The sequence below is a fragment of the Phoxinus phoxinus genome (assembly GCF_949152265.1).
Source record: "Phoxinus phoxinus genome assembly, chromosome: 10".
In the NCBI taxonomy this organism is placed as follows: domain Eukaryota; kingdom Metazoa; phylum Chordata; class Actinopteri; order Cypriniformes; family Leuciscidae; genus Phoxinus; species Phoxinus phoxinus.
Window position 1 is genome coordinate 14,929,611 of NC_136885.1, and position 243,793 is coordinate 15,173,403.

General features: G+C 38.3%; 5 protein-coding genes across 9 annotated transcripts; 2 read left to right on the forward strand and 3 right to left on the reverse strand.

Moving 5' to 3' along the window:
* Positions 1 to 49,679: 49,679 nt before the first annotated feature.
* Positions 49,680 to 122,539, forward strand: LOC307006098 (dynein axonemal heavy chain 11; the record flags this gene model as incomplete). The annotated part of the gene is made up of 82 exons (XM_079626736.1): positions 49,680 to 49,895; positions 50,044 to 50,187; positions 50,430 to 50,626; positions 51,388 to 51,577; positions 51,656 to 51,755; positions 52,183 to 52,394; positions 53,476 to 53,709; positions 53,853 to 54,020; positions 54,548 to 54,664; positions 54,755 to 54,892; positions 54,975 to 55,099; positions 55,186 to 55,381; positions 55,505 to 55,609; positions 55,701 to 56,096; positions 56,163 to 56,495; positions 57,162 to 57,416; positions 57,593 to 57,762; positions 57,893 to 58,115; positions 59,274 to 59,390; positions 59,529 to 59,615; positions 59,717 to 59,875; positions 59,953 to 60,036; positions 60,136 to 60,294; positions 61,048 to 61,170; positions 61,261 to 61,383; positions 62,639 to 62,863; positions 63,654 to 63,745; positions 63,869 to 63,995; positions 64,650 to 64,799; positions 65,292 to 65,525; positions 67,030 to 67,161; positions 67,359 to 67,519; positions 69,245 to 69,401; positions 69,667 to 69,812; positions 69,908 to 70,024; positions 70,737 to 70,875; positions 70,970 to 71,062; positions 71,155 to 71,349; positions 71,469 to 71,546; positions 72,251 to 72,383; positions 72,509 to 72,636; positions 72,824 to 72,972; positions 73,097 to 73,247; positions 73,330 to 73,461; positions 75,469 to 75,642; positions 76,891 to 77,095; positions 77,733 to 77,898; positions 77,988 to 78,090; positions 78,912 to 79,151; positions 79,230 to 79,391; positions 80,462 to 80,655; positions 80,744 to 80,906; positions 81,930 to 82,053; positions 83,392 to 83,534; positions 83,650 to 83,811; positions 88,007 to 88,240; positions 89,357 to 89,503; positions 89,616 to 89,729; positions 90,609 to 90,752; positions 91,658 to 91,840; positions 92,444 to 92,545; positions 92,661 to 92,795; positions 94,994 to 95,167; positions 95,363 to 95,598; positions 95,710 to 95,832; positions 97,557 to 97,761; positions 99,718 to 99,882; positions 100,111 to 100,251; positions 101,208 to 101,378; positions 101,821 to 101,943; positions 102,398 to 102,591; positions 102,727 to 102,875; positions 102,960 to 103,087; positions 104,323 to 104,550; positions 104,742 to 104,933; positions 107,374 to 107,493; positions 118,328 to 118,570; positions 118,951 to 119,133; positions 120,019 to 120,134; positions 120,230 to 120,342; positions 120,421 to 120,561; positions 120,637 to 122,539. The coding sequence occupies 82 exons, from the start codon at positions 49,680 to 49,682 to the stop codon at positions 120,882 to 120,884; spliced, it is 13,398 nt and encodes a 4,465-aa protein (XP_079482862.1). The 3' UTR covers positions 120,885 to 122,539.
* A 1,533-nt stretch (positions 122,540 to 124,072) lies between these two features.
* Positions 124,073 to 183,308, reverse strand: rapgef5b (Rap guanine nucleotide exchange factor (GEF) 5b). 2 transcript variants are annotated; one of them, XM_079626673.1, is made up of 26 exons: positions 183,026 to 183,308; positions 181,524 to 181,589; positions 181,033 to 181,139; positions 175,336 to 175,457; positions 174,950 to 175,118; positions 171,139 to 171,220; positions 168,953 to 169,004; positions 166,805 to 166,875; positions 160,763 to 160,888; positions 152,184 to 152,311; positions 151,445 to 151,545; positions 138,273 to 138,351; positions 137,528 to 137,672; positions 136,579 to 136,676; positions 134,684 to 134,714; positions 132,949 to 133,027; positions 132,628 to 132,777; positions 130,871 to 130,968; positions 130,527 to 130,643; positions 128,881 to 129,059; positions 128,539 to 128,629; positions 128,328 to 128,378; positions 128,002 to 128,089; positions 127,193 to 127,257; positions 126,756 to 126,810; positions 124,073 to 126,201 (listed from the first exon to the last, which is right to left on the reverse strand). In XM_079626673.1, exons 1-26 carry the CDS (start codon positions 183,155 to 183,157, stop codon positions 126,083 to 126,085), a joined length of 2,601 nt encoding a protein of 866 aa, XP_079482799.1. In that variant the 5' UTR covers positions 183,158 to 183,308; the 3' UTR covers positions 124,073 to 126,082. The 2 variants fall into 2 exon arrangements, with proteins under 2 accessions (XP_079482799.1, XP_079482800.1); XM_079626674.1 differs by lacking the exon at positions 160,763 to 160,888 and having other exon boundaries at positions 183,026 to 183,158.
* On the forward strand, positions 183,103 to 200,188 carry LOC307006059 (uncharacterized protein). Of its 4 annotated transcripts, none has more exons than XM_079626671.1 (10): positions 183,103 to 183,237; positions 191,554 to 191,795; positions 191,936 to 193,387; positions 193,594 to 193,688; positions 193,816 to 193,866; positions 194,014 to 194,392; positions 194,512 to 194,688; positions 194,870 to 194,958; positions 195,119 to 195,334; positions 200,069 to 200,187. In XM_079626671.1, exons 1-9 carry the CDS (start codon positions 183,224 to 183,226, stop codon positions 195,191 to 195,193), a joined length of 2,574 nt encoding a protein of 857 aa, XP_079482797.1. In that variant the 5' UTR covers positions 183,103 to 183,223; the 3' UTR covers positions 195,194 to 195,334; positions 200,069 to 200,187. The 4 variants fall into 4 exon arrangements, with proteins under 4 accessions (XP_079482797.1, XP_079482798.1, XP_079482796.1 ...); XM_079626672.1 differs by lacking the exon at positions 183,103 to 183,237 and adding an exon at positions 190,840 to 190,953; XM_079626670.1 differs by lacking the exon at positions 183,103 to 183,237 and adding an exon at positions 197,014 to 197,064 and having other exon boundaries at positions 190,960 to 191,795; positions 200,069 to 200,188.
* On the reverse strand, positions 200,182 to 221,449 carry LOC307006061 (ferroportin). The gene is made up of 9 exons (XM_079626675.1): positions 221,361 to 221,449; positions 219,076 to 219,179; positions 217,883 to 217,950; positions 216,865 to 217,024; positions 214,797 to 214,912; positions 214,499 to 214,625; positions 213,301 to 213,555; positions 211,139 to 211,804; positions 200,182 to 200,529 (listed from the first exon to the last, which is right to left on the reverse strand). Exons 2-9 carry the CDS (start codon positions 219,176 to 219,178, stop codon positions 200,270 to 200,272), a joined length of 1,755 nt encoding a protein of 584 aa, XP_079482801.1. The 5' UTR covers position 219,179; positions 221,361 to 221,449; the 3' UTR covers positions 200,182 to 200,269.
* A 2,748-nt stretch (positions 221,450 to 224,197) lies between these two features.
* On the reverse strand, positions 224,198 to 243,505 carry slc6a19b (solute carrier family 6 member 19b). Its single transcript, XM_079624683.1, has 13 exons — positions 243,406 to 243,505; positions 237,850 to 238,213; positions 234,841 to 234,981; positions 233,822 to 233,959; positions 233,557 to 233,738; positions 231,847 to 231,957; positions 231,624 to 231,736; positions 231,305 to 231,433; positions 227,829 to 227,985; positions 226,546 to 226,750; positions 225,509 to 225,668; positions 225,117 to 225,279; positions 224,198 to 225,006 (listed from the first exon to the last, which is right to left on the reverse strand). The coding sequence occupies exons 1-13, from the start codon at positions 243,430 to 243,432 to the stop codon at positions 224,755 to 224,757; spliced, it is 2,142 nt and encodes a 713-aa protein (XP_079480809.1). The 5' UTR covers positions 243,433 to 243,505; the 3' UTR covers positions 224,198 to 224,754.
* Between the last annotated feature and the right edge of the window lie 288 nt (positions 243,506 to 243,793).

A 243,793-nucleotide genomic window follows, 5' to 3' on the forward strand; every position in this document is an offset into this window, starting at 1 on the left:
GAGTATGAGTAACTCGAGATAATGGCGGAGCAGGTCTAAATCTATAGGTTATGAAACGCACTCTACCTAGATTGCATTTCCTGTGACACTGTACATAATTCCTACACAGGAAAAGCAAAGCAAAAAAAACAATGCTTTAGTCTTTCCTGTTATGGTATGCGTGACGGGTTTGATGCTCTGTATATTGCATGCATTATCGTGTATGTCTCAGCGGGGCGCTGAGAGAGGTTAAGGTCATGCTGGTTTACGTGGCTGGTCCTGGTAGCAAGCATAATTGGCAGCATGTTTTTTCAGGTATAAACACCTCATCTTGTCAGACTGCAGCATAGCATGTAATTACCGCTCTTCCTCTTGCTAAATGGGATCTGTATTCGTGTTGTGGGGATTTCCAATGTCTTTCCATAACATCTCCAATCAGAGAAGAAAGTGAAGGGGTATTTAGTTCTTAGAAGTGATTTGGAAATCTGCCTTGTAACGTTAGACACGAAAGTGCTTAGTACGTTTCAAGGTATTAGGATAACGTTTTTTTATTATTTATTTTTTTGCTCTGACTCAGAGCATGCAACGTTATAAATGGCCCTGAAAAAGCATTTGCATTGGAAATCTATTCATCTGGCACATGTGCAAAACGGTTGTAAAAAGTTGCACGCAAGTTAAAGAGGGAAATTCAGTTAAATACTGCTAGAAAAGGCCTCTGGAAATAGACCACTTTTGTGCACAAGAATAGTAAATCATATATTTTTTTTAAATTAAATGATATTGTTCATAGGATTATTTTAACAGCAGAAGTAAAAAAATAGAACCATATTTATATTAACTGTATATCTTCAGGTCTCAAATAAGGAAACACTATATGGACTGTTTCCATTGAAAAAATGAGAATTTTTACAAATTTAGCCAGTCAGTTTAAGATGTAAAATTTAAGATCCAATTTAAGATCCATATTTCCCTGTCATCAGTGAAATTGAAACCATGAAGTCGAAATGTTTTTAATTTTAGGTTTAACTGTTATTAACAATAAATATTAATAGATAAAACAAAAAAGATATTCATATATTCACTTTTTATTTGATTTACTTGACTTTTGTGTAAGTTTTCATTTGAGAGCCTTTTCCAGAAAATCCGGATGTGATTAATTTGATTTAAATAATTCATTATTTGAATAATTAAATCACCGATACTTTATATGACATTTTTTTTTATGAGTGAATTTTCTTTCAGTTCAGGATTCAATACAAAGACTAAAAGCATGCAGAATAAGCACTTCATCTGAAATAAGTACTCTCTTTTCTATCATTTGTGTGTCTACGAGGTTAAGAGGTTTTCCCCAGCTATTGCTTGCTCTAAACATTCCATCAACAAGTAAAAAGACAAAGAAAAATACAAGGCCATTGTCATTGTTTATCTGGCTGCCTTTTCTCTTCTTGCCCTTGGTTTCCTCTTCAGAAATTGATGCCCTTTTAAATTGAAGCAGAGGAACCGACAGGTAATGGTTAGCATGATAACTACTAACTGATTTCATCAGTCAGAGTTTTCCCCCTGCCTTTTTTTTTACACTCTACAAGTGCGATTGTTGGAAGTTGGAGAGAGATTAGCTGTCAGACGCATCAGATAAACAAGCAAGAAAACACCAGCGGTTCGGATGGTGGCAGTCAAGGAAGTGGAGGGTGGTCAGAGAGACACATTTGTCATATCCGATGTGCCTTGCATGTCTTCTGCTCTAAGGTGCGCTCACTATTTTTTTATGTTGGGCTAGCTGATATGATCTTCATCTTGGGCGTTATACTGACACCTAGTGGTGTGGATGTACTTTTTTAAAAGCAAAAGCTTTCAGGTGCAGATGCTGTTGTTGAAATATATTCCCAATGAGACTTGATTCATTTTTTCCATGAATTAACCAATTACAGGATATAAAGCCAGTAATACCAAATACTTTATACAGAAAGACGGTGCACTTACTATGAATGGGAGAAAGTGCAATGCGCATTATGGCAGAATAAGTCCCGGCTTCTAAATAAGAGCCAATCACCAATTGGTAAAGTCATCGTGTCACTGCAGCTGCCGTTAGAAGCTCCGGTTAACAGTCAGTGTTCTGAGACACGCGCTTAGGACTGCGCATGCGCATTAGCTTGGTCCAGTCTGAAAAATTTAGTTTTTTTTGTCATGAATCGAGCGTTTAGAAACACATTTTATGAGACAGCTGTTGTCGGATTTCATTGGTGATTTCAAATAAAAAAATTTAATCGGAAGCCTGGCGAACAGTTTTGGTGAATTTAATGTTTCCCTATTCAAAGAGATAGGAGCTGCACTTGCATGCAGCCAGAGGCGTTTCAAAGATGGCCGAGTGAAATGACTTGTCTTAAAGGGACTTTGGTTGGTGATACTCAGTTGTTCACGTGATCTCAAAATGGCTGCCATTAGGTGACCCGTTTTATGTAAAGTGAAATAGCTTTTATTAGGCCACTGATATGACTGTGGTCTTTATCTCATGTGTGTATACCATTTTTAATTTTTCAATTTTCACTTTTCTTTATGTATGAGACATTGATTAGGGAAAAATGTGCTCATATTACGTTTGTTGCATGTAATCAATATGTAGGCTATGGAGTTTGAATTATCCGTCGTAAATCCAGTAGTTGGTCCAAAAGGCCACAGATTTATCTTTTCCCCAGAAATAAACAGAACTGTGTTCAACAGCTCTATTATCCTGTGTTCGGTAAGAGTGAGCAACGGAGCTGAAATCTTTGGCACCTGCAGTGCTGTTATTACCGCACTATAGCATTATGGCATTATAAACACTCTGTTTGAATTAAATAAAGCACACTTTGCTTTAGACAATGAGTTTCTCTCTTTTTCTCCCTCTCTCTCACTGTCTTTCTCTCTCTCTCTGTGTCTCTGCTAAGCAAAACAGCTGTGCTGGCCTTACAATGCATTAAGTCTCTCGTTCCTTTTAGATAGTTAAATTGTGCATGAAATGTAGCTGGCGCGGGGAGCTCCGAAGCTGGACTGATTAGGCAACATCTGTTACATTGGGGAGAAATCTGTGTCTGTCCTAATTAGCTGTCAGACGGGGATACGGTGTACCGGATGGCGCAGGGGGCTGCCACAGGTTCCTCTCCTCCATCCCGTCACCTGCCCGATTGCCCGGGTCCTCCCTCCTCCTGCTACCACCACTCATCAGATGTAATTATGGAGAACGCTGACACAAAAGAGCAGAATGGAGGGGAACAAGCTATGTCCATCTGTACACATGCACACAGGCAAATACTAACCCTGAACCATGGGAACTGTGGTACCATGTTGGCCCATCACAACTCTTGTATTATTTCCTAAGTTGAGTTGTATCTTGAGTATATATAAATCACTCTCATTGATTAAAAATGGTGTATTCGAATACATTTTTTCTTTGCATCCATTTATTTAAAAAATACGTTAAGGGCCGGATTTACTAAACAGGACAAATTAGTGTGAGAGCGCAATTATAAAAAAGTGCCGATAGGAGTGGAAAGTTCTGCGCGTGATCTACTATCAAATGACCAATGGAATTTTCCAAAAGCAAATTAAGCATCTGGTTTAAGACATGTTTTTTTTGGGCGGTAAATAATAGCACAAATTCCAGTAAATTGACGAGTGCAAACCTTAGTAAATCACCTTGCATGATTAATTTAAAGGTACAATATGTAAGAATTTTGTAATAAAATATCCAAAAATCACTTGCACAGTGTGATATATTTCCTGCAGTTGTGTACTTACAATATCCCAAAAGTTCCCAAAAAAATGTTTATTTCAGAGAAATTCCAATTTTAAATAATTGCCCGTCCCGGAATCCCTGTTCACTTGTCGCCTGTCAATGACGTAATATCCGCGTTATCCCTGGTTTCCGCTAGTAGTACTGCCCTACTAACCATGGCGACAGACGTGGACAACTGCGTAGTGCGTAACATCTAGCTGCATGCTGTTGTTGTTTCGTTCAAACATTATGGATCATGGCAAGCAGACTTTGGGAAAAAAGGAGAACTAAAACGAGGATCAATATCGGCATGGCGTTTCCGAGATGCAGAGAGTTCCACGTCCTTGACAAACTTCGACTTGACAGAGCTCTTACATGTACTTTATTAGACACGTGAGCAAATTTATATAAAACTAATCAATGTTATAATTCAACATGATGAAATGTTAGAATATGATCTGTATGTTATTCTAATGTTGATCTAGCTTACTGCTAGTCTCATATAGCCAACAAACGAACACATAGAATAACATTATAACTTCACACTCAAATGCAGTTTAGTATGCATATGCAATAAAGTCAGCCGCAAAAATAACCCTATCCATGTATTTTCAGCGCAAATTTTCACTGCGTGTCTTTAGGAAATCACGAAAGTAGGTTTTTAACTCCAAGAGAGGGTTTGTGCTGACACAAACTGTTAGTAAATCTGGCTAAATATTAAAAATAGAATATTTTTATAGTTTAACAAAAACGCTTCACTACTATTTTTTTTTGTTTTTGTAGGCAAAGTCATGTGGTGCAACCAACAAAATTCACATGGTTAACATTACCTTCAGAAAAAAGATGATAAACAATACAACAGGAAATTATATCATAGAGATGACCCCTGCAGACTCCTATGACTGTGGTCGGCAAGTCTCTTAAAAATATATGATAATTTGACCTTTTTAATGACAAGGCTTATAGTTGTTTGTAGTTCTTGTGGTGCGACTTTCCAAAAATGTCAAATATATATATATATTAAAAAAAAAATTATAATAATGATTAGGATGTGTATACTGACTGACTTTTTTAATTCTTGGTAGTTACAACACATGACGTTAGAGTCTCTAAAGTGAAAATGTTCTTGAAAGTAAATGTTTTACAGAACCATATGAAACCAACGTGAACACAAAAAGTTCATTGCTAAGAATGTGGGATGTTTTTAACAAGATTTTTCCTTTCCTTTACTGTGGACACTCTTATGCATCATTGACCATTAACACCCCAGTGTAGCAGGTCTGTAGCTTCCGCCATAATTCATTGCTTTAAACACACAAACATACCTCCTCCTGTCGATGACTCTTGATTCTTACTGTAAATCCATGTTTTAATCAAGGACCCTCCGTAGGCAGATTTGTCTACCAGGGGGCAAGACCACTAGCCCCTGCAAGCTACACATACTGATAATCCTCAACTAGCTGTTAGTATGGGGGGTGGGGGGTGGGGGGGTCTTGATGAAGAGAACTGTTGTTCTGTAATTGTTGCACTGCCCACGCTTGCTTTTAAACTCACCATGATACGAGTCAAGACCTCCTACTTGGCTCACGCTAGGTTTGAATCTCTAACCGCTGAAACATAATTACAGCAAAGCTATTAGGGCCATCTTAGGTATTTATGCTCTGTGCTGGCACTGTGGAGAATGTCAATAAGAACGCGTTTGAAGCTTTAAGGTTCGTGTCACACAGACCTGACACACACATGGATGAGGATATGCACATGAGCGTAAAATACTAAGTTTATGTCACAATATTGTGTACATCTTCACCCTAATCATTTTTAACAGGTTTTAAACTTTGGCTACGCTGCTGGCGTGATGGACAGGTTTCCGTGGCACCTGCGCACTGATTGACAGACCATAATCAGTCCATGGAGATATGTTAAAGATGTTACCTAAACTCTGAAACTGAGATGATGCCACCTCTGGCATCTGAAATAATGTACTTTACAGTTTGTACAATGTCTCTTCCTTATTGTTCTTGAGGTTATGGTACATGGACTGTAACAAATTAGGTGTTTTACAGCAGCCATTTGAATATCTCTCTTTTTTTGCTTTTAGATCAATCTTCTACAAGTGTGTTCATTGAAGTAAAATTATTAGGCTGGCCTATTATTGTCTTTTTAACACTAGCCTATTTTGATGACATCTAAGATTTACCTAAAAGATATTTCAATTGCAAATTAGTTTAATGTTCATGTGCTTATTCTCACAAATCCAGTAGGTCTATTTGAACTTAAAAAAAAAAAAAATGAATCCAACCTATCATATTTGTTGGTTTGACTTAAAAAATCTAAGGGAAAGAAAAGCTGAATTGTGCATAATACTGATTAGTTGCATGTTATATAAAATGTAGGAATATAAAGTAACTAAAAACTACAATAATCAAGTAAATCATATTTCTTTCTGTATTATTAAGTAGATCCAAGTTAGAGCTTTGATAATGTCAAAATGCTGTGTCAGAGCTGATAGCCTTGTGTTTCCTCCAGTCTAACTGGAGGGTTTGTTGCTAACAATAATTTCTAGGAATTTTCCGTACAACAACGTAACTCGCTGCTTAACCACCAAAGTATGATTTTTGCAGAAACTAACTAGTTAGTCATGACTGTTTCGCGAAAACATAGTACCTTTGACTGTGTCCGAAATCGCCCCCTATACCCTCATTTACTATTCCCTAGTCCACTAATATAGTTCACTTGAAGGAGTGAATGAAAATGAGTGAGTGAATTCGGACACTTGAGTGCTCCGGAAGGGCTGCCGCTTTTGCATAGTTTGTGCTTGCAGTTTAATAATCATTTAAATCTTAGCAAACTGACAGCTCCAGTAGTTTATACCAGTGTGATATTACGCTGTAGCCACATTGAACCAGCAGTTTGGAAAATGGATGGATGATTCAGCTGCGGGTACCATCTTCTGGTCAGATGTGGGAATTCATTTGGTGCACGACTCTCATAGTGCATTATGGGTATTATCTAGCTGTTGAGTGTACATCGGTTGTACACTCGTTCTTGCGGAGCATTATGGGATTAAATGAATGCACCTGATAACGTCCACTATGGTTTCGGACACCACTATGAATGGTTGTCCCCTCAAATAGTGCCCTATTTAAGGGTATAGGGGCGATTTCGGACACAGCCCATGTCGTACATCCGTCGTTATTGTTAATGACGTCACTTAAGTGGTGGACTAATAATGTCAACTAAGTATGTCAGATTATTGCTGTAAATAACGAACATGGCATCTGAAGACTACTCCGCTATTTTTGTTGTTTCATTCAATCGCAAGTTCCCTCTTGCGTCACTCCGGGGGTTCCCCCGGCATACTAGAGCATAGGGGTGTGACGGTTAGTATATAACCGTGAGACCGACGGTTATAGTTAAACACCGTCATTAGAACTCTATAACCGCCAAAACCGTGTTATTAAAATATTTTTTACGAAACAAAAAAAATAAAATAATAATAATTTTTTTTAGATAGGATCATAATATGCGCAATACATCGGGAGACATGGTTTTTACCACTTAATGAAGTTTTGTTTTGTAAATCGTCAGAAATGATTTTTACCACTTCATATAAGTTTTGCTTTGTAAGCCTTTCCTTAAAGCGAATTTCGTTTTGTACAAATTGTACCTTAATTTTAATAAATGTTTCATCAACCAATTGCATGTATTTAATAATATAGCAGACAATATAATAACCGTGACATGGAGGCGCTGGCACGCCGCGTTCACTTGCATTGCATTGTGAACTAGAGTAAATGAATGAAACTATGCCTATGCCTCATGCATTAGCTTTAAATATCTTTGCTACATCCTTTCTAGACGGGTGCGGCTTTGAGAAATCTTGGAGATCTCCCTAATAAACGGAGGTCTGAAATATCTGCCCCTTTACCGATCAGAGCGCGCGCTGACACGGAGTTAACCCGCTATCTCCAAGAAGAACCAATTGACTCTACGGCTAATCCACTAGCATGGTGGAGACACACGCTATCCGCTCTTAGCAAAATTGGCACGTAAATACATGTGTATTTGTGCTACAAGCACAGCATCAGAGCGAGTTTTTAGCACTGCGGGTAACATAGCTACCCCTGTCAGATCGTCACTAAAACCGAGTATAGTGAACATGTTGGTGTTCCTGTCACGGAACTTTGAAGTCGAAAAAGATTAGGAATTTAAAATGTCATTGCACTTTTTTTGTTTCCTGTATTTAGTTAGTTTAATTAAGGTATTATCACAACAATCGTTGTTCGACTTTTTTTTTCTTTGATAAAGGTATGTAGATTTTATCATTTGTAATTTAGGCCTACTCATTCATTTTTATGCAGCTCTTATATAATTTAAGCAGCCTACGTTTTTAAAAGGATTTGTTTAGTGTGTGTGATTTATTTAAAACAAAGCATGTTCATTGCTTTTTTTTTTTTAAGGATTTAAAAAAAAACCCGACGGTTATGTTACGAACCGTCACATTTGACTCACATCATAACCGTCATCACCAATTCTGAAACCGGCACACCCCTACTAGAGCATGCGCACTCTTCAAAACCAGCGTTTTATTTCTCTTGACAAACTAAAAGACATATAATAGAATTTGTATTCAGAATGAAAGACAGAATGTGGAGTTGTTTGCTTATTTTGCTCAAGAGCATGATCGAAGTCCACATGTCATACTAACAAAAAAAGTATGCTTCTAACCACAGGTTGAGAGCTACAGTTCCAACTTTTCAATGCTGTTTGCAAATGTTCATTGGAACTATGGTTTCGGGAAACACAGAATCTTTGAATTATGCTGGTAACGATGGAACCATATTTGGCTAACGATGCTTTGGGGCAGTGGTTCTCAACCCCGGGCTTGTTCCAAAGGTTGTAAACCCTAAAAAGAGCTGAAGATGTCAGGTATGCATATGTGTTGGTGGATACTGTACGTGTCGTGTAGTGCGTTATTGACCTTCATGAGCCTAGACACAGTTGACGTTACAGAAATAAGTTGTTTCATACAGAACAGCGGAATAAAATGGATCAAACTGAAAACTCTTTCCACAAAATAGAACTTTGTATAGAATTAATTGGAGTGTATAACGATCATATAAATTAGTTATAAAACATGTGCATACTACAGGTGCATATTTCTTTTCTGGAAGCCGGGCTAAATGAGTATTTTACCTTTAGTATGATACCTTTATGATATTCTTGACATGGGTCAGACCCTCAGTCACTTCTCAGATGTCATACAGACATCATCTTTAACATTTAAAGAGACAATACAAGATTCCCTATTCATTTGGTAATGTACAGTTATAAAAGCAGCTCACCAATAACCCACTTTTACTGCTGTGATCTCTAAAAACTTTAGATTCTGCACTGATTCCTGATTCTGAAGGAGATTTATAGTAAAAAAAAAAGACTTCTGAAGCATCCGTGCATTCACAATTATGTGGGGTAATTCTGCAGCAAAGCAAAACAGGAAAGCGTCAGGTAGAAAGACAGTGAGAGGGGAAAAAAAAGTGAGTGGCAGAGAATGACAGCCAGCGATGAGTAGAATGTCACGGCAATTGCGGGCCCATCAAGGCTGCTGCATGATGGGTGATTGCCTCATGTGTTTCCTGCGAGTCCATCGGAGAGGACACGGCGCTCTCTCGTCTGTCCCTGGCCCAAACCTCCGCCACTGCCTCAGTGGCTGACATTTAAAATGTTGCTTCCTAACCACTTATGCTAATTGTTGTAATTTTCCTGATGAAGCGCCGTCCTGATACCTTGATGCAGCCAAGATAGTTTTACATTTTCTCTGCGAGCGCCGCTCGGCCATTTGGTCCGTGTAGTGTCAGCTTGGAGTGCTACTGAAAGCCGGCAAAATTGCAAGCAAATTGCATCAGATTGCCAACATTGTGAAAAGGTAAATTGCTTGCAAATCTATTTAAACCACTGGCCTATTTTCATCAGCCACAGTACTTGGTATTCATGATTGCTTAATTGGTGACCTTTTCTATTGTGTAGTGCTTTATGGTGTAATGGAAAGCGATCTTTACCAAACCAATTATGCCTTTTTTTCTCGCCCCACACCCATACATTATAGTTGTGATTGCGATGGCTAGTCCTTTGTAAATGAACTTTCAGATTCCAATTATTTCTTTATATAACTGATGGAGGATAAAGAGTCATTTGTTTGCTATGATGTTGCATTTGAAAGCTCTTTGAGGCTGAGACTGTCAAAGCAAATGGAGGCGCAAAAGCCACAAAGTCATGCCCTGCTTTTGACTGACCCCTCATTTAGCGCCGCTTTCCCGTGCCGGAGCCCAATTACGGCCTCAGCTGGTGAAATATTTTGTCAGATTCTTGAAAACAAGTATATTAGCTCAGGATTCAAATGAACGCTTTGTCTATGGTAATGGTAAAACGTACGTTTAATCTACTCTCAGCATTTTGACCGCTTTGTGTCTCATATTTGTGTATGTTGTAAAAAAGCACTTACTGTAAATAAAGACCCCTAATTATTCAGATTTTTAAAGTGCAAATATTATCTTCACACCAAAAATACACTTTTTTTTTTGTGGTAAGAAACAAGATGACCCATAACATTTATATGAACTTAAATGCGATAAAGATATAAATCTAAATCCGGTTTGCTAAAGTCATGGTTTGTTGGCAGCCTGATGAGATGCTTCTGTCCAGTCAACTCAGAATGGGCGTTTATGACTATAATTATGTTTTATAAAATGAATAGTTCTGGTCCTTGTTGCTGTTGGTCAATACAAGGTATAGTAACACCTTTGACATTTTCATTATTGCGCAGCTTCCATAGAGGACTATTATTTTTCAGGGACTGTATCACCAAGTAAAAGGGAGAAGGTCAACTAAGAATTCTTTACTTTTCATGTCGTCCCAAACATTTATGGTTTATTTCTTCTGTGGAACACAAAACACATTTTTTTTTTAAATGTTTCATTGTGTTTTGCTGAAGTCATTGGGGTTCAAAACAATGTCATACAGGTTTGGAAAACCATGAGGGTTATGATAATAATGGCAGAGCCTTGAACTAACAAAACTATTTAAAAAGAAGGAAAATTTGCATCCTTCATTTTTATGACTGCAATAAGACACTCAAGGGCCAAGGCATATTGTGATTTGTGAATGTAGTTTACTTGACTACGACTTTGGGGTTTGCTTTTCAACATGCAAAAAGTTCGGTAACACTTTACTACAAGGTCTCATTTGTTAACATCAGTTAATGTATTAACTAACATGAACTAACAATGATCTATACATTTGTTACAGTATTTATTAATTTTTGTTAATATTAGTTAATACAAATCCAGCTGTTCATTGTTTGTTAATGTTAGTTCACAGTGCATTAACTAATGTTAACAAATACAAACATTTACTAATACATTTTAATAATGCACTTATAACATAACTAATGTTATCTAAAGAAACCTTATTGTAAAGTGTTAGCAAATGTTCTTCTAACAAATGTAAAGTAGCCTGAAGGGAGGAGTCAGTTTATCATTTTGTGTGGACTGAACAAAAATACTCTAAACATGTTTCTAACAAAAATAGTTTTGTTGACCCTACTCGAGTAGTTGTTACAGTATAAACTCTACATGCTGTCCCAACTTTCCAAACTGAGTCCTCTGTACCAACAAGTTGCCAACATGAATTGCAGCTAGTATTAAGAAATGATCATTGCATTACATTTTACTGGCTTAATTTAGGCTGCTGCTTTTGTTGTCAATATTAGTTAGCTGTCATATGGTCCAGAATTTGTGTTTTTGCTGAATTAACATTTGTTGATCATTACCGTATTTGTAGTTTGTGTGTTGAGGCATATGTGCATCTCATTGCAACAGTTGGATTTAATATATTTGTCTAATATATTTTTTATATATTTTAATATGTTGTTTAGCCTACCTCTAGTTTTAAGAAGTAAATAATCCCCATATTGTTTAGTGGGCTTTGAAAATGAAATGTAAAGGTTTTTAGCTCCTTGGATTAATAAATCTTGAATTGCCTTTTAAATGTAGAAATTTAGAGCAGTGTCTATTTTACTCATTAGATGAATATAAGGAGGTTCTTAAAAAATGTAGTGTTACAGGTCATCTATTTTTTTTTTAAAGTTAGGTCAACTTAATTAATTTCCATGTTGTCCAAACTAGAGTTACATCTTGCGCTTAAGCACTGAAAGAAAGAAAAAATACATGCTTTTGCACTTGTTAAAAAAGCTTATTTTATCTTGCATTGTGTCATCTTGCAATGTCTAGGCTATTCATAAAGTGATTTTTGTTTATGTTGCAGAAGGCTGAAGCTGAGCCTTGAAGACATGATAAATAAAAGGAAGAGATGAGTGTTTCAATAACTATTCTGCAGCGGCACGAAGAATATGCTGTGTGTGTATCTATTTGTGAGTTTGTGTGATTGATAGAGGGGCTGGCTGCGCATGTGTGTTTTCCTGCAGGCTGAACCCCAGAGCAACAGATTCATTCGCTCAGATTAGCTAATTTTGATTTGTTTTCTGTGTGTGTTTGTGTGTGTGTGTGTGTGTGTGTGTGTGTGTGTGTGTGTGTGTGTGTGTCTGGGCTTCAGGGCCTAGACTGTAAATTTTGCCTGCTGCGGGGTAGAAGCTGATTGATCTCTCAGTGTAAAATCGATAAGAAGACACTGTCATTTTTGTAACGAATGAGCCGCTCTGAGGAGATAGATTAAGACTCCACAGATCTCACCCTGCCTCTCTTTCATCAATCCCGCCCTGCCCGGGTTTGGCTAGCAGAACCTGCAGCCGGCTTCAATCTCGCGCGCGCTGTATTAGCCCGGATCTGTGCAGTGTTAGCAGAGTCCTCTTCATTATGCCGTGTATATTTCATCCGTATCAGCCGACATGCTAAAATCAAATATTTGCCCTCTTCCCCTCTCGTGTCTGATCCTCATGATTGATCTGTTTTATCATTTTCCGAAATACATCACACAGAGGGGTTGATTAAATCAAAAATTGAGGGCCATTGTCTTTCCCACGCGTCCTTTATCAGAACTAATGTAACAAGCATGCTCATTTGTCTCCAGTTGTTACAAGGAATGAAGTCAGCGGTGCTTTTCGGCTGTCGGCGCGGCCGAGATTAGGAGAAGATTAATATAGTGCCTCTCATCTCTCTCCTCTTCCGCTCTCTGTCTGCTCTGTCGCCTCTTGTATTGTTGCGTCGGAGATGTGCCGCGCTCCCTCGCGGGCCCCTGTTTAACCTTCATCGGCTCATCTATTACAGCTCACCTCCACCCGGTGTGCGCGCGCGCTAAACGCACTCGTCATGCCTTCGCTTTATTGATGGTGGGAGAAAACCATTGCATAATCTCAACTTTTTCCAAGCCATTTTTCACCCATTGCCTCTGCTGGTTCTTCTGATGTGGACTCATCTTGGGAATGTGTTTGTGTGGGAGTGTGATTGGAAGGGCATCGCTCATTTATCAAATATTAATACACGTATTCTTATGCAATATACAATGACAAGTGTATGAGTAAATCTCCCTGACGTTCCACATGGATGGGCCTTCACTTATCCTAGTTTAGGAAACTTTTTTTATTATACGGTAATTTTTTGTAACGATTGGATTGGAATTTTTTCGACAAAATATTTGATCATGAATACACATAAATGTTTTAATTAACTTAATTGTACGTGTGGCCTTTAATTTTTCTTTTAATATATATTTTCCATTTGTTCTTATAAATACAGAGCTACACTTGTGCACTTATTACAGAGTGACACTTATTAGGCTTTCAATCATGAGAGCTTCAGGGTAGCTTAAAGGAGAACTCCGGTCAATTTTAACATTGAGCTCAATTTTTAGTAAATTTGGAGTGCTGTCAATACAGAGAACAACGACAAAAATCGGTGTTGCCTACACCGTGTTATCCTATTTTTAAAATTTGCACCCTATTGACTTCAATGGGGCAAGTTTTAAACCTGCTTTTATCCTCTTAACATCCTTGATGTGTCATTACAAGTGCCCAGCCATGTTGAGTGATTCCTTCAGAGTGAACACGAGTGAATCTGACTGCAGGAGATGTGAAAGATATTCATAAAAATGATGTTATATCAGCCAGCGCACATACCTGTATTTAGTTCCTGTTTTCGGTCGAAGTCCAAAGTAGTCGATTGTCGAGTTGACGCGCATAGGTTTAGTTACTTAGATCACGCGCGTGAACTCGACAATCGACTACTTTGGACTTCGACCGAAAACAGGAACTAAATACAGGTATTTGCGCTTGTTGAATTAACATCATTTTTATGAATATCTTTCACATCTAATGCAGTCAGATTCACCGTGTTCACTCTGAAGGAATCACTCAACATGGCTGGGCACTTGTAATGACACATCAAGGATGTTAAGAGGCTAAAAGCAGGTTTAAAATTTGCCCTATTGAAGTCAATAGGGTGCAAATTTTAAAAATAGGATAACACGGTGTAGGCAACACCGATTTTTGTCGTTGTTCTCTGTATTGACAGCACTCCAAATTTACTAAAAATTGAGCTCAATGTTAAAATTGACCGGAGTTCTCCTTTAACAATGCAGGACCCCCAAGAAATAGTTCAACTACTGATCAAGTAGATCAACTACCAGTGCATCTTATTATTATTATTATTATTATTATTATTATTATTATTATATAACATCTAAATTAAGGTTTTTCAGCTTCAGGTACTTTTATTTCCCAGGGGTTGATTTTCTTTTTCAACTAAAATAGTTTAATTTATTAACTAAACAAAACGAACTTATTAAAAATGCTTTTATTCATAGATCGTATTGCTTTAACATTGTCCCATATGCAGACTTTCAATATTAAAACATGAAAAACCATCATAAAGTATGAATATTTATAAAATGTCTAAAAAATAATTTTCAAAAAAATCCTTAAAAATTATTTGTTAATGGAATATTTTCATTTTGCATCTTTTTCTATTAGCTTGTAATTTTGTCACATTATGCAACAGTTGTGAAAATTATATTTCATTGTGTGTACTTACTACTTATACATAAACTGCTAGCCATGCAATTAACTTTAGTTAACTAACTTAACTAACTAACTAACCAGTTAGTTAGAAATTTTAGTTTCTATTTCCATCATCTAATACTTTTAAACATGTTGTTTGAGATGTGATGGAAATGACAGACAATGACTGACAGAATTCTCCAGTGTTGTTAGTAGATAAATCAGACACACTCGTGACAGCGTAAAAATATGATTCAGAACTGATTGACACTTGATATACAATACCTGGTATATTTACACTGCAAAATTGATCTTCTTTGAAAGGATGAAAAGTTTGTGCTTTTGTACTTTTAACATTGAGTCTCCTGGGAGTGCAGATCAAATACAAATGTAATTCCCTCTTGTACTCTCTCATAATCTTGTAACAATTGGTGCTTGTGTTCAGTAGATTATTTATGACCATCACCAGCATGTGTTAATCACAAGGACAATCCCCCTTAAGAGTTTGTGAAGAGAGAGAGAGAGAGAGAGAGAGAGTAAGAGAGAGAGAGAGAGTAAGAGAGAGATGTGGATAAATGGTGAGTGAGCGGAAGCTGTGGCGTGTAATACTTGTTTAATTCCCATTGGGTGTGCTTCTTATCAAATTAATGTGGGGTGTGGGGGGGAGTTCTGTCAGGACTGACGTCTGTTCCTTTTGGACGGGGCAGCATGTGTAAAATCGACCAACAAGAGATTTGGGGTGGTGCTGGTTAGGGATAGGGAGCACCACACGGCATTGCACGCCCCTGTCACTTCACTCCCCCTCTCCCGACTCACCGCTCCCGCCCCGGGGTCAGCTATCCCAGAGCGCCAGCTACAAGGACTGGCGCGGGGAGACGGGGGCCCACTACATCACCTCCAGCTGGGAGACTTATTACTCCCACCCCTCCTCACCTGGCCCAGGCCATTCATTACATCATCAGCCTATTAAATATTCATGAGTTTAAGAACAGGAGGGAGGGGGATTGGCTGGTGGGGTACAAGGGGTTTTGATTCTGCAGGTGGCTGTTAGGTCTGTAATTGGTCCCCACTTGCCTCAGCAGCGTAAAATTGTTTTCATTATGTGTTCACACGCGGGCCATGCAAGAGCTTCCCACAGGATCCAAAAAGAGAAATTTTACTTAAACAGCTCCCAGCCCGCAGATTGAGAGAAAAACGAGAGGGAGAAATGGTTTCGAGAGAGAGAGAAAACATGATGGGAAGGCTAATAATTAACTAGCTTTGCGCAAACAATAGCAGAGAGTGGGATGAAGAGAGAGAAAGACACAGGAAAATAGTGAGATTACTCCAATATAGGAAAAAAAAAATCAATCCGGCAGTGGAGGGGGGTGTTACCCCCTCACCCTTGTGGCCCTTGAGAACATCCATAGTCACTGGGGGAGGAGGGGAGGGATGTAGGGGGGAGAGAAAGAGCGAGAAAGAGAGAAAAGTTTCCACCTGACTGGAGTTCCCATGGTTTGCCATGCAGGAGGGTAAGCAGGTTTCTGCAATAAACTCAGTCCATTGTCCGCCTAGAAAGGCCAGTCAGGTCCCTCCATTTGGATTCAAGAGTGTCTCTTTCTGTGCTCCTTGCGCTGAACTAATCACCACCGTACTTTGTTTAATTGCAGCCAAAGGGAGAGATGCGTTCAAGAAGTCATTCTGATCCCACACACCCCCTCGAGTCCATTTCCTACACCCCCGTCCCTCTCTCGCTTACCCTCTTTTCCTTTTATTGAGTTGCACAGTTATGCAAAGACAACAAACAGGGTTGTAGGTTCAATGCAGTTTTGGTTGAGGAGGTGGAGTAGGTAAGTGCCAGGGGCCACGCATGGAGAAAGGCTTCCATTCTGGTAGAACGCAACAGATCTTGCTGGAAATGACGGCCTGAGTGGCGAGTGGTCGGTAAGCTTACCATAATCAGGTGCATGTCAAAGCCATTATAATGGACTCAAATTCACTGCTCCTCATTTTAAAATGGACATTCAGAGGGAGAAGGTGCAGGGCTTTGTGTGCAATGAATCGGGGGTCAATCGCTTTGTGGAGGATGGGGGTGTAGGGTGTTCGGATTTATAGGACAGGACCACCACTTTAGCACACACACTTATATATATATATATATATATATATATATATAGAACTAGTGCATGAAAAACCAAGCAGACATCTTTTTCGGGTCTGGCTTTTCATTATCCTTTTTAGATCCACATTTGTCTTCTTTTCCCTTTGTTCCCTCTGAGGAAGTGAGCACACCTGAACCAAACCAAATCCATGTACCGGTAGTCGAATTTGCGAGACCAAATATTATAAGTTGCCGTTTTCAAGACGGCATTAAAATAAATGTTAGGACCTCACATGGGAATAAGACCAATAATGATCAGTGGTCATTTACAATTACCCGTAAGGTGTCTTAAGTTTCCTTGCAGGGCATCTCTCACGACTTAACATCACCCATCACAGCGGGAGTTTACCCCACAAGCTTGTCTGCAGCAGTGCTGATGGGGAATTGCACTCCTCATCATCCCAGCGTGAAGGAGACCTTTGCGGGGCGAGGTGCTCAAATCCGGTCTAGCTAAAAGACTCCCCGAGTGACCCTGGGCCACTCATTTAACCTCTCACTGTGCCTGCAAGCCCTGGTAACACAGGGGATTTCAACGTTTGATGCACTTTTGGGGTCCCACTCAAACCAGTTCATTGAGCTCTCTAGGTGGGAAGAGCTCAAATATCTGAGCTTGGAAATCCCTCATGAATGGGATCTCTGTGGAATTACAAATTAGGGATTTATATGGTTTGTGTATGTTTTAGGGGAATTCTGAGTTGAGAGAATTTTTTTAAATTAATTATCACTTTTCTTGAAAAGGTTTTTTTTTTCTTCCCCAAGAAAATATGAAACCAACAAAGAGTGCACTAGCACATTTTTTTTATACAAGATTTCTGTTTTTTACATGGACACTCTTAAGGAACACCCACATGTTCTAAAGACTAGACTTTACAAAACATTACAGTTTTTTTGCAGTTCAACAACTTATCGTAAATGTTGTCATTCAGTGATTCTAGATAAGATATGAAACATTTCCTCTCATTGTTGAGAGGTTTTCAAAAACAAGGGATTAATGGGACACAATTGCCATTCATGATGCTCTCTCTCTTAAAAGATGGGGGGATTTTGCTCTCTCTCTAAAGAGATAGGGGGATTTGGTATTGTGTGGGCAATTGGGCTGTCCCTCCCTCACTCTCTTGACTTCTGTGGGGGCTGACCGGAGGTCGGAACCGGCCAATGAGGGCTCTCTGCTGGCCTGTGAAATATTGTATTCTGGTCCCATCACTCTCTCTCCCTCTCTCTGGCTCAAAGACTGTTTAAATGGTTGTGGTTTATTATTGCCCACTGAGGGCTAAAGTGATCCTCTGTGAGGCCTGTGAGAGAGGAGGGGCCGCAGGGTCTGGCTTTCTCTGCAGGCGCTTTTGCTGGACAGCTGTTCAGGCCTTGCCTGACTTTTCATATGGATATGTATGGTAATGGAAGGCAATGGAGTGGGGATGAAGAGGAGGCAGCGTTAGAGCCCTCACTCTCTTCAGCACGCCTCTAAAAGCTCCACAAAAGGAGCAGTAAAAGGGGGCTGCGCCGGTGAAGCTCCCACTTTTTGTGGGCCTGAATTAGTTCTGCAAAAGCAATGAAAGTGATCTTTAGCCGCGAGACAGGGGAAGTCTGCCCACGGGACCCGGCGAGCTCATTAGCACAAAAACGTCTAGCGCCGACAGATAATTGACTGAGGCAGATTCAACTATCACTCCCCCAGAGTCTGTCACAACAGTTCCTTGAGCGCGGCACACACACGGTACACCCCATCTCCACCCCTCCACCTTCAGTGACATGATACAAACACATCCCATCACATTCCATTAACAGTTTGCGCTTTTTCCTCCATTCGCTCGCAGCTTTTCCTCCCACATCCTGATCTGAGTGCTTCGTCACCATGGACGTTTTACCCAGTGCCGTTGACGTTGGTAGATTGAGATGAAACCGTATAGAGGCTATTTTGCAAGCGCCTCTCCGACATTTATTTTTCAAAATCCTTGCATGTCCGTTCCGACTGTGAAATGAAAGCATCACAGAATGTGAATCCTTTAGCCATGTGGAAGTGCGCGTCTATGAAGTTTTATCACCGTCCTTCTCCCGATCTCAGAATTAGGTAATTAAAAAGGAAAAAGTGGGAAAATTTCCCGTCTAATGATTTTCTGAAAGTGTTGAGAGCTTGTTTTTTGTTCTGCTGAGCACAAATGACTGTGGCACACATGTTCAAACCCTGCAGAGGCCTCTGCCTGTGCTCATCATAATGGCAGCCTAACTGCTTCGAGGTTAAATTGACTGGAAAATGCTGTTTTAATTTTCATGTTAATTGAAATGGACTAATTGTTAATATATTCACAAGGCGAAAGTACCAAACTAAAATGGGATTTTGATTTCTGTCGAAATCATAATGGCTCTATGTGGCAAATAACAATCAGTAAATTACAAAAAAGCCAGTTTTATTAGTTTTATTTTTATGCAGATTAAAATTTGAATATTAGCACTGCCCAGCTGTTGAGGTGACTGAACTACATATTCCACAATTTCTGATAAATATTTTTTTTTATTTTCTGCCAGATATCTGAAACATTAAAAGATCTCTGGATTCATGATCTTTTTAGCTCCAATAAAGTCTTTTGATAACGGAAAAAACACCTTTTAATACATTTAATCTAATTCACTTGCCAAAAGTCCCTAAAAGGAATTACGAGATACGGACGGTGGGGGGTGAATCCGCATCCAACAATCACACAGCATTTGCAAGAGAGAGAGAGAGAGAGAAAGACGGAGAAAGAAAAAAGAAAAAGAATTTTGTCAAGCAGCTAAACAGGCCTATTCTCCATGGCAGCCCCCTTCCTTCACGGGCAACTATAGAAATTAGCCCTTGCCTTCTCTGCGCTCTCACACTTGGCTACACACGCTTGCATGGACACAAGGAAAAGTAGAAAAAAACTCTTTTCTTTCTGTCAGCATTCCTAGCCAACAATGGCTAGATTAGGCAACGTGAGGGCCCCCCTTGGGGGGGCGTATTGAGCGGCCAATGGCCCCAGCAGGAACAGCTGGTGGGGGTTAATGGCGACTGAACTCCGCAGTCGGGACCCATTCTCCATTGTATGGGCCACTCATGGGAAGGGAAGGGGGCCGCTGACAGATTCTGGGTTGAGAGGGACCTTCGGTACAGTGTGCAGGGGTCATCTGAGTAATGCGTGTGTGTGGTGCGTCTCTGGCAAGTGACAAAAAGGGGCATGTGGACTACTAGGGAATCAAAACTGGTTTCCGGGGACATTAGCATCAGTTTAGATTCAGCATAGAGAGGCGAGAAGGAGACAGAGGGGAAACACTGCACATGTTAGTGAACATTAGTTGGAGGGAGGTGAAAGGGAAAGTGAAGACAGAATGGAAGGAATTCCCTGTGAAAAGAAAATGTTCACTTCCTCTTTCTTCACTTTTTTTTTACCGTCTAATCGAGTCAACACAGGTGAGGTACTTCAGGATGAGTCAATTAAATTCAATTACTTTTACTCATTTGATTAATTAAATATTCTTGATCTCAAGTACACATAATTTTTTACCCACTGTAATCTTTTCTAATTTGAGTTGTGTGTCTTCTGGGAGGAATCTGGATTCCTGTGTGTACTGGCACATTAGATCCACACGTCAGGTGCTCCTGCAATGATTAACAATAAATACAATTATATATATATAATTTTATTAAATTGCAATTAAGTTAGAATTCAAATCCAGGTCCACAGGTACTAAATCACCACCACTATCACAGTATGACATAGCCTACCTTCATGAACAACTACATTTTTAACATACTTTTTTCATATTATGACTACGTCGCTGCTTCCACCAATACTAAACACATTTGATTTAATACACACACAAATTGGTAAACAGGACTGGCTCTCATAGCTTAGTGACCAGGAATCTTAGCATTTTGTAGTTTGTGAATATTAAGCCTCAAGATCATCATCTTGACAGGACATGGTTCCTTGTCAAACGAAGAGCTTTCTGCTGAGAGCTGACAAGGTTTAATCCCAAACTTTAGCATGCAGAATTCCCTCCATTTGATGTCAAGCCACCGTGCTTCATGTCGCTCATTAGTTGCCTGATTATGATAGCACACCGGTGTAACATTTAATCGAGGCTGACACCAGATTTGCCCCTGCTACAAATCCCCCTCTGCCATGCAAATTGAGTCGTTTGAGTGAGTGTGTGTGTGTGTGTGTGTGTGCGTGCGTGTGTGTGTGTGTAAGGGGGGTGTTTGATATGGTGTAGCAAGCTCGGAAATGAAAGATTAGTGTGGAGATGAGACACAGGGGACGTCTGGCCTCTGCTCTCAGTACTGTGATTACAATGCCGCCTTCAGAGCACTTGGTGTTTTCCACGCAGAGCACTGGCACTGTGCTCCGGGCAGAGGGAGATGAAATTAACTATGTTTTTTTCATCTCCAGTGAACATTCAAGAGAGCCTTGAGAAAATAACGCAATTTCCTTGACAGTCATACTTAGTCTGACAACCCAGAAATGTTTGGTTACTGTAAACTGTCAAAAAGATGGTTTTACTGAATATGCTCCATCTAAATTTCAAAAAAAAAAAAAAAACTCAGTTTACCGTTTAAGGATTGCACCAGAACTTACAATTCTTCAAGGACAGGCTTGAATGCAGGACGTTTCTTTTCCTTCGGTATAGTCTCCCCTTTTTGTCCTGTGAGATTAATGGATAGGTGCTTGACAGATAAGTTTGAGGATCAAATATTATGGGTTGTCTGGACAAGATTTGATATGCAGTGCTGTCAACCAACCTTTTCTTGATATTTGGAGGATTTCAACTGTACCTTTTCCTGTCAAGACACATTCTTCGATTTGCATACAGATTTGCATGCAGAACTAAGCAAGAGTTTGCACAGGGATAAACCACAAGAACTGATTGTTTTATCTGCCAGTCAGTCATTAAAGCTAACCGCATTTATGATTCATTGCAGTACTACAGCATCACCTGCTTCTGTGTCAATCATTATGAAAGATATATGCACATGGACTCTTATTGACGACGCCATCACAAACAGTAGTTTATGCAGCTTTTATGTCTCACACACTGTGTAGCACTTCACCACCATTTAAAGGTAAAGGAGAAATCTTACACAAGACTCCAGTCATATTTGCCTTATAAACAACATTTTATTCAACATGGAGTTAGTCGCCTCATGAGGGCAGCCATTTTGAGGTTACATGGCCAACTGAATACTGTTCACACTTCCTACATCTGTATGCCTTTAAAGGGTAGTAATCCCAAATTCATTGTACAGTAGGCAAAAAGAACCCGAATAACTTCTGCCGAGATTCCGAAGTCCCCATAAACTTTGTCTTTGCTTGCAAAGTTTTTGCGTTCCTCCAGGAATCTTTTAGGTTCCCTTTTAAAACTCACATTTTTTGCGAGCAAATGCAGAGTTTCTCGGGGAACGCAAAACATTTGCGCGAGAACGCAAAGCATTGACTTAAATCTGTTCCTCCCATATAATCATGTCTCCTTTGAGGTCCATACTTCTCAGTACGCTTGGCAGTCCACTTTATTTCAAAGACATTAAAACTTTAACCTATAATACATTTTCAATACATTGAAATTAGCATCTATGTTCTAAGTTTATACTTTTAAAGTATATTTTTTTACGTAATAACAAGCACTCTTTTTAAAAGTATGCTACAGTGTATTTTTTTCTACTAGGGTAATTTGGCTTCTTTTTTTTTCTGTTACAATTCTGTTTACCTCTTATTTACTTCACTCTTCTTCTGGCTGAGATTTGGAGTCATTAAATGGGTAAATTTCAGGAATCTTCTACTTAAAACAGCCCCCTAATCTTCCTGTAACACCTGTTTTCATCACTCCCGCCCCCCCTCTTCTCCACTCTTTCTCATTCTGTAATGATAGCAGAGGGCTTCAGCACAGCCAGAGCTGGGACGTGTGTCGTCCTCACCCCCCTCCCATCAGTAAACATTTCATTTCCTTGTCCTGTCAGTAGTGTCTTTGCACTGTGCTTGTTGGCAGGGCCCCTAATCTGAAACACAAACTCACTTTTGTAGATTAGCCACTTCATCTTCCTCTTCTTATTGAGGACACTGTTGTCCCCCCCGCCTCTGCATCCCGGCAAGTTATGCTGTGCCTATTCGCCAAGCTCTGCTGAGCCACTCAAGTCCAGCCCTGCTGTGTTTGTCGTCCTCCCAGTGCGTTTGCCCAAGTCATTGTCTTTTAAAATGGCTCTTAAGAAAACATCTCATTGGAAGTGGCATATGATTCCCTGGTGACGATCGGTTGCCTTCCTGCCAATGGTTATCACTTAAGCTTGAGCTAACTGCATCAGTCTCCACCGTCCCCCTGTGCTGATGATGGAGGGAAATTGCATTTGCATACTGTAACTCAACATAGCTCGGCAGAACTAAATTACAATCCCTTACAACTGCAATTACCCTGGGAAAACAGCCAGCGCCGAGCTCTCTTGGAAGAGCTGTTTTTGTTCTTTTCCCCCCCTCTCTTTTATGAGAGACAATGAATCCTGGTGCGGATACGCAGCTACCTGTTTTTACACGTCCCCTCCTTCCTCGAAACACCTGTGCTCAGTGGTTGTCTCATTGTTTTTCTCATCCTTCGCTCATAAAGATTGAGAGACCAAAGAAACGACAGCAGGAGGCTCTCCCTGACTCATTCCTCCTTTCTGGCGCCAGCTCGCTGACGGTATGCTTCCTGCCACCACTTAAAAAAGCTGGTCATGTGATGCAGAGGACTTGAGTTTCCAGATGCTAATCGTACCTGTCACCATAAATTCAACAGGTTTGGCTTCGGGCAACCGCAAATATGTGAACTGCACTTCAGTTACACAGACCGACAGGTTTCTGACATTAAAGCATCATCTCAAGCATTACAATTGGCATGTCGTTTAGTTTTAGCATACAGTTTTTTTCTTTTCTTTTTGGTGGTGAAGGATGTCTGGCTCATGGCAGATGTTGGGTTTTGGTTTCAAGAATTGACATATTTTTAATGCCTGACATTTTTTAAATGTATGTATATATATATATGAGCGGTCAAATCGATTAATCGCGATTAATCACATCTAACATGAAAGTTTTTGTTTATATAATGCGTGCATGTATATATTAACATTTATATATGTATATTATTTGCATGTTTGTGTGCATGTCTGTGTGTGTATATACATATACACACACATATATATATATATATATATATATATATATATATATATATATATATACATATACACACACACACACATTTATATAAACAAAAAATGTTATGTAAGATGTGATTAATCGATTTGACAGCAATAATATATATAATAATAAATATAATATTTATAATTATGGAAAATATATTTGGAATATATGCTTATATTTATGTACTTTTTATATAAATACAGTTAAAATTATACATGATATTTTTAATAATAAATTATTGTACATTATTTTTTACATAATGGAAAATGTATTTCTTAATTTTTTTTATATACACACATTTTAAAAATCTGTTCAACTCATCATATATGTAGCTATCTATATAATGTAAATGTGCATACATGTGTGTGTATATATAAACAATATTTATTATATACTGTATATTATAATAGAATTATAATATAAACAATTTAACATGTTGTTTCTATTAAAATATTGTTTTGTCTGTACAAGGAAACTCATGTTAAATTGTTTTCTCAACTAATATAAAGAATGTTACAAACAATATCTTACCTTGTATCATTTCAGCTTTAAATCACACATCTATCTAGATCCATAAGCACCGAATCCTTGCAGGAGAAATATAAATGTTACTGTTTTCCTAAAGTGCCAGGAATATTGTAGCATTATGGATTAGTTGTCATGTCCAGAGTCCTCTTATTGATGGCAGAAGAATGTGAAAGTAGCTAGCGACCTGGACGTAAAAGATCAGGATTTATAGCCCGGAATCTCTTGAACAATTTTATCAAAAGCCCATTCCAGCGTGGCATTTTTCTTTGGCTCATAAATCAGTGTTGTGAAGCCCCTTTGGTGGACAGTAAGAGGAGATAGATGAGCCGGGGGAGAGGTCAGCGCTGATTTTTCACCTCAGCATCCTGTCATGGGCCTTAGGCAGCTGCTGTGCCTTTATGAATTGGTCTTTTACTGACTTGTTGTGTTTTTAATTTGTTTTACTCTGTTTGAGCAAAAGAAATAGAAAAAAAAAGAAAAAAAAGGGTATTAGGACCTTGCTTATCAAAGCCTGGCTGGAGATAATGTATTGATCGTTGAAGGACTTGTGCAAGCCGGCAGTGTAAAAAATTGAGCAAACTTTTGACAAATGAGAAAGCAAGACTACAATTTGCCCATCGCTGAATTGATAAGCACCACAAGATTGTCTCATTTTTCTATCCGATATACATATCGCTTTGGAAGTTATGCTGCAGATTATATTAGACAGTTGCCAGGTGCATGTACTGTATACGAGAATCGGAATATCACTTTTAATAAATGTTATGGCTGCAATATGTTAATGAAAGTACTGTATGCAACAGACTTCACACGGCGAGTGTGAATGTGACAGTTAAAGCTTAACTGATTTATCCCTTCATCCGTCATGGCGGGCCTGTTTGTGGTCAGGCGCACACTCTCCCCTCTGATTGAAAGGCCTTCATTTGCTATGCGGTTATGTAAAGCAGAGGACTCTCGCTGACCTTGGCTCTTTGAATGATGGGCGGTGAGTGAAGCATCCACAGAAGTGACAGTGGAGTCGAGGCCTAAACCGTCACGACAACCTGCGTTTGAGTGAGTTCAAGTGTAAGAGGTGCTGGTCATGTTGTCACATCTTTTATCCATGGCAGACTGCTCTTTAGAAACATCAATATGGCCTATATATAATATAGTCTCCACTAAGAGCTTTTTTATCTCTAAAATTATCAAAGAATAAAACCGTGCACTATAAACAAATGCGAACACACAGTGCGCCGTTGAAACATGCAAAGATTTAACATTAATTTATTACAGTAAAATATTCAGAATGTAATCACTGTAGCTCATTTTCAGTGAAAACAACTTACTATATGGGATAATAGACCCTTTGCAGATTTTGCATTTCTGGGTCAACATATTTTGTTGATCCTGGAACAACATTCCTGTCTGCAAATTTAATCATAACCCTATCCCTACCCGTAAACCTAACCCTACCCATAAATTACCCCTAAAATCAGAGGGAAATGACAGGTGAATAACACTTATAGAAGCACCTAATGCTGGTTGTGAGCTTAAATTTGACATAAACTGTAAACATGTCCCTCAAATCTGATTGGTTGATTGGAATGTTGTTCAAGGTTCAGCAAAGATTTTGATCCAGGTACATGTTGTGCTTGGTGAAATCAGGTTCACCAGTGCAGCTGGTGTCAGAGCTAAAGAGAACTTAAAGGAATACTTCACCGATTAGCATTACGCTTTGTATATTAAGTAGAAACCCGGTAGTATTTTCGAATGACCGTGCTTCCCTCCCTCATGTCCCCCTGAGACGAGGGATTTCTGTATTGTGTATCTGGAAAAAAAACTCAGATGACGCAAAAATCGTCATTTAGCATCATCTGAGGCTTTTTTGGCCAGAGGCTAGAGACTACAGCCAGCAGTAGGAGCTCGTTCCGCATGTTTTCAACCCGCCCATAGGTTTTTTTTCCCCAGCAAAACTGATATAAATCCGATCAGTATTTAAATTAATCAACTAAATCGTCACAGAGACTCACGATAAAACAGCATCTTTTCAGTTTCGAGTCAACGAGTAGCCTAGTTGTATAATTTCTTCCGATATTGCCCTCTGTAACCGGTAGGCGTGGCCTCGTAGGCCAGCGAAGCAAGTGCATTCTTGGAGTTGTTGTCTATATCCACATGAGCCAAAAATACATTTTCTGGCTTTTCTCAGTCTAGAAGGCACCAACTTCTAAAATAATTTCACATTTCTACTACATAAATGACCCAATTTAAATACACATTCATCTTTCCAGCGGTGAAATCCCTTTAAAGGATTAGTTCACTTCAAAAATGTCCTCGACATCCCACGTCATCCAATCCAAGATGGTTTTTGAGGAAAACGTTCCAGGATTTTTCTGCATATAGTGGACTTCAATGGTTATCAACGGGTGAACTTAGGTGTTTATATTACAAAAAGACCAAAAATCCAGTTTTTGGAGTATAGCTGTTTTCAACATTGATAATAAGAAGAATTGTTGAATCTTGAGCACCAAATCGGCATATTAGATGATTTCTGAAGGATTGTGTGACACTGAAGACTGGAGTAATGATGCTGAAAATTCATCTTTAACACATGAATACATTATTGTAACGAGGTTAGATGTTATGGGAAGGAGGAGGCGGGAACCGGCGAACATTTAAAGACTTTAATAATAAAATAAACAAATACAAAATGAAAGTAAAGACAGCAGCCCCTCACGGACAACTGCTGTCACATATAACAAAACACAAATAACATCCAGGTCCCTCACCGTCGTCGCTCCTTATTTTATGCTTCTGCTCCTCCGTGAGAGATTACTTTATCGTAATCATTTTTTACTGTATTTTTGATCAAATAAATGCAAAAATTCTATTGTAGTCAGCTGGATGTTTGTTAGATGTGAACTTTTATTATGAGTTGTCAACCAGGCTCTCAACATCTAATTTCAGGTTAAAAAAATAGTCACATACAAAAATAGCAACAGCAAATATAAAACAGAGACATGTTATTTTTTTCATTCTGCACTGCATGTTGCGAACCTAAGTGCCTTGAATCGTGTTGTGCACCTCACACTAATACAGTTACTGCATACGGCATAATAATCATAATTCTGTGACACCACAGTCATTTCCTGCTCCTGTTCAATGTGAAATCGTTTATTTTCAATAAATTGTAGAACTACTACTGTAAACATGACTGTGAAAATACAGCAACTAATAGACTATAATGCAGTCTAAAATGTGTCGTTTTTCCTCTTTGGTCTCTCTCCTCAGGCTCTGTTGAAGTAGTTGGTTGACATTCCTGTAAGCTTGGCCCGAGGGGAGTTGGCTGCTTAATGGGAATATTTAAGGGCATCTGCCGTGGCATGATTTACTGTCGTACTCCGTTTGAAGGAGAACAGAGGGGTCAGAGGTCTGTTTGTACCGGCGGCCCCTGTGATCATCACTACAGGTTATGACCAAAGTCAAAGAGTCTGAGAGAGAGAGAGAGAGAGAGATGCATCACCTGTAGGAAGTACCTGTCTGATCACTGATTTTTCACGCAGGACCTTTATTTTCAGTTATGTTCATTTTACTCATCTTAGTCTTCCAACTAGTTGTCATTTTGCTCTGTGGCTATCAACTGCAAAGCGAGGTTGGCAAGGATCCGTCTCTCCCAGATGTAGCGTACCCATACCGCATCTCCACACGCCGCACAGACACATGCCAAAACATGCTCCTCTGCTTCATTTGTCTTTTTTTCCTTTCCTGTAATTTTTCATGCTACCTACCACTTACAGCTCAGTACATTTCCTTCTGGTGAAACACAGTGACTCAGAATAAGGCCTTCAAAAAGGAACTTTTAAAAGTGGCACACCCATGAAAACATGTTTAACGTCAAAGTGCTTTTACTGTGTACAGACTTAATGCAAGGATGTCATGCATCTATATTTTATTAGTGCAGTCCTAATGCACTTGGTGCTATTAATGAAATACAACCAAAGGAAAAATAATGATATATATATATATATATATATATATGTATATATATATATATATATATATATATATATATATATATATATATATATATATATATATATATATCCAGCTAACAAAAATGTTCCCATTAAGTTATAAAAATGTTGTTGCTGAATGTTCTCTGAACATTCAAAATGTCCATATTTTTTTATGTTTAAAAAAAAAAATTCATGTATATGAAAATGCAAACAATAAGGAAACATTCCATTTGACCATTCTTCAAACATTATGGGAATGTTACTTTTGAATGTTCTCTAAAAGTTCTGAAACAAGTTGTAACATTTATAAAATGTTAGACAAACGTCCGATACATTTAAAACATTTAATTTAAAAAAATTCCATGATTGATGTATAAAGAACATCCCAGGTCTATGAGTTTTTAGCTATAATGTTTTTGAGCCAGTTTCACAGCTTTTTGATAGCTGGTCAGAGAAATACACACAATTTCAAGAGACATGCACGATTTCTCAGTTCCTGCGTGTTGTTTAGCCACGGCTCGGCCTTAGATTTTTGTTGTTTTTTACGCAAAGGCGCTATAGAGTCTAAAATGTCAGTGCAGGTGGAATTAAACCAAATAAGCTGATTTTCAGCGTTTAAATTGTTGGAGGAACAGTCAGGAGAAAGCAGCTGTAAAGCCTCCTTAAAAGAGAAATCCTCACTAAATGTAGGGCTAAACACACGGGGCCAGAGTACAGGCTTTTTTTCGCTTTGGAAAATTGACCTGAGAAAAGAACAGGTAAACATTACAGGCTTATGATCGGAAAACCTTCAATCACATAGAAAGGCCATGTACCAAAACCAGATCAAGGGTGAATCCCAATTCTCTGTCTTACCCCTTCCCCTTACTTTAGCACGTTCACGTGAGAGTAAGGGCTATCCCAATTCTCGTTTTGATCGAGGTGTAGGGCTTGGTTGGCTTGGGTATCACTTCCCCTTAGCCCTACCCCTCGATCAAAACGAGAATTTGGTTAGCCCTTACTCTTACGTGAACATGCAAAACTAAGGGTAAGGGGTAAGACAGAGAATTGGGATTCACCCGTATGGCACGATGTATGTGTAGGTCCTTTAACCATTTGGACTAAATCAATAATGATATGATAAGAGTCTGTCAAACTGTGTAACTATTCCTCCTAAAATAATTTGCTAAATCATTGATAAAATCCTTATTTAGTTTCGGTGGACGGTATTGGCTACCACAGCAATTGGCAGATTTTTGTCCTTTTTTAGATTAAACATTTGCACGGAACATCTCCATTTTTAAGGTTCGACAGCAAAAGCTGCTTTTAAGGACGGATGCTAAACCGCCCCCACAAGTGACAGTAAAAACATTTAGCCTACGATGTTACAAAAGATTTCGGTTTCAGTTAAATGCGGTTCTATTGAACTTTCTATTCATTGAACAATTCTGAAAAAGAAATCAGTTAAGCAGCACAACTGTTTTCAAACCTGATGATAATAAAAAATGGCAGCAAATCAGCAGATTAGACCGATCTCTGAAGGATCATCATCATGTGACTGAAGACTGGAGTGGAAAAGAGCTTTAAGATTGGGGTAAATTATTAAATTTAGCTATGTAAATGTGTGATTCTGTCACAATGTTTTAGACAAGCATGCTCCACACACAATACATATATTATAAATGTATTGTGTATTCATTTGGCTTAAAAATCTGAGAAGGCACAACACTTCTGCTTAACAGAAGACGATATGTGATCTCTCAAAGTTCCGGTCTATTGTAAAACGTTTTGTAAAAGCACAGCCAGTTGCGTTAAGGTGTTTCTGTCAAAGAGCAGCCCATAAAATATGCTGTAAATGTCTGTGTATCATCAACTCACTCAGACCACTTCAGTGAATCACAAGATTTCCTTCTCTGCTTTGAATGTCCTAATGATTTCTTTCTCCCATCAAATCAATCAATAGCAAACAAGTCCCACCAGACAGCTAGATAACTGTTGGGATTTGATGAGTCAATCAACAGGGGGAAAGAAAAGCACTCCAGTCTCCAGTGTACCTCCACACGGGTCTGCCCAGACTGGCTTAGCAGGCTGGTCACTACAAAAACTGAATTTTCATAAGGCGAGTATACGGCTGTGATTGCTGCAAAAAATCTTCGTCCCAGCCGGAGCTCAAGGCCCCATCTACCATCATCAGGCAGGACAGACGTAAATACTGAGCGCAATCAACAAACAATCTTCATCTGGGCAGCAGGAGAATAATCACCAAGCTGAACTTTACAAAAAATTAGGATATCATGGAACAAATGATCACATGATTTGCGAGAAATGCAAATTAGGATTTGCATCAGAACAGAAACATTTTATGCTATGCAAATGACAGTGCATTTGTTGTTTGTTTTGTATAGACCTTATGCGCCAGAGAAACAAGCGTGCAGCCATCTTCATCATTTTGTGTTCTGGATATTTCTATGGCATCGCTGTCGATGAGCTGGTGAAGTGGATTTACTTATTTTGGAGTTAATGACAGTTATCATGATCATTGTAATGTTTGAAGTGGATGTCATAACAAATGTCAGTACACCGGGAAGATTTTAAAACGAGCGGTTCATTCATAAATGCGTAAGATATTACCTTCATGCTGTGGAAATACAAACCAGAAGACAGAATACAACGAGTGCAGTGCTGAAAAGGGCCCCCTTTTTTTAGCGCCGTTGGTTCCGGAAGTATTTTTTCCATTCATTTCTCCCATAGGGATTTCAAAAAAGTTTTGGTTGAAGTGTTATACGCATACAGGTAACAATTTTTCCCTGTTTGTCATGGCCCCCGAGCATAAGCTTTAGATAGCTTCTTTGGGGACCAGTTCACATGCATGATCTGTGTTATTTGTTTTATTTCAAGTGCATATGAATGTGAATAATGTGAATGTGAATAAAATATGTATTCTCTCAAAATACAGCCAACCAGCTACGAGGTGAATCATAACTTTGATTTGGAGCAAAAATACAAAGATACAAGACTGTATACTTAACAGCTTTTGTAAGGGAAAGGACTACAATCCCAAAAAGCATTGTGAATCAATGACAATCGAAATAAAAACAGAGAAATATGAAACTACTCAAAAAACTATAAAAACGATGCATATTTATACAAATATTTAAGTGTTTTGAGAGCGTAGGGAGGCCGACTCAATTACGTCATTTGCAGTGCTTCATGGGAGTGAGCGGATCTAAAAAAGAGCTATTTCGGCACGTTTTTGCTTATTTCAACTCTGTGATTGGTGGAATTTTCTGTACAGCATCATGGGTAATGTTGGTTTTCACCACAACTTTGGATGTTTAACGCAATTATTTTAAAACTAATTTGAAATATTGCAGGCTAATGTTTTTAACAGAAGCAAATATAGATTAACAACCCTGTAGCTCAAAGTAAGGATGTCTATAAAGGTTTATAATTGATCGTTAAAAATCTATTTCTCGAGTGATTCTACTTCCGGAACCGACTGTTCTACACACACTTACGACAGAAACGGATATAGAAACGGTATAGAACCTTAAAGGGTTCCGTCAGGTGCTTCATATACAGAACCTTTCCCATCATGGGAAATTTTTTCCCACAATATTTTTTTTAAATAACATTAAACATGAAAGTATTATGCAATAATTTAAGACATTTCTCCTTATATAGAACCATTCTATATAGAAACCCAATTAACCTTTTTTCTCTAAGAGTTGAGGATAATTAGGCTACCAGGCAATTGATTCTGAGGAGCTGTTTACATGACACTGTTTTCAACAAAAAATGCTAAACTTTTTACACGACAATGGCGATTTGAAAACGCAAGGTTTTGAAAACGGGTTTCGGGGAAAGTGCAAGTTTTTCGTTTCTGTGTAAACAACAAAAATGTGTGGAAACGGTGATGTCATGCGCATGCATATCACTTTCCAATTCTTTACAAAGTGACATCGCCAACTACTGGCCTGGCAGCACAATACAGCGTTTTTTAATTATTTTCGCGGATCTGTGTGAACGGGGATAATTTTGACAGCGTTGTCGTCTGTAGACAAACCCTAAGAAATGACAGACAATAAACAAGACACATATCCCTGATATATATTAGATCGTTTATCGTAACGTGTAAAAAATTACACGGAAAAATGAAAAGGAATCAGATTGGTAAATGTGACCATCAGTACTTTTCTTTCTGTTATTCAGTGCATGAAACGCTTTCAGCCTGAGCACCTACAGAACACTTCTATAGTCAGCGCTAGTAAATTGGGGTGCAGGGATGGTCTAATTGCGGAAAACTCTGGCTAGCTGATTGTGATTTCAGTGTGCCCACAAAGTGTTAAATTACAGGCATCCTCAACCCAAAGCAATGGACCCTTTTGATGCTGGTTGCTTGGCAACAACTAATTTAAGCTGGCTTTGTGTGATATGGTACTTTTTTTATTTGGCTGGAAAAAAGGAAAATTGTTTTGCACATCCGCATCCCTGGGGAGAACTCACAGAGGATTTGGGAAGCCGGAGGGTTTCGAAACGAGCCAGTCTTTAGCTTTAAGGAATTTGGAGGATAAGAATGAACAAACTATCTTAAAAGTCTCTGTAAAAATAGGAAGTGTAATTGTAAAGCAAAGTTGCTTTAAAAACAACTCCTTTCGAGTACCTTTGACTTGCTAATATAATTGAGAAGATACTGAGATAATGGTTGAGATGAATGACTTCATTCATGACAGAGCGGCAAACACTCATTAGATAATCAAGACAAACACGGACACATTTTTGGGTTAATTTTTTACCATATCAAAACAGAAACTGCCTAAGAATCCAGAACTCTTTGGTTAACATTTCTATACTGTTAAATGAGAGATGTTTATGATATGACAGCAGATGAGAAGAAAGAGAAGTGCGAAACGTTCGGCCGTTTCTCCCAGCATAGCTGTGAAGACTGTCATTAAGACCGGCTCCCTATTGAAATCTAAATTCACTGGAATCATTAGAGGCTTGAACCTCCTTCTTCCTCTCTTGTCATTCATTGGGCAGGAAACCAGATGACTGCTGGGAAATAAACAGCACATCAGTGACTCGGCATTAATGTAAGACAGATAAGAGACTTTCAAGCGTCTTAGAACTATATAATTAGCCATTGCTTTCTTAGCATTTGAATGGGCACTTAAACTTTGAAAGCTCTCATTGTCTTCAGTTACTGCCCTATACTCTTAGCATCAGTTAAGCCTTCCATTCAAGAGGAAATCAAAGGTCCCAACATTAAAATTAAGGACAAGAAGTCTTGCTTTTGTAAATCAAAGACATTTGGCTCTTTTTTGTTTTGTTTTTGCATACGTTTATTGTTATTTTAATGGATTACTTTCAAAGGTGTCAAAGTGAAGATAACGGAGATGCTGTCTCGCTGACTAGCGGGCTCGCTATGTGTAGCCAAAGGACAGGAAGAGCTGCATACATAGTGCGTGAGAACAATTACTGGTCTTAAAAAGTATTTAGTCATTTATTCATTTGGGAAATCGCTTTTATTCCAAGCAACGTGATTTAAAGTCATTTTAAAGTATAAATTGTATCATGCATATCATACATTTTATGTATTGAAGCTTGTTTCCGTGACGGAATGAAAAAGGTAATTGTGACTTTTTATCTCACAATTAAAAAATTATTTCCTCTTAGAATTGCAAGAAATAAAGTCAGAATTGTATGATATGAACTTGAAATTCTGACTTTATTCTCAATTGAAAATTATAATCTCGTAATTTTGAGAAATAAAGTCAAAATTGTAAGATACAAACTCGCAATATGGTCCTTTATAAATTACCTTTTTAATTTTTTATTCCAGGGTGGAAATTGTATGTGCTCAATAATGGAAATAATTATTATTTTTAATTGCTTAAACATATGTGCCAAGTTCTTGAAACACACTCTTTCTATTCATGTTGGATTTATATGAATTTTCGAGAGAAGTTTCAATTTATTGACTCTAAAAAAGCCATATTATGCAACCATAAAGTAAAAATTTAAAACATATTTTCTGTATTATTTGAATACATGTGAGTGCACACATCTTATTATTTTAAATACATTTTAAAAAGTATTTCCTATAAATATCATGAATTATTCACTTATGCATATTGAATTTTTGGGCGAGTGTTTTATATAAACTGAACTAATCTTGCCTTGGCATAAATATTTTGAATTATCTAATATGTTAAAATAGTTATTGACCTTGACACACAGTCATGAGGGTCTGCATCTTCTTCATGACATAATTTCCTGCTTTTTTTCAGCATTTTGAACACATCACATGATTGAGACAGTATTCAGTATGCACAGTATGAATAGACATTGAAACAGTTTTTCTCATTTTCTTTTTCTATGACATTATGATAAAAGATTATGCCAAATTACTTAGGCTTCCCCCGTTTTAATAGGCTTCAGGAATGAGTAATTCTATGTAGAAGAGGTTATTGTATTTATGAATTGCAGTTTTTAAAATTAATATAATGAAAAACACGTGTTTTTGTTTGAAAGAACGTGATAGTTGTATAGAAGAGATTTTGGATTGTCAATGCTTGACCATAATGGCACATTGTACATCCCATCTTCTAGCTAACACATGTGATCAGGTGTTCAGGGCTGATGAGCAACAACACACGGCGGCAACAGAGTCCTCTCACTGCCATTCCTACAGTACCATCTGCGTGCCCTGCTCCCTGGCTCTGCACCTACCGGCACCCACACGGCACTAATGATAGAGGACAACTTGTCATTGTGTCCCGAATATGACTCCCGTCGCTATTTATCACGACCTCCCGCAGCCCTGCTGTCGTCGAGACACGGCTGGGAGCTACTTTTCCCAGACTCTGCCGTGGTTTAGCGAACTCAGCTGCAGGTCTCAGGGAAGGACTAGATTATTAGGGCCTAATGATGGGGTCAGCTACAGGACAAAATCTGCTTAGGAAAGCTGGTGCTCCTGTTTCAGACCTGCCGCTGATGGCAGAACTAATCATGTGTGAAAAGCCATCATGTTGTTGTGGCACCGTTGTGATCCCATATTGCTTTAGAAGCCCACAGGACAGAGGAGCACGAGTCAGCGGAGGAATGCGGATGTCGAAAGGTGAAAGAGGCTGAAGCTGGTTACAAAAATTAATGTTTAGACCAATCCTGCTCCTGGAGGGCTGCTGTCCTGCAGATTTCAGCTCCAACCCCAATTAAACACACCTGAACCAGCTGATCAAGGGCTGAATCCGAAATCGCCCCCTAGACCCTCAAATAGGGCGTTATTTGAGAGGACAGCCATTTGTAGTGGTGTCCGAAACCATAGTGGATGCTATTGAGTGCATTTCGGGATGCCGTTACAACTGCAGCCGCCTGATGTAGGAAAGTCGCCATGGCTTGTTGTCAGAGGGCCGGTTGTATACAGTTACTCTGAGTTGTTACGTAAATTTGTTTGCTGATAGGCCCGGGAAGAGATGGAATAACTCGAGTACAACGCAGGAGATCATTAACGTCCAAGTGAATTTATTAGGACAGCTGTCTCTGCACACATGCTCCAAATAAAGTTCAAAATAAACAAAACAAATCATCAAAAAATACTCAAAATAGACAGTACAAGACATAAATAAAACATGCTGAGAGCAGCAAAACACGGCATTAGATCTAGCCTCGAGGAACAAGCCTCAATGAACGAGACAATGAAGACTCAAATCTTACAGCATTTGACTGTAGAAGCTCTGGCCCTTGGCCCATCTCTCGCCGGCTCAACTATTCTCACTCCTTTGTATATGCTATCTTCCCGCCAAACACTAGCGGATCATACCAACAGTAGGGGTCGTTAACTCTCATGACTACGGAAACACATTCAATGTCAGTGCTCTTGCATATGCATTTAAACATGATCACAAATAATATCATTAATCAAAGGTAAACAATATGAAAACAATCATAACATTAAACAATAAATCAATGTACACAATAACACTGTGAACTGATGTTCACATGGTGATAACCTATAGGTTCATCATCACAGTGCACTCATTCAATCCCATATTGCACTGCGAGTGTACACCGATGTACGCTCAACGGCTGTCTGAATTCGCTCACTCCTTTTGGAGTTTGGACTACTCTGGTTTAGAGTGTTTATTCTTGCATTAGGTTCCAAATCTGGGTATGATCATATGGTCAGGTCAAATTGACCCTAACGCTGTATTCACATGGGGTGTCGGCGTTAACACTTCTCATTTACTTTGCATTGGTGACGTCATGCGTTGCCGAACTGAATTGTAGGTTCCGTTGGGTCACGTTACTGGCAAGTGGCAATGCTTGCGGCAGAAGTCGAAAATGTTTCACCTTTTCAAGCGCCAACACAGGTGTCAGCCAATCAGATTGCCTTATGCAAATACCCTAGCACAGACGCTAGCCAATTGTGATCATGCAGCAAGCTGGAAGTAATGTGATTGGCTGTTGTCCTGGGCTTCAGTCAAACCCTCTGTCAAGGGTCGACGCAGATGCCCCGTGTAAATGCACCATAACTGGATTCAATCCAATTCACCAAAAATCATACCATCAAAAACAAAACAAATCTTTAGCAAAACTTTAACATTAATTCTGACACATCACAAAAATTATTTTCTCAGAATGTGACATTTTCAAACAATATTGTAACTTTTTTTATTATAACATTTTTAAATAGAAGAAGAGTAGAAAAGCATTCTATATGCTTGTTTTTCTGAAGCTCAAACTGTACAGAATGGCTTTTTGCAAGATCAAGGGTTCGATTTCCAGCAAACTGAACATGCCTGAACTGATTCAAATACGTTTCTTCAGATAAAAGAATCTGTCAAATGTAAATATAAATACCCTCAGAGGGTAGTTGAAAAACCGATATAATGAAATGCATTAGCACAATTCTTTTTATTTCAAGTCTGTGCAGCTGCCTTTAACCATGTAACATGTCGGTCAAATTGACCCGCAAACATCATACTCGTAAAAGGAATCGCACTTCCACAACTCTAGAGTGTATTCACTTTGAAGGCATGCTCATGACCCTAAATGGAATAAAAAGTCAATATATGTATACATCACCAGTATTTCCCAAAAAACTAAATGGGTCAAATTGATTGCAATACTAAAAGGTATAAAGGCATTGTTCATTGTTATTGCGTACTAACTTTTCAAAGCCCACATGCTTTTTGCCCCCACATGCAACAAATAAAAACATCTATGACAGGTCATAGTGACCATGCAGGACCTTTCAAGTTAAAAACTCCCAAAATGTTTTATAAACATTTATTTTCCTCTCAATCTCATTGTACATTAAAGTAAATATTCTTTTTTTTTAAAAATATCTAATTTTGTGTCCCACAGGAAAATGAACACCATGAAAGTATGAGACACAATGAGTACATTTTTATTTTATTTTTTTACTTTTGGGAAGAGTTCATTGAAGGTACCAACTAGGCAAATGTCTCTGCAACAAGGTACTGAAATACACAGTGATAAAACGTGTTGAACACTTCACTCTCCATTTGATTTGCAGTGTTCCTTAATGACATGACACTCGACAATCTGATTTCATCAGCACTTAAGGTCCCACTGAGCATGAGATTACAGCACATTGACAAACATGCAGGGAGGATGCCGAGAGTGACCGGGGGGCTTCAAATTAAATTACATGCACATTTCAAACTCTCAATGGGAGGCCATCGCGAATTAGAGCATGTGATGGATGACACTGCCTCCCAAAATCTGACGAAATAGGCTACACTGGTGTATCTCCTCTTGCTCTGTGGAAAATGTTCCCCTAGCTTTTGATGCTAATGAAAATAGAGTTAAATTAACCATTTTGCTGTTATTTTATGTTATGTTGTTGTTTTTCTCAAGGTATCATAGGAATTCCATGAGTACTGCACTAATAATTTCCCACTGCTCCAGAAACACCTTCACAATCCACAGATCTCATTCAGATGGAGTGAAATTAATGACTTTAATGTGTGATGCTGACATGCATTACAAACAATTGATTCAAGTTCCAATTACCCTGAGCTGAGAGGAGCTTTTGACCCATTTAAAAACATACTATCAAAGCAACCTTTCATAAGCTCTATGGGTAATCACTGTATAATGGCTTGAGAACTTACCAAATGGCACACGGTTTTTCTTTTTCTCTCTTTTTCTCTCTCACACACAAGTATTGCTTTAGACAATAGAAAACATTGTAATGTTCTGGAGTAAATGATAATGCTACTAATACTATTTTTCAACAGCTACTTTCAAAACACTATAAGTAAAGCATGTTTTATGTCAAGGCCTGTTGTGTAGATTGTAATCAATCATTCTCTTAATATTTAGCAATTTAATTCAATAAAGATTATTGGCATGGCAATTGGAGTAGTATTGGTAAAGCAAAGTATCTTTCGCTATCTAGTAGTGAAGTCTGATTCAGCAAATCATTTGAAACTAGGAAAATACTATATAAACTATCTGTGTAAATTTACATATTAAGTTTTTGTAGCAAAATAAATGTTTAGTAAAACACTTTTGTTTATCACTGTCTTTGACTCAGTGGTTTTATAGTGTAAATTTGAAGCTGACACCCCAGTAGGCTACTTAGTTTTGTGCGGGACAAATACTTTAAAAAACTTTTAAAATGATATTCTCATATTTATTTAAAAGACCATGTGCATAAGTCCAGTAAAGGTTTAAGCAGGTTATCTTAATTGTACTGTAACTGCTTTAAATGACGAATTATGAGTAGCTCAATCTGATCTCTATTTACTATTTTAGGGACGATTTATATGAATTCCTGATTTGTACGAACGTGATTCGTTTAAAAACATGCCCTTTTTTGTTGAAAAAAGTGAGCATGAAGGTCCAGCCCTAAACCTGTCAGTGGGGCGTAATCAGATCTTTAGAAAACATATGAGATTGTCCAAATTCATACAAACTAGACTAAAATAGCTACGAATAGTCAGGAGAATGTGTTGCACCTTGTAGCCCAGAGCTTTTTAGAATCATAGAATATCAATAAACATCAGAATATCACATGAATATCATTCTGAATTCATAAGATGGAATAAGGAATATGGATTTAGGGCAGGAATGACACCAGATTTTACGACCAGCAGTAGCAGGTTCAAAAGGCATTGTGTGATTCTTTGGCAGCTTAGCTAATTAGCATTAGCATTGCATCACAATGGAAGGACAAACTTTTGTGTCAGGACTGAATGCTTTTCTCTATTGATCTTTTTTCATGGGACATTGAGAGTCCTTCCTCTCTGTGATATTATTCTTGAAACCACATACAAAGCAGCTAAAGTAAACATTTTTGTTTGTGGTATAGGCTAATGTTTGCATCAAATGAGTAAAAAATACTTATAAAAGAGCTCTCTAACTGTCTTTCTCTGTCGCTCACTGACCGAAACGCCGTAAGTTATTAAACTCCATCCCAGCCACGTTAAACTGCCACCTGATTCAGTTCATGATCTGGGAAGGTCCAGTCTGCCTCTGGTCACACAGCAGCTGCCCGGGACTGGGGCAATTTGCCCATTTTAGCTCCCCGCGTGTTTGTGCCTGTCAGTGGGTTAGTTTTGTTCCCGAGGCCAATTAGCGAGCCCTACCTTAGCCTGCAGCTAAAAGGCTACTAATGGGAGGATGTAGGGCACTGAGGGAATTCACCTGAGAGGTGTGGAGAGATCCCCGCAGAGCTTTAATTTGAGAGGAAAGGGGAGGTGGGGATGGTGGACGGAGGGGGGGATGGAAGACCTCAGAAGCTTTTGCACTGGGCTTCATTGTTACTGCTGGCCGTTTGATCTTAAAATAATTTACTTAATAATCTCACAGCGGGAGCAATAGGTGCTGCTCGATTAGGCTGCCAAGTTTGTGAGAGTGTTTAAAGGGGGAGCAGGGGAGAGATACACAGGGACAGGGAGGATTAAACGATTCGGCCTGGTTCCTATGGGAACAAAAATTTCCCAGCATCAGGGTTTTTAGGGTTTTCAGTGCCTCTCACCCAAAAACACATTCCGCAAGTCTAAATTTAGGAGCAACCTATTTCAAGGATTTCGAAAAGAAGTTGCCACCATCATCTAGTGTAGTGGTTCTCAACCTTTTTTACTTGAATATTTGAAAAACCCCTTATATTGGCTAAGATATTTCGTCTGGTATTTAATTAACCAAAACAATGAGTGTTGATATATTAAATCATTTAGCCATGATTCATTTTGTGTGTTCCACATACTGTATGTTCCTCAATAAAAACAGGATGATTGAATGGGAAAGGGAAGTATATAAATCCAGTTTACATCTGTTTTTTAAAACAAATTTTAATTAAGCTTTTCAAATAATTAAATAAGTCTCAATGACCCTCTTGGAAGTTTGCTGAGGCCCCCCAGTGGGCCCCGGCCCCCTTGTTGAGAACCACTGATGTGGTGGCAAAAATGTTTAGTTCAGTTATTGTTCAGAAATGTAAGTCTGATCTTATCATAAAAATAATATATTATTACATTAAAACATAAAAATATTTGTATTACTGCTGTCAAAATGATTAATTGTGATTAATCGCATCTAACATAAAACTTTGTAAATGTGTGTGTGTGTGTGTGTATGTGTGTATGTGTGTACAGTGGTGGCTGTATTATGATCTAAAATTATTAGAACACCTGACAGATCTGAAAAATTTGACCTTTTTTGCCTCCAAAATATGATTTTATTTCATAATGTTCATGAAACATGCAGATAGTTGCTCTGAGCACAACAAATATCAGATGAAGTGAATCGTTAACAGTGACAGTGAAAGATTGTGTTTTGTAAGGCAAATGACCTAAATCTCCTTATGATGGCTCTGTTTTATTGTTTATAGAGCACAATCATGACTTTGTAGATATTTCATTCGTTTTATGGGTATTGTAATGGCCAATTTAACAAAGACAACCGAAACCTCTTAAACATGGCAAGAGTAAGAATTCCAGCTCTCACAGACCTATTAGTTTTTCTTTAAGAAGCCCTCCTGTTCTCCACTCATTAGCTGTATTAACTGCACCTGTTTGAACTTGTTACCTGTATAAAAGACACCGGTCCACACACTCAATCAAACAGACTCCAACCTCTCCACAATGGCCAAGACCAGAGATCTGTGTAAGGATATCAGGGATAAAAATGTAGACCTGCACAAGGCTGGGATGGGCTTCAGGACAATAGGCAAGCAGCTTGATGAGAAGGCAACAACTGTTGGCGCAATTATTAGAAAATGGAAGAAGTTCAAGATGATGGTCAATCTCCCTCGGTCTGGGGCACCATGGAAGATCTCACAACATGGGGCATCAATGATCATGAGGAAGGTGAGGGATCAGCCCAGAACTACACGGCAGGACCTGGTCAATGACCTGAAGAGAGCTGGGACCACAGTCTCAAAGAAAACCATTAGTAACACACTACGCCGTCATGGATTAAAATCCTGCAGCGCACGCAAGCCAGCCAGCGCATGTCCAGGCCCGTCTGAAGTTTGCCAACGACCACCTGGATGATCCAGAGGAGGAATGGGAGAAAGTCATGTGGTCTGATGAGACAAAAATGGAGCTTTTTGGTCTAAACTCCACTCGCCGTGTTTGGAGGAAGAAGAAGGAGTACAAACCCAAGAACACCATCCCAACCGTGAAGCACGGAGGTGGAAACATCATTCTTTGGGGATGCGTATTGAGTGGAGTGATGTATCGCAAGATCTTGGCCAACAACCTCCTTCCCTCAGTAAGAGCATTGAAGATGGGTCGTGGGCAACTAAGGAGTGGCTCCGTAAGAAGCATCTCAAGGTCCTGGAGTGGCCTAGCCAGTTTCCAGACCTGAACTCAATAGAAAATCTTTGGAGGGAGCCGACAGTCCGTATTGCCCAGCGACAGCCACGAAACCTGAAGGATTTGGAGAAGGTCTGTATGGAGGAGTGGGCCAAAATCCCTGCTGCAGTGTGTGCAAACCTGGTCAAGAACTACAGCAAACGTATGATCTCTGTAATTGCAAACAAAGGTTTCTGCACCAAATATTAAGTTCTGCTTTTCTGATGTATCTAATACTTATGTCATGCAATAAAATGCAAATGAATTACTTAAAAATCATACAATGTGATTTTCTGGATTTTTGTTTTAGATTCCGTCAATCACAGTTGAAGAGTACCTATATGATAAAAATGACAGACTTCTACATGCTTTGTAAGTGGGGAAAACCTGCAAAATAGGCAGTGTATCAAATACTTGTTCTCCCCACTGTATATGTGTGTGTGTATATATATATATATATTCAGTATCCATATTTATAAACTTCTGTTAGATGCGATTTATCGATTTTACAGAGAAAACAAAAACAACAAAGTGTCATGTTTTCCTCATCCAAACTGACTCTATGAAATATCAGTACTATGGCGCTTCAGTAGTCTGTGGCTTCTGTCCTGCAAACAGAGGCTAATCACAGTAATGATGGGGCCCTATAAGCAAACTCCTGCCCCATCATTTACTTCAACCCAAATCTTAACCACGGGCCTCTTTTCATCATTAGTTTTTATGAAACTACATGAACTACAATTATATTTAATGGAAAACGTTAAAAACTCATTTTAATTTCATAGAGGAAATTGAATAAAATGCAGGATATTGATTTGACTCATGCTTGCTGTGTTTTGTGGTTTTAGTTTTAGCTGTTTGAAAAAAAAAAAAAAAAACGATTGTCCCATTTCTTTAGGTTAGTTTAACCGTTACAAATATATAGAAATGCACATATTTGAGTATTCAGATGCTCAACTTCATCAGAATGGGAGATTGTAATTGTTGCAAACAATGTCAGGCAACACAATTACATACATATCCATGATGAATATGCATAACAAAGACCAGCTGTGTGTATTGCATTGGGATACAGAAAAATGCAAATGCGTCTCAATTCAGTGGACCCAAAAGGGAGAGAGGACCCATAAAGAGACGGTGACCTTAGGCAGTTTGGTCACCAAGGCCAACTAGGAGAAAAAGTCCAAGGTTGCTGGGGTCATTAGCCTAGAAAGGCTGTTTCCCATAATTGGCATAAATGCCTTCAATCAGGAGCACAGAGTAGAGAGCTGACCTCTGTCGCTTATGTTAGGCACAGGATGGGGGGCTGGAGCAGTAATGCGCCCATTACAAGCTAGTGAAGTCCAGGTGAATTGGTGTTGCCATTTACTGCACACCCCCTGGCATACAGATAGAAATAGAGGAAAAAAAGAGGGAGGATTGAGGGGAGGGAAAGGAGAAGACAAGCTCTGATATCACTGTTACTAAATCAGAGCGAGGGGCTGTGAATGCAAATCAGACTGTTTGTATCACGTCATGACAGCGTGTTGAAAACATTGATTTGGCAGTCTTTCAATGGTGTAAAACTATGCAAAACCAGCAAGTGGCAGAATCTGTATATGTATTATGGAATCTGAAACATTTTGATATGTATTCGGGTGTAATCCTGTAGAGGCAGAGCCTAAACTGGAAGCGTGTATAACGCTAAATTGAATGCACATTTTTAGAAGTAACTTTTTACATTCTTATTTTCCATATAACAAATATGCATTGTGTAATTCATAAAATTACATATTCTCTTTTATTACAACCTTTATGTACAATAAAACTAGTAGCCCATAGGTGGCGACATGTGACTTTTTATTTTTGGCCATTCTGAGGAAGTGAGTAATGGATCAATTTAAATGAAGAAAACAAAAAACAAACAGGGAATGAGTGTTTGTCTAGAATCAGTTGAGTAAATGGATTTACTTGCGACCCCCCAAAAAAGTTTGTATCCAAAATATTGTTTGGAAAGTGTGGTTGGAAAGAAGAGTCCCCTTTAACATGGGGCCCTTCAAAAAAATATTTAGATTTTTTTAAATGTTACTCTAAACATGTAGGATTTCTGAGTTAAAAAGGACATGTAAACCTTAATCATCTGATTTTAACTTGAAATTACACAGCAATTTTCATTCATAAAGTTAACACTTGCACAGATTCACCGTGGTGTAATTTTAAACATAAAAAATAGCTGTTGATTGGATAATCAGTCTTAACGATTATTCAATTGAGTTCGTTATTCATTTTTTAAGTTGTTACTCGCATTTTTCTGACATCCTCTCGATCCATAATATAGTATAGTCCTATAATATGTATATGCATATGTATGAATTCAAGTAATTAACTATTCAGATATATAAAAAAAATCTATCTTTGAGAAAACATTCGACTGATTCTCTGCCTGTGGCAATACAAAAGTACAATGTTCTTTTTTAAAGTTAGGCAGGAGATTTCAAGATTAGTTTATGTTAAGATGAGATTTATGTATTTTCATGTTGGGACACAACTTAGAATGTAGTCATCGATGCCAAAGTGTGTTTATTCACAACCCTGCTGGTAAATCTTGCACAGCTATGTGGCTACGGCTTTAAACACAATGACATCTTCACTTCACAATCCTCAGGCAGAATTTAATATGCTGCTGGCAAAGTCTGGCTTTACACTCACAAAAGATGTGCACTTGAGACTTTAGCCCCCTTGTAAAGTGGACACCGTGGCGGGAAGTGCATACTGAAGAGCAAAGCAAACAGTCAACAGCATTAAATTACCATTCTGATGAACTCATACTCTTAAACATAATTTAGTGGCTTTGTAGATATGACAATAACAAATAGCGATGCTACCTTAATAAAATATAATTTGAATGCTTGTAAGACATACAACAATTATTTATATAATATTCATCTTTTGGAGCTTTTGGTTATAGGTCGAGGACAGGTCAAGAGACTTTAGGACTATTTAAACTATGTGTTGCTTTATATTAACAGTATGTGTTCCATTGCAGCGATAGTCTCTTAATAATGTTGGCACATGTGTGTGCTAATACTAATAGTAATAGCTGATATTTGTTGTGGATTCAAATCAAATTAGTCCACATTACTTGCATGAATATTGGCTTACTCAAATTTTTTGAGTTACTTAAACTTGTTGGATCTACTCAGTATTTGTCATGGTACCAAATAGTTATTCAGATCTTAAATTCTTAATTTTGCATTTACTTAACTCATAAGGTTTATTTAATTGATTTCACAGCTTTGTAAAAATTATTCACCAAAAACATCAGTTTAAATTTGTAGAGTGTAGAGGACTAAAGTTTTTTTTTGTCCAATTTTTACTCCCTCATATTAATGTTTTGTTAACATTTTGTAAATTAAATAAAAGTATTTATTGTTCAGTATTTCCTTTGTTGTATTTTCCGTTTAAAATCATCAGAAACCTGTTATTGAAACAGCTTATCATAATAATGATTCAAATTACACATTGGAAAAACATGAGCGACAGCCAGAAGGGTTATTTGAGTAGCCTAAATGTTTTTGATTCAGCAAACACTTTAAGCAATTTAGAGTAAGAATTCTTTATCATTTTAAAACAGACTTTTCAGCTGCGGTTGGATAGCCGAGTCTACTTTGCAGTCTTGGATGAATTTTTTAAGCATTTATTGACCCATCCTCTTTGGGCAGTGAAGCCAGTGTGCAGAATGTGTCGGGATCACAGGGTGTGCATATTAAAACTTTTATTCTGGCCTCAGAAGCACCTGTGATCTCTCTGTACTAAGTGCCGGGCTGCAAGGTCGTAAATCACGGGCTGTGAGAGGAATATCTCATCGGCTGCCAGTGTTGGGCCGCCTGCGCTGGGATTAAGGAATCAAAAGGCCACGTATAGACTAATGCCACACAGGCCCCTGAGAAATCTCAGACAAAACGGTTCAACGCCACAGACCCTGCACCCCACACTCTGTCGTCTCAAAGGGGGAAGCTGGCAGAGGGGTCTATGGGGCATCTGCATATAAGATAAATAAATTAGTTTAAAAAAGAACATAATAATATATATAAGAAAAAAAATATATATATATTACAGTATTTTTCTTATATATATATATATAGGCTATATATATATATATATATATATATATATAAATGATACTACTACTAAACTGTTTCATCTGTGTTAAAGGTGAGAATGAATTGAAAGTTCTGATACGGTCACATACTGTGTGATAATGCACTTGGTTTATGAAAAATAGTATCCTGTTTTAATCTTCTTTAAGGTCAATAGGGTAGCCTACCTCCAGTCTTTTGGGGGGTTTATTAAAAAGGATAAAGCTTCCCACTGGACACATGTGGGTAACGCATTTCCTGTGGGAATGCTCTAAATCGGTCTCTCCTCCCTCTCCCTATACAAACAAACGCTACTGTTTGCCCTATGGGGTTAATAATAACATATTATGTGTCATGTTAGCATGTTCTAATAAAATGCTCCTACAGTTTTATTTATTTAAATTCGAAACTCCTGGAATTCCTTCTCCGCCTCAAGGGAATGTTCCAGAAGTGATCGTTTATCAGCCTAACCTGAAGAGCAGTCAGTTTGTTCAGAAAAGAATCCGTGGCTACTCGCGATCAAAAAAAAAAGAGGCGTTTATTACGTTACGTTCCAAGTGGAGCACTTCAGTCTGTCATATCTTAAGTGAGGAACACTTAAAACAAGAGGGCTAAAGCAAGATAAGCAGCGGCTGTTGAACGGTTACTTCCTCTCGACCCCTGGAGGACGTATCCATCAACAGATGCCCTCGGGTGGAGGATAACAAATTTGTTCTTTTATGAAGCTTGCATAACACCGCAGGGCCACTCATAGGAAGGCCGCATGTGGCCGGATATCGCATTCTGTTCAGTTCAAACGACATTCCCATGGTTTCCAAGAGTGTTAACGCCAGGAGGAGCGAGTGACTTCCATTGGAAGTATGTGAGGTGCTTCGGCACGAACTCTCAAGAGAATTTGCCACAAACAGTCACTGTGTCTGAAATCATCGCGCGCTGGTTCATACGGAATGTTACTCTTGGTGCTAATTTAGACTATTTATCTGTTTATAATTCGCTCACTCGTTGTTAAGACTTTTGCGAACAACGAGTGAGCGAATTATAAACAGATAAATAGCCTGTGTATATTTGAAAATAAAAGTCAAATCCGATTATATTTTGAGGCTAACAATTGGGCTATGACATTTAGGCTAGGCCTACTAATTATCTCCGCTAGTTTTTATATTGACTCCTCGTGCTTAAATATGTTCCTTAGATTTAGTTAGAAACTACCAGTTATGTGGGAAACAGTTCCCAAAAGGAGGTCAGAATTGTAAAGAGCTTCCAGCGCTCATCAAGCAGTGTGATCAGGCACAGCACGTCTGTTCGTCGACAGCACTGCAGTCAGCGCTCATTAGTGTGTTTCAATGGTCCAGGCCCCTAGAGGGCATTATTGGTGCACTCACGTGAAAGTCAGCAGAGGCCTTCTGAAGAATTCATTTAACACTCTTCAGTTACACAACTACAACTTGTGAACAGGGAATCTTCAGTTGTGCAACAATGGAAGTGTGTGAGAGACATACAGTAGCCTAGCCTAATTATTATCCAAGAATGTAACATATCTAATGTGCATGTAATCAACAGTTTTGTAGGTTTATTGTTTTAATGATAATTTAAATATTTAAAATCTTAACAATGGGATATATCAGTTAGAAGTATTAAGAGTGAGTGATGCACTTTGAATTCTTAAAAATAATATTAATTTATTTTTAAGAATGTTGCAATTTGAATTTGCAAGAAGAATGACATGCATCAGTAGATTTTTATATTTTCTCAATAGGGGTGAATTTTAAATATTTTTTAGATTTGAGTAGATGTTACCATTATTTCCGTGCCATTAATAATTAAATTAATTTAAAAACGACAATTTGTTAAGCAATATTAGGCGTTTCTCCATTTTATTTCTTTCTGTGATATTTCAAACATAATTTTCCTGGGATTGTTTTACTTGGGGAAAACAACATTACAAACATTAATTTGTGTTTGCAGTGGATTTTGTGACATATGTGATGTCTTGTCTCTCTTTACAAATCTGTGGCCTATATTATCAAAATATCATAAGAAAATTATTTATTGAGTTAACTCTCAATTTCTCACCCCTTTATTATCCTAATTGGTTTCCTTCCTTCCTTCCTTCCTTCCTTCCTTCCTTCCTTCCTTCCTTCCTTCCTTCCTTCCTTCCTTCCTTCCTTCCTTCCTTCCTTCCTTCCTTCCTTCCTTCCTTCCTTCCTTCCTTCCTTCCTTCATAGTTAACTGAAAAAAGTAAGTTATGTGGAATTGTCAAGTTCATAAATGAAAGTTTTAGCATAAGTTCTGCCGGGAAGACTCAATTGTTACTTCACTTCTTACCTTCTTACCTATCCAATCATATTCTTGTGGTATATAACTTAAGATCGGTACTTACACACGTCTGAGTTCGCAGATGCTGTCGCTTCCATTCACCTCCATCCTCCCCACCACCAAGATGGGTCTTTCCCATAGACAGTATATAAACGGTCTTTCCCTCCATCCTCCCCAACACCACCAGGATGGTCTCTTCCTTCCATCCACCCCACCAACTTCCTCTGTTTTTATAAGTTGAGTCAACTGATCACTTTTTACAGTGTTCCTTAATTCATGATTTTTTTTTGTATAAATGATAAAGTTTTAATAAAGTTTAAGTGCCATACCCTTTTAAGATTAAAACAATTAATTTTTCAATGTAATTGAGCATGGAACTTCATGAAATATGCTAAATGATCTAGTTGTGAAATGGTGAAAGTGTGTGAATCAATAAATTCTTAATAATGTAACGGAATTTTTAAGAAATGTAGGCCTACAACTAGAATTCTTTGGAATTGTAATGTTCGGAATGTTTGTAAAAGTGTGCAAGTTTGGTCTCTTTCTGATGACCGTATTCTTTTTTGAAGTAAAGACTATTTGAATCGTTGATTTGAGACCATGAGACCAACTTTTTGGTTTGAATGACTGTGGTTGTGTGGCCTGGGTGGGGGGTGCATGTTAGAAGGTAACCAAGGAAACTGGACGCTGTGCCGCCTCTTTTTTGCACTGTTTCCGAATTAAATCTGTTCAGCGTGCATGAAATGCAATATGTAAACACGTGACACTGCTCGCGTTCCACATGCTTTAGTTAGAAAACGCGTCAACTTTTTAAAAATAGTTTTTTGGGACTGTTTGCGGTTCCACGGGACAACAAACATGTCAGAAGAGGAAGAAACAGCTTTTTCGGAAGACCTCAGGGTGCAGTATTTAGGCGAGACAATTTGCCGGATGCTCCGACTCGAAACTGATACGTGGAAAAAATGTGTCAACGCTGAAAAAAACAAAATACTTTTTACAACGTTTTTCGAAACGCCTATTAGACTGTTATTTTTCAGCGTAACAGCGTCCAATACTCTCGCTGTTTCTACAGAGGTAAGTGACCAAAAAGGCCTTGTGTGTTTACATTTCTGTCTGATATTTATATAGGCCTTCAGTGCATGCAAAATCATAAATCACAGTGTATTCCTTTAATAGCTATTATACAGCAACAATTACCCATTGTTTTATATGTACACTTTAGGCTTGTCATCTCTGTAAAGACAAGGAAGTTTACATTCTCAAAAAAGGAAATGCCCCCATCCTCCCACAAAACTATAGGGGTTCTTTACTTTTTGGGGTGCTGTCACCTTCCTTTCTGCCACAGCTGTCAGACACCATGGAGAAGGTAATGAACGCTTGTAGACTCTCAGGTCCACAACTGTTTGATTTGCTGTCAAAAAAAGCTAAATAAATAGGCTACACAATGAAATGGAATATTAGCAGGTACGCCCACCATCAAATGTGGAGTGTTATATTTTCTTCTTTTTGAACAGAATTAAAAAGAAGTATACAATTTGAATATATAAGCCTAACCATTTCCAGTCAAGTGTTAAATGCCTGTAAAATGTGTCAATATTTTGCACCAAGGTCTGTCTGCCACTTCTGTCGAACAAGAAGAATCACCAAATGTGGCCGAATATAATATCACAGGATATGTCTCATCACATCGAGAATTTGCAAAGCAAGGTCATCGTGGTGAGAGGACAGTATCATGGCAAAACTGTTCTTCCCATTCCCGCCATCAGAGAATGGATAGACCAATGTCAAGAGGAAACGATCACACTGTATGAGTATTGTTATTCTTTTTGTTGTTGCATAATTTACAATACTGTTCTAATGTTTGTGGTCGGTAAGATTTGTTTTGTAAAGAAGAAATAAAAAAAATTTTATTCAGCAAGGATGCATTATATTGATCAAAAGTGACAGTAAAGACTAACATTGTTAAAGACAAAAAATATATATTTAAAATAGGCTAAATGCTTTCTTCTGTTGTGTTGGTCAAATAATCCATAAAAAAAGGTTTTCACAAAAAATTTTAAGCATCGTAACTTTTCAACTGATTATAATGATAAATGTTTCTTGAGCATCAAATCATCATAAGACCAGGCTAAATTCTCATGTGACACTGAAGACTGGAGTAATGATGCTTAAAATGTTGATTTGCCATCAGAAATAAATTACATTTTAAAATAATACTAAGATGGAAAACTTTTATTTTAAAATTGTAATAATATTTCACAATATTACTATTTTTATTGTATTTTTGATCAAATAAATGCAGCTTTGGTGAGCATAAGATCTTTTTTTTTTTTACTGACCAACCCTAAACTTTTGAACAATAGTGTAGGTACTTCCCTGAAAGAAGTGTTTGATCAGTAAAGCCAGCAGTCATGTATCTTAATTCTGTCTAAAATCTTGGTTTTGGCCACAAATCATCTTGTCTTGTAATCTGATTTATGGATAGATGCACACAGAGTAAAATTAAAAAGCACCAATTGTCTTCATTTAGTCTAAAACAAAAATCAATTTCTTATTTACAAACAAGGCACAACAGTCGCAACAGAGCCATGATACATGCAATCGAGTCCATGGTCATCAGCTGGATGCACATGATCCATAAAGTCTTAAGAGCAGACTCTGCTGAATTGATTGTGAAGGGGTTGAACCCTGGACCAAAAGCTGAACTTGACTTCTGGAGGTCCAGGAAAACCAACATACAGAGTATCTATGATCAGGTTTGTCCAGCAACAAGCATTTTTGCAGTGTATAAAGCAGGAATGTTTGCTAATGAACTATGTCTTTGTAAACCCCAGCTACAGAATCCTTGTGTTCAGAAAATGATCAGGATTCTGGAAATAATAGACAGCAGTTATTTCCCACCATTCAAAGCTTTGACAGAGGCTGTTTTTAATGGTAAGACATGTGATGTTTCTGCCACATTTGATTAATTCAGTTACTTTTTCTATTGTTTGTTCTATTACTTAAAGGGATAGTTCACACAAAAATGGAAATTTTGTGAACATTTACTCACCTTCAAGTTGTTCTAAACCTGTATGAATTTCTTTCACACAAAAAACACAACACAAGTTATTTTGAAGAATATGGGAAACCAAACAGTTGATGGGCCCCATTGACTCCCACTGGAAGTTTGGTTTCCCATATTCTTCAATATAACTTAATTTGTGTTCAACAGAAGAAAGAAATTCATACAGGTTTGGAACAACTTGAGGGTGAGTAAATGTTGACATTGACAACCTTTTCATTTTTGGATGGACTATACCTTTAAGGCCGTTCTGTTAACATTCTGCCCAGTTATCGTTTATGTGTATTTGTCCCTCAGCTTTGCAGGAAGCCAGGGCTATAGATCTTCACCTTCAGCCACTTGGATCATTGCTTTCTCAACTGGAAGAGGATGAGTTCTCATACATCCATACACTCATTCCACCAGTCTTTCATCTTATATTTCTGGTCTGGATTCACTGTTCTTTCTATCGTTCACCTGCACGCATTGTTGCGCTGCTGCAGGAGCTCTGCAACCTGTTCATTCAGCAGGTATGACAATTGGACAAGTCTTTGAATAAGCTTAATGTGTATTATTGGAAAAACGTTTATTTGCCAAATAAAAGACATGCTGATGTGACCAACATGCATAAACAAAACTGTGTGTTAAGGTCAATATGTCTCTTAAAATATATATTTTTTATGACAAGGCAGGGTTAGCTCCCTAAAAAAAATATATTTTTGAATAAATAATTCATGATAATTAAAAAAAGTACGTTTTACTTCGTACATATTTGAAAATAATGTTTAAAATGTGTACACTCACATGTATTCAATGTGTAAAGAAAATATATTAGTATATTTTACTTCATGTCTAAAGAGTCATTATTAGAAATATTCTAATAATGACAGAGTCAAATTCAGAGTCAAATTAAAAATATTTTTTAAAATGGTTTAAAAACCATATAAATCCAAGATGAATACAAAAAATGAAGTTGTAAGAACTTGGGATATGTGTTTTAGAGTAAATTTACATGACAACGATGTACTAAAAACGGAAACATTTTTCCTTTGCGTTTTTTTCTCGTAAGGCGACAACGTTGTCAAAACAATCCCCAATCACATGCGGAAACGACTAAAAAGCCTGTATTATTCATGCCAGGCCAGAAGTTGGCGATGTCACTTTGTAAAGACACACTACGTACCTATATGCACATGATTTTACCGTCTTCACAAATCTGCGTTTTTGGAGTTCACACGGAGACTGTATCGGTATAGTTTTCAAAAACATTCCCTTTAAAATCCATTTTTAAAAGTTGAAAGAAAATGTTCAAAAATATTTTCGGCCCCCAAAATACAGATGTTATTTCATGTTAACAAACAAACATCATTTTTAATTAACGAACAAAACAAAAAACAAATGTTTTTAGTTGAAAACGGTGTTGTGTGAACAGTCCCTAAAACTAGATTAAAATAATGAATTTGTGTGCCTATGTGTTAATTAATCAATCAATACGTCAGTTTGGGAGTCAGTCAGTCAGTCAGTCAATTTGGGAGTCAATCATGGCTATTGTTAGAATAGAGATTAAAATGTTGTTATTGTAACCAAAATGTCAATCTTTCCCCCAACTAGGCCACTTCATATCTCGGTGTGGAAGAGCTGATGAAAGAAGAGACTGAAGATGCTTTGGAGAAGTTACAGACTGTGGTGGGACTTTTCAGGTGTGCCAGGGAAACGTTCAAGACATACAGACAGAAGTTGGCTGCTTTGGCCAGTCATTATTCTACTGCAAAGTGCTGGGATTTCCCTTCGGCTCTTGTTTTTACTCGATTTGATGGCTTCTTGGCTCGTGTTTTACAGTTGAAGGTACTGTAAGCAGTGCATCTTTTGAGGTGTTAACATGTACTTTCACTTTCAGTCACCGTTCAGTTTTATTTGATGCGAGTAACAATATTCATTACTATTTGTTTTAGGTTGACAGTAACATTTAGAAAAATCATGTTTTCCAGGCCCTTTTCTGCACTATGCTGGAGTTCCAAAGGTTGGAGAAGCTGTTTTTTGGAGGTATCAGAGGAAGAGGTTACACTGAGCAGGTCTCTCACCTACATACAGAGTTTCTCCAGCTCTGCAAAGACATGAGGGATCAAGAATACAATCCACTCGATTTGACTTCTCAGGTTTTATTCCTTCATGGTTTTATATTCCTTGCTTGAGATAGATTAGAATCAGCCATAAGATAACAAAACTCCCAGCAAGTTATATAGAAACACACATTTGCCATGTTAGCTTAAACCGTTGGATGTTTGGTAGTACAATAATAATGCCTCACTGAATATGTCTTTGTAGATAACATAATATATGAGTGTTTGATGCATTAGCAGATTTAACTCTCACTGTTTTCATTTCTGTGAAATATACTGTATACTGGTCTCATTGTGACAGTTTTTTTTAATGGAGCTTTCTTATAAAGCGTATATTTGGATACAGAATAATGCCTGATTTAGCCAACCTTCTTTTTTTTTACCCTCCAAGGCTTAGTTGTCATCATAAATCATATTTTTTGTTCTGTGTGTCATGTAATGTTTTGTTAACACATTATAGTGTATGTTTAAAACCACGTAATGTCATTAGCAAAAAGTATGTCAATATCAGCATGTATTGTTTAACAGATAATTACTTGTACGTTCTAATACATCTGATATAGGATTTTGAAAAAGACTTTTCAAGTTTCCAAGAAAAAGTTGCAGATTTTGATCGACGTCTGTCCGGCATTCTGTGCCTCGCTTTCCAAGATTGTTCAGGATTGGAATCAGTTTTCAAAGTAAGCAATTCCGATTTAGCTAAATGTTTAGGAAAAGCAGAATATAGCTTAACCTATGTAACCCACCTTTCAATCTGCATATGTTTGAAGCTGGTCACTGTGCTCAAGCCCCTCTTGGACAGAGACATCATAAAGGAAACTTTTATTCCGAATTTCTCCAAACTGATTGAACTTTTTGGAGAGGAGCTGGACAGATGCAAACACCTGTTTGATTCTCATCTTGAGCAGGTAAAGTACCGGTAGTTGTTTTTTTAATAGATTGTAGTTCTTGTACAAAAAGCACCTTGTGTAATTCATCATGTAATTCCAGAAAAAGAGGAATAAAATGCATTTGAGCAAGAACATGCCTGCTATGACAGGGGCTCTGAAGTGGGCAAAAATGCTCCGAGACAGAATTCAAATCCCTTGGAACAATCTTCGATTTGTTCTGGAGCTGTAAGTGTTTTTACATTCTATTGAGATCATTATCTTTTTTTAACGATTCAAATTAATCTAAAGAGGTTGGGGAATTTATATTACAGGAGAATGGAAGGAGAAGAGATGGAGCTGGTCTATCATAAATACCTGGAGATGTCCTCTCATTTAGATGAGTACGAGAAGCAGGTCTATTTGAGCTGGTGTGGTGATATTACCCAGGTCTGCCAGATGAACCTGGATCAGCCCCTAATCAAAAGAGATCCCAGCACTGACCTACTGTCAGTTAACGTCAATCAAGAGGTGAAGAACATACATTTAAAATAAGGCATCAGCATAAGGCATCAATTTCAAATGCTAGAGCATCTAATTTTGACAATTTGTTCATTGTATTCATCTGCATAATATTGAACTTCTTCACCTTAGCTGATTGCTGTGCTCAAGGATGTGAAACACCTAAAAATCCTTAATCAGATGAACATCCCTTCTGCTGCTTTGAAGGTGTATGAAAATAGAAAGATGTTCTTTAAGGTTAGTGAATGCTCAGATTGTCTGTTATTAGTTCAATTTTGTTTTTACATTCTGGATGTACATTATGAGTATATAACCTGATCTCCATTAGAACCTTGGGAGCCTACATTTACTGGTGCAGTGGTACAATAAGGTGAAACAGATGACTCTTGAAGTGGAGGCTCCTCTTATAAAAGAGGAGATGGAGATTGTTGACAGGCAACTGCATCAAGCAGAAAGTGAGCTTACATGGCAATGCCAGAACAGCTGGGACTACATCTGCACACTTCAGGACACAGTCTATCAGCTGGAGAGAAGACTTCAGAAAACTAAAGACAACATTGAAATGATTGACGTTCTGATGAGTGGATGGAGCAAACAGCCGATGTTCTGCAGAAAAGACCTTAAGAAAGACTCGATATTACAACTGGAAGATAGAGCAGCAAGAGTGGCGAAAAGCTACAACAACCTCAGGAAAGATGGAGAAACGATCCATAGTTTGTTACAGGTGAGTCAGTCTTTTTTATAGATTCTTTTTGTACACATTTTGTCTAACATTTATTATCTTTTCCAGGAGAACATGGTCCTTTTTGCTGCGGATAGTTCTTCAGATGCATGGAAAGCCTATTTGGAGCATGTGGATGATATGGTGGTGGAGGGATTTTTCAGTGCCATCTCAACTTCTCTGGAGTATTTCATTGAGAATATGGAGAACTCAGTGAGGCAGGCTCCCCTGTTTGAGTCTCAAATGCTACTGATGGGATCTGAGATTACGTTTAAACCATCTCTGGATCGAGATGGTGGTGATGGACTTTACGAACTGGTGGAAGAATTACTAGGTGATGTGTTCAAGATGTCTGCTCAGGTGAAGAGGGTGGCACCTCACCTAAACGTGGAAGACTACCAGGTGAATTTACAGCAGATTCAAAAATGAGGCCATATTGAAAATCGGGGATTTAAAATTAAATTGAAACCTGGAAATAAATTAGGAATTGAAAGGTTTAGGATTTATACACATTTAAAACAAGGAATTGTCCACATGGTAAATGAAAAATTCTGCAGTATTAGAAATATTATATTTTCTAGGTCACCAGTCAAAAAAGAAAATTTGTGAATTATCTTTAAAAATAAAGGGTTAGATTTCTAGCTTCTGCTGAAGATTAAATTGGAAAATACAGTTGGAAAATGTTCAAATCATGCTTGGAAAACTTGATCATCACGTTTTGCACAAACTTTATGTCAGGTTGAATGCATGCTGCAATTACAGAAAAAGATACATGTAACACATTTTAAGAAATTGACAAAACATATCAATAAAAAAAAATATATTTCTTTGTTATATTAACAATATAAATTAATTGATACTCTTAATATAACATAATAATTAAATATATTAATATAATTTGAATGAATAAAATGCATTTCGAAAAGTATAAAATAGAAGAATTTTCACAGACTCTTGTTCCCCTTTCTTACTCTCTATTGCTGTTTAATCTATATCAGAAATATTTCTTGCAGTAATGTTTTTTTTTTTGTACATATACAAATAATATTTTTGACTTTATGCATTTAGGTTGACGTCGAGGACATGTTTGACCTCTTAGATCTCCGGCAGGAAGTTATGGAGAAAGTTGATGAAGTCATGAAGAAAGCCTTACAATACCAGGACACATTTATCCGCTACGGTCCCCTGTGGCTTGATGACAGGGTTGAGTTTCTCAGACAGTTCCTCCTCTATGGTCATGCACTGACAGCTCAAGAGGTGGAAGCATATGGAGAGGATGCATTTCCAGAAAATCCTCCCACCACAGTGCAATTCAAAGAGCAGGTGAAACTACACTGCTGTTCATGTTTCTCCATGAATATCAGCTTTTGAAACAGAGTTACTAATTTGATACAACATATATCTATATTTAATGGATATAGATGTCTGTCCATGCACTGTTTTAAGAGCAGTATGAAGGGTTTGTCATTTTATTATTGAGATGTCTCCTTTCACAACAGATGAGTCATTATGAAGAACTGCATGCAGAGGTCAGCCATTTGGAGGACTGGCAGGTATTTGATGGTTGGTTTAGAGTGGATATCCGTTCGTTCAAGATGAGTCTTTTAAACATAATCAAAAAATGGAGCTGGATGTTTAAGGAGCACCTGATGTCTTATGTTACCGACAGGTGAGAGACCTTTCCGTAATTACATAGAAAAAATCACTTTAATGCCCCAATTTTCCTCCAAACTCCAAATGCTGTACTCAATCAATAAAAGCAATTGATTTCTGCTGGTTTGTAATCTTGATGTCTTCAGTATTGCTGAACTAAAGGAGTTCATGCTCCAGGCGGAATCTAGGCTTAAAGAGCCGGTGTGCAGTGGAGACTACCAGGCTCTTGTACAGGTGATGGGTTTCCTGCTGGCTGTCAAAAACAGGCAGTCTTGTACTGACCAGCTTTTTGAGCCTGTTAGTGAAGTGGTCACTCTTCTGGAGCAATATGGAGAAACCCTACCTGAGTGTGTCCATATGCAGCTTGAGGTGAGAGTATTTGACAGCCCCACAGTTTTTTTTCCCCCATCAAGGATGCATTAAATTGATTAAAATATGAAATATATATAGTATAAATGTTATATTAAAATATATATATATATATATTGTTTTAATCTGTTCTTTTGAACTTTCCATTCATCAAAGATCCTTGAAAAGTGTATAATATTTCACAATATTACTGTTTTACTCTATATTTGATCAAATAAATGCAGCCTTGTAGAGTATTAGAGACTTACAAACATTACAAAAAACATTACAATATCTGACCTCAAATTAATCTGTAAATTAATTTTAAATCTCTAAATTAAATGTATATTAATAACATTAGTAAAAACAGTATTTTTCTCTCTCCAAAAGTTTTATATTTAGTTTTTAAAATTAATTTAATTTAGAGAATTTTTCAAAAAAGTATCCGTTTATACATTATATCCAATATTGATACTGGATATTGATATTGTTATTTATTTGAACATTGAAATGCTCATATTCCCGATTCCCTATTTTAATCTAATGCTGACTTGAAGCTAATCTTACTTCATTTAATTACACTGTTAATAAATGGATAGTACAACTGTATATATAATCTTTTATATAATTTTTTAAAGCAAAAACTAAATTATCACCATTAAATCCATGACCCAAGCACACAATTATAATGATGCTCTCATTATAATTTGATGTAGCTTATATGACATGTTGCACTTAACTGTATTTTTCTTTTTGAAATGATTCTTTCTAATCATATTTCAAGCAATTCAACAACATCGTGGCGAAAAGTGCACATCTGAAGTGTCTCAGCTGAAGGAAGTAATCCATTATTTATCTGTTTTAATATATCGGCCAAATGTTCTTATCGGGCCGATAACGAAAACATTTCAAATTAACACATATCGGCCGATACCGATATGGTGGCCGATATATATCGTGCACCCCTAAATTATGTGATGCCTAAATTCACTTTAACATTTAAAATTATTGATTTGTGTTTTATTTTTTATTTTTTTAGGCAAAATTTTATCGATTTTTTATATTGGCCTAAAACATTAAAATATTTATTAGATTATATTTGTACTGTCTAGAATTTTAACATTCTTGCATCCCTAGCTGTAAACTATTCTGAATGAGAAGCTTTTACTTAACTATCAGGAGTTGCCGGAGAAGTGGAACAGCATGAAGAAGTTGGCCTGGACAGTGAAACACGAGGTTGCTCCTCTTCATACTGCAGAGGTGGCCATTATCCGTAGGAAGTGTTTGGCCTTTGAGGTGAGGTCCTCATTTGCTGAGTTTAATATTGATTAAAAGTGTAAACTTTGACTTTAAGCTAAATTAAATGTGTGTTTTTTTTAACAACTTCAGGTTAAATATGCTTATGTTTTTGCTGATTCCTTTCTCTCTTCATAGAAAAAGCTGAATCAATTTCGAGGGAGGTTCAAAACAAAAGCTCCTCTCCAGTACAACACAGAGAAACCATATGTGCGCCTGGATAAAGTAAATGTTTATTGCTTCTAATTCAAACAATCCATCATATCAGAGTCTTATTTTCAATCATTTACACACATTGACGTTTTGTGTTATACTGTGTTTGTTAGTTTCACAGGGAGATGCTGGTTTTGGAAGAGGAGAATGCAGATCTCCAGGAGTCCTGTAAGCTGTTTGAAGTGAGCAGCCCTGACTCTAAGCAACTCAGAATCTGTCGGAGCGACATTGCTGTTTTGAAACAGCTCTGGGATCTGCGGATGTGTGTTCAGGTGGATCATCCTTTTCCTAATTTGAGCTTTCAATTTAGCTTGAACTGTCTACTTAATGTAATGTTGTGTCCTCACAGTGCTGTGTAGCTGTCTGGACAGGGACAAAATGGAGAAAGATCAACGTAGAACACATAGAGACAGAGCTGAGGAGGTTTACAAAAGTAAGAATGCCAGTGTCAGTGTACTAGAAATCCCCAACCCAAACACATTTTGGAAGGTTTTTGTTCATAGTATCTAACACTGATTTTATGTCTGGCCAGGAAATGCAGGTTCTTGATAAAGAGGCCCGTGTTTGGGACGTGTATGTGAGTCTGGACCGTGTGCTCAGGGATCTGTTGGCTTCTCTCAGGGCTGTGATAGAACTACTGAACCCGGCCATGAGAGATAGGCACTGGGCCCAGCTGGTCAGGACGACTGGGGTGAGAAAGAGGGTGGTAGATGTGTAATATAAATGTTATTCCTTTTAGAGACCGAAAAATATATTTACTGTACTGAATTTTATTAACTATTTCAAAAGCATGGATTAAACAAACCTTAACACAACTGGTACATTTTTTTATTTAGATCAATGAAATTTTAATGTATGTTCAAAATGATATGATTGTCTTTCTTCCATTGACTGATACTGATATTTTCCATACAATGAAAGTTACCTAAAAAAAAACAACTCCATAAAGTACCATACTGATGTGTGCTCTATTATGTTGCAAGTCTTTTCAAAGCCATACAATAGCATTTTAGGTTGATGGCCACTATTCACTTCTATTGTGTAGAAAAAGGCAGCTTCAATATTCTGCTAAACTTATCATTTTTTTGCTCCCTGGTAGAAAGAAACCTCGTAAAATATTGAAATATCTTTAAAATACGATAACATGTAGTTTTATTACAATTATTACAATTTTAAATGACTATTTTCAGGATTCTTAGATGAAGAGAAAGTTAAAAATATAGCAATTTTCTGAAATAGAAATATTTTGTAACATTATACACTACCGTTCAAAAGTTTGGGGTCAGTACACATTTAAAAAAAATAAATTAATGTTTATTCAGCAATGATGCATTAAATTGATCAAAAGTTACAGTAAAGCCATTTATAATGTTACAAAAGATTCTATTTCAAATAAATGCTGTTCTTTTGAACTTTCTGAACTTTTTGAACACCATTGTCTTAGGTTGATTTCACCCTAACTGAAGATACAACCCTTGAGGATTTACTGGCTTTGCAGCTGCACAGATATGAAGATGTGGTGCTCTGTACAGTTGGGAGAGCAGTCAAAGAGATGTCCACTGAGAAGGTTCCATCTCATACAGTATCTCTCTCAAGTCTCAGTCACTGCAATACATGCTCTGAAAATGAGTGCAACATTTCTTTAATTGTTTTGAAGGTATTGACTGAAATCAACCAGATGTGGGCACGGATGGAGTTTTCTTATGAAGAGCATTACCGCACCACTACACCAATGCTGAAATGCAGTGATGAACTTATAGAGAGTCTGGAGGAGAGTCAGGTATAAACATCTAAAATGGCACATGCCATCACAGTTATGGGCAGTTTGTAAAAAAAAAAAAAAAACATGTATGTATGTGTGTTTTCTTAGCTTATCGGAAATGTTAACAAAGCTGTTGCTTGGCAAAATAAGCTTGGTGTGGCCAGGGTCTTTATCTCCTTCTCTAAGACCATCCCACTGTGCCGAGAGAACGATCTTTCATTGTCAGCCGCCTGTATTCACACATCTGATTTATAGAGACCACACATTGCTGGCTTTGTTATCACGCTGTATGTGTAGGGGCCAAAATCTAGCCAAACACATCACTGTTGACAATAAGTCTGCCGTCTGTGCGAAACCGGCCCACTTACACCCACATGTCTGAAAACATTAAGGCCAACAGAAGGGCATTAACACAATGTGGACACAAAAACAACAAAGGCAAATCTCATTGGAGATATCAAAATCAAAATTATTTTTTGTAAACTTGATATCCTCCAAATTTAATCTGAACTTTAGGCTGTAAATGGTATTCATCTTTATTAGTTTTTTATTTGTAATATTTGTATTTGAACTTGCCGTTATCTGCTATTCAGCTATCTAGATTAACGAAACGTGAAACGTAATGATTATAGCATTATATTTAGATCTATTCCCAACACATGAAAGGTTACAGTGATGACCATTGAACAGATGAAAGACAGTCTGTTGATTGCGTGAATTAAGTGATCTCATCATTGCAATGCAATTTCTGCACTCTAACGAATGCTTTCACCAAATAACAATGCAAACACGATATAAATACAGTAAGAGCTTCGTTGTGCAGTGTAACAGCATCATTGATTTCATAACGAGTTTTGGCAAGTGTCCAAATAAACGCTGTGTGATTGACAGTTTGGACGATTGGAACGGGAGCGTTCTTTGATCGCTTTCGGTATATAATTTAATCACAGTTTATATAAGATTATTTTCATCCTACTAAGAGAAACGACGTGAAGTTGATCGTTTAGTCACTAGCTTGATTTTCTGATGCATAAACAGTATTGAACGATTTTGAGATTTTGAGATCTGAACATGAATAATTCCACATCAGAAATCACTGATCACAGACCAGGCATTATAATAAACATGGTTACTTAAATTTTTGTGGTGTTGCTGGCAGATCCGTATCGTAAAAGTCTGTTTGCAAAGCCTGCATCAAAATTGCGACTACCAAATAATCCACAGTGAAATGCACCGAATACAAACAAATAGTGCATCTCTGTTTGTCTCTCAGGTGCAGCTGCAGGTGTTGCTGCACAGTAAGCAGGCAACATTCTTCCACGGACAGGTGTTGGCGCTACAGGCCCAGCTGACTCGGGCTGACTCAGTGCTGCTTCTGTGGCTGGAGGTGCAGAGGACCTGGGCTCACCTGGAGAGCATCTTCATGGGCTCCGAAGACATTCAACACCAGCTGCCGGAGGAGACACATCAGTTTGGCTCCGTTGATTCTGACTTTAAGGTATGCTTGACTTCATGTCACGTACACTGATTACTGGTGTGCTGCATGCAAAGTTAAAGATGTTTTACATGCTTTCTGTAAAGGTTTGCCCAACTTAGAGGAGATTCAGAATCATAAGTATATGGGCCAGTATATTTTTTTTAGTTAGGCTCATTTTAAGATGTCAAAGTATTGTACGGAAATACATGAAATGTATTATGTAATAAAACCAGGAGATGTTTCTCTGTACAGATGTCTAATTTATTGTTATATATTAGTATGCCAGAGCATGGCGCAATATATATATATATAAATATACTGTAAATACTGTATGTATACTGTATATATTGAAAACTTGAATTACAGGTTTATATTGGTACTAATACTGTATAAGTACAATTATATTAATTATTATCAATATAATAATTCTATTTTAATTAAAGTAAACTTGTCAAAAAAGTTACAACTTGCAATTAAGTTCATTGCACTTTCAACCACTCGTTACGAGAAAATACGTAAATACGTAAATACGAGTAAAAATTCCATAATTTTTTTGTGTTTTCACACGAGTGTATTTCCATAAATTAATGTACTTAAATGGACACACTTAATATTAAGTGCCTTTAACTAATATACACTAACATTTAAATGAATAATTTGATAAAATTCACTTATTGTGTACATTATTTATTTAATTTAATGCGATTCCATGTAAAATGCACAAAGATGTTATTTTTACAGTGTAGATACATGCATCTACCAGGTATGTAAATATTTATATACATTTACATTTGTCTGTTTATGTGTGAAGGTCCTTATGCTCAAAAGTGGCAAAACGAAAAACGTAATTACTGCAACCAACAAGCCCGATCTTCTACCGATGCTCGAAGATCTGCAAAGGAGGTCTGTGAAATTTTAAGGCTACTCTTTTCCAGTAAACTCTGTTTTTAAGAAGTGTGCATGATTACGCATTGTTTCAAGAGAGATGCATAAATAATTATGTTGATTTCCTGTTATTTATCATAGACTTGCTATATGTGAGAAAGCTTTAGCCAAATACCTGGAGACAAAGAGAATGGCTTTCCCGCGATTCTATTTCCTCTCTTCAGCGGACTTACTGGACATCCTTTCCAAGGGCAGACAGCCCAGACAGGTACTGCTTTAAAAGTTAACAGTTTAGTTGAACTTGATTCAACTTTATATAACAGTCTGTCTATTAGTTTGAATCAGTTTGAAAGTTTAATTAGTTTCAGATTTCTCTAATTATACAGCTCATTTCAGTATTACAGTAATCCATAAACAGGTCAACTATAAAGTATGCATTCTCTCCTGGTATTTGTAATAATGTGACTGAGATTCACGGAAATATATTTTACATTGTACCATACTTCCCCATCTCTCTTCTCATTTGCGTACAGTAACCTTTATCTCTGTGATTAAACTTTTTCATCATCACTGTGATAATTCCAAGGGCAGTGCTTCACTGTGAAATATCATTATGATAAAAAAAAGAAAGATCTACAGATGGATTGATTCTAACCCTGGCTACATCCTTCTTTGAGCCGATCCTCCCACATATGTGCAGGTTTTCTCCTGAACCGTTCAACCAGAACAGGGTCAAAGTGCTTCATCTCGTTCTCATTGTACCTCAGTTATAATAAGAACTGCAAATATATCCACAATCATATCATTAACTATGGATATGCATAACTACATAACTGCACAGATTGATTCATTTGTACACAGATGTACTGTCTACAATATATTGTTCTGTGAAAGTAATGCTTTATGGTTCATTGCTTTTTAGGTTACCCGTCACTTGGGTAAGCTGTTTGACAGCATGACTGATCTGGAGTTTTCTGACAAGGAGGGGGGAAAGGCCACATCAGCGGTGGGAATGTTCAGCAGAGACAGAGAATATGTTTCATTCTATTCACCGTGTGACTGCGTTGGACCGGTAAACCCCGCATAAGCATCTAATTAAATCAAACACAGATATTAAAAAGTTTTAACTTTTTTTCAAAAGATAAAAGCAAACTTTTTAAAAAATATAAAAAATTGTTTTCTAAAATATAAATACAAATATTATAATATCATCTAACATTATTTGTATATAAAATCAAATGTAAAAATATTTAATTAAATCCAGTTTTTAACTGTTTTAAAAGTTTAATATTATTAAATATTACATTAAATATAAATATAAGTATTATATTATCTAGATATCTATAAAATATCTGAAACATCGATGACACTCTGAAATATACATGCAGGTAGAAAAAACTAGCAAGACATTTTAGCAATTAGGATCTCCCAGCATTTACAAAACATGGTCAGTTGAAGTATTTTTATAGGTCTGTTTGTTTTTTAATATTTTGCATGAATAATTGGGCCCAATATAATAGTAATCTGTCAGATTATTCTTTACGGAGTGAGTTTTCTCTGTCAGGTTGAGCTCTGGCTGAACCGTCTGGAGGATGTGATGAGGGAGGGATTGAGGAGGCACATAGCCGAGGCCGTGGTCGTGTGTGAGGAACGCCCGCGGGAACACTGGGTCTTGGAGCTGCCGGCTCAGGTGGTCCTCACCGCCTCTCAGATCTGGTGGTCCGCCGACGTGAATCTAGCATTCGAGCGGCTGGCTGAGGGTTTTGAGACGGCACTCAGAGACTACAACAAGAAACAGGTCAGTTGATCTTATGTACTGTATGATATTGCACACTTTTTTACACATTCATGATTTTTAATAAACTGAATGAATGACAAAGAGTAGATTCTTGTTCACACTGAAACGTTGACTCCTATAAGGCAATATTTAGGTACAGGCAGCAATCAGAGTAGTCCAGTTCACAAACAAATGACTCTTATGAACATGTTCTTTTTAGGGAATCAATAACATACAGTGCAACCAGTAATCCGGGTCAAAAACAAATTACTCCTATGAGCTGTTTCTTTTTAATGAATCAAAAACATACAACACAACCAGTGAAGTCGGATTTACAAACAATTGACTCATATGAGCCCCCTTCTTGAAACAGTGAATCAGAAACAAATGGTGCAACTAGTGTAGTCCTGTTCACAAACAAATGACTCTTATGAGTCAGTTATTTTTAATGACTCAAAAACATACCACACATACAGTGAAGTATGTTTCATGCACAAATGGCTCATATGAGACAGTTCTTGTTAGTGAACGAATTACATACATTGCTACCAGTGTAGTGCAACTCATGAACAATTGACTCTGGTTGTGCTGTATGTTTTTGATTCTCTAAAAAGAACCAGCTCACTAGTGTAGTGCGATTCAGAAACAAATGACTCTTAAAACACTTTAATTTTGAACAGGATATGTATAGTGTAACGGATCCTAAAAGTAACTTCCTCCTACTGTAAATAGACCTTTTACTTTTCTAGGTAGTGCTAGACTCCCTATTTTCAAGCACAGATAGAGCACATTTGTAGTGTGAACTAGGCAATGATGAAGCCGTTGAAAACACACTCCACTCCTTCATTGTAACTATGATGAAGCGAATAGTGCTGATCCGTGTAGACTGCCACGAGCACGTCCATATCGTCCCTGCAGCGTCAGTATCTGTCATCTAACGCAGGGAAGGTTAGCGCGTCCTTGGCCGGCGTTTGAATAATCTGCCTCTTTCCCTTCAAGCCCCTGATTGGAGTTGCTGTCAGACAGCATGGGGTGATAAATGCAGTACAACCTAAGCTGCTTTTACACCAAATACAGGCAGGAAGATTACATCTCATTTGCCTGTCTGTGACAGGGATCCACCGTATCGCCTATTAACCACCTCCCCCCCAACTCACACACACACACACACACACATATATTGACCCAGCACTCTCATTCATTGTCACACACACACCAGCTGGCCGCTCTTATTCATAGTCAAACAGTCTTACACACTTGCAGTTCCCCCCAGCATTGATAAATGAGCTCTGTGCTTATTTGGCCTCCCAACTGGAATATATGACCTTGCTCCATAAACGTGGGGGGATTTCTCTGATGAACACATGACCCTGAGTCCCTGTCAGCGCAGTTATTACCATCCACTTCTCTCTGGCATGTAAATTGATATAATTACTGTAAGCAGGGGCCACAAAGCTCACTGTATGCTCTCACAAGCCATCATTGTGCCCTCTGAAACTCTAAAGTATCTGCCCTACTTTTCCAGATTGCCCAGCTAAACTCCTTGATAAACATGTTATTGGGGGAACTGAACCCGGGTGACAGGCAGAAGATCATGACCCTGTGCACCATAGATGTTCACGCCAGAGATGTGGTCTCCAAACTCATCGCTCAGAAGGTTGGGTCATGTTTACTGCGGTTCGTAAATAATGATCATGTTGACTAAAGGATGTTCTGCTTCCTTGTTTTAAATCATTTAGTTCATCGGTCATTATTTTAATGGGCTTTAAATTAAAAAGCAGTAATTGATTAATTAATTGTAGTTGGGAGCTATTAGAGTAGTTTTATTAAATGTTTGAGGCTGTATTTACCCAGGTGAGCAGTGCTCAGGCATTCGCCTGGGTTTCTCAGCTCCGGCACAGCTGGGATGAGGAGCAAAACCACTGCTTCATCAACATCTGCGACGCCCAGTTTCGCTATTCCTACGAATACCTGGGCAACACGCCTCGTCTGGTCATTACACCTCTCACAGACAGGTACCTTATCAGCTAATGATTGATCTCTGAGCAACTCAAGAACTTCTTTTTTATTTATTTATTTCTTGCAATTTTTATCTAACGTCAACTATTTTGTATGTGTCAAACGTTTTGATAATACTATACAGAATATGGTATTATTGATAAAAAAAAATTATAATTGTTTTTTCAAGAAAATGTTTTATAAAGCAAATACAGGAGAAAAAGGAAATAATAAAACTAACAAATATAAAACACAATAGAACAGTAACACTTTATAATATGGATAAGCCATTACTAAACGGAACCATAGTTCATGTACATTCAAATATGCATGTATGAAAATACATTTCTTCAATTTGTTTTTTAATAAACAAATGATTTAGAACAGACTTTTTCTTTTTTAACATGCCTTCTTTTGATTTTGGATTTCAAATGATGATAATGTAGATTTTATTGTTTTACTATTGTCCCAGACTCTTAAAATGTGAAAAGTCATCAAATATTATTATAAGCTATTAAAATAACCATAGTTATTTTCACACAAATTGCAGCTGTTCCTCAGGACTATAGTATCGACCACAATGACCAACATTTAGGCCCTTAATAAAGTTTTTCTTTTCAAAAATAAGTGTTCTTGGTTAGGGAGAATGAAGAAAACAAAGAAAAATCAAGGTAAATAAATATAATATTATTTATATTTTGCATCATTTCCAGTTCAGCTGTAATTCTGTCAAATTATGCAACAAAAGTGTGAAACTCTTAAAGGAACACGGTGATTTTTTGGGACTTTAGCTTATTCACCGTATCCCCAGAGTTAGATAAGTCAATACATACCCTTTTCATCTCCGTGCGTGCCGTAACTATGTCTGACGCACCCACCGCTAGCCTAGCTTAGCACAAAGACATACTAGCATACTGCTCCCAATAAGTGACAAAATAACGCCAACATTTTCCTATTTACATGTTGTGATTTGTATAGTCACAGCGTGTACAAATAACAAGGTCACATGAGACACAGCCATCTTTTAAAACTTTTACTTTTAAAAGTAATGCATTACATTATTGCGATACTCCCTAAAAAAGTAACTAATTTCATTACTTGGTTACTTTTTATGTACAGTAAGTAATGCATCATGTTACTTTTCCGATACTTTTTCTCATCTGGCTGAGGCTCGCTGTCTTCCAGGCCTTGCATGTCTTTTTTTACAGAGAAGTTATTTTTGGCCTATATAAACATACACCTTCATTTTCTTTTAAAAACACATTTAAAATATTATATTCTGACACTTAGAATGTTTCCTGACCCCTAGAGCTATGGATGCCATATAAAAGATCTCAACATTATGGGTTATATTATCTACTGTACTCATTTCTTTGAAAGTAATATGTTTTGATACTATTTGTACTTTTTATCTGTTCCCGCGCATGCATGAAGTGACTACATATTGGTGAAGAAAGATAATTTTAATTCAGTTGTTTAAACTAATTTTTAAGCAAATTAATTAAACTAAAATTAACATGAATTGCTCTATTAAAAAAAGTAGCTAAAATGTTTATGTGTAAATTAATTTCTTAAAGTAATGCATTACTTGTTACATAAAAAAAAGTAATCTGATTAATTTAATGTACATTTCTTGTAATGTGTTACCAACACGGCATGTAATAATTGTATTAATGGAAATGATCATAAAGCCGCCTTACCATAGGTGTTTTTATTCAGTGTTTAATTTTGCTTATTTGCAGGTGCTATATAACACTGACTCAGTCACTGCACCTGAATATGAGCAGTGCTCCGGCGGGACCGGCTGGCACAGGAAAGACTGAAACCACTAAAGACCTGGGCAGAGCTCTGGGGGTCATGGTGTACGTCTTCAACTGCTCTGAGCAGATGGACTATAAGGTAGACATACCAGCAGAGATGGGACTCAGCCACCACAGCACAATTACGAGTGTATTCTCCGTTCAGATGAGCTTCTAATGCATATTATTACTTTGCCGAATAGGATTTTGCCTCTTAATTGAAAGAAATCAATGACTGCTCTGTTTGAAACTTTTATCACAGTTGGTTGATGTTTTGGAAGTTCTTCTCCACTGTTGGTTTGGTTCTGGTAAGTCTTTAACAGAGCACACAGTGAAATGTTTCCATGACTTGTTTTGTCGTTCAGTCCATAGGGAACATCTTTAAAGGCCTGGCACAAACTGGAGCTTGGGGCTGCTTTGATGAATTTAACCGAATAGCTGTGGAAGTACTGTCTGTGGTGGCGGTACAGGTGAAGACCATACAGGATGCAATTCGCAACAAGAGGAAAAGGTAAGTTTTTTTTATTTTTAGATCTTCTGAATGGTTAACATGACTTGTTGGCATCTTTTACCCATTTTACCCATTTTACCCATTGTCCTCTGCAGGTTTTTCTTCCTAGATGAAGAGATTAGCTTGAAGCCCTCTGTTGGGATCTTCATCACAATGAACCCTGGATATGCTGGACGAACTGAGCTACCAGATAACCTCAAAGCTCTTTTCAGGTATAGCTTGATCTGAATAAAGATGTACATTTAGAAAAAGCAAATAAATGAGCTCAAGTGTGTTTTATGGAGTGAAAATTTTGTTGGCAAGATATTTTTATTTAGTCATCATGAAGATATTCATTCAAATTAAAAATGTGTGTGTGTGCGTGCGTGCGTGCGTGCGTGTGTGTGTGTGTGTGTGTGTAAAATAGGGAAACCCGCTGTGTGTGTGTACATATATTAAAAATGACTATTTTCTATTTGAATATATTTTATTTCATTTATTATTATATTTAAATTTTTAGCACCCATTACTCCAGTCTTCAGTGTCACATGATCCTTCAGAAATCAATGAATTAATTAATAATAAAAGTTAATAAATGTTTATACATTTTAATTTATTTATTGGAATGTTATTAATATCATTATCAGTTAGTATTACAATTATGGACAACTAAAATGTTAGGTTGACCAACTATATTTACATGCCGTGCTATATTTATAGTACATGCTATATTTAGTCTAATCAAAATGGACTAAAATGAATGAATATGACAAGCCAAAAACAGTGTAAAAGTCTGGATTGAAGATGTTTGTACCAGCTGCACACATCGTGCCAAGTTCTGTTTAATGTCACATGCTGTGTAAAAAAAAGATGAGATCCTCTTTCTAAACGCATTGTCAGCAATGTATAGATGAGTTCACGAATGCCATATGATTGCTTTTGCAGGCCGTGTGCCATGGTGGTTCCTGACATGAAGCTGATCTGTGAGATCATGCTGATGTCTGAGGGATTTCAGAGCGCTCAGAGTCTCGGCAACAAGTTCATCACTCTCTACAGGCTCTGTAAGGAGCTGCTCTCTAAACAGGTACACTGACCCGTGAAGGTGCAGTACAGAAAAACAACTTTTGTCCTTTTTGTGTCTGCTTTTAAACTACCGGTACATGTATTCTCTGCTGTAGGACCACTACGACTGGGGTTTGCGTTCTGTCAAACCTGTCCTGGTGGTTGCTGGAGCTCTCAAAAGAGCAGATCGGACTAGACCAGAAGATCAGGTGATGGAAATGTGTTTATGGGATTGATGTTTAGCTCTATAGATCCAGCAGCCATGGGTTTTGACACTCTGACTTTCTGTTACATGATGAAGGTGTTGATGCAGGCTTTGAGAGATTTCAACATGCCAAAGATTGTTTCGGAAGACGTTCCGGTGTTCCTCGGTCTGATTAGAGATTTGTTCCCTGGTTTGGAAGTGGAAAGGCAATCTGATGCAGAGCTTGAGCAGATAGTCCGACAGACGAGTCTAGACTTAAAACTTCAACCTGAGGACACATTTATTCTGAAAGTAAGAATCTCTCCGCACACTACATCATCATTTGTGTTTATAAGTTATCATACTGTTTTAGATCTCTTGTTAACCTCTTATTTTATTGTTTTTGTCCTTTTAAATGATAATATATAAAGGTTGTTCAGCTTGAGAAGCTTTTATCTGTTCATCAATCAGTGTTTGTGGTTGGTGATGCTGGGACTGGAAAAAGCCAGGTCAGTAGACACTCCACACAAATACAAACTATTACCGGTTTCCCATAGTCCACTTTCCCTGGAGTTTTGAATGAATCGATTGAGTTTTGAATGAATGCACCAACTGCTAGTATTCTGTTTTCTTATAAAATATCTATCATGAACTTTAGCCTTACACTTAATTGTCATGCAAATAAATCTGATTACGGTAACGATTTATTTGCAAGTTTAATTATTTATAAATGTAATATGAAAATAGTTATATTTAATAATTAATAATAAAATGGCTTCGTAAAAAGACATTTCATAAGGGTAGAATTACATGAATGATATTATATATATATATATATATATATATATATATATATATATATATATATATATATATATATACATATATATATATAAATAGAGAGAGAGAGAGAGAGAGAGAGAGTGAGATCTATAACGACTAAAAATGTATTACCATTTGAATATTGCAATCTGAATGTTAAATAATTGCAGTATATTGGACATATATATATATATATATATATATATATGTATGTATGTATATATATAAACTCAAATGTATTACCATTAACACAAATATTATAATAAAAAGAGTTAGTAAATTTAAAGTGAACAATAACCACAGCAAAATAAATAAGCACAGAAAACATGCAAATAATCATGATCAGACGATTATGTCATCATCGTGACAGGCCTACTCTGTCCCTAAACAGATTCTGAGAACTCTTCACAAAACCTACTTCAACATGGGAAGGAAGCCTTTCTGGAACGATCTGAACCCAAAAGCAATAAGCAGCGGTGAACTGTTTGGATCCTTTCATCCAGCCACTCGGGAATGGAAAGATGGTACATCAGCATCCAGTGTTTTGTAGAGCTGATCCTGTCCAATTCACAGTACATAACTTACTGTTTAGACATGAGATCCATTCTCCCCGGTAAGACTTTGAGATTGTAAATCTTTCATGTGGCAGGTTTATTGTCACATTTCATGCGGGATCAAGCCAGTAACTCTCACTCGGGCCCGAAGTGGATTGTTCTGGATGGAGACATTGACCCCATGTGGATTGAGTCTCTCAACACTGTAATGGATGACAACAAGGTACCCTGCACAGTTTGTGCATGTTTTTTTATGGGGACATTTGCATTCAGCTGATTAATTTGAAGCACTAACATTACATGTTGAAATATTTAAACACACCACTGAACAAAACCACAAACAATTTGACAGCAAATGATGAATTCTGAATATTGGCACTGATGTAGTCATGTTGAGCATGTCTGTGCAGGTTCTTACTCTGGCTAATAATGAACGTATCCCACTCACCCCCTCGATGAGACTACTGTTTGAGATCAGCCACCTGAAACATGCCACTCCTGCCACCGTGTCCCGAGCTGGCATCCTGTACATCAATCCTCAAGAGCTTAGCTGGAACCTGTGAGAAATTCACTCAATTCACTTTCTATGCAAGACTCCAAAATATATACTATCTAATGCACAGTGGTTAACATTTGTGAAGGATTAGACTTGGGTGAACAACCTATTTTTCATCCATGTCTAGGTGTGTTACGAGTTGGATTGATCGGAGGGTGAGACAAACCGAGAGAGCACACCTGACCATTCTGTTTGACAAATACGTCCCTCGCTGTATAGAGAAAATGAGAAACTCTTTTAAAACAATCATTCCTATTCCTGAGAACAGCATGGTTCAGGTATACCATTCTCACAGATACACTCATTCATATAGGCCTACACTCTGGTTCAAATCTTTACTGACGTCTCTCTCTCTCTCAGACTCTATGCTCCCTGTTGGATTGCTTGTTAACTCCTGAGAACATTCCAGCAGACTCTCCACGAGAAATCTATGAGACATACTTTGTGTTCGCCTGCGTGTGGGCGTTTGGTGGAGCCACATTTCAGGATCAGGTATTATGGGTTTATGTGTTGTGTTTTGTTCAACTGGAATTGAAAACAAAAATCCTCATGCTTGTAGAAAATTCATTGCAAGATTATCCCAAACATGAAATATATTCAGTAGTGGGTGGCCAAAAGTGATGTGCGGAGGGGATGTTTGTTTTTAATGACCCCACAAGTTCCATTAAACAATCCAAAAAACAGTTTGAATTTTTTAAACATGAGGGAAGAACAAAACACTAAACTTGGTTAAGGTATTCTTAAGGTAATCTGACAAAATTATTTGGCAAAAAAGGTAAACCAGCAACATATATAGATGATATATATATATACAGTGGGGCAAAAAAGTATTTAGTCAGCCACAAATTGTGCAAGTTCTCCCACTTAAAAAGATGAGACAGGCCTGTAATTTTCATCATAGGTACACTTCAACTATGAGAGACAAAATGAGAAAAAAAAATTCAGAAAATCACATTGTAGAATTTTTTATGAATTTATTTGCAAATTATGGTGGAAAATAAGTATTTGGTCACCTACAAACAAGCAAGACTTCTGACTCTCACAGACCTGTAACAACTTCTTTAAGAGGCTTCTCTGTCCTCCACTCGTTACCTGTATTAATGGCACCTATTTTAACTTGTTATCAGTATAAAAGACACCTGTCCACAACCTCAAACAGTCACACTCCAAACTCCACTATGGCCAAGACCAAAGAGCTGTCAAAGGACACCAGAAACAAAATTGTAGACTTGCACCAGGCTGGGAAGACTGAATCTGCAATAGGTAAGCAGCTTGGTGTGAAGAAATCAACTGTGGGAGCAATTATTAGGAAATGGAAGACATACAAGACCACTGATAATCTCCCTCGATCTTGGGCTCCACGCAAGATCTCACCCCGTGGGGTCAAAATTATCACAAGAACAGTGAGCAAAAATCCCAGAACCACACAGGGAGACCTAGTGAATGACCTGCAGAGAGCTGGGACCAAGTAACAAAGGCTACCATCAGTAACACACTACGCCGCCAGGGACTCAAATCCTGCAGTGCCAGTGTCCCCCTGCTTAAGCCAGTACATGTCCAGGCCAGTCTGAAGTTTGCTAGAGAGCATTTGGATGATCCAGAAGAGGATTGGGAGAATGTCATATGGTCAGATGAAACCAAAATAGAACTTTTTGGTACCAACTCAACTCGTCGTGTTTGGAGGAGAAAGAATACTGAGTTGCATCCAAAGAACACCATACCTACTGTGAAACATGGGGGTGGAAACATCATGCTTTGGGGCTGTTTTTCTGCAAAGGGACCAGGACGACCGATCCGTGTAAAGGAAAGAATGAATGGGGCCATGTATCGTGAGATTTTGAGTGAAAACCTCCTTCCATCAGCAAGGGCATTGAAGATGAAACATGGCTGGGTCTTTCAACATGAAAATGATCCCAAACACACCGCCCGGGCAACGAAGGAGTGGCTTCGTAAGAAGCATTTCAAGGTCCTGGAGTGGCCTAGCCAGTCTCCAGATCTCAACCCCATAGAAAATCTTTGGAGGGAGTTGAAAGTCTGAATTGCCCAGTGACAGCCCCGAAACATCACTGCTCTAGAGGAGATCTGCATGGAGGAATGGGCCAAAATACCAGCAACAGTGTGTGAAAACCTTGTGAAGACTTACAGAAAACGTTTGACCTCTGTCATTGCCAACAAAGGGTATATAACAAAGTAATGAGATAAACTTATGTTATTGACCAAATACTTATTTTCCACCAAAATTTGCAAATAAATTCATTAAAAATTCTACAATGTGATTTTCTGGATTTTTTTTTCTCATTTTGTCTCTCATAGTTGAAGTGTACCTATGATGAAAATTACAGGCCTCTCTCATCTTTTTAAATGGGAGAACTTGCACAATTGGTGGCTGACTAAATACTTTTTTGCCCCACTGTATCAAGGGCATGTCAACAATGGTTACAGTACTAATTTCTGTAGGTTTTCATGTCTGAATTTTTGTTGTCTTTTTTGATCTCCCAGCTCCATGACTATCGGGCTGAGTTCAGCCAGTGGTGGATCAAAGAGATGAAGAGTGTGAAGTTTCCTGTCCAGGGTTCTGTTTTTGACTGCTACTTAGATCCACATTCCAGACGCTTCCTGCCATGGACCGACAGGGTGCCCGCATTTGAGATGGACCCTGATACACCTGTGCAGGTGACACTAATACACCAATACTTATTGTTACATACAGGATAACATGGCGTGAACATACGCTTAACTGCACAATATACTTCTTTGTGATCCTCTGAGAAAATTCTCCTGAGAAATTTCACTCTCACAGAGAGCCACTTTAATTTCAGAATAATGGCATGCTAATTTAGTGCAGTTAGTGCATTAGAGTGGGTCAGTGAGCAGATACAGAGAAAACAACCTCCCTCCATCATGAACTGAACCTGCAGTCAGAGGAGTTTTGGATCTGATTACCATTCAAAGTAATCAGAATTGTGTGTGTGTGTGTGTGTGTGTGTGTGTGTGTGTGTGTGTGTGTGTGTGTGTGTATGTGTGTGGCCATTGTCTCGGTTTTTATAATTGAAAGATAAAGACTTAATGTTGATAATAGGGTAGTCATAGTGATGAACTGGATCTACAGGTTTGTTGTGTCTCACTCTAGAACTATGTTATAGAAGTTCATCAAAGTTCATCAGTGCTCTTGCAAAGTTTCCCACTGATTTCCTTAAATACCGTACAAGTATTTAAAACATTGTTTCAATTGAGTTTGCACATTAAAAAACATAAACATAAATACTTTTTTATTACTGATTAAACAATATGTACACGACCGCAAAATTTTGAACTGTATATTTCACAATGATATATTTTTTTATATCAACATATATATATATATTACAATTTACATTTTAAAATGTCATTTATTCCTGTGATGTTAAATTTGACATCAGTATCATTAATCCAGTTTTTAGTGTCACATGATCCTTCAGAAATCATTCTAATATGCTGATTTGAGCTCAAGGAATATTTCTCATCATTTACAATGTAAAAAAACCCCAGTTGTGCTGCTTAATATTTTTGTGAAAACGGTGGTAATGTTTTTTTTACGATTCTTTGATGAATAGAAAGTAAAAAAACAGCATTTATTTGAAATAGTAAAGATTTTTACATTGTTAAAAACTTTCACACAAAAAATCTCACTGCCTTTTTCACAAACTTTTTCAATGAATGAAATAGAACTCCAACCTTGACCAAACTCACCTGCCTATAACTCTCTAGTTATCCTGAAGAGCTTGATTGGCTTGTTCAGGTGTGTTGGATTAGGGTTAGAGCACAACTCTGCAGGAAAAGAGGACCAGAGTTGAAAACCCCTGATTTATTGATTTAGCTTAGCTGAATATGTCTTGAGTGATGAGATGCCATTTTTTCCCCCATCACTCACTTTGTCTACAGGCTATGTTAGTCCCAACAGTCGAGACGGTCAGGCTGCAGTATTTCATGGGCATGTTGCTGGAGACGTCTCAGCCTCTTATGCTGGTCGGTGGAGCAGGCACTGGGAAGTCTGCTCTGGTCAGGAACCTTCTGGAAACACTACCAGAAAACTTTATAACTGCAAAAGTTCCCCTTCACTTTTATACCACTGCGTCTATGCTGCAAAGTAAGTGTGACAGCATGCATTTCTTCACATTTCTAAATAAAACATTCAAATGTGTTGAACAGCACCTCCTTGTGGTCCATATGCAAAATTTCACTCCATCCGGTGATGGTAATAATAGATCAGTTAAAAGGATAGTTCACACAAAAATTAAAATTCTTTCATCATTTACTCACCCACAAGTAGATATTTTGAAGAATGTTGATAACCAGAAAGTTGACGGTAGCCAATAACTTCAATAGTTTTTTTTTTCTTTCTACTATGGAAGTCAATGGCTACTGTCAACTGTCTGATTACCACCATTCTTCACAATATCTTCTTTTGTGCTGAACAGAAGAAAGAACCTCATACAGGTTTGGAACAACATGAGGATGAGTAAACGATGATTCGAACCAGATGCTCAGGGTGTACTTTAATAGATGCTCATTATACCGGTATGTTTGCTTTGTTAAACCTTAAAAACAGAATAAATGTTTTTAGACTGAAGAGCATGACACTGCATGATTTGATATATATTGATACAGCTTATTTTAGTCAAAAAGTAACTTGCATTAGTCATAGGATTTCTTTGAAAATGATGCTCAATGAAATTTTGTAGGCACAGTCCTTTTAAAGCAACATTTTATATTGTCTTTATCAGAGGCAATGGAGAAACCTCTCGAGAGGAAGGCTGGTAGGAGTTACGCGCCCCCTGGAAACAAGAGACTCATCTATTTCATTGATGACATGAACATGGCAGCTGTGGACAGTTACGGGACCTCTCAGCCACACGCTCACATTCGCCAGCATCTGGACTACAAGCACTGGTTACACAGCATCTTTTATTTTTTTTCCACTTAAGAGAGATATTATTTGTCAAAATACTTTAGAACAGCATTTGCTCTCTTGTTTTTAGGTATGACAGCCAAAAGTTAACAATGAAAGACATATACAACATCCATTATGTCTGTTGTATGAATCCTACATCAGGGAGTTTCACAATTAACCCCAGACTGCAGGTATTTGAATTTCTCCTGTAAGAGCTTCTTTATCGCACATTTGCACATTGCATGTTTCCCATGATTGTGCAGCATATGCAGAACTGAATTGAAAATGATTGTCAAGTAGAATTAAAATAATCTTGAAAATAAAATTAATCTTGCTTTACGAGTAGTTTATAATGATACATTTTGGTATAAATTATACTAAACATAAACCTGTTATCATATGCACCACATATTTGGTATTAGCAAATATTAATGCCACCTATTGAAATGTGTATTAATATATATTTGTGAAATAAAAAAAATAAAAATTGAATATATACTTAATAAATAATGAAATCAATTGTCAATATTAATATTTATAAAGTTATCTGCATAAAATGTGGACGGTTTGTTGTGCTGTATTTTTGAAGTTTTGAACATTGTTTGAATATTAATTTATTATATATATATATTTAAATGTAATATATTACAATTAAATTAGGTATAAATATATTTTTTTGTATTAGTACATTAAACATAAATGATACATATCAGGGAATAAATAGGCATGATTCTTAAAAAAATTGTTGGAGTAACATTTTTAAAATGTAGTAATTTTCTCCTCTATTTTTCTAAAAATTCCAATTCAGTATCCTGTCATGGCCAATTAAATTCAAACTCATGAATTCAAAGGGAGCCCATTTAAATTCTAAACTCTGTTTCTTCTGGACATAAGGACCTGTTGGAAAATGTTGAATTATATTAAAATATATTGTGGTAAAAAAAAAAAAAAAGTGTAGTTAACAGAAAAAGTTTATTGTGTTAAAATCACTGCCCTCACCTTTGTTCATCAGAGGCATTTCACAGTGTTAGCGGTCAGCACACCCAGCCCTGAGACCCTCAGCTCCATGTTCGGCTCTATCCTGGGCTTCCACCTGCAGAGCTTGCCTTTCAGCCCAGCTGTGGTGAGCAGTGGTCCAGCAGTGGTGAAAGCAGCTGTAGCCCTCCATGACCGTGTGATCCAGCACTTCCTCCCCACCTCAAACAAGTTTTACTGTCTGTTCAACCTGTGGGATCTCTCTCGGCTGTTCCAGGTACGCATTCCCTCTGTGCCCTCTGTATAATGATGAATTAGCCAACACTTTTTTTATCTGTTACGTATGTCCACCTAGGGTCTCCTGTTCTCCAGGCCAGAGTGTGTTAGACAGGGTGCGGATCTGGTTCGACTTTGGATCCACGAATCCAGAAGAGTATATTCAGATCGCTTTTCTGAACCATCCGATCTTCAGCTGTTCCGTAGGTTGCAGACGGATATTGCACGACAGACATCCGAGGTAAACTAGCACACTTTACAGTTTACTGCTGTTAAAGTCCTCTTCGTTTTTTGTTTTGTTTTTGTTTTCCAAACTTCTTCTTATTTCCAAACTATGCATGTTTCTGACATGTAGTCAGTTTGAAATAATATGATAACAAATACCAGTTTGAACACAAAGCATAACGGACTATTTTTGTACAGATAAAAAAACTGAAAAGTGGATGACACCGGGAAGTCTTGCACATTCAAGTTGCTCACTCACTCTTACATTAAAAATAAAGTGGATAAGAAATACACCAAAACAATGTATATAAATAACTAAATCAAAAAATACTAAAAATACTAAATGCAATAATTAAATATTTGTAATTACTATAAATTATAATATAAATGTATTTAAAAGTAATGAATAAAGGAATAACAATGTAATTATAATTACTTTAAATAAATTAAACGTATACATATTTAAAAAACACAAAAAAAAACATAAATAAGTAACAGTTCTGTTTTTAAATTTACCCTAATAATATGTTTGAATGAATTGGCCCAATCTCATTCGGATTGTAAGGGGTGGTTTAAACCTTTTCTAATCCGTTCGATAGTACATGTAAACAAATGATGTATTTGCACAGAACAAGCTGTTGTTGTTGAAAATAGTGTAATAAATGACTGTCGTATCATTCTAAAATTCTCATTCCACTCATCGTCTGTGTAGTGCGGCAGGACAATGTCATCCCAGCTTTCCTTTGCTTTGGACGCTCATCTACAGACGCCTTGTTTTGAGTGCGGGAAGGGCGTTTTTACTGCTTGATAAATATGAGCAGCGTGGCACAAAGCTTCATGTGCCCGTCATCTCATACTAAGGACCCAAAATAGTTAAATATAAAGTCTGCTTTTTAACACAATTTAACCTAAGTGATGGCAGGATGATGGTTAGTATGCGCCAACAGTGGGAAACTGTATATTCTTGCAGTATGCGATGTCAAACGACCATTAGTAGAACTCCAGACACTCCAAGTTATCTTATGTAAATATATATCAGTTCATATTATTGCTGCTTAAAATGTTGCATCTATGTGTCTCTTACAGGAAATGGAGGAAGAGGCAGTATTGCAGGAGCCTCTGATATACCTGCACAGCAGTGTGGGATCTGCAGAACCTTCCTACATGCCCGTGGCTGGATGGGAGCAGCTGAGCTGTATCCTCAATGAGGCTTTGGGCTGTTACAATGAGCTCCACCCTGCCATGAACCTGGTGCTGTTCCAGGAAGCCATGCAGCACGTGTGAGTGCTACGTCTGCAGTCTGTGCTTTAGTGAATACAGATTTAACTGTAATTACACACACATGGTTGTTTTGACTGGCTTCTGCAGGTGTCGGATCAGTCGCATCCTGGGATGTCCTAGAGGCCACGCCCTGCTCGTAGGCGTGGGCGGCAGTGGCAAACAAAGCCTGACCCGCCTTGCCGCCCACCTCTCCAACATGGATGTGTTCCAGCCCACCCTCAGCAAGGGATACAGCATGCAAGACCTAAAGGTAACATCGTCCACAGAGTTCGCTCCAATAGACTGCAAAATACAATCAATGTCATACAAGATGAAAATTAGAAAACCACATACAGCAGAAACCACAACAAATGTGACTATGATAATGTGCCAAGCGGTCATAACCCACATCAGCCGCCCAAATCATAGTACCCATCACTGCTGTTAGGTGAGGAGAAATCTAAAATGGCGGTGATTCATTACCAGAGATCAAGCTTTCTTTTAGACAACACTTTCCCTGATCAATACCCCGTCCGGCTCCATCGATCTCATTTAATCCTGCCCGGATGCAATGGGGAGTAATTGCCAGATCCTATTAAAGAACCAAGGCAAATATTTCAATGCCCTATTGATGAGGCCGCTGCTATCATTTCATTCATCAGTGTGTGGTAAATCTGAGGCCAGTTGGCCGAGCTGCATTGATCTCTATACACTGTTTGATGCCCTCTACACATAATCATGAAAAGACACTTCGTCCTGGTCTCATCCTGATTCTATGCAGATATGTATATGTGCAGTCTTACATTTTGGCCTAAAAGAGGGTATATTTATATGAAAGAGATTCAACTTTCACTTTTTCCCCCCGGTGTGGTCACATTAGCTAAATTTCGGCTACATTTTGTGGGGAAAATGGTCCATTAACTGTTAACAGTATAGGAATGTATGAAGCACAGCTCACACAGATGTCACTTTCAAAGCAAACAGCTTTCAACCGACTTTTAGGGGTTTTGACAGGCCTGTCAATTTACTTGCTGTTGTAGGAGTGCCAACATGTTGATTTTAGAGGTTTTTTTTGTGCTATTTTAAGAGAAAATCTGAAAGGTGACAGAAAATGATAGGAAGAAGGGGGCAAAATGGGATCAGGACATGGCTTGGACCAGATTCAAACTCAAATCTCCCACATGAGCACCATAACTCAATGTATCTGAATGTTTTTAATTCCAGACTGATTTTGGAAGTTTCTTTTGCTCTTCCATATTGGTGGTGTGCTCAACTATCTCTGATGTATTTTCAGGTGGATTTGGCTGGATTGTACATGAAGACGGGGTTGAAAAACATCCCCACAGTCCTGCTCCTCACAGACGCTCAGATCCCAGAGGACAGTTTTCTCGTCATCATCAGCACCCTGATCTCGTCAGGTCAGACCCTCCCGCGCACGCACACATTCATACACGCCACAGGGGGGCTCATTGTGTGTTGGTCTGATGAATGGGAAACATATGTAAATGGAGTGGGGCCGGTGAAGTAGATTAAGGGTGACTGGAACAGGCCTGCGTGTCATTGGATCAAGACCCCAGAACACAGATGGTGGCTCTCATCCGTCACTGATGTCAAGCGCTGAGGTCGGAAACCCGCTTAGGTCTCGATCCAGAATAAAGCGGCAGATCATCGGAGTAAACAAATGTAACATAATTTAACTGATGCGTGTGTAATTGATAATGCTTAAATGCTTCAGAGAGTTTATTCCTACATGCCATTAAAGATTTGTTAGAATAGCATTTATTTGTCAGTGTAGTAACTTCCGTAACACAAGAATATAATTATTATTTATATTTATTTTGACCTTTTAAATTAGATTTTTATTTAATTAATTAATTTAGTGGGAATAGTGATAACATCTAATGATAAATGGCAACGTCTGCTAATGTTCAGCCAAACAGATTGGTCGAGCCTATGTATTGGAGCAGCTAGTGATTTACATATTTAATTACTTCTGAAAAATTCAGTTTGAAAATTTAAATTCACTGTAATTAATATTATAAATTATTAAACCGTATTTGTGCTTAGTTGCAGTATTATTTTAGTAATATTTATATATTATAATCATTATTATACTTTTTATGAGCTTTTTTATTTTTCTATTTGATAGTTTAAGTTTTTATTATTTATTCATTTTGTCATTTTTCTTCTTCTTTTAAAAAAAAAAAGTATTTTATTTAAATTAATTTAAATGCTGTTTTTTTTAAATAGTTTTAATTTTGAAGGTGGCATAGTATTCTTTTGTAAAATTATTTTTTGGGGGGGTTATTTTTTCAGAGGAAAATTTAAAAGTTGACAGGAAATGATAGGATGAAGAGGGTGAAATGGGATCAGGGGAAACAAAAATTCACCCTATCTGTTTTCTAAATGCATATTATAGATCGTATTTGTGAAAAATTCATTCTTGCATACGTTTAATTTTTAAAAATGTTTTGACCTCATAATGCTTAATCAAAATGTCCAAGTGTCCAAATGTCCATAACCAGACCTTCCGGTGAAAACGGCAGACTTCTCCAATCATTTAGTCTATTTAATCCCGCCTCTGCAAGCTCACGCTCATCTGCCTCACCATTTTTGGATAAATACTACTGTATCTAGAATAAAATGTTACCTAGTAACATTAACAAGTACTTAGTGTTACTTGCTCAATGTAAATGCATTCATGTACGTGACCCGTTTAAGTGAACTGAAGGTGTTCTGTGGTGTTCTGACTCCAGGTGAGATCCCTGATCTGTTGAGTGAAGAGGAGGTGGATGGTGTTAGGAAAGCTGTGAGGAGTGAGTTGCGGGAACTGGGGATTCTGGACAACTATGACAACTGCTGGAGCTTTTTTATGAATCGAGTGCAACAACAACTCAAGGTCTCACTGCAATGATTGTGATTTTTTTTTTTATATGTCTGATTTATTTAGCATATTTTGTATGGATTTAGATAAGCATCTAAAGTGTGTGCATACTGTATGTATGTGTGTGTAGGTCGTGCTCTGCATGTCTCCAGTAGGTAATAACCTGCGTCTACGTGCCCGGCGTTTCCCAGCCCTGCTGAACTGCACCACTCTGGACTGGTTCCAGGAATGGTCCCTGGAGGCCCTCCAGTCTGTCAGCTTGAAGTTCCTGCAGGACATCCCAAGTATTCAGGTAAACCCTGAGCTTCAGTCAGTCAGTGGAAGTAGCTTCATTGGATTTCCACACCGGTACTTCATCTATAAATGCTCCTCGTCTGTAAACGTTTTGGCTACAGCTCTTGCATAGTCATGGGATATCCCAAAGGCCCCGATATACTCAGGGTAAAGCTCTTTTTCATTCTTCGCGGTTGGCAAACATCCCGACATTGCCCACTCTTCTGGGAGCGGCATTTAGGTGAATATGTAAATAAGTGAAGTGCTTCCGTATCAATAACAAAAACACAACAAAAATGACAGTGGTGAGAAAACAGCAGATCAAAAAGTAACTGGTCAACCGGAGAATATTTCCACGTCAAACAGAGCCACACCTACAGTACCTATTATGTGATCGGTATGGATCAATGGTAGCTCGAAGGTGTTTACCAGCTGGAACTTTTCTGGAAAGTTCACTGGCAAGCTGTTTCCGAACTCCCAAAATGAACTCCAAACAAACTTTGATTTCATTGATTTTCACGCCAGTTTATTCGGCCTGAAAGACATAGGTCATCCAAAAATTAAATGAAATTCTCAACTTTTCATTCCAATCCCATATGACAAGCAGAAATGTCGGCCACTTTCTTCCATATTATAAAAGCAGGGGGCAAGATTATGACATAATTTACACGTTTGGGTGAACAGTGGTGAAGCGGTGTTAATCACATTAATAAAAATAAGTTTAATTCTCTTGTTTCTGTTAGGTTTTTATTGCCATATTGATTTATAATTTGCAGGAAGTTGTTTTAATTCTTTCAATAGGCTTAGAAAAAAGAGGTTTCATTTATCATCGTACAGAAAAACGAAAAGGCTAAAAGACACTATAATTCTTTCGATGAGTGTTCTTTCTCTCCTCACATTTACATGTGCACCAGATTCCTCATCATTAGCTCGACTCTGAAGTGAAGACAAATGGCTGATCACATGCACAGTGAGCTCAATGACAGATGCAGTTTCTCTCTCTTTCGGCATTGTTGTTTTCCCTGCACCAGTGGAACGATCACTAAGCAGGATCATTTATGCTAATAAAGCATCAGTGATTAATACACACAGACTGACCCTCAGAGAAGCCACAGCTGTTTCAGCCAGACTGTGTGTATGTACTGGAGTTTGTACATGAATGTGTGAGTGTGTGTGTTGACTCGTGGCCAGCTGTGGGGTTGTTTCCTATTTGTGTATTTCACTCAGTGCTGGACTATAATACAATAGTTGAAATTAGGGATTTCAGTCAATTCAAATATGTAATCACAATTAATCTCAAAATGTTTGTAGATAACACATTGAGTTGCTTTTTAAGGATTTATTTAAGTTAAATAAATGATAGGCCTTTGTGTTACTCAGCAATTTGAGTGGATGAGAAAAAAACACACTCAGTAACTGCAAACTGCAAAAAAAAAAATAATATTAATATTAAAAAGTATTTAATAATAAGAAAACAATTTCCCTATACTTTATGAATGTTTTTGCCATTGTCCTGCAGTTCTTCACTAGTATTGAATTTCAATGAATAAATATATTTTTCTCAACTTGCTGAGCGATGATGACAGTTGATGAGCATTTGTATTTCACCATACAAACAATGCAAATTACTTTTATATTTGACTGGGTTTAATTTTTAATTGAACTACTAATAAGAATAACATTCTTCATCCTTTATTCATAAATGGGTGGTACACTAAATAAATACAGTAAAAAAAAAGTTCTGCAAAAATACAACATTTAATATATGTACTTAAAGCCGAATAAGTTTTAATAATTTTTGGTAATCAGTTAAGAAAGTAAGAAATAATAAGTAATTCAGATAAGTAAGAAATACTTAGTAACAAAGTTTACTTAAACAAAGTTTAATTAAGTTTAACTTGAAATATTTGAGTCAGCCAATTCATACATGTAACTTAAAATTATCATCTAATCTCAATTTAAATATTTTTAGTAGTGGAAACTTGGCTATCTTAAACTAGCTAATTCAACTTGCTAAGTGATAACACAACTTTGATAGCATTAGCATAGCACAGCAATGAGTACGATATTATAAAACATAACATTTTTTCTCAAACCAAGCTCATCACCATGATGGTAACCCTACAAAAAAAAACAACATAACAGAAACTCTTCTAAATTAGCATAGCAACACATTAAACTAATCTCCCACTTAACGATAATCTTGCACAATTTTGTTTATTATAATTTAATTAATCTCCCTTTTGATTGTCATGGCAAAGCATGCTGGGAAATAGAAATCCCAGCCCAGTTTCAGTTAAATAGTTCATAAAACTTAAAACACTGAAACAATTCAGATTACTTCAAATGTTCAAAAGTTCTAAATACTCATAAAAGTGAATTTGATTGAACTATTTTGTTTCATTTAAAGGATAATTCCAGTATTTTAGACCTTGAGTCTATATTGTAGTTTGTTTTGGATGAACAAGAGTGGTGGACAAAATTTTTTTGACAATGGTTCCTCTCTCGAGTTTTTGACTATAAAAGAATTGGCCATGGACCCATTTAACATTGGAGTCAATGGGCATGTCCGAAAATGTCATTAAAACAACCTTTAACATTAGTTTTCAAAACTGTGCAACTCACCGAGTGAGTTGCGAAATACGGTTTCTGTCGTGTTTTATTCGTCATTTTGTAAAATCCCATTGAATTCTGTTGAAGGACTGAGTGCTCGTTAATATAAATGCGCTACCGGAAACGGAAAGGGGGCTGTTTACATTTGGTCGATGTAGTCTTTTTGCTCGCTTCCGTTTCTCATAAGGCTAGCGAGCAGAGCAACTGTGCTCCGGGAGAGTAAGCGAAATAAACAAACAAAACCTTCTAACCATATGAAAGACGTGACCACTGACCAGTGCAATATGAAGTTGAACTCGACTGTGACCGTGAGTGTCCCACGAGACATAAACATCGGTTATCGCCATCAAGTGGTCGGGAGTGTGCTAACGCTTCAGATTCAAATATTGAGCGGAAGTTACACGGTTGTGAAGTGTCTGAAAAAATAGTTCCACTATAGCAAAATAAACGGATTGGAATCATATATTGCGACGATATATTGTTTATAATCATCAACGAACACCACTAACCACTCGCTGAGTTTAACAGTTTTGTAAACGAACATTATTGGTTGTTTTAATGACATTTTCGGACATGCCCATTGACTAATGTTGACAATGTTAAATGGGTCCATGGCCAATTCTATTATAGTCAAAAACTCGAGAGAGGAACCATTGTCAAAAAAATGTTGTCCACCACTCTTGTTCATCCAAAACAAACTACAATATAGACTCAAGGTGTTAAATACCGTAATTATCCTTTAAGATTACCCTACTTAAACCAATTTATTATTTTGAGCATTATGGTTTAAAGTGTTTGTGTTAACGCATTAACTTTGGCAACTTTAAATTGCATCTCTGTGAAAAGTCAATATTACTATTTTTATCATTTTAATTTAATCTTTTATATGTTTTGCTCTTGGATTAGATTTATGACCAAATCCCACCTTTGTGAAACATTTTTTATCTTAATGTGTTTGTGAGTGTAAAAGTGCTTTATTTCTGACACAGGTAACAGTGACCTTTGAGTTTAAGAGATTGATGGATTATTTACATGCATTTAACTCAATATGCTGTTTATCAAATAGCATTATGTCAGGTCTTCATTTATAACCGTCTCTTTTTTTCTTTTTCTTTTTTTTCTTGCCAGCCAGTTACATGTACATGTTTTATTGCTTTTCAGTGAATTATGATCTGTGTTCTTGCATCTTTTAAAATGCATTTGCCTTTGTGTGAATTGATCTTTAACAGTCTGATAAATGAGTCAGTCATCAGACAGCAGTGCGCATCATAAATAACCAATAAACAAAACACAACGTGCAGTCTCAGAAAGTTAGAAGCCATGTGACAAACACTCGCCCTACTTTACACAGGGTGTCACAAGCCTCTGGCCATTATTTTCCCAGCCCTCTACCAGCTTAATCTTCCCTCCTGCGTCCTGCACTTAAATTTCAGATTGAGTAAGTCCAGAAGCCGGCAAAAGACTTACAAACTTGGAGATGAATTCTGGATTTATGAAGATGATATTTCAGGGCCCTTGACAGCCGAGGATGTTAAAGAGCATTTAATCCGAACAGGTCCCCCTCTTACCCTCTCTCCCCACTCTTACTCTCGTCTTTACAGCCAACTGTTCGGGAATCCATCAGTCTTTTCATGGCCCACGCTCACGTGAGCGTCAAGCAGGTTAGCGAGCGTTACTGCTGCAATGAGAGGAGGCACAACTACAGCACGCCCAAGAGCTTCCTGGAGCAGCTGAGACTTTACGAGAGTCTGCTGGGAAAGAGAGAGAGGGAACTGCATCTGAGACACAGCAGGCTTCAGTCTGGCCTTCAGAAACTCAAGACGACTGCCTCTCAGGTGTGTAGAACCCGTCGGCACCACAGAGTTCCTAACCGACCCGTGTGGACTCCTCAAGGCTGGAGACGTGGGATTGTGTACTGCTAGTTAATATGCCCAAGATCTCTCGTTGAAGGCTGAGGGACTCGTAAACCTTGAGTCTGATAGTCTGATGATTGCTTGCCTTTGTGATATAGTGTTTAGTATTCAAATGTTGCAGAGGTTTTATCTGATAATGGAATCTAGATTAAAAAAAAAAAACAAGTTGCTTTTACAACTTTCAGCAAGTCGTAAAAAGCTTTTTGCAAGGTCTTTGAGAGCTTTGATTATGAGATTCAATATGATCATGTGTTGAATGAAAGTGCTCTAAAGGATATTTGTGAAATTTTACCTTTAATTGGTTACTACAATTGAATTGGAGTTCAACTCATCTAATTGAAATGAGAAACATCTAGTGTAAACCTGGAAAAAGGTTAAAAAAAGTTTCTTTTTAATTGTCGATTGAAACATTTCAAAATATAAATATAGTGGGGTCCAAAAGTTTGAGACGAAAATCCTTCTAGTTTGTTATGTTTACACTACCGTTCAAAAGTTTGGGGTCAGTTAGATTTTTTTTTTTTCTCTTCAATTCATCAAAACACCAAAACTATATTATAAATGATCATAACAACAAAAAGCATAAAATAGTAATATTGTGAAATAATAAAATAATTAAAGCATGATTACTTCAGTCTTCAGTCACACGATCCTTCAGAAATCATTCTATAGACTGATTTGGTGCTCAAGAAACATTTATTCTGATTATTATTATTATCAATGTGGAAAACAGTTGTGCTGCTTAATATTTTTGTGGAAACTGTGATAAAAAAAATTCAAGGTACTTTGTCTAATAGAAAAAAAAAAGAAGTTATTATGTTATAAATGTTTTTACTGTCACATTATATCAACCTAATGTGTCCTTGCAGAATAAAAATATTCATATCTTTAAAAAAAAAATCTTACTGACCCCAAAAATGTGTATGTTGTATAGTTAATTAAGAACAGAACTCTGCTTCCTGTATTAACCAGTGCTTATATAAGGTAATTATGAATAATTAAGATCTCATACTAAATGTAAACTTTCTATAATCACATAAGGTTGAGGATCTGACCGTCAAGCTGAACTCACAGGAAGTGGAGCTGACGTTAAAGAACCAGGCCGCTGAGGCTCTCATGGCCAGGATTGGCCTGCAGACAGAAAAAGTGAGCCAGAAGAGAAAAGATGCTGACCTTGAGGAGCAAAGGGTAGAGAAACCAAAGCCTTACAGCTGGAGGATCTGAGATGTATCTTTACTGAATATCAATACGGTGCTTTAATATTTCCACATTAGTAATGAGAGTATGTATTCATCTGCAGGTAGCTGCCATGCAAGCAGAGGTGTCACGAAGACTGAGGGAATGTGAACGTGATTTGGCTAAAGCTGAGCCTGCTTTAGAGGCGGCTACAACTGCTCTTCAGACACTCAACAAGGTGATACTTAAAAATGTATATATTTACAGTCTACCATTTGAAAAGTTGAGGGTCACTAAGATTGTTTTTTTTATTTAATTTGTTTGAAATAAAGAAAAAGAAAGACAATTTTTTTATTCAGAAAGGGCACATTCAATTGATCAAAAGTGAGTCGTGACGATCAAAACATTTATAATCTTACAAAAAGTTATATTTCAAATAAATGCTTTTCTTTTGAACTTTCTATTTATCAAAGAATCCTGAATAATAAAATAATGATTTACACAAAAATATTAACCAGCACATATTAGAATGATTCAGTGACACTGAAGACTGGTGTAATGATGCTGAATATTCAGCTTTGCCATCACAGCAATACATTACATTTTAGAAAAGATTTAAATAAAAACGTTTTAAAAACTTAAAATAACAGTTTTCTATGGTATTGTGTGTATGTATATGTATGTATATTTATTTTCATAAATATATGATGATGTTAAGTAGGCAGACAACTTTAAATTAGGCATATATTAAAAATTAAGTTGTAATATTTCAATATATTCATATTTCTGTTTTTCTAATGTGTGATACACATTTTACATTTTTATTAAGTATTAAGTTATGGTCTGAGAACTGGTAAATTTAGCAGTAGTGACTGATATAATAAGGACAAAATGAAATGGTGCACTACATTTTTGCTAAAAACATTCTAGTAATCATTTCTGGGTCATTTTGAAGTGAAAATGTTGCCATCTTAGGTGAATCTGTGGGAAATGTTTTGTCCCATCCCTTATACATCGCAGCATCCACCTGTTCAAATATTTGTGTCACCTGAATTGGATGGTTTAAAGGGTAACACTTACTCAATTAGCAGTTTTCTTTCTCTTTTGTGTCTTTTAGGTTAATCTGACAGAGTTAAAGACGTTCCCGAATCCCCCGGAGGGTGTGATTAACGTCGCCGCGGCTGTGATGGTGCTGCTGGCTCCACGCGGGAGAATCCCAAAAGACCGCGGATGGAAGGCCGCCAGAGTCTTCATGGGCAAGGTGAAGGCATTGCTCTATATGACAATAACACACCCAGTGCTGTCTGATTCATGCAAGTGTAATCCACAACCAGCCCTTGACCCGCAGACCCCGCTAACCTGGCACAGTGTCATGAATACACCACGTTATGAAAGCACTTCTGTGGAAGAGAATATTAAATACATGTCACATGAGATAGAAATGGAAATATTAGGGAAAGGTTGATTTATGAGGTCAGCATGAAGGGGAGGAGATAGCTTTTGAAAGTGTGTTGTGTGATACATCAGATGGATAAAGAACTAGGATGCATATTCAGAGGTTGCAGGTTGAGTCCTAAGTAGGAACGACCCAGGAATGAAAAAAGGTCATAACTGTGCTTTATTACTCCTGTGCCCTTCAGTGCAACATTTTACCCCAGATTGTATAATGTCCAGTGTTTGTGCATTTACTCTTCTTTAAGATGCTCTGAAATAAATGTGTGTGCAATTTAGTATGTACTTGATATGTTGTGTTTACCTAATTTCTCTAAATTAATTATTATCTAAAATTGGTTTTGTATTTTTGTATCTTAATGCACTGAACTATATATACACTGCAATGCAAAAGTTTGGGGTTAGTAATTCTAAAGACATTTATAATGTTACAAAAGTTTCGATTTCAAATAAACGCTGTTCTTTTGAACGTCCTATTCATCAAAGAACCCTGAAAAAAAACATATTGCAGTTTCCACAAAAATATTAAGCAGCACGACTGTTTTCAACATTGATAATAATGATAAGAAATGTTTCTTGAGCACCAAATCATCATATTAGACTGATTTCTGAAGGGAAAATAGGCAACATCATAGTTTTTTTTATATATATATATATATATAATTATATATAATATATAATAATGAATGATGTAATCACTCTCTTTGTCTGTAGGTGGATGACTTTCTGCAGGCACTACTTTCTTATGATAAAGAGCACATCCCTCAGTCCTGTCTAAGCGTAGTGAAGCAGGAATACCTGAGAAACCCAGAGTTCCACCCCGATCACGTCCGGACCAAGTCCTACGCAGCTGCAGGCCTCTGTGCGTGGGCCATCAACATAGTGCGCTACTACGAGGTGAGGAAGTGTGACACGTACAGGACTTAAAACACACAAAAATTTACATATCAATATTAATGCAGTTTCATGAATTTAAATTCAATACATTTAATTCTATTCATTTTAACATAGTTTAAATGATTTGATTGGTTAATTGTTTATTTTATTTTTCTAAAAAATAAAATAAAACAATTAACTTGTACAATAAATAAATAATTATTTTAAAAAATATTAAGCTGTAACTTTCTTTAAGCCAAAATAGTTTTTAGCTTTAAAATGACAAACAATCATAAAAAATAAAATAAAAACCTTTTGTTTATAGTTGAAATATATATACGCTAGCTAGATATTAATTAAATTTAAGGAATTTCAATTCAGTAAACATTTGTTCAGTAAACAAAGAAAAGTCTAACCTCTAAATGTAATAAATAAATCATAAATATAATTAAAATATCCTTGGGAAATATTACATTTATAAGTTAGATTTTTCTTTATGTAATTAATTGTTAAAATTAATTAAGTTTATTTAACTCAAAGTGGTTTTTAGCATCAAAATTATAAATTTGAAGAATTCAGTTTTTGTTTGTGCACATGTAAGGAAAGAAAATGTTTGTTTTTAAGGTTTATTGTGAGGTTGCACCAAAGCGTCTGGCTCTGGCACAAGCCAATACTGAACTGGAAGCTGCTACTGCAAAACTGCTCAATGTTAGAAAGAAACTGGAAGTAAGTGAAAATGTTCTCTATTTTATACAGTAAAATCCAAGCACCATAACCAGTCAATAATACTTAATATAGATATAAAGTATTAGTATCTCATATAGCAGCTTTGTGCTGACAGGATCTGGACAGGCATCTGCAAAGCCTAACAGCTCAGTTTGAGAAGGCGGCGACTGAGAAACTCTGCTGCCAGGAGGAAGTGACACGCACCAGCCAGACCATTGAGCTGGCCAATCGGCTGGTGGGAGGCCTGCAGGTACTGGCCGGCTGTGAGAGGAGAGGGTCTGGGGTTATAGGAGAGTGCACAGGCAGACCTAATCTCAACATGAGTTTGGCTTCACTCAAAGGGGAGGAGGCCATGGCTTAAATGTTTGGCCAGACGCTGAGATTGAGCGCTCGGAAGGAAGGGGTGCACCACGGCAAATGCACCATTGCTCTGGGCAAGGGGCTAGATGGCTGTAGGCCAGTTCGGGACAGCGAAACAAGAAGGGCACATATTCATCTGCTGTCTATTTTCCTGAATGGGGAGATCAGGATAATTGGTTTATGAGCGATGAACTGGATTTGTGTGTACATGCCCGACTTTTAAATGCTTTTCTCTTTTCTCACTCCCTGTAGCTTTGATCACATACATATATCCACGTGAGATTATCTAAAATCTTTAGCACTGGTAATGCAAAAAATAATAGCATGATGTTTCTTTTAGCGCTTTTATTTAAAATGTTCGACTTTCTTATTCAGAGAAATGAATAGGGCTACAATGGGACAGCTTGGCTTTTAAACATATCAAGACAAATGATTTGTCTTTATGCCATTGACCTGGAAGCAATAGTGTTTAGACTAATAAATCAGCCCGTCTATATGTAATCATTAACTTACCTCAAAGCCTTAACAGCTGTTGGAAATTAAAAACGCTTCACCCAGGACTGAGTGATATTCCAAGCAATCCATAATGCATTAGGCTAAAATTATAGTGATTTTTAACTGTCGGGGAATTTATTATGCGACATGTTCTAGAAGCTCGGCCCCTGCGAAGGCAATGTCAGACAAGATTTATCATTGCAGGAGCATCTCTGCGATATTATTGAAGTCTTAAATGAGTGCTAAATTGATGCTGAGTGAACATGTAACTAAACTTTCAAAGCCGGTTTAGGTGAATTGTGACTGTATACATTATCGCTCATGTTCTGTCTGTGTTTGATCAATTGCCGATGGGTTGAGAGTGAGGTTTTTATCTGGGTCTGAAGGCTAGATTTGAGGTTATAACACGCCTTTAAGTGTTTCTTCTCCTTTGTCTCAATCAATTTGTCTTGATATTACTGGGCTCACTGTATTTGCAAATATACACTTCGCTGTTCAAAAGTTTGGGGTCGGTACGATTTTTTGCTCACCAAGGCTGCATATTTGATAAATAAAAAACTGTAACACTTTACAATAAGGTTCATTTATTAAACATTAGTTAATGTATTAACTAACATGAACTAACAATAAGCAATACATTTGTTACAGTGTTATTAATCTTTGTTAATGTTAGTTAATATGAATAAAGCTGTTCATTGTTTGTTCATGTTAGTTCACATTGCATTAACTCATGTTAACAAGATTTCAATAAAGTATTAGTAAATGTTGAAATTAACATTAAAAAAGATGAATAAATGCTGTATAAGTGCAGTTCATTATTAGCTAACGTTAATTAATGTAGTTAACTAATGTCAACTAATGAACCTTATTGTAAAGTGTTACCAAAAAAACCCTCAAAGTTTTTTAAAATTGTAATAATATTTCAGTTTCAGTATATTTTAAATAAGTAATGTCCGTGATGGCAAAACAGTTAATGTAATTATTATCATTATTATTTTAGGGTTTCATGAGTAGAAATGTCAGATTAAAAGCATTTATTTGAAATGGAAAAAAAAAACATTTTACAAAATTAATATTTTAAATGTCATATACCAAATGCAACATTTTAAAAAATCAATTAAAAAACTTTTGATCATTTTAATTCATCATTGTAGAGTTAAAGTACTTGACATACTGACCCAAACTTTTGAATAGTAGGCTAATGCAAATATTTTTGTTCATTGAGAAAATGTCTTTCCCAATTTTCATAACCAAAATCTCATTTCTGCAATACAAAGAAAAACACACTCATGATCTCTGTTGTAATTTCACTTATAATTCCATATTTATTAGATACAAAACACTAAACCACGTGGCTTCTGCAAATAAATGAGGCTTAACCTTTCTTAAACTTTTCTGAGCCATTTTGCGGTTTCTTTTAACTGGTCTTAAGGGGATGTGCATCTTGAATTGTTATTTTGTTACATAATGTATGTGGGTTACTTTTCCAAAATAATTTTTAACCCACTGTAAAGTCACAATGCAATATATATATATGTATGCATGTAGAATGTAATTCTGTGATTGAGATTCACCCAGTCATTCTCACTTCAGGCAGAAAACGTTCGTTGGTCGGAGGGACAGCTGGAGCTGGAGTCTCAGCTGAAGACCGTGTGTGGGGATGTGCTTGTGGCCGCTGCTTTTGTCTCTTATGCTGGATACTTCACACAGCCGTACCGTCACCAGCTCCTTCACGCCGTATTGTTTCCTTTCCTCCGAGAACTCCAAGTATGATTCCATTTATTTATTTTTTGTTAGTCACATAATATGATTAAATAAGACTTGGCATAGTTTATTTGCTAATATTATGGCTTATTTGCCAACTCTCAAGTTTTTTTCTTCTTCCCTGAGCTGCACTCCAATGGAGCGTTGAATTGAATAGCATCACTGTCTGTCTTCCTCTCCTCACACCTCGTGATCCAGATCCCTATCCCGCTGACAGACGGTCTGGACCCTGTACTTACTCTGACTGACCAGGCCACCGTGGCAGGCTGGCAGAACCAGGGTCTGCCAGCTGATCGGCTGTCCGTTGAAAATGCAGCCATCCTGATGTCCAGCCAGCGCTGGCCTCTCATGGTGGATCCTCAGCAGCAGGCCAGCAAGTGGATCCGAAACCTGTTTGGGCCCAAACTGAGGGTGCTGCAGTATGGCCAGAAAGGGTAAAGTCATTTTAGTTTGGTCAAAGATTTTTTTTATATTAAATAGTATTACTACTAGTCTTGAGGCTAATTTGTCTTGTCCTGGACTTCACTGTTAATGTTTTCATATAGGTATCTGGATGTTATTGAGCAGGCTTTGGCCTGTGGTGAGGTGGTCCTTATTGAAAACATCAAGGAGAGAATGGACCCTCTTCTGGAGCCACTGCTAGGAAGACAAACCTTTAAGAAAGGAAGGCAAGTTTAACTCTCTGTAATTTTTTCCCCCTTATATTATACCAGTGATTCTCTCATCGAGTGTATTGCAGTAGAAATTACTTGGAAAAATGCTTTTTGGCATAGATATTCAGGGATTTTATACTGAGCTCTGAAGAGCCCCAGTTTTGTTCTGTGCAGTATGAAAACTAGAATGGAAGATGAATTGGGGTTGTGTGATTTGAATAGAGGTGGAGGCAGCGGTATTGATTCTGCACTCACAGAAGCTGATAAATGTGCATTTGTTTGCTCTTTTTCTTTATGCGTGTTGAATACGGATCAGTTTTAGGCAGCTAGAGTGTTGTTTTAACTCTGGGAGAACAACAGTATATATTATATTATATTATATTATATTATATTATATTATATTATATTATATTATATTATATTATATTATATTATATATTATAATCAAAAATATTAAACAACTTATAATTAGGTCCTATCTAGGTTTTTGCACTACAAAGGCAAACCGGTAACTATGACAAAAATAGTTTTCACATTTGATTAATTTAGTATCAATTTGTGTACCGGTACTCAGTTTTCTCTGAATCTGAACAAACTAAATGCGTATGTAATGTAATTACTGAGTTTTGTTTTGTTTTGCACTACAAAAGTAAAACACAGTAACTGTGCCAAAACTGGAACTGAGCAAAGTTGAGCTAAACCTGTCTGTCAAAGGAGAGATCATAGTCTAAAAGACTTATACTGTACATCATTGATTACTCCATTTAAAATATATTTTTTTATAAATCTCTATGTATTTGGGTTACTATGACGTGTAAATGAACTATAGAAGATACTGTTGTTAACGTCATTCACATTTATATCCTTCAATAGAACAATTTGAAATAATCAGTGTGATTTTCAGGTATTTCCAGGATGTGTAAATAGATGCAACACCTCATCTGTTTTTCTTGTTTTTCAGTGTGCTGAGTTATTAATTTCTCACGTCTTTCTAGTCTTTTGTCCTTGTAGCATTGTACTACGGGGACACCTACAGCCCCACTCTTTTGACCCATAACTGTGGCCCGATGTTTAATTTGATTACAAGTTTATTCCAGCGCCTGACCCACACACCAGTCCATTCCCGTGATTAATCCGGCCCGGGCACGGCAGCCATGATGGATCTGGTGCAGCTTCTCGGCTGAAGTTCATTAATAATTGGAATGTTGCAGAGTGTGAAGTAATGAATACTAATTATTCCTTTTATGTCTGACGGAGGAGCATGAGCCAATCCATCAGCTGGGACTTTAATTTGGTGAAGTAATGGTTCTATCAATAGTACATTAATTCCATCTTTTGAAGATATAAAGCCAGAGCGGACCCGGGCCTTGGCGGAACCTTTGGCATGAGAGTTGTTGCCGCTGGCTGACAGGCACAGGGTAATTAGGGAAAAATTAAAAGCCGCCACGTTTGGCCAGCCAGGTCTGATTTAATTGAAATGTAGATTGGGATAAATATTGGCTGCTGGGAATATCATCTTCCAGTTTTATTTAACGCCTTTGCCTGTGGTGGCTATTGGGAGCATTTGTCATTCTTTCCTGTTTGCTTCAATTAGGCAGTTGGTGAAACTGGTGTCTAGTGTGGGTGGAAAGCGCTTACTGACTCTTGCGTAGATGTCGAACTTTTTTCATATAGCGCTGTTTAGTATGATTTAGTGTAGGCGTGTCCTGAATGCATAACACAATGTGGTGTTTCCACAGGTACATCAGACTGGGTGATAAGGAGTGTGAGTATAACAGCGGATTCCGTCTCCTTCTACACACTAAGGAAGCCAACCCTCACTTCCCCCCGGAGCTGCAGGCCCAGACCACTCTTATAAACTTTACAGTGACCCGCACTGGCCTGGAGGAACAGCTCTTGGGGCAGGTGGTCACGCATGAAAGACCTGAGCTGGAGATGATGAAGGTCAGTCACAGAAGTCACTTATAAGGACTTCACAATATATAAATAAACTACTTTTACTTTGCCCAAAGGCAATAACAGGATTTACAAGGCAGATTAGTGTTAATGTTTTTGGTAGTGGTTAAAGGGATAGTTCACCCAAAAAGGAAATTCTGTCATTAATTACTCACCCTAAGACTTTCGTTCATCTTCGGAACACAAATGAAGATATTTTAATGAAATCTGAGCGATTTCTGTCCCTTCATAAACAGCTTTGCAACTACCACTTTAACGTTTCAAAAAGTTCATAAAAAGATCGTAAAACTAATCCATATAAATTGAGCGGTTTATTCCAAATTTTATGAAGAGACTCTATTGCTTTATATAGGCTTTTATTCACATATAAACATTCATCAACTCACATCAATTGTGGTAAACGGAAGCTCAAGCATGTTCGCTTGATGTGCTAGAACCAATGAGGTTCATTCTCATGTAAGCAACACGTTTGAGTTTTCGCAACAACCAATGAGGTTCATCCTCGTGTTACGCAGCACATTTGAGTTCCCACAAGAATCAATGAGGTTCATTCTCGTGTAAGCAGCATGATTAAGCTTCAGCAAGAACCAATAAGATTTTGTTCTTGCGCGTCAAGCAGGTTCAGTTGAGCTTCTGTTTGTTCGCTAATCAATGTTTATATGTATATAAAAGCCTAAATCCAATCTGTTCATCAAACCCATAAGAACGAAAGTCTTGCGGGTTTTGAACGACATGAAGGTGAATAATTAATGTCAGATGGAGGAACTAACCCTTTAAATATATTAATTGATGCATTTGACGCTTTTATCCAACGTGACTTACAACAAAAGAGCAACAAAAGCAATGCATCAAGCCAACAATATTCGTAATATACAATGCCATGTTAGGACATCTAGATAAGGGAAACAAGCTAGAGAAGCTTAGAAAAGGCAGACGAACGTCGAGTGTGAGTGTGAATGTGTGTGGTTCAGGTATACCCTACGTTGTATTGCCCCACAAAGATGGCAATATCTGAAATCCTTTTGTTTTTCTTCCCATGAGGAAAACAGCTTATAAATCATACTAAGGGATGTTTTTTGAAAATGTAAAAATGCAGTTTGTACAGTATAAAAATATTTTTCTATGGAATGTCGTGTGTGTGTTTAAGTATGTGCATTGGTTTAATGGTGTGGGGTGGTTAAGTGCTTGTGGAAGATGTGAAATTAATGCAAGGAAAAGTCCAAACATGATTCAGTATGTTTGGTGAACGATTCAGTAAGCAAAAGTTTTTAAATATAATTATATAATAAATATAATTCTTCAAATTTTTTGCTATTGAGGGCTTCGAAAATCTAAGATTTTCAAACTTAAATCTTACATTTTTATAAATAAATTGTAATAATTGTGAATGTTTTAATTATCCACTTTCGGTTTGCGTTCCTACCCTGAAGTGATAAAATAAAATAAAATTCTGTATCAAAATTTATAGGCAAAAACAATTAGTTTGTTAAGGCTTGGTTTGTAGGGAATTACAAACCTGCGCACATATATTCAAACGCACATAACTATAAAATGAATTCATGCGCACGTTTATCACAGGTTCGTGTTTAAAGTCTGTGTAGAGAGAACGGTGTCGTCTTAGCGGCCCCTAATTTAATAACAAATGATCATTTCGACGGAAGTGAATCAATCAAAGCTAACTTTAGCTGGAAAATAACATTATTCAAGAACCGCTATAAAGCCAAAACAATCTCTGTTACCTTAAATTATACGTTTATCTCTGTAAAGCATGCTTTGAAACAATCTACATTGTTACAAGCGCTATATAAATGAAGATGACTTGACTTGACTTTAATTTTTTATATATAATTTTCCTCTTGTATACTAAATGTAATCTCTTAAATGTAATTTTAACAAAACGACTGTCTACCAAGTACTAACATTGTCCATTTTTGATTACTTCAGTTGGAGTTGAGCATTCAGCAGAACTTGTGTCAGATTGAGCTGAAGAGATTAGAGGATGAGCTCCTGAGCAAACTGTCCACGGCAGAGGGAAACTTCCTGCGAGATACAGCCTTAGTGGAACAGCTAGAATATACTAAGAACACAGCCAGACACATCCATAACAAGGTATGATACTCGCTGTCCATTTACCTCAATGTGTTGTTGTTTGCTCAGGTCCAGTGTGTTTAAAATTGAAATGGTTGTATAATAAACTGACAAGTGTAATTACAACACTGAAATATGGAAAGAAACTAAAAGTGCCCATTCAGATAGAATGATTTCATAAATGGTTTAATCAATGTATACATTAATTTGAGAATTGCATATTCCAACAATGGTATGCTGTTTACAAAGGCTATTGCAGCTCGAGAGAACGAGATCAAGACCAACGAGGCACGAGATCTCTACCGGCCAGCGGCTGAGAGAGCCGCCCTACTCTACTTCACTATTAAAGAACTCCACAACGTCAACCCCATGTACCAATACTCCCTCAAGGTAACACACATATATATATATTTTTTAAAAGTACAGTTGTTGCCCTGAGTATTTCCTGTACAGGACTTACTGTTCAAAAGTTTAGGGTCGGTAAAGTTTTTTAATGTTTGTGAAAGAAGTCTCTTATACTCACCACCAAGAATGCATTTATTTGAACAAAAACACAGTAAGAACTGTAACATTGTTAAATATTATTACAACTTAAAACAACTGTTGAATATATTTTAAATATAATTTATTGTTGTGATGGCAAAGCTGAATTACTCCAGTTTTCAGTGTCACGTGATCCTTCAGAAATCATTCTAACATGATGATTTGGTGCTCAAGATTCAACATTTCTTATTATTATTAATGTTAATATTAATTAGGCAGTTTTGCCTAATATTTTGTAAAAATCCTGCTTTTATTTTTTCTTCAGGATTCTTTCAATGAATAGAAAAGATTAAAATAACAACATTTATTTGCAATTGAATTGTTTTGTAACAATATGAAAGTCTTTACTGTCAATTTTGATTAATTTAATGCATCCTTGCTGAAAAAGTCTTAGCGAACCCAAATATTTGAACGATACACTGCAAAAAAAGATGAGTATTTATGTCTAGTTTTCCAGTACAAATGTCCAGACATTCTTAAATCAAGATGCATTTACTTGAGAAGAAAAATGACTTAAGATATCAAGCTTTGTTTTCTGAAACAAATGATCAAAATGAAGTGAGTTAAAGCTTATAACAAGAAAAAATATCTGCCAACGGGGGCAGAAAAATAAACTTAAACCAAAGGGAAAACAAGATTATTTTTCTCACTCCAAATGAATGAAAATAGTGTGATTTGTGAGCCCAGACTGCATCACAAGTCAGATTGTGGATTGATATCATTCCAATTTTTTCATTCAGCTCCTTCAGTTTGAAGATCGAGTTTTCAAGTAATGTTATTTTGAATCCTCTTTTACATTTAAGGCCTTTAACAAAGTGTTCCTCAAAGCCATTGCGAGAGCTCCATGTGATAAAGACGTGTCGGTGCGTGTTTCATCTCTGACCGAGGCCATCACCCAAGCGGCCCTTCAGTACACCTGCCAGGGGCTCTTCCAGAGGGACCAACTCACCTTCCTCACCCACACTGCCCTCCAGGTGAGTGGGACAGGACCCGACTTCAAAATAGAAAAACCTCCCATCCACCCACCACCACCTCCTCCCTTCCTCCTCCTGCACTTTGTCATTCACATCAATCACTCCACATTTCTGCCCTTACATTAAGTTCCATTAGGCCCTGTCAGTGAAGTCGGGTCCGTTCCTATTGATTAACTCTCACAGCTCAGACACCCCTCTCCCTCAACTGGTCAGCTCTGACAGGAGGGTGGGCCGCAGTGGCAGAATGCAAATACCTGTCAGGACAGCACCTGTTTTCCCTGCTGCTGTCTGTCTCCACCGCCTGTCCTTCACACGTCCACATCAAACAGAGTAAAGCTGTTCTGGGACCTGCTTGTCCTTCTCTGATGGATGGAGACATCTGTATTCAACAGACCTGAGGTCTAATGTCATCATTACTTTGCGCCTCTGGTGTTTTATTTAGATTCTTCTGACGAGGGGCTCAATTGAGGCTCAGGACCTGGAACTTCTGTTGCGATCTCCTGTAGAAGTTTGTCAGAGCAGTCCCGTCAGCTTCCTGTCTCCACAGGCCTGGGGTGCCATTAGGGTGAGGACCGCCTGTGCCAGGAAATCACTCTCTTTCATGTTTTCCGATGTCATTTAGCATTGCTTTTTAGAAAATGATCAGTCGGAAGCACCTTTTCAACCTCTAAATAAGTTAACCCACCTAGCCCAGGGGTTTTCAATCTATTGAATGTGAAGATATATACAGTATGTGAGAGACCTTTCCTAAAATGTAAAGAGCAGCTGCATTTATATTTTATGAGAAGTGTTATTAAAGATGAGGCTAAGAAAACAGTAATTTCCATTTTTGTGTGAACTCTTCCTTTTCCAGTGTAGGGTTCTTATTCTAAGTGTGAATATTTATAGAAAATATATGCAGGATATATGCTATAAATACAGGCAATATTGCAATGTTTTTAAATACTCTTGAACATTTGTTAATTCCTGATTTTCTGAAGGATTTTTATTTAAAAAATCTAAATCTCATTTTATTGCAGAGCTTGTCCATGCTGGATGCATTCAGGGGTCTGGACAGGGATGTGGAAGGTTCTGCCAAACGTTGGAGGAAGCTGGTGGAGTCGGAGTGTCCAGAAAGAGAACGTCTCCCCCAGGACTGGAAGAATAAGAGCCCCCTCCAGAGACTCATCATTCTCAGAGCCTTTCGGCCTGACAGGATGACCTACGCTATCCGGTAATGAGTGTGCTTTAGAAAACGACCAATATCAGCCTTAAATTTAACTTTAAAATCAGCTGGAGATTGCCAGGTTTGAAACACCGATGTTTTGGTCTTTTAAATACTGTCCTTCTGTATTTTCCACCATAATAGACGTTTTATTGAGGACAGTTTGGGCTCCAAGTATATGGATGTTGGTCGAATGGAGTTTGAAAAGTGTTTTGAGGAGTGCAGTCCCTCTACACCGGTGTTCTTCATCCTTTCTCCTGGAGTCAACCCTGTCAAGGATGTAGAAACACTTGGTACACAGAAAAACCATTTACACAAGACACTTAGCCTAACTTTAATGTAATCAGAGTATTAACCCGATCACATCTATTTACTAGGGCTGAAGCTTGGTTTTACCACAGACCAGGGGAACCTCCATAATGTGTCCTTGGGTCAAGGACAAGAGATTGTGGCTGAGAGAGCATTGGAGGCTGCAGCTAAAAAAGGACACTGGGTCATACTGCAGGTAGAACACATGATACATGCATACAAACCTAGAGAAGACCATAAAACTAGAAATAGAATACATGTCAAATTAAGAGATTTTCACAATACACAAATCAGTTTCAAATCAGTTGTTAATGTTTACTATTTCTTAATATCTTTATTTCTTAAAGTCGTATTTAGCAGATTAGAGCTGGGCGATGATATAGTTTACATTTTGCGACAATACAAGCAATCAAGCAGTTGAGATGTACTATATAGTGTATATACTGTGTATCGCCCTGCCAGGGTTTGAAATGAACACCAAATGCGGGTAAAAATCAACTGTGGCGGGTAACGCTGTCAAATCACTAGCCAATTTGACGTGTTACTTATTATGTTTACTATGTTTGCTGGGGAAGTTCGTGTAAGCCAAATCTTCGCAGATTTAGTGCAAATACTCGTGAGTCATCATGATATATTAAATGCAGCGTATTGCGCAGAATCAGATACGCAAATCTTACTTGAACATACATGTCACTACGCAACCAGTAACGGCACGCTTGTTCATTTGCATTGAAGCAATAGCAAAGATTAAAAAGCATTTGGTTAACAGAAAAGACAAACATCCAACATCTTACTTTTTATTTTTTGATGTTCTTTGTACTGTATTGATCTGTCCACCAAAAATACATTTTTGATGATGAGGCTGAAAGAGAAAGGGAGGAGATGGCTGGATGACACGATTTAGTTTGAATAATAAATTAATGTATGAAATCCAAATTGTGTGTGTGTGTATGTGTGTATATATATATATATAAGCTTATTATAAGCCTGTAATCTGATGCATTTCTTTTTGCTTTTTGGCTAGTAGAACTTAAAAATTTTGTAGCCAAATTGGCCGATGAGTGAAAAAGTTCATTTCAAACCCTGTGCCCTACGCATGACATGTAAAAAAATGACAGCGGTCATTATTCAAAATATTTTACCATTTGATGCCAAGTTTGATCAGAATCAAGTATCCCATAGAACATTGCATAAAGAATGTATAACGGAGAGTGTTTAAGCAAGTTTCTTTTAAGCAAGTGCTGTATTAATATCATCTGCCGACTTAAATGTTGTTCGTTGCGAAAGTGATTGCAACGATATTGTATCTCTGTGCCTATAACATATCGTTTTATTTGTTTACATTTTGAACGATATTTACAACTATATCTTTATTGTTGTCCTGTTATCGTACAGGCCTTTATAATGGCATTATATGGATTTGTATTTTAGAATGTTCACCTGCTGCCGTGGTGGTTGGGTCGTCTGGAGGAGCTGTTGGAGAACACAGGCAGCAATGCTCACTCAAACTACAGAGTGTTTATGAGTGGAGAACCGCTCCCCAGCCCTCATGAGCACCTGATCCCTCGCACCATCTTGGAGAATGGCCTCAAACTCACCACTGAACCGCCCACTGGCATGAACTCCAGCCTGCATGCAGCTCTGGACAACTTCACCCAGGTCTTTACACACTTCCCACACAGACAAAATCAATAAATTCACATGTGAACTAATCAGATGTTTTGCTTCGATTTCACTATTATTCTAAAGAAAGTGGAAACCAGTAATAATTTTGAATGAGGTGACTAAAGAATGAGCTGTCCAAACATTATTGTACATTTGTTCCTCATCTCCTCATTTCTGTCCTACAGGACACTCTGGAAATGTGTTCTTGTGAGCAGGAGTTTAAAGGACTCGTGTTCTCGCTGTGTTACTTCCACGCCTGTGTGAGTGAGAGGAGGAAGTTTGGGCCTCTGGGTTGGAACCAAAGATACCCATTCAACAATGGAGATCTGACCATTTCTGCCAGTGTCCTGTACAACTACCTGGAGGCCAATACTAAAGTAAGATATTAGTATTCATTACCCTGATGAAAAATACAATGATTACTTCATAATATCAGTGACTTTTTAAAGAATGTAATACTGTTATTTAGCAAGGATGAATTAAATTGATCAAAAGTTACAATAAAGTAATTTATTTTATTAATTTTACAAAAGATTTCATTGTACAACAATTATTTCAAATAACCTTTTCATTCTTCATAGAATCCTGAAAATGTATTGCCGTTTCCATGCAATTGATAATTATGAGAAATTCAGCAAGCAAATCAGCATATTAGAATGATTTTTGAAAGATCATGTGACACTGAAGAATGATAGTAATGATGCTGAAAACTCAGCTTTACATTACAGGAATAAATTACATTTTTAAAATGTATTGAAATAGAAAAATATTTTAAAATTGTAAAACAATATTTACAAAATGACTGTTTTACAGCATTTTTTAAATCAAATAAATGCAGCCTTGGTATGCAATAGATACTTTTTTTTCAAAAACATTTAACCCTCCTAATACATTCGGGTACATTTTATGGAAGCTTGTTTCTGGCACAGAATAAAAAATTTAAAAGATAATTGCGACTTTTTATCTCACAAATGCGAGTTTACATCTCACAATTCTGACTTTATATTTTTCAATTATGAGAAATAAAGTCTAAATTGCGTGTTATAAAGTCAGAATTGCGAAATTAGTTAAATTAGGACACTTAAGTATCTTTTAAGTAGCTTCAATTCTGACTTTTTTTCTTGCAATTGCGAGACATCCTTTTTAGAACTGTGAAATATAAACTCATAAGTGCGAGTTATAAAGTCCAATTCTAAGAAAAAAAAGACTGACTTTTTTTTCTCAGAATTTAGTTAATACCTCACAATTCTGACTTTATAACTCACAATTGCGACTTTATACCACGCAATTCTGAGACAAAAAGGCGGAATTGTGAGATATTAACTTGCAATTGTGAGAAAAAAGGTCAGAATTGTGAGATAAAAAGTCGCAATTACCTTTTTTATTCTGTGGCGGAGAATTATTTTTATTTTTATTATCCATAGTTTTAAGTACAAAAAAGAAAATGTGGATATGTGTTAGGATATCAAAATACAAAAAAAATGGGTGGTAAATGATATAATAGCATTGTAAAAGCACGGCGTCGGTAACACTTAAAACTTAAACATTTTTGTAATGAGAAGTTTCTGATCAGATGCATTACGAGGTTTAAAAGATCTTACTGGCTTTACAGTCTTCACTAAAAATGACATTTAGGCCTGGTTTCACAGACGGCTTAGATTAAGCCAGGTTTAGGCCTTAGTTCAATTAGGACATTTAAGTAGCTTTTATGAACATTCCTTTGAAGAAAAGAAAAAAAAACATCACTGGTGTGCATCTTGAGACAGAACAATGGCACTGACATATTTTAAGAAATGTCAGTGCAAGTTGCTTTCAGTTAAAACAGCTCAAACATGCGTACAGGCTTAAGCCTTTTTTGTGGATCCAGGGGTTATACAACTAAAGCTCAAATAATAAACATTTTAATCTCAAATTCTACTTACCGGTACTTTGCACCTGGATCATTCTGTGTAAAGTTTAATTGACAAATTCTAAGAGGTTTAATTCAAGTAACAAACGGCTCAGTCACTCAATGCCATCTCTTTTCCCACAGTGCTGTATTATTTCATCACACAAAGCGAACAATCACGATCTCACTGTATACACAAAATCATGTTTTTCCTTTCCAGCATTACTCTGGTTACAACCAATTATGGCGGCTCTAGATTTCACCCCTCCCCCTCCCCTCCAAAAACAAAAAAAAAACGAATGTCCTTCATTATGTTAACAAAACAGTAACCTGTATGTGCGTACACTGAGGATTCATTAGGCGGCAAATGAAGCGTCGTGCTAAATGTAATTACACGCGTTGTGCGTGACACCTTACAACGCTTCATAAGTGATCACTGCAATTAGAGCTGATGAAAGAAGCAATTTGCAAAACAATACAGGTACAAATGATGGTGAACCTTCAGCGTCTGTCATCGGTTATAAGACACACGCTCACTTGTTCTTCTCTCCTTTACAATTACACATTACACGCTCTTTTCTCAGGCCAGACTTAAGCCAAGCACAGCAAGAGCTTGATCTTTGCTTGAATCATACATTAAGTGGATTGTCTTTTGTCTGGCATAGAGCCATTTCAAATGAAAATCATCACTGTAGGATGTTCCCATCATGCAACATCAGTCCCTCACCTCATACTTGTGAGCAAAACCATGCATCCATGTTCCACCTTTTAGCAGAAAGCCCTTGTAGCAGTTTTAACCATGTTTTTTTCCGATGATAGATCTTGCAAACCTGGCTAAAAATAGTGCTGTGGGTATTAAACGCAGGACGCTGAGGGATCAGTTTGAGCTGGAGATTTGACATTTTGGTGTGCTCATATGTGTGGCTCAGGTACCGTGGGAGGATCTGTGTTATCTGTTCGGAGAGATCATATACGGAGGTCACATCACTGATGAGTGGGACAGGAAGCTCTGCTGTACGTACCTCCAGGAGTTCATCAATCCCAAGATGGTAAAGACATTCAGAGCACTACTGCAACACATCACACTATTATATCATCTGATTGTGTTTCAAGACAGAACTAATGTACATTTCTTAGGGCTTTAAAGGTGAAATTAGAGCAGAAACTCTTAAATTCATAGTCATGGCATTAAATGTTGCATGCATTGCATAAATTGATGTTCTTCCTCAGGATTTTTGTCCTGTTGTCAATACAGATATACTTTAAATCAAGATGCTTTTACTTTAAATGCAAATGTAAAATGGAGTCTTGAGAGTTTATGCTTAAAACAAGAATAAATATCTGTCACTGATTTGTGAAAACTTTCCTTTGAATTAAGATGATTTTTCTGAGCCCATTGATCAAAATGAAGTGAGTTTATGAACAAAACGACTTCAAGACTTGATTCTGTATCTCTAGTACATGCATCTTGATTTAAGAATCTTTAGACATCTGCACTGGAAGAACAGAAAGAACAGATTGTTTGCAGTGTTATCAGAATGTACAGTAAAATTTATTTCCATTGTCGAGTGGTTTGAAGCAGAGTGATTCAAGCTTCTTTTGAATTAAAAGGTAATGAATATCTGTTGGAAGTATTTTCAAACTCTTAATTTAAATGTCTAGGGAGAAACCCAATGTGTTGTATTGGCAACACTTTAGAGAAAATTTTGACGTATTGAGTTCCCTACCTTAATTTTATTTACTTGGTCTTAAAAAAGTCTTACATTTTGTCTTAATATAACCTGCAGAAACCCTGTGTATGTTAAAGTTATAGTTCTGTTAATATATAGAATATATATTAAAGGCCTTTGAATTTTGTGTAAGACAGTGGTGGGCCTTCAAGTCGAAAATATTGAGAACTATTGATGTACACTCATTTAGCAGATGCTTTTATCTAAAGCAGTTATTGACTGATTATACAACAAAAGCAGTTCCAAATTGGAACCGTAATATGAGGTGCCACAAAGCTCTAGAATTGCCTAGAAAAGGATATAAGTAGCTGGTATGAGTAACAGAGAGAGAATTCGAGAGAAGAATGTGTTTTGTAAGTGTAAATGCATTGCAGCAGCAATAAATAATTGCAATAGCAAGTAATGGTCGCAATTGTCTGATATTATAGCAAACATCTGAGTAAAACAAATTACCGAAAAATAAAAAAATGTCTATGGGTTGGGGCGAACTTCTATGCGCTGCTTTTTGAGATGTGGGCATTTCACTCAAAAGTGGAGGCAGATGAACGCAGCATGCAGGTGCGGAGCTAAATTATTGGAGAAGTCCTGCTTGCATCATCAGAGAGAAGTCTGTCGTTTCACCGGAAGATCCAGTTATGGCATTCAATGTAAAGCACTTTGATTGCTGAGAAAAGTGCTATATAAATGTAACTAATTATACAATATGTAGGGTGAAATTTGATTTCATGACAACTTTAAGTCATACTGTGAGATGCAATGTAGAAGTTGCGAGTAATAGTCACATTTGTGACATTTAAAGTCAGAATAACCTTTTCAAATGGTTTCCTCAGTGGTGAAATCCAGCTTGCATAAAGTTTTCTGCAGATTTTTATAGGGAATTTATCATTCTAAATAGATAAGGCTATGTAAACCTAGATGATCTTAGTGCTTCTTTCATGTTCTGCAGACAAAATTGTCAAAATGAGATTATCAATGCTTGTTTGTTGACCACTCAACTACCATTGAACATAAATCAGGTTTGTACATGTAAATACTGTAGCTGTATGGGGCTCTCTAGTGGTGAGGAATGGATCTACATTACATCACACAATTTTCCTTTTGATACAGTATTAAAGCATAGATGACAAAAGAGAAGATGAATGCATTAACACTATAGACCTTACTGTATCATATTAGATACGCACATTTCTAAGGCCTCTAAATGATCAACCTGATCCCTGATTAAAACTTTGCTGAAAAACCTGTTGTACACAAACTTCCACATGTTGTCTGATTGATAGTTTATATATTTTTTTTGTATAATTGTACAAATGTAAAACTTCAGGATGTGGTGAATCTTTACTGATTTATAGTTTGTATATTTTTTAGAAAGTAAAAGGCCTTTTTAGTATAATTGTAAAAATTACAATAATCAGTAAAGATTCACCACATCCTGAAGTTTGACAAGTATATGTTATATTCCTAGTACCGGTAATATTTCAAGATGAACACTTACTGGACTTTGCTTGATAATCCATACATCGTTTTTTTTTTTTAAATCAGGTTAAAATTTGATACAACATGCTTTTGAGGAACGTTCATTCTATTTTATTTCCGCTGTGTATAAAACATACAATATGCTTCAAATGATTATTCATATATGTAAATATGCACTACGTTAATGATAAGACAAGGCACTCTAGCTGTTGTCTAAATCGAATAAAGAAAGCTCGCCCATCTTTGGGTGATACCCAAACATTCATGTTGGAGCCATTCTGTATTGTAATGGGTTGGAGCTGTGTTCTGCCACAAGTCTACTTAAGACAGGGGTTAATTAGTGCAGGTGTGGCGCACAGCGAGGTGCATGGTTTTTGACCGTGAGGCACGGCGTGTAATCATGGAGACTGACTTGAGTTAAGTTTATGTTTGAAGAAAGGTTTCATTTTTTGTTATGTTAATAAATGGATTGGTATATCCGACTTTAATTTCAGATTTTTGAAAGTTTATTATTTGTACCGTATTTTATTATTTTAAGCCACAAGGAAACAGCACGCCCGAAACACGCGTGCAAAACAACTTAAATGTGCGCCAACAAAGAGTCAAAAACCCCCTCTGTATGAGGAAAAGACTGATCAAGTTTAAACGACACGGTCCTTGTGCTGTCTGTGCACCTTGTGTTCGACGGTCATCGGCTGAATGGAAACGCTGGCGCATTGGACAGCGAGGCGGCCAGGAAGCGGTGACGGACGAGCGGAGATCGGTGACGGACAGCGGTGGTGATCGGTAGCGGCAGGCGTCGGAGTAAAACGCTTTGGGCTTCAGTGGATAGTGAAACGGTTCGGACTCGGTGATGACGGACGCCAAAGACGACTGAGGTTGATGAGCGCCCTCACATTGGACAGTGAGGATTGGACACTTCGATGCACGTCACCAGGAGGAAAGTTCTTTTGGACCTGAAACGAGTAAAACGAGGTAGCGGCAGTTAACACACACGCACACACATAAGAAGATGTACGAGTTATCAAAGTGTAAACAGCAAGAGTGACAACAAGAGAATACAATACATTGACATTTGGTTTAAAGTAAACGAGGACTTGAAATAAGAGACATTTGGGTCAAAGGGTTACCATAAGAACATGTATGTGTTTATGCTTTATTTCTGATTTCTCGTTTTATGATATTTAAATGAAATGTGGTTTTCTTGGGGGTAGTCTGTTGAAAAAAAAAGTTAAAATGGATGAAAGTCATCAAGGTATTGAGGTAACTCAGGTGGTGTCAGCTGATTCTCAAAATGTTATTGAAGAAGAAGCCTCTGTGAAAAAAAGGTCTATAAAACTTACAACAAAAGCACTGCTTTCTAAAATAAGTGACTTAGAGACACTAAGAAAATCAAAATTAAGTAAAGCTGCCAACATCAAACAAACTGTTCAAGGTTTATTATGCGAGTCTGGGTATGAAGTTGAAATAAAAAGTAGCTTCAGCAAATATCAAGCTCTGATTAACGACGCAAAGGTTGCACATAACAATCTGCTTGAGTTGCTACCCGTGGATGAAAAAGAAAAGCATGAAACCTGGTTCAAAGCAAAGCTTTTAAGTGTGAACGAATTTTGCCAGTGTGTGGAAAATCATTTTAAGAGTACAAATGGTACTATTGAAGATGTTCACCTTGAGGATGATATAAGGCCAACGGACAGTGTATCAAATGTTGGAGCAGGCGCTAAAAGCAGCACCAGTGAAAGATCAAGTCGATCAAGCAAAGCTGCATTTGAAGTTGCACATGCTCAAGCAGAAGCCAAAAAAGCTGCACTCCTGGCACGTGCATCAGCGCTAAAAAAGAAACATGAATTGGAAAAGGAGGCGGAATCAATACGCAAAAGAATGGAACAAGTGGAAATGGATGCTGAGATTGAAGCCTCAGATGCAGAGTTGGCAGTACTGGAAGCATTTTCAGATCAGGATAAAATGGGATCTTATGTTGAGAAGCAAAAATCAAAAGAAAGACCTGACATTCCTGATACAAAGTTTGAAAAATCTACCAGATTGATGAGAAATAAGGGCGTACCCATTGCAGTAGCCAGATCCACTAGAAATGTTGCACATGCAGTTGATGACAATTCTACACGTCAGATTCTGCAAAGGCAAAATGAAATATCCGAACTGCTCATACAACAACACAAAGCAAGCCAACTGCCACCAAGACAAATGCCTGTTTTTGAAGGTGACCCATTGAAGTTCAAAATGTTCATGCAAGCTTTTAGGCACTGTGTGGAGGAGAAAGCTGCATCTAAGGGTGATTGCATGTATTTTTTGGAAAGGTACACCAGAGGGCGCCCACACGACCTTGTACAAAGCTGTTTACATATGAGTGCGGAGAGAGGCTTTGAAACAGCTAAAGCTCTCCTACAGGAACACTTCGGTAATGAAACAAAGATCACAACAGCATATATGGAAAAGGTTCTCAACTGGCCTGTGGTGAGGGCTGAAAGTGTTTCGTTACTACAGGACTATGCATTATTTTTACGTGGATGCAGTAATGCAATGTCAGATTTAGAGGACATGAAAGAGCTGGACATGTCTGCCAACCTCAAAATTATTGTTTCGAAACTTCCTTTTAAATTGAGGGAAAAATTTAGAAGTTCTGCATGTGATATTCGGGAGAGACACAACCGCAGACCTAACTTTAATGATGTTGTACACTTTGTGGAATATCAAGTCAAAATCTTGTCTGATCCTATTTTTGGTGATATTCAAACTACTGAAAGAGAAAAGCAGGTTAAAAGGGATGTGTATACAGCAAAGCCTAAGTTGAAGCGAGACAACTTTGCTACAAACGTCTGCGCTGTTAGCAAAGTACAACACAAGGACACACAAGAAGGTAAGCAGAGGGACAGCAACATCAGCATCAATTGTTTATTCTGTTTACAAGATCACAGTCTGGATGAATGTCAACTATTTGCCAAGAACAAACATCGTGAAAAGATAAACTTCTTAAAGGAAAAAGGAGTGTGCTTTGGGTGTCTCAACACTGGGCATTTGAGCAAAAATTGCGATAAGCGTAAAATCTGTAAAAAATGCAAACAGAGCCATCCAACAGCTTTACACATTCACGTCAAACAAGTGGACAAATCAGTGAACAGCAGCGGCATCTACCCCAATGAACCTAAACCAGCTGTAAACCATACGCTTATGTCAGCTCAGACATTTGGGAGCCAGACCGGGGCCGGTAGCAATGGAATGCTCTCCATCTTACCAGTTCAGGTAAAAGCACAAAAGGGCAACAAGGTGATTCAGACATATGCCTTTCTTGACAATGGCTCAACATCCACCTTCTGTTCTGAAGCTCTTATGCGTAGGCTTAATCTCACTGGGACAAAGTCAAAAATATGTTTGTTAACAATGAGCCCAAAGACATCAGTGTCAACATACATTGTGAATGGACTCGAAATAGCTAGCCTTAATGGAACAAGGTACTACAGGCTTCCAAATGTTTACACACAGAAAACGATGCCAGTAAATACAGCAAATATTGTAAAACAAGAGGACCTAACACAGTGGCCTTACCTTGAGCACATTGAAATCCCTGAAATTGATGCTAACGTGGAGTTATTAATAGGTACTAATGCTTCAATGTTGCTGGAACCATGGGAAATTGTGAATAGCCAAGGTGAGGGTCCTTTTGCTGTTAAAACCCTATTAGGGTGGGTGGTCAATGGGTTAGGAAAGGATTGCAAAGACAACATAAATGACGATGGCTGTCATAGTGTTGCTGTAAACAGATTATCTGTGGAATCACTTCAGCTGCTATTGGAGAAGCAGTACCAAAGTGACTTCAATGAAAAAGTCGCTGACGACAAAGAAGTAATGTCAAGGCAGGAGGCAAGATTCATTGAAATAATGGATCAATCTGTAAAATTAAAGGACGGACATTATAGTTTAAAGCTGCCATTTAAAGCCCAGGAGGTAACACTGCCAAACAATCGTTGTATTGCTCAACAGCGCCTCATTGGACTAAGAAGAAAAATGGAAAGAAATGTGAAGTTCCACCAAGAATACGCAAGCTTTCTTGAGAATGTCATCAGCAGTGGCTATGCAGAAATAGTACCACAGGATGAATTGCGTTCTGGAGAAGATAACCTGTTCTATATTCCTCATCATGGAGTGTATCACCCACGCAAAGGCAAGTTGCGAGTTGTCTTCGACTGTGGAGCTAAGTTTAAAGGAACTTCTTTGAATGAACAGCTTCTGCAGGGTCCGAACCTCACAAGTTCATTAATAGGAGTGTTTCTACGATTCAGACAAGAACCAGTTGCTTTTATGTCTGATGTGAAGTCTATGTTCTATCAAGTCAAAGTGGCTGAGGAGGACAAAGACTTTCTAAGGTTCCTGTGGTGGCCTAATGGAGATCTGTGTAAGCAAGTTGAAGAGTACAGAATGACTGTACATCTCTTTGGGGCAGTGTCGTCGCCTAGTTGTGCATGTTATGCTTTAAGGAAGACTGCAGATGACAATCGAAACAGGTTTTCGGACGAAGTGGTTGACACGGTACATAGAAATTTCTACGTGGACGACTGTCTGAAAAGCTCACCATCTGTGCAGAAAGCGGTACACCTTGTCCATGACCTGGCTGACCTTTGCCAGAAAGGAGGCTTTCATCTTACACAATGGATCAGTAACAGCCGCAAAGTCCTTCAAACAATTCCTGAGAAAGAACACTCTAAAAGTGTGAGTGAACTCAATTTAGACATAGACCAACTCCCGGTGGAAAGGGCACTGGGGCTACATTGGTGTATGGAAAATGACAAATTTAACTTTCGTATGAACTGCAAAGAACGTATGCAAACAAGACGAGGGATTCTATCAGTCATTAGTTCAGTGTACGATCCCTTAGGGTACCTTGCGCCAGTCCTTCTTCCAGCCAAGCACATTTTACAAGAGTTGTGCAGAAGGAACTATGGCTGGGATGAAGAAATTCCACAAGCCTTAAAGCAACAATGGATAAATTGGTTGATTGACCTAAAAGATATCTCAGAGTTCAGAGTGAGTAGGTGCTTGAAACCACACGACTTTGGAACACCAGTCCATGCCCAGTTGCACCACTTTGCTGATGCCAGCGAAAGAGGATATGGGGCGGTAACATACCTGAGGCTACAGAACAAAGTAGGTCATGTACATGTTTCCTTTCTTCTTGGAAAGGCCAGAGTAGCACCTCTTAAACCCGTAACGATCCCTCGTTTGGAACTCACTGCTGCTGTTTTGGCTGTTCGGGTGGACAAGATGGTAAAATCAGAGTTACAGCTTTCTTTGCCAGGATCCTGTTTCTGGACTGATAGTAGTACAGTGTTGAAGTACATCAGCAACGAAAACAAAAGATTTCGAACATTTGTGGCCAACAGAATAGCCATCATTAGGGAAGCTTCAGACCCAGTACAGTGGCGGTATGTTCACACAAAACAAAATCCTGCAGATGACGCATCTAGAGGACTGACAGTCCATAAGCTTCTGAACAGCAAAACGTGGCTGTCAGGTCCAGAATTTCTGTGGAAAGCAAGTGAAACGTGGTTACAGTATGAAGTAGAGTCCACAATGGAAGAGGATGATCCAGAGGTCAAACTGGAGATCTCTACAAACACAATAACTATTCAAGAGAATAATGCAACCAATCAACTTATCACATATTTTTCTGACTGGAAAAGGTTGAAGGTTGCAGTGGCATGGTTACTCAAGGTCAGGAAGATTCTATTGGAGTTGAGTCGAAGAAGGAAGCAACTTGTGAAGGTTGAAATGGCTGATCTTTGTTATGTTGACAAGAAAATGTTGGAAGCCAGAAAGTCGTTGGAACAAGACCGTGTATCAACTGAGGATTTATTAGCAGCAGAAAACGCTATCCTTCAGTTCTGTCAGAGAGAAAGATTTGACAAAGAGATTTGTGCACTGATGACAAAAAAACCTGTAAAAAGGTGTAGCCCTATCTACAAGCTTAATCCTGTTCTAGAGGGTGGACTGTTAAGAGTAGGTGGAAGATTGTCCAGGACTGCAATGCCCGAAGAGAGCAAACACCCAGTCATCCTGTGTAAAGATCAGTATATCTCCATGTTAATTCTTAAAAATGTTCATGAACAGACGAGGCATGGTGGGAGAAATTACATCCTCTCCAAAGCCAGAGAAAAGTTCTGGATAACTCATGCCAATGCAGCAGCAAGGAAAATCTTGTCAAATTGTGCTTTTTGCAAACGTCACAAAGGAAAAATGTGTGATCAAAAAATGGCTGATCTCCCCAAAGAAAGGATTACTCCAGACTTACCTCCATTTACTAACGTAGGAGTGGACTATTTTGGGCCCATTGAGGTAAAACAAGGACGTTCCTATGTGAAACGTTATGGGGTTATCTTTACATGCATGGCCAGCAGAGCAATTCATTTAGAAGTGGCACACTCATTAGACACAGACTCTTGCATCAGTGCTATTCGTCGATTCATATGCCGAAGAGGACCCGTAGCACACTTTCGCTCAGACAATGGCACAAATTTCACAGGAGCAGAGAAGGAGCTAAAAAGAGCAATTGCAGAGTTAAACAACGAATCAATTGAGAAAGCTTTAATACATGACAACATCAAGTGGACGTTCAATCCACCTACAGCTTCACATCATGGCGGTGCTTGGGAAAGCATGATCAGACTGGTCAGGAAGGTCTTAGTATCTGTTTTACATCTACAGGCTTTAACTGATGAAACCTTAGTCACAGTCTTATGCGAAGCCGAAGCTATCTTGAATGACCGACCGATTACAAGAGTTTCTGAGGATCCTAATGATTTAGAGCCACTGACGCCTAACCATCTTCTTACTTTGAAAAGGAAACCGGTTTTGCCTCCAGGTCTGTTTGATCAAAAGGACCAGTACGTAAGACGAAGGTGGAAACAGGCTCAGTATCTTTCAGATTTATTCTGGAAAAGGTGGACAAAAGAGTATCTTGTTACTCTACAGGAAAGACAAAAGTGGAACAAAACAAAACGTAATCTTACAGCAGGAGATATCGTTTTGGTTGCAGATGCTACAGCACCACGAAATTCTTGGATGATTGGAAGGGTTATTAAATCCTTTCCAGACAAATCAGGCATAGTCAGATCTGTGCAAATCAAAACCAAAACAAATGTAATTGAAAGACCAGTGACAAAATTAGGCCTATTGGTAGAACAGTCAATGTAAAGTGAACAAACACACTAAAGAGGGGTTTATTTTTTGTTTATTTGTTTGTTGTTTTTATGGTAAGATGTTTTTTGTTGTATTAATGTCTCCATACATGTATATGTTTATAATTGTTATGTCTTGTAGTGCCATGAACAATTAGGGGCCGGTTGTGTTGGAGCCATTCTGTATTGTAATGGGTTGGAGCTGTGTTCTGCCACAAGTCTACTTAAGACAGGGGTTAATTAGTGCAGGTGTGGCGCACAGCGAGGTGCATGGTTTTTGACCGTGAGGCACGGCGTGTAATCATGGAGACTGACTTGAGTTAAGTTTATGTTTGAAGAAAGGTTTCATTTTTTGTTATGTTAATAAATGGATTGGTATATCCGACTTTAATTTCAGATTTTTGAAAGTTTATTATTTGTACCGTATTTTATTATTTTAAGCCACAAGGAAACAGCACGCCCGAAACACGCGTGCAAAACAACTTAAATGTGCGCCAACAATTCATGTCCAATTTGTAACTAGAAAACTTGTATTTATGATCATTCCGGCAGCATAAATGCCACAATAAAAATAGCATATTTCTGCTCAGTTTGGGCCTCTGAATAAAATGGAGGTTTTATTTCACATGTTAGCCTTTACAGTGTTAAATGTCTTTTGGTTCCTCACATACCGAAGAAGACGCATGTTTGTTTGCGTGTTCAGAGTGCACAGTATGTCTGGACCTCATATGTGTAATGCTAAGATCTTAAGCGTGTCTGTGTGAGGTGATTAAGGCTGTTTTCCAGCAGTGGTCAGGCATGCAGCCCAATGTTTCCTCACCGAGTCTCATTAGACCCCAGGATGAGCAGCCATCAATCACAGAGTTTTTCCACACAGCTGCATTACTCTCCCAGTGCCCAGCACCAGCCCTGCTATCGATTACCACACACACCTTCATCTGTTAGTGAGCACTACTCTGAGGGTTAGCGTGGGCCAATGCTACAAGGCTGATCAGGACAGAATATTGTGCAGAAAATAACCTGTTATCATATTTGCCACCTAAAATCGTTTTGTGTCACTTGATAGATCATGTGAAGTCAAGTCACATTTATTTATAAAGCTCGTTTTACAATACAGATTGTTTCAAAGCAGCTTTACAGAGATAACAGGAAAATAATGCAACAATGTTTGTTTCCAGAATAAAATAGCATCACAATCCAGCTTTAGTAAGTTCAGTGATATTTCATTTTTGTTGTCATTATATATATATATAGCCGCTCTGTCATCGTTCAGTTCTCATATAATGGTGTCAATGCAGGCAGATCAATATTTTTGTTGAATATTAAACTAAATGTTAAATTTAATGTCCCCAACTAAGCAAGCCAAAAGTCAATGGCAACAAAGGTGAAAAAAGGCGACAGTGAAGTCTGTCTTCTCATTAGAAACGAAGCATCCAGTAACTCCATGATCTCTAGAGTGACTTATCCTCTGATTCCTCTCTCACCAGTTTGAAGGGGAGCTGTTATTGTGTCCTGGCTTTCCAGCGCCTCCTGATCTGGACTACACTGGGTATCACGGCTACATAGACGTGAGATTGCCCTCGGAGAGCCCTGGTCTCTACGGCATGCACCCCAATGCTGAGATTGAGTTCATGACAGCCACGTCTGATGCCCTCTTCAAAACTTTACTGGAACTGCAGCCTAGAGACTCGTCAACAGGAGAGGGAGCAGCACAGTGCATAGAGGAGAAGGTAAGGCTATTAGGATGTGTATACACAAATCTTTTGTAAAATTGTAACTATCACTTTTAATTAAGTTAATGCATCCTTGCTAAATTAAACTATTCATTTTTTACTGAACCTAACGTTTGAACAGGTGTGTGTATTTGTATTTATTGAGTTGTCTATGTGGTTCATTGGATATAAAAAAAGAAGACTGACTTTACATTGTAGGTGATTTTGATCTGCTTATTGGTTTCTTAGTTTTCTACAACGTTCTACTAATTAGCAAGGTGCTATAAAGAGCTAATAAACATTTTTTTAGGTTCTTCTATCCGGGATCAGCCTGCTTGTATTTGGAGTGTGTAGTCACTATGGATGCATACAGTAGTTTTTTCTTCTTCCTGGTTCAGGTGAAGAGTGTCCTGGATGACATGCTGGAGAAGTTACCTGAGGAGTATAATCTAGCAGAGCTCATGTCGAAGACCGTTGAGAGGAGCCCGTACATCCTGGTGTGCCTGCAGGAGTGTGAGCGGATGAATCTGCTGCTGGCAGAGATACACAGATCCTTAAAAGAGCTGGACCTGGGACTGAAGGTCAGTGCAGTTGATTCCTGATCATTCGGAAGCAGTTGTATTTCAATACTACGCCGCATGTTTTATTTCTGGAACATCTCCATTTGTATGTGTATTTGATGTTGAAAAGTTTTATACCCAACCAAATAATGTGAAAAAAGTGTCCACCAAACGCCAGGATGTGAATTAATGAATCTTACTACGTTAAAAGCATAGCTCATGAATAATAATTAGGTATCATTGATTTTGCTTCCATGTATCCTCTATGAAGAGTTATGTAATAATTAGCTTGAGGGGGAGTAAATGATGACAGAATTTTAATTTGTGGGTGAACAAATCCCTTTGTTCCAAACCTGCATGAATTTCTTTCTTCAAAATATCTTCTTTTGTGTTCAGCAGAAGAATGTTGGTAACCAAACAGTTGATGGACCCCCATTTGGTTACCAACATTCTTCAAAACATCTTCCTTTGTGTTCAGCAGAAGAAAGAAATTCATACAGGTTTGGAATGACTTGAGGGTGAATAAATGATGACAATTTATTTTGGGGTGAACTATCCCTTTAAGTGTTGACTTGAGGGTGAGTAAATGGTAAAATTGATTGTAGAAATGTAAATTTTCATTTAAAAAGAAACCACAAAGAAAGTAACATTGCTATCACTTCATTCCCTGTGCCTGTAAGCATGAATGATGTAATGTCATGCAATTTTCCGACTGTTTTGTCTTCACTCATCACTAAACCAGAAATGTTACTGTTAAAAATTATACATTTTACAACATGTATTATAAGTTATAAATATTATATATATATTTTTTTTTTTTTGCATGTAAAAAGTAGAGCACTGATGCTAATTTTTTTTTTTTTACGAGTGTTAACTGAGTCCGTGTTCTCTAACGTGATGTTACAGGGTGAATTGAGTCTTTCTTCAGACATGGAGCTGCTCCAAGCGGCTCTGTTCTACGATAGCGTTCCAGAGAGCTGGAGCAGGCTGGCATACCCTTCAACCAAAACACTGGCTCTGTGGTACAGTCACCTTCATGTATAGAAAACATCTAAAACCGTATCACATACAGTACAGTAGGCTTGAGTGATGAGGTCTGCAAAATCATATTCTGCAGGTTTAGTGACATTATAGCTCAGTGTCGGGAGTTGGACACGTGGACTCAAGACTTTGTGTTTCCTGCTGTGGTTTGGATCTCAGGACTCTTCAGTCCTCAATCATTTCTCACCGGTGAGACAAATGCACACACACATACACTGTACAAAAGTGGTCTTGCTGTCATTGTGCTGAAAATGTTCTGTTTTGCAGCGATTCTGCAGAGTATAGCTCGAAAAAACAAGTGGCCTTTAGATAGGATGAGTCTGTCTGTGGACGTCACCAAAAAAACCAAGGATGATTATGGGCATCCTCCTCGAGAGGGAGCGTACATCCATGGACTCTACATAGAGGGTGAGTAAAAGCTCTATTCTGAAGTGAATTTCATGTTGGTGTGGATAAATGAAGGATTCTTGATGCGTCCCACAGGTGCTCGCTGGGATAGCTCCTCAGGTCTGTTATCAGAGGCTGTCCTGAAGGAGTTGACTCCGGCCATGCCAGTGCTGTACGTACGTGCGGTCCCCGCCGACCAGCAGGATGTGAAGAACACCTACGAGTGCCCAGTGTACCGCACCAAACTCCGCGGCCCCACCTACATCTGGAGCTTCCCTCTCAAAACACACCAACCACCTGCAAAGTGGGTTCTGGCAGGAGCGGCCCTGCTTCTATCGGTGTAAATGAAAGACCAACTCCATTCCGCCTATAGAGGTTCTTATATAAACAGTATGGTGTTGTATCATTTTTAGCTACAAAAATGAAAGCAATTTTCTTTTAATGTTTTGTTTCCATCCAAAGTTGCCAATTTAACCTACAGTATGCGCAAAATTAAAGTATCGCATAAAACATTTGCGAATAATGCACCGTTTCCCTCCCATGTGTTCAAGAGAACAAAATCATCACTTCCTGGGAAATTGACGCAAAATACATGTACTAAAAATGTAAGTTACTGCAATCGAGGAAGCCATTTTGGCTCTTTTTTCCTAAATGCCTTGTGCCTCAGTGCCCACAGACGAAACACAATAACAAACGCTCTCATGTAATCTTTCGTCTGGAGGCGGATGTCTGGTGTTTAGGAACGCAAGTGTGCAAGACTTTGGCTCAGGCCTTTCAGAATGACCAAAGCAACATTTGAGATGCTGTGCAATGAAACTGGTCCGTTTGTTGGTCCAGTTATGCCTTCTCACATGATCTGTTGAGGCAAAGTCACACGATTTTTTTTTTTGATTTTTTTTGCGTATAGTGAGATTTATTCGTTAAATGTTTCCATCATAGTCTATGCGCGTGTTTTGAAATAATGATCCACCTCAATTGATCGCTCAATTAATGCACATCTGTTCAATCCTGTGCTTTTTTATTACAACATCCTCAAACTTTGCATAATATAGATGGATGGAAACATAGCTAGTATAATATTGTATATGCATTTCATTTTACATTCTAATCAGTGTTTCAATGTATGTATTTTAATTTTGTCTGATGCAGGGCTGCACGTTTAACCAAAATAAAACTGAAATCGTGGGATGGTTTAGTGGGATAGCAAATGCTGCGATTTAAAGGCGTGCGTCTTTTACACGTCTCACGTCGCGGTCCAGATTGGATTGCTTATAATGTGTACTTGATAACGCAACAGGCACCAACAATGAGAAGCAATTATAAACCGGCTGTTGTCAAAAAAATAAATAATAATAATTAAGAACTCCATGTGGTTTTCTGCCAAAATAATAGCTTGATGGTTTAACATGAGGAACTTAAGTACAACAGTAAAATTACCGTAATATTTTTGTCTGTCTTATTTACATTTTTTATTTAGAACCTAACAATAAGACAAAAATGTTGACCAAAATGTGACGTCCTTCAAACAAGCACAAGCCTTAAGTTTTTTTTTTTTTGCATTTGAAATCACAATCTAATTGTTTTTTTGTTTTTGTTTTCAGAAAGATCACAATTAGATTTTCCCCAAGTCGTGCAGCCCTGCTGTCGTGCAGTCTGATACCTATAAAAAACGTAACTGTTAAAAATTGTGCACAAAATCTAAATACAATAGAAAATGTTTGTAATTGTTATAATATTGTAATAAGTATTGTACTGTAAGTATTAAAACTCTATATTGATGTTGTTATTAGCTTAATTAAATTGAAAGCCGCTCAGTGAATGACACGATCTCCTCGAGTGCCACACAATAAGAGTCCCAGTAGATTATGAACCAGGCTGATACTGATTTTCAATTGAGGTGTGTTTGACCTTCCTCTCCTGATGAATACAGATAGATCAGTATGATTCATCTCACGTCGGTACAGAAACCAATTTATCATCTTTGAATGACATGCTTGGTCTTATCCATTTTTTTCCCTCACGTGTCCCTCAATGTGATTTAATAACTTCTACAGTGCACTGCTGAACTGTACAAATGTGATTTTGTTCAACAGTAGCTATTTTAGAAGGTATTAAACATAAAAACCTACGGAGTACACAATCACAAAAACACACAACATCTGCTGCTGTGTTTGTCTGTATAGTTCCTTGCTATGACGCAGACCTTGTCAGGAGACAAGAAAATGATACATCTGTCCCAGAGAGGGAAATGAGAGGTTAGCACAAGCTGTGGCGCGGACCCTCCCCTCTCAGCGAGTCCAGCGGCGGCCTCACAGCAGGTGATAATGGCCCAGAACAGGATGGATCAGTAACTGTTTAGACAATTCATCCTCGGTTCTCACTGAGACAGCTGAGATGCCCATTTAGCGTCACAGAGAAGATTCACGCTCTAAGTGACGTATAATGAGATCTCTGGTTTATTAAGTAGAATAGAAGAATAGAATTAGGCATTTTAGATAGCGCTTTCATATGTACTACTGTACACCTAAAAGTGCTTTACAATGATGTCGGGGTCTCTCCTCAACCACCACCAGTGTGCAGCATCCACTGGGATGATGCGACGGCAGCCACAGTACAACGGCGCCAGTGCGCTCACCACACACCAGCTATAGTGGAGAAGAGAGAGAGAGTGATAGAGCCATTTCAATGGATGGGGGTTATTAGGAGGCCATGATTGGCAAGGCCCATTGGAGGGAATGTGGCCAGGGCACCGGGGTTACCCCCCCTACTCTTTACGAGAAGTGCCATGGGATTTTTAATGACCACAGAGAGTCAGGACCTCAGTTTAACGTCTCATCCGAAGGACTGTGCTCTTTGTCAGTATAGTGTCCCGATCACTACACTGGGGTGGGGGTGTTAGGTCCCACTCAGACCACAGGGTAAGCGCCCCCTGCTGGCCTCACTTACACCTCTTCCAGCAGCAGCCTGGTTTTCTCAGGAAGTCTCCCATCCAGGTACCTACCAGGCTCAGCCCTGCTTAGCTTCAGTGGGCAACCAGTCTTGGGCTACAGGGGGATATGGCTGCTAGTCACGATTTACAAACCCCATGAAATCAAAATACGAGTTTTTTGGCTTTTCCGGTTGGCTTTGCGGTCTCCATAAGATTATTAAAGTGAACAAAATTACTATAAAATATTTTTTAATAGAATAATAGGTTATGTTTACTCATATATATATATATATACACACAACTTCTATATGATCATAACTTATTATAATACAGTATATATATATATATATATATATATATATATATATATATATATATATGCTGTATTATAATAAGTTGTGATCCCATGAGAAAATACTATACCGGAAGTTTGCATAGCCACTGATATTTTCACAAAACTACAACTATAAACTACAAACATGGCTCTAAATGAAAAACTATAGGTTCTTTTTAACAAAAAATAAAATGGAGCCGTTCAAATTCCCCTCAAAGTTTCATAAGGAAATGTAAGCACACGAAAGAAAACTGCTCGTCAGTCATTTTACAGGGTCAATTTAATTTCGGCATGAGACAGAAGTTGCCAGTCTTTTATTCTCAATTATGACCTATATCAGAGAAGAGATGTCGTTGCAAGAGGTGGAGGCGAAGTAACACGGATCATTTATAAAAAATATAAAAATAATTGTCCATTTTGATTTCATGGTGACTTTAAAGGTGCAGTATGTAATATTGAGAGTGAGGAGAGCAGTTGAAACGGGGGAGGGAGGGGTTCTAGCAGACCAATCACAGCGTTTGTGTAGAATTGACACATCGTTACATTTTTGGAGAGGTGTGCTAGACACAGCCTACGACGTAGCGACAGCGTAAGTTCGACACAAGTATAAATTGGGATTTACATGGCAAGTTGATCGGCTAATGTATACGTTTGCGACGTTTTTATTGACGAGGCGTTTTAGATCAGATAGGATCTGCAATCTCAGACCCAGTTTGTTTGCTGGCTTTCATGGCTGTAATACGCTGTTTTCCATCAACTGGCAACCTGGTGTGTCGAAATAGCTACTATTGGGTAAATTGGTAGTGGGCGGGATAACACAGACCAAAACAAAAACATACATTACAATGTTTTTGGAGAAATTTAAGTTAAAATAAAATTTTCTCCAAAATACAATGCTATTCTACTTTGAAATGTGCGTTCAGTGTTGTAGTCAAAAAATGACATGCAGCATCTTTAACAGGAATGTCTGTCAATTCACATTCCTGCCACTAGGTGGCTGTACGTGTCTAGTTTACATTTGCATACAATATAAGGTAAAAAAAAATATTAGGCAAGAGATAGATTTGTACAGCATGGGCACACAAAAAAGAAATAAAAGACAGTGGCAAAGGATATGTTCCCCTTTATTGTCAGGCTCTTGAAAACTAGTGCAAACAGCAGCTACAGTCAGTCACTGCTAACAATTTTTTTCTGAAGGTGAGATGCACACCTTTCTATTGCTTTATGGCCTGTTTTTTATTTTATTTCTTTTTTTAAAAAGTCTTAGTATTTACAGAGTTCACATGAACCTCAGGCATTATCAGACTGGTCAATCAATGGCGTCGCCAAATCCTTCAGACCATCTGATCACATTTACATTACATCATTTATTTGTATTTAAAACCTAGGCGTTGTCTTCCCTCCTGAATCAGGGACAACTTTGTTGTTTAATAAATATCTTATTGTCTCATAAATCAAAGTACAACTTATACAAAGAAATCTATACTTTTGCTTTCTTCAAGCACATTATCTAGTGTCAGAACCATTGCTCATAGTTGTTTTCAAACAGGAGGTTAGTCCATAATTTGTATCTAATTATTATGTAAAAGTCTGCAAAATAAATTGCATATATTTTCTTAAAGATATGCATTATTTAAAGATGTCCTTATAGTGTGTGCAAGTTCAACTAATGGCCTTTAATCTACAGTTCTACTTCTGGTAGCAATACTGTACCTAAAATACAGTGTGCTGCCGTGAGATATTTTTCTGATTGTCTACAAATAGTTTGTTGGACATGATCTAAAAAGGCATCAAATTGTTTTAGATTTGTGCATGTAGCTCAAATTCCATACTAATTGGACTACATAGAAATTAAGATTATTTTCTCATATATGCTAAAAACCATCCACTGGCTATTTTGAAGTGGCCAACTGGCTCATAACAACTAAAACTCTGTCCTAAACTACTGAGTGAAAGTCTGCTGTACAAAAAACATCTGATTCTCGACATGATGTTTCTGTACTGTAACTTACAGGACACTGGATCACTGTAATGTTTCATTTCTGTTTCAACCGTTCTGTAGATTTCAGAAGCCAATTTTATATTTTGCAGTCTTGCATGATTCAGCGTCTTTCTTCCTTTCACATAATTAATCTTGTCGAGATTTCTTTGGCTGTGCGACACACTGTATCTGCTCGGTGTGGTTGGTGTGAGCGTGTCTCCCCCTAGTGGAGGACTTACTCATCACAGTCTTCTGTCCTGTCTTGGTCAGTAGTTGATTTAGGATGTGTGGAGTTGTTCTATGTCCTAGGCTCAAGTCTATGTGAGAGCTCAAATAGAGTCTGTTGATTGTCGATGACGTGCAGGTAATTGATGTACGTTCTCACTTCCACGCTGTCCTTCTGGGACAACATGTTTCCTAATGGACAAAAGACAAAAACCATTATTATAACCTATAGAGAATCAACACAACAGGAGTGAGCCTGACTTTCAGTGTATTTGAAGCCACTAAACTGTGATGAACTATTTTTTTGTGTAGTGTAGAGACAGATTTGGGTCATGCAGTAATATATACGGACCTGTGTGTTCAAATACAAGTTGAAGTGTGTCATTGTTTTAAATATTAAAATACGTTTTGCTATCCAGGCTTAATATGAAAAGACCACCAAGTAAAGCATTTTTAGGCTGATTTTACTGAGAAGTGCAACACTGGCGCTATCAAAACGCTTTGGTTGTTTGAGCAGTCCGACCAGCAACCGCGACATTAGATCAACCAATGACATGAGATTGGAGTATGATTATCTGGTCACCTGGCCAATAAGAGACTGTGGGCTAAGTGTTTGGGAAAAAATGTTTGAAACAGTCTTTATTTGTGAGCAATTCCATTTGGATGTGTTTGGAGTGCAGAGATTACACACTTAAGCAAGGATACATTATTTTATTCATGTAAATCTGTGCGTTTTGAGCACTTACCCATGTGATCAGTCCGACACTGCCTGATGATCCGCACTGTGTCTGCTATCATGTGCTGCACACAAAATACATCTCACATAAGCTTGTTTTGCTCACTTGATGGTACTGTATGTGACATTAAAGGGATAGTTCACCCAAAAATGAATATTCTGCCATCATTTACTCAACCTCGTGTCATTTCAAACGTGTATGACTGTCTTCTGTGAAATTTGAGAAATGTCCCCTCAACAATGGAAGTCAATGGTAACCAAAACAATTTGGTGACCAATATTCTTCAAAATATCTTCTTTTGTGCCACAAAAACAAGTCATATAGGTTTGGAATGACGTTAGGGTGAATATATTGACATAATTAAAATTTTGGGGTGAACTATCCCTTTATAATTAAAACATAAACAATAATAAAAGGACCTGTATAAGGCCCAATTATTGACTTACTAGCTTATCGAAGTTGACCAGGTTGTCGAGAAAGGTTTTGTTGCCCTCGTGAATGAAGGTAATATCTGTTCAGATAGAATGTTTCTTTTAAATTCACTACACACATTGCTGTTGCAAAAATGGCCTAAAGTCTTTCAAAGAGACTTAACATGTCCTAACCAGATACATCGTGATAAAGAAACTAGCGATAAATGCTAATTCTTTCTTTCAAACTGCTTGTTAAAGGAATAGTTCAAGGTCCAAGCCTACTGGTTTCAACTATCTCAACAGCCGTTTATGAGAACTACTTATTCATATCATCACTCATTTAAGCTAAGCTTTAAAAACTCACATTGTGCACTACATTACACAACCCAATACTTTAAAGATTCATAAAAGACGAAATCACTGTCTGTCCATCGGAGATGTTGGAATAGGTTAGAATCATGATTTGTTTTTGTCAGTAGTATTAATACACACAGTGAATGTATATTTGAGCCATTTGTTGTTTGGGCCCGGAAATTATGACATATGACATCAGACTAATATCTGTTGTGTTGGGTTGCCTCAGTCTAAAATCCTGACCTCCATATTTAAACATATAAAGTTGACAAGAAATAGAAATTCACCCGTTTTCTAAATGTATGTTATTGATCATATTGTGAATTATTCATCCATGCATATGTTTCTTTTATTTTTAGACCTTGTTTCACACCGTAGAGCAGTTTTGTCTTCAGTGCGGACACAAATAGCTTGTGTCTGCTTAGAACACGATGTCGTGCAGATTACTAATGATCTGATGATACTGTGTATGTTTTTGGTAATAGCACCTTTCAGTAGCAGAGGTAGGAAAGGGATCTTGGGAGACTTCATCTTCCTGAAGGCATCTCTGTAGGCTTTATGGTTTAAAGAAGGGTCCTGTGGGTCACGCACAAGCATTAATGTGTACATATTTGTATTATTTTACCCGTGAAAGCATCTGGTTTGTCTCAAATCTCTTCCACTGTGATGCCACCTGCTGTTTCCTCCCCGGAGTCTCTGATATGATTACGGCTTCATATATTACATCCTAATGAGCCGTAAACAGCACAAAATGCTCTAGCAGGAGGTGAGCTAGCAGGAGGCAACTTAAGATTGTGATGAGACTGTCGCTTACCGTCAGGCTCTCCAGCTCGGAGAACAACTTCCTGAACTTCCCAGGGACTTTCTGAAATTAGGACAGTGAAAAAAATTCCTGTTTAGCACAGTTTGCAAATACACTAGTTTCTTGCTTCTAAAAATAATCACAAAGATTGATGTTGAAAATCTGCAACACTACCACTCCACGTTTAGTGTATTTCTATGCATTGGAGTTGTTGTCGTCTTACCTCCAATGTCTGAGTGAGTCGACTGACAGCGGGACTGTTCAATCCCATAATAATCGCAAAGAACGAGTTCAGGTTCCTCTGTGCTTTACAGCTACGAAAGAGTGAGAGAGACAACAAGAAAGGAGGAGAACGTGAGCATGTACACCATCTGATTTATGCGAGTAGACAGAAATACAACCACAAGTTATTTTAAGCGTGTTGCTATGTGATTGCAAAGGTGTTTTGGCTTGTTAGGTGGATGCTTCCTGGCCCAAATCAAAAAGTTTACGATGTGGCTCAGGTCCTTCGTCGTTTATGGGATTATTCCCGTCAGCGAGTGTGTGTTTGTGCACGTGTACTTACTGTGCTGCGATCTTGATGAATTTTTTGAAGAGCTGCACACGTTTGCAGAGGGTTGTGCACAGAAGCACTTCGGTCATCACCCACTGCTGAGTCTCATTACAGCGCTGCAACAGCTGCTCCAGCGCCACCGTGTGGCCAGCGCTCGCATCGCGGCTCAGCGTGAAATGCACCAGCTCTTGCTGCGCAGTAGAAAGGAAAATCACATGGCTATGGTTGCTGGGCCTCGTTGAACATTGTAGAGAATCTCAGTATTGAATCAAGACTATCGAGTGTGTTCGATTTACAAGCCAGCTGTGTTCTTAAAGTGCCCCATTATGCTATTTTAAAGGCTCCTAATTTGGTTTAGGTCTCCTACAATAGGTTTACATGCACATCCAAGATAAAAAACAACAACATTTTCTCATAATATACATTGCAGCATCATCATTGGTTTTCTCACGGTGTCTGAAACCGCTCATTCAAGGATTTGTGATTCCGGTGTGGGGAAGATAGTCCCACCGTAGAGATGAGTCACATGCTAAATCCCGCTGCTATGTATTGTAGGCCTACAGCTAAATCCCGCTGCTATGTACAAGATGAGATAAAAGCCGTTTGTAAAGATATTTTAAGCAGGTAGTCTAGCAGGTAGTCTGCCATCAATAATATGTATTTGTATAGTGCTTTTCACAGCACACACAGCTTTACAGAAAGACGGACAGCTAGTGTATAGAAATTGAATTGTATATGTTAGCTAACTAAAAAATAACACTAAGAACAAGAAATGATTAATTTCACAATCTATAGCTTTGGTTACATTCTAGTATATGAAACATAAGTTAACAGACATTAATGGTTGTGATAACGTAGCTCAAAAAATAAATAAATATATATATATATAAAGTGAATTAATAATAAAGTGATTTTGTATAATAAATACAGTAATGTGATTTTGTCTGATTTGTAACTAGGCACTAAAGTGATTACCCATAAAACATGCTTTGAACCCATTGCATTGCTTGGTGGGACTCATCTCTACACCACACCGGTTTTGAGTCTACACCATTTCCTTCCCGAGAGCCTACTCTGCTCTGATTGGTCAGATGGTCCAGTCTGTTGTGATTGGTGCACAAAATGCCCATTACCATTCCTAAATTTCAGCTTGGGCCCTTGTATGTTCTATTTAAATTCCACCCAAATATCACAAAGACATAGGAAACATAATCCTTAATAATACATATGAATCATCTTGAATCTGTTCATCATATTAAGTGATCATGTCTGTTGGATTAATTCATTTTTAATACATTTCATTGTTTTCACATAAAAATGGCTCAATCCACATTCATAAACGGATCAAATATGATATAAACAAGCTTAACCTTACTTGCTTGAGCACTGTGAGAACGACTTTTCAATGGAGGGACAGAAATTCAAACGACATTACGGTGAGCAATTGACCACGTACATTTCTTTTTTGGGGTAGAATATCCCTTTAATGTTGAGTAGGAAATGTTTTCTTTCATTCCAGACTGATATTGTATAACGCAACTGTGTTTGATAACTACCTCTGCCGATTTTAAATTGAAACTTTTTAGTTTGCATTTCAAGGATAAGCTCTCAAGTACACCTCCTCTTGTGTTGCACTGTGTGAAACGTGAAGACGTTACCTCATGGACGTTACTAAAGAGACTCCAGTCACAGTTGGTGAGCGACACGGCAACATCCCATGTGTTCATGCTCAGCATCCTTACTGAGCGCTGGTGCCCATTATCAGTGAAGGGACTCTGGGAAAACACAACACAGACATTCATCTCAACGTTATACTTAGTCAAAGTGGGTCATTCACAAAGTCTGGCATAACATTTAAAAAAAAAAAGTACAGGCAGAAAAGAAAGACAAGTTTAGAACACTGCGCCTTTAAGGTTGTACAGTCGTGTGTGGAGCTGAACTAATGTTGTGGAAAGCAGGTTGGTTTTAAGAGCGCTTCAGAAAGCATCGCTCTGACGCTCACCATGATGTCAGTCAGGTCTCTTCTGCAGACCAGCAGCCTCTCAGCGGCACCGAGTGAAGACGAGAACACACACTGATCCGACTGAAGCAGAACCTTCTCTGGAGAAAGAGAAAGAGAGAGGAATAACGATGAAGGGAAAGCATCGATGGGGTAAACTGTGAGGTACAACAGAACATTTATTTCAAAATCATTTATTTGGACCCCAATTCGGTCATTAGGATACAGTGGTCCTGAAGACCTTAAAATGTTGCAAAATTATACAGCTAATGAGAATCCCTCAAATGATCACATATATTTTGAGACTAAAGAGTTTGATATTATAATATGATACTTATGACTTTAAGGTATTCAGTTTTGTTGAAGGTAATTAAATTAACAGTTTTTTAGCATTTGAAGTGAAAATATGGATTTAGAGTAAAAATGATAACACTTTACAACAAGGTTTCATTAGTTAATTACATAGTTAACATTAACTAACAATGGACAATACTTCTATAGCATTTATTAATCTTAGTTAATGTTAATTTAAACATTTACTAATACATTATTAAAATCAAAAGTTGTATTTGTTAGCATTAGCTAACACAAAAAAAACAATTAACTAACATTAACAAAGACTAATGCATACTTTAATAAATGTATTGCTAATTGTTAGTACATGTAAGTAAAAATACATTAACTAATGTTAACAAATGAGACCTTATTGTAAAGTGTTACCATAATAATGTCATTACAAATCTGTATGAGTTTGTCTTCTGTAGAACACAACATATGATTTTTTTTTAAGAAAAATGGGAACCCAACAACACCATTAACTTTCAATTTTATAGACAAAAACACCTTTTTTTAAACAAGCTTCAGTAACACTGACTGTTTCTTAGTTTTTGTAGGTAATGTAGTAATAACTATAAATTAAGCATAATTACATGCAACTAAACCAAACCCCAATCCTAACCTTATAGTAAGTACATGTAGTTAATTAATATTACTCAGTACTTAAATGTATAATTATACTGTAAAACAGACAGCTTAAAATAAAGTGTGACAGAAACTTACTTTATTTTACAGAAGAAAGTTTTGGAACGTGAGTAAATGATACAGTAGATTTTTTATATTTAAATGGAGTATCCCTTTAAGCACATAAACACTTAAGTTGGAACCAAAATACCAAACTCTGAAAGGAAGAATATGCAGAATAATTTAAATGCAACAAATGAATTTTAATAAACAGGATGGAACAGATTTGTTTGGGTGGATGAATGAAAGTCGACAGCACTGACTGTTTCACTCACAATTCAATAGTGAAATATGTCTTTACTAACACTGAAGCTTCACACTGTACATCATACAGTACAGTGCGCCATTAAACATTGGTACATAATTTGCCAAAGTGGTTCTTTCTAAAAACTAACCATTACTCTAATAATCTGTTGCTATATCAAAAGTATTTGCATATGGTGACAAATCTGGACCACATGCTTGGACACCCCTGCCCTATTGCACTAGCTGCCTTACCATTTTTATTCCATTTTTTTAACCCTTTCTTTATACACAAACTACATTGTTTGATCATTTTCAATAACCCTAAATATACTGTTTCAATCACCAGATGCATTAGGATCAGAAGAGGGGGATGTACCCTAATGACTAGTTCAAAAGCATAAAAGCACCCCTGCGGACAGTGTCTCAAACACAAAGCTGCAGCAATGTCAATCAAAATGAAAAAAAAATAGAAAGATGTTTGAACTCGATCAGACCTCCAGGATACGTGGCGTCCATCAACACCATGTCGTCCTCAGCACAGTCGAGCCTTTCGGCCACAGTCCTCAGCAGCTCCTGCACGGACACCTCACTGTGTGTCCTCACGCTCACGTATGAATCTACGGTCACGTCCACGCGACACAGCACTGAAGACACACAATCACCCAGCGCTGCATCAATCAGACACCAACTCGCATCAAAACGCCATACGACAAGATTCTCACGTGCTGTTATTATACATAAACAAGCCGCCATCCCCGGCACCGCGGTCGGTCAGACCTCTGTGAGAAATATGAGGGAATATTTGATGAGCTTACCTTCCTTCCTCTCCCTCTGAGCTCCTCTCACGGGGTGCCAGTTCTCCTTCAGACTCAGCTGGTGGGAGAGCGCTTTATTCTGCAACACAGTAAACATGTGGGATTGAGAATATCATTGCTTATGAGAAATACACACGCTAAAGTAACAGTGAAAGCCTCATGCTGTATGACTTAACACAGCATTCGCTCTGAGCTTGCAAGCACCGTTTTGTTATTGTCAACGAACTGAAATATTTGATTATCTATTATTTTTATTTTATTTTAAGGATTAAGAGCCAGATTTACTAGCAGCGCAAACCCTCTTTTGGCGTTAAAAACCTACAGTCAGGATTTACTAAAGACACGCAGTAAAAAATTAGCGCTGAAAATGCGTGGACAGTTATTTTTGCGGCGGACCTTATTGCATATGCATTTTAGGAGTTTCTCTTTCAGATGCAAAATTTATGGGAGGAGAGTATTTAAATGAATCATGCAAGGTGATTTATTCAGGTTTGTGCTCGTCAATTTACTCGAATTTGCGCCATTATTTACTGCCCAAAAAAAGCACGTCTTTAACCAGACACTTATTTGCGCTGCTCTTGGTAGGTTGTGTTGGTCATTATGGAAATGATCCGGATGCTTCTGTGTTCTTTCATTTGTGCAGAACTTTCCACTCCCGTCGGCGCTTTTATGGGATTGCGCTCTCACGCTAATTTGCCCCGTTTAGTAAATCTTGCCCTAAGTATTAAAAGGCCAATATTCTACACTTTTATAACTTTTTCAAGTCCATTTTTGAAAGGCTTTCTATCTCCATCTCCGGTTGAAACATAAAATGACTTAGGAAGGCCTATTGCCTTTTGTTTTGTCTTTTGATAACATCAGCTGCGCATTGACATTTGTCATTCAACACTTGAGACACACAGAGTAAGAAGAAAGTCCCACAAGATGCACATTTATACCTAAAACATATGTGTCCTGAGCAAAAAAGTAGCGCATCTTTCCCCATAGCAGCTGGACACCCAAGAATGAATGACAGAAGTGAACAAAACCTGAAATGTCCTGCGAACCCGACATACATCACTATATAAATCACAATTTCCTCTGTAATAAGTTTGCTCAACTTAAACTAGTCTCAGAAGCAGTAATAATTTAGTTTTACATGTTTCCGTTACTGTACCTTTAAGACCTCTATGTAAATGCCTTTTGTCACCAGGGCAGGGCAAGTTGATGAATATTGAATGAGCGTTGAGTGCACAAACTTACATTGATTATGTTTAAGAGCTGACAACATGTAAAGTTTATACAGTGTCCAAAAAACCATTAGTGATTTAAAAAGCAAATGCAGTTCAAGTCGAATGTTTTAAGGAAACCTGGCTCTTAGATTTTTGCCCACAACCCTGAATACACTTTGCATATCATTGGCATCCTGTCAGCTTATTCCACATCCGCGTGTCTTGTGTCATTCGGCATCAGGATCGGAGAAAAACCCGGTGATTTCAAAGTCTAATGTGAACGCAGTCATCTTATGTGGTCATATTTTTTACAAAGTGCTGTTTTCTGATATCTATCAGTGTTTCTCATCGACATATAAATGCGGGCGGACATATCTTTTCTTAGGATTGCCATGGTTCAGTCGTCAACATCATGATGATTTCTGACGATACGTCCTCTTCGAACCACAAAAAGTTCAATCAAAGTGCACCGAGGTGGTTTCATTGAGCTTCTGTGTGATAGGACGGATGGTCTTAACTCTTACCTTCTTCTGCGGAGAGGATTCGTCTACCGTGCTGAGAGATGAGAGAGACAGAAAGAAATAAAGAAGAATGAGCCAAAAGGATCACTTGAAATACAAATGTGCCATTATATCAATACTGCGGGATGGCACCCCCCCCCCCCCCCCCCCCCCCGCTGCGAGGAGCGCTCGTAAAAAAGCCTTTTCTCATTCAGATCAGGCCTGAATCATCAGCTCGAGCATTAAAGTCTGACACGACGTGATTTACTGATTGCCTCATCTAAATGAAAGCGCACAACGTCCTCATCCATGCGCGGCTCATTCTGATTAAACAGCCTGATAAAAACGGGCAATCGGAGAGAGCTTTATAGTCTCCATATTCCCCATCTGATGCCTCTCTAATTAATCATTGGCCTTTCATGAAGCACCAGCAGGAGTGTGATGTATAGCCGAGGTCAACGGCAGGACTGCTGCTTACTAAACACAAATAATGGATGTGCCTGGAGGAATTCGTTCATTCTGCTCTGTCTGCATATGCATTAGAGGAATATTACAAAGACACTTTCCTAATTCGGTGTTAATTAAGTTGTAGGATCATGAACCCCCCCCAAAAAACCTGACCCTGACCTTACTGTATAACATGGCCGTCATGAATCCAGGCTTTCAAAAAACAAGGTGAGGTGAGACATGACCAAAGAAAAGATTTTATAGTTCCTTATATAGGGAAAGCGTAAGATGTCGTTCTAATAATTATAATATTAAGTAAGGGATAATGTAAACCCAAACGGTTATCTCAAAATAAACCCAGACAGGGTGATTTTGTAATGCGTAAATAATTGGACACAAAATATTGATTTGAGTTGAAATTGTTTACGGGCTCATTAAATGCAATGCTTCTGTGAAGAAAAACAGTTCCTAGCCAGCAGCTTTGAGTCTAGGCGAATGAACAAGATGGAGATGTACGGGATAATGTACAGTTACACCACTTATTACACTTTAAGGAGGAACGCCAGCTCTGTTTGAAAGAAGCACCGGCCTCGAATACCCCGATGAGATGGTCATTATACAGCGTTACTATTGACGATGGTCATTATCAGAGAATAACTTATCTTGGAATGTCACGACTGGCCAATCAGAAACAAGCATTTCAGAAAGCCGTGTAATATTATATATTACCTCAATAGTTGCAAAAAAATTTTTTTTACAATAAGTACATTGTACTTAGTTTTTTGATGTAAGTGCATAGTATTAAATAAACAATATAAAGTGTAACCTGATTTAATTAATTGAAATTTGGAAGCTGCATTGAATCAAAAATGATTTGTTGGTTTGTTTAACAATTTGGCATGATTTGTTTAAGACGCTCAGAGTTATTGCTTGTAACAGTCAATTTCTGATTAAACAATATGTTGACAGTCATTCAAAAGAAGTCCTTTAAAACTGCAGTTTTTGAAACTAATTAAAGCTCAGATATCACCCACAGCAGAATGTGTCTGTCATCAGGGAGCGACTGATGAGGATCTCAACTGTCTTCTTTGTAACATCATTTCACTCCTTTATTACTCTATTTCTCATCATGTCTCCCAGAAGTGAAAGGGAGAATGTCAAGGAAAAGCATGCCTTGTTAAGCTAATCCCAAAGTGGTTGCACGGATAAAAAAACTCCTCAACAACATGATTTTATTTAAAAGACGAGAGTTTATAGGGCATCACTTTGTTTTTTTCTATCTCTCATTTCACAGTTTTAGGAGTATGAATAAGGGATGTTATTGTGCGAATATAATGAACGAATCTTAAAATATCTGCCATAACAAAGAGCTTCCCAGAAATCAGAACTAAAATGTATAATTTAAGACTAATAAAACTCATTGTGTAAAAATCAGATGTGATGTGTGTGGTTATGATGATGGAGTGACTCACTGTCTCCTTTGCATTCTTAGAAGTTTCTGAAGTTCTTTGAGATCCTTCTCCAGGGAGGGAAACTCGTAGAGATCATCCAGAACGTTTCTGTACAGAGTCTGCAAACATGAAATGAACGCAGGTTGTGAATGTGTTTGCATAATTTATTACTATTGCAACCAATATATATCAGATATTGATTACACTGTCTGAACTAACAGATCTGATTTGATTTCATTTTAATAAAAAAAAAAGGGTAACTCCTTTTTTTACAGTGTCCTTGCTACATATGTCACATGTACTTACTGTAGTAATAACTATATTACATGCAACTAACCCTATAGTAATGTTGTTAATTTAGGGTACGTTTACACGACAGCGATGTACTAAAAATGCAAACGTTTTTCCTCTGCGTTTTTCGTGTACAGACGACAAAAATGTCAAAACGTTATCCGTTCACGGATCCGCAAAAACGACTAAAAACGCTGTATTCTGCTGCCAGGCCTGTAGTTGGCGATGTCACTTTGTAAACAAACATTATGCTCATATATTCTGAACACGTAATAAACATGCAAACGCCGTCACCATTTTCACAGAATTTAAGTTTTTGCACTTTACACAGAGAAAATAACTATCGACGGTGTCCCATTTTTTCCCCCATTTTTAGTTGAAAACGGTGTCGTGTAAACGGACCCTAATATTACTTAGTACCTAAACGAATAATTACACTGTAACAAGGACACCTTAAAATAAAGTGTAACCAAAAAAAAGTGCGCACCAATTTCACCGTAATACATGTTCACGTAAACAAAAGATCTGAGGGCATTTCAAATCCTCTGAAGCCAGCAATAATCTCACGATCTCGTCCTCATTATGAGGCATTAAGAAATCAAAACCTGTAGGGGTGGAGGCATTTTTGTATTTCCCAAAATAATTCCCTCCCCCTCTCTCTCTCTCTCTCCATCCGTACCTTGAGGAATATTTTGGCGTGCTCGTCGTCCTGCGGCAGGTCTGTGCACTGCGAGCTCCACTGGGACAGCAGGTGCAGCACTTTTCGTTTCCTAAGCAGAGTGTCTCTCCCCTCCTCTTTCATCTGTCCTTTCTTTGAACAATAGGTGGACCAGGAGCAGTTAAGGCATCAAATCTAGTCTGCTCAAAAGCACAGTTCAGAGGAAGGAGGAAATGCCTGAGGCCGAATTCTCCATATTGAACGAACAGAGGTTCAGTAAGAGAGAATTAATTGCGCGCCCTCGGCTAAACGGCGTAGGATTTGTTAAGTGGTTTAATGCCAGACAGAGCGTGTTGTTAAGATCATGTAAAAGAGCATGTACTGTATAACACAGCGCTGCTCGGTCATAGCACAGTTCCATGAGTTGGAGCCTCAGATCATCTTTCATTAGAATATATCACTTAGAAATTACAATACATTCATGTATATCTACAATATATTCATGTATTTCTACAATATAATGTACACTACTCACCAAAATATTGACACTTTACTGACAATCTTAAATTGTATTAGTAAATGTTGAGATTAACTACAATTAATAAATGCTGTAGACGGAAGTCCATGTTAAAGTAGTTAACAAATGTGTAGTCTATTGTATTGTAAAAAACACTTCACTTTTAATGTAGTCAGGCAGCTACTGTAGCAAAGACAACATCAGCAATGACGTATATAGGAGCATAGGAGCATGTCATTATAAGGATATTGACCAAGTAGAGCTTGACAAAGGTCACTGGTGGACATAAACACAGGATACGTCAGCAGGAAGTCATCCAGTACACTCTCTGGAAATAAACAAGAACATGTCATACGCATTAGACATTTTAGAGGGAAAACAACTGAGGATAATCTCAAAAACATTGTAATGAAGAATGTTTTCAAAGGAATAGTTCACAAAAAATTCTGTCAACATTTACTTTAATGTTGTTTAATTTGTTTTAATTGTTTCTTTGGAACACAACAAATACATTTTGAAGAATGTTCCAGCTGCACTTTTACATACACTGATGGTGGATGGGGATAAGGGACTGTCAAGCTCCAAAAAGGACATGAAAGGACAAAAGTTCCATTAAAGCATAATATAATAACTTTTTATGACTGAAGTGCTATATCGTCTATTGCTATAAGTCTTCTGTCAGCTTTGTGAAAGAAACAAAACAAAATTTAATTCACTGGGAAACTTGTTGACATCTGTAGTCATCATTCAGTGTATGGAACAATCTGACATCATGTTTTTGTGTTCCACAGTAAACAGAACGTAATATGGTTTGCAAATGTTTTTTTTATTTTAATATTTTGTATTTTTAGGGGATTTTATGGTACTAAATTATATTTATGGAATACTTATGATCCATTTATTACCTGATAACCACTTTTAAACCAATTTCTTTTTTATTTCCAACTAAAATTGTTGTAAATCTTGAAAAATGCACAAAAATAAAAAAAGAATACATTTTGAAATAAATATATATTTTCCTAAACATGTTTTACACTACAACTGAGAAAATCAAAGCCATAAAACTAAAGTTGTGTGAGGTTGATATCTCAAAAAATAAGCTTTCTATAAGATTTTGTTTGGGTGCAGTACCAAACGTTTCCACTAGATGAAATTCATCCCCCATTCATTTCCAATGAGGTCATTTTTAGTGTGAAACTTTTTTTTCAGGACCATTTAACCTTTTCGACTCATGTCCATTCATTTTTTGAGTGTGTGTTCACATAGCAAGTGCCAAAACCTTTACTAAGTTCCGTACTATTACGATTAAGAACAAAATTCTAAAAAACAAAACATAATTTTTCGGTCAAAAATGACAGAACAGGTTAAAAACCCTGATCTTTTTACAATGCCTAACACTGCAGCTACAACAAGCCTGTAAACATTTAGACTCTGAAAAATTTTTTAAAACTGAAAAATTCACCACAGCTGAATGGAACCCAACAGGCAGTTTACATGTGCTCTCGTTTGTTTTCTTCTGTTCTCTCTCTTTCTTCCTGACCTCATTTCTCCTGCATTATCACATTTTGCTATTGCACCACTTTAATTAGACTTGTGTTTGCCTGGAAGCGTTCGGTGCCGCTGTTCATACATCATCTCGCTGTGAAAGTATTTGAGAAGGAACGGTGTGTGGTGACCTTGAGCAAGACCGCTAATGTTTTTAATCCCACTGCGCAGTGATGGCGGCAATCCTTATCAGCCATGCAGAACGACTGAACGCTTCCTCGTGTACAGTAACGGGCCACATTTAAACTTATCTGGATAACCTTTGTTAAAGAGATTCATTTAATTCTGGAAAAAGATAAAGAACACTATCACCCACCTCAGTGCAACCTGCAAACTTATAATTAAGTTTCAATGATATGGGTACAGCAGCAACTTCCCACTACTCCACACAACCCCACTATAACCTATAGCTAATAATAGAGAGACAAAAGAAAGAGACAAATACAGTGACCAAGAAGAAAAAGGGAGAGCAGGACATTAAATGGCCCTTAATACGCCTGACCTCTCTGCTGATCCCCCTGAAACACACTATTACTCTCATAATGACACTATTACTCGGATAAGACTGATATGCATTCACTGTTCATTCCACTTTAATTTGCTCTGAGAGCAAATGGTGAAATTTAGATTCCTACAGAGACATCAATCGATCTTCTCATCTGATCTACAGATCGACAGACTCTCCCGGTTTTGGGCTTGTGAGTCATTTAGATGCCTTAAACGTACACTCTGAACACCAAATGTGACAACGTTGAGCAAGACCTAATGTTGTGCCTCACTTGTGGAAGGCACCAATACACATTCACGAATATTTAAAAACATAAGTACATTTGTGACACTGATCATGAACCTCTTTGTACAGATGTTCTTGCTTCCATTGAAGCGCAACTTGTTATCTCGTGGAGTTTTGAATGCTGTTGGGATTAAAGCAAAAGCAGAACAAACTGAATACTAAGACATTCTGGAATTCATGTTTATTTTTTACTCAAATTAATAATCTCATAATATCATTTGTAATGATCTTTTTTATTATTAAATTAAATAAATGCAAAATAATGTGGGAAATATTTTCACAAGTGGCTAATCTGTACATTCTGAATTAATTTTGTAATACGATACATATTTAAACTTTTACCATTGAGACACATAAAAGTGACTTTGGCACTGTAAATGCGAGTTATAATCATTATTGGAGAAAATGGCTTATAAATGAGACACAGAGGAAACATTACATTCACTGAACACATGCCCGAAAGCAAATAAATACAATCCACCCTTTTGGCTATAGTATCAATAAACATTATTGGCAAAATCAAAGACAAACTGGCTTTTAGAATATACACAAATATTATTTTGGTGTAAAATAAACTTCTAAAAACTTTATCTTATGCAGTTGTGCCTCTCAATTAGACTATTGTTCAAAAATTGGGGGGGTTTGTTTAAGGCTGCATCAATAATACAGTAAAAACTGTTCACTGTCTGTCTGTCTAAAAAAAAAACTGTAATATTGTGAAATATTATTACAGTTTTCTAATTTAATATATCTTAAAATGTGACTGTAATGGAATTTTTACTATATCATTGATTTTAATCGATTTAACAAATGAATGCCATATGTTCCTGTTGTAACGTTGATACAGCTGTGTGTGTGACACTGAGACAGAGATGAGGAGATCCCCAGGCTAGGGAGGGACTAAGGCAACCATGGGGGTCCTTAGTTCCTTTTGTTTGGGATGGGTGCTTTGATAAGGACATTATAAAACTACCAGAAAAACACCCATCTGGGTCTCACTTCTGCCTGCAAACTGGTCTGTGAAGGCTGGGGTTTCACCCCCGCCTGCAGCTGGCCTGTGTGGCTAGAATGGGAACTAGTCTTGCAAGAATAAATATATCTTTTTCTTTTAAATACAATTTGGATCTTGACGTCTCTTTTGCCTGGGAATGCTGTGTTTGTAAAATATTGTTTTTGCCACAACAGTGACTTATTCATGTTATGACAAAGTTGATTAAAGTTTATATATAAAATTATTTTGGTTAACACTTTATTTTACAGTGTCCTTGTTACCCATGTTACATGTAGTTACTATAGTAACAACAGTAAAGTATGCATAATTACTTGCAAATAACTCAAATCCTAAACCAAATCCTAATCCTATACTTATAGTACATGTGGTTCATTATTATTACTCCAGTACTTAAATGTATAATTGAACTGAAACACGGACACCTTAAAATAAAGTAGAACCTGATTTTGCAATTAAAATTGAGGGAAGCTAAACAGCGTCAGTGACATTTAGGTGCTAATGCTAAGTAAACGGTAAATATAAATGTAGGTCTTAAGGATCCCTGAAACTGTAATTAAATAGAGCCAAACTGCATAAACAGACTACAGCAATTCATCAGAGTCAGATTTTAAAGCACTCTGTTTAGTTTATTCCAATTACCACTAAATTAGACTTATGCATCGCAAGGAGAAGCAGGAGGGGTCAGAGGGAGGAAGGGAGAGAAAGACAGAATAATGAATGAGTTGAGTGTTTTCTGAAGCAGTGTATGGTGACAGAGGGATTCCTCCATAAGCTCTAAATCCAATTAGTGACAGTGTTCCTGCGGGCTGCGGTGTGAGTGTGCTGCATTGGCACTGTTGTAAATTCGTCTTTAATTTCACACTTACTTCCTTGAGCTTTGAGCGTTCTGCTCTACTGAACTGCTCGCATCATTATGCTAATCTGCAGCTAGCAGCTGTACACGCCGCGCCAACGGTGCTTGCTTACTCACACAGACAGACACTGTGTCCGAATATGCAATGCGCTTTCCAGCACAGTGACAGAATGTAAAAACAGACTTCCAAAACACAGTATTCATGATACTGGATGACGTACTGCATGTGCTGGAACTCGATGGAAGCTAGTTTCCGCTTGTTTTTATTGAAAAAATAAAAAAGGTACGACTTATTTATTTTAAAAGGTTGCGACTTCTCATATCTCTTTTTCTTGCAATTGTGTTTATATCTCGCAATTCTGACTTTATAACTAGTAATATCGAGTTTATATCTCACAATTCTGAGAAAAAGGTCTGAGAAATAAAGTCAGAATTGCAAAATATAAACTCGCAATTGTGAATTATAAAGTCTGGACTGTGAGCTAAAAAGGTAATTACCTTTTTAATTAATTTTAAATCATTTTTGATTGAGTTTACATCTCACAATTCTGACTTTATTTCTCACGATTGTGAGATACAGTTCAGTACATACTAGGACATGGTCAAAGATGTTTGAATTATAAACAGCCCCAAATGACCCCCTGAAACTTAGGCAATCCAGAGTGCTTTAACAGGAAAGCTGCACTCTCACCAAACACATTCACTCACACAGTTACACAGCAAACGAGTGAAGGAACATAGAGCTTCATCAGTTCCTCTCTAATCATTGGAACCGTCTACACTGCAAGTGTGCATTTTTATGATGTGCTGTGCTACTCGAAATGGTGCTAAACTAGTTAAACTAAATCGAATTATCCAATCAGCAGCTGCACAAACACACACACACAAATTTGCAGAGACACTTTCACAAGAGCTCTCGATACTCTGCAGCTGCATTAACCTGACTCACTCTCTTCACTTTCAGTTCTCCACTACTCTCTCTCTTTTGCTACAACCAAAACAGGATGCATTTTTCATTATCTGAAAAATGAAGGACTATACTGCAGCTGAACGTGCCACTTTTCCTGGAAAAAACCTCAGACTGCTGCTCTGCAATGAGGAAGTGAGACCAGCAAAAGATTAGACACACTTGTCTTCCTTACGGGAATAAAAACTACGTTTTTAATCCATGCTAATTGTGCATGTAGCAAACTATTCAACTGACCATGACTAAGAGTGTGGACTGAATTTAGAATTAAGCTTTTTGCCTTTTGACACTATTTTTATGACTATAAAGCATATTTTCACACCAAATTCTTCCTAACACATGTGAAAAAAGGAATCTCATTCTCATTTCTGCAACACAAAATGCATCTCATTCTCATTACCGTCACATGAAATACATCTCATTCTCATTACCGCAGCACTAAATACTTATTACCGCAACACAAAATACATCTCATTCTCATTACCGTCACATGAAATACATCTCATTACCGCAACACAAAATGCATCTCATTCTCATTACCGTCACATAAAATACATCTCATTACCGCAACACAAAATGCATCTCATTCTCATTACCGCAACACAAAATACATCTCATTCTCATTACCGTCACATGAAATACATCTCATTACCGCAACACAAAATGCATCTCATTTTCATTACCGTCACATGAAATACATCTCATTACCGCAACACAAAATGCATCTCATTTTCATTACCGTCAGACGAAATACATTTCATTCTCATTACAATAACACAAAATAAATGTCCTTCCCATTACCGTAACAGAAAAATATCGTTTGCCATTAATGTAACTAAATAGATCTCATTCTCATTTCTGTAACACGAAATACATATTCTCATTACCGCAACACAAAATGCATCTCATTCTCACTACTGTCACACGAAATACATCTCATACTCATTTCTGTAACACGAAATTCATTCAAGGTCTTTATACCCCACTGAAAACATAGTTATGTATATGATATTGCATTTATGTCAACAGATCATCCTAAATATTACACAATACACCTTTAAGGGATTAAACAGACAGGACAAAAACATATATTTCAAAAGAGATCTGTGCATTAGTGTAAATGCAGCTTATTAGATCCCCTGCTGTCTATGATGTCATCAGTAATAATCAAACAACAGTAAAGATGAGAAAGAGAAAAAACTCACAGTTCCTGAATGGAAAACATTCAGATACTTTTAAATACTGAAAGCACACTGTTTATTGCTTGTAATGTTTTGTTGTTCGTCCATTATTTACTAGGCTACTTGCTTTTGTTTTAAAGCTATATTAGTTTATGTATTTAAAATTTAAGCATTCTATGGTTTTAATAAAATGTTTAACTTGTAATTATTATTTTTTAAAGTACTTATAATGACATATGTAATTAAATGTAAAAAATATTTTAAGATTAAGAAACTAATTAAATAATAAAAAATATAAAAAAGTAGATCAATAATAGTTTTAGAATTGGATTTGTGACTCCCAGAATCGGATTCGGATCGTGAGGTGCCTAAAGATTCCCACCCCTACTATTTTTGATGTTGATGAAATTCCAAAATGTGTTTTCAGGAGATGCATTCCTGAGAAGATACAATTTACAATCCTTATGAATACTCAGGCATCCTGGAATATTGGAAAACCTTGGCTAAACGACAGCAGAAACAATGTTTTGCTTTTCCTCTCATAGTGAAAAAGTAGGTCTAACTATATTCTTGGCGTCTCTTGCATCTTCCAAACTCTTTCAAGCTCTTCCACCCACACTGCAGGAACGATCAGACAGAGTGTGTCAGCTTGACTTGAAACCATGATGTGAAAAAGCTGAGAGTTAATGACCACCTCAATGACAGCGGCAAACTCTGGAGGTCAAATGAGCTTTGATGGACAGCTGAGGGATACCACAGTTCATGGTCTGCAGACACAGACCCGGTCAGCTGCTTATGATATTGACAGATGCATACAAGAAACCCGAGCATGCAGAAAAAGGAAAACGAGACTGTTGCAGTTAATGAGAGGATGTGACAGAGGATTGACTTTAAACAACTTCATCTCATTTAATGTTTGCACCAAATTCATCGGCATTCTTGAAAAGCACACATGCACAATCACTCTCCTCGTTTTGTTGTTTGATGTTTTTACTCAAATTATTCCCGTTTTCCATAAATCACGGATAATGAGCTCTGACAGCTTCGGGCCCATTATGCTCAGGATTCGTGAGCTGAGTTATCATCATCAATGAAGCAATTCCCACAAGTCTCTCTGTTAACCATGTGGACAGGGTTTGATTATCGCTCATTGAGCCGAGCTCGCCAATTACCCTCAGCAGGGCTGAGCAGAGCGCCGTTCAGGTGATTGACTTCATTTACAGCAGAAATAGAAGATATTGGATCAGGGGAGAAAAATCAATTCAGGTTTGGATTTGTTAAAGAACACGTGAAATACATGTTACTCCAAGATCAGTTACCAACCTGATCTAGATATAGATCTAAATGTGTTTTGCTTTTGAATGCAAGGTAAATGACAAATTATATTATCACCATAACAATTTTAAGGGAAAGGTTGAAGTACACTATCGATTAAAAGTTTGTGGTCGGTAAGATTTTTTAATGTTTTTTAAATTAGTACTGTATGCTCACCAAGGCTGCATTTATATAAAAATACAGTAAATAGTAATATTTTGAAATATTATTGTAATTTAAAATGCTTTTCTATTATAACATTTTTAAATTAAATGTATCCTTGTGATGGGCAAAGTTACATTTTCAGCATCACTTCAGTCTTGCATTATTTCAGCATCATTACTTCAGAAATTATTATAATATGCTGATTTGGTGCTCAAGAAACATTTCTGATTATTATCAATGTTGTGCTACTTAATATTTTTGTGGAAACAGTGATTCAGTTCTTTTCAGGATCCTTTGATGAGAGGAAAATCTTTTGTAAAATTATAATTGTCTATACTGTCACTTTTGGTCAATTTAATGTGTCCTAGCTCAATAAAAAGATCCATCTCTTTCATTAAAAAAAATAAAAACAAAAATCTTGCTGATCCCAAACCTTTGAACGATGTTGTATTTTAGAATTTCTTAAAGGGGTCATGACATGAGAAACCAAATTTGCCTTGATCTTTTAGTATATAAGAGGTCTTTGTACCATTAAAACGTCCTGCAAGTTTCATAGCTTAAGACGTCCTCCCCATTATAAACGAATCATTTATTTAATCAAGCTCTAAATACAGCTCGTTCTGGATCCATGGTAAGAAGTGACGTCACGGTACGAAGTGACGTACCAGCGTTTGCATATGACCGCCTCCAGCGCAAGACAACTACGCTTAAAGTGCAAGGCAACTACGCTCATTTCGTATCGTTGTCGCGCCCGCGCGCTGCGCGCCTCAAGTGTTCAGTCGACGGACAGCGAGTGGGTCTGTCTGTGTACAGGGAAATTACGGTGCCGCAGATGTGCTGTTCCTGGCTGTGGACAAACAACATCTTTGAATACGCTGCGAAAGATCCAGTCGTCAGGGGAAAATGGATGCACTTTATTTTTTGCGGACGTCTCAGTCACGGCAGTGTTAGTTTAAGCGTTTGTTCTATACATTTGAAGGATGACTGTTTTGAGAACAAATCCCAAAATGATGCTGGCTTTGTCAGAAAACTGTTGCTCAAAGATAAGTCCTTGCCGACTATTCTGGGCTCAACAACGACGACGCAAACTGTAAGTAATGTGTTTAAAACTTTAAACTACTTTTTAAATACGCTGAATCCGCACAGGTTCTGGCTGGGGGCGTTAATAATTGATGCATAGGCACTGACGTTAGCCAATCATAACAGTGGGCGTTAACACTGAACTCTTAAAGGGGAAACACCCCCAAAACAGACTGTTTGAATCAGAGGATGAGAAACAGGGTGGGAAAAGGTCATAAATCACTACATTTTAAAAGTTTTTTGTAAAAAAAACTATAGTAATACTATATTTGCACCTAAGGGAACATAATAAAAAAATTAAAAAACCCATGTCATGACCCCTTTAAGTTTTGGTACATTTCAGTTTTGCTTCTTTTTCCCATTTTAAGTTTTAAATACAAAAATCTTAATGGCTCTGTTTTTTTCAGGTTTTATTCTAGATTTTTAAAGTGGTCTTATTCTTTTGGACCACACTGAATGAATTTCTGTTTAGCGTTGTATGTCTTTTATCAGTGTCACCAAATCAATGATTTCTGTATTAAAAATTGAAAAAGACATGTTCATTACTAGAGAAAATGCCTGGTATTAAACACAGAGGAAACATTACATTCATCGAACACATGCTAGATTCCAAAAATACAATAACCCGATATTACCCTCTTGGCTTGAGGATCAATATACATTATCGACAAAATAATCAAAGACGTATTGGCAATGAAATGGCTCAGATTTCTTCCTCAACCCATTTGTTTCCTTGCTATCGGCAGCAGTCTCCTGAAATCCTCAAGCAAACACACACAGACTGAATGCAGAAAAAAATATGCCATTACTGAATGAATCCCTAATTGTAACATTTCTTGCATGTTTGACCATAAAACCATTTTTAATAAAACAAAAGCATTGAACCGCAGGCAAACTCATAAAAGTACCAAACCACTACAGAGTTATTTCCCCTCTTTCTTTCATTGCACATCGTCTCGCTCATGTATTTACTAGCATTAAGAAATGCCAAGAGCTCTATCTCTGTAGGGAAGTACTGTACAGTTGGCTGGATACCTTTCATTTAGAAAAAACAATAAAACAACCTCTCCTCTCCATAACCGAATCAATATTTTTACTGCACGCTTCCCTTCGGCTTCATACGTTAAACAACAAACATTTAAATCTCTTTGTGTGCAGAAGCAGCCTGTCCTGCAGGATGTAAACACGGAATTCATATGGGATCAGCTGATGGATACTTCAGAAGCCGTATGAAATCAATACTGAGCCCTATCAAACTCCCTACACATGTGAGGGGTGTGCAAGCATGACAATACACCGGCAAGCTTCATGTCCCCTGAGACCTGTCCTCTGGGAATCTCTGTCTCTCCTTCTGTCTGTCTAATTCTTTCTTTGTCTCTCTCCGTTTACAAGAACACGCTATTTTTACCAACACACCAAAATATACACATAGACAGACACATGCTTGTGAAAAACTATGTATGGATCACTGGGCAATCTGAGCTAATGCAGTTATGGATGCATTTCAAAAATATTGTCACAAAAAAACTCATTTATTATCTGTCATAGCATTTAAACCATAATAGATTTATAGCGTGGACAAAACCCTCCCAGTAGAATAGAGCTTACCAGGCAGTTAGAAGTGAAGCCACTTCATCTGACAGTTCATAGATCATGGCGACCTTTTCTCTCACCACTATATCACTGTTTACCCTGTCAACACCTAAAATGTATTTTATACATATAATAGAATGGTGACAATAAGAGATATCCTTCATCAGCACAAAGCTTATAAAAGAACAGTTCAACTACATATTTGATTTATATCCTAATTTACGTCTTTAGGAATCTGTATGGCTTTCTTTGTTCCATGGAACACAAAGAGAGAAGTTTAGCAGAACGTCTAAGCTGCTCTTTTACATACAATGAAAGTGAATGGGGACTATATATATTCATTTTATTACGTATATATTTCTGGACGGAATTTACCGAACATCCAAAACAAAGCTGTGCGCTGGTCTAAATGTGCTCGTTGTATGTGTGTAGCCTACATATGATGGTATTTTGACCAGCTGAGAACTCGTGCAGAGCTTATAAAATGTGTAAAGCAGGACTCCCTCCGTCAAACACACAAACGAAGATTTCCAGCGATAGAGACGCAGTTCTGGTGACTGTAACGAACTGTGATGGGCAACATTGCGACTATGACGAGAAAAAAACAGGTATGCTTTAACATTCTGTCCTTCTTAGGGTCGCATCTTAAGACATCATGACCCGTTTTTTGGTTCGTTTGCATGTCTTTGGTCTGTTCATCCGTTCATATTTCATTCGAACCGCACCAGAGTTTGTTTGGAAGTTTGGGTGCGCACAAGGGTTCTGATGGCAGCGTTCACACTTATTCAAATGAACCGCACTAACAGAGCAATCATCATGGTTTGTTCTAATCGAACCAAACATGCCAAGTGTGAACACACACTAAATTATCATTTTCAGAACAAAAAAAAACAAAAATCTAAACTGAATTTTCATTTTTGCGTGAGCAGTCTCTTTAAATCTATTTACACTCCACATGTACTCTTTTTGGTAATTAATAGGAGTATAAGTGGTGTGCAAGCCCAAATGGCATCTTTTCCTCTGCTCAGCAATGGAAGAGAGTTCTGGAACTGCACTGAAAGCAGACAGAAGAACTGCAGCAGTGCAGGATTTAAACAGACAAGACTCTGTGCGCACAACAGAGAAGTGAGCTGAACTATAGCGATTAGCTATCAATGTCTTTAATGAGGTTAGAACTCACTCCGCTGGACCGGCTCGCCATACAGAGGGAGGGGGGAACAGCCACCGCAAAGTCAGGCTTTTTCTAAAGGGAAAGAACACTTACTCATTCCTCTAATCTAGTCTGAGAGACATAACAGCTTGATATCGAACACGCACTACTTCAGCAACTCGGAGAACCAAAGCAGAGTGCATTCATACTCCTTTTAATGGCTTGAAAATGAATTTGTTTCTTTGTTCAGCTTCAAAACACAAGAGTCACAAATCCCACAGTTTCACTCCAGATTTGACCCCGACCTAATGGCTTTAGGGCTACAGAGATGTTCTATTCCCTATGGAGAATCTAAATCAATACTTTTTACTACAAACATTCTGTCTGGAAAAAAACAAGAATGACTTAAGCCTGGCAGGCAGAATATCTAAAACCTCTCCTTGTATGTAAGGATACATGCATTAGTACTATATTTTAATTCATATGTCCCACATATGATAATGCTATAATCATTTAAGCATGTACATGATAAATTATTCTGTGCATCCCAATAGGTAAAATTATCCCACAATCTGCATTTTTCCCTTTCAACCACCTTGTTTAACTGTTGCCAGCTAAACATGGAGTGCAGCATGCCATCCATGACGGCAGGACATTAAAGCCAGCAGGAGATAATAACTCCGTACCAGCAGGATATAGTCAGCCAGTCAGCTAAAAGTAGATCACTACTATCACATCATTTAGCTTATAGCATGAAACCAGAACCAGGAAATATACTGCTGTTTGAAGTACATGCTGCAACATTTATGGAACAGTAGGTGATAATGTTGATAGATGTTTGTGCCACAAAAATTAAAGTGCAGCGTTGATAGAAAAAAACTGAGTATTTTCTTTATTTTCAGGTTTCCAGAAGGTTTTTCAGACTTGCAGCTTTATTGAATGGTCCAGGTACTAGATTCAGGTCTACTGTTCCTAAAATAAGATCATCCCATCTCTTAAAGTGATAGTTCACCCAAAAATGAAAATTCCAAAACTGTATGGCTTTCTTTCTTCTGCGGAACACTCAAGAAGATATTTTGAGGAACGTTTTAACTGTTTTTGTCGATTTCATCAAAGTACAAAAGACATTGGACCCCACTGAATTTAATTGTATGGACAAAAAAAAAAAAAAAAGTTATTTTGTTTTCCAAAGCAGAATGGAAGACATAAAGGTTTGGTTCAACAAGAGTGTGAATTTTCATTTTTGGGTGAACTATAAGTTTAAAAGATGGGATTATCATGTTTAGGAAGATGGACAAATTTCAGACCAGTGTTATTTTAGTATTCTTTACAGTTACTATAATAGTATTTATTGATATTTTGAATAAAATTTCAGTTTTCAATTTATATTTAGTTTCAGTAATTTGTTTTTGTACTTTAGACATCTCTATTATTTAGAATATTATATTATATAGAATTGTTTTTAGCTTTAATACATTTTACTTCAATTTTAGTTTTAGTCATTTTAGTTTTATGAATGTTGCCAATGAATGTTGCCATTTTGTTTCAGCGTTTTTTTTCAATTAACAAAACAATTTTAATGGTTTATTTGAATAGTTTTCAGCCCTGTTTCATACTTCTATAAGTTATATGACATGAAATACAGTCAAGCCTACAGATCTCCGCATAATCGAAAAACACCTGTTAGATTAGGCCTCAACATCAGATGAGAAAGCCGGCAGAAAACATCTATACGTGAGTCACGACTATTATAAAGGTGACGGCTCACCTGTCTCTCTGCTCTGGGGGCTCTTTTGCTCCTCGTCCAGCCTCAGGTGGCCCAGCAGATGCTCCAAAACCCTTTCAGGGGCGGCAGGCACGGCAGCGTACCTGTGGGAGACAGAAGAGTCACTGGAGTCTTCCTCTTCGATGGAGGACAGGGAGCGACTGCTGCACCAGCCTTCCTCCTCGCCCTCTTCCTCCGTGCCCTCCTCGTCAATATAACGGAAATACGGCACGTCGAACGTAGGCACGGTAGCTCGGTCTGTGCTGCAGGTATCGGAGGACTCGTCCTCATCCTCATCTTCCTCCTGTTCCACCAGAGCGGCCGGCATCAACCTGTCGTCCATGCGCGGGTCCGGGGCCACTGCACGCCTGCTGCCCATGTCCACATCGGCGCCGACTTACCACATTGACCCGGAGGAATCGAGGAGTCAAAAGCCTGACTGCGCTCTGGAGCTTCTGGTTTAAGATCCCTCAGAAGGGCTCCATAGGAAAGAGCGCACGCCAATGCAGCACATCCTTGGACGAGTGTTTGTGTGTGTGTGTGTCTGTGTGTGTGTGTGATTGAGCGCGTTAGAGAATGACTTCAGGGAGATGAGAGATATAAATAAAGTGACAAAGAGGCAGGGCTGGACAGATTACATGAAAGACGGAATGACAAGAGTGAGAAATGAGAGATGAGAGAGAAAGGGTGTGTGCGCTCTGGAGCTCCACTCGCATGTGAGAGCGGGTGTGTGGCTGCTTACCTCCCGGTCCAGGAGGAGGAGGAGGAGGAGGAGGAGGAGGAGGAGGGAGCTCTCGGTGACGTCGTTCTCTGATGCACCTCGTGGCTCCTCTCTCTCTCACACACACGGACTGCTGCGTCACCGGGGGGCTGCGGGGGGAGGAGAGAACATTATCACCAGGGAGATTCCCTGTCTTCCCGTCCCTGTCTGTTTTGCTCCCCTGATTTCCATCACAATACAGTTTTAAATTAAACATCCCACATCAAATGGCGCCGTTCAATGGGTTCGTTTTATCGTGACCCAACACAATGCTGCCGTAACGCTGCTCGGCGCGAGGCTGCATTTATATTTTAATCATTTGCTCGTTTCGAAAGGTGAATTAATTCAACTGATTTAGTTATTTGATATTGCGTAATCATGAATTGCAAGCAGATTATGCTGAAATATTATGTGTGTGTGCTGAGCTGGTTTGTTGGTTGAATATATATTTATACAGTACATCATTTATACATCATGTGTCATGAAAACATTTGAACACCGGGATAGTCCATGCGAAAATGAAAATTCTGTCATCACTCACCCTAACCATGTCTTTTCTTCTGTGGAACACAAAAGAAGATATTTTGAAGAATGTTGGTAACTATCAGTTAATTTGTGTCAAAGAAAGAAATGCATTCAGGTTTGAAATGATAAGAGAATTTTCATTTTTGGGTGGACTATCCCTTTAAGTCAAACTTAAAAATATATGAATATTAGAACAATTAGAACAAAATATCAAACAAAGCATCATTTATTTTAAAGATAGCACAAACATCTATCTATCTATCTATCTATCTATCTATCTATCTATCTATCTATCTATCTATCTATCTATCTATCTATCTGTCATCTCAATAATCCCATTGTCACAATGACACAAATATATATTTTTAATGAAAATTTCATGAATTTTAATGAAAATTTCATGAATTTTAATGAAAATTCTGTTTCTCAGCTTTTATGAAATACTGTATTTATGGATGGCAGGTAAATATACTTAATTCACCCGCCATTAGCGGGGGTTGCACAAATATGTATAACTTGGACCCTTGAAATTTTGGATAAGTCAAAAACGTTTGTGGCCATTGTATATGTATATGTGGACGTGTATATATATGAAGTATGTGTATGAAGGAAAGGTGCTCTGAACCAACATGCCACTGTTATTGTCCTGAAAAATCCATGTCACTTCACCCGGTGTGTGTTATCAACCTTCCACAGATCTCTGAACACGTTGAAACACACACATTCTGAGAACAAAGCACTCAATCCATCCAATCTCCAATATTCATACACACCTAAAACTCAACCTATAATTGCAAACACAATTCACTATACATAAACATCTCAATAACTGTATGCAATGCTGTATATTCTACATTACAAAATGGCTAATGTAGTGTTAATGTGCTCAAACTAGTGCAGACTAAACCAGCCATGCAAGACCCTCATGCACGGTCTAAAACGGAAAGAAAGTTTGAGAGTTTATATCTAATTATGTTCTGATATGAACACTTAAAAACAGCTCTGGACTCTGAACTCCAGTAAAATGTCTGTTTGCTGTCGTTTAGCCAGCATGTGAACTGTGTGACTCACTAGTGTGTGTAAATATGGGTGTGAGCATCTCATGCCTTCCATAACGCTTGTGCCAACAACATACGGACCGGGATCTCACTGTCACTCTTCGAAAAACATCCTCATTACAGTGATACGCTAAGAGAAGTGCATTTCAAGTTAGCAGTGCAATTAATGGATAGATCATTCAGAGTTTGTATGTGCGAGTGAATGTGTGTGTGTGTGTGTGTGCGCATGTTTTAATGAGCTGGTTTTCATTCTCTCTGTCCTTGGACTACAGCAAACAGCACATCAGTCAATGTGGCGCGTGTGTGCGCCCGTAATTAGGCAGACAGACAGGCTGGAAGGACCAGCACTTTTCTGCTCTAATTGCCCATTGCACTGAAACACTGAGAGACCCCCAATGATCTTGCACGTACGAACACACACACACGGATGCATGTACACACTGCAACCCCCACACACTCTCATGACGATCAGCACAAACTGCATTTAAAAAGCCACAATCTCAGACTCATCTCCCCAGGCAGAAGTTCTGCTTGGCTTTGGATTGGCAAAAAGCTCCACTGAGCTCAGGGGGACCTGAACGCTTTAGTAGTGACAGAGTAATATTACACAGGATCGAAATGTGGAATTTAGTGCATTAAGATGTGCCAACGCTTTTGTGGGAATGGCGTCAGTGCAGGCTGGAGGCAAACTCAAATGAGCAGCGCCTGTTTGATGCACGAATCTATTTGCATCTTCTCTTTCTACCCACAGAGTATCCATTTGCATGCATTTTTTGAAGGGGGACCAATGGCAGTCTTAGTGTATTTGATGTCCTGGGCAAGATGCCACCCCCAGGCTCATTGGAAACATTTTAGCAAAATGATATTAAAATGATATTGCAATGCGTTTTGCACACTACAGTTCTGAAATGAAATGTTTGGTGAGTGGCGCTAATATGTTAATGCTCTATCGCATTTGAACATATCATACACTAAACCTTTAACAAACTGGATAGTGTTAACAAAAGGAAACGTAAGATTAAAACACCCATGCCAAGTCTTTGAGCTCTTTTATCACGACACGGGACTCGTACCTGAGAAAAGCCATTCTTATGGAGCAGGTTATGCGATGCAAACATCAAAATGTATTAGTTTACAAATGATGCACCGTGGTAAAAGTGTTTTGAGGTCATCATAATATAGTATTGTTCAAGGAATATTGCCTCTAGTGTTCTGAGTTTTGCACACACAAAAAAAATGCAAATATGCCGCAACCTCGGATTGGAATATTTTCCTGACAGAGATGAAGCTACAAAACTTGAAGTCATTTAAAAATTTTAACCTGGTTAAATAAAGGTAAATAAAAATAATACAAAATTTCATATATTTGGCTCAGAAATTTAAGGGGGCACATGCCCTTCATTCTAAACTGACATTTCTGGGTTGAGGAACATTAATCAACAAAATAATCTCACGGTGTCCTGATAAAAAAGGTGTCCTGCTTAGCCCGCTCCATTCTGAAGTGACTGCATGCGTCATGATTAGACCTTGAAGAGCAGTTCTGATTATACAGGGGCTGACGCAACACTTTTCTGAGCTTCAGTCAAAAGCTACAAAAGCCAGTCACCTTGTATTGAGTATATTGCATATGATGGGGTTACGTTAGATGACTGTAATGCATTTATTTATGCCACCATTCTTAGAGACAAAAGACTGTCACAAGACAACATGTGTGACATCAGCCTGGTGGCGTATTTCTTTTACGCTGTCACTTCACTTTTTTGCTTTGTATCATTAAACAACATAATCTCCTGAGCTCAGATCATTTGTATACAAAGTTTCTATGTATCTATACGTATCCATCTATCTACGTATCCATCTATCTACGTATCTACAGTATCTACGCATGTATCTATCTATCTATCTATCTATCTACATATGTATCTATCTACCTATCTATCTACGTATCTATCTATCTATCTACGTACGTATGTATCTATCTATCTACGTATGTATCCATCCATCCATCCATCTATTCATCCATCCATCCATCCATCCATTCATTCATCCATCCATCCATCCATCCATCCATCCATCTCCTGTATCTATGTACAGTATGTATGTATGTATGTATGTATGCATGTATGTATGTACAGTCATGATCAGAATTAATGGCACCCATGGTAAATATGATCAAAACTGGCTGTAAAAAATAAATCCGCATTGTTTATCCTTTTGATCTTTCATTCAAAAAATTGGCAAAAGTCTATCCTTGCATTGAAGTAAAAGAATTGAAAGTGGGGGGGAAAATCACATTATGAAATAAATGTTTTTCTCCAAAACACGTTGGCCACAATTATTGGCACCCTTTTATTAAATACTTTTTGCAATCTCCTTTTGACAAGATAACATCTTTAAGTTTTCTCCTATAATGCCTGATGAATTTGTAGAACACCTGACAAGAGATCAGAGACTATTCCTCCATACAGAATCTCTCCAGATCCTTCAGTTTTGCTTCTTCTCTTCAGTTCACTCCACTCATCAGGTCAGGGAACTGAGACGGTCATGGCAGAAGCTTCATTTTGTGCTTCGATTTTGATTTGTTTTGGATCGTTGTCCTGATCCAACCACAGCCCATTATAAGATTTCTAGCAGAAGGCGTCAGGTTGTGATTTTTTATCTGTTGATATTTGATAGAATCCACGATGCCATGTATCTGAACAAGAAGTCCAGGACCTCCAGCAGAAAAATATGCCCACAACATTAAAGATCCAACGGTATATTAAATGATACACATGTTGTACTTTTTATCCTTGTGTGCACCAAACCCATCTAGCGTGTTTGCTGCCAAAAAGCTATTTTTTTTGTTTAATCTGACCACAAAACCCTGTGCCATTTGAAGTCCCAGTCGTGTCTGACAACTGAATATGCTGGAGTTTGTTTTTGGATGAGCGAGGAGCATTTTTCTTGAAACCCTCCCAAACAACATGTGATGATGTAGAGGGTGTTTGATTTTTCTGACCCCAAGACTCAACTAATCTCTGCAATTCTCCATCTGTGATCCTTGAAGACTCTTTGGCCACTCAAACTTTCCTCCTCACCGTCCATTAAGGCACTATAGACACACGTTCTCTTCCTGGCAGATTCGTGACATCTTTAGTTGATTGGAACTTCTTCATTATTCCCCTGATGGTATAAAATGAGGATTTTCAATTCTTTAGCTATTATCTTACAGCCACTTTCTATTTTGTGATGCTCAACAATCTTTTTGATGCACATATTTGAACTCCTGTGAAACAAGAAGTCATGGCTGGACAATTTCATGTTCCTAGTCACCATGGTGTGCTAAAAAAGGTAAATATTAATGGAATATACTTCAGAGATATTTTACTCGTAAAAAACATTTATTTCATAATGTGTTTTCCACCCCAATTTCAATTATTTTACTTCAATGAAAGGTTAGAATTTTGGCAATTTTTTTTAATGAAAAATCTAAATGATAAACAATGCAGATTTATTTTTTACAGCCAGTTTTGATCATATTTACCATGGGTGCCATTAATTCTGACCATAACTGTATCCATCTATGTATGTATCTATGTATCTATCTATGTATGATACAAAATATGTTTTTTTTACGAGCACAGTTATGTAAATTGAAAATGCTTTTGTCACTGCAACACGGAGCAGAAGCCTCTGGAACAGTGCTATGTTTATGTAAGTGTCAAAAAGACAATGTGATATTTTAAATCATTTCCTGGTCTGTTGATATTACTTTGCACAAAGGCTTCCAAAATTCCTCCTGGAATAAACAAAACCATATGCATAATTCACAGCTCCTAAGGGTTACATGGATATAGAATACGATCTATAACAAAAACAACTAGATTAAAGCAACTAAAGATAAAAAATAAAAAAAATTCTCTATTGAAAAAACATTAAATACATATATCTAGGAAACAGACCCATAATCTCATAATGATAAAGACAGAATAATACTATTCAGCTTCATTTCATGCATTAGGTTCCCTACAAACCCAACAACACAAACTAACTTACATACCAGAAAACATATACTTTTACTTTGAAACTTTAGTTTACCCAAATCCTTTCCACTGCAAAGAGGCTCCACAAACTGTTAAAAAAATGACATCACTTTGACGATGAGTGAAAGCAGAATGAAAGCAAAATGTGTGGTATGGACTTAAAAGGGATTCTTAAACAAACAGCAGTACACCGTCATCCCTCAGTACACTGTCTTTACTCACACCGTCTTGGTCTCACATCTGCCTGCTGTGTTAAGACATGCTGAGTCCAAAGTCAACTACCTGCATCAAATATTCAGAAACCATGTTGACACCAAAAGTAATCGGTTTCATGCCAAGTCATAATTGTCAACATAATATGAAAATGTCGGAATTAACTGTTCCCCATACAAACAATTAAACAATTTAATCATGAATCCAAAAAACAAACAAACAAAAAGATGGATCATAGCGGTATGATATATTAGAATTGGAACTGGGCATGTTGCAGTCCAAGGCCACTGCCACCAGTCTGCTATGGACACGCTTACCGAGTCAAATACCATCTTGCTTTAGTAGGAAATACTTCTTAGCAAACTTTTAGTCATAATGGTGTGTTTTTCCCATGTGCAAGAATTCAAAGAGTAAATGTTCAGCTGTCCAACTGCGGAAGTACAATCTGTGTTTTTCACGGAAGACCTGGAGCTGTCCAAAATGATGCATTGTGCGTCATCTGGCGGATTATTACTGACAAATAAACAGGAATTTCTCTGTCCAGGGTCCTATACCATGAAGCCGGTTTAGGTAGATAGCCAGGTTTGTTTCAGTTTAGTTTGCACCAACCCTGGGTTTTTGGCACTGTTCATCGCTATAGTAACTTACGCTCCATGGCGTTTTATGTAAGAGACCTCAAAACCAAAATTAGATCAATCAGCTGTGAGCAAAGTGATTAATAATAATAATTCGTTACATTTATATAGCGCTTTTTCTGAGACCTCAAAGCGCTTTACATAGAAGGGGGGGATTCTCCTCAACCACCACCAATGTGCAGCATCCACTTGGATGATGCGACGGCAGCCATATTGCACCAGAACGCCCACCACACACCAGCTTACTGGTGGAGAGGAGACAGTGATGAAGCCAATCAGTATATGGGAATGATTAGGAGGCCATGATGGACAGAGGCCACTGGGCATATTTGGCCAGGATGCCGGGGTTACACCCCCACTCTTTTTCGGGCAACAGGGTGATATGGCTGCTGGTGACACAAAGTACAAAGGTGCAAAGTGACACATATCTGATGCAATAAAGTCTCTCCCCCAGTTTCTCTTGCTCTAAATTAAAGGTCACTACATAGCAAAACATTTTTAAACACAAATTTGACTGTCTTTTAGCGATGATTATTTATTATAATTATTTTATATGATTTATATAATTATTATACCCCTAATCCATTACACGAGCAATTTTAGTTTAACAAATATTATTAAACATTTTGTTTAAATTAACAAAAATTCTAATTCTACAGGATGTCTGGGAGACGTGTGCGTTGACGTGGAACAAAACGAACTGTGATTGGTTGTTTTACATGTCAGTCAGACGCCCTCTGGGCCGTCCTTGGCCAATGAATGCTGCGATGGAGTCCAGACCTTCTGCCGTCAGTCTGAAAGTCTGGCTACGCAAGACTTTTATGGTATAGGTCACAGGTAATACAGAGAAAGAGTAAACATTGCTCATTTATAGTAGTTTTACTACTGACATTGATTGTAACAATACGAAGAGGGTGCAAAATCAGCAAACTTGCACCTTAAATCATATGAAAAAATCATATGTTCATTTAAATGGGAAAAAATATTACTGAATACAGGGTGAATTCAACTAATCCTGATTCCTAACAGCACAAAACTTCTGTTTTTGCAGCTCAAAAATTATTTGGATCAAAAAAAGCTTTTGAATATGACAACACATTACAAGTGCCTTGTATTAAATTAATTTTAATGTTCCTTATCATGGTAATAGATCAAATTAAGGACAATTCGACTTTTGTCTCATAAACGTCAAACAAATATCTCTCCCAGAATAGAATGGCATGACACCCAGAGCAGGAGTAGCGATTGGTTGCCAGCAACCTTATGGTGCTCACGTCGACTCTTCCTGTCATTGTGAGTGGCCGCCCGCCATCAGGAAGAGGCAACTGGGACTATTGTGGGATCAACCAATCAGAGACAAGCATGAGATTGGTGCCCTTTTCGGTTTTAGAAAGTCTCTCCTGAACCAGCTACAGATTTGAAAACAGATTCAATGATAAAAAGTGACGGCAAACAATGACTTTTCTTCGAAATAATGACATCAATCAACTTATAAGGGTGCTGCTTCACAAACCACAACAAAATAGTTAAAATATAAAATAATTCCTTTTTCTGAACAAATACACACACAACAAAACCACAAATTGTCAAAAGGACAAAACTAAATATGCATGACATTGACTATAAATGGCATTCAAATGTTTTTTTTTACTATGGGCATGTTTATGTCCCAGCGGGTTTAAAAAAAATCTAAACACAATGATTTTTTAAAAGATCGTTTTGTTTTGTAAAGATTGAATTGTTTTACCCTCGTCTGTCACCCAGACTTTCAATCATAAAATATGAAAATCCATTTTAAAATTGGAATCATTACATTAAAAAATGATGAATAGTTAAAAAACAGAATAGTCTAAAAACAAAGAGTGACATAAACAGAAAACATTTTAATATTACATGATTTTATTTCAACCAGGACCAATAATTTTGCTACTAATAAAGTTATTTTAACAAAAAATTATTTAATTGTATTTAATTTGTATTTAAAATACTAGCCCTATTACTGAAGTTTCCAAAAGAGCCCAGAGTTGAACAAAGACCCTAATAATAATAATAATAATACTCAGTGTGTGGATTGACTGATGCATGAGCGTTAGTTTGCATCTCACCTCAGCAGGCCTTTCGGTAGCTCGGAGCGGGCTGTGTAAAAGGCGGCATCCGTCCTTGGCCAGTCTCTGGACCATCTCCAATCGGCTGATATCCTCTTTATCGCGTGTACCAGCCCCGGGGCCCTGCTGCAGTGCAGGGGACACAGAAAACACATACCTCAGGCCACAGTCCCACGCCATGAGACTGCAACACAGCTCTCAAAGTCACTGAGAGTTTGACAGCCCGTCTCACTGTCTCCTCCAGCTGTGTCTTTACTCAGGTGAGACTGAAGATGGTCACGGTAGTCCTGAGGGTTTAGTGAGCTCCAGAAGCACACAACCGGTCAAGAGGAAAGCTTTAAAAAGTGAAGACTCAGAGACAGTGTTGCCTGAGGGGGAGAGCGAACCTGACTTCTCTCTCTCTCGCGCTCTCTCTCTCTCTGTCTTACGCACATAGCCAGGGGTGGGGGCGACCAGGAAACATCTGCCAGTCCCTCCAATCCCGAATAGGAAGTATCACAATCTCCAGAAAATGGGAGAAAGGCCAGCATGGGGTCTAGGGCAGGTTACTGATGGGTTTACCGATCATGTGCACTGTTTGTATATCATTTAAGTTCACAAGTGATTCATAAGGTCATGTGCTAACATTTGGCATCCTGCAAATGTTATATGCATCAATGACAAAAGTGTCTGCAGTAAAGAAAATATTTTCAAAAGCTAGTTTGAATAGCATGTACAAGTTCTTAGAAATGTACTGTGTGTATTCTTGCTGGTTTCATATGATTTTGAAAAACATTTATAAAAAATGTAATAACCGGTTCGATGTAATGACTAAAAATGTCATGTGATATTACCATCAAAAAAGTAATAACATTTTCCTTGATGTTACATGATGTGAATATACACATCTTATTGTGAAAAAAAAGTGTTACAGATTTTCTTTTTTCCATTTTCCCTATTTTAAGGTTGGGGGTCACACAACATGACATTTTAGAGCTTGAACTAATCTGGGCCTTTTCATAAAAAGGTCAGATATTTTAAGAAACTTCCTGATCTTGAAGCACAATCATAAGGGTCTAGCTCCTCTTTATGACATCATTTCCTTTATTTTGTCTCCTTGTTGGCTGAACCATATGACTTTGTTTTTTTGCACCAGATGACATAGTTTTTCATAATTTTTTTTGACAAAAGTTATAAAATATTAACAGTGCAATAGGTTTGGTATTTGTTCAATTATTTTAAGAAATAGTAATTAAACATTATGCCAAATTACTTTCCTTATCTTTTCAATGTGTTTCTTTTTAGGAATTGGTATTATATTATGATATCAGGACTGTTGTATCACCCTGTCATTTTTCACTTTATTCCCTAAAAAGTCTTTGTATTATAAATTGCCTTTTTAATATGTTTTTGAAAAAAATAATAGATCCAGATGAAAATGTCACTGAAAATGTCACACAAAAATGAAAATTCTGTCATCATTTACTCAACCTCAAAACCATGATATTAATAAAGATTTAGAACAACTTGAAGGTGAGTAAATGACAGAATTTTCATTTTTGGGTGAACTAAACCCTTTTAGTCACATATAATAATTAACTTCATTTAAGAAAAACGTGAAAAAAGCAAACAAATGATGGTCCTATTTCTCACATCTCATTTTACTTTTTTTACAATTAATTTTATTGTGATTTTAGAACTTATGTAGCCCCGCCCCCTTTTAGCGCTGCACTCGCTGTGTTCTGTCTTCCAGGTTGTATTTCCACAGCATGAAGGTAAGATCTTCCCGGTCTACTGACGTTTGTTATGACATCCACTTCAAACATTACAATGCTCATGATGACTTTAACTCTACAATAAGTAAATCCACTTCGCCAGCAAATTACTCTTCGACAGCGATGCCATAGAAATATACAGAGCTACTGCAGAAACGGAAGTTCAGACACAAAATTCTTAAGACGGCTGCACGCTTGTTTCTCTATAATAATAATAATAATCTATAAAGTTACTAATTAATGATCTACATTTCTTAGATCATATTTGAGGATGTATCCTGTGTAGATTTCCCTCTCCATTTAGACACAATGGCAAATGCCAAACGTCCAGATGAGAAACCTGTGACCTCACTTCTCTGATGCAAGGGAAGGAGAGAGGAATTTGTCCTGAACACACTCAAGTATTTCCATATCAACTCAGCTGGCTATATAAGGAATCAAACCTCATGCTAGACAAATTCAACACAAGCTGCGTCCCTCACATTCTTCAGCACTTCAGTGTAGGGATGAATATAGAAAACAATGGGCAGTTGGATTGAACTATACTAATAGCATAAACCTGATAAGAGTGAATTACCAGAAAAAGGCCCAATGATAAGCAATTAAGATAACATATCCAACAAAACTAATGTCCATGGGAGTTCTCAAATACGATCAGCCTAATTGAGCGGTTTCTTTTTTTCATTATAAATACAATAAGACAGGAAATCACTTCATATCCATAATATATTACAAGAACAAAATCTCTGCAATTCAAAACTAGCAGCAGTTCTCATCTGAACCACAATATTATAGCATGTTCTGATGCTGAGCGCTACTAATCACATAATCGTGCATAGTTAGACATGGCCTTATATTTGAAATCAAGGGAATAAACAATTAAGACTTGGTTCAAACTGGACCGCGAGACATAATGACAACGTTGTCACCATTTTACAGTTTCTAGTTTAATTTGAGAAGCACGTCAAAACAATGGAGCGGTTCACACCAAAAGTGCTCAGGGCTGTTTATGGTAATGATCTTTCAGCTCTATATCCTCTCATTTTTATCTAGAGCCAAACGCGCTATATCCAAGCTCTTCCCGCTAAAGTTGCAAATGATGCGGTTATTTTAACAACAGTAAAAAAAACAGTGAACAGAAAAAGAGATTAATGCTCTTGCCAAAACACTGCAGGAAACGAGAATGCAGCAAAAACTATTTGTATCTGTCATACAGGCACTCTTTCCATTCAAATAAACACGTTTATTGACAGGAACTTTTTTTCATCGGCATTTAGCATTATTAATCAGTTAAGAGCACTTCATAATAAACTATCCTAATTAGGAAAATCATTTGTAGATGGCAAGGAAAGACAACTAAAACGTTGACATGTTTTGTTAACTTTATATTTATTATCAGTATATGCATCAGGATATGAATATTATATATAAATAAATAAATAAATAAATAAATAAATAAAATAAAACACACACACACACACATACATATATATATGGTATATACACAGACACACATTTTTTCTCTCTCTCTCTCTCTCTCTCTCTCTCTCTCTTTTACAAAGTACTACTGCTGCCCAGATGGAAATTTCTATAACTTTTCCAGTGTAAATTATGTTTTGTGTCTTTTGAAACACGTAGAGATCTAGACTATGCATTTGTTGTTGTTGTTGTCGTCAGACTTAGATATAATATCGGCCAATATATCGTTTATGGGTTTCAAATAATATTGATAAGCAGTTCATGGTTATACTAATAGATTTCAGTGTTTGATTTTTAAGACATTTGGTTTACTTTTGTATGATAAACAATTTTGGTTCTGTGTTCAGGCTGCCGCTTATAGCAACACCAATGAACTTTTCCTCTGCGGTCGCCCTACAGCAGGGGTCGGCAAGTAACTTTGGCCGCGGGCCAATATTTTTTTTATCCAGTAGATGGCGGGCCAGCTACATGGAATAGGCCTATTCGTTACGGTGAAATCACAAAATATAATGCACACAAACGTGTCCCTACTACTTGATATACAACCACTGATGAGCATAATCAGTTTTGATGAAGAAAAAAAAAAACCTATACAAATGCAGATTAGAACCCAGAACCTTTTACACACTTGACGAAACTTGATTCTACCCCTGGACCATTTAAGCACACGAGAAAACGCCGCGGATACATCTCATTAACGATAAATTAAACCTTAATGTACTATTTAAATCGATTGTTGGACATGTTATTGTACATATATCTGATTTAGCATTGTATTACCAATGGACTGTACAACTTTTGAACTTTATTCCTTTTTTTTAAATTATTATTTATTCGGGACACACATAGGCTACACACCTAAGGTTTAAGGAGGTCTGCGCGGGACTGTTTTTTTCCGTCCCGCTCCCACAATTCAATTCAGCAACCGCTTAAAATACTTAATAGTAAAAGCTTAAAAGTGTTCACCTGCTTTAAAAATTTAGATCTCGTTTTCAGAATCTCAAAAACAAGTCGTTTTAAATTTTTTTTTTTTTTGGTTTTAATTTGGAAAAAAAAAACGATTGAACGAATGATACACGGCAGTGATGCCCGGGTCAATGTATAAACAACCCGCACCCGACCGACGTTTTCAACTAACCCGCCCGCAACTCGGACCACAAACAAAAGAAAATATTGTACCCGACCCGCTTCCTGACCCGCATATTGGGCCATAGACATAGGAACTAGGGGTGCGCATTTTTCTGAATGCTGTGTTTTGTAATAAAGGCTTGAAATTATTCATTTATTTCGTTTCATTTTCTTAACAATTAAGATATGGCATGTGTTTATCCAGTCTAATCGAAGTGTGCGTCTCTCCTCCGAATTTCCCAACAAAAATCCCGCCCCCTCTCAGAAAATACATAAAACTCGCATTACTGAGCTATATGCGTTTAAAAGTAGCCTATTAAAATGGCACAATGGCATTGCTCAGTTCAACGTTTTGGGAAATCGGGCATTTTGTCCCGCGTCAGCTCTTATTCAAAAGTTAATAACGCGCTCAACATTCAGGTAAATAAGGATTTCCCACTTTCATCTGCTGCTCGTGCGTCATCCTCGCGCAGTTATTCAGCCAATAAAGTGTACACCTATGTATTTCATAGAACATTGTGTCTAGTACTATATAAATTACAATGGTTTAATTGGCATCTTTATTTCAAACGACCTGACCGACCGCGACCCGAATATCATTAAAAATATTTTTGGATGACTCGTAACCGCGGGTGACCGCAGGCACTCGTTGCTCATTTTGGATCATCCCGCGCATCACTGATTCACGGGGCCTATTTGTAAACCGTTATAGTAAAAAAATTATAGTACGTTATAATATAAGACGTTATAGTATAGACTTTCAAAATAATCCGGCGGGCCAGAAAATATTGCTGGCGGGCCAGTTTTGGCCCGCGGGCCGCCTGTTGCCGACCCCTGCCCTACAGGATGGAAGCGGAATTGTCCATTACCGCTGCCGTAAATAATTTAGCCTCCTGCGCGCAGCCTACTGTCGCACGCACGCTCACTGTTTATCCAGCACCGGCTTTGGAATGAACCATGTCCACAGACAAGGTAGAGTATGATGCGTGATTTTACGAAAGTATGATGTATTGCGACATCAGAAACGAGGAAAAACGAAATAATGACTATTGTAACGCTTGACGTAAAGCAAGTCAAATTTGTAGTTTGTTATGTCTCATTAGAACTACAGAAACACGACCCGATCTGGCAATCTTACATAGTGTGGTTATAGCAGATAAAGGACCGCAAAGCGGAGGCATAAGTGCCTTTCACCCTGTTACGACTTGATGAACCACTGAAACATTATTTTAAGGTAAAAAAATATTCCTTAGTGTTGCTAAGTCGAAGCAAAATTATTTGCGAACCAACGGTTCACTCTGATAAGATGGTGTATATGCTATAATCTGTACAGCACTGTTTGTTCTTGTGAAGCACTGCTATTTTGTTGTCTTGATCACAGTTTGCAGTGAACCATCAAGCTGGAACAGCCGAGAGCCTCACAGACAGGCACAAGGCTCTGTACTGACACACAGTATAGAGTGTCCATCTATCTCCAATCACAGGCTCTTTCTCTTTCTGCCAGTTCAAGGGCTTTCTACTGATGACTGAGCTGCGGGAAAGCGGTGCTCAATCAGGGGATGTATGGACAGCCCCGGGCAAGCGGGACAGCTGGTGAGCTCAGCAAAACATATATGCACACCAACACATACACACGCTGTCAATGTAAAGCCAGCTGCCCTGGAATCTGTTTTCTCATTACCTTGCGCACAGCAGGACTGGGAGATGGTCCTGGCGTGTTAGTATTGTGTTGTGGACTGCTCTCCTCCATCACTGGAAAACAAGAAATGTACAGCTGAGAATCAGTGGAGTGTGGTGTGCTGCTTTCTTTTTTAGCAATATAGATTCATGTTCCAGTTCATTTGGAACGTCATTAACCTTACACACACACACACAGAGAAATAAAAATAAAAAAACAATTTTATGGTATGTTTATAGTAAGATGCTATAGAAACACTTAACTTTAGGGTTAAGTTTGGTGCAGGGTTATTATCTTTTAAAACAAACTAAAGTAATTTGCAAAAAAATTTAAAATTCATTACTTGGAACAAAATCAACATTAAATGAAATTAAATAATATAGGAAAACCCTTAAACTTATTTTATTTCAGCTAATTGCCAAAGCAACATTTTTTGTTTCTGTTTAGTTTAACTTATAAGTATGTAATACATATGTAATAAATATGTATATAAATATGCAATAAATATGAATAAAAACTATATTAAGACATTAAAAATACAATTCAAAATATTTAAAAAACTACTACAATAGCATATCACTGATACTAAAATAGCATTGATTCGATAATACTAGATAAAGCATCATTAGCTATAATGAACAACAATTTTACTACATTCATTAATTTTGGTTAATGTTAGAACTTCAACGTATACCAATACATTTCTAACATTTAAAGTTTATGTTTGTTAATAATAAATTGTATAACTGTAATTACAATGTTTATGTTTATAACTACAAAAATGTTTTTCCACTTTAAAACAAAAAATCTGGGTTATAGTGATAACTTCCATAGCACTTACAATGGAAGTGAATCAATCAGTCAATGTTAAAATATTAACCTGGTTCAATAGTACAGGCACATTATGGCAACTTCATTGCCAATGACACAACAGAAACATTTCAGTTTGTTAACTTCAGTTAATACATTTCAAAAACTAATAATGAACAAATAATTACTGAATTTTCATTAACAAATTGAACCTAATAAAGTGTTACCACTTTTTCATGACCATTAGTCATTTATACTAGGTAAATTGCACAGGTGACTGTACTGTAGCTTTAATTGTAGCTCAGAGGTCACTAAAAACCAGTTCGCTGACAAAACTGTTCATCGATTTGGACCAAAAGTGGTGCTGTCTGAATAGACGAGTTGTGTACTCGGTTTATTTTCACTAGTTTGACCCATTCATGTCTATTTCTACACCAGTTACGAACATTTTGCCTGTATTCCTTTCCCCCATTATTAACACCACTTTCAAATGAGACCTCAATGAGAACACAGTCACTTTCTGAAACGTTATCCACTAGTGTTGATTTTGAACGGTGTTATTTAAAGTATGTTTTACAGATTATTCAGTCTCATTTTTTATAATTGTTTTGGTCATGATTCTGCCCTCGTGTCCTTGCTTTTTCTCTGGTCTTGAGGCAGGATCATGACAGAGCCATGTTTTGTGTGCAAGCACATGGCCTTGTGTTTGGGCTGTGTGCTTGCGTTGTCTCGTCACTTAACCCCGCCCCCTTGTTCTCCTCGTTAGCCTTCATTGTTGTATCAGTTTCACCTGTTGCCATTTATTAGTTTCTCCCCATTTAATCCCCTTGTGTTTGCTGTCCTGTGCCGGTTCATTGTCTATCATATGTTGTCAAACTTTGTGTGAAACTACCCGTGAGTTACCTGTTGTAAGTCTTGTCTGGAAAGTAGTTTTTGATCTTGTCTTTACTGTTAGTTTAGTGTCTAGTTTATTTTCTGAGTCTTAGTCTTATGTTGTCTGTCTAAAGTAGTCTTTTGTTCCTGTCTAAGTTTTGCCCCCTCGTGGGTTTTGTTTTCCCTGTTTTTGTCTTTAATTAAACATTGTGTGTTGCATACTGTCTGCACTTGGGTTCATCTGCTATCCACATAACAGTTTTATTTTTGTACAGATTATTTCAGTCAAACAAACATTTTTACTCAGAGAAAGCGTCCCAGCTGACAAGTGAAGAATATAGGCCAATACGTTGTTGTTTTTTAAAAGCTTAATACTCAAACACAAGCAAAACACTGGAAACTGACTGTCCGTGTTTATTGGAGCAATAAAACCTACTATCAAACCGTGTAACACAGAATAATCCTTACTTGATTTAGTCAGTGCCTTGCGAGCCAAAGCTGCACACAGTTCATTCTGCACCTATTAAAAGAGAAGATCATGGTTTTTAGTTAGTTCTTTCAAATATGCAGGCATAATGGGCTCAAAACCATTTAATGCAAGCATATTTTATTGTTCACAACCTGCTGCTTGGGAAACTATTAAGTGGTTCTGTGCTCTGAAGAGATCCATAATGCTTTGAAGCTATGAATCAACAAGTTCAGAACTAAACTTCTTCTCTATTTTTTTTTTTTTTAGTTTTACTTCAATCGATTTATTTCATACTTGGAACTTTTTTTTTTTTTTTGGCAGGGTTACAAAAGAAGACTGCATTACTTATTCTTTTAGCATGACTGCCTTTGATTTCCCAACTGTTGTATTATTCCTTTGAGGATCTATAAAAACTTGACTCAAATTCCAAGTGATCTATTTCTGATCTGACTGCAAACTGAGGTAGCGACGTTACATTCAAATCCCTCAGCACATGGCACACTATGAATACAAATGTATCCAATCAATCAAGCATCTGAAAGAAAATCACTTCACTTATGAGGGGAAGTCCATCTGCTGTCTGACCATGGGAGTTCTGTGCATTAGTAAACCAGGTGTGTAGTGGAGAGGTTTAACTGTGCTTAGTGGCCCATTAAATCGACATGTCCTATGGGGCCATCTGATGTGGCAGCCCCTGCTCTGAGTGCACAGACTCAGGACTAATGTAAATGGAGCTGGACTGGGATCTATGTATGAAACTGTGACCCCATGCAGGCCAACAATGATCTGCACTAAGTAACTGTTTCCACTAATAACCTAAAGAAATGAATGGTGTACATGACCATTGGTGTCATTTACGGTGGGAACATGATTGATGTCTTCCCCTATTTTCATAAGTTGGCTATTATACCCATGATTTATTTGGAGGGATGGACGGAGGGATAAATTGACTGATGGATGGACAGATGGGTGGATAGATGGATGGACAGACGAATAGACAGACGGACGGATGGATGGATGGACATAGACATATGGATGGAGAGACAGATGGACAAACAAAGATATAGGAATGGATGGATAGATGTATGGACGGATGGATGATGGACATATGAATGGATGGATGGATAGACATAAACAAAGACATAGGGATGGATGGATGGATGGATGGATGGATGGATGGATGGATGGATGACAAAGAGATAGACAGACAATTGAATGGATGGATGGATGACAGAAAGACATAGGAATGGATGGATGGACAGACAGACAGAAAGACAGACATAGGAATGGATGGATGGACAGACAGACAGAAAGACAGACATAGGAATGGATAGATGGACAAACAGATGGATGGATGATAGATGGACGGACGGACAGACAGACAGACAAAAATATGGATGGATGGACGGACGGATGGATGGACAGAAAGATGGATGGACAGACAGACAGACGGACGGACGGATTCAAATGATAAAAACATGAGTTTAGCCATTATATAAAACATTACAATTAGGGATGCACATTACATTGGTTATATATACATATATATAATACATTTGCAAATTTATATATATATTGTTTTTTTACTCAAGTACTCATCTTAAACTTGGCAAGCATCCGGTGAACATTGCTGCAAATTATGTTTTTGCTGGTTTTATTATTAGGTCTTGCTCTAAATCCTAAACACAACCACAAGCTACATGATACAGTATTTTACAGTACATTGATTAAGCCATCAAACTGTTCAGCTGAACACAGCAACACAAAGGTGAGCATCATCAGTTCCCCAGGGTGTCCAATGCAAATGCCGACCCTCTCAGAACGTGGCCGTATATTTCTGTTACCAAGGTGACTGCAGGTGCACAGGCCACCTTGAGGAGAGGTTCTGCAACATTACCTTGATAGCTGGAAGCTAAGCACGTGCCGCATGGACACAGTAATGTACTGATTCAGTCATTACACCAGAGCTGCTGGCTCTCAAACGGACAGAGCGCAGGTGTAACAGGGTTTCTGTGCAAGTGAAAATGCTCTGCACTAAACCTTTTGAGTATTGTGGTTCAAAGACACAGGCAAAGACAGGTTCACTGGTTGCTGGATGGTTGTTTAGGCATGAAACTGGTCTTAAAATGTCCTAAATGCAAGATTTGGAAAAAAGCTAATGAGATAATGCAATTCATTTTCTTACCGTTGAGGTGAGATGCTCCAATGCTCTCATTTGAAGAACTGGGTTACAAGCGTCAGATGATTTCTCTGCATCTTCTTTATAGCTACAGAACAGCATAAAACACAATTTAATCTCAATTTAACATGTTTGTTTTTTTGGACATGGTACCATGTTAATGGATCAATTACATAACCTTATTTTTATTTATTTTTAAATACACTAAAAATGGCATTTATACATGTATAAATACACTTTTTATGATAAGCTTGTTTTAAAAGATTTCTTGATTAAAATTATTTTTGGTGACATAGTCAAAAAGTCATACAACTACTGTTCTGAGATTAATCTTATCAAATAGCTTTGTGCAATGTTTTATTATTATTTCTTATAGTATATAAATATTGCATGGATAGTTCATGTTTGTAAATGTTATGTGGTGTGACTTGAATTGATAAAAACTTTTTACCTAAAAAAAATCACAATACATGGCAATTCATTTTGGTAAAGCTTGCATCTTGAAAGCTTAATCAGGCCATATGGAGGTGCAGACAGAGGGACCAAAAACAGGTCTGATCTCACTAAAGATGGACATCCTGCCTAGACAAAGCCACTAGGACAGAACCTGACTGACTTTCCCAGCAGACAGGAAATGATGCAGAGACACGACCTATAGCTCAACTTCCATTTGCGTCCATTGACCCCCTGCTTACGTACTGTGTACCAAAGTGCTAAACGCCATTGATCTGATTAAATGAGGCCCTGCACAAATTCTGTGTGGATCATAAGAGGTCAAGCCAGGCTAAACAGTAAGGACTTTTTCTGGTCAGGCCAGGATTTCAGATTTCAACTTGCCCAGCCAATATTGGCTACAGAATATATATATATAAATTAAACATATCTATCATAAAACTTAGATGCACAAACAAAACATGTCTGTGAACTGATGAGATGTGTTTTGACAGACTGTGAAAGGTCAAAAGTGGTGAGGCAGCACTCTGAACAGGTTGGGTATGTCTGAATCTCTGAAAGTGAGACAGACAGAGCCTGGAGCAAAATCATTTGTCTGGCCTGCACTCGGATGAGCACTGTCACACAGACATCTGCTGGTGAAGGCTGGAACTGCAGCTGACGTTACTGCGTTATATGCTCATGGAAAGATACTGAAGGATTTCCCTGCCACGTTCGCCTTAATCATCTACAAGCCCTGTCCAGATTACAGGTCATTGATTTTATTTAAAAATGTGGTTTGCCGATTATGTCAAACCCCATCTGCCTATTATAATTTTTTATGGGGATAATGCATCCAAAAAAGAAAAATGTGTCATCATAGAGTGCTGCAGGGATGACGTATTAATTCAAAGAAAATTATATAAACCCAATAACTGTCCATTTAAACAAGGAAATGGACTGTCTGTTAAGATAAACTTTGCTCATAGAGTTCAACAGTCAGGTTCCGGAAGTAAAAACTAATTTTCTCAAAAGGGAAATTGATTTTTAATGATAACTTAGAAACCTTTTTAGACAGCCCTACTGTGAGCTACGAGGTTGTTAATCGATGGTATATGCTTATGTTAAAGCTGTTAGTCCGCATTATTTCAACTTACTTTTAAAATTACCATGTTTAACAGTGAAATTTGTGGTGCAAAACTTCATTGATGTGCAGAAAATTCCAGCAATCAGAGTCGAAACAAGCAAACCGCGCCAAAAGAGCTCTTTATCTCCGTCCAGCTCCGCCTCTCCCTAAGTTCCCAAACCACTTAAATATTTGTACGTATATGGGTATTTGGCAATAAACTTATTAAAGGGCACCTATTATGGAATTTAGAAATTTACCTTTCATGTAGTGTGTAACATAGATCTAAGTGAACAAAAACATCCTGCAAAGTTTGAAATATGAAAGCACACCGTATATAAAGTTATTGTCTTTCAAAAGTAAGAGTCGACTCGGAGTCATTTTTATGAATCGTTAGAAGACCGAAGCTTTTTCTCTGACTAGATGACGTCAACTTGTCAAGTTATTTGAATACGATACGCCCACTCCAAGGAAAACTTGAAAACATTATGGCGACGAGACGCTGTGTTCTGAAGTGCGACTCAAAAGCCAACTTGTTTCATCTGCCCAAGGAGGAGCATTTGAAGACTAAGTGGCTACAATTCATATATACAACTATACCACAGAAGTATAGTCCGAGCCTTGTGCTTTGTTCGCGCCATTTTGAAGACAATTGCTTTACCAACTTAAATGCAATCAAACTTGGATTCGCGAGCCGGCTGATATTGAAGGAAGGTTCAGTTCCAAGTGTATTTGCATCAGCTTCCTCCTCCGTATCACAACCTGTAAGTGCTATTAATAATTGTTGCTTTTATGTTTTATGTAGCATGCTTAATAATTATTTTGTTTGTTGTGTAAGCACCATTTAGTTTTTAGGTCTTCAATGACAATTGTATTGAGACATGTGAAGTGTTTGTCATAGTAATACCTCGTAGTAACGTAACTGCATTTTTTTTTTGTGTGTGTGAAAACATTACGTTTATGCATCGGGCTAACGCAAACAAAGACTGATTGTGCTTTTACAATATGAACTCTGGGCTATGCTCGCTAACATAACATTAAATTCTTTATCTTATTTTTAGTTTTTTACTACAAACTACAAAGCAGTGGACTATAATCATTATTGTAACACAATTTAATTGATAAAAGCATCATTGAACTCCGTGTTAAACAATAAGTATTATCTCTGTAAACACTGCTGGGTCATCTGACCAATCAACGCAGATTAGCGTCGCGCAGAGGAGGGGTTTGGAAAAATGAGTCGTTGAACGAATCATTTGGGAGTCGGTGAGCAAATCAGGTAAAAATAAATGCATATTATACGAAAACAAAAGTGTTTTTTGTCATTGCATGCATGTAAAACTGTTGTTGGGGACTCCCAAAACAACATTAGGAACATTTTAAATGTCATAATAGGTGCCCTTTAAAATATGTTGTTTTTATAGATATAATCTATTTTAATTGAGTAGTTTTATAATTCTACATAGTTTTTTAATTTATGTTGTTTGCAGTGCTTCACGGAATTGTAGTTCTTTCCCTCACTAAAGCCGTTAAGAACGCAGCCTTGTACCACAACCTTGTATTTTAGATTCACCTCCTAGCTGATTGGCTTGGTTCTTGGCTTCTAATGCTTTAAAAAAAGTATTTTTCCAATCCCGATAGGAGAAATGAATGGAAAAAATACTTCCGGAACCAACACAGCTGAAAAAGTGGGCAGGGGCTGTTGCACTCTATTAGCTTGACAGCCTTTTTTGAAAGTGTAAAACCCAAAAAGTTTTAAAATGTTTATAGGCCGACAAACAGACAGAGAGATACATTATTAGTCCTACTTGTTCAATTTCTTTGAATTAATTGCAATTTAGTAAATTTCACTTCCTGTCACTCTAATTCAAATCCCAAATCACTTCAAACACTCACGAATTGAAAGGCAGACAATTCTTAAATTCAGAATTTTGCCCAATCCAGACCCTCAGTTGAGGTCCACTGAGAGAGAAAGCCTCCAATCACAATAACCTTTTGGATCCCAAGCCAAGAAAAACAACCCAAGGAGTACCGTAAATGGTCACAACTTCCATAGTAATTAAAATCCTCTTTTATATATGTTTAGCTCTGCTTAGGTAATCAGTAATGGTTGTTTACGGGCCCAGGCACGTTCTGTTAGCACTGAATAGTAAATTAAAAGCTATTAGGTTTTAAAATCCTAAGGGACAAGATATTTAATGACCTTTGACCTAAGAAAAAACACCATCATTAAGCTTTTGTGTGTAACCGTATGCTCACCGCCTGTGGGTTCCACTGCGAGGCTGCACGTACGGGACCAGCTGTAGCAGTAGATGTACTGCACTCGGCCAGTTGACCTGATTTCGGAAATCACAGCTCTGGGCTTCACATTCCTCAAAGGTGAACTGGTACAGAGACCTGGAGTCCTCAAATACATTGTTCTGCTCCACTGGACACAACAGGGTTAAACATCTGACATAAAGCAGTCTAGACTAAGCTTATGTAAACGGTATTTTCTAGTCAGGCACCTCAGAGGGAGCCGTGCTGTGCTGCAGATTCAAAATCCATATAATTCCTTATAATATAATCAATAAATCATCCCAAATCTTTATACTAAAGGAGCAATCTGGTCATTCACAGTAACTGTTTTACTCTCATGTGTGTACCTGAAAGCAGCATGCCCAAGTCCAGGAGAATGTTCCAGATTTTGGAAGCTATTTCCCTGTTCTGGATAAACTCACAACGATCCATCAGCCATTCCACCAACTCCTGACCTGTACATGTCCTCCTGAGAAAATGCCAGATGAGAACAGGAAAAAGAAGAAAGAGTTACAGGAAATGACAGGCATGATTGTATTAACCAAAACAAAACCATTATATAAATATTTATGCTTTCATTAAACAATACCATTGGCTGATATTTTGCTGATTGTAAAAAAAAATAAAAAATAAAAAAAATGTATACATTTATAAACTAGTTGCACCTTTTTTGCTCATTTTGAATCGGAGAAGGATTGTTAAAGGATGTAAAATTATTGTTAATGTGACTTGGTAAATAAACTGGTAAATTCCAACCAGTATCTCAATCTTATGTTACAAACTGAATTCATGTAATATATCATGATTGAATGATACACTGTACATCCAATTTAATTAGTGACTTATCAATATCCATTCAACATAAGTCAGAACAAGATTGTAACAACTAAAAGTATCTTATTTAATTATAAAACATTTATTTCAATATTATAACAGAGAAAATAGTCTAATAACTCATATATAATAGAGAATATCTACATAAATAAATAACGTAGTCAGGTATTATTAGCCTATTTCTGATCAACAAATTTAATCTAATATACTTTTTGTTTGTAGAAATTAGCATATATGCAAACACTCAGGACCGCTACTGACCTTTCTGTTGACAGCGAGAGAGACAAAGATCAACCGCGGGAAATGTAACAAAAGAATACCGCGAAATTCAGTATTCAGTATGAAAAAACTCATAATTATGTTTGTTTGTTTTTGCCTTGTGTAATTTATATGAAAAACATTTTAAATGAAAATACAGACACTTTTAGGAAAAGTCAGGTACCAGCAGGATTTTATTTATTTTTTGCAAGTTTTGCATTTTATTTATTAAGTTATTGCAGTTATAAAATTCAAAACGGTCAAAATGACCGTCATGGCTGTTCTAGTGTTAAGTCAGTGCAGAATCTGAAATAAATCTTATTTTATTTCATACCGTTCCAATAATGTTTTACATTCCTTTTGTTTATTTTATTTAAATTCGGTTTAGTTTTATATTTCAGATTTTCAGTGTGGTGTCAGATTTTTGGACCCAACTATATGTGATACAATCCATTAGTCTTCTGAAATAATGAGGCAAAGTCCTCACTGTCCTTTTTTATGTCAATTTATGTTCCAGTTGTACTTAATATTGACACATTTTTCAGGTAAAATAAATAAAAATTACTTACAATATCAAGGAAACAACAACCAATTTAATTCTATTTTGTATTTTTAGATTACAATGTAATTCATGTTCTATTTATTTAAAAAAAAAAAAAAGTATTTTTCTCATCAAGTGCTACAAGCATATTTACATTTATTCCAAAATAATAACTATAAGACCGCGATAACAAATTTCATGTATAATTGGGAATGCGTACAAAGCTGTTCTCTTTAATAGTCAACTTATTTTCAGATAATCAGTCATCAAAGCTCGGTAAACACTGGTTAAAAATATCCCTTTCATTTCACCATACTGATTGCTCATTAAAAAACCCTCAGATCATATTTTTATGTCATTTCAAGTTTGAAAGTGATGTGACAAAGTAGTGATATAAGGGTCCGTTTACCCTTGGAGTCTTTCGTGTACAGACGACAACGTTGTCAATATCATCCCTGTTCACACAGTTCTGCGAAAATGACTAAAAACACTATTATCCTGCCAGGCCAATAGTTGGCAATGTCACTTTGTAAAGAAACATTACACGCCTAAGTGATTTACAGTTTACAGTAATCTTAATTATTCAACCAACATTGCAAATCAGGTTTATTGGCAAAATGTACAGACTTTCAGCTGTATGCAATGAACAAATCAAACAAAAGTGCTTAAAATACCTCAACACAACAAATGTTTCAATTGGTTTCCCCAAATTCAACTGAAAATGCGACTTTTAATGACTTCTGCAGTCATGACTTCATGGCAAGCATCTATAGTACTTAGAAGAACATCCGTTTGCTGTTATAGCAATATATAGCTATAACAGCAAATACATGACCTGCTGCAAACGAGATGTATCCAGACACCAGCTTCTGCCAGGGTTTCTGAGGAATCTTAGCCTATTCCTCGTGAGCAATGTCTTCCAGTTCAGTAATATTCTTGGGTTTGCGTGCTGCAACCGCCTTCTTCAAATCCCACCGGAGATTTTCTATGGGGTTCAAGTCAGGTGACTGATGTCACTGTAGAATCTTCCAGGACTTCTTTTGAAACCAAGCGTTGGTGTAATTTGAGGTATGCTTCGGATCATTGTCCTGTTGGAAGGTGACGGTCCAATGATGCCCAAGCTTCAGCTTCCTCACTGATGGCATTGCGTTTTCTCCTAGGATTTTCTGATACTTCAATAAATCCATCTTGCCTTCCACACGCTGCAGGTTTCCAGTGACAGAGGATGCAAAGCAGCCCCAGGGGCCTCATTTATAAAACTTTGCGTAGGATTTGCGTCAGAAGTGGCGTACGGATGAAACATAGGACGTGCGTACGCACAGAAATTTTCGGATTTATAAAACCGTGCGCACGCACATCCTACGCAGTTTTCCCTTAATAAATCACAATCAATTCTAAATGTAGCGCAGCTTTTGCGGCTTCATGTCACGCCCATAAATAGTCCGTGAAACGCCCACAAGTTAATATTCATCGATTGCGAAATCATGGCAAACACAGAGAGGAAATCAAAAAAACGTAACTTCACTCAATGTGAAGTATAAGTTATCGTTGGCGAGGTGGAAAAGAGGAGATGTTGTTTGGAGGGCACGGTGTGGGCATTACTAATGGCAAAAAGGCACTTGAGTGGCAAAAGGTTGCAGACGCCGTAAATGCTGTAGCCTCACAACCTCGGACCGTGGCCGAAATAAAAAAGAAATGGTCGGACAAGATCAGCAATTGTGCGTCATTACGCATTGTGATGGGGCATTTTATTTCCATCCATTTAATTGCATCTGACACGCTACAGATGTCCGTTATAACCTACGTGGAAATGGGAAATAGTTTGGTGCAAATATAATTTCTTGCAGCTTTCTGAATGGTTGAGACATACGCCATATTATTTTATCAAAAATAAAACAAACTAAAGGCATATGCATGAATACCATGATTCCGTAGCTGATGAAGAAATATTTACTATGAAAACAACTTTCCCCAGTGGACTATCTATCTAATTGCATCTATATCTGCTCCGCCAGACGGACACATTGACGAGAATATCAGTTTTGTACATTATTTCGTTCTGTTTACCATATTATTTATGAGGATGAATTGCATAACATGCCAATATTATCGCAGAACATATTTCACTTTTCTTTTTGCAAATATGTGTTCATTTGCATTTCTGTTGTAATTTTCATTTGATTTTGTTTGTTTTACACTGCAGATCGATCGAACAGGTTTGTGTAGGCTGTTAATTGTAAGACTTGCTTTGTGAAGTCTTCATGTTATTTATGAGAGGCAGTATTGCCCTTTCTTTAACACAACGGTCTACAGTTTCACACACTTTCACGTGTTTCTTCCATCTGCCGACGGTGTCGCCATTTCTCATTTCACCCGTTTTTGTGCGTACGCCTGGGTCAGAGCTTGCGTGAAGGACCGCACATTTTCCCGTGAAGTTTGCTTTTTATAAATACCAATTATTGCGTAGAGAGCGGCGTACGCCTTCTTTTGTGCGTACACAACGTTTATAAATGAGGCCCCAGAGCATCACCGAGCACCACCATGCTTAACTATAGACAGTGTGTTCTTTTCAGCATATGCATCATTCTTCTTCCTCCAGACATACCGCTGATCCATAGGGCCAAAAAGTTACAGTTTTGGTTCATTGCTCCACATGTTATTTATTTGATTTTGAGCAAATTGGAGCCAACTTTTCTTGTGCTTTTGGGTCAGTAGTGGTGTATGTCTTGGAGTTCTGGCATGCTTTTAGTGGGCACCTTACTGTGCAAGCTGAAACCTGTTGCCACCAAATTTTGCTGCAAGTCTTTAGCAGTCACTCAAGGGTTTTTCTGAACATGCCTTCTCAGAAATCTGGTTGCAGCCATTGCTTGCTTTTTTTTCTGTCCCGCCAGGTGTAACCACTGCTCCTTTAACTTTGAACTTAGGAACTATGCCTTTAACAGTGTATCTAGGAACATTTATTTCCATCCCTATCTTTTTGTATCCGATTCCTTGCTTGTGAAGGGTGATATCTTAACTTTTTGGACCATTCTTTTGACTTAGCCATATTTATAACATGCAGTCAATCATGACACTCAACAAAACCCTAGCCAGTTCAGATATTTCATGAGTTCTAGCTCAAACAAACCTGGTGCAACTAATGAAGCCCTTGATTAGTTGCATCAGGTGTGCTTGGGACAACACCCGCAGATTTGTGCTGTTGTGAGGAATTCTATTCAAGGGGTTGAATAATTTTGAGTATTTTTAAGTCATTAAAAGTTGCATTTTCAGTTGAATTTGCAGAAACCACTTGAAACATTTGTTGTGTTGAGGTATTTCAATACCTTTTGTTTGATTTGTTTATTGCAAACAGCTGAAAGTCTGTCAATTTTGCCAATAAACCTAATTTGCAATGGGGGTTAAATAATTTTGATTACAAATTTGTTTTATTTTAGTCTATGGATTATTCATGGATTTTTTTATGGCGTTTTTGTTGTGGAGTAAACGCCCCTGATATAATCCCTTCATATTAAGGGCCTATTCACATCATGAATTATTTTTTTAATTTTTTTTACTTCCTCTAAAAGGGAATTTATGTAGATAGCAGTACACATACATCTACAGCAACATAACACACACAGTAACACATTACAATAAATCATTCAAAAACATGATGGCTGCGGGAATAAAATAATTATTATATCTATTTGATTTACACAAGGGGAATTTAAATCTCCAGCCCAAGGGAAGCATTTGAAATTCAGTACACAATGGATGCGTGACATCGGACAGGACAGGACTGACTGGCCGCCCCTAGTCGCTTTTTGTTTATAAGTTTGTGCAATATTCCTTAAAGGGATAGTTCACCCATAAATGAATATTTTGTCATTACTTACCCTCAAGTTGTTCCAAAACAGTTTCTTTCTTCTGTTGAACTCAAAATATATTTTAAAGAATGTTGGTAAACAGTTGACGGCACCCATTGACTTTCATAGCAGGAAAAAAACTGACAATTTTTATTTTTGGGTGAACAATCCATTTAAGTCGGTCCCCATTATCTTACTACATATTACGTATAATACTAAACGTATCCGTATTCCTTACATTGATGATAACGATCTACATTATTGACCACACCAAAAGATGAGAACGTTCTGTTTATTATAAACGAGATGCAATTATGTCATCTGCTGCTTTAAATGTTCAAGCTCTTTAAAGTCGGTTGAATTCTGATTGGCTGCCAATGTTGATTGGCTGCAAATGATTCCAACAATACATTTCATATATACCTGTAGATGTGGACTCCTATATTGTTATAGAATTATATTATTAAAACGTTATAGTTATAATGCTTGGTTTGAACGGCCCCTACTACGGCTATACTTTACTGCATATATAACTGGCTAACACACAACGTTGCAATGAAACTTACCTGATGATTCTTGCCAGTTTAATATGTGCTTTCCAGTTATCCTGGGCATTGGATAAGAAAGCATTCCTCAGTGCTCGGCCGGCACATGGCACATTATTCACGCAAGCCTTCACAACACATAGAGAACATTCTTAATCAAGATAAAGCGGAACGATTTAAAATTGTCAGGACAGAAACAGGATGAGATGGTCATAATTTAACAAGAACAAAATATAAAACACCATTTGCTTGCATGGCCTCAAAATTTTGAACATAAACTGTAGGCTATCTATATCTACACTATAGTCCAGGTGATATGTGCAAAATTTGAGGTGATATGTTCACTTTCTAATATGTTTTTAATGATGTACTCAACAATTACATAACTAACAAGTGCTGACAACATCCCCAACCTCTCCATCAAGTGAATTACACTTGACACCATTAACCAACCAGATTTTCAAGTCATCGAAGGACTGAGGGCAACGACGGGAGATAAAGGCCTGATTTACCTTGTGTCTAGTCTGTCCGGCATTTGAACAGCGGATGGACACAGGTGGCTGCTTCTGAGATATAATCTAGCATAGAGAGAAAGAGGTTAAACATCTGAAAAACAATACAGCTTTGTGTCCTGAGACAATGCACTTTTCCTGCTGTTTCTTATCTTAAAACAGCAGCTACGACGATTACATGAAACATTCATTCATTGCAGACATCATATCTAGCTTTTCCAATTAAACAAAAACAAAACATAACTTTGTTAAAAGGTCAGAGTGGTTGAAACATCCACCTAGGTTAGAAGAACATGTACAGATTACAAATTTACCATATAAGCAATAAAAGCTATTGCTTATTGTCAAAACAGGTTGCTGTGCCTCAAAAGAAACCAGCATTAAACAAAGTGAAGCAGCCTGATTGTCCATTACTCAATGTGTACTTTAGCTAATAGACTCATGTGGGATGCTGGGGAAACACACAGTGAAGTCATTTTTGTAGTCAGTGTAAACAGCAGCTCTTAACACCCATGTCTAAAATTTGTGTTGAAGCAACCATAAAAAGATTGGGGCCTGGTCATTTATTAATACTATACATAATGAAGGGATCCGCAAAACGTCATGAACTGAAAACTGATTTAGTTCTCTTTGAATAAAAGTCTCAATATAATTTTTTATGAAATGTATACTCCTGTGGTCTAAAATAAAAGCAGAAAAATGTACCGTACCGGTAATATTTATATTATATTATATTATTTATAATATAATATTTATACATGATGCTGCATTACATATTAGTATTCGGGTAATTGAAACTTGTTTTTTTTTACAGTTCCTCTTTATAATTATTAAACATTCAGTTGTATGACCCCATATTAATTGATCAAAAAATATATATTTCTGTGTGCGGATTCCACAAAAAATAAAATCAAGTAGCACAACAGGTTTCAACTTTGATAATAATAAGAAAAGTTTTGAGTAGCAAATCAGAATAGAATGATTTCAGAATGATCATTTGACACTGTTAATGGCTGCTGAAAATTCAGCTTTGACTTTACAAGAATAAATTACATTTTAAAATATACTAAAAGACAAATTAGTCATTGTAAGAATTTTAATATTTTTTTAAAATCTTACCAACCTCAAATGAAGAGTAGTGTATACTGTATAATAATTCATAGATGTACACACAAACAAAAAATATATTTGTCATCTAATATTTTAGTCACAGTGTCCTCACAATTATAATATTCAATTATATATTACATATTTTAAATGTTTTCTTGCTTTGACACTGTATCTTACAAACATTCACCTTATTCAAGGTTTAAAATCCAACCCAACAGGTTTACCTTTAACCAATCTCATATTACAGCCTGGCCAATGCAATGAATTAGTTTCAGCTGTTCTCAAAGTCACTATTGTAAGTAGCAATATGCAAAACAGTCTTTAAACAAATTTACACGTTACCACACCTCAGGCACAAGTACATACTATAGTCAGTTTTAAAATAAACTTACAGCTTCCAGGTTCTTCTTAAACTGAGAGTCGTTCCTCAGTAAGAGAGGATCAGTTCTGCTGCTCCTGTGATCTTCAAGAAGAACTTTACTTGTGAGACCCTTAACAGACGGACTCTCATCCACCACGTCCATGTCCAGGACAAGTCAGCGCAGGTTGGAGGACGAAAGCTCGGTCACCCACATGGGAATCAATGACGGATGTTTATCCACAGGTGTGCAAATGAAATCAATAGTCGTCTATAACCAGTAAAAGCGCATTACTTGTTTACAGACTCCATACATCGTGACAATGGCAGACACTAGAGTTGTGACGTTCGCGAACGAACCGATTCTTTTGAACGGCTCATAAACATGAACGATGGGAGCCGAGTCGCGGCGGGAGGCGAGCCGTTCTTTCTGTCGTTCTTTTTTTCCTATGCGTGTTTCACACAGATGCACACAAAGGCTGAGTTTACACTTGGCATTAACATGCGATCACCATGATCCGATCAAGCAGATCGGATCATTAGCCAATCAGGACACCATGCGTTTACATTTGTCATATTAAGCAGCCTCTGTATCTGGATAACCGATCGGATTTCTGTTTTTGCATAATATTTAAATTAGGTCTGTAGCACGACACCAATAAGAAAGATAATACAAATTAAGCAATGTCCCAATTGCTTTCACTCACTCACTTTACTTTCCTGTGCAATCTCCATCCTTAAATCAAATTACGTTTTTTGAATGAAGGAATATTTCCAGAGTTGATCATACAAAAATAACCAGTCACATCATGATCATCGGGTGATGTCCTATTTGCAAAGTTTACAGTAGTAATAGTAGTAATAGTGGACTGTATGTAGACATTTCCATTTTATTTATTCTAATTTGATCTACAGTAGTAGCCTATATATTTAAAACTTTAAATAGTTTTGGTTTTTTATCTAAACGTTCTTGTGTGGAAGTGTTTGTAGTAAAAGCTGTTTTGCACAGAAATTCATTGCAGCCGGCTTTGTTTTTTATGTTTATTTGTGAGTAGGTATTGTATGAATAACATAAGTCGCTTTACACATACACACTAAAGGTAAATCCAAAATAGTGATGTCACTTTCTAAGCAGAGGGATGTTGTGCAACCCTATGGAATATACTCCACACATGACAAATGAGGTAATAATCAATATTTCAGAATAATTCAAACTCAGATATTGGTGTGTGATATCTGAGTTCTCTAACGTAGAGTTCTCTCGTACTGCGTCGAAGAACGCTACGGGAAAGATATTTCTTTGTCGAGATTGAAGCCAAAAATTAATCCTTAATTTTGTAATATTGTAAAACGCTTTTCTGAAGCATACAACCTAGGCGGAGCAATACAGCTCACCCATTGGCTGCTCTGCCAGAAAAGCACAGCCTATGCGAGGCCAGGACGCTGACCAATGAGGGCGCTTCGCGCCCTTCTGCGTCACCTCCCGCCCAAACAGGCGTGGCCTAGGCCTATAAATACGAGCATAGCTGTCTAACACGCCGATTTTCTTAAATTCAACGAAGCTGCACGCATCGCTGGATTGATTCGAGCCGCCACAGCCGTTTGGATACAAGCACCTCAGCAGGACGAGCCCTTACCTGAAGCCGCTGGTCATCGCCGCCTTCAGCCGCCGTTCCCTGCTGCGCTTCTCCGGCGTGGATATATCCTTTCAGTTTTGTGTGTGTTTTGTGTGTGTGTTCGCCTACCGCGTCACACGCTTTTTCCTCACAAAAGAGCACGAGTGTCTTTCTAAAGATGTCTCGCTTTTCCTGCGGCTCCTGCCGAGCCGCGCTCATCGACGGGGACCACCACGAATTATGTGTTTCCTGCTTGGGCGAGGAACATGCAGCTATCGCTCTCGGTGATGGCGGCTGCCATCACTGCGACATGATGCCAATCGCGACTCTGCGGACTCGCCTGGCATCTTTCGCTGAAGCTGCTCAACCGCCCCCTGTAGCGCCGCGCCGTAAAAAGCGCCGTGCTCAGCGGGTCCCGGAACCTCCCTCCACGAGGAGCTCGCCGCCGCCGCCGCTAGCTCCTCTCAACGTTTCGCTTGAGTCGCTCACCGACGGACAACAGCCGCAGCCCGCCACTTTGTCCGTTATGGAAGACGACCAGCAAGCTGTATCAGAGGGAGATGATGATTGCTGTTCGCTTCTCGCTTCGGAGAGCGAGGGTTGGGCGAGCTCCGTGGACCTCCCCTCCCCCGCTGTTCGAGAGCGCAGAGGAGGGAAGATCAGCATCGAGGCAGAACTGATGCGTCTGCTCACACAGGCCGTGTCGAGCCTCGGCCTCGATTGGTCGACGCCCGAACAACCTGCACTCAACCGGCTGGATGGACGCTTCCTCTCTGGAGACCGCGCTGCGCCCCCCTCCAGACACGCACCGTTTCTTCCTGAGCTTCACGAAGAGGTAGCGAAATCGTGGAAGGCGCCATTTTCAGCCAGAGTACGTACTTCTGCCTCGCCAGCATTCTCCGTAGTGGACGGTGCTCGAGACAGAGGCTACCACGCTCTCCCTCCGGTCGAGGAGGCGGTAGCGACTCACCTTTGCCCACCCTCTGCTGGACGGCGGGCTAAGGGAGTCCTACCATCCAAAGCTTGCCGCACGTCGTCAGCTCTGAACGGTCGCGTGTATTCCGCCGCCGGACAAGCTGCATCGGCACTGCACACCATGGCGGTGCTCCAAATCCACCAGGCCAACCTCCTCTGCAAGCTAGACGAGGAAGGCCCGGGCGCGATCAGTGTTCCGGACTTGCGTAGCGCCACGGACCTAGCTCTTCGCGCTACAAAGTCCGCCGCACACGCCATCGGCAGGATTATGGCCACAGCTACTGTTTCCGAGAGACATTTATGGCTGACTCTCTCTGAAATGGCGGAATCCGAGCGCTCTGCGTTTCTCGACGCCCCCATTTCACCGGCTGGCCTCTTCGGATCCTCCGTGAAGGACTTCGCGGACCGATTCGCCGAGGTACAGAAAACTTCGCAGGCCATGAGACATTTCCTGCCAAAGCGCTCCAGTTCCGCAACAGGCCGCCCTAAACAGCCGCCTGCCCGAACTCAGCAGCACCCCGCGCCCGCCGCACCGGCCCAGCAGCAACAGGCCCGAGAGAGACCACGGTCTCGCTCCGCCGGACGCCGCCCGCCACCGCGTGGTCCTCGGCCCAAGATTTCAATCAAGCCCGAGGCCTCGGCGCCATCCTAGCCCTGCTAGGAAAAAGACGGTGTTCGGGTCCCGCTGCGGCCGGACTTCCACCAAAGATTCCCGCTTGTACAGCCCTAAGTTCCGCGTTTGTACCAGTGTACTCAGCAGCCAACAAACCGGCCGTAAAGCCCGTTTGCCTGCACACAAACGCCGTTTTCACGGCGACCCAGATAAATCTAAAAAAGAGTTTAATTTCTGGTGTTCCGGCCAAGGCCGATGGTGTAATGTGTGTAACTGCAATGCCCACCCAGTGCCCATTCATTCACACAAGCACAGCCCCGTTCAACACAGGGTTTGCACACATAAAATCGGCTCACACCGATTGTGCTTTACGTGTAGTGAGCGTGCCCACTGTCCAGTGCCCACAACCACTACACACTGCACGTTCCGCGGTTTCTGTAAAAACGAAACTAACGAACGGTCAGTCAGTACACAAACACAGTGTCCCCGGTGTTATAAATGTGCCCGCCACCAAGCGCCCACGTTTATTCACAAACATAACGAGCCCCGTAGGGCTCGCCCCGCGTGCTCTCTCTCAACTCAGAGAGTCGAGCGCGCGCGGGACGCATACTGTGTTAAACATGTCCCCCGCCTCAGACGCCACGGCGTCCATGTCACAGCACATGGTTGCTCTCGTGTCGCCGCCATTTCGCGACCAGAGCCCAGATTACATTCAACCCCTAGTCACACGTGCAGATGCATGGGAAGGACTACCCGGGGTTTCAGAATGGGTGCTAGAGACTATAAAAAGAGGCTATTCGCTACAGTTTTATCGACGCCCTCCCCGTTTCACGGGAAAAGTCGAAACCACGGTAAAAACAGAAGTAGCACATCTACTTCGAGCCGAAATAGCGAAGCTATTGAGCAAAGGGGCCATAGAGCCTTTATCTCAAGCTCAGAGCGAAGGGGGCCTGTACAGCAGATATTTCCTGGTACCGAAGAAAGACGGGGGTCTCAGACCCATTTTAGATCTAAGGCGTCTGAACAAAACGCTTGCAAAGCGGAAGTTCAGAATGCTCACGACCAGAAGTATCCTCGCGCAAATTCGCCGAGGAGACTGGTTTATGGCAATAGATCTGAAAGACGCGTATTTTCACATACAAATTGCGTCACGTCACAGGCGATTTTTGAGATTCGCCTTCGAGGGCCGGGCATATCAGTACACAGTCCTGCCATTCGGCCTATCCCTAGCACCTCGTACATTTACAGTGTGCATGGACGCGGCGCTGGCACCCCTGAGACTCCGGGGCGTTCGAATTCTGAACTATTTGGACGATTGGCTAATTCTGGCTCAATCGCCGTCAGAACTCGCTCACCACAAGACACTAATACTCGATCACCTCGAGTGCTTAGGTCTGAGAGTCAATTGGGAGAAAAGTTCACTGTTTCCCAGTCAAAGGATCTCCTTTTTAGGACTGGATCTGAACTCACTGTCTATGACAGCACAGCTGTCATCACAGCGCAGGCGAAATACCCTGCAAATGGCGAAATCCTTCCTCAGCGGCCACATAGTGCCACTCAGGAGATTTCAGAAAATGCTGGGCCTCATGGCCTCAGCCTCAACAGTGCTGCAGTTGGGCCTGCTGCGCATGCGCCCACTACAGTTCTGGTTGAGAGCGCGCGTACCGCGCCGAGCATGGCTACACGGTCGTTATCGCCTCAAGGTCACTCAGGAATGCATTTCAGCCCTGACACCATGGAGAGCGTCAGACTGGTACCGGTCAGGTGTAAGCCTGGGGACTTCCTCGAGCCTGAAGGTGGTGTCCACGGACGCGTCCACCTCAGGCTGGGGAGCACTGCTCGACGGCAATCCGCTCTTTGGCCAGTGGTCAGAGCGAGCCGAACTACCGCACATAAACTGCCTGGAAATGATGGCAGTGGACTTTGCGCTGAGGCGCTTCTGTCCCCGGATAAAAGGACACCACGTCCTGGTCCGCTCGGACAACATGTCGGTAGTAGCCTACATAAACCGCCAGGGTGGCGTGAGATCCCGGAACCTATTCAGGTTAGCGGAACGCATACTGGTGTGGGCCCAGCACAACCTGCGCTCGTTAAGAGCAATGCACGTGCCAGGCCACTTGAACGTAGGCCCGGACAGACTCTCACGGAACAACGTTCCCACGGGAGAGTGGTCCCTACACACACAGACAGTGCGTCTGCTGTGGAAAACGTTCGGCAGAGCGGAAATAGACCTGTTTGCAAACCAGGAAAACGCTCATTGCCCAGAATTCTTTTCGAAGAGCGCGAACGCGCTGGCCAGAGTCTGGCCCCGCCGCCCGCTCTATGCTTTTCCTCCTGTCTCACTCCTGCCTCAAGTGCTGGAGCGGATCAAGGAGAGCGGATGCTCAGTACTGCTAGTTGCTCCATTCTGGACGAATCAGACCTGGTTCCCAGCTTTGATGCGACTGAAAAGTACTGCCCCGTGGCCGATTCCAGTGAGGAGAGACCTCCTCTCACAGGCCAAGGGCTCGATTCTGCATCCTCACCCCGAGCTTTGGTCCCTACACGTATGGGCCATAAACGGGTACCCGCTAACCTCCCAAGAGGAGTGTTAGACACGATCGAACAAGCTAGGGCTCCGTCTACTAGACGGCTCTACGCTTCCAAATGGTCGGTGTTCTCTGGATGGTGTTCAGATCAAGGTCTGTCACCACTTCAGTGTGGAGAACCGGAGATTCTCTCCTTCTTGCAAGAGCTATTGGATAAGGGAAGAACCCCATCCACGCTCAAAGTCTATGTGGCTGCCATATCAGCGTTCGTTAATCCAACGCTTGGCCGTTCACTAGGCAGGAACGACCTGGTGGTCCGCTTCCTGAGAGGCGCCAGGAGGTTAAACCCTCCAAGGCCTCCTTCAGTCCCCGTTTGGGACCTTTCTACAGTGTTGAACGCTATGAAAGGGGCCCCTTTCGAGCCTATTCACTCAGTTGACATGAAACACCTGTCTCTCAAGACCGTGTTTCTTTTGGCTCTCGCTTCAGTGAAGCGTGTGGGAGACTTGCAAGCGCTCTCAGTGAGAGCTTCTTGTATGGAGTTCGGGCCAAACGACTCTATAGTCGTATTGAAGCCGAAGCATGGGTACGTGCCTAAGTCCCTCAACACACCGTTCAGGGCTCAGGTCATCTCCCTGTCGGCCCTGCCGGCCTCAGAGGACGGAAATAGCTCCCTTTGCCCGGTCAGGGCATTAAGAGCTTACGTGTCCCGCTCCGCTGTTTTTCGACAGACGGAGCAGCTCTTCGTTTCGTTCAGCGGGCGCTCCAAGGGACGAGCCGCAACGAAACAGAGTCTGTCTCGATGGGTAGTGGACGCCATTGCGCTAGCCTACGCATCTAGAGGCTTGGAATGCCCTTTGGGCATCAGAGCACATTCCACGAGAGGCATGGCCTCTTCATGGGCTTGGTATAGCGGAATCTCGTTACATGATATCTGTATGGCGGCAGGCTGGGCCTCCCCGTCTACATTTATTAGGTTCTATAACCTAGAGGTTCCTGCGTTGCAGGCTAAACTGCTCTCGGTCTAGAAGACTATGTATAAGTGTTCCTGCCCCGCACTGCGGCCCAGGTCACTTCAATGGTAATATGTACAAGTGCTCCTGCCCCGCGCTGCGGCCCAGGTCACTTCAATGTCTAATATGTATAAGTGTTCCTGCCCCGCGCTGCGGCCCAGGTCACTTCAATGTTTAAGCATCACTCACTGACAATGTGTCCCATGAGCATGCTATTACCCTTCATATATATCTATATTTACATATATATGCTATTATGCCTTAAGAGGCACTACTATAAGGGATGATGCTATTTTAGCCGCTCTCCCTATACTTCTTGGGGTAGGCGCTTGTATACCAGGGCGCGCGCGCCCTTAGGTGTCTGTGTCGATCCAAGAACACGCACGGCGTTTTGCATAGGGTTCCCGTAGCGTTCTTCGACGCAGTACGAGAGAACTCTACGTAAGAGAACGTACTCGGTTACTAACGTAACCTCGGTTCTCTCTAGGAGAGGGAACGAGTACTGCGTCTCATGCCGTGCGTGTCCACGCTGCGTCGCTTCATTGACGAAAATCGGCGTGTTAGACAGCTATGCTCGTATTTATAGGCCTAGGCCACGCCTGTTTGGGCGGGAGGTGACGCAGAAGGGCGCGAAGCGCCCTCATTGGTCAGCGTCCTGGCCTCGCATAGGCTGTGCTTTTCTGGCAGAGCAGCCAATGGGTGAGCTGTATTGCTCCGCCTAGGTTGTATGCTTCAGAAAAGCGTTTTACAATATTACAAAATTAAGGATTAATTTTTGGCTTCAATCTCGACAAAGAAATATCTTTCCCGTAGCGTTCTTCGACGCAGTACTCGTTCCCTCTCCTAGAGAGAACCGAGGTTACGTTAGTAACCGAGTACGTTTTAATTATTTGACTACAAATCTCACCTCATCATTCCTCCCAGTGATTATTTCCAGGATAAACTGAGATGCCCCCAAGCTGGCTTCTTAAAACTGACTAAATATTTAAAAAGAGCCAAAAGAGCCGTTCTTTTGAACGGCTCTTTGAAAGGAACGGATCGCCAAGATCCGGATCCCCTCAAAGAGCCATAAATCCCATCTCTAGCAGACACGTGAGTCAACATAGGTGCGGAGTTGAAAAAGGTGTGTCACGTGACTTGAGTGGGCTGTACCTAGAGATCACTGATAACACGAGCTACTATAAAAACCTGATCCAGAGTAGGCATCGTGACATGAAGTAGGTACTTTATAATAACCATGTCATAGGCCTTATATGTCTCCATTTTGCAGTATATGTTTTGTATGACAGATCATTAGCGATGAAGATTTAAATGAAAAAGATAATAAATAAAACATTAAATGTTTAATATTTAATAAAGGGGTGAATGCGGATCGGTCTGGTGTTATTAAGCAGAATAGCCTAACTGTTACTTGAATCGCGCGCGCGTCACTTTACAAGCATTATTTATTTACGGTGTGAAACGTAAAATATGCGAATTCTACATAATTTCTGTCTGTATTCGACTTGAAAACAAATATATAAATGACAATGCGTTTATTAATCAATCAGAGAAGGGAATAAATGGTCGCTTTGTGCCCTATATGCACAGCAAAAAGCAAGATTATAGCGTTTCTCGGAGCGTGACCATAGAATAGGCCTACGACAGTGCTGTGAATTGTGACATCACAGAGATGCGTGAAGGCAAATGCAACTCTCATTTTGCTCAAACTGCAGCTAAATCACGATAGCGATGGGTCAACGTAGCTCTTGTTGCAAAAAGGCCGAAAAAGACTTTTACCAGTTTGGTAAAATTTCACCGCCGAAATCTTTTACCAGTTTGGTGGAAGCCCACCCACATCCAGTTGGTGTTGGAGGAGATAATGCGAATGGGGGAAAGAAGAAAACGAGGAAGGAGGACACCTCTAAAAAGAAAAAGAGGTTCAGGTTGTGGAGGTGGACCTTTTGTTGGAGAGCTGGTCAAAAATACAACAGAAAGACCAGCACAACTCAGTGTGAGGAAAAGGCTCAAGACACTGAGGCAGTGGCAGTAACGTTTCCACCTGGAAGAATTCCTGATGGTAAGTGACATGACCACGATTTTAGATAATGTAAAAGGCTCCAAAATGTAAAATAATAATGAACTGATTATATGCATTGCTGAGTATGCAATTAATTCTTCATATTATTTTATTTTAATTGACATCTTTCCTCTTTTTAGTTCAGAGTTTTCTACAGCAAGTTATCTGTAGTGTAGAGAATCAAAATCATCAGGAACCTTCAACCAGTGATCCTGAAATCCTTCAAGCAGCGGAAGAACACCTTGATGTTCACCCTGATGCTGATGTCCTCCAATCTCTAGTATGCTGCTACAATGTCGCTCAGACTTCAGTCGACACTGCATCAAACTGGAGTGCTGACATCGCCCAGACTCCAGTCCTTCACACCGTGTCCAGCTGGAGCATCGATGTCGGCCTGATCTCCACTGCATCGAACTGTTGTGATGATGTCGCCCAGACTCTAGTTCGAACCACGTCTGACTGGAGCTTTGATGCCTACCTGACTCCAGCATGCACCACGTCAGACTGTAGCATTGACGTCACCAAGACTCCAGCACGAACAGCGTCAGACTGGAGCACGGCCGTCTCCCAGACTTCAGCACGAACAGCGTCAGACTGGAGCACTAACATCACCCAGACTCCAGTACGCACGGTGTCAGACTGGTGTACTGACGTCACCCAGACTCTAGCACGCACAGCGTCAGACTGGAGCTTTGATTCCTACCTGACTCCAGCATGCACCACGTCAGACTGTAGCATTGACGTCACCAAGACTCCAGCACGAACAGCGTCAGACTGGAGCACGTGCGTCTCCCAGACTCCAGCACGAGCAGCGTCAGACTGGAGCATGGGCGTCTCCCAGACTTCAGCACGAACAGCGTCAGACTGGAGCACTAACATCACCCAGACTCCAGTACGCACGGTGTCAGACTGGTGTACTGACGTCACCCAGACTCTAGCACGCACAGCGTCAGACTGGAGCTTTGATTCCTACCTGACTCCAGCATGCACCACGTCAGACTGTAGTATTGACGTCACCAAGACTCCAGCACGAACAGTGTCAGACTGGAGCACGGGCGTCTCCCAGACTCCAGCACGAACAGCGTCAGACTGGACCACTAACGTCACCCAGACTCCAGTACGCACGGTGTCAGACTGGTGTACTGACGTCACCCAGACTCTAGCACGCACAGCTTCAGACTGGAGCATCGATGCCGGCCTGACTCCAGAACGAACAGCATCAGACTGGAGCATTGATGCCGGCCTGACTCCAGCACGCACCACGTCAGACTGGAGTGCTGACATCCCCCAGACTCCAGTCCGTCGCACCCCTTCTGACTGGAGCATCGATGCCACCCAGACTCAAATACACACCACTTTTGATTGGAACGCCAATGTCACCCAGACTCCAGTACACACTGCTTCTGATTGGAACGCCAATATCACCCAGACTCCAGTACACACTGCTTCTGATTGGAACGGCAATACCCAGACTCCAGTACGCACCGCGTCAGACTGGAGCATCGGTGTTGGCCAAACACTAATTAGTCCCACGGAGGGTCTTGTTTCATCTCTGACAAGACAACTGGAGAATAATGAAAAGAAAACTGTGGGTAAGTTTACTATAGAACACACACAAACACACACACTTTTGATACTAGATCAATCAAATTTAATATATCACTTGTTAATTATTTGTAAAAATAAAAATAAAACAAATATGCTGTTTAAAATTGTTTTCTGATGATGTAAAGCGTCACACTGCAGGACACTGCAGCCAGTGCATGATATTTCATGAAAAACTAATCTTATTTAATAGTCATCAATTCCCGCCACTATGTGATCGGCGACAAGCTGGGTGAAGGCACCTTTGGAGCTGTCTATGAGGGAAGTCGACTGCTGGATGGCTTTAAGGTTCCTTTTTTACTTACAATATCTAGCTAGCAGATTGATCATCTGGATTTGATTAATATTACCTGTAGATTTATATTAATTGTTAATCATTTTTCAACAAATCTCGGTTTATTGTTTTGTTTATTAGGTGGCACTGAAAATTGTCGCAAAGACTGAGGATTTGGAATACATCAGTATTGTAAGTAGGCTGTGCTCTCTGTTTTTCTCTGCTGTCTTTTCAATTTAAAACATATAGCTGATTTATTTATTTTTTCAATAGACAAATGTGGGCCCTAATTAGGAAAACCACATCATCTAACCAAAATAAAAAATGTATTTCCTCTAGCCATGTCATTCCAAGCCCCTCCCACTAGAGGTTGCACTGCTCATCCTTGCCAACAGAGGCCCCAGTGTTCCAGAAATAATCCAGCTACTGGACTGGCAGGACCAGCACGACTATTATATTATGGTGCTGGAACGCCCCTCACCCTGCGAGGACCTGTTTGGTTTCACGGAACACCACGGAGGCAGCATTGATGAAGGTTTAGCTTGTGTCGTCATGCGGCAGGCAACACGTGCTGCCTACATGTGTTGCCTCCGTGGCGTTTTACACCGCGATATCAAACTTGAAAATCTGTTGATCAATAAGAAGACCCATGAAGTCAAGCTAATTGACTTTGGGTGTGGCGACCTCCTTAAGAAATCAGCCTACAAGATATTCAATGGTATGTATTATCCCTCAAGCTATAAAATGGGAACCACTGTTGGGAATCATATACATATCATCAAATGCGAATGGATGCCTAAAAAAAAATCTGTGGTAATGCAAATCTCTTTCCTCCAGGCACTGATCAATACTGCCCCCCGGAGTATGAGGAGAAGGGCGAGTACAATGGGAAGCCAGCGACTGTCTGGTCCCTTGGTGTTCTACTGTTTGCATTAGTGTGTGGGGACTATCCCAACACTGACGACCTGCGCATGATTAATTCAAACAACTACTCCAAAGCTGGCTTGTCAGAAGGTGAACTCTTAATCTCAATGAAGAAAGCAAATTGTAATTGTAAATCATACAAAACAAAAATTCATGACAGGAAAGAAACAGCTAGTGAGATACTTAAGAATAACATGAAGAATAACATTAGCTAAAGAGCAGGATTGAAGATCTAGATAATAATCAATATTTCTTCCATCATTCTTCACAGAATGTTGCCATTTGATTAGTTATTGTCTCCAGCGAGAGCCAGAGCAGCGACTTCGATTAACCGAGATTGTTCTCCATGACTGGTTCAAGGTACTGTACTAAGCTTACATTTGTTTTTTAAAGAGTTTGAAAGTCTTTTTTTTTTTTTTTTTGACTATTAGACTACGTACATTAGCTTAGAAAAATTTATTGATTCTTGAAGAATTTTACTGATTCTCTTCTGAAAATCTGTTTACTGTTTTTATTTTAGGTCACAGATGTGGATAAACCTGAAAACAGTATAAAGAAAAGGACAGGAACCCCTGGAGTGGCTCTTCAGTCGTGAGCTCCTGCCTCGGCCCCCCGACCCCAACCCCAGCCCAGAGCTCCCTATCATGGCCACCCCAGAGGATCTTGTCAAGTCAACAAGCAAGGCGTCTTCCCCCCAAAGCATAGATCTCTATCTTGGGCTTCCTGGGAATTAGAGGTTTGTGTCACTGGCTCACTGGTGCTCATAGCTCCCTCTTGTGGCTACCATTGAGCTCCCTGTCTCAGGCCACCACAGTCCCACCCTTGTAGAGCTCCCTGCATAGTCCCATAGGTCACTGACCCTGCCCATTGGTTCATTTAGCAAACTTAACAAGAGTCCTTCTCTGTCCTATCACTGCCATCTTCAAAGGGGTGCCCAAAGATGACTCAGTTATCTCCCTGTCTTCAGCTGCCCTGGGCCAGCCCTGGTCCCAGGGCATATGTTTGCCCAATAGATTCCAGCCCCTGACCCAGTGCTGGAGACCACTTTAGGTCAATTTTTTTGTGCCCTGTTATCTTGGGCTTCCTGTGTATCAGAGGTCCGAATCACTGGTGCCCATAGCTCCCTTTTATGGCTACCCTAGAGTAAACTGTTATGGTCCTAACAAAAGTCGGTATCCAAAGCTGGCTCCTTGTCTTGGTCTGTCTATGTATGTGTCCCTAAGTTTCCACCCAAGATGTCATGTAATGGCCACCTGTTGTTATGGCCATATGTTCATGGCATGGCACAAGGGTTGCCAATACCACTGGCAGATTGGTCCCCAAGTACTTGTTCCTGCCACTCAGATTTCAGAGCTGCCTTTCAAAGCTGCTGCTGAAGTTAGTGTAATGATCCTAGTCAAAGCCAGCATCCATGGATGGATTAGTTCTAGAGCTCCTTTTTTCAGTCTGCCCTATTTCTGAGATTCTTGCCCAGTGATGCTCCTTTTTCTACAACCCCATAGGTTCCTGTTATGGACCTAGCCAAAGCCATGCTCATGGTATCCTCAATCCCAGAGCTTCCTGTCTCTGGTTGTCTCAGACCACCCTAGTCAAAGTGGTTCCTGCCACTCAGATGTTAGTGTCAGAACAGCCTCATACTTTCCTGTCACTGCCACCTAAGCTCTGTTATCCTAAATCACCAGTCCCACCTTTGCAGAGCACCCTGCATAGTCCCATAGGTCACTGTCACTGCCCATAGGTTCCTTTCATGGACTCAAGAGCCCAAGGCCTTCCCTGTCCAATCATTGCCATCTTCTAAGCCAGTGCCCAAAGATGCCTCAGTCAGATGCCCTGCCTTCAGCTGCCATTGGCCAGCCTTGATCTCCATTCGAAATAAACAATAAACATAATATTCATGATATAAACTGACCTTGTTCATGGTGACAGTATTATTGGTAATCTACTGAATGTAAGGATTAGTTTAGGTAAGTCTTACTTAAGGTAAGTCCAAGTTTAATGAGGCTTTTTATTGACACAATACACACATGCAGAGAAAGTCAACAAAACAAACCTTCAGGGTTAGGCTCTGATTATTTTTGTGTACAACCTGCATTTTTTTTATTTTATCACATTGTAAAATTATTCCAAAGCCAGTCCCACTCTGGATATGCATATTAGCTCAAACGAGATACAGTTCTAGTTTTAAATAATTGAGAAATGATGCAATCAAACTGAGTAATAATTAAGTAACTATAATTTGTGTAAATAAGTGTAATTCTTTTTTTGTAATAGGTTTTTTAACCTCTAGTGTTGCATACGCAAATCATAGGCAAAAGGTGGTTGTCATTTTAGTAATGTATTAAGCAGTAAATATTGATCAATTGCATTTCATATTTTGGCTTTGATCATCATGCGTGTGAATCTTCTTGTTTGCAGTCTTTAGTGACAATCTGGTGGAGAGTGACACCAGAAATTAGGTCATTTTGGGTAAATATCAGAATTCCACCCAATTCCATTTAAAGTACATTTCTTAAAAATGTCTGTCCTAGAAAACTTTTCTGTTTTATTTGCAATCTCTGGACTACTACGCACCCTAAAATTACCAAAATTATGTCATTGTACACATAAATAGCATTTTCGATGTATTTTTGAAAGCATTAATTATGTAACTGATCACTATTTCTTTTTAAAAATGTCACTATTTTTTTACTTTTTGCATTTCACTGAAATATTTATATGGTGAATATTTACCAGCAGGCGCAATGATATTACAAACTTAGTGCCGGTCACGTTGGAAATTAGCGAGCTGGGGACTATTTTCAGGCGCTGAATATAATGGTACAGCAGCAAAGTTCCCTGATTATTACGCTGGAATGAGAGTATAGTTCCTAGTCATATTGGCCTAGAAAATCACAACTTTTCATTTTTTGTTGGTCTTAGTACACGATGTAACTACAGAAGAGTCAACTTTTAAATAGGAAAAATATCGAAACTCTTTGGTCTTTTTTTTTTTAGAGAGATGCTAACGGTCTAATCAGATTCAATTATCTATGCTAAGCTATGCTAAAAGTGCTACCGCCAGATCCAGAGATCAGCTGAATGGATTCGAAACCGGTAAAACTCAACTGTTTAAAGGAGAACTCCGGCGCAAAATGAACCTTTGGTCTAATTACACATTGTTACCTAGTCAACCGTTATCTGAGATTTGTTTTCATGATTATCGTATGTAAATAGTTTTATCTCTAAAAACAGTTTAGCCTATAACGCTAGTATAACGCTAGTATATAGGGCATTGAGTAATGACAAATAAAAATCGCTTGTTAATACCACTAACAAGGCTCAAAATAGCCCCACACTAACACGGTAGCATAATGAGGGTCCCTACATGCAAACCGAAGCATTGAGAACTTTGACAGTGTCTAGACAGTTTAATAAGAAGATATTTTATACATACAGTCAACTTCGCGAATACAAGCAGAAGCCATCTTTGAAAAACAGTCTCTATCTAAAAGGTAGGGACCCTCATTATGCTACCGTGTTAGTGTGGGGCTATTTTGAGCTTTGTTAGTGGTATTAACAAGCGATTTTTATTTGTCATTACTCAATGCCCTATACACAGGTTTCTTGTATACAAACAATACCGGATGCGCGCGCATCCAAGAGGCAAGACCGCTATTATGTTATGCCGAGTTCTGTAAAAGAACATTGTAATTAACGTAGATTTCGCATTGTTTGTAAATTCTTGTTGACTCAATAATAAACTGCAATTTCAGAGTTGAATCTGTTTGCTTGTGTTTCATTTGCATATTAATATAACATTATGTAAAAAGTTAGTTAGTTGACTAGTATGAAATTGTCCAACTAAGTTTGCGAATCATAAAAACATGACATACCCTATGCATTTAGGTTAGTTTACAGCACAACAGCTCCGCGTCATCTCTGCTTCTGCTAGATATAGCCGTAAAGACTGTTGCTTTCTGCCTCTTAGATGCGCGCGCATCTACGTGATGACGTTGCACAGAAACCCATGTATATACTAGCGTTATAGGCTAAACTGTTTTTAGAGATAAAACTATTTACATTCGATAATCATGAAAACAAATCTCAGATATCGGTTGACTAGGTAACAATGTGTAATTAGACCAAAGGTTCATTTTGCGCCGGAGTTCTCCTTTAACTCTAGGGGAGTTGAAAATGAGTGTTCCTTTAACATGAACAATTTGATAAACAAAGTATAATTTGCACGGTTTGAGGTGATATGATAAGCGATCGTTAGATTTAATCAGCACGATTTACTGCTATGCTTTTTTTCCCTTAGTTGGTCAGAACAAATGTTACTTGCTTGTTCAGATTACATTTTCTGGTGAAAATTCTTATGTTGGTCATACTGTACTTCCAAAAAGTAGAATCTGTGATTGCGAATGCCACTATACACACCAGCGCGGTGACTAACAGCCGCACATTCTCCTCAAAACATTGGATTCATCCGCGCTGTGCCGTGCCGAGGCACGTAAAGTTGATAATTCCGCAAATAATTGCAATTGCAAATTTCGAACAGAGATGGCGACAAAGAAGGAAAAACTACGGACTGCAGCTTTAAAAAAATTAAATAAAATACAATTCCACAGGTGAAGTATTTCAACAAAACACTGCTCAGCTACTCCAAGGCATTCCTTCTGAAAGCACTTTTATTGGTTGTCACTAACTGTCTGACACTTAAAGGGTCCTCAAACAACATTTAACATAACACATCAGCAATAACAATAATCTGTGAAATAAAATGCATTTCATAATCCATATAATAGGTTATTAAAACAAATGAAACGGATGCAATGCAGTCTGTGTACTGTACATGTATGTTAACTATTACTTCTGTAGTTACCGTCAACAAATAAGTTCAAGCTAGAGTTCAGAACATAACAGTTAAGTGCTGAGGTATAAGATTCTGTCTTCATCTATTTTGAACTAAAAAACACTCAGTTGAAGTAGTCAGTTAAAAGACCTTGACATGATACTTATATAAACAGGGAAGCAATACATTAAAGTCCACAGTCTTGTTAAAACTCACTAATTTTTCACTTGAAAAGTTAGGGATAAAACTAAAAGATTAATCAGTCAGCCAAAAGCACAAATAATAAAAAATAGCTATTCCCCTTATAAGCTGTAAAAAGCAGCTTCTGTCTGTTGGACGAGATTTGTAGTGTGTGTGTGTGTGCTTTATTCCAAAACCAAGTAGTCTTGGGGGAAAAAAAAATACATTTTACTGGCGTTTTATTAAAAACAAGTGGCAGCGTGCTGTTTCTGGTTAGCTGCCAAATGTGAGAAGATTTACAAAAAAGGTGTTTGCTTAGCTAATAATCCATGAAAACATGTCGTGTCAGCTATGTTCAGTTATGTTCTTGTTGTAATTATGTGCGTTTTAAGACACTTATTAACTTTCAGGAGACCTTGGCTCTCTAACTATGATGCTATTTCTTTTGACTGTCAACAGGAGGCGCTGGTTCCTGATTATGTTCACCTGAGTACTGCGCTGCTGCCAAACCCTTTCCAGTTACAAGAGCTCACGGCGACAGCTTTTCTTCAATATACAATGGATATAGTGAGTTTTGTGTAAGTGCAACTTAACACACATCACAGCGCAGGAATGTAGAAACATTCACAAACTGGTGAGCAAGAGAGAAATTTTTGTTGCTTATGTGTTTGTACGTGGTTTCCTTTTGGCTTTCCTGGCGTACAGGAAGTACATGGTGTGTCCCGTGAAAATGAACAGGACGGAGATGATGACAAGGATGCCGAAGTGTTGTGGCTGGGGTGCGGAGATGACCATGAGGAAGTGCAGCAGGTCCATCAGGTAGTTCATAGAACTCTGGACTCCATTCACCACCCCTCGCTCTGATTCACTTATGGTCTCCTGCAAGAGTTGAGTCACTGTCAGGTCGAAGGACCAGAGACCTGTAAAACATCAGACACGTTATATATTACTTAGGGTTACACTTCAAGGTGATATCATTTCAATTATATCTTGTGATAAATAAATATCTGATTATTTATATAAAAATGTGAATATTATCTGGATGGTTTCACAAAAAATGAAATAAATTAGTATCTTGACATAATAGCGGTATATTGACAGTAGTGATGCGCAGTAGTATATGGAGGAGACTGCAGATAATCCACAGGTCGGGTGGGGCAAGTAATAAAAAAATAACTCTATATAATGTATAATAATTCGAATTAACGTCGGATGGGTTGTAACTGTAAGGAAGTAAATTTAAAGCAACCTTCCCAACTCTGCTTATGAAGCATATTAATGCCATATTCTGCATGACAATATTGTACATCCCTTAATCCTATCCAATAACTAAACTTAACAACTACTGTACCATACTAACTATTAATGAGCAGTAATTAGGAGTTTCCTGAGTCTTAAGCAAAAGTCTTAGTTAAAGGTATAGCGGAGGATCTTTCCTAATTTTAGAAAAGACCCGCCCTCTCCAACTTTTTTTAAAAATGCACATGCGCAACACTCTATTTGCTCCCGAGAGCGAACGCCTACTAGCAGTGATTTTAAATGGATTTCTCCAAATAGCATGACAAACTTTACCTGTCTAGTAGAATCTTCGCGACTGCGGCATCAGTGGGAAGCCCAACCTGTGCTTTTAGCGCACGCCAGCGTCTGAACGGCCTTACGTAAACATATCACCAGAATGATTGACACTTAGGTGGACCAATAGTATAGGCTACCCACCCGGAAAAAGAAAATCCTCCGCTATACCTTTAATAGTGTGATCTAATAAATTACCATACTATCTTACTAAATTAACATTTTCAGATGTACCACTTGACATTTTACAACCAGAACTAACCTTGTCATTAATGTTCAAATTATTTGATACTTTAAGCAAGTCACTCATTGACACGCATCCAGAGGTTATCCCTGTTTTATATTTTATTCCTGCATGTTTCTGCATGTTGGTCGGACCACGTGACTTCGCATTTGCAGACAAAAACAATTTTTTTTAACTTAATAAAAACATAATTAATTAATTTAAATGAATGAGTTAAATAAAAGTAATTTAAATACAGGAAATGAATAACACCAAATGAATTTAGAAAAAAAAATATATTTTTTAAAATGTACACTTGTTGAAAAGTTTGGGGTCAGAAAGATTAGAGTATTACAGTTTGCACAAAAATATTTAGCAGCACAACTGTTTTCAACATCGATAATAATCAGAAATGTTTCTTGAGCAGCAAATCATCATATTAGACTGATTTCTGAAGGATCATGTGACACTGAAGACTGGAGTAAAGATGCTGAAAAGTCAGCTTTGCCATCACAGGAATAAATTACATTTTAAAATAATTAAAGGGTAACTCAACCCCTGGTCAGAGACTGACTCCACCCACTGGCAATATTTGAAAAATGCTGGAAAAGTGGGCAGAGCCCAGCGGAGGGGGGGCGTCACCTGACACCCGTCTCTCTGTAGGCAAGGGCGTGGTGAGCTGGTACCTGCTTACGTCACGCAGTACCACAACATCCAATAGGAAGAGAAGGGTATTCCTGCACAACCGGAGGCTGCAGTTTCAGGACCGCAGTTCTAGGACCGCAGTTCCAGGACCCTAGTTTTTTGTGACAGCGCCACCTACCAAAAACACTAATTTAACCACTTTCGCAGGAAAGATCACAGACGGACCCAGATTATTGTTGTTCAAAAAGATCAACCTCTTACTTGATCTGGACACTGGACAAACTGAGCATCATTAGAAAGATTTAAGAATCCACTTCTATATTTGACCACTGTTTATGATAAATCTGGTTTGCAGTGAAATTCATTTCTTAATTTATGCCAGGAGTGCAAAATTATTAACCTGTAACGTTCATTATTTTGAATAGAAATCATCACTCATAAAGCAGTCATTCACGACGTCTTCGGTTTATTTGTGTTCACATACATGCAATATACAGCATCCGCCAGGGCTCTGTCCAATGGTGCGCATATTTGAAGAAATAATTATTTATCTTCACATGTTTGTAAATATATTTCGTCATACAGAATAACATTTCTATTCATTTTCCACTGAATTATGCGATCTTAAGAGCTCGAACAGCGAACTCTGTCTCTCCTCTTCCTAATTTGCATCAGTTATGATCTCAGCGCTCTCTCATTCGCTGTACAGCTGTCAATCATCTCACGTGGTTCAACGTGACCATAATCCTGCCCTTCTGCATTACGCGGTCTCTTCACCTGAAACAAGAAGCTAATAAATGCACGATTTCGAGTATATGTGGTTTGTGTGTAATTTTCGTGCGATTTGTATATCAGTATACATGCTAAGCAAGGTGTAGCCATTAGCTGCATATAAAATGCTAAATATAACATATTTCAACATCTTTTTTTGACTTAAAAACATTTTAAACCGCGACCGGAATATGATACAAATACTCGATGGTGGTTTAAAGTGAGCTTTAAGTAAAGGTGTAATATTAATATTTTAAATTGTGTCATGTAGCTTGATGCTACTTGTTGCTCTAATCCACCTGCTGCAGGAGCTTTTCTATTCCATGATATTATTTGTTCGCTGTCACAAAAAACTAGGGTCCTGGAACTGGGGTCCTGAAACTGCAGCCTCCGGTTGTGCAGGAACCTACTTCTGAATAGGAAAATTCAACTGCAGTAGCCACAGTTCAACCTGAAGAGGGCAGCACTCAGACGTTTTTACACCATATATTGTAGAATTAAAACACTTTATACCCAAATGTCAAAAAATGTACTTGAATCAATGAACAGCATTAATAAAGCCCCAGTCTTACAGTTCATTTACTAAAAAAAAGTTGTTTCAGGGTTTAGTTACCCTGTAAGATTGAAAACAGTTATTAAGTTGGCTTGTGAAAGCCAACATACTGAAATCCTATTTAAACTTATTATTATTATTCTTCTGACTAAAATTTGCAATTCTATCTCCTCCTAGAGCTTTAACTCTACATACTCCAAACTCGGCTCAGACACTCAAACTGTTCTGACTCGGTATGCTATATCTTTTTAGACTGATCGGACTTACGGTTTTCCTATAAATGACGATCAAACTCGGAAAAACTCCCATTGACTTAACATTGCGGAATGTTCAGATTTTCAAACTCCCCAACTGCCAAAAATTCAAATCAAAATCCCTTGAAAGCCTAGACTAAATCAAACTGCCATTCTATACACTATTTGAGCCATTGAGACTCATTTAAACTCATTAAACTCATCTATCTATCCACCTCAAACTATTTTAAACTTCAAACTAATTTAAACTTCAAACTAATTTAAACTTTTTATGAATAAAAACTATAAAAACTCGCTCGTAGGCACAAGGCCGCAGGCCTTGTGCCTCACCTTAGCCCTAACTCCAGGATGCTAATATACACTGAACTCTGAACTCTTAGACTCATGTAAACTCAAACTCATCTATCTATCCACCTCAAACTATTTTAAACTTCAAACTAATTTAAACTTTTTATGAATAAAAACTATAAAAACTCGCTCGTAGGCACAAGGCCGCAGGCCTTGTGCCTCACCTTAGCCCTAACTCCAGGATGCTAATATACACTGAACTCTGAACTCTTAGACTCATGTAAACTTCAAACTACTTTAAACTCATAAACTCATGCATTCACTAAACTCTAAACTCAAAAACTCTTGTGTGTGTGTGTGAGCAAGTTAGTGTGTGTTAGAACACCCTAGCAACACCATAGCAACCACCCATAACACCCTAGAAACTGCCTAAAATACCTTAGAACTCCCTAGCAACACTATAGTAACCACCCATAACACCCTAGCAACCACCCAAAACACCTTAGAACTCCCTAGCAACACCATAGCAACCACCCATAACACCCTAGCAACCACCCAAAATACCTTAGAACTCCCTAGCAACACCATAGCAACCACCCAAAATACCTCGGAACTCCCTAGCAACACCCTAGCAACCACCAAAAATACCTTAGAACTCCCTAGCAACACCCTAGCAACCACCCAAAACACATTAGAACTCCCTAGCAACACCCTAGCAACCACCCAAAATACCTCAGAGCTCCCTAGCAACCACCAAAAACACCTTATAACTCCCTAGCAACCACCCAAAACACATTAGAACTCCCTAGCAACACCCTAGCAACCACCCAAAACACCTTAGAACTCCCTAGCAACACCCTAGCAACCACCCAAAATACCTCAGAACTCCCTAGCAACCACCCAAAACACCTTAGAACTCCCTAGCAACACCCTAGCAACCACCCAAAATACCTCAGAACTCCCTAGCAACCACCCAAAACACCTTAGAACTCCCTAGCAACACCCTAGCAACCACCCAAAATACCTCAGAACTCCCTAGCAACCACCCAAAACACCTTAGAACTCCCTAGCAACACCCTAGCAACCACCCAAAATACCTTAGAACTCCCTAGCAACACCCTAGCAACCACCCAAAATACCTTAGAACTCCCTAGCGACACCCTAGCAACCACCCAAAATACCTCAGAACTCCCTAGCAACACCCTAGCAACCACCCAAAACACCTTAGAACTCCCTAGCAACCACCCAAAACACCTTAGAACTCCCTAGCAACACCCTAGCAACCACCCAAAATACCTCAGAGCTCCCTAGCAACCACCAAAAACACCTTATAACTCCCTAGCAACCACCCAAAACACATTAGAACTCCCTAGCAACACCCTAGCAACCACCCAAAACACCTTAGAACTCCCTAGCAACACCCTAGCAACCACCCAAAATACCTCAGAACTCCCTAGCAACCACCCAAAACACCTTAGAACTCCCTAGCAACACCCTAGCAACCACCCAAAATACCTCAGAACTCCCTAGCAACCACCCAAAACACCTTAGAACTCCCTAGCAACACCCTAGCAACCACCCAAAATACCTCAGAACTCCCTAGCAACCACCCAAAACACCTTAGAACTCCCTAGCAACACCCTAGCAACCACCCAAAATACCTTAGAACTCCCTAGCAACACCCTAGCAACCACCCAAAATACCTTAGAACTCCCTAGCGACACCCTAGCAACCACCCAAAATACCTCAGAACTCCCTAGCAACACCCTAGCAACCACCCAAAACACCTTAGAACTCCCTAGCAACCACCCAAAACACCTTAGAACTCCCTAGCAACCACCCAAAATACCTCAGAACTCCCTAGCAACACCATAGCAACCATCCATAACACCCTAGCAACCACCCAAAATACCCTAGCAACCGCCTAGCAACCACTCAGAACACCTTAGCAACCCTCTAGAAACACCCTAGTAACTTTAAACTACTTCAAACTATACTTTAAACTATTTTAAACTTTAAACTACTTCAAACTTCAAATCACTTTAAACTAATTTAAACTTCAAACTAATTTAAACTTTAATCTACTTTAAACTATTTTTAACTGTAAACTACTTTAAACTTTAAACTACTTTAAACTAATTTAAACTTCAAACTACTTTAAACTTTAAACTATTTTAACTGTAAACTACTTTAAACTACTTTAAACTTTAAACTATTTTAAACTTTACACTAATTTAAACTTCAAACTACTTTAAACTTCAAACTAATTTAAACTTCAAACTAATTTAAATTTCAAACTATTTTAAACTTTTTCAAACTATCTGGTCCAAACTTTCACAAGCCAACTTAAAGTTTGTTTCAACGAACTTTTTAATCTAGTTTTTCTTCTTATTATTATTCCACACAAAAGTTTGGCGCGAAACTCGCCCCGCACCGTTTGTCACAGACCCCTGAGTGAGGTGTCAAATCGACCGGCTCATTGAGGAGAGGTGTGCTATATCTTTTCTAAGCGATCGGGTGTACGATGTTCGCACAGCGGACGAAAAAGCGGCCAAAAAAGTCCCATTGACTTAACATTGCGGAATTTTCAGAAATTCAAATCCCAACTGTCATTTTTCACACACACAGACACAAAGGGCCTGACACCCCTGCATGTCTCCCCCTCTCTCTCCCTCAGAGGATTTATATTATCATGCAGCCAATAAATAATGGCCTAAAATCCTCATAGCCACACCATAGCAACCAGTTACAGCACCCTAGCAACCATAAGCTATAGGCACGAGGCCGCAGGCCTCGTGCACTCATTATAATGCACTCGTTTAATAGAGATTTTAAATACTCTATAAAAACTCACTCATAGGCACGAGGCCGCAGGCCTCGTGCACTCATTATAAGGCACTCGTTTAATAGAGATTTTAAATACCGGCCTCATGCCTAACCTTAACCCTAACCCCATACTAAAGGTTTTAATAACTTCATATTGTGTGTGTGTGTGTGTGTGAGCAAGTTTGTGTGTGTTAGAACACCCTAGCAACACCATAGCAACCACCCATAACACCCTAGAAACTGCCTAAAATACCTTAGAACTCCCTAGCAACACCATAGCAACCACCCATGACACCCTAGCAACCACACAAAATACCTTATAACACCCTAGCAACACCATAGCAACCACCCATAACACCCTAGCAACCACCCAAAATACCCTAGAAATCCCTAACAACCACCCAAAATACCTCAGAATTCCCTAGCAACACCATAGCAACCACTCAAAATACCTTAGAACTCCCTAGCAACCACCCAAAATACCTAAGAACTCCCTAGCAACACCATAGCAACCACCCAAAATACCCTAGCAACCACCCAGAACACCATAGCAACCACCCAGAACACCCTAGCAACCGCCTAGCAACCACCCAGAACACCCTAGCAACCGCCTAGCAACCACCCAGAACACCCTAGCAACTGCCTAGCAACCACCCAGAACACCCTAGCAACTGCCTAGCAACCACCCAGAACACCCTAGTAACCACCCAGAAGACCCTAGCAACCAACCGAACAACATGAATAAGCCATATCTCAGCAGCAGAACATCGTACAGACATGGTTGTTGGCTCGTATGCAATCATGTACCACACTCTAGCAACCGAGTGGTGAGTTTTGCCACTGCAAGCACCATTCACATTTTCTTCTGGAAATGTACGTTCAGAACACCCTAGCAACTGCCTAGCAACCACCCAGAACAACCTAGCAACCACCTAGCAACCGCCTAGCAACCACCTAGAACACCCTAGCAACCGCCTAGCAACCACCCAATACACCCTAGCAACCACCCAGAACACCTTAGCATCTTCATAGCAAACTCCAAGAACACCCTAGCAACCGGGTCGTGTTTTTTGCCACTGCAAGCACCATTCACATTTTCTTCTGGAAATGTACGTTCTAGTTAATGGTGCTTGCCTATAGGCAAAGCAACATTAGTGTTATTGCTCATACTTATTATTTTTTTTTTTATTATTATTATTCTTCCACACAAAGTTCGGCGCGTAACTCGCCCCGCACCGTTTGTCACAGACCCCTGAGTGAGGTGTCAAAACGACCGGCTCATTGAGGAGAGGTGTGCTATATCTTTTCTAAGCGATCGGGTGTACGATGTTTGCACAGCGGACGAAAAAGCGGCCAAAAAAGTCCCATTGACTTAACATTGCGGAATTTTCAGAAATTCAAATCCCAACTGTCATTTTTCACACACACAGACACAAAGGGCCTGACACCCCTGCATGTCTCCCCCTCTCTCTCCCTCAGAGGATTTATATTATCCAGCAGCCAATAAGTAATGGCCTAAAATCTTCATAGCCACACCATAGCAACCAGTACAGCACCCTAGCAACCATAGGCTATAGGCACGAGGCCGCAGGCCTCGTGCACTCATTATAATGCACTCGTTTAATAACACAACCACTCAAAATACCTTAGAACTCCCTAGCAACACCCTAGCAACCACCCAAAATACCTTAGAACTCCCTAGCAACACCATAGCAACCACCCAAAACACCTTAAAACACCCTAGGAACCACCCATAACACCCTAGCAACCACCCAAAATACCTTAGAACACCCTAGCAACACCATAGCAACCACCCAAAATACCTCATAACTCCCTAGCAACACCATAGCAACCACCCAAAACACCTTAGAACACCCTAGCAACCACCCAAAATACCTCAGAACTCCCTAGCAACACCATAGCAACCACACATAACACTCTAGCAACCACCCAAAATACCCTAGAACTCCCTAGCAACCACCCAAAATACCTCAGAACTCCTTAGCAACACCATAGCAACCACCCAAAATACATCAGAATTCCCTAGCAACACCCTAGCAACCACCCAAAATACCTTAGAACTCCCTAGCAACACCATAGCAACCACCCAGAACACCCTAGCAACGACCCATAACACCCTAGCAACCACCCAAAATACCCTAGCAACCACCCAGAACTCCATAGCAACCACCCAGAACACCCGAACAACATGAATAAGCCATATCTCAGCAGCAGAACATCGTACAGACATGGTTGTTGGCTCGTATGCAATCATGTACCACACTCTAGCAACCGAGTGTCGAGTTTTGCCACTGCAAGCACCATTCACATTTTCTTCTGGAAATGTACGTTCTAGTTATTATTATTCTTTTTATGAGACTAAAATTTCTATATCAAACTCGTCCTAGAGCTTTAACTCTACATACTCCAAACTCGGCCCAGACACTCAAACTGTTCTGACTCGCGTTGCTATATCTTTTTAGACTGATCGGACTTACGGTTTTCCTATAAATGACGATCAAACTCGGAAAAAATCCCATTGACTTAACATTGCGGAATGTTCAGATTTTCAAACTCCCCAACTGCCAAAAATTCAAATCAAAATCCCTTGAAAGCCTTGACTAAATCAAACTGCCATTCTATACACTATATGAGCCATTGAGACTCATTTAAACTCATTAAACTAATCTATCTATCCACCTCAAACTATTTTAAACTTCAAACTAATTTAAACTTCAAACTAATTTAAACTTTTTATGAATAAAAACTATAAAAACTCGCTCGTAGGCACAAGGCCGCAGGCCTTGTGCCTCACCTTAGCCCTAACTCCAGGATGCTAATATACACTGAACTCTGAACTCTTAGACTCATGTAAACTCATCTATCTATCCACTTCAAACTAATTTAAACTTTGAACTAATTTAAACTTCAAACTACAACTCACTCGTAGGCACAAGGCCGCAGGCCTTGTGCCTCACCTTAGCCCTAACTCCAGGATGCTAATATACACTGAACTCTGAACTCTTAGACTCATGTAAACTTCAAACTACTTTAAACTTTAAACTCATAAACTCATGCATTCACTAAACTCTAAACTCAAAAACTCTTGAGTGTGTGTGTGTGAGAGAGCAAGTTAGTGTGTTATAACACCCTAGCAACACCATAGCAACCACCCATAACACCCTAGAAACTGCCTAAAATACCTTAGAACTCCCTAGCAACACCATAGCAACCACCTATAACACCCTAGCAACCACCCAAAATACCTTAGAACACCCTAGCAACACCATAGCAACCACCCAAAACACCTTAGAACACCCTAGCAACCACCCATAACACCCTAGCAACCACCCAAAATACCTCATAACTCCCTAGCAACACCATAGCAACCACCCAAAATACCTAAGAACTCCCTAGCAACACCATAGCAACCACCCAAAACACCTTAGAACTCCCTAGCAACACCCTAGCAACCACCCAAAACACCTTAGAACTCCCTAGCAACACCCTAGCAACCACCCAAAATACCTCAGAACTCCCTAGCAACACCATAGCAACCACCCAAAATACCTTAGAACTCCCTAGCAACACCCTAGCAACCACCCAAAACACCTCAGAACTCCCTAGCAACACCCTAGCAACCACCCAAAACACCTTAGAACTCCCTAGCAACACCCTAGCAACCACCCAAAACACCTTAGAACTCCCTAGCAACCACCCAAAATACCTCAGAACTCCCTAGCAACACCATAGCAACCATCCATAACACCCTAGCAACCACCCAAAATACCCTAGCAACCGCCTAGCAACCACTCAGAACACCTTAGCAACCCTCTAGAAACACCCTAGTAACTTTAAACTACTTCAAACTATACTTTAAACTAATTTAAACTTCAAACTAATTTAAACTTTAATCTACTTTAAACTATTTTTAACTGTAAACTACTTTAAACTTTAAACTACTTTAAACTAATTTAAACTTCAAACTACTTTAAAGTTTCAACTATTTTTAACTGTAAACTAATTTAAACTTTAAACTACTTTAAACTTTAAACTATTTTAAACTTTACACTAATTTAAACTTCAAACTACTTTAAACTTTAAACTAATTTAAACTTCAAACTACTTTAAACTTTAAACTTTTTCAAACTATCTGGTCCAAACTTTCACAAGCCAACTTAAAGTTTGTTTCAACGAACTTTTTAATCTAGTTTTAAATTGTAATAACATTTCACAGTATTACTGTTACTGTTTTTGCTGTATTTTTGATCAAATAAATGCATCTTTGGTGGGCATTTAAAAAAAAAACTTCTTACAAAAAAAAAAAAAAAAAATCTTACAGACCCCAAATGAGTTATTTTTAATTAATAGATAGGATAAAGCCGCCATCTACTCACCGACTCGAGCTGTAATGACTCCAAGGAACAGCAGGATGATGGAGATGTAAGACTCAGGTTCTGTCCCTGCTGGGGCGTTCTCAAACAGCACAGTGTTATTGGTCCAGTGAATAGAGGAACGGTCCGGCAGCAGAGGCTGGTTGCTGCCTCCACGCAGCGGGTATCCGTGCCTCTGGTGACCTCCGGTCATTCCTCCCACGTTTGACGCATTCCCCAAATTTAGTATGCTGAGGTCCATGGGGCTACCGGGGGCAAACACGGAGCACACACAAAGCAACAGGCAAACTAGGTGCAGAGCGCTAGAAATGACCCCAGTGTTGACCAGGCCACATGTTTTCCGCAGCTTGGTGAATAGGACAGTACCCAGAAGCCCCGCCACTGCCGACACACCCATCAGAATGCTGAGCAGCGAGCCGCTGACGCCCTGGGTGTACGCGTAGCCTGTGGTGATGCAGTCGAAGCCCAGCACTGTGGTGTAGAGGAAGGCCAAGCCCAGGCCGGCGAGGAAAACCGGCTGTCTGTAATATGCCCTCCACCCTTCCCGACAGGTGCTGAGGAGTCCCCGCAGCCGATGGAGGCACACTGGGATTCGGCCGATTTCTTCTAAACGCAGGGTGCTGGTGCTTTCCTCTGAGGGGGCTCCAGTGGTACTTGCTGAGGTCCTGCCTGAACAAAAGAGGAGGGATTTGGTAAACATGCAGTGTTATTCTTTCTTTCTTCAGTATCTGGTATCTTTCTTCAGTATTGGTGGTGGTTGAGGAGATTCCCCCTTCTATGTAAAGCGCTTTGAGTGTTGAGAAAAGCGCTATATAAATGTAATGAAATATTATTATTATTATCTATCTTTCTCTCTTTCTTTCTTCAGTATCTATCAATCATCTTTCATTTGTTATGTCTCTATCTGTCTTTGTGCTATCCATCTGTCTGTCATTCATTCAATGTACTATCCATCTGTCTGTCATTCATTCAATCTATCTATCTTCCTGTCTGTCTGTCTGTTCGTTCATTCATTTGTTCTGTCTATCGTTCTATCAGTCTAGTTTTTTTCTGTCTGTCTGTCGTTCATTTGTTTGTTCTATCTATTGTTCTATCAGTCTATCTTGTTTTTTTCTGTCTGTCTGTCGTTCATTTGTTTGTTCTATCTATCTGTTGTTCTATCTACCGTATTGTCTGTATGTTGTTCGTTCATTAATTTGTTCTATCTGTCTGTTGTTCTATCTACCGTATTTTCCGGACTATAAGTCGCTCCGGAGTATAAGTCAAAAAATGTGTCACGAAGAGGAGAAAAACATATATAAGTTGCACTGGACTATAAGTCGCATTTATTTAGAAATTTATTTCACAAAATCCAAGAACAGACATTTAATCTGGAAAGGCAAGTTATTCAACTACACAATAGCACACAGAACAACTGGCTGAATAGGTGTCCGGTATGTTAACGTAACATAACACATTAACAGTTATTCAGCTACACAACAATAGCATAAATAACATAAACCTGGGAGGCTGAATAGGCTAAATTAACATAAACCAGCGAGTCCAACAAGCAAATTACCGGTAAGCAAGGTCACCAAGCTCCCGCTATCTAATTCCACATCACAGTGTCGCTTCTGAACAACTCCGTCAACTAGAGCGCCCTCTCGCGGCTGTAGACGGTAATGTTTTCTCTTGGTTCATCTCATCAGTATGATTTAATTTTGATATATAAGTCGCACCTGACTATAAGTCGCAGGACCAGCCAAACTATGAAAAAAAGTGTGACTTATAGTCTGGAAAATACGGTATCTATCTGTCTGTCATTCATTCTTTTGTTCTATCTATCTGTTTTTTGTTGTCCGTTTGTTAATTCTATCAATCTATCTTGTCGTTTGTTCTGTCTGTCTGTCTTTCCTTCGTTTGTTCTCTCTGTCTGTTCGTTCATTAATTTGTTCTATCTATCTTTCTATCATCTGTCTCTCTGTTCGTTTGTCAATTATGACTAGCAAATAACACATTTCTACAATGGCATCGCCAACTGAAAACTTCTATATGATGAAAATATCTGCAATATCAACTAAAAAATAAACACCACACTACTGAGAGCAACTTAAATTATACATTATATTTCAAACATGGGGAGGATAGAATCTTTTGTGCACTAGTTTATGCTGAAAAATTATTACCTTGTGCACATTGTCTTTCTCTTTTCTTCTCTAAATAGCTTTGCTGTTCCAATGCTGGTGGTTTGACGGACAGAGCTGGTACGATACGGTAGACTCTGGAGAGGAAGACGAACTCCACAATGAGGGACACCAGATTCCATCCTAAGATGAAGCCACAGCCAACCACATTCGAGGCCAGGGTCATTACTTGACCCACCGCCAGAGGGGCCAGGATGTTGGTCACCTGATCGATTCGCCTCATTGTTGCATTCATTCCTGTATCAGGAGGAAATCAAAATTCAAAATGTTTTTTGTGTGTGTATTTGAATATGCGTGTGCAATGTATTTGTATGCTTATTAAGATTATTGCACTGTTATCTTAGGCAACATGCTAACAGTAAACTTTACTCAAATCAATTGAGTTGTTTCTCCTGTGTGTATTTTTGTGCAGCATGTGGAATTGCTCCCTCATTCATGAAGTTAGAAAGTAGCTGCCTGCCTACGTACTTGGTTTTGACACAGAGCTAAGTCTGTCAAATAAGATGCAAATTTGATTTGCATGCACATAAACAGAAACGTCCCTTTTTCAGGATACTATTTGAAATTTAATTTAGTAAAAATCCATGCAAAATAAGCTTTTCAGATCTTCATTGGAAAGGGTTTAAACTATGGTTTTCATGCTTGTTTAACGGACCATAAACCATTATTGTACATGCACCTGTGCAACAGTTCTTAAGACACTGAGGTTCTTAAGTTTACAAGAGGTAGACAATTAAGGTCAGTCACAATAACTTTGGACACTATTAAAAGAGACCTTTCTACTGACTCTGAAAAACATCAGGACAAAGATGACCAGGATCGCCTGCATGAACATACAATGCAGATGTGGCCAGAGTAATAATGTACATGATGTACAGTCACCTACAGTAAGTGCTACAGGGAGAAAGGAAGGACAGCTGATCGGCCTCTGCAGTGCCAAATCATGTGGAAACATATGTTCCCCCAGATGTACTTGCAAATGCCTTGGTGGAAGAGTGGGATACAATATCACAGCAAGTATATTATATTTACACGTTAAGAAATTTGCTGGAAAAAGGCAGATGAAAGTGAGAAAATATTTCCTTTTTGCTGAGTTTATTTGACGTGTTAGACTGATTAAACACTTATATGATCAATACACAACATATTAGCATTATGCTAACATAAATAAAGGTCATACCTGCGAGGTGACCGCGGTTGTAGCCTGTGATCACCACTATCCAATCCCTCTGGATGGCAATGGTGAGAGCTGTGCTGGCGAGGTTCGCCACATCTGCCAGGACGATCACCACCGTATAACAAACCACCTTGTGTGAGTTGTGTGATGCAACAAGTTACTATGCTATGTCATAACAGCAGGAATTCTGCAATGGCTAGCCAGAAACATAAGGCACACAAGGCTATGCTGAACGCATGATTGCTTCTGAATGGGCAGATATTAATAACACATTTTGGGGTACAATCTAAGAGGGACTTACAGTTAGCCACCCATCCCAGATTTCCTCAATCCATTTTTTGTATGAGAACACCAACATGAGTACGATGCTGCAGACGGTCACTGAGATATTCTGAATGAACAGGGATGCGTGGGCCACTGTAGAAAGAGAGATAGAAAGGAAATTATGTTACTTAAAATAATAGAACAATACTTTAATGACATGAAAAAATCCTTAAAGAAAAAGCTTGTTTTGAGGACCTTTATTATTATTAGGGCCCAAGCCCTGAAAGGATGAAAGCCCTATTATTTTCCATAGGACTATCCCTCTTATTCTTTTTCGTCAAGGTTTCGGGGTTCTTCTGGGACCCTTAACATGCTCAAAAATTTGCACACAGGTCGGAATTCGTGGTCATTAGGTCTGGGCCAAATCTGGTACATGGGCCTGGCAGGGTGTCTCTACAGCGCCCCTTTGAATGGAAATCACCCTCTTATTTTTACCCAATTTGCTTTGTCAGAATAATGGAAAGACATAACAGACCTGCAACAGTAACTCTTGATATCTTAAATAGTGTTGCCATGGCAACGCATCAAACTTTTATAATCTTTTTGGTGTTTTGAGGCTCTTAGCATGCTTCAAATTGCATGAAACTCGACACATCAGAGTTATCGACCATTAGACACTGGCAAAGCCTTAGAAACGGGCATGGAGAGAGATCTCTGTAGCACCACCTTTTGACAAAAGTGGGGGTTAGTTTTACCTACAGTCTCCCAACTCAGTATATATATATTGTTCTCATCAAGCCGGGCAACTTTCTAATTTACAGTCATTAGCTCGGACCAACAGGATGTCTGATATTTTGGTTTGAATGTGTTTTTTTAAAAGAAATCAAGGCTCTGAATTTTTAACTACTCCTCCTGGAGGGATTAGATGATACACTCCAAACATTTTCAACATGATGCCAATACATAGAAGATGCTAAATTGTGAACGGATATTGGACATCTTGTACGGTGTTGTGTTGCCGTGGCGAGGGATTAAAGTAATGACGAAAAATGGAAACAGTAAGAGTCTCATTTCTTCTCAACAATAAATTATACAAAATGTATTTCTATATAAAATAATACATATATATTAATAATATATTTATAAAACATTTTATCCTATTTTTTTTTCTCAATTAGTGCATGATGTGTAAATTAAAATAGGCAGATTGGTGCTACCTGGTTGAAAACTCAAAAATCTAATTTAATGCATAAAGTATAACCACTTATGAGACTTAAATGGCAACATATGCCTATTTTTAAACAGGGTTGAGAACTTGCTGAGAACTGTGTTTGCTGAGAACTGTTTTCAGGTATAAATCATTAGTAGGTATTGTATTAGGAAGTGTAGACATTATCAAAGTCTATTTTCTGTAACAGTTTAGATAAATTTTCTTTAAAATGTAAAATTTTCCGACTCAACTGGTAACAAATCTACAACTGATCCTTAGATCTCTCTCTCTGCGTGCGTGCGCGTGGTCTGTTTGTGTGTGTGTGTAACCCATTCATTGCTGTGTTTTGGCCAGTATTAAAGGATAAGATCTTGGGCTTTGTCTAATGTAATAAGTTATTGAAATTTATATAAATCTCAATAATTATTCAATAATTTTGAATAATAAATAAAGGCATAGAACCATAACCATATCTGGCACTGAAAACATAGTGAAAACATAGATTTAGCTTAAAATAGGTTAGTAAAAACATAAAAACCTTGAGATAAATAGGTCAACTGGACTTCTGGACAAATAATTTTGCACTCTAAATAAATGATCTCATGGATGTGGCTGTTGTGGTTATAGTGGCACCAGCTGCTGCAGTCAATGTTACGTATTCAGTTGACTTTGACATAGTCCTTTTACATTTACCTGGTTTAAATGTATATTGCCCGTTGTGCACAGTTGCTCTAAGGCCACCAGTGTGGCGGGGGCACCGGGGCTTGGGCCCCCCATCATCGCTGCTTGCAGCTATATTTATTATTGTTTTGTATAATTGTTTTGTATAGTCTTTTCAGTAAAATAACAGAAGATTTTTTAAAACAAATATTTCTGTGATTAATGTATCTTTCACCTTTGTTTCTTGGGTTGCGGTCAACCCAGTCTCCAATCAAAGCCCCTAGTAAGAGCACCGATCCGGCCACCACCAGTCCAAAGATTCCAGTTAACAGCAGGTTATGGCCATACAGCTCGATCAGGAAGACGGAGATGGCAAAATGCCACATGCGATCACCCTGGTATGTGAAAAGAGACACTCAGCTCTAGATATCATACTTCACATATCATAGCTCACATTGTGTGGTCCTCAAAGCATCATGAGAAGAAAAAAAACATGTAATAGAGAGCCTAAGTCCCGCCCCTCCGCTTCCGGCTCATGGGACCTTATTTCGGAAAAAATATGTATGGAAGTCAATGGGGAGAGATAACTTATCTTTTTATTCCGTCTGAACTGTCCCCTGAACTACACATATGATGTTTGTCAATTTAAAAGGTAAATATGAAAGTCAAGAAAGTCGCAGTTTGTCATAAAACAGAAGAGTAACGTTTAGTTGTATGTGAAAATCGCTCGATGAACTACATCTCTCGTCTCGCACTATGTAGCCTACGTCACAAGATCCGTTGCTCGTATGTGTGTATTCTGGCTCAAAACACGAGTCAGGCATGACGGCGTAACGTTACGATTATAATGTAAGACTATAGAAAAAATGACAGACGTTAGCTTCAGTAAAGTTAGCTTCATTCATTGAGAGAAAAGGTATGACGTCGCATGTGCGCCTTCTGGGTTTGTAGTCTTTGTAATTACGTATTTTCATAGTCTTATACCTCAACCGTTTTACATCAAACTGCGACTTTCTTGACTTTAAAATGTATCTTTTAAATTGACAAACATCATATGTGTAATTCAGGGCACAATTCAAACGAGATCAAAATATTTGTTGTCTCTCGCCATTGACTACCATACAATATTTTTCCGAAATAAGGTCCCATGGTGGTCGACCGGAAGGGGAGGGACTTAGGCTCTCTATACTGTGCCAGAGCTCATGCTGTGCTTACTGAGTGCCAGCATGGCAGATATGAAAAGGGTTCCTTACCCACATAGATAATGCTCCACTCACATAGATGAGGAACTTGGGACCCTTGAGGTAGATGAGGGCTGATCCTATGAGATAAATGGTCTCAAATGATTTATTTCTTGCATGTGCATTTATTAAATAATAGACTGTTTTGTGCCAGACAGCAAAAACAAGCAGGGTCTGCAGACTTATTGTAAGCATGCATATTTTAATGGGGTGTAAGATGTAAAATAAATCTCTGATGTCCCCGGAGTGTGTTCATGTGTGTGTGCGTGAAGTTTTAGCACAAAATACCCTACAGATATTTTTTATAAAGCATGTTAAAGTTGTACATTTTTGAGGATTTGCAAAAACGCACCGTTTTGTGCCTGGCCCTTTAAATGCAAATGAGCTGCTGTGCAGAGGGCGGGGTTTCAAGAGCGTGTGTTAGCAGCTGCGATTACCTCACGCAGTCGCGCAGACACACTAAAATGACAGAAACTGTTCTGCCTTTAATGTTAAAACGGAGTCAGACAAAGATGGAGAGACTCAAGAAGAAGTTACAACGTGTAGAATGCAACAGGACGTCTCTGAATGGTTAGTTGATGAATTTATGTTGCTGATGTGGCGTTAACTATCTTCAATTAGGATATTCTGTCATGGTAATCTGTAAATCGCTCGTATAGGAACTGTTGTGAGATGCACACAGATTGACTTTCTATTGCATGTGAAAAGATGGATGCTAAAGTTTGAGCTGACTCACAAATGTACTCTTATACAACAACTTTTCCTCTTCTCAACATGGACTGTGTGTTCCCGGGGGCGTGGCTTATGTACATTTTAGGCTTGCTGATGTCACTAAACCGGGAGGAATGTCGTGTAGTCCCTACCAGCCGTTTGTTATAGTCCATTTCTTTAAAAGCAAATATCTTCCTTTGCTTTGAACTTTGAGCGTTGTAACTTTGTAGATGTTGTTTATGCTCAACCAGCAACATTTCACACTAACTAAAGTTAGAAAAGTGAAATCATTCTTTACCACCCCTTTAAACATGCATATGTGTGTTTTAATCACAGTGTCCCTAGCCTTGCCTTAAAATTCAAAGAGATAGTGGAATATGGAATGGAATATCACATCACATATATTGAGTTTTTTGAAGAACAATTTCCGAGTATCAAAAAACGTGTTGTTTGTTTCCCTGTATACACAAAGTATAAATAGTAAAGACACATACGTGGTATATTCCTGGCTTTGATCACAGGTGAATCTCTGTCATGATCATGGTCAAACTCCAGAGCAACAGCTCCACACTGGGCCCCCTCTGTTCTGAGAGACATCCTGCATCAACAGCACGACTGAATTACAATCAGGTCAAAAGATGGTAAATGCATGAATCATTCAAATCTTTATATATAAATAAATAAACTTTAAGTACTAAAGAACATTGTTTAATTCTAACAAGTTTGCATTTCTTTTGTTGACATGTTTGTTACGCTCTAATGAGGCCTATACAAACCTGTAGAAAATAAAAATAAAACTACTGAAAATACCATATTATGATGATTTGAGTTTGAAATCATTAGTCAATAGGTCATAATCTTCAGTTAATTGTGTACATTTTACTTACCAATATTAACTTGGTTTTCAATTATCATACACTATTGGTAAGATTTTTTAACGTTTTTGAAAGAAGTCTCGGTTTCACTTTATTTTGATGGTATAAGTAACATTGCACCTACATGTCAACTAACTCTCGTTGGAGTGTCAGTAGAGTATTAGTAGACTGGTGAGTTTAGGGTTAGAATAAATTGACACATAGTTGCAAAGTTACTTAGAGTCAATAGAATGTCTGTTGGAGGACCAACACAATAAAGTGTTAGCAGAGATTAAGCAGACAGTCTACTAATACTCTAATGAGAGTTAGTTGACACATAGGTGCAACTTTACTCATAGTCAACAGAAAGTCTCTTATGCGCACCAATGCTACATTTATTTGAGCAAAAATTCTGTGAAACATTGTGAAATATGATTACAATTTATTATGACTCTTTACTATTTTAATATATTTGAACATGTCATTTACTCCTGTGTTGGCAAAGCTGAATTTTTAACGTTGCTGAATAAAAAAAAAAATCTTAAAAAAAAACAACAACAAAAAATCAACAACTACAGATCCAAAACTTTGTAATGGTAGTATATGTTAATGATTATATGTTAAAATCATTCTAATAAGTTATGATTGCTGATTTACTGCTCAAGAAACTTATTTTGATCAATGTTAAAAAAATGTGTACAATTATAACCACCATTTATTTTAAATAGTTTATTTTTAAATAATTTATTTGTAACATTATACATGTCTTTACTGTCACTTTAGATCAATTTAATACATCCATGCTGAAAAGTATTAATTTTGAAATGTAGTGTATGTTACAAAAGCTTTCTATTTAAGATAAATGCTGTTCTTTTTTAACTTTCCATTCATCAAAGAATCCTGAAAAAAAATGGTACACAACCATTTCCAATATTGATAATAATCAGAAATATTTCTTGAGCAGCAAATCAGCATAACGATGAATTCTGAAGGATCATGTAACTCTGAAGAATGGAGTTATGATGCTGAAAATTCAGCTTTACGTCACAGGAATAAATTACATTTTATTAAATTATGCAAATAGAAAACCATTATATTAAATTGTTATTTATTATTATACTTCACAATATATAAATATATATATTTTTTGTACCTTTCATCAAATAAATGCAGCCTTGGTGAGTATAAGAGACGTCTTTTAAACCCATAAAAAAATCGTACCAATCCCAAACTTTTGAACCAATCCCAAACTATATATATGGGTGCGTTGGGGACATTTAATATTCAACAATATTACTGACTTGAATGCACTGATACTATCAGATGAGAACTGAATCTGAGCTACATGATGACATCACTGTTGACATCACTCCAGAGCATCTTTATAGATGAATTGAACCCATTACATAATTGATGAACTTTACACAGTTATTGAACTGAAATGAATCAACACTAAACTAATTTCACCTGAATAATGACTGTACAATACTATAAGATGTATTGTATAAAGCTCTGTATAAATTTGAATTGGAAAATGAACATACATTTCATACATTCTTAGCATGTGGTCTCCCTTTTGCTTTGATGACAGCAGAAGTTTGTGTAAAACCTAATAATCTTGCAATATAAAATGAACCATCTTGAGCTTCAATGGAATTAAGAACATCTGACCATCACATGATCAATGTCACAATTAGATTTACCAAGAAATTGTGCAAAATGTAATATTTATTTCTCATTTTGCATCATAACGGTTTGAAAATATTTTAACTCTCTGTCCATGTTGATGTTCTTTTCCGCTTTAAATAAAATTTCTATTCCCAGACTTTCAGCGCGGCCTCAGACCTTCTGACCCCACTGTACACATTATATTGAAATATTTAAGCCAAAAAAGACAGGTAGAAACCCCCTGATATAGAAATCACCTGATATTTGACTCCTGGAGTCCTCCTTGCTATGAGCGCTTGCTGTGTCTCAAGGTTGTGCTATCCATGTGTCCCAGGTAAGGATGCTTCCATGCAGGCCTGAATTCCAGCAGTCATACTGTGAGGGGCTTGATAACATCATAGTGCATGAGGGCACCATTGTATGAAACTGCCAGAAAAGCAGAACGAGTCACAGGCTGACAAAGGCAGCCAGCATATTCCACAGCACGTGACAGCGAGGGGGGACAATGTCACCGTTCACCCCCCACATCACAAAAAAAGACCAAGCTGTCACTCAAATATCATACACATGCACTCACACAGTAATAAAACATCAACATAGTGATGGTATAATTAGATATCCGTTTAATTGCATGATTCAGTTTTGTGATCAATTAATATTCAGTCAGAATCAGTTTATATTATTATATATTAAAATGTTTTATCTCACCACACTTAAGATAACAAAACAACAAAAGTCCAAACACTATATACTTTAGCAAATGATTCATTGTTTTCACAAATGGTCCTGTGTTTATTTGTCCTTTTATTATTGTTACTATTTTTGAATGTGTGTTTGTGTATACCACCGCTCACTCTTAGGCCAAAGAAGAACGTAATTCTAGCATATTCTCAACATATTAATAACATAACAAGTGGGATTCATCACTAGATCCCACACGCTTACAAAAAAAATGTTCCATGGGGTTCTATAGAACCCAGAGAATTAAAGAACCCTTTATGCCAAAAAAGGGTTCCATACAAGGAGAAACTTCTTAAATGTTTGCATAATATTTTTATAATTAATGGGTTATTTCATTTTTTCTAGTAATAAAGCATAAGAGCTTGTGTCACAAAATCACAATATATGTACTTTTATTTTGATATTATTTTGTCTTATTTTGCCTGTGTTCAGTTCCAGTGTGCTTAGTTCCTGTTTATTTGGTTGTCATAGTTATTCATGTTTTCAATGTTTAATTGATTAGAGCTCACCTGTTGTATATTATGTTCATCATCCTGTATTTAAGCGCTTCAGTTTCTTCTGTTATTGTCTTGTGTTAATGTTATCTTTGTTAAGTTCCTACTAGTGCTTATTAAATTTTATTTAATCGATCATCTTTGTCAAGCCAGCGCAATGCAGCGTGTACAGTAAGGCATGATTAAAGGGTTAGTTCACCCAAAAATGAAAATAATGTCATTAATGACTCACCCTCATGTCGTTCTAAGCCCGTAAGACCTCCGTTCATCTTCGGAACACAGTTTAAGATATTTTAGATTTAGTCCGAGAGCTTTCTGTCCGTCCATTGAAACTGTATATACAGTATACTGTCCATGTCCATAAAGGTAAAAAAAACATCATCAAAGTAGTCCATGTGACATCAGTGGGTTAGTTAGAAGTTTTTGAAGCATCGAAAATACTTTTTGGTCCAAAAATAACACAAAATAAGACTTTATTCCGCATTGTATTCTCTCCCGGGTCTGTTGTCAATCCTTCACAGTTACGCTGATGGCGTAAGACGCTGATGACGTGTATTTCTGGTGCGCCCGAGCTTCGTTTACAGTCTGAGGGAAACGCACGCTGTAAAAGTGTCTCATCCGCGACATGCACATTTACGCACCATTAAAAAAATGATATCCACGCAAACAATGTAGAATAGCTTGAATATAGCGTGCGTCTCCCTCAGACTGTAAACGAAGCTCGGGCGCACCAGATAACACGTCATCAGCGTCTTCCGTCAGCAGCGTCACTGCGGAGTCCTGAACGCAGATTCACAACAGACCCGGGAGAGAATACAATGCTGAATAAAGTCTTATTTTGTGTTATTTTTGGACCAAAAAGTATTTTCGATGCTTCAAAAACTTCTAACTAACCCACTGATGTCACATGGACTACTTTGATGATGTTTTATTACCTTTATGGACATGGACAGTATACTGTATATACAGTTTCAATGGAGGGACAGAAAGCTCTCGGACTAAATCTAAAATATCTTAAACTGTGTTCCGAAGATGAACGGAGGTCTTACGGGCTTAGAACGACATGAGGGTGAGTCATTAATGACATTATTTTCATTTTTGGGTGAACTAACCCTTTAAGCTTAATTCATCAAATTGAATTAAAATGTAATTAAAGCAAAAATCATTAAATCTAAATCCATAAAATGATCCCATGATGGAAGAGGCTTATATGAAGCGCCTGACAGAACCTTTTCTTCTAAGAGCGTGCATATGTTTTGTAAGAAATAACTTCTCTTTATTTTGTTAGGCTGCTACACTCCACAAATACTTACTATGTTATTTAGAAAAACTCATACATAGTCTAAGCAATATGGTACTTAAAAAATCATATATAATATTCATATAATAAAGTGGTGTGGATATTTTTTATATTTTGTTTTTATATAGCACTACAGTATGTATTAATCTATAGCGTTGATGTTAATGCTTTCCAGCCTTTTTTTTATAATGTTCAATCTGAAAACAGATTTAAATAGTTTTCCCTCTTTTGAGAGGAGAGGCTCATTCATCAAATTATTATTTTTGGTGGTGGTGATCTTTTTCCAGGAAGCAATCTGTTATCAAATGTTTTTGCAATTCAACTGGTTAAAGGTCACTTATTAATATATACGAAAAGGAATTCATCAATGCTTTAAATGCAGAAGATGTGATACCTGCTATTGAAAGGGCTCTTACTGCAACCTCGGGTGCTTCAATGGTGTCTGATGTTTCCAGGTTTTCATTTAATATAAATGGAAATAAATGTAATGCACGGTCCAAATGGCTGATTCTGATATGAATGATTATTACAACAAATTATTTTTTATGAGCAAATTATTCAATGAGGCAGTAGGCAGTTTATTACTACAGTAGCCTATATATACATATTTATTTATTAACAAAGAAACATGGGGAAAATCCTCCATCAAAATCATAGCAGAACATCTGTATTGGGGAAAAATTGGGTAAAATATATAAAAAATACTCTTACTCTATAGTCAAAATTCTAATTAAATGGCATTGTTATACAAAATCTATATATAATAATAATAATGCCTGCCATATGCCACCAAATATGGCACAGCATTGTATTTGTATTTTTCACTATTTCTTGCAATAGTGAAATGTATGTAAAATTACATGTATTTTATATTACTAATATAATGTGCAAATCAATCTCTTCAATTCAATCTTCATTTTATAAGCAGCTGGTACACGTGGTTGCTTTGTGAAAATTTGGAAACAGAATACAAAAGCTGGAACAACTAATGACAATGACAAACAGATAAATATTTTGAAGGGAAACAATTATGGCAATATTCCAGCAGTACCCGAAAAGGCAGTTATTTAACCTCTGAATGTGTTCCTATAAAAATATAGAACTTTAAATTGAATCTCATCTGTAGATCTTTTGGTCCGATTTCTGTGAACTTTGTGACTTGAGTTCTTCATCCTGCATATGAACCTTGTAAGATACAGAATTGAGTTCTTGAACCGAGGCACTGGGCTGTTTTTTGCAGCAGCGGTCTCGTATGGCTCTGAATACAGCAGTGCCGGGTACAGACAGACTTGGGATCCCAGCCAGGAAAAAGATGATTACATAGACCCAAGATGGATATGGCTTCTTCTCTAGGGTTGGGAAATTTTCCTATCAATGAGAACAATATTTTTTTAATCAATTCCAAAAGTAGTGCTTTGCATATTACAGTTTTTGCAATGAGAATCGGCTTATGTTAAATTGATAAGCTTGTAAATTACCGATTCAGGGTCCCAGGCACTGTAGAAGACTTCCTTGGTGACAACGGTGGAAAAGTAGAAGATGAAAATGGCTAACATGATGAGGGGACTAATGAATCTCCACGTGGCTTGCCAGAAGATATTAGGCTTGTGTCCAATCATAAATATCAGGTCTTCATTGAACCTGTTCATAAACAGGAGACACAATCATTTATGGCTGATTTCAGTGAGCTTTATCTGAACAATAAAGTCATAAAGTCATTGTCTAGTTACTGTGAAAACATCCGTGAATTGCTGATACATGATCAAACTGTTCTGCATACTGTAAATGTGTCTTCCTATAATTAGTTCCCATCATGTGTTCAAGAAGTGGTAAAAAACATTAAACTGCAAAAGTACCGGTAGTGACCTACCGGTCTATCCCATAGACGTAAACGACTCCAATCATCTCAGAAAAAGCAATGATGAGGAGGGGAATCGAGCCAGCGAAGTTGTCGAAAAGGGCTAGCCAGTAGTTCCCGGAGCCCTGCACAAATATAAGCCCAACCAGGCAGCAGACCAAGCACGTCACCCCTGTCGTCAACAATAAAAGGAAGAATTTAAGCTACTTCTGAAACAATATCATCACTGGGGTGGAAGTGTGTAAAACCTGCAATACATTCTTCACTTAAATTGTCATTGATGGTTCCATAAAGAACCTTTAAAGGGTTAATTCGCACAAAAATGAAAATTCTGTCATTACATACTCACCCTCATGTCGTTCGGGTACCCATAAGGCTTTCGTTAATATTCGGTGAACAAATAAAGATCTTTTAGATTAAATCTGAGAGCTTTTTGCCCCTCCATTGACAGCCTGCGCAACTACCACTTTCAAGCCCCAGAAAGGTAGTAATGACATCATTAAAGTAATCCACGTGACTCCAGCAGTTTAACCTCAATCTTATCAAGCAACATAAGTGATTTGTTTGCTAAAAAAACAAACGTATTTAGCACTTAATTTACTAAATATTAATCTCCAACAGGTGTGGCTTAATTAAATTGAGGTTAAACCCTCAGAGTCGCATCGTGTACTGTAATGATGTGTTACTTTTTTAGGGCTCTAAAGTGGTAGTTGTGTAGGCTGTCAATGGAGGGACAGAAAGCTCTAACATTTAATTAAAAATATCTTCATTTGTGTTCAGAATGATGAACAAATGTCTTATGGTTTTGGAACGAAATGAGGGTGAGTAATTAATGACAGAATTTTAATTTTTGTGTGAACTAACCCATTAACATTTATGGAACCTTTCCATTGAACAAAAGGTTCTTTATGGTGTAAAAGGGTTCTTTAGATGATCAAAATGTCCTTCACACAAGAAAAAATTCAGCTGAACCAAAAATGGTTCCTCTGGAAGTTTTTTGGGAACCTTTCTTTTGAAGAGTGTTTATAATCACAGAGTCTTCTGTATACCTGAAATGACCTCTTTGGGCCAGCTTTTAGGAAAGACCTTCAGGTCCTGCAGGGGAACCAGAACACCCTCAATGTTGCCAAACATGGAGGACAGGCCGAGGCAGAAGAGCATGATGAAGAACAGGACGGACCAGAGAGGAGACAGTGGCATCTTAGTGATGGCCTCAGTGAACACAATGAAGGCCAGACCTGTTCCTTCCACACCCTGTGAAAGTGTGAAAACTACTGGTTTATTTCAATCCCACAATTACTGTATTAAATCTTTGGGTGAATAATGAAATTCAAAACACAATTCCATGTGACCAATCAGAGCAGAGCATTCTCTTAGAAAGGAGGGGTTTAGAGATACTGAATTCTTTATCAAACCGGTTTAGACACTGTGAGAAAAGAGGTGATGCTGCAACGCATCACAAGTAAATTAAAGTGTTTTTTTTATTTTATTTTTTACCTTGGATGCATGTAAAACTATTGTTCAGTAAGCGACCTCCAAAAAAAAAAGCAGAACCTTTTAAAATAGCATAAAAGCACTTTAAATGATATGCCTAAACTAAAAGTAAAAGTAAAGGAATGCTGTACATTTATTTCTCATAAAATTGATAATATTAATACTCATGTTGGATAGAGAGGATAGACCCACACATAAAGATCCTGGTGATTTTATTTCAATAATTCATTCTAATATCAAAGTTAAAGTCGCGGAAGATTTTTTGTTCCGTATTGTGATGTACATCCATGTGAAATGGATTATCAAAAAAGAAAAAGAAATATAAGGTCTATGTATCGGTTGTTGATTGGATGGAGGCAGATCTGAACGCAAGCTTGCAGATTTTAAGAAAGAGACTGGGTTTAAGAGGAGTGAATAACTGGAGAAGTCCAGCATATGTCACCAGAGAGAAAGCTGACATTTCACTGAAAGATCAAGTTAAAATTGCGAGGTCAAAAAAAAAAAAGAATCGTTCACAATGAGATCAATAACATGCATTTAGAAAATAGATTTTAAATGTAATATTTATTATAATAGATTTTGTTTTTGATGTTTTTTTAATGCAAATTAACATAAGTTTGTATAATAATAATAATTATTTTTAAATTGTAAATAAATTAACAAAAAATATTTTATGTTAATAATAATGCTTTTATGATACATTGGTAAATTAGCTAAATGACACATTTTATACACATTTAATTTATTACAGGTATATTTGTATCTCTTTTAGTGATATTTGTCTTGGAAGTCCTAGATATTGTAATTTTGGATGGGCATCACCATCCCTACACTGTACCTCACTAAGAAAGCTGTTTAGATCACAGGTCTTCAGGGCCAGGTTGCCGATGATGTTGGAGTTTGTAGTATTGAGGCTCTGGAGAACCTCTTGATAGTTGCTCTCATTGATGCTTCCTTCTGGCAGGTCAAACGTGTTCAGAAGAGCCAAGATGTTCCTGCAATACATGGGCAATATGCTATATATTCTAGTTTAAATACATTAAAACACTTTTACAAGAAGGTTTACAATTTTAACAGAAGTTAATACATTGGTGATGTAACAACATCTTGGTGTTAGTTAATTAACTAATTATTCATGTTAAAAATAAGATATTACCGCATGTATAAACAACATAAACTAAGCTTAAGCCAAAAACTAGCTTAAACTAAGCCAACAAAGTCGTGCTCTCGACTGTGCGCGAGATGGAGCGGAAAATGAAGTATGCACGGGTCTTAATGCTGTAAAAGTGGTTTTCATATTTATTTTATATTAGGGTCATTGCTACAGTTTGGTGGATTTTATGTCCCCATAAAGCAATACTGCATATTTTAATTTGCATATCGAATTTCAAGCCACAGTTTTCCATGCAAATATCTCATTAACAAAAAAATCATTATGATTAGTAAGCTACCTAAGAATAATTTTGCCATTTTGAGTATAGTTTAAACATATACTTTACTGAGTTTGTCTAATTTACTAGCCCTTCAAAATCTTAAGAATATGCCCATAATCACATGACCTGCTGGAAGTGACATCATATCCTTGGAGGGAAAGCAACTCCGGGGCTGTGTTCGATATCGCCCCCTATACACTCATTCACTATTCCCACTAATATAGTCGAATTAAAGGAGTGAATGAAAACAAGTGAGTAAGTTTGGACACTGAGTGCTCCGGAAGGGCTGCTCCTTTTGCATAGTTTGTGCTTGCTGTTTAATAATTATTTGAAACATAGCAAACTGGCAGCTCCAGTATTTATCTTGAACTCTGTCATGGAAACTAGCATGTATAAACCGAAATTAAACAATTTAATAATCAATTAAAGGGGTGGTTGATTATGATTTCACTTTTCTAACTTTAGTTTAGTTTGTAATGTTGCTGGTTGAGCATAAACAACATCTGCAAAGTTGCAATGCTCGAAGTTCAAAGCAAAGGGAGATATTTGCTTTTAAATAAATAGTTTTTTAAGGACTACAACAAACGGCTGGTAGGGACAGACATTGCTCCCGGGTTAGTGACATCACCAACCCTCGCCCCCGGAGCACAATTTATAGATTGTCATGACAGAATATGCTAATCAATAGAAGATAACTATAAGCTACTTAAATTCATCAACTAACCATTCAGAAATGTCCTGTTGCTTCTACAGTACATGTTGTCACTTCTTCTTGAGTCTCTCCATTGTCTGAATCCGGTTTGAACATAAAAGGCTAAAAGTTTTTGAAATTTTCAGTGTGTGTAAAAGGACAGGAGCTCTTGAAGCTCCGCCCCCTGTGCTGGGAGCAGCAGCTCATTTGCATTTAAAGGGACGGTGCGTTTTTGCTCACCCTCAAAAGGTTTTTACAATTTTAACATGCTATATAAAAATATCTGTGGGGTATTTTGAGCTAAAACTTCACATACACACTTTGGGGACTTCAAAGACTTATTTTACATCTTGTGAAAAGGGCATTATTTCACCCCTTTAAAAAAGGAATTTATACCTGCATGATATTACGCTGTAGCCACATTGGACCAGCGGTTTTGGAAATGAATGGATGGATGATTCAGCTGCATGCGCCATATTCTGGCGAGCTGTGGAAATTAATTCGGCACAAGCCCTCACAGTGCATTATGGGTATTTTCTGGCCATTGAGTGTACATCAGTTATATTAATATTATTGCGGTGCATTATGGAATTGAATGAGTGCACTCGATAACGGACAGGTTTTGGACACCACTACAAATGACTGTCCCCTCAAAAAGTGCCCTATTTAAGGGTATAGGGTGCGATTTCGGACACAGCCCAACAAAGTAAGAGTGCATCTCAATCAGCTCCTTAGTTCCCAAGCTTGTGAATCAGTATATCGTGTACACGAGACCGGGCACTGGGACAGTACAACGTCACGGCTGGTATTAATTAACATTTCCGGTAAGGAAGCATAGTGAGCATTGATGCTCCCTGGTTTTTGCAGTGAATTGTGGGATTTTTCAGAGAGCAAACATGCTGGAAAGAATTTGCGTTTGAGACAGCCCTTATAAAGGCTGAATCCCTGATCAGTGCCCTGACTACTGAACTAGGGAGCTGATTGAGACGCACCCAAGTATTTGGAGATGTATAAACCGTAGCATTTTCAGTACAACACCTTTTTTAACTAAAACCAGACATTTTTTATGCATTTAGCCACTCATTTACACGGTACCAGCGTTTTGAGGGCATGAAAACACAAACTTTTGAAAATGTAGACTACAATCACAAACATTTTTGCGTATTACGTGTTCAGTCTATAGGCACGTGCGAGTACTTTTTTCCTGAAATTTTGCCGCTTTATAGTCCAGGGTCACTTGTAGTAATAAAACAACCTCGTCGTCCGCCCGGACAAAATTGCTCTATGCTTTGGCCATCTTGCATTCACCGCTCTGTAGAACTAGAATGCATATGTGCACAGACTTGTAGTGTTTCTTTACAAAGTTATATCGCCAACTACTGGCCTGGCATGCATAACACAGCGGTTTTAGTTGTTTTAGTGAATCCGTTTGAACGTGGATCACTTTGACAACGTTGTCGCCTGTTCGTGAAACTTTTTAAAACGCGCAAAATACCTTTCCATTTTTAGTATTGTTGGCATCTAAACGTATCCTAAGTCATAAACTTCTCTATATTTTTCCTATTTTTTTAAGAAGACTTATATTAAAAGCATGAAGAAATGACATGTCCACCCTGTTGTGGCAATTTATACTGGACATCAAAATGTTTCTTTATTTAAAAAAATATGTAGCCTATATATTTGTATATGTCTATTATAATTCTTCCAAAATGTTAATATTCTGCTAGGAGGTGTTAGGCTTCATAAAACATCCACCCTGTTATACATATTGCATTGTAAAAATTTGACAATACCACATGTGAAATATTTGGATGATTAGGTTATTGAGCTTGAGTCCTAAACTTGACCAGTGTATTTTCAGATAGACATACATGTTCTCCCTCTTATAGATAAGATAATTTTAAAAATGGTTTTCAACAAACCTGCTCAGTCCAACATCCACCAAACTGTATGAATGCGTTGGAATGCCCCATTAGTTCATTCATATTCACATATTAGTTTATTGCATTAACTACAATAACATAAAAACATCAGTGCCAAGAGATACCAAAATAATCTTAAGATAAGATGGTAACAACAAATTAGTCACTTAAATGAGTGTCTTTTACAACATCTGTGGAATTTTCATGAATCACTTTTTCCCCAAACTGAAGGTCAGATGATAATGTTATGACAATAATAAGCACTTACCCGTCTACACAGACATCAAATCGCTCTGTAGCTCTGAAACCAATGATGGTGTAGATGACAGTGGCTGCGTAGATCGAGGTAAAGGCATTAATGATGGAGATGATAACCGCATCTTGCTCACAGTTATTGCTGATGGAAAGAGAGAGAATAAGTGTTAGATTGTTAATCATTGAGGTGTTTTCACAGAAAACTTGTAAGAATAAGTTGATTGTAAGAATAACAATCATTAGCTGTATTCTATAAAACCATCCAAAATATATTTGTATTTAGTCTCAACAGCTTCAACACACACATAAAAACACTAAAACAATGTACTTACTGCACAGAGTTATAGCTGGAGAAGGAGATGAGTCCTCCAAAAGCTAGAGAAAATGAATAAAACACTTGTGCACCTGCATCCAACCATGTGGTGGGGTTTGCTAACTCGTTTATCTGCACACAAGCACACAGGTTTGTTATTTATGATAGTACGGAATGTGGTTAAACTTTTTATTTGTTATAAAAGTTAATCTCTTTTGAATTTGTTTGACTTTGGCACTCACGTCTGGAGTGAAGAGGAACTTAATGCCGTCAACGGATCCTTTCAGAGTCAGTCCTCTGATCAGGAAGATCGTAAGGACTAAGTACGGTAACGTAGACGTCACATAAACAGCCTTGGAGGAGAGGAAATAAAATCTGATGATAAATACTTTGGGAACAGTGAGTTCAGACTTAACATTGCGTGGCTCTTGATTTAGAGATAAACACTTTGGACATTCTGGAATTATAAGCCTCTTTATTGCAACAGTTGAAACAAAACCATCTGCTTAATTGTTCACAAGAGCTGTAAAGCTGTAAAACTGTTCTGTTTTGACATTTTTTACAAGCATGTGTCCTTCCTTACGATACATTATAGTGATCTTTATTCTTTATTTCAACATTCATTTATAGCATTCTCATGAAATAAAAAGGAATAACCTTTGACAACTGCATTGATTACTGTTTTACTGGTGGACCCGTCTTACTTGAGCACAAATTATTATAGATTTGTTTGATAATTATAGGCCTGATATTTGTCAAGGTTATGTTTAGTTTAATAATTTTTTTTGTTTTTGTTTCTTGTGTTTTATTGCAGTTTAATTCTTGATTTAACCTTATTAGTTACTCATTTGAGTTACTGTTTCTAGTTTAGTTGACTTTGTCTATCCACTGTATATAGACTTACATGTAATTGGTTCCCTGTTGGTTATTGTCTTTGGTTTGGTTATTCTACGAATCTCCTTGTTCATTAAAAGCTCTTTGTATTTATTACGTGAGTCTTGCATGTTGGAAAGCAACACAATATAACTTGACAATATTTAGTAACAATACTAATGTCTTAAATTCTTCACATTCAAACCTTCAAATCTTAGAGCTTTTATTTAGGCGGAATACTGGTGACATGCGGTAAATTTCTATCCACAGAAATTGTGTATGTTTAAAAAAGTGAACCCATATTAAAACACACATTATGAATGTGTTTATTAAAAGTGCTATTATATTTAAAGTGATACTTTGTTTATTTAGTAACTGTTGTTCATTATTGGCTGGACTAAATTCCAGGAGTGAGGAGCTCAATCTTTGTGCTTTTATTTGAGCTTTTATTTTGTCAGAACTTTTTGTGGGTAATTGTGGGAATGTGTAAATAAAGTGAACCACACATTTACACAACAGCGGTGTATTAAAAACGGAAACGTTTTTCCTTTGTGTTTTTCCGCGTACAGACGATAATGTTGTCAAAACGAGACCCATTCACACGGATCCACGAAACCGACTAGAACTGTATTATTCTGCCAGGCCAGTTACCACAGAAAAATGATGCGCCGACTGAACACGTAATACGCATGTGCGTGACATCAATTTTAACAAATTGTTTTTTACGGAGATGACAACGGTATCATTTTCATTTGCAAAAGCTTGCATTTTCAGGCCCCCAAAATGTAAATGTCGTGTAAAACTCACTGCACATACAGAGATGGAGTTTGTGAGAAGCAGTGTTTACTGTGAACTGTGCTCTGATGCTGAAAATACTGAAAACAAATCTTTTAACATTTGATTTAATTGCTAGCTTTCATCAACTCACAAACCCCCTGCAGTTTCTTCACAAACACCCATTTGGGAAACTCTGGATTACCAGAGTAACAAAAACTATGGACGTGCCATCATTCCGAATACATTCAGTGGAGATCTGATTCAGATTGTAAAATACAGTGCTGGCATTTGAGCAGCTCTACCTTTCCAGTGGTTTCGATCCCACGGATACAGCAGACATACAGCACTCCCCAGGCTGAGATCAGACAGAGGATCATCCACCATTGCAGATTCCCTGTCTCATCGATGGCAGCAGAAGTGTTAAGAGTCTTACGATACCAGAAATAATCCACAGGTGAGCTCCTCTCACACTCGGAAATTAGTCCTGCCAACAAAGAACAGTCATTGAACCTTGAACTAAATATCCATTCTAGCACTTTTAGTTCCTCCTCAGGATTTTCCCATTACCTGTCCTGTTTTCGTTAATGGGACACTGGCTCCAAGGTAGAGGGTCCTGGAAGGAGTTGAAGAAGTACCACATGACCCAGGCTATGATGGTGTTATAGTACAGACTGACCAGAAAGGACACACACATAGACGCAATACCTGTAAAACAGAACATGTTAGCTTGTACACAGGAAGTAACATGCAGTTGTGTGAGTAAATGTATTATAGTTGCTACTCTGGCTACTTTGTACTTTGACTGAGTATTAAGGATATTAGCAACCTTTACTCTATAACCTTAACCTTTATTTTTTTTAAATTGGTATATACATACAATTTTATTGTTTGCAGGGCCTAAAACTATACGTTTTTGCCACACCTGCCAATGCCCGGTGACAGAAGAAAATGTACTGGCCATATTTTTTTTTTTTTTACCGGCCATGAAACTGTTTTGGCAAAAACAGGCAGTTATGACACCACAATTGTAGATACCAGTGAACATTCAGTGTAATCGATGCCAGAGTATTCGGTTGGTTATTTTGATGATTAAGTAGTTAGATGTTTCAGAGGCTGTTGTATTGATTGCCATATTGAGGTGTTCAGTTTTATTTAGACTTTAGAAAATAAACGTGATTGCTCTCCTCACAAATCAACCGTTTCTTATTATTCACTGATTAGGTGTTGAGGACTTAGCGCATCTTTGAGCCTATATTCTGTAAAATACTGAAGTATTGTTAAAATCAGATACTCAAGTGGTATTATAATTAATAACTTGTTATGGAATCTTCACTGTAAGGTATCTGCACTTTTACATGGTTTTCAGGCACTCTTCTTTACACCTCTGGTAACATGTCTGCCTGCCTGTCTGTCTGTCTGTCTGCCTTCCTGCCTGCCTGTCTGTCTGTCTGTCTGTCTGTCTGTCTGTCTGTCTGTCTGTCTGTCTGTCTGTCTGTCTGTCTGTCTGTCTGTCTGTCTGTCTGTCTATCTATCTATCTATCTATCTATCTATCTATATTATATTTTATATTTAATATTTTGCTCACCAACTCCAAGCATGTAGGGGTTAATAGTTCTCCAGACCCCCACACTGCCTTTCCTTAGCCGCTGACCAATGGCAAACTCCAGATGAAGAAGAGGGATTCCCTCAAAAACCAGCAGGATTAAGAAGGGAATCATAAAGGCCCCTGAAAGAAAAGGTCTTTTATTTTGATTCAGCATGTCATTGAGTGGTTTTGTGTTTTCTGCAGCCACTGTGATTTTTACAATATACTTAATAGTGAAATGGCTTTTTGGACAAGAGAAAATTGTAGTGTGGGAATTGTTGACGTTGGATGGTTGTGGTTTGCTATTGCTGTGATGTCATGAGAGTGATGCCCTTGCGCTAGTAAATGGTAATCAGAAAAGAGATGTTGTTGAAAAGGGGAGGGGAAGTTATTTTGATTAAAGATTTCAAGGGCACATGAATAAACGCATAGCTACATATACACATATATGTGTGTGTGTGCGCACGAATAAATAATTTATAATAAATACTGCAATATTCCAAAGAAAAAAAAGAACTGACCATTTTGATTTCATGGTGAATAATGTGCAAATTTGAATTAAGATTGCCTTAATAGATTTGATAAAATCGTAGGCTACGTGAAATATATTACTCATTCTGTTGTACATTTCCATTAAGGCTTTTTTTATACTTAAAAGGAGCAAAGTCATTTCCAGAACTGTCAGCCATTTTCACTGTAGTTGAGTTAATGGTTGTCTGCGACGCAGTGACCCTTTGAGGTTTTCTCACTTGAAGTGATCTTACCATGCTGTCTAGTTACCCTTGACCTGAGGGCTGTTAAAAAAGGACATACTGTACATTTATTGCACTTGCAGGAAACCTGTGAAAACTAATATGTCATTTTAAGAGCCTAAGTTTTGATAGCATCTCATAAAAGAAAATCCATTACACAAATTTATACCAGAGTAATCATAGTTCATAGCCATCTCAAAGAACATAGCTACATATTCACTAAAATTAATGTACTACTGTAAAGTCATAATAAATGAAGGCAGGATCCCCTTAAAACAGCATAAAAAGTGTTCAGAATATTAATTTGTTTAATTCTGATGCAATAACAATAACTTTAATAACTAAGGTATTTTAGAAGCTCTGGTAATCATTGCAAACATTTATTAATGTTTGTATTTAGGGGTGAATTCAGGTAAATTGGGACACTTTTCCATTGAGTATAATATTAATAAATAATTTATTAATCCAATTTAATTCATATTAATGATGTTATTTCAACTATGGAGAGAGGGACACCCTTTAAACACACCTTTCTTTCACAGTTTGTTTAATTGGACAAACTAGTGAAAGTATGAGATAATTATAGATTTGTATCAAATAATAATAATTCTACAGCATTATTAATCTTAGTTCATGTTTATGTCAACAGTTACATTATTAAAATCAAAAGTTGTGTTTGTTAACATTAGTTAATTTACTGTGAACTAATGTGTATTTTTATTAACTAACATAAAAAGTGTATTGCTCATTGTCAGTTATACATTAACTAATGTTAACAAATGAGACCTTATTATAAAGTATACTATTTTTCTTAACCTTAACTCATTCAAATTATATATTGTGTTCAAAAATGTTCTGTAAAAACGCATTTAAAATTATTTTGAAATGAAAGACAATTTTTTTCTGCTAAGGCTAATTTTATAGTTGCAATTTATGTATCCTAAATAAATAAATATACATTTAAAAATACTTTAAAAAACTGTCTATTTTTCTTTGTTTACTTCACATATCAATATCTCATATTTAATCTCTGGTGTGCTCTTCATTAACACTGTTCTGGTAAACAAGTACACAAAAACTGTTGTTGTGAATGCCGCAATTGAGGAACATCATTTGTGTAAAAGTTGTCATTTTCACAACAAATTTTGAAGTGGTTTATGCTTATCTAGTCTTTTGGAATTTTTTTTTTTTCTATGGTGGATTTTCATATAGTTTAAGACTGAAAGTATGGGATTGGCACAAGGCTAAAACAATAATATTTGCATAAAATCCATTTGAAAAGTTGGGAATGTTTATAAGATAAGCTAAATAACAAAAGCATGGCAAATGGTTCACGGGACATTTTTAATGTGAGGTTCATATTACAAGAAGAACACAATTGAAATCTGCTAGTTTTAAGTGTATGCATTTTTTTATATGTATTTTCAACTGTTGGTTTTACAGTTGTGGTAATATACAGTTTCAATGGGAAATGCAAATAGATGTTGAACAAAGTCCACGTTTATTTCATATTCCTTATAAAAGCATTACCTCCTCGAAAATATATAGCCTACTATAACAATATTTATTATTATTTTTAACGTGCTGCTATATTTGGATGTATAATTAAATAAGTTTTTTGAGATGGCAAAATTTCTTAGATTTGCAAAGGGGGAATATAAAATCATACTGCTTTTGAACAGACAATTAAAAAATTTACAAACAAATGGTTGTTTCTTCTACTATGTAAAGCAAAAAACTCCCTTAAAAATACTTTTACTCTCACTATTTGCATCATATGAGAATTATACTTTCTTTTAATTGTTTTTCTAAACTCAACCAATTAAATTGGTCCAACACATTTAATTTAACCCATTATCCCACACCGGTGAACGGGTGTGAGAGCTGGACACTAAGAAAGGCAGAGGGCAGGAAAATTGATCAATTCGAAATGTGGTGCTGGTGGAAACTGTAACAAATACCATGCAACTGCAAACAACATAGAAGTACTGGATTGCATGAAACCAAAGACGTCACAAGAAGCTAAAATCTCTGTGACTGACTGTAGCCTGGTTATGCTTGCAAACTCGCTAATTCACAGTAATGCTGGGAATGGTCATTGGAATCAGAAGAAGGGGACAGCAAGGAACTCACTGGCTCAACGCCATCAAAACAGATGTGAACATTAAGCATGGAGATAGCATGAAGAATGATAGCCCATAAGGTCACTGAGAATGGGAAATGGTTAGAGCACCCCTAAATGCAAGTAAGCACTCACCTCCTCCATGACTCTGACACAAGTAGGGGAAGCGCCAGACGTTGCCCAAACCCACACAAAAGCCCACACAGGTCAGCATATACTGGGTTTTGTTGTCCCACTTGGGTCTGTCTCCAGCCTCCTCCACCTCCAGCCGTTCCAGCTCATCGTGGCTCAAGATCCGGTCGTCCAGGCCTGGGTTAGGCAACTTCAGCTTCATGGTCTCCTCGGCTCTCTGCAGGTTAGCTGTCGGTATCTTTGGCTGAATCTCGGTTGGTGTGGACTGCAGGGAGCTGTGCAGAGATAAGGACTTTCTGAGTGGATGGAGTGAGTATATGTAGTGAACTTTGGCATCATCCCACCAGGCCAGTGAGTCACAGTGTGCCTTGAAAATGGAGAAAATGTCCTGTCAGCTGAATACTTAGGAAAAAGGGCTGTGACTGAGACTGCGCATGGCAATAATTAATGTCTTATCAAAGATTGGGAATCCGATGACCTGCACATCCACTCATACACACGTCACTTCATACCAAATTCTTGTGGTTAATAACTAAAGATAATGATCTTTGTGACACAGAGATAAGTCAGTACCCAAGGTGTCAAAGATCCTTAACAGTCCAAACATCACACACAGAAATAGTCAAATTACAGATATTATACTTATTCAGCATACATAGTATCTCGTTTTCAATTAGTCATTAAAAGCAGTTCACTTTAAACCAACTTGATAAAGGATGATGTTTTTGTTATTTTTTCCTGTGATTCACATGAGGAAACCATATAGCGCTGGGACTGCAATGTGTTTATCAGCAACCTTCAATTCACAATTCACATAGTCAGGTATATATAATATACTGTAGGAATAACTTCTTTGCCAAAACAAACAAACACAACTCTCATTTTACTACAAAGAGTGAAGGACAAATAAAAAAAACAAAAATACATTCTAAGAAAAGTCTATAAAAACAATGTACTGTTTTAATAAGAAATAATTTTCTGTATTGATTTTTTTACATGTTTCCCCAGTTTTCCCCATATTTTGAATGATGCATTGTATTGGGTTATAGGAACTACCCTCATAAACTTAACAGATAATGAATGCCCTGCCAGAAAATTGCCAGTTTTCTTCTTAATTTACTTATTAATGGTGCTACTGTAGATATTTAAAGTTGGTATGGATTTATATTGTTATCTGGAAGTTTTAAAATTGACCTTCTGCAAGTGCATTTTGCAGGTGTTATTTTTAGGGGCTTTTATCAAATACTTGCTAAGTATGCTCGATGGTCACTGCTGATATCGAGGGTGAAAGGAGCGTAGGCGTAGGAGCCATGGCGACGGGTCGAGGGGGAGTGGAGTGCTCTGAGGCTGGAGGCGGAGCCACAGACTGGCTCCCACCAGTTTCAAGGTGAAACTGAAGGGAGGCAACGATGATTGGGTGGAGCGATCCAGCAAAAATAAAGTCTCCGAAACATTCTGGAGAGGTGGTGAGAGTGGGAGGTTGGGTGGGACCAGAGAATTAGAGACGTAACAGGCAGATTCAGATGGTAGCAAATCTGGGCAGAAAGTTAACCTCTACAAAATCAAAACAGTTTTCCCATGTACTTGCCAAAAACTCACTATCTGTGGGGAGAGGGTGGGCGGGGCCTTCATATTCCACTAGCACTCCCTCTACGACAGATGGTGCAGCCGGCTCGCACACCTGGTCAGACCCGCAATGCCCAGGCTCTGTGGTGATGTTCTGCTCGGTCGACCTTGTTGTTGCTGGCTCGAACGTATCGGCAAAGTCCCTCTCGCTGCCTGCGGTGGGCTCATGCTGCCGATCCTCGCAGTCGGAGTGGTTTTGGCTGGGCACTGGATACTCAGTGGGGCTGATGTCGTATTCGACAGGTCTGACGGTGAATGGCGATTTACAGGACACAAGCACCCACTCAAAAAATGTCATGGAGCTCACTTAAGGGCCTTCCCCGGACAACTGCGCTCTGTTAGCAGTGTTCAGGCTGATGAGCAGAAAGGTACAGAGGCAGTTGTCCATGAATGAGGTTTCATTGGTGATTCTGAGAAATTCCATTTGTGCCACGAGTGAGTTGTCCTTCTGTTCAAGGCACAACAGTGGTACAGCTGCTTTTCTGCCCGGGAACAGAAAAACAAACACAAACTTCAAACACTGAAAATAAAAGTTTCAAAAAACACGGCGGAAATCCGAAGTCTCGGTCTTGCCTTCTGTCACGGCATGTAGCGAACTCGAACATGAAGAAACAGGAGTGTTTTAAATATAAGTGTCAGGCAACAGGAACACAGAAAACATCTACATAGCATTAACGAGGCAAGACAAACTGAACAGAAACAGAAACTTCAAGTGATACTAGTGATAACAGATACTGTACTACTAGTGATAATAGGTAAACACAGCTGAATTAAATGACTAATCAATTAATAACTATGAAAATAAACTAAGGGAAACAGTGCAATCTGTAACCAAAGTCCAAACGTTGTGTGTGTGTCTACATTGTTTCAGTATTAAGCATTATACAAAAAAGCAAATAATCAATAATCTGCTGTAGATAGGTTACTAATTCATAAAGTGATAAGAATCCAGTTTTATGAAAAGATTATGAAGGTTATGAAAAAAATCTGGTCTTCCTGTGCTTTTACTGATCAGCTCGCGAGAGGGGTGGAGGATGAGCACCCCAATAGGACAGACCAAATGATGATGGCCTTGGCAAACGGATTACCAACAACGGCAAGGTGCATTTGCGGCAAGGTCTGCAAGAATGAGTGCTGCCTTAAAATTCATCAGGGCAAGATGAAATGCATGGTGCAGGAGAGCACAGCGCAGCGCACTGTGTAAGACGCAGGAGGAGCCTGGCCCGGAGACACCCCACAGTGCCCAGAACCTCTGAACGCAAAACTCTTCGGCTCCATACAGAGTAGTTCAGCAGCGTTGGATCAAGTGGAGTAAGGAGAAATTTAGACGAGAATACTGCGAGAATCATCACCACCACAGCAAAAGGAGATGCAGATAAACAACTTCAGACAGTGACTACCATCATTGTCGGTTTCGCAACAGAGAGGTTTGGCGTTGAAGATTGCAAGACCAAACTACACAATGAACCGAAGGGCAGACAAGATCCGCCAGCAGCAGCAAAAGATTTGAGTTTTGGCAAGACAGTTCAAGGCAGCAACTGAGGAGGAGAAACCACCACTCCCAGAGCTCCGCCACGGTATTAGGAAGGAACTCGTGACCCTGCGCAGAGTGGCACAGAAGGCGGCGTCAGAGAGAGAGAGAGCAAGGAAGAGAGCTGTCTTTATAGCCAATCCCTTCAAGTTCACAAAAAGCTTTTGGGGCACAAGCGAAGTGATCGTCTGACTTGTTCCAAGGAGGAAGTACCTGTACAACACCCTGAGTGACCCTCAAAGGGAGCAAAAGTTAGGGTCCCTCAGATACCTGTTGGACGTACCATCTTCCATGGTGCACTTCAACATCAGAGAGCTCACATTGAGGGAAGTGTAGGAGGTGGTTTCAGCAGCCGAAGTCAGCTCCTCTCCAGACCCCAGTGGTGCACCCTACAAGAGGTTGCTCTGAGCTCCTCAAGATCCTATGGAAGATCTTGCTAGTAGTGTGGCGTAGGGGCAGAGTAGCAAACCAGTGGAGGCACGCGGAGGGGGTCTGGATACTGAAGGAGGAAAACTCAACCAAACTGGAGCAGTTCAGATCCATCTCGCTTCTCAGTGTGGAGGGGAAGATCAGTGTCCTGGCCCGATGGATGACAGACTTCCTCCTCAAGAATGGTTACCTCGACACCTCTGTGCAATAAGGTTGCATTTCAGGAGTGCCGGGTTGCCTAGAACACACTGGCGTTGTCACGCAGCTGATCAGAGAGGCTCGCGAAGGAAAGGGAGACCTAGTGGTGCTTTGGCTTGACCTAGCCAATGCATACGGCTCCATTACCCACAAGCTCGTTGAGACAAACCTGGATCAACACCATGTACCTATAAATGCAAAGGACCTCATCCTGAACTACTACAGGAACTTCAGACTTAGAGTCACTTCAGGGAACTTACCATCAGAATGGCACCTGCTTAAAAAGGGGATCATAACTGGGTGCATCTGCAGGTCAATCTACAAAGCTATGGCCAACAATAAACATAGCTGCCACCGGCAGAACATCACCTTTGTCAAAGCCGGTGAGCAGCCACATTCACATCCCAACAATAAGCATAGCTGCCACCGGCGGAACATCACCTTTGTCAAGGCTGGTGATGGCTGGAAGGCACGCTGTGAGCACATTGAAGTTGGGTGTAGAGACTTTACTGGTCGGTCACTGTGTAAGGGTCAACACGCTGCTTGGCATTACTGGTGTTGCGAAGATGAAAGCCATTAAGTCCACTATGAAGGCTACAGAAAGGGCGTCCAGATGGCTGTGGCTAAAGAGGAGCGATCTGTGGGCCAGTGCTGGTGGGGCACAAGCCAGGGTCTGATCAACCCTGGCTCGGTCACCTGGGTGAGGCTGTATGATGTTGAAAGAGACCCGAAACACCCAATGACCTCAGGAACATCACTGAAGATGTGTCGCAGCGCATCCTAGGATGTATATTTGACGACACACACACACACACACACACACGCACACGCACACACGCACGCACGCACGCACGCACGCACGCACGCACGCACGCACACACACACACACACACACACACACACACACACACACATAAACTCTTGATATATATATATATATATATATATATATATATATGTATCCATCTATCAAGAGTATATTGGGTGTGTAGGTCATCAATATGAATGTGGCATTTAAATGGCAGTGTTTCCCGAATGAAACAAAAGAGCTGTTAGTTTTGAATGATGTGTGTATGTAGAGAACTGTGTTTAGAGTTTAGCAAAATTATTGTTTTACAATATCAAACGGAGTGTAAAGTGTATAATGTGCTTGTAGTTTTGCAGACTTGGTCTGAAGATTCGGTACACAAGTGAATTTCACTGAGTGAGTCTCAAGTTCCATTTTTAGTATCTAAGCAACTTTAAAAAACTGTACATTTTTCTCTTCGTTTACACTGACACCTAGCGTTATTGCTGTGTAATTGCATCACAGTAACCAAAGGAAACTGGCGAGCGCAGGTGGTCAATCAGTTTTTGGGTCAATAAATGTTGTTCAGGCCACATGTGTAAACATCACTCCTCCCAAATACGTCAGCATACGGAAGTTTAGTAGCCTTGCCACACACATCCATATAGCCTACTGTTTATGCACACATCACGAGCAAGAAGCAAGACTGGAGCAACCATAGACAGCATGGAGCAACCGACCGGGATACTCAAACTACCGTAATTTTACATGCAGGGCATGCCTATGCAAAGAAAAGAGCATTGGATATAACATTTCGGTGCTTGACATTCATGGAAATGGTGGAATCAGTCACATTTGCGTATAGGACGAGAATAATAGATTGGATTTATATCAGTTTCCCCCCCAGAGACAGCTTTGTGTGATGGAATGTGCTTACACAATCAGATAGCAATTCGATATCAAGAGGAATGAAGTGTTGAAAACGTACTTTGTCGGACGCTGAAACAGATGCCATATTTACTAAGCAAAGTAGCAAACATATAGTTTAGGTGTAGGCTACTATGAGTGCTAATATGCTTACAACTAATTAGGGTGAGATGTTGTGAGAGAATATATATTTTTTAATGTTGCAGTTCCTCGTGAAATCCTTGGCAAAGATGGTTCTTTTCTGAAATGTGCACTAGTAGGCCTATACCTAAAAGTGTGTGTGTGTGTGTGTGTGTGTGTGTGTGTGTATATATATATATATATATATAGGCTATATATATATATATATATATATATATATATATATATATATATATATATATATATATATATATAACAACATAGCCTAGCCTATAGTTGATAGTTGAAATGTTTATTATAGGCTATAA

What these genes read in the sequence shown, in the direction of transcription:
- rapgef5b (XM_079626673.1), bottom strand. Translation starts at nt 183,157, where the DNA reads ATGGACGTGGTGGATGAGAGTCCGTCTGTTAAGGGTCTCACAAGTAAA. An exon ending in TCCTCCTCCTGGACCGGGAG is followed by an intron (nt 151,546 to 152,183) that starts GTAAGCAGCCAC and finishes TGTCTCCCACAG; the next exon opens with GTACGCTGCCGTGCCTGCCG. An exon ending in GAGACCTGACTGACATCATG is followed by an intron (nt 130,644 to 130,870) that starts GTGAGCGTCAGA and finishes GTGTTTTCCCAG; the next exon opens with AGTCCCTTCACTGATAATGG.
- LOC307006059 (XM_079626670.1), top strand. Translation starts at nt 191,468, where the DNA reads ATGGGTCAACGTAGCTCTTGTTGCAAAAAGGCCGAAAAAGACTTTTAC. An exon ending in ATTTGGAATACATCAGTATT is followed by an intron (nt 193,867 to 194,013) that starts GTAAGTAGGCTG and finishes TATTTCCTCTAG; the next exon opens with CCATGTCATTCCAAGCCCCT. An exon ending in AGCCTACAAGATATTCAATG is followed by an intron (nt 194,393 to 194,511) that starts GTATGTATTATC and finishes TCTTTCCTCCAG; the next exon opens with GCACTGATCAATACTGCCCC.
- LOC307006061 (XM_079626675.1), bottom strand. Translation starts at nt 219,178, where the DNA reads ATGTCTCTCAGAACAGAGGGGGCCCAGTGTGGAGCTGTTGCTCTGGAG. An exon ending in CAAAGCCAGGAATATACCAC is followed by an intron (nt 217,951 to 219,075) that starts GTATGTGTCTTT and finishes TTTATCTCATAG; the next exon opens with GATCAGCCCTCATCTACCTC. An exon ending in AGAAAGACAATGTGCACAAG is followed by an intron (nt 211,805 to 213,300) that starts GTAATAATTTTT and finishes TCTTTTGTTCAG; the next exon opens with GCAGGACCTCAGCAAGTACC.
- slc6a19b (XM_079624683.1), bottom strand. Translation starts at nt 243,432, where the DNA reads ATGGCATCTGTTTCAGCGTCCGACAAA. An exon ending in TCCAGCTATAACTCTGTGCA is followed by an intron (nt 231,434 to 231,623) that starts GTAAGTACATTG and finishes TCTTTCCATCAG; the next exon opens with CAATAACTGTGAGCAAGATG. An exon ending in TTTGATGTCTGTGTAGACGG is followed by an intron (nt 227,986 to 231,304) that starts GTAAGTGCTTAT and finishes CATGTATTGCAG; the next exon opens with GAACATCTTGGCTCTTCTGA.